General features: G+C 44.2%; 3 protein-coding genes across 9 annotated transcripts; 1 reads left to right on the forward strand and 2 right to left on the reverse strand.

Annotated features, from left to right (window-relative positions):
* Positions 1-26,216: 26,216 nt before the first annotated feature.
* Positions 26,217-194,913, reverse strand: LOC143765015 (solute carrier family 46 member 2-like). Of its 6 annotated transcripts, XR_013213313.1 has the most exons (7): positions 194,807-194,913; positions 153,608-154,667; positions 152,085-152,168; positions 139,327-139,483; positions 127,000-127,603; positions 28,147-28,985; positions 26,217-27,990 (listed from the first exon to the last, which is right to left on the reverse strand). XR_013213313.1 is itself a non-coding variant. In XM_077251261.1 (5 exons), exons 2-5 carry the CDS (start codon positions 58,529-58,531, stop codon positions 29,482-29,484), a joined length of 1,335 nt encoding a protein of 444 aa, XP_077107376.1. In that variant the 5' UTR covers positions 58,532-58,567; positions 194,807-194,907; the 3' UTR covers positions 26,220-29,481. The 6 variants fall into 6 exon arrangements, 4 of the variants coding, with proteins under 4 accessions (XP_077107376.1, XP_077107368.1, XP_077107385.1 ...); XR_013213311.1 differs by having other exon boundaries at positions 26,217-28,985; XM_077251261.1 differs by lacking the exons at positions 127,000-127,603; positions 139,327-139,483; positions 152,085-152,168; positions 153,608-154,667 and adding exons at positions 51,636-51,792; positions 55,999-56,082; positions 57,508-58,567 and having other exon boundaries at positions 26,220-29,551; positions 194,807-194,907.
* A 44,114-nt stretch (positions 194,914-239,027) lies between these two features.
* LOC143765036 (solute carrier family 46 member 2-like) lies at positions 239,028-255,119 on the reverse strand. 2 transcript variants are annotated; one of them, XM_077251285.1, is made up of 4 exons: positions 253,728-255,119; positions 251,815-251,898; positions 244,424-244,580; positions 239,028-239,666 (listed from the first exon to the last, which is right to left on the reverse strand). In XM_077251285.1, exons 1-4 carry the CDS (start codon positions 254,824-254,826, stop codon positions 239,618-239,620), a joined length of 1,389 nt encoding a protein of 462 aa, XP_077107400.1. In that variant the 5' UTR covers positions 254,827-255,119; the 3' UTR covers positions 239,028-239,617. The 2 variants fall into 2 exon arrangements, with proteins under 2 accessions (XP_077107400.1, XP_077107410.1); XM_077251295.1 differs by lacking the exon at positions 239,028-239,666 and adding an exon at positions 239,685-240,823 and having other exon boundaries at positions 253,728-255,093.
* Positions 255,120-283,857: 28,738 nt separating this feature from the next.
* On the forward strand, positions 283,858-285,742 carry LOC143796251 (protein kinase C-like 1). The gene is made up of 3 exons (XM_077281032.1): positions 283,858-284,484; positions 285,568-285,695; positions 285,727-285,742. The coding sequence occupies exons 1-3, from the start codon at positions 284,326-284,328 to the stop codon at positions 285,740-285,742; spliced, it is 303 nt and encodes a 100-aa protein (XP_077137147.1). The 5' UTR covers positions 283,858-284,325.
* The last annotated feature ends 2,616 nt before the right edge of the window (positions 285,743-288,358 follow it).

A 288,358-nucleotide genomic window follows, 5' to 3' on the forward strand; every position in this document is an offset into this window, starting at 1 on the left:
AAACACGTGATGGTGTCTCCGCGGTGTTGGATGTTTTGATCTCCCCAAGGTCATTCATCCTTATGTTCATAGCCTTTTCACTAGGCACTGCTCCTAATAGCCAGTTTCCTACTCCACACTGATGAGGGACAAATACCCCGAAACAGCTGTCTGTGGATGGATACCATGTTTTGGCATGGGTGGTTTTCCTTTATTGGATGCTACCCTTCCCGTGGTTGTTCCTTCCCGGTGAAAGACCTGGCTATTCATTGCTTGCGTTGAGAAACATATGATGGTGTCTCCGCGGCTTTTCTACATGCATTTGCATATTTCCCATAAGGGATGGGGGCAGTGTTCTGGATCACTGCATTGAGAAACACGTGATGGTGTCTCCGCGGTGTTGGATGTTTTGATCTCCATGAGGTCATTCATCCTTTTGTTCATCTCCACTCCCAAAGGCCTGGAGACGCATGCATACTCATTAGTCATTACTTTAATGAGCGGGGCCACGTGATTGCTCGGCACAGGAAAAGCTGCTGGAAGCTGGAACAAATGAGATGCAGGGCGTGCAGGTAAGTGAGTAGGATGTCTTTTTTGTAATAGGAGTCATACATACCAGGACGAGAGGGGGGAGCCATGCATACCAGGACAGGACGGGGGAGCCATGCATACCAGAACAGCGATGAGGGGGGGAGCTATGCATACCAGGACAGCCACGGGGGGAGCCATGCATACCAGGACAATGATGGGGGAGCCATACATGCAAGGACAGTGATGGGGAGGCAAGCATACAAGGGTAGGGACGGGGGTGCCACGCATACCAGGACAGGGATGAGTGGACAATGCATACCCAGCTTATACTCGAGTCAATAAGCTTACCCAGTTTTTTGTGGCAAAATGAGGTGCCTCGGCTTATACTCGGGTCGGCTTATACTCGAGTATATACAGTAAGTGATATCTATTATAAATTCTACAAGAGGATCAAGCATAGGGATAGTCTGAGCTGAACGTAAGCAAAGGCTTGAAATGTACTGTGTTTATGGAACTGGAACTGGAGGATGTTGTGCCCGATACTTCATGTTATTTTCCCCTGAGTACTCCGATACCAAACTTGTGGGGGAAAACTACTGTTTGTACGCACAGAAATGCTTGGAAGGGAAGGAGCGCCATTTGCCTTTTTGAATGCAAAATTTGCTGGAATAATTAGCAGCCGCCATGAAGAGTTTTGAAAGCCCCTAATGTGCCTAAACAGTGGAAACCCCTCACAAGTGACAATTTTGGAAACTAGACCCCTCAGGGAACTTATCTACATATCTACAGGTGCTTCACAGTTGTTTATAACATTGATCAGTGAAATAAAAAACAAAATCACGTTTTCCCCACAAAAATGAATTTTAGCCCCAAATTTTGCATGTTCACAAGGGTAACAGGAGAAATTGCACCATACAGTTTGTTTTGCAATTTCTCCTGAGTACGCAGATACCCCATATGTGACACTAAAATACTGTTTAGGCTCACGGCAGGCATGCATACTTTCATGAAATGGTTTACTGGTGTCATGTCTCATTTCCAGAGCCACTGATTTGCCTAAACAGTTGAAAACCCCCACAAGTAACATCATTGTGGAAGCTAGACCCTTCAAGGAATGTATCTAGATGTGTGTTGAGCACCTTGATCTCCCAGCTGCTTCACAGAAGTTAATAAAGTAGAACAGTGAAAATAAAAAAAAATCACATTTCTCCCACAAGAATGTTATTTTAGCCCAATTGTTTTGCAAGGATAGCAGAGGAAAATGGACCCCAATTTGTGTGCAATTTCTCCTGAGTACCCTGATACCACATATGTAGTTGAAAACTACTTTTGAGGCACAGTGCAAAGCTCAGAAGAGAAGAAGCGGCATATTGGAGTTCAGATTATGCTGGACTGGTTTGAGGGTGCCATGTCACATTGGCAGAGCCCCTCAGGTAGCAGAACAGCATAACCCCTCTATAAGAGGCACCAAAATTTGTCCCACAATTTCTTCTGAATATTAAAATATCCCAAGTCTGGCCATACAGTGCTTCTTAGACATACGGCGAGACTCGGGTGGGACAGAGCACTATTGGCAACGCTGAGCAGTGAAATCGGGGTTTCCCTTTTAAATCTTCAAGTGACATAATTCAGATGAAACTCCTTAGGGTGGCACTCACTATAATGAGGCAGCAGAGTTAAATCTTGCCAAATCAGACAAGGTGATTTTCTGGATTTGTTTTCTCATTTTGACTCTAATAGTTCTGGTCTACCTATGATGTCAATTACAAGCCTCTCTCATCTTTTTAAGTGGGAGAACTTGTACAATTGGTGGCTGACAAAATACTTTTTTCCCCACTGTAGTGATCAAATAATACCACATACAAGTAACAAAAAACGCCACACCAGGACCAGACCACATATTACACCACATGGTGACCAAAAAATACTACATACAAGGAACAAATACCGCCATACTATGTCCAGACTACATATTACCACCATATAGTGATCAAATAATACCACATACAAGGAACAAATACTGCCACATCATTACCAGATCACATATTACCACAATATAGTGACCGAATACTACAATACTGATCATTAATAAAAAATCTCATTAATAAAAAAACACAATACTAATATCACCATAAGTGCCATTATACGCAGGAGATCTGTACTTCATATACAGTGTCAGTGTACAGGTGATACAGTGATCACCGGTGACAATATATACAGGAGCTCTGTATATAATATCAGTGTACAGGTAATACAGTGATCGCCAGTGACATTATAAACAGGAGCTCTGTATATAGTGTCAGTGTACAGGTAATACAGTGCTCAGCGATGACATTATACACAGGAGCTCTGTATATAGTATACAGTGTAGAGTGTCAGTGTACAGGTAACACACTGACTCACTGGTGACATCGCTAGTTTAAGTCCTTTATCTTTTCTTTTCATCTTCATCCAGCGCACACCGCCATCACTTCTTCCAGCCAGGACTCGTCTCTGCAGAAAATAACACAGTTATCTAGAGCACATTCCCCAATTTTTCCCCAACCGTTACACTACACCTAATGAAGAAAAAAAGCGACCATGTCGCCCTGCACAGTAACAGGACATCTCCTTTAATTAGCCCCCACAGTAATAATATCCCACATTCTGGACCCCACGTGTCCTCTCATGTCTCTCCATACTTCTCCCATGTCTCTCCAAATTGATCCCATAGTCATCCATAATAGTATAATGTACCCCATAGTCATATATAGTATAATGCACCCACATAGCATTATAATGCACCCACATAGTACTATAATGCAGCAGCCCCATAGGAGAATAATGCAGCAGCCCCATAGGAGTATAGTGCCGCAGCCCCATAGTATAATGCACCCACAGGAGTATAATGCACCCCATAGTATAATGCAGCAGGCCTATAGCAGTATAATGCACCCATAGTATAATGCAGCAGCCCCATAGCAGTATAATGTAGCATTCCCATAGCAGTATAATGCACCCATAGTATAATGCTGCAGCCCCATAGTATAATGCACCCATAGGAGTATAATGCACCCCATAGTATAATGCAGCAGCCCCATAGAAGTATAATGCACCCATAGTATAATGCAGCAGCCCCATAGCAGTATAATGCTGCAGCCCCATAGTGTAATGCACCCCATAGTATAATGCACCCATGGTATAATGCAGCAGCCCCATAGCAGTACAATGCAGCAGCCCCATAGTATAATGCATCCCTATAGTAGTATTATGCACCCCCGTACCGGTATAATATGCTCAGTACCGTTGCTTTTAAAAAAAGGTTTTTCCTTACCTGGTTGAGCCCCAGCGATGTCCTCACTTACGTTTCGTAGTTTCGGAGTATGACGGCAACGTGCTTGCTGACATCAGCTGCCAGCCTGTGATTGGCTGGTGGCTGTTAACTGTTGCCGTGCGGGAGGAATTTCCTGCACGGCAACAGATTTTAACTGATCGTGCGTCAGAAGATGCACGGTCAGTTACTGAAGCTGCGGGCCCCCTCTGCTCATCAGGCCTCATACACCAGTAATTGCAGTAATGTCCTGATGGCGGCCCTGCTTTTGCCCAGGGCCCGGAGACAAGCTATCGCGAGTGAGGTGAAACAAATGCTACAGCTGGGAGTAATTGAGGGATCCCGGTGTGACTGGGCTTGCCCAATTGTGCTAATCTCGAAGCTGGATGGGTCATTACAGTTCTGTAATGATTTCCGTAAATAAAATGAGATGTCAACGTTCGACCTTTACCCAATGCCCAGGGTGGATGAGCTGATCGAGCCCCTGGGTCAGGCCCAGTACTTCACTCGATCTGATCAAGGGTTCTTGGCACGTGCCTCTTACAGAGTCAGCAAAGGAAAAGACCGTCTTCATAATACCAGGGTCTTTACAAATATGTAGTCTTGCTCTTTGAACTACATGGGGCCCCTGCCACGTTTCAGAGGTTGATGGATATAGTGCTGGAACCTCATCGTAAGTATGCATCAGCATACTTAGATGGCATCATCATCTTTAGTGCTGAATGGCATACCCACTTGTCCTAGGTACAAGCTGTAGTAGATTCGCTCAGAGCCGTGGGCTTGACAGCGAATCCAAAGAAATGTGTGATAGGGCTTGAGGAAGCCCGGTACTTGGGTTATGTGATCGGCCGTGGGGTTATCAAATCCCAAATAAATAAAATCGAGGCCATTGAGAACTGGCCCCAACCTGTTACCACCAAACAGGTGAGAGTGTTTCTCAGAATCATTGGGTATTACCGGAGGTTTATACCTAATTTTTCAGGGAGAACAACACCCCCAACCGATCTCCTCAAGGGAAAGAAGTCAGTCATGGTTCAGTGGAACCCACAGGCAGAGGAAGCGTACCAATCCATGAAGGTGGTGCTGTGCGGACAGCACTTCATCATTACCCCCAACTTTCAGAAATGCTTCGTTGTGCAGACAGATGCCTCTAACGTGGGCCTAGGAGCAGTCCTGTCGCAGGAGGTGGACGGAGAGGAGCATCCGGTCACCTATCCAAGTAGGAAACTCACCCTGGCCAAGAAAAATTATAGCGTAGTGGAGAAAGAGTGCCTGGCCATTAAATGGACTTTGGAGTCCCTATGCTATTATTTGCTCAGTCGACCGTTTCGCTTGGTGGCAGATCATTCACCCATGGTCTGGATGAGGAATGCCAAGGAGAGAAATGTGCAAGTCCTATCTTTGCAAAATTTCAATTTTACTGTGAAACATTGGGGGAAAAGTCACAGGGAAATATAGATGCCCTGTCATGGGCCGCTTGTATGGTGACAAATGTTTAACCCCACAAATTTCAACAGGGGTGGGTATGTGAAGCAGCGACCAGTGTTATTTGCGAGGGTCACTGTGTGTCCTCCAGGATGTGCAGATTGTCTGTAGGTCCATCCTTGCCATGTCATTGGTGCCTACATGCATCAGAAGAAATGGGTGGACTTCCTTGGAACTGATGAATGTGGGTATCTTATCTGTCACATCCTTGATCTTCGCACCAGGGAGGCAGCATACTTCTCTTGCGGTTATGTTTGGTCTGCAGATGGCTGCTTCTGTGTCTCTCAGTAGTGAGTCTCCCACCACTAACACTCTTCATTGCTTCTTGTCTGTACTTTTAATTGTCACTTCTGGGTGTTGCTGTGTGCTCTTTTCCTCTTTGCTTGTTGGTAGTGCCTCATCCTTAGGTGCGCCATCTTCGTCCTCCACAAGGCCTTGGTATCGGTTTTTCAGTTGTGTGACTGGTGATGTCTCCATGGTCTTCTCGCTTCTTTTGGTCACATGCTTCCACTCGTCTGCTTTTGGAGGTTCTCTTTCTTCACCTTCTATGACCAGTAGAGATGCTTCTGTTCTGTCTAGAAAGTCTTCATTTTCTTTGATGAGTTTCAAAGTTGTAATTCTTTCTTTCAGACTCCACACGTTTTCTAGTGAAAGGGCCAGTAGTCTACACTTCTGGCAGGTGAAGTTGAATTCTTCTTCTGGTCGATCTGTGAAAATGTAGCACATGTTGAGGCTTACCATGTAGGATGTCACATCTGCCATATTGCTCCTAGATTCTGCTGACTTGCTGTATGTCTTCCTTCTTGTGTAATCTGCTGTGTTTTTCCTTCTTGTGTAATCTGCTGTGTTTTTCCTTCTTGTGTAATCAGCCAAGCTTTCATGCAATAATGTCCTAGAGGCAAAAATTCGGTTTGACAATGCTTTCCAAGCAGCTGCTCCTGTCTGTACCCAACAATCTTCTTGCTAAAGGTACCTTCACACTAAGCGACGCTGCAGCGATACAGACAACGATGCCGATCGCTGCAGCGTCGCTGTTTAGTCGTTGTGTGGTCGCTGGAGAGCTGTGACACAGACGGTTCTCCAGCGACCAACGATGCCGAAGTCCCCTGGTAACCAGGGTAAACATCGGGTTACTAAGCGCAGGGCCGCGCTTAGTAACCCGATGTTTACCCTGGTTACCAGCGTAAACGTAAAAAAACCCCACATACTCACATTCCGGTGCCCGGCGTCCGCTTCCCTGCACTCCTCCTGCATCCTGTGTCAGCGCCGAACATCTCCGGCATCTCCCACAGAGCAGAGCGGTGACGTCACCGCTCTGCTTTACGGCCGCAACTTACACAGGATGCAGGAGGAGTGCAGGGAAGCGGACGCCGGGTACCGGAATGTGAGTATGTGTTTTTTTTTTTTTTTACGTTTACGCTGGTAACCAGGGTAAACATCGGGTTACTAAGCGCGGCCCTGCGCTTAGTAACCCGATGTTTACCCTGGTTACCAGTGAAGATATCGCTGGATCGGTGTCACACACACACCGATCCAGCGATGTCTACGGGAGATCCAGCGACGAAATAAAGTTCTGGACTTTCTTCTCCAACCAACGATGTCACAGCAGGATCCTGATCGCTGCTGCGTGTCAAACACAACGATATCGCTAGCCAGGACGCTGCAACGTCACGGATCGCTAGCGATATCGTTTAGTGTGAAGGTACCTTCAGGGAGACTCTTTGCTTTTCCCAGAAGGAACCTGGAATATGCAAATTGTCCTCCTCAAGCTTCAATCCCTGGTTTCGTGATACTTTCCAAGCAGCTGATCCCGGCTGTACCCAACAATCTTCTTGCTGAGGGAGACTCTTCGCTTTTTCCAGAAGGCACCTGCAATATGAAAATTGTCCTCCTTAAGCTTCAATCCCTGCTTTTTCCCATTTTTCTTTAAGGCTTAGCGGATGTTTTAAAATAAAGTGTTTTTATAGTATTCTGTAGAATCTAGAGATGGCTCCTTTTATATGACTCTGGTTTGTAACAGTAGAGAATAATAAATTATTATCTATTTTAAGTTTTTTGATTTTGTATTGTTTAAGCCAAGCATATCGTAATTGAAGATAGTGGAATAAATACTTATTTGGGAGAAGAAATTACTCTTTTACCTGTTGGAAACTTTAAACACGCCACCTATCTAAAGTTGGGCAATAGTAGCCAGACCAACTTTTCTCCAGGGGCTAAAACCCTCAAATCTTAATATCTCTTTAAGTCTAGGGTTTTGCCATATAGAGGTAAATGGTGTATACCATCTATGTCTAACAGTTGTTTAGCTTTTTCACATGTCTTATCATAAAGAGCACCATTGGAAGCTTCTTTTGCTGCCTTCCCTCCAAAAAGAGGATAATTGGGATACAATCTGTATGGTCTTGCAGCACCGTCACAATATTAACCTGCAGTAGTTTGAGCTATTGAAGCTGCATCGCTAAGAATTACAGCCATGGATTTGGTGCAGCAAGATCCCCTCCTCTTTATCCATTTGCAACGTGTCATATTTAATCCGAGCATTCTCCTTTTTTCAAATCATTTCCCACAAAGCCTGAAATTTGTAAAAGTGTTCCAGGGGAAGCCATAATGGGGTGTTGTGGATAATATAAAGCAGTTTGGGCAACAGTATCAACTTAACCAGGTTCGTTAGTTCAGTCACCGATAATGGTATCTTGCACCAGGTATTGATTTTTTGTTGAAACTTAGTGTACAAGGGGCCCAGATTCAAAGAGACAAAGACTTTAATATTAACAGATATATGGATTTCTAGATATTTATTTTACCGTACCACTGTCAAGCGTGTTTGGTGTGCTTTAGAGTTTTCAGATAATTCAACTACGGGCATTAAATTAGATTTAACCCAGTTAACTTGAAACCCAAAATAATCTCCCCTGTCTAATCCCCTACATAACTTAGGGGAGCTTGACAAACAGCCATTATCCCTGATTTTAGCCCAGGGTTAAGAGTATAACAATTTAATCCATGAGAGGAAGGATGTTCCAAAGCCCATAGCCATCATAACCGAGTAAAGGTACTCCTACTCGACGCTGTCAAAGGCCTTCGCCATGTCAAGTCAGAGCACCGCCCTATTTCCCACACTTAGGGGCTGCATGTGGAGATTAATATAGAGATGTCTCTGGTTTATTGAGGTCGATTTTGTGGGCATGAATCCGGTCTAGTCTCCATGTACCAAATGTGTGCCAAATTTAAGGAATCTCAAAGCCAGTGCCTTGACTAAAATTTTTATACCCACTGACAATAATGAAATGGGCCTATACGAGTCTGTACATGTCGGATCTTTCCCAAAATAGCCTCTGAGTTGGTAAGCATGGATCCATTCGAAGTTTTAATTGCAAAAATAGCTGAGGTACCCTTCTGTGCACCCGCTACTGTGGCAAGAAGATGACCAGCAAATTCCCCCTCATTGTTTGCCATCACCGCTTTGTTTAGTGAAAAATCTCTGGCATTATGGTTGCCAAGGAAATTAGTATTTAGGCGTTTTTGCGCCTCCACCCATTTATCTGTGTGGGACAAAGAAAGTGTTCCCATATACCATTGTTTATTTTCATCTGCACTACGCTGTAGAGTTTGAGTGAGGGATTGGCTTTTTGATTTGATATGGGAAATCTCTTTAATTAATATACCTCTCAGGTAGGCTTTCATTGCAACCCATATTATTAACTCTTTCACCCTGAAGCCTGTTTTCACCTTCCTAACCAGGCCATTTTTTTAAATTCTGACCACTGTTGCGTTATGAGGTAATAACTCTGGAACGCTTCATCGGATCCCAGTGATTCTGAGATTGTTCTCTCATGACATATTGTACTTCATGATAGCAGTCAAATTTCTTTAAAACAACAAAAAAAAATGTAACAATTTTCCAACTTTTTATGGCCTCAAATCAAAGAGTCATATCATACAAAATAGTTAATAAATAACATTTTCCATATGTCTACTTAACATCAGCAATTTTTGAAACATCATTTTTTTGTTAGGAAGTTATAAGGGTTCTCATTTCTCATTTTTTTTAAATTTACAAAACCAGGGACCGCATCACATTTGAAGTGACTTCAAGGGGCTCATATGACAGAAAATAACCAAAAGTGACACCATTTTAAAAACTACTCCCCTCAGGGTGCTCAAAGCCACATTCAAGAAGTAGGAAGTGATGAGGCATTAAATAAATACAGAAAATTAAATAAATTATGTAAAAAGCAAATCAAGGCAGCAAAGATTGAGACAGAAAGACTCATTGCCAGAGAGAGTAAAAATAATCCCAAAATATTCTTTAACTACGTAAATAGTAAGAAACTAAAAAATGATAGTGTTGGCCCCCTTAAAAATAGCCTGGGTGAAATGGTGGATGAGGATGAGGAAAAAGCCAATATGCTAATGTTTTTTTCATCAGTATTTACACAAGAAAATTCCATGGCAGACAATATGATCAGTGATAACAAAAATTCCCCATTAAGTGTCACCTGCTTAACCCAGCAGGATGTACTAAAGTTGAAAAATCTCCGGGCCCGGATGGGATACACCCCCAAGTACTGCAGGAATTAAGTACAATCATTGATAGACCATTATTTTTAATCTTTAAAGACTCCATAATAACAGGGTCTGTACCACAGGACTGGCATATAGCAAATGTGCCAATATTCAAAAAGGGGACAAAAACTGAACTCGGAAATTATAGGCCAGTAAGCTTAACCTCTTCTGTGGGTAAAATCCTGGAGGGTATTCTAAGGGATGCTATACTGGAGTATCTGAAGAGGAATAACCTCATGACCCAGTATCAACATGGGTTTACTAGGGACCGTTCCTGTCAGACTAATCTGATCAATTTCCATGAAGAGGTAAGTTCCAGACTGGACCAAGGGAACCCAGTGAACGTAGTGTATATGGACTTTTCAAAAGCTTTTGATACGGTGCCACACAAAAGGTTGATACATAAAATGAGAATAATGGGGATAGGGGGAAATATGTGTATGTGGGTAAAGAGCTGTCTCAGGGATAGGAAACAAAGGGTGGTTATTAATGGAGCACACTCAGACTGGGTCGCGGTTAGCAATGGGGGTACCACAGGGGTCAGTATTGGGCCCTCTTCTTTTTAACATATTTATTAATGACCTTGTAGGGGGCATACAGAGTAGAATTTCAATATTTGCAGATGACACTAAACTCTGCAGGGTAATCAATACAGAGGAGGACAATTTTATATTACAGGATGATTTATGTAAACTAGAAGCTTGGGCTGATAAATGGCAAATCAGCTTTAATAGGGATAAATGTAAGGTCATGCACTTGGGTAGAAGTAATAACATGTATAACTATGTGCTTAATTCTAAAACTCTGGGCAAAACCGTCAATGAAAAAGACCTGGGTGTATGGGTGGATATCAAACTCACATTTAGTGGCCAGTGTCAGGCAGCTGCTACGAAGGCAAATAAAATAATGGGATGCATTAAAAGGGGCATAGATGCTCATGAGGAGAACATAATTTTACCTCTATACAAGTCACTAGTTCTAGCACACTTAGAATACTGTGTACAGTTCTGGTCTCCGTTGTATAAGAAAGACATAGCTGAACTAGATCGGGTGCAGAGAAGAGCGACCAAGGTTATTAGAGGACTGGGGGGTCTGCAATACCAAGATAGGTTATTACACTTGGGGCTGTTTAGTTTGGATAAACGAAGGCTAAGGGGTGATCTTATTTTAATGTACAAATATATGAGGGGACAGTACAAAGACCTTTCTGATGATCTTTTTAATCATAGACCTGAGACAGGGACAAGGGGGCATCCTCTACGTCTGGAGGAAAGAAGGTTTAAGCATAATAACAGATTATATACGGATAATAGCGGATTATTTACTGTAAGAGCAGTGAGACTATGGAACTCTCTGCCGTATGATGTTGTAATGAGTGATTCATTACTTAAATTTAAGAGGGGACTGGATGCCTTTCTTGAAAAGTATAATGTTACAGGTTATATATACTAGATTCTTTGATAGGGTGTTGATCCAGGGAACTAGTCTGATTGCCGTATGTGGAGTCGGGAAGGAATTTTTTCCCCCAATGTGGAGCTTACTCTTTGCCACATGGGTTTTTTTTTTGCCTTCCTCTGGATCACCATGTTAGGGCATGTTAGGCTAGGCTATGGGTTGAACTAGATGGACTTAAAGTCTTCCTTCAACCTTAATAACTATGTTACTATTAAACCTTCAGGTTCTTCACAGGAATTAATGGAATGTGGAAGGAAAAATAAACATTTAACTTTCTTCACAAAAATTTCCTTTAGACACAAGTTTTTTACTTTCACAAGGGTAACAGGAGAAAATGGACTAAAAAATTTGTTGTGCAATTTCTCCTGAGCATGTCGATACCCCACATGGTGAAAAACCACTGTTTGGGTGCATGGCAGGGCTCTGAAGGGAATCACCACCATTTGACTTTGTGAATGTAAAATTTACTTGAATAATTAGCAGATGCCATATCGCGTTTGAAGTGCCCCTGATGTGCCTAAACTGTGGAAACCCCCCAGAAGTGACACCATTTTGAAAATTATACCCTTCAGGAAACTTTTCTAGATGTGTGGTGAGCACAGAAGTTTATAATGTTGAGCCATGAAAATAAAATAACACATTTTTCCCACAAAAAATTTCTCCAAAAATTTTGCATTTCCAGAAGAATAAAAGCATAAATTGCATTAAACAATTTGTTTTGCAATTTTTCCTGAGTACGTCGATACCAAACATGTGAAGGAAAACCACTGTTTGGGCGCATGGCAGAGCTTGCAAGGGAAGGAGCACATTTGACTTTTTGAATGCAAAATTGGCTGGATTAATTAGCGGATATCATGTCACGTTTGGAGTGCCCCTGATGTACTTAAACAGTGGAAACCTCCACAAGTTACCCCATTTTGGAAGCTAGATACCTCAGGGAACTTACCTAGATGTGTGATGAAAACCTTCAACTCCCAGGTGCTTCACAGAAGTTTATAACATTGAAAATAAAAAAAAATAACATTTTTCCTGCAAAAATGGTTTTTAGCCCCAAATTTTGCATTTTCACAAGGTTAACATGAGAAAAAGAACCCCAAAATTTGTTGTGCAATGTCTACTGAGTACACTGATACCTGATATATGGTCATAAACTACTTTTGAGGCATAGTGCAAAGCTCAGAAGGGAAGTAGCACCAAATTGAAGTTCAGATTTAGCTGGACTGGTTTGAGGGTGCGATGTCATTGGTAGAGCCTCTGAGGTGCCGTACCAGCAGAACCACCCATAAGTGATCTCATTTTAAAAATTACACCTCTCAATGAATTCATCTAGGGATTCATTGATCATATTGACACCACAGCTGTATCACAGAATTATATTCAATTGGGCAGTGAAGAAAAAATAATTACAATTTCACCACAAAGATTTTGTGTTTGCCCCAGACTTTACATTTTCATACTGGGAAATGAGTAAAAATGGTACTAAAATTTGTCTCAGAATTTCTGCTGAATGTAGAAATCCCCCATATGTGGCTGTACGGTACTGCTTAGCCACACACCTAAACTCGGGAGGGACAGGGTGCCATTTGCTTCCTGTAGCGCAGATTTTCCTAGTTCCTAATAATTTGCAAACTCCATATACAGAGCTCATACGTGCTAGAAAAGCAGAATCCCCCCTCAAGTGACTCCATTTTGGAATTATACACCTTTAAGAATTTATCAACAGGTATATTGACGATTTTGACTCCATGGGTGTTTTCCAGAAACAAGCAGTAGTGGATGTTGCTGAGTGAAAATTGTAATCTGCCATTTTGGTGACTGTACGTTGTAGTCCCCAGTATGTTGTAGTGACCAGTACGTTGTGGTGCCCAGCTCATGCTTCTGTAGACACACTTCCGTAAATTAGGTGGGCTCCCTTCACTACAGAAATGCCAAAAATGTGGACTCTAAATGTAGCTTTGACACACTGATGCTCAAAAGTGAGGGGGGCATAACGGTTTGTGACTGCAGAATTTGTTGAATTTCTTGGGGGGGGGGGTGGAGGGGTGAGGAGCCATTAAAATTTTCCAGAGCCTTTGTACTACCAATAATATGGATGTCCTCTTTATTTCCATTAACAGATGATGTTTCTGAGTGGAGACTTGCTTTGTTTGTCGACTGAGTTTAAGCTTTTATTGGGAACATTTTACATAACATTTATCCGTCGATCTATGCCAAGCACTTACTTTTGGGTTTCCACTTAAATCTCCGAGTGACGTGACAGATGAAACCCCCGATGGATCCATTCACTATAATGAGGTAGCAGAGTTACTTTGGACTCTGTCAGGCCTCTATGTAGCGGTTTCCTTCTTTTCAGAAGTGCACAAAACTGTAGTCAACCGCCCTTTTCTGCATGCCTAAAAAGACGGACACCGCCGAATCACAGTGTCTCCATCTGCTTCTTTATAGGTGATCTTCTGCCAGGGATTCTGTCTGAATCATGTATTTCAGAGATTTACACAGAAACCCCGATGTAAGAGCTCAGCACAGAGCAAATGATAAATGTATGCCGAGTCTTACTGTGATCTTTGGTAAAAACCTGGCAGCTGTTACACACTAAAAGACACTTTTTATTGCAAAAACTAGGTTTAGACAGCTATAGTTTTTCTAAATTTCGGCCCACAGAGTCATGTAACAGCTTCTTTTTTGCGGGAGGAGTTGACGTTGTTATTGGTACCATTTTTGCACATGGCATTTTTTTTATTGCTTTCTACTCTGATTTTTGGAAGGCTGAATGAACAAAAACCAGCAATTCAGGAATTGTCTTTTTTATTTTTACTTTTCCGCTGACGGAGCTGTATGTTGGCTTGTTTTATTTATATTTGACTTTTTGATCGCGTTTTATTGCACTTTTTGTTTGGCGCTAAGATGATAGAACATAGTTTTTTGCCTCATTTTTAATTTATTTTGTTTGTGGTGTTCACTGAAGGGGATAACTAGTGGAACAGTTTTATAGGTCTGGTGGTTCCGGATGCAGTGATACCAAATGTTTTTTTGTTTATTTTTTTACATAAATAAATGCATTTACTAGAATAATATTTTTCATTTTTTTTGTTCTTTATTTTTTTTTTATTTTTTACAATTAATAACTTTTTATTTTACTTTTTTTACACTGTCCCACTGTGGGACATCATCTTTATACTGATCCGATCCCCTGCAATGCTTCTGCACTGCAGGGCATCAGAGCAGCATCTGACAGGCAGAGAGGAGGAGTGTCAGCTTCTGCTCTGAGCAGGCGCTCACAGGCCATCTTCCTTGAAGGATCTTGGGGCTATTTTTTGGCCTGGGGATACCATGGAAACCATCAGCATAACACAACTGCATCTCATTGTGCTGATGGGAGCAGACAGGGAGCTCACTCCCTCGAGGATGCTCCTTGATGTCGCTGTCACTATTGACATCAGAGAGGTTAAATGTCGACGATCAGTGCTAGCATATATCATGGGCATTGCTACAGGCGTAAACTCTCATGTAGACTTCCCTGCTCCTGGGGATCCTAGCTTATTGTTTCAGGTGCCCCCTGCAATGTTCTCACACTTCCCCTGATTTCTCTGATACTATATATTACACAGTTGCTTATTTTCATGTGTACTATTGATTTATAGAGTAAAATTAAAGTGACTGTTTATTTATCTCTTATTACTGAGGAAAAACTCGGTCATTGTTACTCTGGCTTTATCAGTAATCTAGAACATGGTAGACTTTTAGGCCTGAATTCACATACAGGATTATGTGGTAATGTTAGTTTTTTAAATAAAGTAAGTGGAGAGAAATATTTTAATGATTCTTCACTCAACTTGACACTCAAGTGGAGACACTTAAAATTCCTTATTTTGACTTTTGAATGTGTGAAGTCTCTGCCATTCAAGTATCCACACCATATACACAAAGTATTCAGACACCATTTCTTTCATAACAGCTTTATTCTCATTTTAGTTTCTAGTAATTCTATACACAGTATGATGAAGCAAAATAACATTTTCCATATTTATTAAGACTAGAAAGAGGAAATTGTAACATTTACATAGTAATCAGTGCCTTTTAGCTTGGAAGCGCTTTCAGAAATTACAGCCTTGACTGTACTTGGTATTATGATGCGAGCTCGTATTTAACAAGTATTAAAAGACTTTACTCCCATATTCCTATGCATAATTTTTCTCTCTTGCAGATGTTCGATCAGGTTTAGATCCAGACTATATCTGAGCCACTCAAAGGCAGTTGCACTCCCAAAGGAACTTCTGTTGGAAGGAGAATCTTGTCCCAGTCTGAGGTCCAGAGCGTTGAGAGCAAATTTCATAAAATACTCAATCACTCATCTTGACTGCTTTTCCAGTACCTACAGTTAAAATTATCCCCCTTTGCACTAGTGAACACTGCATGCGCATGCATTGAAGGATTATGTACTCGTACACAGATGAAGAGAGCAGTGGTAGCCCCATCATCCCCAGTGATATGTATGCCCCCAACCCTCCCCAGAGATATACATGCTTCCCAATGATGTCTATGTTCCTCATCCCTCCCCAGTGATGCCTATGCCCCCAGCCCTTGTCAGTGATGTCTATGCCCCCAGCTCTCGCCAGTGATGACTATGCGCCCCAGCCTTCCCAATTGATTTCTATACCCCCCGCCCTCCCCAGCTCCCCAGCTACTACTGTGATGTATATACAGCAATCCCAGCGTCTCCTATGCGATGTATATGCTTTACAAAACTTGTCACAAAGAGTTGACTGTGCTTCAGATTGGCACAAACCTGAAAAAGCAGTTGTGAGAAGCAATATGCTCAGTATCATCTAACATCAAGGCCGCACCAGCTCCAGCCACCACATTAGGGGTGAGTTAAATAATTGTTTGACCAAATATAGTAGAGTAATTTTCAAGTTGATAATTTTGTGTGGCTTCCGAATGATGTTAGAAATTTCCAAATGGCCCTTGGCAGAAAAAAGGTTCCCCACCTCTGCTCTAATTGATAAAATGCTGCAGTGTTGATGTTTCTGAGAAGGGTTTTTCTTCATTGTGGAACTTGGTCTTGATTGTTAACCCAGTGACCACTGTGACAAAGGCCCTTGTATTCCGATTGGAGAAGTCCTAATAGTTCTAAACTTCTTTAATTTAAAATTGATTCTGGCTACGATGTTCTTTAAGACTTTCCATGCTATGAAAAGTTCTTTCCTAGGTTTGGTACAACACATCCCTCTTCTCATAATGTACAGTACAGACCAAAAGTTTGGACACACCTTCTCATGGAAAGATTTTTCTGTATTTAAATGACTATGAAAATTGTAAATTCACACTGAAGGCATCAAAACTATGAATTAACACATGTGGAATTATATACTTATCAAAAAAGTGTGAAACAACTGAAAATATGTCTTATATTGTAGGTTCTTCAAAGTAGCCACCTTTTGCTTTGATGACTGCTTTGCACACTCTTGGCATTCTCTTGATGAGCTTCAAGAGGTAGTCACCGGAAATGGTCTCCTAACAATCTTGAAGGAGTTCACAGAGATGCTTAGCACTTGTTGGCCCTTTTGCCTTCACTCTGCAGTCCAGCTCACCCCAAACCATCTCGATTGGGTTCAGCTCTGGTGACTGTGGAAGCCAGGTCATCTGGCGTAGCACCCCATCACTCTCCTTCTTGGTCAAATAGGCCTTACACAGCCTGGAGGTGTGTTTGGGGTCATTGTCCTGTTGAAAAATAAATGATGGTCCAACTAAACGCAAACCAGATGGAATAGCATGCCGCTGCAAAATTCTGTGGTAGCCATGCTGGTTCAGTATGCCTTCAATTTTGAATAAATCTCCAACAGTGTCACCAGCAAAGCACCCCCACACCATCACACCTCCTCCTCCATGCTTCACGGTGGGAATCAGGCATGTAGAGTCCATCCGTTCACCTTTTCTGCGTCGCACAAAGACACGGTTGTTGGAACCAAAGATCTCAAATTTGGACTCATCAGACTAAAGCACAGATTTCCACTGGTCTAATGTTCATTCCTTGTGTTCTTTAGCCCAAACAAGTCTCTTCTGCTTGTTGCCTGTCCTCAGCAGTGGTTTCATAGCAGCTATTTTACCATGAAGGCCTGCTGCACAAATTCTCCTCTTAACAGTTGTTGTAGAGATGTGTCTGCTGCTAGAACTCTGTGTGGCATTGACCTGGTCTCTAATCTGAGCTGCTGTTAACCTGCGATTTGAGGCTGGTGACTCGGATAAACTTATCCTCAGAAGCAGAGGTGACTCTTGGTATTCCTTTCCTGGGGCGGTCCTCATGTGAGCCAGTTTCTTTGTAGCGCTTGATGGTTTTTGCAACTGCACTTGGGGGCACTTTTAAAGTTTTCCCAATTTTTCGGACTGACTGACCTTCATTTCTTAAAGTAATGATGGCCACTCGTTTTTCTTTACTTAGCTGCTTTTTTCTTGCCATAATACAAATTCTAACAGTCTATTCAGTAGGACTATGAGCTGTGTATCCACCAGACTTCTGCACAACACAACTGATGGTCCCAACCCCATTTATAAGGCAAGAAATCCCACTTATTAAATCTGACAGGGCACACATGTGAAGTGAAAACTATTTACGGTGACTACCTCTTGAAGCTCATCAAGAGAATGCCAAGAGTGTGCAAAGCAGTCATCAAAGCAAAAGGTGGCTACTTTGAAGAACCTACAATATAAGACATATTTTCAGTTGTTTCACACTTTTTTGTTAAGTATATAATTCCACATTTGTTAATTCATAGTTTTGATGCCTTCAGTGTGAATTTACAATTTTCATAGTCATGAAAATACAGAAAAATCTTTAAATGAGAAGGTGTGTCCAAACTTTTGGTCTGTACTGTATGTCTTTAGACAATTATTTTGACCTCCTGCTTTTTTAATTTTTTTTCTTTCACATGCACTGGTGAACTTCATAAAGACTGGTGTGTGCCCTTCCAGATTACATGTAGTCATCTCAAGGTTTATCAATTGAAACAAGAGTCATCTGAGCTCAACTTATTGAGTCTTACTCAGGGGAGGGCAAGGCATTGGTGCAACTTGTGCAGCCAAACAGGGACCCAAGAGATAAAGTAGCCAACTACCACCGCTAAAGCAGGTGGAATTGTGCATTATGATGAGAGGTTTTACTGCAAAGGGGCCATATGTTGTTCTTGCACAGGGATCCTCTTGGGTCTGTGTCTGCTCCTGATCATATTAACGACTGCCGATGCACGTTTTAAAGGTGGCAGTTAAGGTTACTTATTTCTCAGCGCCGCTTTTTATCGGCCCTGAGAAATAAGGATATAGCGCCCCCTAGAGTCAGAAATTCTCCGGGGTCTCAGCTACTGGGGATAGCCGAGACCCCAGAGAACATGATTCGGGTCAGTTTTTATCAACTCCAGTGTTGCGATCACAATAACGGTGACTGAAAAAAAGTCCAATTTACCATTTAATTTCTCTCAACTCTGATATGACCCAGCACATCAGAGGAGAGAGAAATGGGGTCCCCCGAGACAACCCCAGTACCTCCAGTGTTCCTGGACTCTCCTGCATCCCCCGGTCCTGTCCACCAGCCGTCTTCCGGGAAGAAAATGGCGGGCACACCCCCTTAGTTAGGTAAAAATAATAAATGTAAAAAATGTATTTATTTCCATTTTTCCATTAGGGATAAGGTTGGGGCTAGGGTTAGGGTTTGGCTAGGGTTAGGATTGGGGCTAGGGTTAGTGTTGGGCTAGGGTTTGGGTTGGGCTAAGGTTGGGGCTATGGTTAGGGTTGGGGCTAGGGTTAGGTTTGCGCTGGGGTTAGGGTTGTGGTTATGGTTGGGATTACAGTTAGGGTTGGGATTAGGGTTAGGGGTGTGTTAGGGTTGAGGTTAGAGTTATGGTTAGGATTGGGATTAGGATTAGGGGTTTGTTGGGGTTAGGGTTGGAGTTAGAATTGGGGGGTTCCACTGTTTAGGTACATCAGGGGGTTTCTAAACGCGACATGGCGCCCACCATGATTCCAACCAATTTTGCATTCAAAAAGTCAAATGGTGCTCCCTCCCTTCTGAGCCCTGCGATGTGCCACAACAGGGGCTTTCCTCCACATACAGGGTATTAGCGTACTCAGGAGAAATTGCACAACAAATTTTGTGGTGCATTTCTCCTGTTACCCTTGTGAAAATAAAAAAAATTGGTTCCAAAGTAAATTTTTTGTGTTAATTTTTTCCTTCCACATTGCTTTAGTTCTCGTGAAGTGCCTGAAGGGTTAATAAACTTCTTGAATGTGGTTTTGTGCACCTTGAGGGGTGCACTTTTAAGAATGGTGACTCTTTTGGGTATTTTCTGTTATATTGACCTCCCAAACTCATTTCAAATGTGAGGTGGTCCCTAAAAAAATGGTTTTGTAAATTTTGTTGGAAAAATGTGAAATCCCTGGTCAACTTTTAACCCTTATATTATTATTATCATTATTATTATTATTTATTTATATAGCACCATTGATTCCATGGTGATGTACATGAGAAGGGGTTACATACAAATTACAGATATCACTTACAGTAAGCAAACTAACAATTACAGACTGATACAGAGGGGCAAGGACCCTTACATTGCGGGCTTACATTCTACAGGATGGTGGGGAAGGAGATAATAGGTTGAGGGTTGCCGGTTCTCCGGTGTTTGGTGAGGCGGTACCTTCGGTAGTGGTGAGGAGGCAGTGGGGTCAGTGCAGGCTGTAGGCTTTCCTGAAGAGCTGGATTTTCAGGTTCCATCTGAAGGATCCGAATGTGGTTGATTGTCGGATGTGTTGGGGCACAGAATTCCAGAGGATGGGGGATATTCCGGAGAATTCTTGGAGGCTGTTGGGTGAGGAGCAAATAAGTGTGGAGGAGAGAAGTAGGTCTTGGGAGGACCGGAGATTACGTGAGGGAAGATATCGGGAGATTAGTTCAGAGATATATGGAGGAGACAGGTTATGGATAGCTTGGTAGGTTAATATTAGTATTTTGAACTGGATACGCTGAGGGAATGGGAGCCAGTGAAGAGATTTGCAGAGGGGGAAGTGGAGGAGTAACAAGGAGAGAGATGAATTAGTTGGGCAGCAGAGTTAAGGATGGACTGGAGAGGTGCAAGGGTGTTAGCAGGGAGGCCACAGAAAAGGATGTTGCAGTAGTCAAAGCGGGAGATGATGAGGGCATGCACAAGCATTTTAGTAGATTGACGGTTGAGGAAAGGACACATTCTGGAGATATTTTTGAGCTGGAGGTGACAGGAGGTGGAAAGATGGATGTGCAGTTTGAAGGACAGGGCAGAGCTAAGGGTTACTCCAAGGCAGCGGACTTCCGGTACGGGGGAAAGCGTGATGTTGTTAATTGCGATAGATAGGTCAGGTAAGGAAGATCTATGAGATGGAGGAAAGGTGATGAGCTCAGATTTGTCCACATTGAGTTTGAGGAAGCGAGAGGAGAAGAAGGAGGATATGGCTGATAGACACTCCGGAATACTGGACAGCAGAGAGGTAACGTCTGGGCCAGAAAGGTAGATCTGAGTGTCATCAGCATAAGTATATCTATACATGAGTATAGATTGAGAAGAGTAGTGGTCCTAGAGCAGAGCCTTGGGGGACTCCAACAGAGAGAGGTAGTGTGGGAGTGGGAGACACTGAATGTGCTGTTGGAAAGGTATGAGGAGATCCAGGATAGGGCGAAGTCTTTGATGCCAAAGGAGGAGAGGATCTTTAGTAGGAGGCAGTGGTCAACTGTTTAGAAAGCAGAGGACAGGCCTAGAAGGAGGAGTTCAGAGTATTGTTCGTTAACTTTGGCTGTAAATAGGTCGTTAGTAATTTTGGTCAGGGCTGTCTCAGTTGAGTGATGGGGGCGGAAACCAGATTGTCGATTGTCAAAGAGCAAGTTAGATGAGAGGTTGGAGGAAATTTCAGCGTGGACGTGCAGCTCCAGGAGTTTGGAAGCAAATGGGAGCAGCGATATTGAAGAGGTGGGTTAGGGATGGGATAAGAGTGGTGAGTGAGTGGTGGTGAGGTTGGGGAGGAGGTGGGATGGGATGGGGTCGAGCGCACAGGTGATGAGGTGCGATTTGGAGAGGAGATAATTAAGCCCCCTTTCAGTGATGTTGGATAGGGAGGTTATAACGTCCTAACAAAAGAAAAATTATGTTTCCAAAATTGTGCTGATGTAAAGTAGACATGTGGAAAATGTTAGTAACTATTTTGTGTGACACCACTCTCTGATTTAAAGGTACAAAAATTAAAAGTTTGAAAATTGCTAAATTTTCAAACTTTTTGCCAAATTTCTGTTTTTTTCATAAATAAACGTATGTTATATAAAGAAATTTTACCACGAACGTGAAGTACAATATGTCACGAAAAAACAATCTCACAATCAGTGGGATATGCTGAAGTGTTCCAGAGCTATAACTTCACAAAGTGACAGTGGTCAGAATTTTAAAAATTGGCCTGGTCATTAAGTACCAAATTGGCTCTGTCACTAAGGGGTTAAAGAGTCTGAATTCTTGAGTAGTTGATATTTTGTTTTTAATTTTCATATTTTACTTGAACATGATTTAAGTTTGTCATTAGGTTGGGTTGTGTAGATTGATAAGGCTGCAATATAACAAAATGTAGAAAACTTTTATATTTCCTGAATGTACTGTACATACAATTAGAGCATCTGAAAGAGAATTTGTTGCCTGATTCGTGGTGCCCAAATCTCGGGCAGCATGAATCGGTCTGGCTGGACAATTGTAGCCAAGCATATTTTTTATGTGATGTTCCAGTGTTTCATAGAATATATACTTTAAAGATCCACTCCGGTCAGCTTTTCCCAGCGGCACTGCAGGTAATTGACAGGTCTCTCGCTATGAAAGATTTGGCAATCATCTGGACTGGTGCTGCTGACTGCTGAGTACTGATTCCAGGAGTTGGCGGTCATGTGACTTCGAGTATGTGATACGCTTAATGAGAACAAAGTAAATATGAAATTTACATCTCAATTTGGGAATAAAAACTTAGATTTTTAGATGATAATATCAGCATAGAAGATGGTAAAATATTAACTAAAACATTTAAAAAACAACTAATAACATGTTACTTCATTACAACAGTGCTCACCCTGAACACACTAAGGCTATGTTCACACGTTGCAGATTAGCCTTAGGAATTTTTGGTGCGGATTCTGCATTTCTTGGCAGAAAACGCAGGTGCGGATTTGACGCATTTTTGTGCGGATTTGCTGCAGATTTACTGTGTTTTTTACCCCTGCTAGATTTCTATAATGGAATGGGTACAAAAATGCTACAGATCCGCAAAAAAGAAGTGACATGCTACTTCTTTTAATCCGCAGCGTTTCCGCAAGTAATTTTCCGCACCTTTAGCACACCGTTTTTTTTTCTCATTGATTTACATTGTACTGTGAATCACTTGGGGATCTGCAGCGTTTTTGCACCCAGGAACACATGGGCTACTTGCACAGTGAACAAATCTGTAGGAACATGTTCACACACCACCAAGAAACTTGAAGACACAAAAGAGCATAGTAAAACCAAAAACACACAGTTTCAAAAAATCACAGTAATCCGCAAGTGCTAGTAAAAAGATGTAAAAAACAGGGTATTTGGTTGATACGTTTTTTGCAAAAAATGTATGCTAAGCTGCTCCACCAAACGTCAAGGTATGCCCATATCAGAGCAGTCCTAACTGATGTATGCAATCCCTATCTGATGTATTTAAAAACCTGATCATCTGTATATTACCTGTATGAACAGGGTTCAGAGAGGAAAAGTTCATGTGGACATGCTGAGTGGAACAGCTTTTGTGCAGATAGCCCAAGAGGAGTGGTGGGTAACTCCCTAGTCTTGTAGACACAAGAGAACAATTATGGAAACAGGAACACATGGGCTACTGCAACGTGTGCACATACCCTAAACGAAGTTTGTCGTATAGTCAGATTTTGAGGCTAAGAAAAATCAATAACAGAGAAGAAGGTTTTTCAAAGCAAGTACATGAATTATCTGAAAATGTATTAAACAGAGGTTATCCTAAGGAAGTACTCATAGAAGATAGAAAAAAGGCAGAAGAGAAAAAATAGAGAAAAATAGAATTATTAACCCTTTAACCCCCGGAGCTTTTTTCGGTTTTGCATTTTCATTTTTTGCTCCCCTCCTTCCCAGAGCCATAACTTTTTTATTTTTCCGTCAATATGGCCATGTGAGGGCTTATTTTTTGCGGGACGAGTTGTACTTTTGAATGACATCATTGGTTTTTACTACGTCTTGTACTATAAAATGCGGAAAAAATTCCAAGTGCGGTAAAATTGCAAAAAAAGTGCAATCCCACACTTGTTCTTTGTTTGGCCTTTTTGCTAGGTTCACTAAATGCTAAAACTGACCTGCCATTATGATTCTACAGGTCATTACAAGTTCATAGACACCAAACATGACTAGGTTCTTTTTTATCTAAGTAGTAAAAAAAGCCTGCCAAACTTTGCTTAAAAAAAAAAATTGTGCAATTTTACGAGACCCGTAGCATCTCCATTTTTCGGGATCTCGGATCAGGTGAGGGCTTATTTTTTGCATGCCAATCTGACTTTTTAATGATACCATTTTAGTGCCAATGCATTCTTTTGATCGCCCGTTATTGCATTTTAATGCAATGTTGTGGCGACCAAAAAAAGTAATTCTGGCGTTTTGATTTTTTTTTTCTCACTACACCGTTTAGCGATCAGGTTAAGGCCGGCATCACACTAGAGAGTTTTATGGACGTATGAGAGGCGCAAAAACTACGCATTGCACACGGACCAATGATTCTCTATGGGGCAGCTCCCATCTGCCGTATATTTCGCAGTTGTATTTTACGTGTGTAGAAAATCGCAGCATGCTGCGTTTGTCAGTGTATTGCGCAAAAAATCCGCCAATGAAAGTCTATGGGGCGAGAAAAATACTGATTACACACGGACCACCAGTGTGACTTGCGAGAAATACTTGCTGCGCCCCCTGCTGGCATAAACTCATATGAACTCTAGTGTGGGAATTTTTCTGAATATTTTCTCACGTTAGAGTTCATAGGAGTTTATGCCACCAGGGGGCGCATCACCACAAGTCTACGATGCTACGTTCACCTGCATTCCATACATTTTCCAGTTTTTACAACCAGGAGCAACAGCTGCATTAGCAGGATCCTGGTTGTAAAATTATTTGACCCCTTCAGATGGATTTACAGCGTGGGACATGGCTGCACACCGGAAAGGTATGTGATCTTGTTGCTTTTTTCTTTTTTTTCTTTTACAGAATGAGGGTCTTCAGGTGGATTAAGTGTACAATAAAGATTTTATAACCCCATGTGTGTATTTATTTCAATAAAATACTTTATTCTTAATGTGTGTGTGTATTATTAACCCTTTACTATTATTAGATTATAATGGATAGGTGTCTTATTGACATCTCTCCATTATTAACCAGGCTTAATCTCACCTTACAATAGCAAGGTGACATTAACCCTTTATTACCCCATATCCCACTGCTACTTGGGAGTGGGAAAGAGAGGCTAAGTGCCAGAATAGGCGCATCTTACAGATGCACCTTTTCTGGGGTGGCTGGTGGCAGATATTTTTAGCCGGGGGGAGGCAATATCCATGGTCCCTATCTAGGCTATTAATATCTGTCCTCAGTCACTGGCTTTCCCACTCTGGCGGGAGCCCACGCCAGTTTTTTCTGTGATTTAACCCTTTAATTTAACAGCTAGAGCCCCCAAATTTTGCACACACACTATACTAACATTATTAGTGAGGAATATGCAAAAAAATAAGGGATATGAAATGGTTTACTGTATGTAAACCATGTCTCATATCCTGTCAGGTTTGATAAGGAGATAGAAAAAGCCGGCAATTGAATTACTGTCTTTTAAGCTATCTAGCGCTGTATGAAATATATATATGTGTCTCACTGACATATATATATATATATATATATATATATATAGATAAAAAAACAGAGCAGCACATGTACATGAATCTAGGTCATGTGAAAACACAGACAAATATTTAATATGAATTATACTTCTCAAAAATATTTTTTTCACAAATTTTTTCAAAAAAATTATTTTTCATAAAACTTACAGTAATAGATGAAATGAAGATTCTTAGCGCATAAATTGGCCAATTCATGCGTGCCCATCAACCACGGCAAGGTGATCTCCCTCTGATGGGTCCTACTGTACCGTACATGCCACTCTTGGGCCACCAGCCTACAACTATGGACAAAACATGTCACTCTGGGCTAAACAGTACATGTGCTGCTGTGTTTTTTTATCTATATGATGCAGCTTGCAGCTTTGCACGTGTTCACATTAGGAGTGCTGGTTGGCTTTTTTTTTTTTCTCTCTCTCTCTATATATATAGACTGTATATATGTTTTCACGAATATTTGAGCCCATGGATCCATTATATGTCCATTTTGCAAGGTTGCGAGAAAAAAACGCAGTACGGATGCCATACGGAGTACATACAGAGGATGACATGCATAAAATACGCAGCCACACCCTGCCTAAGGATGACATACGGATCACTGTTTTGGGATATTACGCCTGTAAAAAATGGACTGTATTTCCCTACGCTAAGTGTGACCCCAGCCTAAGAATTTGACAGCAGCATTTAGCTAGTTAATAGGCGCAGGCGGATCGTGATTCCACCCGCGTCTATTGCAGGCACATGTTAGCTGTTCAAAACAGCTGACATGTCCCGGCTTTGATGCGGGCTCACTGCCGAAGAATGAATCAAAGCGGGGGTTCTGCCATCGGACGTACTATTCCGTCCGATGACAAGAAAGGGGTTAAAGCAGATTTAAAGTAAATTGCCAAGCAAACAGATAGATGAGAGATTTATTTTTTCTTTCAAAAACAACCCTAATATGAATCTGATTAAATCGGCAATTAAAAGAAACTGGCACCTCTTGGAGAGTGATAAAGGTGTAACAGCAGTAGCAAAAAATAAACCGTTAATCAGCTACAAGAGAAGTCGCAATTTAAATGATATTTTGGCACATAAAAGATTTCTTGAAACTAGTAACAAAATAACGTGGTTGAATGAAAAAAATCCAAAAGGAAATTTTCGCTGTGGGAATTGTTCTTTCTGCCACTTACACATATTGGCATCAAATCTAAGAATCGGAGCGGTATAGCATTCTGTGAAAGAATTAATCTCATGTCGTACGAAACAAATAATTTACGTGATCTTTTGCCCATGTCAGTTTTATTACATTGTGAAGACAATTAGGCCAATGTACATCAGATTAATAGAACATTCCTATTCAATAGTAACAGTAAAAGGTTCGTTAAGATTAATAATACATATTAATGAAGTATATAATGGAGATCGAAACGTTTTAAGGTTTGCAGGAATTGAACATATAGAATATACCAGACAGAAAGGTGATCTCAATAGATTAATATTAAGAAGAGAAGGTAAATGGATTCTTGATACAGATGCTCAAGGTCCGCTCGGTTTAAATGATACACTGGATATGTCGGTATGGTTAGAGATCAATGTATTACCCATAATTACTTGTGCCTTTTTTTTACGTGTTACTTTCAGGCCGGCGTCACACTAGCGAGTTTTACGGACGTAAGAGCGCAGAAAATACGTCCGTAAAACTCGCCAAACAAACGGCACAATTATTCTCAATAGGTCTGGTCCTATCAGCCGTATATTACGGATCCGTATTATACGGCTTTCTACGGCCATACAAAATCACAGCATGCTGCGTTTGTCAGCGTATTGCGCAAAAAATACGCCAATGAAAGTCTATGGGGGCGAGAAAAATACGTATTCCACACGGACCAGCAGTGTGACTTGCGAGAAATACGCAGCGGTGTTAGTGAAAAGCCGGTAATTCAATTGCCGGCTTTTAATTTCTCCTTCCCAAACCCGACATGATATGAGACATGGTTTACATACAGTAAACCATCTCATATCCATTTTTTTTTTGCATATTCCACACTACTAATGTTAGTAGTGTGTATGTGCAAAATTTGGTTGCTGTAGCTGCTAAAATAAAGGGTTAAATGGCGGAAAAAATTGGTGTGGGCTACCGCGCAATTTTCTCCGCCAGAGTGGTAAAGCCAGTGACTGAGGGCAGATATTAAGACCCTAGAGAGGGTCCATGGTTATTGGCCCCCCCTGGCTACAAACATCTGCCCCCAGCCACCCCAGAAAAGGCACATCTGGAAGATGCGCCTATTCTGGCACTTGGCCACTCTCTTCACACTCCCATGTAGCGGTGGGATATGGGGTAATGAAGGGTTAATGCCACCTTGCTATTGTAAGGTGACATTAAGCCAGGTTAATAATGGAGAGGCGTCAATTATGACACCTATCCATTATTAATCCAATTGTCTGAAAGGGTTATAAAACACACACATTATTAAAAATTATTTTAATGAAATAAACACACCGGTTGTTTTAGTATTTTATTGCTCTCTCAATCCACCTGAAGACCCTCGCTTGGCAAAATAATAAACCCACAATATACATACCATCCAAGGATCTGTCAGGTCCCACGATGTAAATCCTTCTGAAGGGGTTAAATCAATTTACAGGCAGGAGCTGCGCTAAAGCACTCGCTCGTGCCTGTAATCCCCGGGTGCTGAAAGGAAAGCTGGGTGATCTGTACTTACATTGAGTCGCGGTGAGGCGCCCTCTGCTGGATGTCCTCATGAACTGGAGCCTTGGAAAAGTTCCCACGCTCGAGTTCATATGAGTTCATCCACCAGAGGGCACCTCACCGCAACTCAATGTAAGTACAGATCACCCAGCTGGTGACGGATGCCATACGGATTACATATGGAGGATGCCATGCGCAAAATACGCTGACACACCCTGCCTACGGATGACATACGGATCACTATTTTTGGGGACTTTTCTGCGTATTACGGCCGTAAAAAATGGACCGTATTGTCTTACGCCTAGTGTGACGCCGGCCTCACTTGTATGTGTTTAACCACTCCCCAGTCCTTGTTAAAAGGAAGTGTTGTATTACCCTGGCTAACATGGACCTGTAGAAGCACGTGAACAGCACGAAACTCCCGTAGTCCGTCAGGCTTTTTTTCACTTGCTTACTCCCCTGCCACCTGCACACCGCACTTTGCACTTTACCAAGATGTGGATGCCGTCTTAATATGGGTTAAAGAAAAATTTAACAGCGAGGACCTGGTGAGTGCTCCATCTTTTTGCTTCTCGTTTGTGTACCATAAGAATATCTTTTGTGTATGCACCACCCAGAAGAGGTGGTTTTGGAAATTGATTTGCGGGGTGAAATCTGTCTTTAACTTAGCACATATTCATCTGGTTTATTGGTGCCTGAATCTTTTGAATTCTGTGATATGCTTAATCCTGGCCACATTCCTACGAGACTGTTCCCTGCCTCACGCAATACACATGCATTATGCAATGCTGCGCCCATCTAGTCGGAATGTGGCCAAGAGTTTACATATCGCATACTTGTGGTCACATGACCGCAGCTCCTGGCACCGGAGAATCCACACAGTGCAAAGTGAGATCAATGTGAGGATTCATAAGTTTGCAGTCAAATAGAGTGACGGCAGACTTGAAGTTTTTGACTGGACAACCCATTTAATATGGCACCGTTAGCAGCCTATGGGTCTTGTTGTACCAAAGAAATCCAAGACATACGGAGGCATGATGAGGCTATTTACTAAAACCCCCATTAACATTTGCAATTTGGTGTGAAAAATGGAACTGCATTGTGTGTCATATTTGGCACTGAGAAGTACCTACTTGCTGCATTGTTTTGTATTTGATTTCACATTTTACAGGATAAATCATATTCTGTGTGTTCAGAAAGAAGTCATTGCACAATATTACCCCCATACTGTTCTGTACTCTATACCTTACTCCATCCCAATAGAATACAGTACAGAGGCATCACAGACAATGAGGTGTACAACCAAAAAACATTCGTGGTCAAGTTAGAAATTAAATTACTGTGCGTTTCTCATTGCTTGCATGGTGATGGTACACTTGGTGTGTGTTTTAATGACTAATTTATACTTGGGAACAGTCTGCCTGTAGTTGTGCATAGTGTTTACACTGCTGGTTCCAATGGCGATGAAAGATGTTTCCACATTGATCAGGAACCTCATTGTGGGTCTGTAACCACTGCACTGTTCTGTTGATCTCTTCTGGACCAATTATGGTAGGCTGCAATACTGGAAAAAAAACAAGAAATACTATTGTGTATTAATGAAAAATTCTATAACTATTCTTGATTATTTAAAAAAATCTCTGTTTTCTTTATAGTAAACATCATTGTTTAAATAAAATTAATAAAAATCTGTTAAATCGCATACTTGCGGTCACATGACCATCTGCTCCTGGTTTTCGGGGAATCCTCACAGTGCACATAATGTCAGGATTCACAAGTCTGTAGCTATATAAAATGACCTCTGATGTGTGCTCTAAGGCCGGAAAACCCTTTTAAAAGATATGTCTGGAATCTAAAAGGTCTGTTTGACAGATATTACATTAACTTATATCTTGTACAGTTATTTGCAATATAATAGCAGTGTGTTTAAAACAACTGAGAAAAAGCTCAATTCTCATAATAGCATTTATTTCCATATTCACTGTAGCACCGGCATCCCTGCACGCTTCACATTCTCCCCTCCCCTGGCAGGGATGGCGTCTCACCCCACCTCCTCCTCCTTCTACTTTTTGAGGTCTGCGCATACCTGGCTGATCCTCAGACACTACACATAGGGTGCACACTCTTAAAGAGAAAGCACACATCATCCAAAAGTGTCCCCAGCCAATAGCTGTGAGACACTTATTATTTAAGGCACCTCCACCTGCCTTGTTTGCACGCTTGCTAGTTTCAGTTCCCTTTTACCTGCCAGTACCTGACTTTTCCTGCCTGTAACTGTCTTTCTGTGCCTGCAGAGTGTTCCTCTATTCAAGATGTACCTGCCAGCACTTGCTTGCCTGTATATAGGCCGTGCCTGCCAACACTTGTCTGCACTTGCCGTGCTCACCTGTATACCCACCGTACCTGCCTGCACCTGCCTGTATACCAGCCCTACCTATCTGCACCTGCCATGCCTGCCTGTACACCAGCCGTACCTGCCTGCACCTACATGCCTGCCTCTATACCAGCTGTACTTGTCTGCACTTGCCATGCCTGCCTGTAAGCCAGCCGCACCTGCCGAGCCTTCCTGTATACCAGTCGTACCTGTGTGCACTTGCGGTGCTTGACTCTATACCAGCCATCCGTGCCAGCACCTGCCATTCCAGCTATCTGCCACTTTGAGGGTCCGAAGTCCATCTTGGAGTAGCACCTGGCGTTAGTTGGGAGTGAAGTATAACCATCAAGGGCTCCAGCTATGACTCAGATGTTTGCCCAGTTACACCCCTCCAGGCTCTCCTCTGACCACGGCATAGTGGTTCCACTACTACGGACGTGGCAGTTTGCCATGGAATCCACTAGCTCTCAATCTTCCTCTATCTCTGACCTGTACCAGGAAATTTCCTACTAGAAAGACCAGCAGGACAAAATCTTTTCTTATTTGTGGACAGTGACCACTCGCTTGGACACACTGACATCTGCAGTCTCATCTGCTCCTGTGCAAGTCGTGGCTACCTCAGTTGTCACTCACCAACCTACCACATTATGACGTGGGTTTACCAATCAGTTTGCTTCAGATTGAGGCAAAGTGGCATTCATCATGACCCATCATACTGTCTAAGCTCTGGCATGGCTTAATCCCCTATAGGAGAAAGAGGATCTCCTTAAAACAGGCCTTCTCCTCCGCTCCAGTGCTGCACCGACGTGACAATAATAAGCAATTCTATTTGGAGAGAGATGCTTCTTCCTCTGGGGCCAGAGCCTTCCTCACCCAGAAATCTACTTACGGTCATATGGTGACCTGTGGTTTCTTCTTCAAAGTCTCCTCGGCTCCAGAATGCAACTACTCAATAGGCGATGGAGAACTCTTAGTGATTAAACTTGCTCTGGAGGAGTGTTGCTTTTTGCTTGAAGTAATGATGCATTCAGTAATTATTTATGCTGACCACAAGAACATAGCCTATCTGCAGTCTGTACAGCGGCTAAATCCACGTCAAAGGAGGTGGTCTCTGTTCTTCGCCCGTTTTGATTTTATTCTTCTGGTAGGTGGACAAGAACAATAAGGTGGATGCATTTTCCAGGTCCTTTCTGTCTTCTGACCAGGAGGTAGAGCCTCAACACATCACTGAGTCCTCCAAAATGGTCACTGTCTCCGGTGGATTTGTCCTGGGTTCCATTCGGAAAGACATATGTCGCTGAACCAGACAAGAAGAGGGTCCTTCAGTGGGGTCACTCATCTAAATTGGCTGGTCATGCCGGACAGAAGAAAATGGCTCTTCTCATTTCACGGTATTGTATTATTGGTAGCCTTCGATGCACAAGGAAATTGCGGATTTCATCTCGTCCTGTCCCTTCTGTGCCCAGAATAAGACTTCAAAACAGCTTCCCAATGGATGATTACTTCCTCATTTCATCAGCTCCTTGACAGCATATTGTGATGAACTTGTTAGTTTGTTAACTGTAAGTGATATCTGTAAGTTGTATATAACCCCTTCTCATGTACAGCACCATGGAATCAATGGTGCTATATAAATAATAATAATAGTAATAATAATAATGGCCCATTTTACTCCACTCTATGGTCTCCCATCTGCTCCTGTGCTTGCCACGAAGTTCATCCAACATTTTTTCCACCTCCATGGGTTACCTCTCCATAAAGTCTCTGATAGAGGCATACAGTTTACATCTCACTTCTGGAGGAGTACCTGCAAACTCCTAAATGTCATCTTGGACTCCTCTTCAGCCTACCATCCACATTCCAATGGTCAGGTAGAGCAGATCAATCAGATCCTAACCAAGTTCCCACAGCATTTCTTCAATGCCCATCACAATGACTGGGTCACTCTCCTGCCTTAGGTCGAATTCTCATATAACAACCATGTGAGGGAATCCTCAGCTAAATCTCCATTTTTCGCTGTGTATTGTCAACACTGCAATATTCTGGGTTTTGTGTCTACTGCCACTGACATTCCTGTGGCTGAAGCTCTCATCAAGGGCTTCTCTAAAATCTGGGAGGACACCATGACCACATTAATGAAATCTTCTGAACGGATAAAGAGACATGCAGACAAGAGACGTCTGGGCCCGCTTCTGTTTCTTGCAGGGGATAAGGTTTGGCTTTCTTCCAAGTTTGACTGTCTCAAGCTTACTTTGTAAAAGTTGGGTCCTTGCTTCATCGGTCCATTTGAGGTTCTCAAACAGATTAATGCTGTAGCTTACCAGCTCAAACTCCAGACCTCTTTATGGATCCCCAATTCTTTCCAAGTGTCTCTCCTCAAGCATGTCATCTTCAGGTCCTTCTTCAAGGACCTGGATACCACTCCTGCTCTAGCCGGCTCTGAAGATGTTTTCGAGGTACAGAATATTCTGGCCACAAAAATGGTAAGAGGCAAAACCTTTTTTTCTTGTAGATTGGAATGGTTTTGTTCCTGAGGAGAGGTCATGGCAGCCCAATGAGAACATCTATGCCCCTCTCCTCCTGTAGAGATTTCTTGCAGGCTTGAAGAAGAGGGGGCATAAAGGGGGGTGGGTACTGCAGAGTAGGCATCCCTGCACGCTTCCCATTCCCCCTCCCCTGCAGGGATGCCGACTCACTCACCGCCCCAGCCCTATTCCCACCTCCTCCTGCTGCTTCACAAGATCTGCACACCCTTGGCAGATCCTCAGGCACTGCGCTTAGGGCGCAAGCTCCTGGTCTCTTAATGAGACAGCACGTACCCCTCAAAAGTGTCCCCAGCCAATGGCTGGGAGACACTTATTATTTAAGGCACCTCCACCTGTTGGAAGGTGTCTGAGCAATATGTTCACTCTGTGTTGTTTACACTCATATTAGTTCTCAGGTCCCCTTTATCTGCCAGTTCTTGCCTTTTCCTGCTTCAATCTGTCTTTACATATCTGCAGGATATTCCTGTATTCAAGACATGCCTGCCAGCACATGCATGCCTATATTTCAGTTTTGCCCACCAACACCTGTCTGTACTTGCCGCGCCCATCTGTATACCAGCCATACCTGACTGCACCTGGTGTGCTCACCTGTATACCAGCTATCCACCTGCCTGCACTTGCCTGTGTATGAGAGCCGTACCTGCCTGCACTTGCTGTGCCTGCCTGTATACCAGCCGTACATTGCTGCACCTGCCATACCTGCTTGAATACCAGCCATACGTACCTGCACCTGCAATGCCTACCTGTATATCAGCCATACTCGTATCACTTACTGTGCCTGCCTGTATACCAGCCATCCCTGCAAGCACCTGCTATTCCAGCTCTCTTTCCCTTTGGGGTCAGCTGTCGTGTGTTCGAGGTCTGTCCAGGAGCGAAGAGTCATGTATTCGCCTAGTTAAACCCTGCCAGGCTCTCCTCGGTCCACGGTTCCACTACCACAGACATGACATACACATAGGCACTGGGAGGACTGCACATTCAAATCCAAACGGAAATATGAACAAAATATAAATTTTTTAAATTGAAAATGAAGAAAAAGGAATAACAGGTTGTTTAAAAAAATAGCAGTGTCTGCATTTTCACTTGCAAACTTGGATATTTACAGTGTAAACTGATATTTATTCACAGACACAGCTTTTCTGTTAATCTCTGAACTGATATTTAGTTGTATAACCTTTATTTATGATAGCTGCTTTACATCTATGTGGCATGGAATGGCATGGAACATCTGACACCTTCGAACAGATATTCCAGCCCAAGTTGACTCGGTTACATTTCACAGTTCTTTTGCAAATTTAGGTTTTCAATCAAAAACAGCATTTTTGTTGTCACTCCATAAATTCTCAATCGGATTAAAGTCTGGAGATCGGGCTGGCCACTTCATAACATCAATTTTGTTGTTCTGGAACCATGATGTTGCACGCTTGCTGGAGAATTTGGGTTCATTGTCCTTCTGAAACCCATTTCCGGGGCATTCCTACTTCTGCATAAAGCAACATGACCTCTTTCAGTATCTTGATATATTCAAACTTGTCCATGGTGAATGGTATGTGATAAATCAGCCCAACTACATAATATGAAAAACATCCCCCAACCATTATGCTCGCACCTCCATGTTTTACAGTCTTCACAGTGTACTGTGGCTTGAATTCAGTGTTTATGGGTATTCTCACAAACTTTCTGTTGCATTCAGACCCATAAGAACAATCTTTCTCTCATCTGTCCATAGAATGTTGTGCCACTTCTCTTTAGGCCAGTCAGTGTGTTCTTTAGCAAACTGTAACCTTTCCAACACATCTTTATTTTCAGCAATGGTATTTTACGAGGGTTTTTTTGCAAATAGCTTGGCTTCGTGTAGACGTCTTCTGATGGTTGCAGGACTCACAGTTTACTGACGATCTTCTTTGATCTTCCTGGATCTGATCATTAGATGCTTCTTTGCCATTCTTGTGATTCTATGATATACAGTGGGGAAAAAAAGGATTTAGTCAGCGACCAATTGTGCAAGTTCTCCCACTTAAAAAGATGAGAGAGGCCTGTAATTGACATCATAGGTAGACCACAACTATGGGGGTCAAAATGAGAAAACAAATCCAGAAAATTACCTTGTCTGATTTGGCAAGATTTATTTTGCAAATTATGTTGGAAAATAAGTATTTGGTTATTAAAAAAAGTTCATCTCAATATTTTGTTATATATCCTTTGTTGGCAATGACAGTGGTCAAATGTTTTCTGTAAGTCTTCACAAGGTTGGCACACAGTGTTGGAGGTATGTTGGCCCATTCCTCCATGCAGATCTCCTCTAGAGCAGTGATATTTTGGGCCTGTCGCTGGGCAACACGGACTTTCAACTCCCTCCAAAGGTTTTCTATGGGGTTGAGATCTGGAGACTGTCTAGGCCACTCCAGGACCTTCATATGCTCGTTACGAAGCCACTCCTTCATTGCCCTGGCGGTATGCTTGGGATCATTATCATGCTGAAAGACCCACCCACATTTCATTTTCAATGTCCTTACTGATTGAAGGAGGTTTGCACTGAATATCTCATGATACATGGCCCCATTCATTCTTTCATGTACACGGATTAGTCGTCCTGATAACTTTGCAGAGAAACAGCCCCAAAGCATAATGTTGTCACCCCCATGTTTCACAGTTGGTATGGTGTTCTTTGGAGGCAACTCAGAATTCTGTCTCCTCCAAACACGAGTTTTGTTTCTACCAAACAGTTCTACTTTGGTTTCATCAGACCATATGACATTCTCCCAATACTCTTGTAGATAATCCAAATGCTCTCTAGCAACTTCAGACGGGCCCAGGTATGTACTGGCTTAAGCAGGAGGCACGTCTGGCACTGCAGGATCTGAGTCCCTGGCGGCGTAGTGTTTTACTAATGATAGCCTTTGTTACGTGGTCCCAGCTCTATACAGGTCATACACTAGGCCCCCCCATGTGGTTCTGGGATTTTTGCTCACCGTTCTTGTGATCATTTTGACACCACTGGGTGAGTTCTTGCGTGGAGCCCTAGATCGAGGGAGATTATCAGTGGTCTTGCATGTCTTCCATTTTCTTATTATTGCTCCCACAGTAGTGATGGGCGAGCACTAAAATGCTCATGTGCTCATTGCTCGGGTCGAGCAAATTGGAATGCTCGGGTGCTCGACTCGATCAACGAGCCCAATGTAAGTCTATGGGAAACTTGAGCATTTTTCCAGCGGCCTCCCCCGGCGGTCTGCAGAGAGACTAGAAATTGCAGAAATCGATGGGAACAGTGCTCAAATGACATAGGGACAGTATGGAGAAGACCCCTGGAAGCAATTCTGACTCCCAGGTCACTGCTGTGAACAATGTTGTCAAAGTCTTATGCCACTTTTACAGACTCACAATAAAACATACAAAAATGAATCCAAAATTTTGTACTAAATGTCCAACTGGGGGTCTGTATGTGGGGGAGACAGGGCAAAAACTGAGAACAAGGATGAACTTTCATCGCCATACAATAAGAGAAAAAAGAATGGATATACCTGTGGCAATACATTTCTGTCTCCCAAATCATAACATTATGGACATGAAATTACTTGTACTAAAAGGTAACTTCAAATCGCAGAAAGACAGGAGAGTCTGGGAATATAAACTGATGACGACCTTTGACACTCTAACTGCAGGAATGAATGTGTCACATGGATTTATGTCTTTTTACATCAACTAATGAACTTGCCCATCAGACCATGTGGGGTCATCACAACAGAGACCATAATCACAGGAAAATAAAACAATCCTTATCTAAGAATTGGCCCAATATTTATGGACATAACTGTTTATCACCCATGGTAATTCTGCTTCATGTCACCTGGCTTATCCATGTTTTTTTTCCCCTCCATTTTTTTTTTTTTTTTTCTATACTATGTTGTGCATAAATATGTGATTCTTCAGAATTTGTTTTAGTCTTTGCCTGATGAAGAGACGTATGTAGTCTCGAAAGCTTGCAATTTGTTACCATCTTTTCAGTTAGCCATTAAAAGGTATCAACCACTGAGGACTCTCAATTCTAAATATTCACTGGGAAATGTCATTTTAACAATTTACAACCTTATCTGGCCATGTGGTGTGTGACACATCATCAGACACATTCTGTTTCTTTTATGAAGGAGAGACTCTGAGAGTCACAAAGCCTATTTTCATAGGACCATCAGGCGGCCTTTACTATTCTTAGAGAGCCATCAGTCGGCTATGCTTTTTTGCTCCCATTATTAAACAGTGGGTCTCCTATACTGTTATTGCATATGCAGTGAGTGACAGGGCTGCCCAAAATTTGGATGCACCTCAAAACCCCTTTGAAGAGACGTACAGCAGGGCTTCCTAAAAACAATGTTCCCATTATTATTAAGTGGGTCTCTCATATTGTTTGCCTATGCAGTGAATGCAAGGCCTGCCCAAAATGTAGACGTACCCAAATACCCCTTTGAAGAGACGTACAGCAGGGCTTTCTGAAAACAATGTTCCCAGTCTTATTAAGTGGTTCTCTCATACTGTTTGCCTATGCAGTGAATGCAAGGCCTGCCAAAAATTTGGAGGCACTACAATGTCCCTTGGAAGAGATGTGGAGGAGGGCCTCATAAAAGAATGTTCCCATTAGAAAAAAAGTGGGTCTCCCATAGTGTTTGCCTATCAGTGAATGCAAGGGCGGCCAAAAATTTTAAGTCACTGCAATGCCTCTTGGAAGGGATGTGGAGGAGGGCATAATAAAAAATGTTCCCATTAGAAAGGAGTGGGTCTATACTTGTAATGCCCGTGCACTAAATGTATGGGCTGACAAACATTTACCCCTGGGGATATACATGAACATACTGTATACATTTTTTTACGGGCATCATAAACACCCTTTAAATAAATTATGTGGGTGTTGCATCACGGACCACGGTCCCCCTGGTGATATGGTGGTGGAGGATGAGGATGAGGAGAAGGAGGCGGACAACAGCAAATAGCCCAAATCAGGAAGTGTATACCCATGTGTGGGTGTGAAGAGGTGCATGGGAATAAACCTCCCCAAAAAAGACACTGGATTTGAGTTTATGCTACGCTGCTATCATTCGGTGGTGTTGAGAAGTCTGGCTCAATCCAGCCCTTGTTCATTTTTATAAGAGTCAGCCTGTCAGCATTTGCAGTTGACAGGCAGATGCGCTTTTCAGTTATAATTCCACCAGCAGCACTAAAAACCCGCTCTGACAAAACTCTAGCAGCAGGGCAGTCCAGGACCTCCAAGGCGTAGCGAGCCAGTTCATGTTACATGTCCAGCTTGGATACCCAATAATTATATGGCACAGAGGAATCACGGAGCATCTTCCCAAACTTTGCACTCCTTCTGACAGTACCCCGCTCCTCAGGGCCTGTGCGTTGGGTGTGTCTGAGAAAACTCTCCCTGAACTTTGACAGTGTTCCTCTGCCTTTGCTGAATCAGAGTTGTGTCTCTCTCGCCTGTACTCCTTTGTTGTCCACGGAACTGTGACCTCTGCCGCCAGCGTTTTCAGATGGGAATTTTTAAAATAATTCTGCAACAAGGGCTTTCTGGTACTGTCCCATTTTAGTAGACCTGTACGCCTCGGGAAAAAAAGATAGAAAGTTCTCCGTGTAGTGTGGGTCTAGAAGTGTCACCAACCAGTAATGACTGTCACCCAAAATTTTGACAATGCAAGGGTCACGGGAAAGGCAGTGTAACATAAACTCAGCCATGCGTGCCAGACTGCTAACAGGCAAGACTTCTGTGTCCTCACCAAGAGGATGACTGACCATGCTCTCCTCTTCCTCCTCCCTGTCCTGAGGCCATCCACGCTGAACAGACAGCATGACAGTTGTGGAGGTAGTACCATCTATAGCGCATGAAAGTAGCTCCTGTTCTTCCTCCTCCTCTTCCTCATTGCCACCCAATCCATGATGGGATGAGATGAGGCTGGGCTGTGTGTAATCACCCTGTATGTTCCTTTCTCTATCTCATCATGCTCTGCCTGCAATGCATCCTCTTTGATTGTGAGCAGAGAGCATTTCAGAACACAGAGAAGCTGGATGGTGACGCTAATTAGGGCGTCATTGCCGCTCACAATCTTGGTGGAGTCCTCAAAGTTTTGGAGGATGGTACATTTGTCTGACAACAATGTCCACTCCTGAGGTCTTATGTGTGGAGCCTGAACTGAATGCCAACAGCCTTGTTGATGCTGGTAGTCAACAACTGCACTCTTCTGGTCACAAATCCTTTCCAACATCTGCAGTGTAGAGTTCCAACACGTGGGGACATCACACACCAGTCGGTGAGCTGGAAGCTGCAAACGCTGCTGAAGCATGGCAAGGGTTGCAGAAGCTGTAGCTGACTTTCCAAAATGGGCACACGGGGCTTACTTTGACAAGCAGCTCCGGCAGCTCCGGGTAGGTTTTGAGAAACTGCTGAACCTGCTGAACCACGAGGTTAAGCACATGGGCCAGGCATGGTACGTGTGTGAGCTCACCTCGCCTCAGAGCCGCCACCAGGTTCCGGCCATTGTCACACATGACCATGCCTGGCTCTAGGTTCAACGGTGTCAGCCACAGATCTGCCTGCTCTTTCAGAGCTGTCCACAACTATTCAGCATTGTGCGGTTTGTCATCTAAGCATATCAGTGCTTCCAGCTTGTGACTGATGGGGTCATTTCGGAGATGGAGGCTGAAGAGAAGGAGGAGGAGGTGCAGGAGCTGTAGACTGTGGGGCTAACCCTGATTGACCTAGGGCCCATAATCATCAGCATCGGGAGCACGTGTTCCATGCCAAGGTCTGACTGGGTCCCTGCTTCCACTATGTTAACCCAGTGTGCTGTCAGCGAGATGTTCCACCCCTGCCCACAAGCAGCTGTCCACGTGTCCGTGTGTTATGACCCCAATGGCGAGGGTCTCAGAGATATCAGCAAGTCTGCGAAGTACAAAAATCCAGCTCATAGGGCAGTGGTAACTGGGTTGACCATATATCTACTCCTAACGCCAACACTAGAAGTAGCCGGGGAACATGCCTACGTTGGTCGCTAGATGTCTCGCGCCAGCCGGAGGACTAACTACCCCTAGAAGAGGAAAACAAAGACCTCTCTTGCCTCCAGAGAATAGACCCCAAAAGTTGGATACAAGCCCCCCACAAATAATAACGGTGAGGTAAGAGGAAATGACAAACACAGAGATGAACTAGGTTTAGCAAAGAGAGGCCCACTCACTAATAGCAGAATGTAGTAAGATAACTTATATGGTCAACAAAAACCCTAACAAAAATCCACACTGGAGATTCAAGAACCCCCGAACCGTCTAACGGCCCGGGGGGAGAACTCCAGCCTCCCTAGAGCTTCCAGCAAGGATAGGATACAGATTATGTACAAGCTGGACAAAAATGCAAAACAAAAACAATAGCAAAAAGCAAGAAAGCAGACTTAGCTTAATCAAGCAGGAACCAGGATCAGTAAACAAGAGCACTACAGATTAGCTCTGATATCAACGTTGCCAGGCATTGAACTGAAGGTCCAGGGAGCTAATATAGCAACACCCCTGACCTAACGACCCAGGTGAGCATACAAGGGATGATAGACATACCCAGAGTAAAAACACTAGTAGCCACTAGAGGGAGCCAAAAGGTAAATTCACAACAGTACCCCCCCCTTAGTGAGGGGTCACCAAACCCTCACCAAGACCACCAGGGCGATCAGGATGAGCGGCGTGAAAGGCGCGAACTAAATCGGCCGCATGCACATCAGAGGCGACCACCCAGGAATTATCCTCCTGACCATAGCCCTTCCACTTGACCAGGTACTGAAGCCTCCGCCTGGAGAGACGAGAATCTAAGATCTTCTCCACCACGTACTCCAACTCGCCCTCAACCAACACCGGAGCAGGAGGCTCAGCAGAAGGAACCACAGGCACAACGTACCGCCGCAACAAGGACCTATGAAATACGTTGTGAATGGCAAACGACACCGGAAGATCCAGGCGAAAGGATACAGGATTAAGGATCTCCAATATCTTGTAAGGACCAATGAATCGAGGCTTAAATTTGGGAGAGGAGACCTTCATAGGAACAAATCGAGAAGACAGCCATACCAAATCCCCAACACGAAGTCGGGGACCCACACCGCGGCGGCGATTGGCAAAACGCTGAGCCTTCTCCTGTGACAACTTCAAGTTGTCCACCACATGATTCCAGATCCGCTGCAACCTATCAACCACAGAATCCACTCCAGGACAGTCAGAAGGCTCCACATGTCCCGAGGAAAAACGAGGATGGAAACCGGAGTTGCAGAAAAATGTCGAAACCAAGGTGGCAGAACTAGCCCGATTATTAAGGGCAAATTCAGCCAACGGCAAGAAGGTCACCCAATCATCCTGATCAGACGAGACAAAACACCTCAAATACGCCTCCAGAGTCTGATTAGTTCGTTCCGTTTGTCCGTTAGTCTGTGGATGAAAAGCGGACGAAAACGACAAATCAATGCCCATCCTACCACAAAAGGATCGCCAGAACCTGGAAACAAACTGGGATCCTCTGTCCGACACAATATTCTCAGGAATGCCGTGCAAACGAACCACGTTCTGGAAGAACACAGGAACCAGATCAGCAGAGGAAGGCAGCTTAGGCAAAGGAACCAGATGGACCATCTTGGAGAAACGATCACATATCACCCAGATGACAGACATGCCTTTAGACACCGGGAGATCCGAAATGAAATCCATAGAGATGTGTGTCCAAGGTCTCTTCGGGACCGGCAAGGGCAAGAGCAACCCGCTGGCACGAGAACAGCAAGGCTTAGCTCAAGCACAAGTACCACAGGACTGCACAAATGACCGCACATCCCTTGACAAGGAAGGCCACCAAAAGGACCTGGCCACCAGATCTCTGGTGCCAAAAATTCCCGGGTGCCCTGCCAACACTGAGGAATGAACCTCGGAAATGACTCTGCTGGTCCATTTAGCAGGCACAAACAATCTGTCAGGTGGACAAGAGTCAGGCCTACCAGCCTGAAATCTCTGCAACACACGTCGCAGATCTGGAGAAATCGCTGACAAGATAACTCCTTCCTTAAGAATACCCTCAGGTTCAGCGACTCCAGGAGCATCAGGCACAAAGCTCCTAGACAGAGCATCGGCCTTCACATTCTTAGAACCTGGTAAATACGAGACCACAAAGTCAAAACGGGAGAAAAACAATGACCAGCGGGCCTGTCTAGGATTCAGGCGTTTAGCAGACTCGAGATACATCAAATTTTTGTGATCAGTCAAGACCACCACCCGATGCTTAGCACCCTCGAGCCAATGACGCCACTCCTCAAATGCCCACTTCATGGCCAATAACTCCCGATTGCCCACATCATAATTTCGCTCTGCCGGCGAAAACTTCCTAGAGAAAAAGGCACAAGGTCTCATAGTAGAGCAACCAGGGCCTCTCTGCGACAATACGGCCCCTGCCCCAATCTCCGAAGCATCCACCTCAACCTGAAAGGGAAGTGAGACGTCAGGCTGGCACAAAACAGGCGCCGAAGTAAACCGGCGTTTCAACTCCTGGAAAGCCTCCACGGCAGCAGGAGCCCAGTTAGCTACATCAGAGCCTTTCTTGGTCATATCCGTCAGCGGTTTAACAACGCTAGAGAAATTTGCGATAAAACGACGGTAGAAGTTAGCAAAACCCAAGAACTTCTGAAGACTCTTAACTGACGAGGGTTGAGTCCAATCATGAATAGCTCGGACCTTGACTGGATCCATCTCCACAGCAGAAGGGGAAAAAATGAACCCCAAAAAGGGAACCTTCTGTACACCAAAGAGACACTTTGAGCCTTTTACAAACAAAGAATTTTCACGCAAAATCTCAAAAACCATCCTGACCTGCTCCACATGCGAGTCCCAATCATCAGAAAAAAACAGAATATCATCCAGATAAACAATCAAAAATTTATCCAGATACTTCCGGAAAATGTCATGCATGAAGGACTGAAAAACTGAAGGTGCATTAGAGAGCCCAAATGGCATCACCAAGTACTCAAAATGACCTTCGGGCGTATTGAATGCGGTTTTCCATTCATCGCCCTGCCTAATGCGCACAAGGTTGTACGCACCACGAAGGTCTATCTTGGTGAACCACTTGGCACCTTTAATCCGGGCAAACAAATCTGACAACAACGGCAAAGGATACTGAAATTTGACAGTGATCTTATTTAAAAGCCGATAGTCAATACAAGGCCTCAAAGATCCGTCCTTTTTAGCCACAAAAAAGAATCCCGCACCAAGAGGGGAAGAAGAAGGACGGATATGCCCCTTCTCAAGAGACTCCTTGATATATGATCGCATCGCGGTATGTTCAGGTACCGACAGATTAAACAGTCTCCCCTTAGGAAACTTACTGCCAGGGATCAAATCTATTGCACAGTCACATTCCCTATGAGGAGGCAGTGCACTGGACTTAGACTCGCTGAAGACATCCTGATAATCAGACAAATACGCCGGAACTTCCGAAGGCGTAGAAGAAGCAATAGACAAGGGCAGGGAATCTCCATGAATTCCATGGCAGCCCCAACTTGACACTGACATAGCCTTCCAGTCCAAGACTGGATTATGGGTCTGTAACCATGGCAAACCCAAAACAACCAAATCATGCATTTTATGCAGAACAAGAAAACGTATTACCTCCCGATGTTCGGGAGTCATGCACATGGTAACCTGTGTCCAAAACTGCGGTTTATTTTTTGCCAATGGCGTAGAATCAATACCCCTAAGAGGGATAGGATTTTCCAATGGCTCAAGAACAAATCCGCAACGCTTGGCAAATGACAGATCCATAAGGCTCAGGGCCGCACCTGAGTCCACAAACGCCATGACAGGATACGATGACAGTGAGCAAATCAAAGTTACAGATAGAATAAATTTAGGTTGCAAATTACCAATGACGACCGGACTAACAACCTTAGTAAGACGTTTAGAGCATGCTGAGATAACATGTGTAGAATCACCACAGTAGTAACACAAGCCATTCTGGCGTCTATGAATTTTCCGCTCATTTCTAGTCAGGATTCTATCACATTGCATTAATTCAGGTGCCTGTTCAGACAACACCATGAGGGAATTTGCGGTTTTGCGCTCCCGCAACCGCCGATCGATTTGAATAGCCAGGGCCATAGAATCATTCAGACCTGTGGGAATGGGAAAACCCACCATCACATTCTTAATGGCTTCAGAAAGACCATTTCTAAAATTTGCAGCCAATGCACACTCGTTCCACTGTGTCAGCACGGACCATTTCCGAAATTTTTGGCAATACACTTCAGCCTCGTCCTGGCCCTGAGACATAGCCAGCAAGGCTTTTTCTGCCTGAATCTCAAGATTGGGTTCCTCATAAAGCAAACCGAGCGCCAGAAAAAACGCATCAATATCAGCCAATGCCGGATCTCCTGGCGCCAGCGAGAAAGCCCAATCCTGAGGGTCGCCCCGTAAAAAAGAAATAACAATTTTCACTTGCTGAGCGGAGTCTCCAGAGGAACAGGGTCTCAGGGACAAAAACAATTTACAATTATTCCTGAAATTTCTAAACTTAAATCGGTCTCCGGAAAACAGTTCAGGAATCGGTATCTTAGGTTCTGACATAGGATTTCTGGTAACATAATCTTGTATGCCCTGCACACGAGCAGCAAGCTGGTCCACACTTGTAATCAAGGTCTGGACATTCATGTCTGCAGCAATCACAAGCCACTCAGAGGTAAAGGGGAAAAGAAAAAAAAATGAGAGAGAGAAAAAAAAAACTCAGAACTTTCTTTCTTATAATCCCGCTTCTGCAATGCATTTAACATTTAATACTGGCCTGGCAAACTGTTATGACCCCAATGGCGAGGGTCTCAGAGATATCAGCATGTCTGCGAAGTACAAAAATCCAGCTCATAGGGCAGTGGTAACTGGGTTGACCATATATCTACTCCTAACGCCAACACTAGAAGTAGCCGGGGAACATGCCTACGTTGGTCGCTAGATGTCTCGCGCCAGCCGGAGGACTAACTACCCCTAGAAGAGGAAAACAAAGACCTCTCTTGCCTCCAGAGAATAGACCCCAAAAGTTGGATACAAGCCCCCCACAAATAATAACGGTGAGGTAAGAGGAAATGACAAACACAGAGATGAACTAGGTTTAGCAAAGAGAGGCCCAATCACTAATAGCAGAATGTAGTAAGATAACTTATATGGTCAACGAAAACCCTAACAAAAATCCACACTGGAGATTCAAGAACCCCCGAACCGTCTAACGGCCCGGGGGGAGAACTCCAGCCTCCCTAGAGCTTCCAGCAAGGATAGGATACAGATTATGTACAAGCTGGACAAAAATGCAAAACAAAAACAATAGCAAAAAGCAAGAAAGCAGACTTAGCTTAATCAAGCAGGAACCAGGATCAGTAGACAAGCGCACTACAGATTAGCTCTGATATCAATGTTGCCAGGCACTGAACTGAAGGTCCAGGGAGCTAATATAGCAACACCCCTGACCTAACGACCCAGGTGAGCATACAAGGGATGATAGACATACCCAGAGTAAAAACACTAGTAGCCACTAGAGGGAGTCAAAAGGTAAATTCACAACATCCGTGGTTAGGTGGACTTTCCAAGTATCTGCATTGTTGAGGGCACGGCTAATGTTGTGGGACACGTGCTTGTGTAATGCAAGGATGGCACAACTGGAGAAATAGTGGTGGCTGGGGACTGAGTACCGAGGGATGGCTGCCGCTGCAATCAGGTTGTGGAAAGCTTACATCTCCATGAGCCTAAAAGGTAACATATCGAGAGCAAGCAGTTGTGAAATGTGTGAATTTAGTAGTGTGGCTTGTGGGGAGTGTGCTGCATGTTTGTGCTTGTGTTCCAAGGACTGGGGTATGGACAACTGAACGCTGCACTGGGTCAAGAACATGGATGTGCTTGCTGATGGTGCTAGTTGAATGGCTGCAATGACAGGTGCAGGGCAGGAGGCATCTTCGCATGCACCATGGAAAGGGGATTGGCTTGCATGCACAACAGTGGAACAAGCAGTGGTGTCACCCGCAGACACTGTTCCTAGACCCTGGGGTTCAGCCCACAAAGTCGAGTGCTTTGCCTGCTTGTGCCTGATCATGTTGGTGGTGGTCAGGCTAATAGTTTTGCTACTCCTGCTGATGCTGGCCTAGCAAGTGGTGCAAATGGCCTATTTGGGGTTATGGGCAGAGTCGCCAAGACTCGGCAAGACAAAACAGTTGTACTGGCAACTTCCGTTTTGTTGGTGTTACAGGGAAGGGTTGCAAGCCTTCTACCTGCGGCCACCACACTGCTTCTTCCTGCCTGTTGGGTTGCTATGCCTCCCTCCCGCTGTGTGCTACTGTCTTTGCTCTTCATGTCCTCCTGCCAGGTTGGGTCAGTTCCTATATCATCCACCACCTTGTCTTCTACTTCCGCACCCTGGTCCTCCTCCTGACTTTCTGGCAATTGTGTCTCATCATCGTCCACCTCTTGCGACAGTTTACCACGATCGCCTTCGCGTGACCATGGCTGCTCAAATATTTGGGTATCGCTACATGCCATCTCCTCTTGCCCCACTTCAAGTCAACCGGGCAAGAGGCCCAAATCTATAAATGGAAAAGTGAACAGCTCTTCGGAGTGTCCAAGTGTAAGATCCGTTGTCTCTGGGCACTCAGCATGGTGGGAGGAAGGAGGATCATGGTGCAGAATATGCGGTCCAGGCTCATGGCTACTGAGACTTGACCTTGTGGAAGACAGGGTGTTGCTGGTGGCAAAGTGACAGGAAGCATTATCTGATATCGAACCAACAACCTTTTGACACTGCTCTGGGTTCCATAGTGGTGTGCTGCTGCTGTCCTCTAGTATTTGGGACAGGAAGGTTGGGCGAGAAGATTTGGGTGTTTTTTCTGGCACAATTTCAGCTTGCCCACAGCCTCGGCCTCTGCATGCACCATCACCATCACCATCATGTCCAGTTCCCCGTACCTTGCCACGTGCCTTGCCCATTTTAAATGGAGGACAATATTTTCCACGTTCACTACAAATGGCTGAATATGTGATCCATGTGACGGAAAACACCAGTTTAAAATATCTGGCCTGAAGGTAACTATTTTTTTCAGCAAGCTGGTGTCAATAACTTGGCTAAGACACTGCAAAAATATGTAAATGGAGGCCTGAAATGGCACAATTTTGAACACACTGATATGTGATCAGTGTAATGGACAAACTCCAGTTTAAAATATCTTGCCTGTAGGAATTTTTTTTTCCAGCAAACTGGTGTCAATAACTTGGCTAAGGGTGGTTTCAGGGTGGTTTCACACTTGCGTTTTTGTCTGCAGCGTTTTTTGCACAAAAAACGCATGCGTTTTTTTCCCTATATTTAACATTGAAAACGCATGCGTTTTTTGTACGCGTTTAGGTCGCGTTTTCAAACGCATGCATTTTTTTCTGCATGCGTTCATTTTCAAAAATGCTACCTGCAGTATTTTCTTGCGCTTTTTTTTTGCCACGAAAAAACGCATGCGTTTTTTCGCGGCAAAAAAATACATTGCTGTGTATGTAAACGCATGCATTTTTAAGCACATGCGTTTGTTTGCGTTAAAAACGCATGCGTTTTTATTGGAAAAAAACAGAAAACACACTGAAAAGTCACCCACCACCATCAAGGTGATAAAGGGTTCCAAACCCTAACCCTAACCCTACCCCTAACCTCACCCCTAACCGTTTAATGAACATTTTCTGACAGTCATAGTGCCACGTATTTCAGTGCCACGTATTTAAGTGCCACGTATTTCAGTGCCACGTATTTAAGTGCCACGTATTTAAGTGCCACGTATTTCAGTGCCACGTATTTAAGTGCCACGTATTTCAGTGCCACGTATTTAAGTGCCACGATATTTCAGTGCCACGTATTTCAGTGCCACGTATTTCAGTGCCACGATATTTCAGTGCCACGTATTTCAGTGTCACGTATTTAAGTGCCACAATATTTCAGTGCCACGTATTTCAGTGCCACGTATTTAGGGTAGGGTTAAGTGTAGGGTTAAATGCGTGGCACTGAAATATCATGGCATTTACGTGAAATACGTGGCATTTAAATACGTGGCACTTATATACGTGGCACTTAAATACGTGGCACTTAAATACGTGGCACTTATATTCGTGGCACTTATATTCGTGGCACTTAAATACGTGGCACTTATATACGTGGCACTTAAATACGTGGCACTTATATATGTGGCACTTAAATTAAATACGTGGCACTTACGTGGCAATACGTGGCACTTATATACGTGGCCACTGAAATATCGTGGCACTTATATACGTTTATACGTATATAAACGTATTTCAGTGCCACGCATTTCAGGTTAGGGTTAGGGGTAGGGTTAGGGGTAGGGTTAGGGTTAGGGGTAGGGTTAGGGGTAGGGTTAGGGGTAGGGTTAGGGTTAGGGGTAGGGTTAGGGTTTTTTCTTGTTTTCTTGTGGTTTTCTATAAAAATGCATGCGTCAAAAAAACGCATGCGTTTTACCGCGTTTACATGCGTTTTTTCACACATGCGTTTTTTAAAAAACGCATGCAGATAAAAACACAAGTGTGAAACCAGCCTCACACTTGCGTTTTTGTCTGCAGCGTTTTTTGCACAAAAAACGCATGCGTTTTTTCCCTATATTTAACATTGAAAACGCATGCGTTTTCTTGTACGCGTTTGGTCGCGTTTTCAAACGCATGCGTTTTTTCTGCATGCGTTCATTTTCAAAAATGCTACCTGCAGTATTTTCTTGCGCGTTTCTTTTTTGCAGCGAAAAAACGCATGCGTTTTTTCGCAGCAAAAAATGCATTGCTGTCTATGTAAATGCATGCGTTTTTAAGCACATGCGTTTGTTTGCGTTAAAAACGCATGCGTTTTTATTGGAAAAAAACAGAAAACACACTGAAAAGTCACCCACCACCATCAAGGTGATAAAGGGATCCAAACCCTAACCCTAACGCTACCCCTAATCTCACTCCTAACCGTTTAATGAACATTTTCTGACAGTCATAGTGCCACATATTTCAGTGCCACGTATTTCAGTGCCACGATATTTCAGTGCCATGTATTTCAGTGCCACGTATTTCAGTGCCACATATTTCAGTGCCACGTATTTAAGTGCCACGATATTTCAGTGCCACGTATTTCAGTGCCACGTATTTCAGTGCCACGATATTTCAGTGCCACGTATTTCAGTGCCACGTATTTAAGTGCCACGATATTTCAGTGCCACGTATTTCATTGCCACGTATTTAGGGTAGGGTTAAGTGTAGGGTTAAATGCGTGGCACTGAAATATCGTGGCATTTACGTGAAATACGTGGCATTTAAATACGTGGCACTTACATACGTGGCACTTAAATACGTGGCACTTAAATACGTGGCACTTATATTCGTGGCACTTAAATACGTGGCACTTATATACGTGGTACTTAAATACGTGGCACTTATATACGTGGCACTTAAATACGTGGCACTTACGTGGCAATACGTGGCACTTATATACGTGGCCACTGAAATATTGTGGCACTTATATACGTTTATACGTATATAAACGTATTTCAGTGCCACGCATTTCAGGTTAGGGTTAGGAGTAGGGTTAGGGGTAGGGTTAGGGGTAGGGATAGGGGTAGGGTTAGGGGTAGGGTTAGGGGTAGGGATAGGGTTAGGGTTTTTTGGTTTTTTCTTGTTTTCTTGTGGTTTTCTATAAAAACGCATGCGTCTAAAAAACGCATGCGTTTTACCGCGTTTACATGCGTTTTTTCACACATGCGTTTTTAAAAAAAACGCATGCAGATAAAAACGCAAGTGTGAAACCAAAGACATTGAAAAAAAATTTAATGGACGCCTGAAATGGCACAATTTTGAGCGCACTGATGTGATCTGTATGGTAGACAAACCCCAGTTCAAAATATCTGGCCTGTAGGATTAACTTGGCTAAGTCACTGCAAAAAAATTTAAATGGAGGCCTGAAATGGCACAATTTTGAGCGCACTGATGTGATCCATGTGATGGACCAACCCCAGTTTAAAATAGCTGGATTTTTAGTCCTGTAATATGGAAAGGATCTGGCTGTATTCTGCAGTGCCAACAAGCAAATGGAGCAGAAAAACTGTGTTCTCTGGATTGCTTTTAAAGCAAGCAAGTAATCAGGATTAAGATCTCAAAAAAATTATTCCTGGCCCCCGATACCTGGGGTTATGTCTAGAAATATCTGTAATAGGCAGCAGGGGCAGACAGAACTGGAATGGACCGTCTTGCTGTATGCACTGATGTCTGCCACTGCCTGCCTGCCTAGCACTGATATCTATGCAGCTTTATTAGTCCTCAGAAGGACTGTTATTTGGGATGGATATGTGTATTATATATGGTATACCCACACTAAGTATGAAGCAAACAAATCTCACCCTAGCTCAGCAGCAACACTCCCTACACTGACTGATTCCGGAGCTGACTGTGACGAGCATGCGGCACCAGGTCTGATATAGACCTGAAGACACTGTGCGGCCAGCCAATCACTGTGATGCCACAATCAACATGGCTGCGGCAATACAGTGTGTGGCAGACAATCCCTGCATGTTCATTGGCTCTCTAAAGAGCACCAAACATGCAGGGTGGGGACCCGGGCTCCCGTCGAGCAACCCCGGAAATACTTGGCGAGCTCCGAGCATCTCGAGCAGTGAGATGCTTAGGCTTGCACCAAGTAGTGGCGAGTATTCTCGCTCATCACTATCCCACAGTTGATTTCATCAAACCAAGCTGCCTGCCTATTGCAAATTCAGTCTTCCCAGCCTGGTGCAGGGCTACAATTTTGTTTCTGGTGTCCTTCAACAGCTCTTTGGTCTTCACCATAGTGGAGTTTGGAGTGTGACTGAGGTTGTGGACAGGTGTCTCTTATACCGATAACAAGTTCAAACAGGTGTCATTACTGCAAGTAACGAGTGGAGGACAGAGGAGCCTCTTAAAGAAGAAGTTACAGGTCTTGCAAGTTTTTAGGTGACCAAATACTTATTTTCCACCATATTTTGCAAAATAAATCTTGCCAAATCAGACAAGGTGATTTTCTGGATTTGTTTTCTCATTTTGACGCTCATAGTTTTTTAAGTGGGAGAACTTGCACAATTGGTCGCTGACTAAATCCTTTTTTTTCCCACTGTATGCAGATTGTAGTATTTCTTTTTCCACCCATGTTTTCGGTTTTGTTTGCCATTTTAAATTATTGGAATCTTTTTAACTGAGTAGGCAATTATTTTCTGCACTTGTTTATATGTTTTCCTCACTCCAATCATCTTCTTGATCAGTTATCTCTCCTTTGGTACAATGTTTGGAGCAAACCATTTTACTCACTGAGCAAGAGGTAAGACCAGCAGGTACAACATTTGCTGCCCTCCTTCTTTAAATTGGGTCCTCTTCCTTCACAGAATGAAGTAAGTCTCTAATTGAGCGCCACACTGCTATTAATTAGAACACCCCCTTTTATTAAATCAGTCAATAACATGTTGTATGATCTTTTCAGCCAAAAACAGTAATTATACACGTTATGTTAGACTGCTGCTATTTTGCACATAACTGTATGCCTGCTTCTATACTTTTCACAACCATATATATATTTAAAAATAATGTTTTTAATAAACAGATGTGTATACAGGTAACGGCTATATACAGAATTATATATGTTAGGTACATACCCAATAGGAATAATGCTGATGAATGCCAAGGCACTAAACACAATAAAGCAGAATCCACTGTACCAATCTAACGTGGCTTGATAGAGCTTGTTGAATCCTGCAGAAGAACTCACTGCCACAATTTCTATCGCCAGCTGTAGTGCAACAAACACTTTGCCTTAAAAAAAAGTTTTGAGATATTAGGTGTACAGGAATCCATGATAACAATTTTAAAGAAAACTTATCCAACTAAAGTCATGCTGTATCACAAAAGGTCACCCTCCTACTCTGCCATGACTAAAGCATAGAATGATAAGGAGGCTGACTTAGATATTTAACCCCTTAGTGACTAAGCTAATTTTGACCTTAATGACCTGGCCTTTTTTAAAAAAAAAATCTGACCAGTGTCACTTTATGTGGTAAAAACTCTGGAACAATTCAACGGATCCCATTGATTCTGAGAATATTTTTTCATGACAAATTGTACTTAATTTTAGTGGTAAATTTTGGTAGATATGATTTGTGTATACTTATAAAAATATTGAAAATTTTACCAAAAAATTAATTCGCTATTTTCAAACTTTTAGGCCTTAAGTTAGATGGTTATACCACACAAAATAGTTAATAAATAACATTTCCCACATGTATACTTTACATCTGCATCATTTTTTAAAAAATGTATTGATTTTTTTTGTTAAGAAGTTAGAAGGGTTCAATGTTGATCAGCAATTTCCCATTTTTCCAACAAAGTTTACAAGACCATTTTTTTTACGGACTGCATCACATTTGAAGTGACTTTGAGGGGCCTATATGACAGAATATACTCAAAAGTGACACCTTCCTTGAAACTGCTCCTCTCAATGAGCTCAAAACCACATTCAAGAAGTTTATTAACTCTTCAGGTGCTTCACAGGAATTAATGGAATGTGGAAGGAAAAAATGAACATTTTACTTTTTTCACAAAAATGTTACTTCAGCCCCAATTTTTTTACTTTCACAAGGGTAACGGGAAAATGAACCCCAAAATTTGTTGTGAAATTTCCCCTGCGTACGCCAATACCCCATATGTGGGGGTAAACTACTGTTTGGTCAAGGTTCGGAAGGGAAGAAGCGCAATTTGACTTTTTGAATGCAAAATTTGCTGGAATAATTAGTGGACACCGTGTGGTGGAAACTAGACCCCCTCAAGGAATGTATCTAGATGTGTGGTGAGCACCTTGAACCCACAGTTGCTTCATAGAAGTTTATAACGTTGAACTGTGAAAGTGAAAAAATAATTTTTTCCTACAAAAATGTTGGTTTAGTCCCAAATATTTCATTTTGACAAGGGTAAAGGAGCAAATTGTACCATACAATTTGTTGTGCAATTTCTCCCTAGTGCACCAATACCTCATATGTGGTCGAAAACTACTCTTCAGGTGCAGTGTAAAGCTTAGAATGGAAGAAGCGCTATATTGGAGTTCAGATTTTGCTGGACTGGTTTTAGGGTTGCCATGTCACATTGGCAGAGCCTCTGAGGTGTCAGAATAGCAGAAACCCCCCCCCCCTTAAGTGAAGTTAATTTACAAACTACACCTCTCAATGATTTAATCTAGGGGTGCAGTGAGCATGTTGGTACCACGTGTACCTCACCGAAATTTAAACCATTCGGCGGTGAAGAAGGAATATATATAATCATATTTTTACCCCTAAAATGTTTTTTTAGCCTCAATTTTTTTATTTTTATAAGGGCTAATAGCACTTTACTTCTCAGTTTGTTGTGCAATTTCTTCTGAATACGCCAATATCCTACATTTGATCAGGAACTACTTTAGAGGCACAGTGCAAAACTCAGAAGGCAAGGAGCGCCATACTATAGTGCAGATTTTACTGTTATGGTTTGCCGATGCCATGTCCCACTGGGAAAGTGGACTTTGAGGGGCCTATGTATTGGAAACTCCTCAAAAGTGATACCATTTTAAAAACTACACTCCTCAAATACTTTAAAACTAATGGCAGGAAATTGTTTAACCCTTCAGTTGCTATGCAGGAATTAATGCACAGTGGAATGGAAAAAAAAAAATGTTACCTCTAAAATCTTGCTTTTCTCACTGAAAGCGGTAACATCAAAAAGTGGACCTCACAGTTTGAGTGTGCCGATACCCCACATGTAGTTAAAAAGTTCTGCTTGGACAAACTGCAGGACTTGGAGCGGAAGGAGCAATATTTGAATTATGGAATACAAATTTGGCAGAAAGTGATTGCAGGCACCATATTACATTTGCAGGGCCTAAACAGCAGAAACCCCTAAAACTGACCTCATTTTGGAAACTACACTCTGTTAGGGTTGGCATATTACACTAAATAAAATGTAAGTTAAAGTGCAATCGCAACCCGAGGTCCACCGTGCAGAGAAGAACCCTGCTGCTAGTGAATAATGACAGAACAAAACAGCGAGCGTTCCTTAAACATAATATGTTAGCGCCACACAGGGTGATGGGAACACCGAGTACCAAGTACTGCACTTAGTTTGCTAAATGCTAAACCCTGTTCACGTCATAGGGACGGTAGCATGAAGATTGGGCTAGCTCTGCAACTAAACTGTGCTAACTGCACACACAAATGGAGCAGATGCTAAGCCAACAGAAAGAACTCTTATGATGCTAGATCCAATACCCTGCCACCTTCACTGTGAAGTATAGCGTAAGGGTTGAGATTGTTCTGTAACTGAACTGTGCTAAACGCACACAAGACCGAAACAGATGCTAAGCCAAGTGGCTAGAAACTCCAATCCTGACACTGCTGAACCTGTGCCTGACCGGCATCCAAGGCATGTAGCAGACTAGAGACTCAGGCCGAGAGCCATGGGTACGGCACCGCGTAAGTGTGCAACCTGCCTGCCAACGTGTACAGGCTCAAAGCCAAGACAGACACTCAAATGTGCAGACAGAGTGGTAGAGTAGTCACCCACACACACTAAACGTAAATGACACTAGTGCTCCCACGTGGGCCGCTGAGAGCCTTTTATACGCTAGGCTCCATCCCAAACACTCATGCCCAGATGGCTGAGACATCGCCCGCGGGCCAATCCGGAGCTGCCACATCATCAGAACAGCTAATGTCCAGCCACCAATAAGAAGACGCCACATCACAGACATGCTCAGTAAGGTGATCTGGACTTAGACTCCAGAGCGCAAGGCTCCACCCGTATTTCACTGGTTACCATAGACTTGGTTGAAGAGCCAGCAGTAACCAAACGTATACCACGAGCCTGAGCAAGACGCTGGGACCGACGTCTGTGCTGAGCTGCAACTGCTGCGGCCGAACCTGAATGGGAGACCGCAGAACCAGATAATGCCCGGGATCTATCCCGGGTAGTGGGAGAATCCCAATGCCTAACACACCTCAAGGATTTTATTCAGGGGTATAATGAGCATTTTGAACCCACAGGTACAATACAGGTCATCATATTGAATATGTCATCATTAGTGTTGAGCGCAAGTACTCGCTACTCGAATATGCATTGGGTGCTCGGTTATGCACCTTGTATTGTGGGTGCTCAAGTGACATGCTCGAGTCCCCGTCCTGAATATTTCAGGGCGGATCAACACCCAAAAAATCATGCAGCAATTGACTGTTTATGGCAAGCAATCACTTCAAATTATTGTTTGGCTGCTCAACAGCCACGAAACATGCGGGGCGGAGACTCGAGCATATCACTGGATCATCCGCAATACTTGGTGCATATCTGAGTACACGATGCAAACGTGAGCACTTGCGCTCAACACTACTTGTCATATCGTCAACATTTTTTTTTTTACTTTTTAAAAAACCCTATCTCAATAAGCCCATCCTCAACCCTAATGGTAAAGAATGAAAGAAATAAAAATGATAACATAAAAGAAAATCTGACTAATGGGATAGGGTCTATCACAGTTATCAAAAGGAATCAATAGGGAAAAAAACGCCGCTGCTGGGTGTCAGCCAGCACATCTCTGCTGGCGCATTGATGATGCATCCGCCATTTTTTTTTCATGAAGAGGAGGCCGAGGGCAGGGGGAAGGAGCAGGAGGTGGAGGTACCGGAGGGGGACTTGGGGACATAATTTCTCTTTCCTCTGACATGTATATCATGTCAGAAGAGAGAGAAATTATTTTAACAGCAGGCACACATGTTTTTTTAACGGCGATCACGTGATTGGGGACCGGAAAATCCAGCTCTGATTGTGGTCTTGAGGGTCTCAGCTATGAACAACTCTGCATAATAAAAGTGTAGGTGCTAAATAAAAATAATAAAAGTACCCTCAGAAAGAAAAAAAAACATTGCAAAATGCACTGCATTATAGTGTAAATATATGGTAGCCTACCCATCATTGTTATTCATGTATAGCACTGTGACATCTTACCATACGAGGAGCCTTGAATTTGCTTCGATATCATTGATCTGATGGTTGGTGTAGGGATTAATGAAAATATCATCACTATTCGAGCTGAGAAGTATATTAAAAAATATATCAATGCAAAAATACTTCAGAAGAATAGTGCAGCATATAATTTCCTAACTTTCAGCTGAAAAAAAATGTAATTATTCCAATTATGATTAAATTGTCAGTTAAAGGAAAGTACAGTAAATACTTGTTCATAAATAATTTAGGATGTAAAGACATGCTTGGAACGTTCATGGAACATACCGTATTTTGCGGTTTATAAGACTCACCCGATTATAAGACGCACCCCAAATTTTGAAGAGAAAAATAGGAAAAAAACTTTTTTAAAATAAAATGGTGGTGCTTCTTGCAACCCATGCGTCTTATTGATTACTGGGGGGGTGGCTGCGGTGAAGCGGGGTCCTAGGGTCGCTGCTGGAGGAGGCAAGAGTAGAGCATGGCTGCAGGCCACAGGCTGGGAAGAGGGGGTGTTTGGATGTGTACTGCTGTGGGTGTTCGGTAATGTGGGGGCTCTGCTGACATTTTGTGAAAGCCCAGAGCCTCCGCACTTACATGGTTTACTATGCGGTGGACTCTGGGAAAACGGCGCAGTTGGAGATCTTGGCATTGAGATATCATCTCCCAAGATCTTGGTGCCGAGATCTCCATCTGCGCGCGCCACCCCTGGCAGCCATTTTCCCGGAGTCCACCACATAGTAAACCATGTAAGTATGGGGGCACTGGGCTTTCACAAAATATCGGCGGAGTTCAAGCACCACCGAACACCCGCAGCAGCGCACATCTGAACACTCCCTCATCCCTGCCTGCAGCAACGCTCCACTCTTGCCTCCTCCAGCAGCGGCCCTGGGACCCTGCTCCACCGCGACCGGTAAGATATATCCGCATTATAAGATGCACCCTCATTTTCCCCCAAAATTTGGAGGAAAAAAGTGCGTCTTATAATCCGAAAAATACGGTATGTAATGTCTTGCTATCTGGAAAAAAAAGCAAAAGCGTAAATAAGGCTATGTTCACACGTTGCATTTTTGCTTCATTTTATTGCAGCTTATTATGCAAGTTAAGAGCTGCTTTTTACAGTACCAGCAAAAGTTATGAAAGTTCAGAAATCTTATTCTTGATTTTTATTCCTTGACTGAATTGGAAAATTACAGCGTTTTTTAAATCTGCAGCATGTCATTTCTTTCAGTGTTTTTGCAGATTATTTTTCTCACCCATAGAAAATAATGAGTGCATAAATGCAACTAAGCTTTTTTTCACCGAAAAATGGGCAATTTGAACATTTTTAGCTCCAACAGAGTAGTTTTTGGCTGCTGAAAAATACGTTGCAAAATGCAACGTGAACATAGCCTAAAATTTCATATGCACAATTTCCAAAAATTCTGTGCAGGTCCTTTTGTTACTCTAGTTTATATTTGAATTCCCCTGTATGTGAAGTGTTTCACTACTTGTTGAATGATATATACTTACCAATATAATACATGTATGTTGAGCGCACAAAGCCCATGATTAGAAGTCCGGAACCAAATGAAATGATTCCAATAGTAATTAATCCCAAATCGCCTGTATAGCGAGAAAAAATTAAAACGCCTAGAAAGCTGGTGATGTAGGTCATGTACGCAGCGGCATTGCCATAGCCAACGTATACAGGACCCCAATTTAGAGGCTTCTTTAGTACAAACACATTGATTATATCATTAGTTCCTGCAGAAGCAACATTAATAAGTATTGCACTGGCAAACAATGTAATAAGAATGAGCTTTGATGGTGCTTTAAGAACAGAATTTTCGGCCTTGTCCTCTTGTACAGTTCTATTTCTAGAGTCTTTTAAAACTCTGGAGGTCTCCGAATTATAATCTTCTGGTGCCCTCAGAACAAAAATGCAGTATAGGACACAAAATGCGTAGCCACCAATGCTACAGAACATAAGAATAGTTCCTTGATGGCTTGTTATATGTAAAAGCAAAAATAAATATCCTGATACCAAGCTGCCTACAAATCCAGCTAATCCATACACCATTTCAATAATAATAAGTTTAAGAGATCGTCTTCTTTCAGAAGAACATGAAGCAGCCCAAGCCGTAACACCGGACCAATAGGTTGTGAACCAGCCTGTTAATCCATTCAGTGCTGCAGATCCAAACATCACTTCCACTGGCCATTCCCAGATGATGACAAACAATAAAAACATTCTTGATAGGAGGTATCCGAGCAATGGCACACATATAGTGACTTTCCTGCTCGTCTTGTCTCCAATTTTTGCTATGAGATAGGCAGACAGAAGAGGCGTTAATCCAATGATGATGTTATAAATGAAGTAGAAGTTCAAGATGGCTTTCTGTAGCATGTCATCTCTACTAGAGTTGGATGGAACATCTTGGCTGTTGATGGATGTGTTGTAATAATTCCTTACCACCATAAGCAGTGCTGTGTCATAGAAGGAGCTCGCAATCTGAGCCCCTGCAACTACTGGCTCAATCCACATCCGAGACATCTCTGTAGTATTGCAGATAATTTGTCTAAAGAGGACCTATCACAAGAGAAAAACAAAAGAATGGCAACATAAATTATAAAAAATGTTCCAAATACATATCATTAACAGAACAGCGGAATTCCAAACTTTAATTTGTGGAATTTTGATAACCTTGAGTTTTCCTCCACTGGGACTCAACTGTGATGGCATCTGATTCTATAAAGGCTAGGTGAGAAATTCTGGACTAAGGTCTAAGGGGTAACATTTCTCCTTACCTTGGCATGCCAGAGTCAGTATGTCACTCTCCACAAGGAGAAATGTTACCCCTTAAACCTTGGTCCAGAGCCTACCATCTAATCAAATCAGTTCTCATACTTCGCAATGATGAGGGCCAATAACCCAAAACACTGTGCCTGAAAATTGAGGTTCTGATTTGGCTTTTATCCTAAGTCATATTGCAGGACTCATTAAAAAGTCGATAGTGACTTATAGGATTTCTGCTTCCAACAGGTGGCGCTATAGAGTTCAAGTTCTCTTCCTCTTTGAAGAGGCAATTTGCATATCAAAACTAGTGACTTCATTTGCTAGTGCATCCGAACAGTATTTCACAAAAAAGTACATCAAATTGAAAAATCAGAAAAAGCAGCCATACTTATCGATACCTGCTCACAATACCAATATACTGCAGGGTGCAAATAATAGGCGGAGGCAGCACGGGTGCAAAGTGCTGATGAACAACCATATGCCTAGTGTCCATGTGCAGGGGCATGTATTATAGATGCACGTGGATAAGGCTTGTGTGAGGTGCCATTCACACTGTACAATGTATTGTGCACCATAACGGCATACAGCTTATTGGCAGCCCCCTGAAGGATGGTCCCTTCTTTTAATTGATTTTCGGCTTTCCAAGCCTGAAGCTGTTAAAAGAAGCTCAAAAGACTTAAAGGGGTTGTCCTCTACTAGAACAAGGCTTCCTCTTCATGTTAAGTTTGTCCAAAGGTGGAGACAGTGAAGCCAGCGCAGATTGAGCGCCGGCATCACATGTCACAACACCGCATCATAGCCCCAGGGAGAGCGAGTTCCGACACCACGGGAACAATGTCATTATGGGAGGTGAATATAAGCTTTATTATTTTATAGGGGCCAAACATTTAGTTTAAGAAGGCTTTGTCCTAGTAGTGGAGTAGTATGGAGAGGACCTTCCTGCTAAAAAATGGTGTATGCACTTTGGCTTAGAGGTCCACAGCATTTATTTATTACCAAATTAGAATATTTTTAAATTTAACCTAAAAAGTTTTCAGTTGGTAAATATAAAGATAGGTATTAAAGAGGTTTTCCAGTTTCTACACATACAGTATTGCTTGAAAATTTGTTAACTCTTCAAAACTTTTCATATTTCTGCATTTAGTTGCCTTAACCCCCAACATTTTTCTCGGATTTTCCTAAATGGTCAGTGCAAATGACAGTCAGTCTTGCATCCATTGAACTTGTGAGTTTTTGTAGAGTTTATGCTTGTGTTTCTTTGCATGAAGTCAGAATAGTCTCCCAGTGCTGCTGTTTTGATGTGAACTGCCTCCCACCCTCATAGATCTTTTGCTTGATGATACTCCAAAGGTTCTCTATAGGGTTGAGGTCAGGGGAAGATGGTGGCCACCCATGAGTTTATCTCCTTTTATGCCTATAGCAGCCAATGACTCAGAGGTATTCTTTGCAGCATGAGATGGTGCATTGTCATGCATGAAGATCATTTTGCTCCTGAAGGCACAATTATGCTTTTTATACCATGGAAGAAAGTTGTCAGTGAGAAACTCTATATACTTTGCAGAGGTCATTTTCACACCTTCAGGAACCTTAAAGGGCCCTACCAGCTGTTTCTCCATGATTCCAGCCCAAAACATGACTCCTCCACCTCCTTGCTGAGGTCGCAGCCTTGTTGGGACATGGTGGCCATCCACCAACCATCCACTACTTCATCCATCTGGACCATCCAGGGTTGCTCGACACTCATCAGTAAACAAGACTCTTTGAATGTACAGTACAGACCAAAAGTTTGGACACACCTTCTCATTTAAAGATTTTTCTGTATTTTCATGACCATGAAAATTGTATATTCACACTGAGGGCATCAAAACTATGAATTAACACATGTGGAATTAAAGCTCTTGATGAGCTTCAAGAGGTAGTCCCTGGGAATGGTCTTCCAACAATCTTGAAGGAGTTCCCAGAGAAGCTTAGTGCAGCGCCCCAGAGTCCTGGTCGTTGCAGTGATGTCATTCTTCCACCAAGGGGAGTGATATTACGTCTGATGGCAATAAAGGAGATCTTCCAACCAGGTATCACAAACCATACACCACACTTCACACTCCAGACCACCAGGGGGAGCCTTGCTCCTATCTACTAGGGCACTCCTCACAGAAGGGTAAAACTGGTGGGCTGGATAGAAAGTTAGAGAGAAGCTGACTGGGTTTTGCCCAGGCAACACCTGTCAGGCAGATAGGGGGAAAGGAGGAACATCTGGAAGTATCTGGATAGGTTCACGATTGTATATTTGGATGATATTTTGATCTTTTCGGATGATTGGGAGTCTCATGTGAAGCATGTCAGGATGGTATTCCAGGTCCTTCGTGCTAATGCGTTGTTTGTGAAGGGGTCTAAATGCCTCTTTGGAGTTCAGAAGGTTTCCTTTTTGGGCTTCATTTTTTCCCCTTCTACTATCGAGATGGATCCTGTTAAAGTTCAGGCCATTTATGATTGGACTCAACCTACATCTGTGAAGAGTCTTCAGAAGTTCCTGGGCTTTGCTAATTTTTACCGTCGCTTCATCGCTAATTTTTCTAGTGTGGTTAAGCCTTTGACTGATTTGACGAAGAAAGGCGCTGATGTGGTGAATTGGTCACCTGCGGCCGTTGAGGCTTTTCAGGAGTTTAAACGTTGTTTTACTTCGGCCCCTGTGTTGCATCAGCCAGATGTTTTGCTCCCTTTTCAGGTCGAGGTTGATGCTTCTGAGATTGGGCAGGGGCTGTTTTGTCTCAGAGAAGTTCTGATGGCTCTTTGATGAAGCCATGTGCTTTCTTTTCTAGAAAGTTTTCGCCTGCTGAGCGTAATTATGATGTCGGCAATCGGGAGTTGTTGGCTATGAAGTGGGCATTCGAGGACTGGTGACATTGGCTTGAGGGAGCCAAACATCGCGTGGTGGTCCTGACTGATCGCAAGAATCTGACTTACCTCGAGTCCGCCAAGCGGTTGAATCCTAGACAGGCTCGATGGTCACTGTTTTTCTCCCGTTTCGATTTTGTGGTCTCATACCTTCCGGGATCTAAGAATGTGAAGGCTGATGCCCTTTCTAGGAGTTTTTTGCCTGATTCTCCGGGAGTCCCTGAGCCGACTGGTATTCTCAAAGAGGGGGTGATTCTGTCTGCCATCTCCCCTGATTTGCGGCGGGTGCTGCAGGAGTTTCAGGCTGATAGACCTGACCGCTGTCCAGTGGAGAAACTGTTTGTCCCTGATAGATGGACTAGTAGGGTTATTTCTGAGGTTCATTGATCAGTATTGGCTGGTCATCCTGGGATTTTTGGTACCAGAGATTTGGTTGCTAGGTCCTTTTGGTGGCCTTCCTTGTCACGGGATGTGCGTTCTTTTGTGCAGTCCTGCGGGACTTGTGCTCGGGCCAACCCTTGCTGTTCTCGTGCCAGTGGGTTGCTTTTGCCTTTGCCTGTCCCGAAGAGGCCCTGGACGCATATTTCCATGGATTTTATTTCAGATCTCCCTGTCTCTCAAAGGATGTCTGTCATCTGGGTGGTTTGTGATCGGTTTTCTAAGATGGTCCATTTGGTACCCTTGCCTAAATTGCCTTCCTCCTCTGATTTGGTTCCATTATTTTTTCAGCATGTGGTTCGTTTGCATGGCATTCCGGAGAACATTGTATCAGACAGAGGTTCCCAGTTTGTTTCTAGGTTTTGGCGGTCCTTTTGTGCTAAGATGGGCATTGATTTGTCTTTTTCTTCAGCGTTCCATCCTCAGACAAATGGCCAAACCGAACGAACAAATCAGACCTTGGAAACCTATATGAGATGCTTTGTTTCTGCTGATCAGGATGATTGGGTGACCTTCTTGCCATTGGCCGAGTTCGCCCTTAATAATCGGGCTAGTTCGGCTACTTTGGTTTCACCTTTTTTTTGTAATTCTGGTTTTCATCCTCGTTTTTCTTCAGGGCAGGTTGAGCCTTCTGACTGTCCTGGTGTGGATTCTGTGGTGGACAGGTTGCAGCAAATTTGGACTCACGTGGTGGACAATTTGATGTTGTCTCAGGAGAAGGCGCAACGTTTTGCTAACCGCCGTCGCTGTGTTGGTCCCCGACTTCGTGTTGGGGATTTGGTTTGGTTGTCTTCTCGTTATGTTCCTATGAAGGTTTCTTCTCATAAGTTCAAGCCTCGTTTCATTGGTCCCTATAAGATTTCTGAAATTATCAATCCTGTGTCGTTTCGTTTGGCCCTTCCTGCTTCTTTTGCCATCCATAATGTGTTCCATAGGTCGTTGTTGCGGAGATATGTGGTGCCTATGGTTCCTTCCGTTGATCCTCCTGCTCCGGTGTTGGTTGAGGGGGAGTTGGAGTATGTGGTGGAGAAGATTTTGGATTCTCGTATTTCGAGACGGAAGCTTCAGTACCTGGTTAAATGGAATGGCTATGGTCAGGAGGATAATTCCTGGGTTGTTGCCTCCGATGTCCATGCTGCCGATTTGGTTCGTGCCTTTCATTTGGCTCGTCCTGATTGGCCTGGGGGCTCTGGTGAGAGTTCGGTGACCCCTCCTCAAGGGGGGGTACTGTTGTGAATTCCGTTCTTGGGCTCCCTCCTGTGGTCATGAATGGTACTTTGGTGAGTTCTGTCCTTGGACACCCTCTGGTGGCTTTGAGTGGAACTGCTGATCTTTGAGTTTGGCTTTCTCAGCTGCCCTCGCTTATTGCTTCTGCTGGCTTCCCTACTTAACTCTGCCCAGGTCGTTAGTTCATGCCAGCTGTCAATGTCTCAGTACTGGTTCAGATCTCTCTTGGATTTCTCAGATGACCTGTCTACTCCAGCGGAAGCTAAGTCCCTGCTAGTTCATTTGCTGTTCATTAGTTTTTGAATATATTTCTCAGTACATGCTATGTTTCAAGTCCAGCTTGCTATTATGATATTTTCTTGCTAGCTGGAAGCTCTGGGGGTGCAGAGCTGCACCTCCACACCGTGAGTCGGTGTGGAGGTCTTTTTGCACACTCTGCGTGGTTTTTGTAGTTTTTAATACTGACCGCATAGTTCCCTTTCCTATCCTCTGTCTATCTAGAGAAGATTTGGCCTCCTTTTCTAAAATCTGTTTCATTCCTGTGTTTGTCACTTCCCTCTTAACTCACAATCAATATTTGTGGGGGGCTACCTCTACTTTGGGGAATTTCTCTGAGGCAAGGTAGGCTGCTATTTCTATCTTTAGGGGTAGTTAGCTCTTAGGCTGTGAAGAGGCATCTAGGGAGAGTTAGGCACGCTCCACGGCTATTTCTAGTGTGTGTGATAGGATTAGGGATTGCGGTCAGTAGAGTTACCACCTCCTCAGAGCTTGTCCCAGGTTTTCTGTTTTAACCATCAGGTCATTTCGGGTGCTCCTAACCACCAGGTCCATAACAGGGACCAGCCCCGCTCAAGCTGTCTCCTTCTGAGGTGCAAAATCCCAGTAGCCAGAACACCAAGGGAGTGTGGACCTCTACACCTTATGTCAGAGACCGGCAGGACAGCTAATTGCAGGTTACCTGTCTGCACCTACACCCAGGAGGCACGGTGACACCTACAGAGCCGGGTTATTTAAGAGACCCTATAAACAGGCTCAAGTCACCAGTCATACGGGTGTTGTCCTATCCTATATGGGGGACAGAGAGAACGAAACACCACATCTGTGAGACCCTTATGTGAAGCCATAGGCAGTAAGGAACTACACCACAGCAGCGCAAGGGAAGGCTACTGATTTCCACCTGGACAAAGGGACTCTGGACTTGCCTCCAAACCGGCCGGATTCTGCCTGCCCTGTGATCTGTTGCCCTGGACTGTAGATGCTGAAGTCTTCAGTAAAGGTAAAGAGACTGCAACCTTGTGTCCTTGTTCTTCATCGCGCCTCTCATCATACCACCATCCATACGCCAGGAAGCCCTGGGGACATACTTCACCTGTGGAAAGGTATACCATCTTGCTGCCATAACACCACCCCAGCGGACCCCTAAGCAGCGTCGGTCACCCTGACCGAATTCCACAGGTGACGTCATGAACTTCCCCTTTAAAGACCTTTCCCAAAACCATAAAAACTCTGTTCCTTTTATTGGACGTCCCTCAAAGGGCCACGGAGCGGGTCAGCCACCGTGACATCCCCCGAACTGAAGGACCCAGTGCCGAGTACCCCACTGCCCTTGCGTGGAAGCGATCCATTAGCACTTGTTGGCCCTTTTGCCTTCACTCTGCGGTCCAGCTCACCCCAAACCATCTTGATTGGGTTCAGGTCTGGTGACTGTAGAGGCCAGGTCATCTGGCGTAGAACCCCATCACTCTCCTTCTTGGTCAAATAGCCCTTACACAGCCTGGAGGTGTGTTTGGGGTCATTGTCCTGTTGAAAAATAAATGATGGTCCAACTAAACGCAAACCGAATGGAATAGCATGCCGCTGAAAGATGGTGTGATAGCCATGCTGGTTCAGTATGCCTTCAATTTTTAATAAATCCCCAACAGTGTCACCGGCAAAGCACCCCCACACCATCACACCGCCTCCTCCATGCTTCATGGTGGGAACCAGGCATGTAGAGTCCATCCGTTCACCTTTTCTGCGTCGCACAAAGACATGGTGGTTGGAAACAAAGATCTCAAATTTGGACTCATCAGAACAAAGTACAGATTTCCACTGGTCTAATGTCCATTCACTGTGTTCTTTAGCCCAAACAAGTCTCTTATGCGTGTTTCCTGGCCTTAGCAGTGGTTTCCTAGCAGCTATTTTACCATGAAGGCCTGCTGCATAAAGCCTCCTCTTAACAGTTGTTGTATAGATGTGTCTGCTGCTAGAACTCAGTGTGGCATTGACCTGGTCTCTAATCTGATCTGCTGTTAACCTGCGATTTCTGAGGCTGGTGACTCGGATAAACGTATCCTCAGAAGCAGAGGTGACTCTTGGTCTTCCTTTCCTGGGGCGGTCCTCATGTGAGCCAGTTTCTTTGTAGCGCTTGATGGTTTTTGCCACTGCACTTGGGGACACTTTCAAAGTTTTCCCAATTTTTCGGACTGACTGAACTTCATTTCTTAAAATAATGATGGCCACTCGTTTTTCTTTACTTAGCTGCTTTTTTCTTGCCATAATACAAATTCTAACAGTCTATTCAGTGGTACTATCAGCTATGTATCCACCAGACATCTGCACAACACAACTGATGGTCCCAACCCCATTTATAAGGCAAGAAATCCCACTTATTAAACCTGACAGGGCACACCTGTGAAGTGGAAACCATTCCCGGTGACTACCTCTTGAAGCTCATCAAGAGAATGCCAAGAGTGTGCAAAACAGTCATCAAAGCAAAAGGTGGCTACTTTGAAGAACCAAGAATATAAGACATATTTTCAGTTGTTTCACACTTTTTTGCTAAGTATTTAATTACACATGTGTTAATTCATAGTTTTGATGCCTTCAGTGTGAATGTACTATTCTCATAGTCATGAAAATACAGAAAAATATTTAAATGAGAAGGTGTGTCCAAACTTTTGGTCTGTACTGTACACCAAACATGGACTTCACCAGGAAGTGCATGATAGTGCGGCAAACAGTGCTTCTGATTGGCAGTAAAATCATTATCGCCAATCAGATAACAGCAGGTCACTGATGCTGCGTTCCCAACCAGGACCCTGAACTGCACTGATTACCACTCACACAATTGGAAAAAGCCTCACGGTGCAGCGGCGAGTTCACCGGGAGAAATTTCTGTGAGCCTTTTCTAATTGTGTTAGCGGGGATCATTGCAGTTCATGGTCCTGGTTAGGAATACAGCCTCATTTACTACCGGTAACCTCGATGGCGTCACCGCTAGTCACTGATGCTGCGCTCGCAGCAGCTTATTCATTAGTGGTTTTCAGCCTGAACAGTCGCATCTTGGCACCGTCCAAGTTGAAAACTATTTATTCCCAGACATGGATTACAGCGTGGGACAGAGCGTTGGACAGGTGAGGTATATTGTTGTATTTCTATTTTTATTTTATTACAGGAGACGAGGGATTCAATAGAATGGGTGTTAAGTGAGTATAACTGTGTTTGTTATTTTTAAATAAAAAAGAAAAAGTGTGTTTTGTTTTATTTCAAATAAAAGACTTTATACTTGCTGTGCGTTTATTTGCCATACAACTATGGAATTGGTATTGGATACTAAGCCGTGAGCTTGATGCCACCGGACAATGCAAAGGTGACATCAACCCCACAAATATGAGCCCCTACACTACACTACACTACAGGGCAAATTGGAAGAGCCGGGCCAAGCGCCAGAATTGTCACATTTAATAGATGCGTCCTTTCTGGGTGGCTGCGGGCTGCTATTTTTAGCCTGGGGGGCCAATATCCATGGCTCCTTACCAGCCTGAGACTATCAGCCCTAGCTGTCTGCTTTAGGGGTGAAGGCAATGCTGTTTTTTTAATTATTTATTTGCATAATTTAAAAAAATCGGTGTCTGGACCCCTATATTCTTGATTACCAGCCTTGCTGAATCTGACAGCTGAGATTGCAACATCCAGCTGTGAGTTTTGCCTTTCTGGTTATCAAAAATATAGGGAAACTAACACCGTTCTTTTTATTATTATTTATTTACAGCGCAGGCACCGTCTGATGAATACTCCCATCAACTGCCGTCTGCTCTCGCTGTTATTAACGGCAGCAGGCTTAAGCTGATGGGAGCAGTAGTTCCAGTCAACACCAGTGACCGGATGTAAACTTTTTGCCTCCACCACAGCTGTGAGCTCATGCTGTCATTTGACAGTGCGTAAACCTGTCACAGGTGTCTCAGATAGTACAGACAGTCGCTCTGCATCTGGCTGCAGAAGGTATCTGCGTTTGGCATTGCAAAAGCCTTCTCCTTCTGACTTTTGGACCCAGTGATAGTAACCTGCCATACCAGCACAGTAATAGTAACCATGCCATACCAGCACAGTAATAGTAACTGTCAATACGGTATTCTAAGATAGTGAAGTACCTGACAGCGCCAATTCTTAGGTGAGCACCCATTACCATAGGGCTAAATTGATTTAGAACAACATTTTCTGATGTAAAATAAACATCCATAGGTCCTAAATTGGTATTTGTTGGTTTCCGCAAAATTGGTATGTGAAGCACTCTTTACATCAACTGGGAGACCCACTGGAATTTGTGTTGTTTTTTACAGATCAGAATAGTGGCTAATTTAGTTATTTGCATATCACTCTAGGTTCATATATAAAAGTTGAAGTTAAAGGAACAATGAAATTTCCTCTTTTTTTGAATATTCCCGGAATGTCTTTATTATTAAGATGGAGGAATATGACGAGATAAGACGTCACTCTTGATGGCCGGACTACAATTCTCCTATGGAGAGCATGTTGCGTTCCATGGGACACTTCCGGATGATGAACCGGAAGTGTAACGGCCATTTTGGAGATATGTTCCGCAAGTTATTATGTAGGTTCCGGTGAGTGGTTCCAATTCTCCCCTGGAGAGCATTGTGCATTCCAGGGTAGGCTTCCGGATCATGAACCGGAAGTTCAGCGGTCATTTTTTGATACATGTGCCACAAGACATTATGCGGGTGCCGGTGAGCGGTCGAATGCAAATAGGTGAGTCATTATGATTGGAGAACTCGTTCAAAAGTTTTTTCTGACCAATTAGGAGTTAGCCTATAAAGGCAATTAAACCTGGCGTGGTGATATGACAGCAGAAAGCCCAAGAGTAACAAAGAAAAACCCCTGTTTTTCCTGTAATTAGCAATGTACCCGAGTTGTGTGTAGAGGTCCCCTGAGGATTCAGAGCATTGATGAAACGCATGGGGACGTACATGGACGAGTAGGGCTAATATTGTAAGGGTCAGCTGTGGACTGCCCTTGTAAGTGTGGGAGTCTATGGGGTTAGGGCCACAATAGCCTTTACAGGGCTTAACAGGTTAAGAATACCCCATTCCTCTACATGGACCCCGGCTGTCTGGAAATGAAGGACTGATGGTCTGTGCTTACGCTGCTTATGGGTGAGATCCCTCCATTTTCTTTATAAAACAGTGTGGGAATTAATATGTGCACCCGAGCAAGCAAGTCCATGTTGAGACTACGATTTTTCGTTTGTAGATTGAACATCTTGGATGATGCTGAGATTGTTGGAATAATACCACAGTCTATGATTATATGAATTGGTATCCAATTTAAATGTGGATCAGAATTGGAACAAGTCACAAATAATAGTGTATAGGGACTCTTTGTGAAGAGTATGGAAGTATCCCTATGTTTTTTGCTCCATGTGGACGAATAGTGGATGAGTGAGATTTTATTTGCACTTTATCACTTTCTCTTCTAGGTAGTTTTATTTTATAAGTAAATAAAAGTTATATTTTAATACATTCTCATTGCTGGTAGGTTTTGGACCCAGTGGCAACCTTCCTCCGGCTCTGATTAACAGACCTGGACCTGGGTGTTTATAGACCCATTCTGCTTCAGGGAGTCGCCGGTGATATTCACATTTTTCCCTGTGAAGACTTGGAGCTATAGCAGTCAGTTATCTTCCACTCTTGTGCTGTAGAAGGACATTTGGTGTGTTTGGTGTTACCTCTTTGAGTCTGCTCAAGATCAATTTCTTCCCCCTTGTTTGTCTCCCTTCCTCTCTTTAGTGTACAGTGGGGACTAACCAGTGCTCATCTCCCTTCCCTATTTAAGGCATAGTTCTAGGGATACACAGGGCATAGGTTCCTGTTCCACAATTGGTGTGGAACCAATATAGGGAGGGTAGGGGAGGCAAGGTGTTATTAGATCTGCCTAGGAGTCTCCACTCCCCTTTTATCTAGCATTTGGGCTTCCTTCCCCTCTTCCTTTCGTGTTACACTTAGTCTTCCAACATTGTGCGTGACAGAACAGCGGCTCTCTGACCGGCCGTAATGATTTTACTGTCAATCAGAACAAGTGTTTGCGGCACTGTTATGCACACGACAGCATGGCAAACACTGGATGTTCGGGGCCCACATTTACTTGTATGGGTCCAGGTTCGGGTCTGGGTACTGTTCTGGTACCTGAACTTTTTTTTACCTGTTTGGCCGAACCCGAACATCCAGGGGTCCACCCAAATCTAGTTGTAAAAAAACCCACAACAAAATCTAAAGAACTGCAACCCTCACTTGCCTCAGTTAAGGTCAGTGTTCATGATTCCATCATAAGGAAAACTGGGCAAAATGGCCTGCATGGCAGAGTTCCAAGATGAAAAGCACTGCTGAGCAATAAGAACATAAGTGCTTATGTCAGTTTTGCCAGAAAACATCTAGATGATCCCCAAGACTTATGGGAGAATACCCTGTGGACTGATGAAACAAAAGTTGAACTTTTTGGAAGGTCTATGTCCCATTACATCTGGCATAGAAGTAACACATCATTTCAAAAAAGGAACATCATACCAACAGTAAAATATGGTGGTGGTAATGTGATGGTCTGGGGCTGATTTGCTGCTTCAGGACCTGGAAGACTCGTTATGAAAAATGGAAATGTGAATTCTGCTGTCTACCAACAAATCCTGAATGAGAATGTCTGGCCATCTGCTGATGACCACAAGCTGAAGGGCAGTTGGGTTATGCAGCAGTACAATGAAGCAAAACACACCAGTACGTCCACCTTTAAATGGCCTAACATAACAAACACAAAATTAAGACTTTGGAGTGGCCTAGTCAAAATCCTGACCCTAATGCAGTGGTGTGACCTTAAAAATGCGGTTCATGCTGGGAAAGCCTTCAATGTGGCTGATGTTGTGAATTTGCTTTTTGCTCCCTCTAGTGGTTACTAGTTTTTTGACTCTGGTTTTTCTGTCATTCCTTTTATCCGCACCTGGGTCGTTAGTTAGGGGTGTTGCTATATAAGCTCCCTGGACCTTCAGTTCAATGCCTGGCAACGTAGTTATCAGAGCTAGTCTGCTGTGCTCTTGTCTACTGATCCTGGTTCCAGTTATATCAGCTAAGTCTGCCTTTTGCTTTTTGCTATTTGTTTTGGTTTTGTATTTTTGTCCAGCTTGTTCCAAATCTATATCCTGACCTTTGCTGGAAGCTCTAGGGGGGTTGGTGTTCTCCCCCCGGACCGTTAGACGGTTCGGGGGTTCTTGAATTTCCAGTGTGGATTTTGATAGGGTTTTTGTTGACCATATAAGTTACCTTTCTTTATTCTGCTATCAGTAAGCGGGCCTCTCTGTGCTAAACCTGGTTCATTTCTGTGTTTGTCATTTCCTCTTACCTCACCGTCATTATTTGTGGGGGGCTTCTATCCAGCTTTGGGGTCCCCTTCTCTGGAGGCAAGAAAGGTCTTTGTTTTCCTCTACTAGGGGTAGCTAGATTCTCCGGCTGGCGCGTGTCATCTAGAATCAACGTAGGAATGATCCCCGGCTACTTCTAGTGTTGGCGTTAGGAGTAGATATATGGTCAACCCAGTTACCACTGCCCTATGAGCTGGATTTTTGTATTCTGCAGACTTCCACGTTCCTCTGAGACCCTCGCCATTGGGGTCATAACAGGCTGAATTACAACAATCCTGCAAAGATAAGTGGGAAAAAGTTCCTCTGGAGCATTATAAAAGACTCATTGCCAGTTGCTAATGCTTGATTGCACTTGTTGCTGCTAAGGTATGCCCAAACAGTTATTAGGTTTAGGGGTCAGTCTCTTTTCACACAGGTTTGGATTTCTTTTTACCTTAATAATAAAGACCTTCATTTACAAACTTTATTTTGTTATCTTTGTCTAATATTTAACTTTGTTTGGTGATCTGAAACACATTTAAGCATGACAAACATGCAAAAGAATAGTAAATCAGGAAAGGGCAAACACTTTTTCACAAAACTCTGTATATGAAGGATAGATCCTTGCTTGCACTAGCTGGCACTAGCATCCCACTGCAATTAACATTTACCTTTGTTACTGTACTTTCTTTTCTGACTAAATATCATGAAGTGCCTGCTTTTTGCTAGCTCTAGCCCCTTCCCACTGTGGGCTAGTCCCAAACATTAACTTTATGTTACACTCTACCTGTGATGGCTAACCTATGACATGCTTGCCAGAGGTGACACGACAAGATGTTTTGCTGACACACAGCAAGCTGACAGCATCCTGAGGTGGGGCAACTCTCCTACTGAGATCATGGTGCAAACGGTGGCCATGTTACCTTCGTTAGTGAAGGCTGTTGGGCAGTGAAGCCAGAGCTCTCACGCTCGCTAACTTTACTGTGGACTTGCACCCAGACAGCTGAGAACCCTAGAATTGTGTCTGTCCCAATTGTGTTGACCTGTCAGTGGCAGATAGCTGAACCAAGGTCCATTCCAGTGACTACAGGGAGATAGGAGAGTCATCTCAGGTGTGTGCTACTTACACTCTGTCCATTATCTTAACCCCTTAGTGACCGCCAATATGTCTTTTTACTGACCTGAGATGAAAGATAATAGCATCCCCCGACGGGACGCAATCCAGCAGCTATCAGCTGTCCACCATACCAGACAGCTTCCTGCATCAGACACTATCAGTGTTTGTGCGGCGCCCCAGGGTCCTGGTCGCCGCAGTGGTATTGCTTTCCTCTCGGGGAGAGTGATGCTACGTTTGGAGGCAAAGAAGGATAACTGCATCCAGGTATCACAAACATGCAACACATTTCACACTCCAGACCACCAGGGGGAGCTTCTGCTCCTATTTATTAGGTCACTCCCCACATATATATAACTGATAATCTGTAGGGAAAGTTAGTCAGTTCCTGGCAGAGCTCCAGACAGGAGTTCTGTTAGTTCCAGACCAGAGTCTGAGGAAGACAGAAGGTTAAAGGAGCTGTGCATGCCTTCAGAGCTGCAGCTCCTGGAAAGAGTCATTGGAAGGCAGAATCGTATTGCAGCGAGCATGAAGGAAGTCGAATCATAGAAGAGGATACCAGAAGGGGACCAGCCCCGCTCAAGCTGTCTCCTTCTGAGGCGCAAAATCCCGGTAGCCAGAACACCAAGGGAGTGTGGACCTCTACACCTTATGTCAGAGACCGGCAGGACAGCTAATTGCAGGTTACCTGTCTGCACCTACACCCAGGAGGCACGGTGACACCTACAGAGCCGGGTTATTTAAGAGACCCTATAAACAGGCTCAAGTCACCAGTCATACGGGTGTTGTCCTATCCTATATGGGGGACAGAGAGAATGAAACACCACATCTGTGAGACCCTTATGTGAAGCCATAGGCAGTAAGGAACTACACCACAGCAGCGCAAGGGAAGGCTACTGATTTCCACCTGGACAAAGGGACTCTGGACTTGCCTCCAAACCGGCCGGATTCTGCCTGCCCTGTGATCTGTTGCCCTGGACTGTAGATGCTGAAGTCTTCAGTAAAGGTAAAGAGACTGCAACCTTGTGTCCTTGTTCTTCATCGCGCCTCTCATCATACCACCATCCATACGCCAGGAAGCCCTGGGGACATACTTCACCTGTGGGAAGGTATACCATCTAGCTGCCATAACATTACCGCAGTGGACCCCTTAAAGCAGCGTCGGTCACCCTGACTGAATACCACAGGTGGCATCACGAACATAAACTCTATCCCTTTATAGACCTGCCCCTTTTTCACGGATGTCCCAGGGCCATGGACCGGGTCAGCCACCGTGAAATCCCCCTGTGAACTGCAGGACCCGGTACCGAGTACTCCACGGCCCTTGGGAGGCGATCCAACTGTACTGACTATAGTCGTTTAACCCCATAAATGCTGCGGTCAATAAGGACTACAGCATCTAGATGGTTAACAGAGTGTGGGGACTCCCTCTTTAATCCCATTGGTACCCTGAGATCATGTTCGCATGGTCCTGATGTTTGCGATGGCAATTCATGGTCTTGGAGTCTTCCAACTATAGCGGCATGCTCAAAAGTTAGCGACATTTAGGTGGTAAACATAAACTTCTTCATTCCTGTCATGTCACTTTGCATTAATTCCAGAAAAGCACCCAAAGGGTTAATTAACCATTTGAAAGCAATTTTGAAAACATTGAGGGGTGTTTTTTTTAAATGGTATCACTTTTGGGGGTTTCCAACATATAGGACCCCCAAAGTCACTTCAAAACTTAATAGATCAAGAAAAAAATAAATTTTGTAAATTTCATTGAAAAAATGAAAAATTACTGCTACATTTCTAAACCTTCTAAAATGCTAACAAAATAAAACGTTTTACAAATGGTGCTGATGTAAAGCAGAGACAATTTGCATATTTCCCAGAGAAGCATTGTGGCTTTAAGTCTCCTCACTTCGACATGCTTATTATGCCACTGTCCGCAAGGAGAAATGATACTTCTTGGATCCCGGTCAGACGCCTCTCAATCAGCCAAACCAGATCTCCACTTTGCACTGACGAGGGGCAGTACCCCGAAACACAGTGTCTGCAAATTGAGATTCTGGTTTGGCTATTATCCTAAGTCATGTGACAAGGCTCGTTAAAGGGTTGACATTGACTGTTAGGATTGCTACTTCCAATAGGTGACACTAGAGTTCTAGTCCTCTGTAAGAGAGTGGTGCTGTTATGGACAGTAAGGAACACGCTGTCACTTTAAGAGGCTGCACCCCCTTGCCTGGGGAATGGAATGTTCTGCTTCTCCCCTGCTCTAATAGTTGTTATGAACTGGTCGGTGCAGTGTGCAGGTGTGGAGCTGTAGCAGCGTGTGTGAGCTGCAGCTGCTGGAGAGAACTTTGTGCTGTTTGCTGCAAGAAAGGTTACACAGCTTGAGACGGACTGCGTTTGTGAAATATACTTTTCCGGTTACAGCAAAGGTGGCTGTTCTGTGCTAGTTTGTGAAGCCACGAAGATATTGAGAAGGGGACTTACAGTTTCCAGGAGCATCCCTAGGATTCAGAAGCAAGGAGAAGACCACGCTTCGCAGAGCTGACAGGAATCCGTGCGCACCACCGTTTTGGACTTCTGGGGTCCCCCTGGGACTGGACCTGAGTCCCCAACATCACCGTGAGTCTGTTCCTGTATGGTGCACCAGTTAGGGCCTAGTGCAGGCTTCAGTAGTCAGTACACGGGAGCCGTGTGGCCTGCTTAGTAAAGGCCAGGGAGGTTATACATAGAGTAGCATCGTTATTTGTTCATTGTTTAAAGTTGCTTGTGAGACAAATTCTGAGTCTGTAATTGTTGGAGCACCGTGCTATTTTACGGACAAGATAACTCATGTACATTGTCTTTTGCTATTGTTTAAACCCCTGTTTGCATCTTCCTTGTTCCTTTCATTCCTTGCCTCCCAATAAATCTACCCTTTGTTGTTTGCACTTCATATTGTGTACAGTAGTCTTCCTGCACAGTGGTGGTCCCCCTACCATCGCTTCACCTCTTCCTCTCTGAAGAGACAATTTGCATATTTCCCAGAGGAGCATTGCGGCTTCAAGTCTCCTCACCTCCACATGCTTATCATGTCACTCTCTGCAAGGAGAAACGATACTTCTTGGATCCCGGTAAGAGTCTCTACAAATTTAACATCTGCAAGTTTCAGCATTGCTCACTCCATAGCTCAGCTTCTCAGCATGGAAAAGCCCTCAGTGAAGGAGAATTTATTAAAGAAAGTCTTCTAAGATGTACACCAGTTCTACTTCACGATATGCAGAATAAAGATGCAAATATTAGGAGAATATTTCAGTTACCACTCAGTAGAAACATCATCAAAGACAGAATAATGATACTGAACACAAACATACAGCATCAATTGAAATGAGAATTAAATAATTGTAAATATTTTTCAGTCTCTCTTGATGAAACTACTGATGTCACATCAAATCCTCAGTTGGCCATTATTGCTCAATATTTTTATGGTCTCACAATGAAAGAAGAGTTGATAAAGTTAGAATTGGTGACAATAAGTACCGCTACATCAGGAAGTGAAATATGTAAGGTTCTTATAAAAACATTTTGTGACCTAAGCATTGATTTGTCTAAAGTTGTGTCAGTGACGACAGGTGGGGCATCCTACATGGTGGCAAAAAAAAGTGGGATTTGTAAAATTGTTTATAGAAGATATTGGACATCCAATTTCTCCTTTTCATTGTATTACACTGGTCAACAGCATTTTTGGTGCCAAAGATATTTCATCGAATTTAGGGTATTTTTGGGGTGCTGATTCTGAATATGTCATCAGTTTTGCCAGATTGGCTCAAGTTTTTGAGATTTTTGGTATCTTATTTATAGCACTTGTTGGTAAATGCGACGCATCATCTCATTAATTTCTTTGGATTAGTACTTGAACTGAGCAGTTCTCAATATAGTTTTGTGTTAATTAGTGTTCTAAAAGTTTGTTCATAGCTTGATTTTTGCACTAACTTTATGTTGTTGTCTGTTTTCCAGTGAAAAGCATGAACTCATCAAGAAGAAGTTGTCTTAACGATCCAGACTCATTCTGTTACATTTGTGGTGAATACACACTGCCAAAACATAGAAGAAACATAACAGACTTCGTAAAAAAAGTGTATTTTGCCTATTTTGGGGTTATGCTTGGGGACCAAGACAAGTTTTGGGCACCACACATAGTGTGCAAAGCATGTATCGAATTATTACGAAAATGGAGCAAAGGACAAAGAAAAAGCTTCAAATTTGGTGTTCCAATGGTGTGGAGAGAGCCAAAAAATCATCATGATGACTGTTATTTATGGTAAACACAGGTACAGGCACATCTTCACAATGAGGGACAGGCCTTCTTGCAGATTCCATGTTACTCCCATTTTCGTTTCTTATGCTTATTGAATCCTTGCACTTGCACTGCACAGAAATAACAGTCATCATGATGATTTTTTGGCTCTCTCCACACCATTGGAACACCAAATTTGAAGCTTTTTCTTTGTCCTTTGCTCCATTTTCGTAATAATTCGATAAATGCTTTGCACACTATGTGTGGTGCCCAAAACTTGTCTTGGTCCCCAAGCATAACCCCAAAATAGGCAAAATACACTTTTTTTACGAAGTCTGTTATGTTTCTTCTATGTTTTGGCAGTGTGTATTCACCACAAATGTAACAGAATGAGTCTGGATCGTTAAGACAACTTCTACTTGATGAGTTCATGCTTTTCACTGGAAAACAGACAACAACATAAAGTTAGTGCAAAAATCAAGCTATGAACAAACTTTTAGAACACTAATTAACACAAAACTATATTGAGAACTGCTCAGTTCAAGTACTAATCCAAAGAAATTAATGAGATGATGCGTCGCATTTACCAACAAGTGCTATAAATAAGATACCAAAAATCTCAAAAACTTGAGCCAATCTGGTAAAACTGATAGCATATTCAGAATCAGCACCCCAAAAATACCCCAAATTCACTAAAATATTTTGGACACCAGAAAAAAAATTTTTTTTTGTTGACCTGTGTTATCCATCAGGAGGTGTTATGTGCCAAGGCAGGATTCACAGAATTAAATGACTTAATGTCAGTTGTAACAAAAATAGTGAATTTAATAGCTGCTCGACCCCTTCACAGGTGAGAATTTTCTAGAATACTTCTGTTATCATTGGGCAGAAAAGTATTCACATCGATTTTTCTGGCTAACATGGTACCACAATACAATTTATTATTGTACATCTGCACTTTTACAGTAAGTTGATTCAGCCTACAGTGGACTGCTGATGTTCAATAATGTGAGATGGCTGAGCCGAGGCAAAGTTCTTGAGCGGTTTGTGGAGTGCTTTGAAGAAATTAAGGTATTTCTTGAGGATAAGGATCTAGCAAACCTTCCTCAGCTCAATGATTATAAGTGGGTCAACACACTAATGTTTTTTACAGATCTCTCTGTTCACTGAAAATTAAAATTAAAGTTACAAGGTTTTGGGAAAAGTTTTGATGTTATGTTTGCATACATAAAAGCTTTTGAAAGTAAACTTAAAATCTTTAAGCGAGAGGTAGAAACTAAAACTTTTAAGCATTTTCCTTGAGTAAAAAAGTATTTTGAGAAGGCCAGTGAAGGTGTGCAAAATTAAATGGGGCCCCTGCTTATAAAGTACTGGCATATTTTAAACTCGCTACTTGACCAGTTTGGCAAAAGATTTACTCAATTCAGAAGCCTGGAATAGACAACAAAGATAATTAAGTATCCTGATGTAGTCTACAGTAGTTTGGAATGAAATGGCTTCCAATGGATGCAAAATATGATTTGGAGATGCACTTGCAGAATTTCAAGACAGCACCTGGGCTCTGATGTCTACTGATTTGAGGTCAAAGCTTGAGAATCTGGAAAGGAATCGCTTGGAGAATGAAGAGGAGTGCCACTTTGAACAGGATATTTGGAGTGCTTGAAACCGATTTCTGTACACTTTTAGCACCGTGAAAAATCTAGTGATGGCTTTACTCACAATTTTTCCTCTACGTACTTTTGTGAGACCTTATTCTCAGTGTTAAATAATATTAAAACTAGTGATGAGCGAATATACTCGTTACTCGAGATTTCCCGGGCACGCTCGGGGGTCCTCCGAGTATTTTTTAGTGTTCGGAGATTTAGTTTTTCTTGCCGCTGCTGAATGATTTACATCTGATAGTCAGCTTAAGTACATGTGGTGATTCCCTACATGTACTTAAGCTGGCTATCAGATGTAAATCATTCAGCTGCGGCAAGAAAAACTAAAATTCCGAGCACTAAAAAATACTCGGAGGACACCAAAGCATGCTCGGGAAATCTCGAGTAACGAGTAGTGTTGAGCGATACCGTCCGATACTTGAAAGTATCGGTATCGGAAAGTATCGGCCGATACCGGCAAAGTATCGGATCTAATCCGATACCGATACCCGATACCAATGCAAGTCAATGGGACTCAAGTATCGGACGGTATCCCTGATGGTTCCCAGGGTCTGAAGGAGAGGAAACTGAAATTAGGCATTCAGGACCTGAAATTACGTCACGGCTTGCTGTGATTGGTCGCGTCGCGGTCACATGAGCAGCACGCAACCAATCACAAGCCGTGACGTAATTTTAAAATGCGCGCGTTTCCTGCCTCCCGTGATGTCACGGCTTGTGATTGGTCGCGTCGCCCATGTGACCACGACGCGACCAATCACAAGCCGGAACGTAATTTTAAAATCCTGAATGCCTAGAATTAGGCATTGAGGACCTGAAAATTACGTCACGGCTTGCTGTGATTGGTCGCGTCGCGGCCACATGGGTGGCACGCGACCAATCACAAGCCGTGACATCACGGAAGGAAGTAAACGCGCGCATTTTAAGCAAAGAACGCTGCCGGTTCCCTCGGTGAGGTCCAGGCTGCGTCGGAGAGGTGAGTATAGCAATATTTTTTATTTTAATTCTTTCTTTTACACATTAATGTTGTTTCGATACCGATACCCGATACCACAAAAGTATCGGATCTCGGTATCGGAATTCCGATACCCGCAAGTATCGGCCGATACCCGATACTTGCGGTATCGGAATGCTCAACACTAGTAACGAGTATATTCGCTCATCACTAATTAAAACCAATAAAAGAAACCGACTGACAGATGAAGTTAGTAGTGTTTGCTTCAGCTTGAAGTGTGCAAAATACCAATCTTCAATTGAAGATTTAGCAAATGAAATTCGTCAAGAAAAAAGTCACTAAGGTAAGGTAAAGAATTATTTGTTTTTGATATGCTATTACCGTATATACTCGAGTATAAGCCGAGATTTTCAGCCAGCTTTTTTGGGCTGAAAGTAACCCTCTTGGCTTGAATGGAAAAATGGAGGGCACCGCAAGAGACAGAGGGTTCACTGTGGGCTTGTAGCTGAACACGAAAAAAGAAAAAGAAAGATCATGCCCACATGAATAGGAACACCTCTATGATGGTATAAAAATGTAATTTTTATTATTAAATTGGCAGAAAACCTCAAAATACGCACGCATGTGCACACAAAAAACACAACATAATGGTTAAAAACACTTAAAAAATGCAAATATGCAAAAACACTGCCCAAATAAATGTATACATGTCATATCCCAAGGTGGGGAGAATGACAACCCACAAAACATGAACTTCCCACAATGGAAAAACTACAAAAGCCTGACTACACAGATGGAAATAACGCACAGATCAATATTGCAATACCATACATTGCCCTAATAAGGTGCATAATTATTGTGCAGAAAATGACAAAATTGTCAAGGCTTGAATACGTGGCTTATGCCCAATGTAAAGAATATAAACAAGAGCGTACCAGTAATAAATGAGACAATTCACAATTTGAAAAAATAATCAAACATATATATGTATATGAATGTCTCAATGATGGTGTACATGGGACCTGCGGAAGGGGGAGGGAGAGGGGGAACTAAGCAACGTATAGACCCACAACCTCAATCCAATATGCAAAGACACCCCCGTCATACCCACAGTCCAAAGCCATGTGAAAAAGATTCGTAGTGCAATGGGGAAGCAGAGTGTGGGATAGGCTCCCACGCGTATCGCCGCCAAAATAGCGGCTTCCTCAGGGAAAGAAAGTATAATATGAAGCGTTCAATGTGGCAGCATATATGCGTATCATCTAATGGTGCTAATTGTATTCACCTGCATGAAGTGATCACAGGAGGCATCCGGCGTGTGATGCAGCATGGCCGCGGCCATCTTGTTTGTGTTACAACCCCGATTGGAGCAATAAAGTTTGTTCAAAATAACTCGTGCGCATGCGCGCGCACATAAAGGCAACCCGTATCAAACGCCTCAGATCTGGCACAGCACATGATTACTGCGCAAGCAAGAGAAGGTGGTAGCGCATGCGCAATGTGTATATACTCAGCACTCCCTCAGATCCCTTATACATACGGCAAGGATTCTGTTAATGCTGGATGGTAAATCAAAATAACTATATCTATGAAAAACCTATATATGCAGTACCAGTTGGATTTAAGAAACAACCCCCAATCCAATTTTTGAGAAGGAAAAGATAGTGAATGTGTATAAATACACATATGGATATCTTGCGATATACAAGGTCAGTCTGATATCAACGCATGTGCTGTATGCTAAATAACACCCATATAGAGTTTTAGAAGGAAGTAAGCAATTGTAAATTGTAAATAATAAATAAAGAATACAAAAATAGACTCAAATATGGATGCTATTATTTAGTTATATTTGTGATACGTAATTATTATAATATAATGTCAGCAAACATAACACAGAAAAAATTCGGGTGCCTCAGTACCGTTAGATTCAATATGTCTGAAGTACAATCAAACTTGATGTAATAGGCACACTCTGAAACAAACGTATGGTACTGCAATATCGATGGAAAAACCCCAGGTTTTTTTGTGTATGGTATTGCAATATTGATCTGTGCGTTATTTCCATCTGTGTAGTAAGGCTTTTGTAGTTTTTCCATTGTGGGAAGTTCATGTTTTGTGGGTTGTCATTCTCCCCACCTTGGGATATGACATGTATACATTTATTTGGGCAGTGTTTTTGCATATTTGCATTTTTTAAGTGTTTTTAACCATTATGTTGTGTTTTTTGTGTGCACATGCGTGCGTATTTTGAGGTTTTCTGCCAATTTAATAATAAAAATTACATTTTTATACCATCATAGAGGTGTTCCTATTCATGTGGGCATGATCTTTCTTTTTCTTTTTTCGTAACCCTCTTGGCTTATACCCGAATCATACCCAGGTGTCGGCAGGGGAGGGGGAGTGGAGCTATGTAATAATACTCACCTGCTCCTGGCGCGGTCCCTGCACATCTGTTGCCCGGCGCCACGAGCTTCTTCCTGTAGTGAGCAGTCACATTGTACTGCTCATTACAGTAATGAATATGGACCCAACTCCACTCCCTTAGGGGCGGAGCCACATATTCATTACTGTAATGAGCGGTACCATGTGACCGCTCACTACAGGAAGAAGCTGCTGGCACCGGGGAACCAGGGGCACCACGCCAATAGCAGGTGAGTATAATGCAGTGCACTATATTAACCTGCTCCTAGTTCCACAGTTGGCGCCGCTCCGTCTTCTGCATCCTCTGTAGTGACGCGCAGGTCAGAAGGCACGATGACGCGATTAGTGCGCGCTGCCCTCTGCCTGAGCGTCAGTGCGGAGGACGGGGAAGACACAGCAGCGGTCGGCGGTGGAACGGGAAAGGTGAGTATAGCAAGTGCTGGGGGCCTGAGAGGTGAGTATGTTGTTTTTCATTTTTTTAATTGCAGCAAAAGCATATGGGGCAAATATCTGTATGGAGCATCTTATGGGGCCATGTGCAGCATTATATGGGGCAAATATCTGTTTGGGGCCCTGTGCAGCATTATATGATGCAAATATCTGTATGGGGCCATGTGCAGCATTATATGGGGCAACTATCTGTATGGAGCATCGTATGGGGCTATGTGCAGCATTATATGGGGCAAATATCTGTATGGAGCAACTTATGGGACCATGTGCAGCATTATATGGGGCAAATATCTGTATGGGGCCCTGTGCAGCATTATATGGGGCAAATATCTGTATGGGGCCATGTGCAGCATTATATGGGGCAAATATCTGTATGGAGCATCTTATGGGGCTATGTGCAGCATTATATGGGGCAAATATCTTTATTGAGCATCTTATGGGGCCATAATCCACATTTGTGCAGCATTATATGTGGCATATTTTAATATGGAGCCCATCATAAACTATATGGAGCATTATATGGGGCGTATTTTGTATGGAGCATCTTATGGGGCCATCATGAACTGTATGGAGCATTATATAGGGCTCCTGATTCAATATGGATATTCAATAACACTTAAACTTCTGATGTCTCAATTAATTTTACTTTTATTGATATCTATTTTTATTTTTGAAATTTACCGGTAGCTGCTGCATTTTCCACCCTAGGCTTATACTCGAGTCATTAAGTTTTCCCAGTTTTTTGTGGCAAAATTAGGGGGGTTGGCTTATACTCTGGTTGGCTTATACTCGAGTATATACGGTAAATACAGTACATATATGAAAAATATAACTTTTTATTAGAGCTACAAATATCACAAGATTATGGATTTTTCTAGAAGTGACACACCACCCTAGTTATGCTCGTTTTTTGATGAATTTTGACACATCAAGCTCAAAAGGTTAGCCATCACTGTCCCATACCTTCAGATGACTACAGTTGCTATCCTATAACAGTATGTATTAAGCCTATTATCCATATCTTATGCCCTAGGTCCTAATTTATATCTTACCCTATGCTTGAAACAGTATAATCAGAACAGAAATCATGTAATAATCATACATATATCAAAACCAACCCTATACCTTCACTATGGGGGCTTATTCTAATAAACACAATGGACACTTCCAACATAGAATTATTACTGAAAACACAGTGTCAATTGTCCACCAATAAATATCATAAATTATTTTATTTAGAAATAATACCAGGAAGGCATATACATAAATCCATCAACAATTAAAGACAAAGTCAATAACGATTAAAACATGGGAAATCAGGCATTAGTGGCATATATTCCACATTTTAATATAGAGGTGGGAGGTGTATACATAACTCAATTATCTTAAAGTGCTAGTACCACAGAGTTAATAGATTTCAAATGTAAATGCTGAATACTGATTGATAGGATCCACAACCAATTTCTATAGAACAGTAGACAGCCCTACTGAATGAGGTCTAAAAATGTAGGGCTACTCTATGCTAGACCGCTTGTACAATAGCAGCAAATATATGAAGCAGGAAGGTGTATTACGCACTTACCCATGTTACCCCTGGTGAAATACCATGCCAGCAGCCCCGACGGGCATTTCATGTGGGCTTCCTCCTGTTGTAATCACTATTGATTTTGTCTTTAATTGTTGATGGATTGAAGTGTATGACTTCTAGTTATTATGCCATAAAATAATTTTGGATATTTATTAGTGGACTACTGACTCCATGTTTTCAGTAATAATCTTACCGTATGCGGTTCACTAAGATGTCACAGTCTATTCACAAAATATACTAAAAACACAGCACCTAGTTACATTTCACATGACACCAATATATACATATAGTATATGTACTGTATATTAGCGTCATGTGAAATGTAACTAGGTACTGTGGTTTTAGTGTATGTTGTGAATAGACTGTGATATGTTAATGAGCAGCATAGGTAAGATATAGATTAAGATCTAGGGCATAAGATAAGGATAAAAGTCTTAGTACATACTGCTAAAGGATAGTAACTGTAATAAGCTGAAGGTGTATGATAAGAAACAGTTAACATTTGGGTCTGGCCCACAGTGGGAGGGGGATTAATGTTAGTGAAAAGCAGGCACTTTCTGATAGCTAGTCAGATAGAGAAGTACAGGTCAAGTGCAGAGGGCTGCAATAGTTCATGGCAGTGGGCTTCCTAGAATACCATGCGGACATTTCTGCAGCGTCCGGAGCTCAAGGCTAGGTACAGGTTCTAGGAAGAGTGCCTTATTATCTGGCGTACGGAGGACTATGAACAAGGAACCGCAAGAAGAGAAGGTGGTGGATCCTGGGTGCACTGCAGGACTGGAAGAGATATCTCTGGGGCTGAAGTAAGCAGTAAGAATAGGGATAGTCCAGGAGAAAAGGATAGAGATGGTGAGGATGCACTGTATTAAGGAAATGGGAACTAAAAAATGTTGTGCCCAATACGGTGTGTTACAATCTGATGAACTTGAACTGTTTAGTAAACTTCTGGTTATTGAAATGAACTGTATGTCCCCTGAGTTGGGGGCGGCGGCTCCTGAAGATGAAGGCCTGGATAAAGATGTGGCATGTGGCCTACAAATGAGTGTGATGCACCCCACACTAGACCGCACATTGAGACATAATTTTCCTGTGAGGTGCCAGGGCATGATGGAGCAGCAACTCGATCATGGCCACCGACTGCGGTCACTTTACAGGACCTCAGAAGAAGAGTGTTTGATACTCAACAAGCTGGAAAAGGTTACAAAACTATACATACAGAGTATGTACAAATGAAGGAAATCCAAGATAATTATTACCCTTCTCAGATGTGGTCAACCAACAAAGATCACTCCAAAAGCAAGGCATAAAATAGTCTGGTTGGTCAGAAAGGAACCCACGGTGACCTTTTAGCAACTAAAGACCCCTATCACATTAGGTTATGTTAGTGTTCATGAGTCCACCATCAGGAGGACACTGAACAACATTGGTGTGCATGGCAGGATTGAAAGGAGAAAGATACTCCTTTCCAAAACGAATATTACCATGTCTGCAGTTTTGCTAACAATCACCTGAATAAGCCAAATGGAACAATGTTTTGCGGATGGAAGAGACCAAAATAGAGCTGTTTTTGTTTAAATGAGAAGTGTTATGATTGGAGAAAGAAGACCACTACAATACAGCAAAAAAAATCCTAATATACAGTGCCTTGCAAAAGTATTCGGCCCCCTTGAACTTTTCAACCTTTTCCCACATATCATGCTTCAAACATAAAGATACCAAATGTAAATTTTTGGTGAAGAATCAACAACAAGTGGAACACAATTGTGAAGTTGAATGAAATGTATTGTTTTTTTTTTATTTTTGTGGAAATTCAAAAACTGAAAAGTGAAATGAAAATTAAACTGAAAAGTAAATGATATGTGGGAAAAGGTTGAAAAGTTCAAGGGGGCCGAATACTTTGGCAAAGGCACTGTATATGTGAAAAATGATAGTGGTAGTATCATGGATGGGGACTATTTTGCTGTATCTGCACCAGGACAGCTTGCCATCATTGATAAAACAATGAATTCTGACAGAAAATTCTAAAGGAAAGTGATAGCACATCTGTTCATGAGCTGAATCTCAAGAGAAATAGGGCCATTAGCAATTACCGAAAGCACACAGGTCACTCTACAAAAGAAGCCTTAAAGAAGAATAATGTTAAAGTTTCGGAAAGGCCAAGTAAAAGTCCTAACCGTAATCCGATAAATGTTATGGAAGGACCAGAATTGAGCAACTCATAGGAGAAAACCCACCACCATAATAGAGTTGAAGCTATTTTGTAGGGAGAAATGGGCTAAAATTCCACCAAGCCGATGTACAGAAATAATCAGAAACTGCTGAAAGCCTGCAGATGCAGTTATTGATGCACAAGGAAGTCCCAGCAGATGTGGAAACCAGGGATGGTTTTAGACAAATTGAGGCCCTGGGAAAAATTCAAAGTGGGGCTCCCAATCCTGAAGTATTCCACCAATAACACTGTTAAGCCCCCTTCACACATTCATATAAAACAGCATAATGAGCCCCATATAATGCTCCATACAGTATAATGAGCCCCATATAATGCTCCATACAGTATAATGACCCCATATAATGCTCCATACAGAATAATGAGCCACATATATTGCTCCATACAGTATAATGGGCCCAATATAATGCTTCACACAGTATAATAAAAAAGGAAAGAGATCTCCAGCGATAGAAACCAATGTAAAAAAATGGTATTATTTAAAAAAATATTACACCATACACCATGATTAAGGCTCCTAGCTGAAATGCTTTGGTTTTGTCTTCCATGGATATCTTTGGTGACCAGTGATTATGAAATTTTTGTTTGATACAATAAAGAAAATATTTTTTAAATAATGCCAATTTTTTTACATTGGTTTCTATTGCTGGAGATCTTTCCTTTTCTTTTTGCTGCTGATGTCTGAGACTGGGATGGCTCTGTGCGATTCTACTCTACCAGACAAGGTGCATCGTGATGTGGTGAGCTGACTTTCCATTTTTTCCTTCCCCTTCTTACATAGATTATAATGAGCCAAATATAATGCTCAAAACAGTGTAACAAACCCCATATATTGCTCTATGCATAATGAGTCCCATATAATGCTCCATATATAATGAGCCCCATATATGACGCTCCAGTGTATGATAGGCCCCATATATTACTCCACATATAATGGGCCCCAAATAACGCTCTATACAGAATAGGCCCCACATAATGCTAAATATATAATGGGCCCCATATGATGCTCCATATATAATGGGCCCTATATGATGTTCCATATATAATTGGCCCCATATATGCTGCTCCAATGTATGACAGGCCCATATAATGCTCCATATATAATGGGTCCCATATATGATGCTCCAGTGTACGATGGGCCCATATAATGCTCCATATGTAATGGGCCCAATATATGATGCTCTAGGGTATAATGGGCCCCATTTATGATGCTCCAGTGTATGATGGGCCCGTGTAATGCTCCATATATAATGGGCCCCATTTATGATGCTCCAGTGTATGATGGGCCCGTGTAATGCTCCATATATAATGGGCCCCACATATGATGCTCCAGTGTATGACGGGCCCATATAATGCTCCATATAGTCCCATATATGATGCTCCAGTATATTATGGTCCCCACATATTGCTCCAAACATAAATAAAATAAAATACTCACCTCTCCTCGCTGGCTGCTGGTCTGTTCCAGACTTCTCAGCGTCTTGCAGCTCTCTGCACTGTGACTGTTCAGGCAGAGGGAGCACAGACATGACATCATCACACCCTCTGACCTGAACGTCACAGTTAGAAGACGTGAAAAATGCTGCAGTGATGGAGAGGGGAGAAGTAAGTATCGCAAGTGCCAGGGCTCTGAGCAAGCGGGGGGCCCTCTAGCAGGCACCGGCACTGGCACAGGCATCGGGCCCCCATAGCGCGCCAGTGTCCCCGACAGTGAGTGGGCCCTCCACTGCTCAAGGCCCTCGGGTTCTGACGTCGGCCCTGATTATGGGGCAGTGCAGATCTGCGATTCGGCATGAGAAAACAATCGCATCATGCCATGAGTGGCTCTGCAAATCGGACCACAATCACCTATACAAGTCTATGGGTGCATGTAAGACATCAGACTGCACTCAGATGTTATCCACGTGCAGTCCGATGTACACACAGATACAATGGTGAAGATGAAGAAATTAATTTCTCCATCTTCTGCGCACCTGTTATACTATTCTCTCATGCAAGAAAATTGGATCACAGTGAACTGACACTGCTGAAACGCTGATGAGAGTTTGTGTCAAGTGTCATTCGAAAAATTGGCCGGATTCTCTCTCATGAGAGAATACATGATAGTGTGAGCGAGCCCTTGAAAAGATCCCAATGGCGTCTTGAGATCACAGTGACATCATCACTCCTGGTGCCAGCACACACAATGGAGCGGCCTGTGCAGAATCCTGATGAGTGACAGCAGGTATAATTCCATTTTTCTATAACTTTTTGTTTGTTTTTGCTTTTTTTTATTTCTTTTTTACACTACTGACTGCCAAAGCCAAGCGACACTACTCTGTCCTCCTCCTCCTGGACCTATCCTCTGCCTTTGACACAGTGGACCACTACCTACTACTACAGACCCTGTCATCTCTTGGCATCACAGACTTAGCCCTAAGTGTTTACCACCCACACACCACCTCCTCATCTCACCCCCTATCTGTCGGAGTCCCGCAAGGTTCAGTTCTAGGGCCCCTGCTCTTCTCCATTTACTTCTTTGGCCTGGGACAGCTCATAGAATCGCACGGCTTTCAGTATCGCCTGATGACACACAGATCTACATCTCTGGACCAGATATCACCACCCTACTAACCAAAATCCCAGAATGTCTGTCTGCTATTTCATCCTTCTTCTTCGCTAGATTTCTAAAACTTAGCATGGAAAAACAGAATTCATCATCTTTCCCTCATCTCACTCGACTCCCCCAACAGACCTATCAATTAAAGTAAATGGCAGCTCACTCTCCCCAGTCCCACAAGCTCGCTGCCTCAGGGTAATCCTTGACTCTGATCTCTCCTTCAAACCACATATCCAAGCCTTTTCCATCTCCTGCCAACTTCAACTCAAAAATATTTCCCGAATCCGTAGATTCTTCAACCTAGAATCTGTAGAAACTCTAGTGCATGCCCTCATCATCTCCGGCCTTGACTACTGCAACCTCCTGCTCTGTGGCCTCCCCTCTAACACTCTTGCACCCCTCCAATCTATTCTAAACTCTGCTGCCCAACTAATCCACCTGTCCCCCAGCTATTCCCCGGCCTCTCCCCTCTGTCAATCCCTTCACTGGCTCCCCATTGAACAGAGACTCCACTACAAAACCCTAACCATGACATACAAAGCCATCCACAACCTGTCTCCTCCATACATCTGTGACCTCGTCTCCCAGTACTTACCTGCACTAGTGATGAGCAGTAATGCTCGTTACTTTATATTTCCGAGCATGCTCGGGTGTTCTCCAAGTATTTTGAGTGTGCTCGGAGATTTAGTTTTTGTTGCAGCAGCAGCATGATTTGTGGCTGCTAGACAGCCTGAATACATGTGGGGATTGCCTGTTTGTTAGGATGTGACTGTTCTAGATGTGAGATCACCGTGGGACACTCAGTATTAAATGGGCTACATCGGACAGGATAGTATTATATGTTGAATCCAGCATAGAAGCAGGTAAATAAAATGTCCAATTTTATTGAAGAAATAAATCATATCCATAAAACATGGTAAGTGCAGTTCTGGTCACCGTGGATACAACAGACGCATTTCAGCTCTGATGAGCCTTATTCATGGTTGTTTAGGCAGTGTGAACAAGCATAGTTCTGGGAATAAAAGTTTGACAAACCACACAGCTGTATCATTCTAATTAGGTACGTTGATGTTAAATTAGTGCAAACACCTGAGCAGAGATTAACCCATTACCAACATCAAGTAACAACATGCAATTTGGAAAGCATCATACAGTTGTGTGAACAGACTTAAAAACAGACCAAATACACATTTAAAAGGAAAACGAAAGGGAAAAGGTTAAAGTTAATTATATGCTTTATAGCTCAAACAAAAGGATAAAAAAAAGTGTCAATAGATGCAGTGCCTTGATGTATATACCAAAATATTATCATGTATATTACAGGATGAGGTCATCTCATATATTAAGTCCTGATGGATGTCTTGTATTTAATATAAATATCCAAAAAGACTCTCTGTTCAAAAATTTTCTCCTAAAGTCGCCTCCTGTCACTACATTGTGTACCTGTTCAATAGCCTTGAATCTAAAAAGGGTTAAATCCCCTCCATGTACAAGTAAAAAATGCAGAAACATTTAATGCAGTTGTGCTTGTTATATCTGAAAGACGTCTGCGAATACGCTTTTTTAGGACGCCAATTGTGCACCCTGTGTATTGAATGTTACAAAATGTACATTCAATGAGGTATTTAACCCCTTTGCTGTTCCAATTCAAAAAACTATTTATGATGTGCACTTTGCCCCTTGCCTAAGAAATAAATGTCTTGGATTTATGTACATATTTCCAACACAAGCATGTATTGTTGCCACATTTGAAAAACCCTTTCAGTGTAAGCCACGTTTCGGACATGTGAGTTTGAATGTGACTAAAAAGGCTTGGAGGCAATATAGAAGGGAGGGTTGGGGCTTTCCTTGCAACAAGTCTAATATCTGGATCTTTTAACATCTCTTGTAATTTGTCATCCTGATTCAAAATCGGGATGAATTTTTTAATAATACGTAATAATTCATGGTACGGCATACTATAGTGGGTAGAAAAAGTCATCATTTTCTTATTATCGTCCATTCCAGTAATTGGTAGAAAAATAACTTATTGCTTTATATAATACCTATAATAAAAAAAAATCTAATTTAACCCCCTCAGAAAAAAGGTCTGAATGCTCTCCAAAGTAATACTGACTTATTGGTCCATCCAGCAGACAAAGGGGGGGCAGTAGTATTGATCAACGCGGGTCTATACGAGAGTTTAAATGTAGACTTACTTAACAATGGACAGGTGTATAGGAAATTATCTTCCAATCCAATGTCAATCTTTCAAAATGAACTTAAATCCTTATTGTTAGAGGGTGTTCATATGGGGCGATTAATGAGGATATAAGTGAGTACCTGTATGTTTGTAACCCAGTTGCTCCTATCTTTCATTCATTGCCCAAGATACACAAACACGCTTTTCCACCTCCACTGAGACCTATCATCTCAGGTATTGGGTCAGTGAATGAGAGATTAGGGGCATGAGTGGACCATCATTTACAGCCCTTGGTTGCAAATATTCCTGGATATATCAGGGATACAAAAAGTATAGTGACTGTGTTCTCTGAATTTACCTGGTGTTCAGACTACTCCTGGATCACCAGTAATTTAATTGGTTTATACCCTTCCATCCCACATAACATAGCAATTCACTGTTAATCGTAAATATAGTCCACATTCAGGTGCCACTCAGGATTTTCTTGTTATGTCTGTGCTTTTTCTTTTGAAACATAACTTTTTCTCCTTCAATAACCAATTTTTTTGGCAGTTACAGGGTGTAAGTCTGGGCGGCAAATTCTCGCCGTCACTTGCAAACTTTGTTATGGCTATTTGGGAGGAGAAATTTATATTCAATGACAACAATAGGTTTAGCCAGTACATAATTTGGTGTGGTCATTATATAGATGACATATTCATCTGGTCAGGTCCAAAATAATTGATCAAATAGTTTTTGGAATATATTAATTGCAGCACTTTTAATTTCAAATTCACATATTTACACATATGTACTAAATGTCCAACTGGGGGTCTGTATGTGGGGGATACAGGGCAAAAGCTTAGAGCAAGAATTAATTCTCACCGCCATACAATAAGAGAAAAAAGAATGGATCTACCTGTGGCAATACATTTTTGTCTCCCGAATCCTAGCATTATGGACATGAAATTACTTGTGTTGAAAGGTAACTTCAAAACTCAGAGAGACAGAAGAGTCTGGGAATATAAACTGATGATGACCTTTGACTGTCTTAGTGGTGGAATGAATGTGTCGCATGGATTTATGTCTTTTTACATCAACTAAGGAACTTGCCCCTCAGACTATGAGGAGTCATCACAACAGAGACCCCAATCAGAGGACAATAAAACATTCCTTATCTAAGAACTGGCCCAACATTTATGGACATAACTGTTTATCACTCATGGTAATTCTGCTTCATGCCACCTGTCTTATCCATGTTTTTTTTTTTCTGTGCTATGTTGTGCTTAAATATGTGATTCTTCAGAATTTGTATTAGTCTATGCCTGATGAAGAGACCTGTGTAGTCTCGAAAGCTTGCAATTTGTTACCATCTTTTTAGTTAGCCATTAAAAGGTATCAACCACTGAGGACTCTCAATTCTAAACATTTTTCTATCTACTGGCTAACACGGTACCAAGATATATATCTTTCCTGTATCATATTTACACAGTGACTATAAAATAATTTTTTGGGATGTTTGGTTACAGGGTGATAACAGTGCAGACAAAGTTATAGTGTCACCCTATTGCAAACCCACAGATTGTAACTCAATTCTCCATTCTACGTCTTGTCATTCAGGAATATTCCGAAGGGAGAACTGATCAGATTAAGACGTAACTGCTCATTGGATTCTGATTTCAATAAAGAGACAGCGAATACTTGGAATAGATTGGCCAACAGAGGATACAACAGGTCACTTTTGACTAGAGCCAAACAACAAGTGAGCTTGATTGACAGACACACTGTAATTTATTGGATCCTTTACCTTGTAGTACTACAAATCCCATATATGAACCACGTTTGAATGCGAACAATGATAAGAGAATGGTGACTTTTTCTATCCACTATAGTATGCAGTGCCATGAAATAATATGTATTATTAAAAAATTCATTCCAATTTTGAATCAGGATGGCAAATTACAAGAGATATTAAAAGATCCAGGTATTAGATTTGTTGCAAGGAAAGCCCCAACCCTCCCTTCTATATTGCCTCCAAGCCTTTTTAGTCACATTCAAACTCACATGTCCGAAACTTGGCTTACACTGAAAGGGTTTTACAAATATGGTAACAATACATGCTTGTGTTGCAAACATGTGCATAAATCCAAGACATTTCTTTCTTCAGCAAGGGCACATTTTTGAACAGAGAGTCTTTTCTGATATTTATGTTAAATACAAGACATCCATCAGGATTTAATATACGACATGACCTCATCCTGCAATATACATGATAATGTTTTGGTATACACATCAAGGCACTGCATCTATTGACGTGTTTTTTTATGCTATGTGTATTTGGTCTGTTTTTAAGTCTCTGTTCACACAACTGTATGATGCTTTCCAAATTGCATGTTGTTAATTGATGTGGGTAATGGGTTAATCTCTCCTCAGGTGTTTGCACTCTTAATATCAATGTACCTACTAATCAGAATGATACAGTTGTGTGGCTTGAAACACTTTTATTCCCAGAACTGTGCTTGTTCACACTGTCTAAACAACCATGAATAAAGGTACCGTCACATTAAGCGACGCTGCAGCGATAGCGACAACGATGCCGATCGCTGCAGCGTCGCTGTTTGATCGCTGGAGAGCTGTCACACAGACCGCTCTCCAGCGACCAACGATGCCGAGGTCCCCGGGTAACCAGGGTAAACATCGGGTTGCTAAGCGCAGGGCCGCGCTTAGTAACCCGATGTTTACCCTGGTTACCAGCGTAAAAGTAAAAAAAACAAACAGTACATGCTCACCTGCGCGTCTCCCAGCGTCTGCTTCCTGACACTGACTGAGCTCCGGCCCTAACAGCAGAGCGGTGACGTCACCGCTGTACTTTCACTTTCACTTTAGAGCCGGATCTCAGTCAGAGCAGGAAGCAGACGCTGGGGGACGTGCAGGTGAGCATGTACTGTTTGTTTTTTTTACTTTTACGCTGGTAACCAGGGTAAACATCGGGTTACTAAGCGCGGCCCTGCGCTTAGTAACCCGATGTTTACCCTGGTTACCAGTGTAAAACATCGCTGGTATCGTTGCTTTTGGTGTCAAACACAACGATACACGGCGATCGGACGACCAAATAAAGTTCTGGACTTTATTCAGCGACCAGCGACATCACAGCAGGATCCTGATCGCTGCTGCGTGTCAAACTAAACGATATCGCTAGCGAGGACGCTGCAACGTCACGGATCGCTAGCGATATCGTTTAGTGTGACGGTACCTTAAGGCTCATCGGAGCTGAAACGCGTCTGTTGTATCCATGGTGACCAGAAGTGCACTTACCATGTTTTTATTGATATGATTTATTTCTTCAATAAAATTGGACATTTTATTTACTTGCTTCTACGCCGGATTCTTCCTCTTCGTTTGCCTGAGCAGGATCTCAGGCTTTTCCGTGCGCTTCCCAGCAGGATTGTGGCTGCATCAACAGTGAGCTGACTCTCTTTTTTCCCCTTCTTTACTTGTTTCCAGTATTATATGCTGGTTTATTATTTTTTGATTGAAGACAAGGGTGTCGGGGAGTACGCGTTCAGTAAGTATGGTCAATTGAGATTCATTAAAGGAGTATGTGGGATTATTTCAAATAAAGGACTTTATTCCGGGTGTCTGTGTTTTTCTACAATATCACTATGGGGTTAGTAATGAATAGGTGTCTTATAGACACCTCTTCATTACTAACCTGTGGGCTTGATGTCACCTGACAATACAAAGGTGACATCAACCCCACAATATGAACCCAACTTGCCACCGCTACAGAGTAAGTGGGAAAAAAGAGGCTAAGGGCCAGAATTAGCGCATTTATAAGATGCGTAATTTCTGGGGCGGCTAAGAGCTGATGTTTTTAGCCTGGGGGGTGCCAATATTCATGGGCTCCTTCCCAGGCTATTAATATCAGCCTGCAGATGTCTCCCTAGCCTTTGCTGGTTCAATTTTATAGGGGAACCCCATATTTTTCTCTGAGGTTGTCCTGTAAATTAGCCAGTAAAGGCTAAGTAAACAGCTGTGAGCGGATATTAATAGCCTGGGAACCTTTATGGCCATTGGCACCTTCCTTCTGCTGGTTATTAAAATTACGTGGGAGCCCACGTAATTTTTTTTATATTTTTTGAAAAATAAACAGATATTGCATTTCACGCAGATTTCTGAGGGTATGTTCCCACGGTTAGTAAATGCTGCAGCGGCCAGATGTTATAGCATAGTGGATGGGATTTCATGTCCACTATGTGTGCACTGACACCCACGGCTTCCCTGTGGAGATGGACATCGGGCACGTCTTTCCAGACCGCAGCATGTCTATTTATCTTGTGGAGACACTCAGTCTCCGGAACATAAATATCACCCGTCCAATATATAGGGAGCGGTGATTCCACACGGTTCAATGAACTCTTGCGGAATAATATGAGTTCAAAAGCCGGCAGAGCTTTGGACGGATTGGATATTGCTGTGTTCAAAACGTTGCCGATTACTGACCATGGGGACATAGCCAAATAACAGTTGCTGTTTTGTTACAGCATATGTTGGTTAATTATGTTAATGCTCCTACATAGGTTGGTGACTGTGTGTGTGTCTATATTTAATATTAATGAGGCTATCTGGGTGAAGAGGATGAACAAGGAAATTACATCACAATTCTTTTGTTTTGTTTAATAATATATATTTATTTAGCTCTATGGATTGACAAAAATGCATGAAAAAATGTACGAAAAACACATGAAAAATGCATCAAAAACTCATAACAAAAACGCGCGTATTTTCAGCTGTTTTTCTGCCATGAAATGCAGAAACCTTTGAAGAAATTTCTGCACGCAAATTCGCAACGTGCGCACATAGCCTTAAAGTGCCATGGAATAAATGGCGCTATAATAATAAATAATAATAATAATAATAATAATAAATAATAATAATAACATTGGAGGTTTGGTTGCTGTGCAGTGTGTGACTGGTGTTGAGGTGCAGTAAAAAAAACTCACCAGTGACCACCAGTGCTGTAGTGTTGTCTATGGGTACACTTCTCCTGGGTGGCAGCACAACTACTGTGCTATGTCCTGACTGGGGCTGCTGTGCAACTTCAGGACTATGTCAGAGGTCAGGTGTCACTTAGTAAGCTCCTGACACTTAGCAGCAGCTGTCAGGACACAGTATAGATTATAAGCCAGAACATGAGAAAATGTCAGTAGTACATGCGTGACTGCTTCTGCCTCTTCAATCACTATGGAACTATAAATAACATTAGGAAACACAAGGCAGGCCAAGACTCACACTGCAGGAGAACAGAAGCAGATATCTCTGCCTCCTCTCAGACTGAGCGAAGCACTGCCTAGTGTTATTTGAATTGTAAGCTCCATCGCAGCAGGGGACCCCTTCTGTGCCTGGGGGTCCTAGGCAGCAGTCTAGTTTGCTTGGTCATACTGCCGGCCCTAATATATATACAGTATGTGTACAGGCGTACACACCACAGATATACAATCATACTACAAGTGCTTTTCACAAAATTAGAATATCATCAAAAAGTTAATTTATTTCAGTTCTTCAATACAAAAAGTGAAACTTGTATATTATATAGAGTCATTACAGAGTGATCTATTTCAAGTGTTTATTTCTGTTAATGTTGTATCAATACTTGGTTTAAAAACAACAGTATCACTGTGCTTGATTGGCCAGCAAACTCGCCTGACCTTAACCCCATAGAGATTCTATTATATATTATATCAATATAATATACTGACCCGACCAAGTATTGAGTGTATTTCCTGACCATACATTTCAGTAGGCCAACATTTCAGATTTTAAAATCATTTTTCAAGCTGGTGTTATAAAGTATTCTAATTTACTGAGATAATGACTTTTGGGTTTTCATTGGCAGTAAGCCATAATCATCAACATTAACAGAAATAAACACTTGAAATAGATCACTCTGTTTGTAATGACTCTATATAATATACGAGTTTCAGTTTTTGTATTGATGAACTGAAATAAATTAACTTTTTGATGATTATCTAATTTTGTAAGAAGCACTTGTATACTCTATATATGTACACACATACAAATGCATAATATATACACATATACAGACACATAGACTGTATTGTGCACATGTACACACACAGATACACATATCTAGATATACTTACCAGATCCTGCTGCTTCACTTCTGCAGATTCCAGGGCAGTCGTTTACCATCAGCCGTTTACCATCAGCCGTGATGAGGAGGAGGGGGACACAGGACTGCTGCCAGCTCCCACTGAAGTTTACTGTGCTGTGATACTGCACTTCCCCCTCACTCTCAATTTCTAATCGGAGACTGATGGGGGAGGGGAAGAGAGAAGCTCAGGGACCACATAACATGTACATTATTATTCACCATAAGTAATGCTGTAGACCCTCTGTGCAGTTCATAAAGGGGCTGCAGAAGTAGGTGGCCTCCTTTATGGGTAGGGGTCCTAGGCATTTACCTTGTTTGCCTGCACCTAATGGCCTGGCTGAAACAAAGGTTCACATACTGGTGCTTCTCACAAAATTAGAATATCATCAAAACGTTAATTTATTTTAGTTCTTCAACAAAAAAAAAGTGAAACTCATATTATATAGAGTCATTACAAACAGAGTGATCTATTTCAAATGTTTAGTTCTGTTAATGTTGATGATTATGGCTTACAGCCAATGAAAACCCAAAAGTCATTTATTTCAGTAAATTAGAATACTTTATAGCGCAAGCTTGAAAAATGATTTTAAAATTAGGAATGTTGGCCTACTGAAATGTATGTTCAGTATATGTAATGACTCTATATAATATATTTGTATTGAACAACTGAAATAAATTAACTTTTTGATGATATTCTAATTTTGTGAGACGCACCGGTACATTTTACATATATTGGATCATTTTTCTCAATGAAAAAATGACTGCCGTAAGTCTAATATTTTTGGGCACATTTGCTTGATTTCGCTTTCTTTATCAACTTTCAGTTAGCGAAAAAATGATGTAGTTTTAGGTTAAGTTCATCCAGAAACTTGGAAAATTCTGAAGCGTTCACAAACTTTCCAGCACCACTGTAAACGGGTTTCATTGTATAATGGAAACTTTACAATTCTCTGATTTATTTTCTGTATCCTCAAAGTCTTAAATGCTTGCACAAATTTATTAGAAACTATCATTGGATTATGGGTTGGATACACAGGGTTACAGCCTGTTCAAAGACACAGCTCTGATAACTGCAGTGTGTTAAGACTTTTATTTCTAGGAAAGCCATTCTAGGAAATGAATTCATTCATTCATTTCTAGGAAAGTTAGCCATTAAAAGGTATCAACCACTGAGGACTCTCAATCTAATATATAAAGCTGAATGTGTGTATGTGTGTATGTGTGTATGTCCGGGACTGGCATCTGAACCGTCGCAGCTACAGCCACAAAATTTTGCACAGTCACACGTCTGGACCCCGAGAGCGTCAAAGCTATGTTGTGAGGTGAAATTTTAACCCCTCAAAAGGCACCACACATAAAACTCGCCACGCGCAAAACTCGCCATGCGCAAAACTTGCTGCACACAACTTGCTACACTAACCTGTCACATGCAACTCGACACTCAAAAAGTTGCTACACGCATGTCGCCACACAAAACTCATCTCACAAAAGTCGCTACATGCATGTCGCCACACGCAACTCAACACACACAACTTGACACACGAAACTCGCCCTAAAACACGCACAAGTCTGGTATTATCCTTCAAAAATAAAAATCTGATTAATAAGCAGACAAACTACAAGAGCAACAAATGTACCATATAGGAATCCGGCAGCTGTCAGTCACATGACCAGTCTATTATGTGTATGTGTGAGCTAATATATACTGCCAGGGGGTGGGCTTACTGTTGTCTGGGGATTTATCATGCTGCCAATTTAGCTTACAAATACTGAGGTAAAAATACTGACCAAATAACGTGTGAACGAGATCTAATACAGGAGGAGATGACATACAGATATATACTATATACAGGAGGAGATGACACACAGGTATATACTATTTACAGGGGAGATGACACACAGGTATATACTATATGCAGGAGGAGATGACACACAGATATATACTATATACAGGAGAGATGACACACAGGTATATACTATATAGAGGAGTAGATGACATACAGGTACATACTACATACAGGAGGAGATGACATACAGGTATATACTATATACAGGAGGAGATGACACACAGGTATATACTATATACAGGAGCAGATTACCTACAGGTATATAGTATATACAGGAGGAGATGACATACAGGTATATGCTATGTATAGGAGGAGATGACATACAGGTATATACTATATACAGGAGGAGATGACACACAGATAAATACTATATATAGGTGAGATGACACACAGGTATATACTATATACAGGAGGAGATTACATACAGGTATATACTATATATAGGAGGAGATGACATACAGGTATATACTATATACAGGGGAGATGACACACAGCAGGTATATACTATATACAGGGGAGATGACATACAGGTATATACTATATACAGGAGATGACATACAGGCATATACTATATATAAGGGAGATGACAAACATGTATATACTGAGGTGAAAATGAGAGGTGTGAGGAGAAAATGAAAAGGTGTGAGTGCAAAATGACAGGAGTGAGGGAAAATAGTGGAGTGATCGGAAAATGACAGATGTGAGGTCGAAATGACAAGTGTTAGGGGGGAATGAGAGGAGTGAGGGGGAAAATAAGAGGAGTGAGGGGGAAAATGAGAGGTGTGAGGGAGAAAATGAGAGGCGTGATGGGAAAATAAGAGAAGTGAGGTGCTATAACTAACCACAGATATTTACTATGCCCAGGCAACGCCGGGCTCTTCAGCTAGTTCTAAATATTTTTTTTATTTCTAGGAAGTAAATTGAGAGTTGTAATTGACTTGCTGCAAGCAGAGATCTTTAAAACACGAAAATATTGATATGGAATGTGTAGTAAAAGAAAGTATAACCTTATTATCATACAATAGATGAGCTTTTTCTCCATGACTAAGGAGGACTGCACGTAGACTTTGGGGCTCATGCCCATCTGCGTTAACAAAATCGTTCCAATGTTGTTCCGGAAAAGTAGGCCAAGTGTCATGCAAGTGTCCTGCAAGTGTCATGTGGGTACAATGCGATTTTTCTCACACAGCATCCATATAACATCCATTTGACATGCGCATGCAATCAGTATGCAATGAGTTTTTAGCATCAGCTTTTATATACTGTACAGTAATTCCCTATGTTATTTATAGCTAGTTTACTAACTAATAAAACAATCTTAGATCCAGATGTAGATAGACAGATAGAGGTAATTGGGTCATCAATCAATCAATGCAGGGCATGGGTAGTTTACTGTACATGTATTTAGATAATCTACTATATAATTGTCTAAGGGTCACTTCCGTCTGTCCTTCTGTCTGTCACGGTTATTCGTTCGCTGATTGGTCTCGGCAGCTGCCTGTCATTGCTGCCGCGACCAATCAGCGACGCGCACAGTCCGAAAAAAATGGCCGCTCCTTCCTCCCCGCACTGACTGCCCGGCGCCCGCATACACCCCTCCGCTCACCGCTCACATAGGGTTAATGCCGGCAGTAACGGACCGCGTTATGCCGCGGGTAACGCACTCCGTTACCGCCGCTATTAACCCTGTGTGACCAAGTTTTGACTATTGCTGCTGCCTATGCGGCGTCAATAGTAAAAAGATCTAATGTTAAAAATAATTAAAAAATCATTATATACTCACCTTCTGTCGGCCCCCGGATGCAGCCCAGGTCTTTCCCTCTCCTCGCGACGCTCGGGTCCATGCAGTGCGGTCTCGCGAGATGATGACGTACGGTCTCGGGAGACCGCGACGTCATCATCTCGCGAGACCGCAATGCAACAGTTGCACAGGCCGCTCCCTACTCCCTTGCACTTAGTGCCCCCTCCATACTCCCCTTCCGTCGCATCCGCAGCAGCTTGGGATGTTCCGGTCCCACCGCTTCGCTGATTGGTCGCGCCGGCTGAGCGCGACCAATCAGCGACATTGGCGTGGGATTTAAATCCCTCTTCCCTGATTGATCGCGCCGGCTGAGCGCGACCAATCAGCGACATTGGCGTGGGATTTAAATCCCTCTTCCCTGATTGATCGCGCCGGCTGAGCACGACCAATCAGCGACATTGGCGTGGGATTTAAATCTCGCTTCGCTGATTGCTCGCTTTCCGCCGGCGCGACCAATCAGCGAAGCGCGATTTAAATCACTCCAATCCAATCTCGCTGTTTGGTCGCGCCTGTCCCTGATCAGCGTAGTTCTGCAGCTCGCGATGCTCCGGTCCCACCGCTTCGCTGATTGGTCACACTCAGCCGGCGCGACCAATCAGCAAGATTGGCGCGAGATTTAAATCCTGCTTCCCTGATTGGTCGCGCCGCCTGAGCGGGACCAATCAGCGACATTGGCGCGGGTTTTAAATGTCACTTCGCTGATTGCTCGCGCCCAGCCGGCGCCAATCAGTGACATTGGTGCAGGATTTAAATCGCGCTTCGCTGATTTGTCGCGCCGGCTGAAAGCGAGCAATCATTGAAGCGCGATTTAAATCCCGCAGCAATGTCGCTGATTGGTCGCGCTCTGGCGGCGCGACCAATCAGGAGAGCAGGATTTAAATCCCGCGCCAATCTTGCTGATTGGTCGCGCTCAGCCGGCGCGATCAATTAGCGAAGCTAATGTCGCTCCAATGTCGCTGTTTGGTCGCGCCTGTCCCTGATCAGCATAGTTCTGCAGCTCGCGATGCTCCGGTCCCACTGCTTCCCTGATTGGTCGCGCCGGCTGAGCGCGACCAATCAGCGACTTTGGAGCGTGATTTAAATCGCGCTTCGCTGATTGCTCGCTTTCAGCCGGCGCGACCAATCAGCGAAGCGGGATTTAAATCCCACGCCAATATCGCTTCCCTGATTGGTCGCGCCGGCTGGGCGCGACCAATCAGCGACATTGGCGCGGGATTTAAATCACGTTTCGCTGATTGGTCGCGCCCTTAAATCCCGCGGCAATGTTGCTGATTGGTTGCACCTGTCGCTAATGAGCGACAGGAGTAGTCCGGCCGCGAATAGGCGCGGGATTTGAACCACGCTGCAGGCCGGACTGCGCCTGTCTCTGATCCTGTTCGGCGGCGACCAATCAGCGAAGAGTGATTTAAATCACGCGACAAATTCGCAGCCTGGGGTGGGACAGGCCCAGTCCGGCCGCGAATTGGAGCGGGATTTGAACCAAACTTCGCTGATTGGTCGCAGCCAGCAGGCGCGACCAATCAGCGTTCTTGGCGCGCAATTTAACCCCCACTCACAGCGAGACGTAGTTCATTGAAGTTTCCAGAATAAATTCTGTCAGGTCAGTCACGGTGCAACGTAGTTCAGTCAAATTTAATGAACATTTTCTGTCACTGACAGAAAATGTTAATTAAACGTGACTGAACTACTTGCCAATATGACTGACAGAAAGTGTACACTTTGTTAGTAATAGTGCTACGTATTTCAGTCACGTTTAATGAACACTTTCTGTCAGTCATAGTGCCACGTATTTCAGTCACGTTTAATGAACCCTTTCTGTCAGTCATGGTGCCACGTAGTTCAGTCACGTTTAATGAACCCTTTCTGTCAGTCATAGTGCCACGTAGTTCAGTCACGTTTAATGAACCCTTTCTGTCAGTCATAGTGCCACGTAGTTCAGGCACGTTTAATGAACATTTTCTGTCAGTCATAGTGCCACGTAGTTCAGTCCCATTTAATGAACATTTTCTGTCTGTCATAGTGCCACGTAGTTCAGTCCCATTTAATGAACATTTTCTGTCAGTCATAGTGCCACGTAGTTCAGCCCCATTTAATGAACACTTTCTGTCAGTCTTAGGCTGGTTTCACAGTTGCGTTTTTATCTGCATGCGTTTTTTTTTTTAAAAAACGCATGTGTGAAAAACGCATGTAAACGTGGTTTTTAGACGCATGCGTTTTTATAGAAAAACACAAGAAAACACAAGAAAACACAAGAAAAAACAAGAAAACCCTACCCCTAACCCTAAACGTGACTGAAATACGTGGCACTGAAATACGTGGCACTGAAATATGTGGCACTGAAATACATGATATGTGGCACTGAAATACGTGATACGTGGCACTTAAATACGTGGCACTGAAACACGTGGCACTGAAACACGTGGCACTGAAACACGTGGCACTGAAATACGTGGCACTGAAATTCGTGGCACTGAAATACGTGGCACTGAAATACGTGGCACTGAAATACGTGATACGTGGCACTTAAATACGTGGCACTTAAATACGCGGCACTGAAACACGTAGCACTGAAATACGTCGCAATGAAACACGTGGCACTGAAATACGTGGCACTGAAACACGTGGCACTGAAATACGTGATACGTGGCACTTAAATACGTGGCACTGAAATACGTGGCACTGAAACACGTGACACTGAAACACGTGGCACTGAAACACGTGGCACTGAAATACGTGATATGTGGCACTTAAATACATGGCACTATGACTGTCAGAAAATGTTCATTAAACGGTTAGGGGTAGAGTTAGGGTTAGGATCCCTTTATCACCTTGATGGTGGTGGGTGGCTTTTCAGTGTTTTCTGTTTTTTTTTTATAAAAACGCATGCGTTTTTAACGCAAACAAACGCATGTGCTTAAAAACGCATGCGTTTACATAGACAGCAATGCATTTTTTCGCGGCAAAAAAACGCGCAAGAAAATACTGCAGGTAGCATTTCTGAAAATGAACGCATGCAGATAAAAATCGCATGCGTTTGAAAACACGACCAAACGCGTACAAAAAAACCGCATGCGTTTTCAATGTTAAATATAGGGAAAAAAACGCATGCGGTTTTTGTGCAAAAAACGCTGCAGACAAAAACGCAAGTGTGAAACCAGCCATAGTGCCACGTAGTTCAGTCATGTTTAATGAACATTTTCTGTCAGTCATAGTGCCACGTAGTTCTGTCCCATTTAATGAACACTTTCTGTCAGTCATAGTGCCACGTTGTTCAGTCATGTTTAATGAACATTTTCTGTCAGTCATAGTGCCACGTAGTTCAGTCCCATTTAATGAACACTTTCTGTCAGTCATAGTGCCACGTAGTTCAGTCATGTTTAATGAACATTTTCTGTCAGTCATAGTGCCACGTAGTTCAGTCACGTTTAACATTTTCTGTCAGTCATAGTGCCACGTAGTTCAGTCCCATTTAATGAACATTTTCTGTCAGTCATAGTGCCACATAGTTCAGTCCCATTTAATGAACACTTTCTGTCAGTCATAGTGCCACGTAGTTTAGTCATGTTTAATGAACATTTTCTGTCAGTCATAGTGCCACGTAGTTCAGTCCCATTTAATGAACACTTTCTGTCAGTCATAGTGCCACGTAGTTCAGTCATGTTTAATGAACATTTTCTGTCAGTCATAGTGCCACGTAGTTCAGGCACATTTAATGAACATTTTCTGTCAGTCATAGTGCCACGTAGTTCAGTCCCAATTAATGAACATTTTTTGTCAGTCATAGTGCCACGTAGTTCAGTCCCATTTAATGAACACTTTCTGTCAGTCATAGTGCCACGTAGTTTAGTCATGTTTAATGAACATTTTCTGTCAGTCATAGTGCCAGGTAGTTCAGTCACGTGTAACATTTTCTGTCAGTCATAGTGCTACGTAGTTCAGTCACATTTAATGAACATTTTTTTGTCAGTCATAGTGCCACGTAGTTCAGGCACGTTTAATTAACATTTTCTGTCAGTCATAGTGCCACGTAGTTCAGTCCCATTTAATTAATATTTTCTGTCAGTCATAGTGCCACGTATTTAAGTCACGTCTAATGAACACTGTCAGTCATAGTGCCACGTAGTTCAGTCATGTTTAATGAACAGTTTCTGTCAGTCATAGTGCCACGTAGTTCAGTCACATTTAATGAACATTTTCTGTTAGTCATAGTGCCACGTATTTCAGTCACATTTAATGAACCCTTTCTGTCAGTCATAGTGCCACGTAGTTCAGTCACGTTTAATGAACATTTTCTGTCAGTCATAGTGCCACGAATTTCAGTCACTTTTAATGAACATTTTCTGTCAGTCATAGTGCCACGTAGTTCAGTCACATTTAATTAACATTTTCTGTTAGTCATAGTGCCACGTATTTCAGTCACTTTTAATGAACATTTTCTGTCAGTCATAGTGCCACGTTGTTCAGTCACATTTAATTAACATTTTCTGTTAGTCATAGTGCCACGTAGTTCAGTCCCATTTAATGAACACTTTCTGTCAGTCATAGTGCCACGTAGTTTAGTCATGTTTAATGAACATTTTCTGTCAGTCATAGTGCCAGGTAGTTCAGTCACGTTTAATTAACATTTTCTGTCAGTCACAGCGCGCTGAACAGATACTTCCTTACTGTACACTATCATGATTTATGCTTTCTGTCTTAGAATGGGTCGTAAGCGAAAATACGCCAATGAGGATGACAGAAAAGCTGCAGAAGCAGCAAGGCAACGACAACGTCGAGAGCAACAGACACTTCAGCAAACTGCTGCTAGACAAGCCCAGGATGTGGAATCTTGCAGACACCATCGAGAACAGGAGACATCACAACAAACTGCTGCCAGACAAGCCCATGATGTGGAATCTCACAGACAACGTCGGGAACAGGAGACATCACAACAAACTGCCGCCAGACAAGCCCAGAATGTGGAATCTCACAGACATCGTCGGGAACAGGAGACATCACAACAAACTGCCGCCAGACAAGCCCAGGATGCAAAATCTCACAGACAACGTCGCCAACAGGAGACACCACAACAAACTGTTGTACGACAGGAACAAGATGATCGCCAAATTCATAAAAAACGAATGCTCTACCAACTAAGGCAAGCCCAGGACAATATTCAACAACTTGCACATTATGTAACAGACGATGAAAGTACAATTATTGAACACTACTGCGGGAATATGAATGCAGTTTGTTCTAAATGCGACTCTCAGAATTTCATTGATGAAAAACCATCTGACAATCAGTTTACTCAATGCTGCCAAAAAGGAAAAGTTATGCTACTGAGACCTCACTACTCAGATCTGTTTGAGCAGTTGATGAAAGGAACGCATCAACACAGTAGAAATTTTATGGAAAATATCAGAAGCATCAACAGTTCTCATGCGTTTGCTTCATTTGGTGCCAACATTGCACCGCCCCCCTGGATTCGGACCATATTGTTTTAAAATTCACGGCCAGATCTACCACCGCACTGGAACACTTCACCCAGAAATAGGACAACCACCAAAATTTGCACAATTATACATCATTGATACAAATGAGGCTACAGAACAAAGGATGAACCTGAAAGAAAACGAAAAGTGTGATGCTGAACTGATGAACCAAATTGCGGAACATTTACAAAAAATAAACCCATTTGCTGCTGCATATCGCATGCTAAAAGACGTCGAAGCTGAGGAGGAACAGAAGGCTATACAAAATAGTACTGAAATGCCGTGTATTGTCATGGCCATTAAACAAGAACGTAAACAGGATCCCCGACTTTACAACAAACCACGTGTAAGTGAGGTTGCAGTTGTTTTTCAAAACGATGATGGAGAGCCTCCTTTTCAAAGGGATATATTAGTCCATCTTAAGCCAGACCAAAACAATCCTTTGGTTCCTAAGACACAACAAATTAGCATTTTGCACAGCAACCTTGATGCTCTTCTGTATCCACTATTCTTTCCAAGAGGTGATCAAGGGTGGCATGAAAACCTAAACCAGCAAGGAACTTCAAGAAGAATTACACAGCTGCAATACTACAGTTTTCTTCTGTCTGTCCGAAATTACTTCAATCCTATTTTAAACGGTGGGAAACTGACACAACAGTACTTAGTTGACGCATATGTTAAAATTGAAGCTAATCGTCTAAATTTCATAAGAATGAACCAAAAACAACTTAAAGTTGAAGACTACTGCGTTCTTCAAGAACATCTGCAAAAACAATCAATTGAAAAAGGAATTCCAATTGGAAAAACAGTAATTCTCCCGTCGTCGTTTGAAGGTAGCCCCCGTAACATGCAACAGCGTTATCAAGATGCAATGGCAATAGTAACAAAGTATGGAAGACCTGACATTTTTGTGACAATGACCTGTAATCCTAAATGGCCAGAAATTACTGAAAATCTAGAACCCTGGCAAAAAATTGAACACAGGCCGGACTTAGTCGCACGCGTATTTCGACTGAAACTCAGCAGCCTTTTGAAAGACATAAAAAATGGGCTTTTTGGAACAGTCGTAGCAATGGTACACATCATAGAGTTTCAGAAACGAGGTCTCCCACATGCGCATATACTAATTATTTTAGACGCAGATTCCAAGTTTCGTACGGAGGAAGAAATTGACAACATAGTGTGGGCTGAAATTCCTAACCAAGAAAAGTATCCTGAACTGTATAATATTGTAGTCTCTCATATGGTTCATGGCCCATGTGGTGTAGCAAATCCAAAAAGTCCATGCATGGAAAACGGAAAGTGTACAAAAGGGTTTCCAAAGGAGTTGAAAGTTAACAGCACACTATTAAAGACTTGGATGGCTACCCATCCTACCGGCGACAACACATTGATAACATTGTTTGCAACAAAAAAATTATAAATAACTCATGGATAGTCCCATACAACCCGTACTTATCAAAACGCTACAACTGTCACATCAACGTAGAAATCTGTGCTTCAATAAAAAGTGTAAAATATCTTTTCAAGTACATCTACAAGGGGCATGACAAAGCTAACATAGAAATACAGCAGAAAACAGTTAATCACGATGAATCATCAACTTTTGTTGACTCAAGATACGTTAGTGCTCCAGAAGCTGCTTGGAGGATATTTGCGTTTCCAATGCATTCACAGTCCCATGCCATTATACGTTTAGCTATTCATTTACCAAATCAACAGCAGCTTTATTTCTTTGAAGATGCTGAAGTCAAAGATGTGTTAAAAACTTTAAGCACGACGTCAACATTAATGGAATGGTTTTTGCTGAACCAACGTGACGAAAACACAAGGCAGTATTTGTACCGAGAGATTCCAGAGCATTACGTTTGGAATAAAACTTGGAATCCAAGACAACGAGGAGTTAGCAGAATAATTGGACGCATGTATACTGTTAGTGTGAAGGATCAAGAAAGATATTGCCTTCGGCTGTTACTACTGCATGTCAAAGGAGCTACAAGTTATGACGATTTGAAAACCGTTAACAGAGTATTGCAGGATACATTTAAAGCTGCAGCTTTGGCTTTAGGACTTCTATTGGATGATACTATGTGGAGACATACTTTAGAAGACGCAGTTGCCTTACATATGCCTAAGCAACTTCGTGAATTGTTTGCCTACATCTCCGTATTTGGACCACCTACAAATCCGGCTCAACTTTGGGCAAATTTTAAGGAAGATCTAATCGAGGATTACTGCTTACATTTTCACAACAGAAGTGGAAATTGTCAAAATTGCGAATCTTATGCCATGCAAGATGTCCAAAATGTCTTACTACTGCATGGAAAAACATTTTCAGACTTTAATTTACCACAGCCTGCAATTCAAGTTCCACAAGTTCCAGAGTATGACGAAGCTTCCGAAGTATTGTTGGCAACAGAGAAAAGAAACTCCTTAAATGAACAACAACAGATTGCATATGACACTATTGTGAGCGCTATAGAAAACCAAACAGATGCAAGGCCAAAATGTTTTTTTATTGATGGTCCAGGAGGGAGTGGTAAAACATACCTCTATGAAGTTTAATGCATCACGTTAGAGGGTTGGGAAAAGTCGTTTTGCCATCGGCTACAACAGGTATTGCAGCAAACCTTTTACGAGGAGGTCGCACTATCCATTCACTCTTTGGAATACCAGTTCCAGTCAATGAAATCTCTGTTTCCAGAATAAAACAAGACACATTTGCAGGAAGACTGTTAAAGAATGCAAATCTTTTCATACTTGACGAGTGCACCATGGCACCCAAATACGCTTTGAGCTTAATTGACAGACTTTTGCGTGAAGTAATGACTACAAATGTTGCTGAAAAAAATGAAATTCCGTTTGGGGGTAAAGTTTTTGTCATTGGTGGAGATTTTAGGCAATGCCTTCCAGTCATACCAAATGGAACAAGAACAGATGTTATTGAGTCCAGCTTAAAAATGGCTGACCTTTGGAAACACTTTAATAAGCTCCAACTAATTAACAACATGCGATCTTCTGACCCAGAGTATAGCAACTGGCTTCTTAAACTTGGCAACGGTGAGCTTTGCAATGAATACAACCTTGGAGAAGACATAATTGAAATACCAGAAGACATGTTGTGCACTGACTGCATCGTAAGTGATGTTTTTGGACAATGCATTGAAATTGATGTGAATGACCAAAGTAGTGTTGAGAGGGCCTCTTCTCATGCAATTCTCTGTCCCAAGAACGATGATGTGGCTCTGCTAAATTCCCGTGTGATGGATAGAATGCCTGGAGAGTATCAGTTGTACAAAAGTGATGATTCAGTGGATGTAGATAATGAAGATGAACGAGAGCATTATCCAGTTGAATTTTTAAATAGTCTTACGCCATCAGGAATGCCATCCCACAGACTACAACTCAAAGTTGGAACAATCATAATGCTGCTGCGGAATCTAAATACAAAAAATGGTCTATGTAATGGAACTCGCCTTATTGTTACTGGACTTCATTCTAACGTCATTCAAGCAAGAGTGATCACTGGATCAGGAAAAGGAGATGAAGTGTTCATTCCACGGATTGATTTATGTCCTTCAGACACCGGTCTTCCATTTAGGCTTCGGCGTCGACAGTTTCCAGTTAAGCCAGCTTTTGCCATGACAATAAACAAGTCACAAGGTCAAACTCTACACCGTGTTGGCATATATCTACCGGAGCCTGTTTTTGGTCATGGACAACTCTACATTGCATTTTCAAGAGTTAAAATGAGATCCAATGTCAAGGTGCAAGTTCTTCCTACCCCGTTACAAGGAAAGTTGCTTATAGGTAGTGAAAAGGTATTCACAAAAAATGTGGTGTACAAAAATATTTTGGGCTGATATTGTTAACAAATATATTAGTGTTGATATACTTCTTTTGTTCGATGATTTATTTAAATACAGTTAGATATTCATGTAATGGCTTATGTATTTTGATTATCTGTTTCATAATTTCATTCAATTGTATTAAGTTCTATGAGCAATAAAATTTAATGATAATAAATATATTTTACCCAGAAAATTCTGTGTATTCATTGCATTATTCTGAAATCTTCATAAATAAACTGTATACATATTCTAGAATACCCGATGCGTTAGAATCGGGCCACCATCTAGTAATTCAATAACCTAAAGAAAAAAATGTTGTGGGGTCAACAGCTGGGGGCTGATCTTTATAGTCTGGGAAGGGGGTAATAAACATTGAGCTTCCAGGATATTAATATCAGCTCACAGCTGTCTACTTAGCCTTTATTGGTTATTAGCAAAAAATGGTGTAGGTCCCCCCTATAATTAATAACCAGCAAAGGCTAGGCAGACAGCTGCAGGCTGATATTAATGCCTAGGAAGGGGCCGTGGATATTAGCCCCCCCAGACTATAATATGGATATTGGTCCCCTTCCAGCGCTCAGATGCCCCAGAAATGATGCATCAATTAGCGTAGCCTTTGCTCTTCCTACTTTCTCTGGTGCAGTGGCAAGCGGGGTAATAGTATTGGTATTGATGTCAGCTAACATCTAGCCTAGGGATTAGTAATTGAGAGGCTTCTATAAGACACCTCATTAATAGAGATGAGCGAATTATTCAATGTTCGAATTGGATTACTTTAGCTGAATTTGCAATATTCGCCTATTAATTTGTTGAATATTCGCCGAACATTACCGAACACCATTCATGTCAATGGGAGGCAAAAACAAATGCATGCACAACATCTTAGAACGGCCTCAAATGCTGTCAAAACACATCAAATGAGGGACAGACACCAGGAAAGTGGCATCAATTCACCCACAGTACAAATTGCAGCATGGCACTGCAGCAATCAGCCAGGCATGAGGTATTGGGGTCTGGGACAACATTTAAAGATTTCCAATGAATATCACAGTAAGATGAGGTGGGTGAGGGATCAGTGTAGGGCACCTTTGCTGGGAGCCCTGATACCACATGCAACACCTCTACCTGCTTTCATGCTGAGCCACACTCAAGTGGCACAAATATCAGTTTTGTAGACTACCATTGCCAGAAAAATTCAAAGGTAGTAACATGGGTAGTTGAGTACAAGTAAGTGAAGGTCTGACGGTCTCGGAGGCCTACTGCTACAGGCAATAAGCATGAAGGCCACCTAACCAGGAGTGTTCACATTTCCCAAAATTATTGGCAGAGACCACCAAAGTGGCATCAATTTCACCACAGTGCAAATAGTAGAATAGGGACCGACAGGTCTTTCACTACACCCAATCCTGCAGAAGAAAATGCTACAAAGAGTGTTCACATTTAAAGAAATGAGGGCCTTCCACCATAGAAGTGGCATCAATTTCACCACAGTAGAAATAGTCTAATAGGGACCAACAGGTCTTTCTCCAACCAGGAGTGTTCACGTTTCCAAAAATTATTGACAGATATCACCAAAGTGGCATCAATTTCACCACAGTAGAAATAGTAGACTAAGGACCGACAGGTCTTTCAATACACCCAATACAGCAGATGGACACCCAACAAGGAGAATTCTCGATTCCAAAAATTGTTGGCAGACACCACCAAAGTGGCATTAATTTCACCACAGTAGAAATAGTATAATAGAGACCGACAGGTCTTTCACTCCACCCAATACAGCAGATGGACACCCGATGTAATAATTATAGGGGATAACTCAGGAGACTCTTTGCGTGGAACAAGACAACTACAGGACACAGTTTTATAAGTGGTAAAGTCTATATTATCACACGGTGATTCAAACAGGGGCAGAGAGAAACTCAAGTCCACAACACTTGGTGTGAATATTAAACACAGCTTAGCAGTCTATAGGAAACTTCAGAGGAAAATGCAATCACGCAGAAAGTCTATGAAGCACAATTATTCTTGAGGATACCTGACACGAATAAGTCCTTGTTTTAGTCCAAACACAGATAGCTATGCTTATAAGGCAGTTCAAACAATATCTTAACACAACCAGGGAGACCAGGGCAATAGTCTCAGGTTTTTGCAGAGCAGCAACAGCTTACATGTCCAGCAAATGCAGATGGAAGTAACACAAGCAGCAGATGAAGGAGGATTACTGGAAACTGGTGTATGCAGCAGGAACTCAGAGCAGAGTAGCAGGATCACCACACAGGTTCACAGGAGCAGGTATATAGCCAGGGAGTCACCAGGGTCAGGAGCTGAATGCAAGGCAGAATACTCTAGCACAAACTGAAGGCTGGGGTGGAGTTTTATAGCAGGAAGACACAGTGCGCATGAGACCAAAGAAGACATCTTGGAAAAGGGCAGTAATGCACAAAAGGTAATAAAAAATGTTCAGAGTCCTGACACCAGCATTAAATTAGATTTATCCTAGCTAACTTGAAACCCCAAATAATCTCCCCTGTCTAGTCCCCTACATAACTTAGGGGAGCTTGACAAACAGCCATTATCCCTGATTTTAGCCCAGGGTTAAGAGTATAACAATTTAATCCATGAGAGGAAGGATGTTCCAAAGCCCATAGCCATCATAACCGAGTAAAGGTACTCCTACTCGACGCTGTCAAAGGCCTTTGCCATGTCAAGTCAGAGCACCGCTCTATTTCCCACACTTAGGGGCTGCATGTGGAGATTAATATATAGATGTCTCAGGTTTATTGAGGTCGATTTTCTGGGCATGAATCCCGTCTAGTCTCCATGCACCAAATGTGTGCTAAATTTAAGGAATCTCAAAGCCAGTGCCTTGACTAAAATTTTTATACCCACTGACAATAATGAAATGGACCTATACAAATCTGTACATGTTGCATCTTTCCCAAAATTGCCTCTGAGTTGGTAAGCATGGATCCATTCGAAGTTTCAATTGCAGAAATAACTGAAGTACCCCTCTGTGCACCCGCTACTGTGGCAAGAAGATGACCAGCAAATTCCCCCTCATTGTTTGCCATCACCGCTTTGTTTAGTGAAAAATCTCTGGCATTATGGTTGCCAAGGAAATTAGTATTTAGGCGTTTTTGCGCCTCCACCCATTTTTCTGTGTGGGACAAAGAAAGTGTTCCCATATACCGTTGTTTAATTTCATCTGCACTAAGCTGTAGAGTTTGAGTGAGGGATTGGCTTTTTGATTTGATAAGGGAAATCTCTTTACCTCTCAGGTAGGCTTTCATTGCAACCCATATTATTAACTCTTTCACCCTGAAGCCTGTTTTCACCTTCCTAACCAGGCCATTTTTTTCAATTCTGACCACTGTTACGTTATGAGGAAATAACTCTGGAACGCTTCATCGGATCCCAGTGATTCTGAGATTGTTCTCTCATGACATATTGTACTTCATGATAGCGGTGAAATCTCTTTGTAAAAAAAAAATTGTCAAAAATTTAACAATTTTCAAACTTTTTATGGCCTCAAATTAAAGAGTCATATCATACAAAATAGTTAATAAATAACATTTTCCATATGTCTACTTTACATCAGCACAATTTTTGAAACACCTTTCTTTTTGTTAGGAAGTTACCGTATATACTCGAGTATAAGCCGAGATTTTCAGCCCAAATTTTTGGGCTGAAAGTGCCCCCTCGGCTTATACTCGAGTCATGATCGGTGGTGGGGTCGGCGGGTGAGCACGGTCATATACTTACCTGCTTCCGGGGGTCCTGGCGCTCCCCCTGCACGTCCCACTGTCTCCGGGTGCCGCAGCCTCTTCCCCTGAGCGGTCACGTGGGACCGCTCATTAGAGAAATGAATAGGCTGCTCCACCTCCCATAGGGGCGGAGCCGCATAATTCATTTCTCTAATGAAGCGGTGCCGGTGACCGCTGATAGAGAAAGAGGCTGCGGCACCGAAGACAGGCAGGGGGAAGGAGCGGGACGCCGGGAGCAGGTAAGTATGACATATTCACCTGTCCTCGTTCCACACGGCGGGCGCTGTCTCCATCTTCCCGGCGTCTCTCCGCTCTGACTGCAGGCAGCGGGCGCGATGACGCATATAGTGTGCGCGCCGCCCTCTGCCTGATCAGTCAGTGCGGAGAGACGCCGGGAAGATGGCGCCGAGGAGCTGCAAGCAAGACAGGTGAGTATGTGTGTTTTTTTTTTTTTTTTATTGCAGCGGCAGCAGCACATATTTATGTGGAGCATCTATGGGGCAGTGGTGCAGAGCACTATATGGCACAGCTATGGGGCAATGGTGCAGAGCACTATATGGCACAGCTATGGGGCAATGGTGCAGAGCACTATATGGCACAGCTATGGGGCAACAGAGCAGAGCACTATATGGCACAGCTATGGGGCAACGGTGCAGAGCACTATATGGCACAGCTATGGGGCAACAGAGCAGAGCACTATATGGCACAGCTATGGGGCAACGGTGCAGAGCACTATATGGCACAGCTATGGGGCAACGGTGCAGAGCACTATATGGCAGAGCTATGGGGCAACGGTGCAGAGCATTATATATATGGCACAGCTTTATGTGGAGTATCTATGGGGCAACGGTGCAGAGCATTGTATATATGGCACAGCTTTATGTGGAGTATCTATGGGGCCATAATGAACGTGCAGAGCATTGTATATGGCACAGCTTTATGTGGAGCATCTATGGGGCCATAATGAATGGTATGGAGTATCTATTTCTAATTTTGAAATTCACCGGTACCTGCTGCATTTTCCACCCTAGGCTTATACTCGAGTCAATAAGTTTTCCCAGTTTTTTGTGGCAAAATTAGGGGGGTCGGCTTATACTCGGGTCGGCTTATACTCGAGTATATACGGTATAAGGGTTCTCATTTCTCATTTTTTTAAAATTTACAAAACCAGGGACCGCATGACATTTGAAGTGACTTCGAGGGGCTCATATGACAGAAAATACCCAAAAGTGACACCATTTTAAAAACAACTCCCCTCAGGGTGCTCAAAGCCACATTCAAGAAGTAGGTAGTGATGAGGCATTAAATAAATACAGAAAATTAAATAAATTATGTAAAAAGCAAGTCAAAGCAGCAAAGATTGAGACAAAGAAACTCATTGCCAAAGAGAGTAAAAGTAATCCCAAAATATTCTTTAACTACATAAATAGTAAGAAAATTAAAAATTACAGTGTTGGCCCCCTTAAAAATAGTCTGGGTGAAATGGTGGATGAGGATGAGGAAAAAGCCAATATGCTAAATGACTTTTTTTCATCAGCATTTACTCAAGAAAATTCCATGGCAGAGAATATGACTAGTGATAACAAAAATTCCCCATTAAGTGTCACCTGCTTAACCCAGCAGGAAGTACTAAAGTTGACAAATCTCCGGGCCCGGATGGGATACACCCCCGAGTACTGCAGGAATTAAGTACAATCATTGATAGACCATTATTTTTAATCTTTAAAGACTCCATAATAACAGGGCCTGTACCACAGGACTGGTGTATAGCAAATGTGGTGCCAATATTCAAAAAGGGGACAAAAACTGAACTCGGAAATTATAGGCCAGTAAGCTTAACCTCTACTGTGGGTAAAATCCTGGAGGGCATTCTAAGGCTTGCTATGCTGCAGTATCTGAAGGGGAATAACCTCATGACCCAATATCAACATGGGTTTACTAGGGACTGTTCCTGTCAGGCTAATCTGATCAATTTCTATGAAGAGGTAAGTTCCGGACTGGACCAAGTATATGGACTTTTCAAAAGCTTTTGATACGGTGCCACACAAAAGGTTGATACATAAAATTAGAATAATGGGGATAGAGGAAAATAAGTGTACATGGGTTAACAGCGGGCTCAGGGATAGGAAGCAAAGGGTGGTTAGTAATGGAGCACACTCGGACTGTGTCGCAGTTAGCAGTGGGGGTACCACAGGGGTCAGTATTGGGCCCTCTTCTTTTTAACATGTTTATTAATGACCTTGTAGGGGGCATACAGAGTAGAATTTCAATATTTGCAGATGACACTAAACTCTGCAGGGTAATCAATACAGAGGAGGTCAATTTTATATTACAGGATGATTTATGTAAGCTAGAAGCTTGGGCTGATAAATGGCAAATGAGCTTTAATGGGGATAAATGTAAGGTCATGCACTTGGGTAGAAGTAATAAGATGTATAACTATGTGCTTAATTCTAAAAGTCTGGGCAAAACCATCAATGAAAAAGACCTGGGAGTATGGGTGGATGACAAACTCACATTTAGTGGCCAGTGTCAGGCAGCTGCTACAAAGGCAAATAAAATAATGGGATGCATTAAAAGAAGCATAGATGCTCATGAGGAGAACATAGTTTTACCTCTATACAAGTCACTAGTTCTTTCTCACTTAGAATACTGTGTACAGTTCTGGTCTCCGGTGTATAAGAAAGACATAGCTGAACTGGAGCGGGTGCAGAGAAGAGCGACCAAGGTTATTAGAGGACTGGGGGTCTGCAATACCAAGATAGATTATTACACTTGGGGCTATTTAATTTGGAAAAACGAAGGCTAAGAGGTGATCTTATTTTAATGTATAAATATATGAGGGGACAGTACAAAGACCTTTCTGATGATCTTTTTAATCATAGACCGGTGACAGGGACAAGGGGGCATCCTCTACTTCTGGAGGAAAGAAGGTTTAAGCATAATAACAGACGCGGATTCTTTACTGTAAGAGCAATGAGACTATGGAACTCTCTGCCGTATGATGTAATGAATGATTCATTACTTAAGTTAAGAGGGGACTGGATGCCTTTTTTGAAAAGTATAATGTTACAGGTTATATATACTAGATTCCTTGATATGGTGTTGATCCAGGGAACTAGTCTGATATATGTGGAGTCGGGAAGGGATTTTTTTCCCCAATGTGGAGCTTACTCTTTGCCACATGGTTTTTTTTGCCTTCCTCTGGATCAACATGTTAGGGCATGTTAGGTTAGGCAATGGGTTGAACTAGATGGACTTAAAGTCTTCCTTCAACCTTAATAACTATGTTACTATGTTACTATTAAACTTTCAGGTTCTTCACAGGAATTAATGGAATGTGGAAGGAAAAATAAACAATGACCTTTTTTCACAAAAATTTCCTTTAGACACAAGTTTTTTACTTTCACAAGGGTAACAGGAGAAAATGGACTAAAAAATTTGTTGTGCAATTTCTCCTGAGCATGTCGATACCCCACCTGGTGGAAAACCACTATTTGGGTGCACGGCAGGGCTCTGAAGGGAATCAGCACCATTTGACTTTTTGAATGTAAAATTTGCTTGAATAATTAGCAGATGGCTTATCGCGTTTGAAGTGCCCTTGATGTGCCTAAACTGTGGAAACTCACCAGAAATGACACCATTTTGAAAATTATACCCTTCAGGAAACTTTTCTAGATGTGTGGTGAGTAGTGTTGAGCGATACCGTCCGATACTTGAAAGTATCGGTATCGGAAAGTATCGGCCGATACCGGCAAAGTATCGGATCCAATCCGATACCGATACCCGATACCAATACAAGTCAATGGGACTCAAGTATCGGACGGTATTCCTGATGGTTCCCAGGTTCTGAAGGAGAGGAAACTCTCCTTCAGGCCCTGGGATCCATATAAATGTGTAAAAGAAAGAATTAAAATAAAAAATATCGCTATACTCACCTCTCCGACGCAGCCTGGACCTCAGCGAGGGAACCGGCAGCGTTGTTTGTTTAAAATTCGCGCTTTTACTTGGTTACGTGAAGTCCCGGCTTGTGATTGGTCAGGGCGGCCATGTTGCCGGGACGCGGACCAATCACAGCAAGCCGTGATGAAATTACGTCACGGCTTGCTGTGATTGGTCCGCGTCCCGGCAACATGGCCGCCATTAACCAATCACAAGCCGGGACGTCACGGGAGGCTGGACACGCGCCCATTTTAAAAAGCGCGCGTGTCCAGCCTCCAGTGACGTCCCGGCTTATGATTGGTCACGGCGCCATGTTGCCGGGACGCGGACCAATCACAGCAAGCCGCGACGAAATTACGTCACGGCTTGCTGTGATTGGTCCGCGTCCCGGCAACATGGCCGCCATTAACCAATCACAAGCCGTGATGTCACGGGAGGCTGGACACGCGCGCTTTTTAAAATGGGCGCGTGTCCAGCCTCCCGTGACGTCCCGGCTTGTGATTGGTTGCGCCGCGGTCAACCAATCACAAGCCGGGAGGCTGGACACGCGCGCATTTTAAAATTTTAAAATGGGCGCGTGTCCAGCCTCCCGGCTTGTGATTGGTTGACCGCGGCGCAACCAATCACAAGCCGGGACGTCACGGGAGGCTGGACACGCGCCCATTTTAAAATGCGCGCGTGTCCAGCCTCCCGTGACGTCACGGCTTGTGATTGGTTGCGTCTCCCATGTGACTGCGACGCAACCAATCACAAAGCCGGGACGTAATTTTAAAATCCTTAAGGACCTGAAATTACGTCACGGCTTGCTGTGATTGGTTGTGTCTCCCATGTGACTGCGACACAACCAATCACAACGCCGGAACGTAATTTTAAAATCCTGAAGGACCTGAAATTACGTCACGGCTTGCTGTGATTGGTTGCGTCCCGGTCACATGGGCGGCATGCAACCAATCACAAGCCGGGACTCACGTAAAGGAAAGAAAAGCGCGAATTTTAAACAAAGAACGCTGCCGCTTCTCTCGGTAAGGTGCAGGCTGCGTCGGAGAGGTGAGTATAGCAATATTTTTTATTTTAATTCTCTCTTTTACACATTTTTACATTAATGTTGTTTCGATACCGATACCCGATATCACAAAAATATCGGATCTCGGTATCGGAATTCCGATACAGCAAGTATCGGCCGATACCCGATACTTGCAGTATCGGAATGCTCAACACTAGTGGTGAGCACAGAAGTTTATAATGTTGAGCCGTGAAAATAAAAATAACACATTTTTCCCACAAAAAAATTCTCCCAAAATTTAGCATTTCCAGAAGAATAAAAGCATAAATTGCATTAGACAATTTGTTGTGCAATTTTTCCTGAGTACGTAGATACCAAATATGTGAAGGAAAACTACTGTTTGGGAGCATGGCAGAGCTTGCAAGGAAAGCATTTGACTTTTTGAATGCAAAATTGGCTGGATTAATTAGCGGATATCATGTCACGTTTGAAGTGCCCCTGATGTACTTAAACAGTGGAAACCCCCACAAGTTACCCCATTTTGGAAGCTAGATCCCTCAGGGAACTTACCTAGATGTGTGATGAACACCTTCAACTCCCAGGTGCTTCACATAAGTTTATAACATTGAGGATAAAAAAATCTAATTTTTCCTGCAAAAATGTTTTTTTAGCCCCAAATTTTGCATTTTCACAAGGTTAACATGAGAAAAAGAACCCCAAAATTTGTTGTGCAATTTCTACTGAATACACTGATACCCGATATGTGGTCATAAACTACTTTTGAGGCACAGTGCAAAGCTCAGAAGGGAAGTAGCACCAAATTGAAATTCAGATTTAGCTGGACTGGTTTGAGGGTGCGATGTCATTGGTAGAGCCCCTGAGGTGCCGTACCAGCAGAACCACCCATAAGTGATCTCATTTTAAAAATTATACCTCTCAATGAATTCATCTAGGGATTCATTGATCATATTGACACCACAGCTGTATCACAGAATTATATTCAATTGGGCAGTGAAGAAAAAATAATTACAATTTCACCACAAAGATTTTGTGTTCGCCCCAGATTTTACATTTTCATACTGGGAAATGAGTAAAAATGGTACTAAAATTTGTCTCAGAATTTCTGCTGAATGTAGAAATACCCCATATGTGGCTATACAGTACTGCTTAGCCACACACCTAAACTCGGGAGGGACAGGGTGCCATTTGTTTCCTGTAGTGCAGATTTTCCTAGTTCCTAATAATTTGCTAACTCCATATGCAGAGCTCATAAGTGCTAGAAAAGCAGAATCCCCCCTCAAGTGACTCCATTTTGGAATTATACCCCTTTAAGAATTTATCAACAAGTATATTGACGATTTTGACTCCATGGGTGTTTTCCAGAAACAAGCAGTAGTGGATGTTGCTGAGTGAAAATTGTAATCTGCCATTTTGGTGCCTGTACGTTGTAGTCCCCAGTATGTTGTAGTGACCAGTACGTTGTGGTGCCCATCTCATGCTTCTGTAGACACACTTCCGTAAATTAGGTGGGCTCCCTTCGCTACATAAATGCCAAAAATGTGGACTCTAAATGTAGCTTAGACACACTGGTGCTCAAAAGTGAGGGGGGCATAATGATTTGTGACTGCAGAATTTGTTGAATTTCTTTTGGGGGGGGGGGGGTGAGGAGCCATTTAAATTTTCCAGAGCCTTCGTACTACCAATAACATGGATGTCCTCTTTATTTTCATTAACAGATGATATTTCTGAGTGGAGACTTGCTTTGTTTGTCGACTGAGTTTAACCTTTTATTGGGAACATTTTACATAACATTTATCTGTCAATCTATGCCGAGCACTTACTTTTGGGTTTCCACTTAAATCTCCGAGTGACGTGACAGATGAAACCCCCGATGGATCCATTCACTATAATGAGGCAGCAGAGTTATTTTGAACTCTGTCAGGCCTCTATGTAGTGATTTCCTTCTTTTCAGAAGTGCACAAAACTGTAGTCAACCGCCCTTTTCTGCATGCCTAAAAAGACGGACACCGCCGAATCACAGTGTCTCCATCTGCTTCATTATAGGTGATCTTCTGCCAGGGGTTCTGTCTGAATCATGTATTTCAGAGATTTACACAGAAACCCCGATGTAAGAGCTCAGCACAGAGCAAATGATAAATGTATGCCGAGTCTTACTGTGATCTTTGGTAAAAACCTGGCAGCTGTTACACACTAAAAGACACTGTACTAGTACTATAAATGAACTGAACCTTTGCACTAGTGAACACTGCATGCGCATGCATTGAAGGATTATGTACTCGTACATAGATGAAGAGAGCAGTGGTAGCCCCATCATCCCCAGTGATATGTATGCCCCCAACACTCCCCAGAGCTTTACATGCTCCCCAATGATGTCTATGCTCCTCATCACTCCCCAGTGATGCCTATGCCCCCAGCCCTTGTCAGTGATGTCTATGCCCCACAGCCCTCGCCAGTGATGTCTATGCACCCCAGCCTTTCCAATTGATGTCTATACCCCCAGCCCTCCCCAGTGTTTCCTGGATGTATATGCCCCAGCTACTACTGTGATGTATATACAGCAATCCCAGCGTCTCCTATGCGATGTATATGCTTTACAAAACTTGTCACAACAAGTTGACTGTGCTTCAGATTGGCACAAACCTGGAAAAGCAGTTGTGAGAAGCAATATGCTCAGTATCATCTAGTATCAAGGCCGCACTAGCTCCAGCCACCACATTAGGGGTGAGATAAATAATTGTTTGACCAAATATAGTAGAGTAATTTTCAAGTTGATAATTTTGTGTGGCTTCCGAATGATGTTAGAAATTTCCAAATGGCCCTTGATTGGAGAAGTCCTAATAGTTCTAAACTTCTTTAATTTAAAACTGATTCTGGCTACGATGTTCTTTAAGACTTTCCATGCTATGAAAAGTTCTTTCCTAGGTTTGGTACAATACATCCCTCTTCTCATAATGTATGTCTTTAGACAATTATTTTGTCCTCCCACTTTTTTTTCTTTCACATGCACTGGTGAACTTCATAAAGACTGGTGTGTGTTTTACTGCTAAGGGGCCATATGTTGTTCTTGCACAGGGATCCTCTTGGGTCTGTGTCTGCTCCTGATCATACTAACGACCGCCGATAAACGTTTTAAAGGTGGCAGTTAAGGTTACTTATTTCCTCCAGTGTTCCTGGACTCTCCTGCATCACCCGGTCCTGTCCACCAGCCGTCTTCCAAAAAGAAAATGGCGGGCACACCCCCTTAGTTAGGTAAAAATAATAAATTTAAAAAATTTATTTATTTCCATTTTTCCATTAGGGTTAAGGTTGGGGCTAGGGTTAGGGTTTGGCTAGGGTTAGGATTGGGGCTAGGGTTAGTGTTGGGGCTAGGGTTTGGGTTGGGCTAGGGTTGGGGCTATGGTTAGGGTTGGGGCTAGGGTTAGGTTTGCACTGGGGTTAGGGTTGTGGTTATGGTTGGTATTACAGTTAGGGTTGGGATTAGGGTTAGGGGTGTGTTAGGGTTGAGGTTAAAGTTATGGCTAGGATTGGGATTAGGGGTTAGGGTTGGAGTTAAAATTGGGGGGTTCCACTGTTTAGGTACATCAGGGGGTTTCTAAACGCGACATGGCGCCCACCATGATTCCAGCCAATTTTGCGTTCAAAAAGTCAAATGGTGCTCCCTCCCTTCTGAGCCCTGCGATGCGCCAAAACAGTGGCTTTCCCCCACATACAGGGTATCGGCGTACTCAGGAGAAATTGCACAACAAATTTTGTGGTGCATTTCTCCTGTTACCCTTGTGAAAATAAAAAAAATTGGTTCCAAAGTAAATTTTTTGTGTTAGTTTTTTCCTCCCACATTGCTTTAGTTCTCGTGAAGCGCCTAAAGGGTTAATAAACTTGTTGAATGTGGTTTTGTGCACCTTGAGGGGTGCACTTTTAAGAATGGTGACTCTTTTGGGTATTTTCTGTTATATTGACCCCCCAAACTCATTTCAAATTTGAGGTGGTTCCTAAAAAAATGGTTTTGTAAATTTTGTTGGAAAAATGTTAAATCCTTGGTCATCTTTTAACCCTTATATTATTATCATTATTATTATTATTATTTATTTATATAGCACCATTGATTCCATGGTGATGTACATGAGAAGGGGTTACATACAAATTACAGATATCACTTACGGTAAGCAAACTAACAATTACAGACTGATACAGAGGGGCAAGGACCCTGCCCTTGCGGGTTTACATTCTACAGGATGGTGGGGAAGGAGAGAATAGGATGAGGGTTGCAGGAGCTCCGGTGTTGGTGAGGCAGTAGCTTCGGTAGTGGTGAGGAGGCAGTGGGGTCAGTGCAGGCTGTAGGCTTTCCTGAAGAGCTGGGTTGTCAGGTTCCGTCTGAAGGATCCGAATGTGGTTGATTGTAGGACATGTTGGGGCAAAGAATTCCAGAGGATGGGGGATATTCTGGAGAATTTTTGGAGGCTGTTGGGTGAGGAGAGAATAAGTGTGGAGGACAGAAGGAAGTCTTGGGAGGACCGGAGATTACGTGAGGGAAGATATCGGGAGATTAGTTCAGAGATATATGGAGGAGACAGGTTATGGATGGCTGGTAGGTTAATATTAGTAATTTGAATGGGATACGCTGAGGGAATGGGAGCCAGTGAAGACATTTGCAGAGGGGGGAAGTGGAGGAGTAACAAGGAGAGAGATGAATTAGTTGGGGAGCAGAGTTAAGGATGGACTGGAGAGGTGCAAGGGTGTTAGCAGGGAGGCGACAGAAAAGGATGTTGCAGTAGTCAAGGCGGGAGATGATGAGAGCATGCACAAGCATTTTAGTAGATTGACGGATGAGGAAAGGACGGATTGTGTAGGTATTTTTGAGCTGGAGGTGACAGGAGGTGGAAAGAGCTTGGATGTGCAGTTTGAAGGACAGGGCAGAGTTAAGGGTTACTCCGAGGCAGCGGACTTCCGGTACGGGGGAAAGCGTGATGTTGTTAATTGCGATAGATAGGTCAGGTAAGGATGATCTATGAGATGGAGGAAAGATGATGAGCTCAGAGTTTGAGGAAGCAAGAGGAGAAGGAGGAGGATGTGGCTGATAGACACTCCGGGATTCTGGACAGCAGAGAGGTGACATCTGGGCCAGAAAGGTAGATCTGAGTGTCATCAGCATAAAGGTGGTACTGGAATCCATGGGACTTTATGAGTTGTCCCAGGCCAAGTGTATAGATTGAGAAGAGTAGTGGTCCTAGAGCAGAACCTTGGGGGACGCCAACACAGAGAGGTAGTGTGGATGTGGGAGACACTGAATGTGTGGTTGGAAAGGTATAAGGAGATCCAGGATAGGGCAAGGTCTTTGATGCCAAAGGAGGAGAGGATCTTTAGTAGGAGGCAGTGGTCAACTGTTTAGAAAGCAGAGGACAGACCTCAAAGGAGGAGTACAGAGTATTGTTCGTTAATTTTGGCTGTAAATAGGTCGTTAGTAATTTTGGTCAGGGCTGTCTCAGTTGAGTGATGGGGGCGGAAACCAGATTGTAGATTGTCAAAGAGCAAGGTAAAAGAGAGGTGGTAGGAAAGTTCAGCGTGGACGTGCTGCTCCAGGAGTTTGGAAGCGAATGGGAGCAGCGATATTGGGCGATAGCTGGACATAGCAGTTGGATCGAGAGGTGTTTTTTTAAGGATAGGTGTGATTGTGGCATGTTTGAAAGCAGAAGGGAAGGTGCCAGAAGTTAGTGATAGGTTGAAGAGGTGGGTTAGGGATGGGATAAGAGTGGTGGTGAGGTTGGGGAGGAGGTTGGATGGGATGGTGTCGAGCGCACAGGTGATGAGGTGCGATTTGGAGAGGAGATAATTAAGCCCCCTTTCAGTGATGTTGGATAGGGAGGTTATAACATCCTAAGAAAAGAAAAATTATGTTTATAAAATTGTGCTGATGTAAAGTAGACATGTGGGAAATGTTAGTAACTATTTTGTGTGACACCACTCTTTGATTTAAAGGTAGAAAAATTAAAAGTTTGAAAATTGCAAAATTTTCAAACTTTTTGCCAAATTTCTGTTTTTTTCATAAATAAAAGTATGTTATATAAATACATTTTACCACGAACGTGAAGTACAATATGTCACGAAAAAACAATCTCGCAATCAGTGGGATATGTTGAAGTGTTCCGGAGCTATAACTTCACAAAGTGACAGTGGTCCGAATTTTAAAAATTGGCCTGGTCATTAAGTACCAAATTGGCTCTGTCACTAAGGGGTTAAAGAGTCTGAGTTCTTGAGTAGCTGATATTTTGTTTTTAATTTTCATATTTTACATGAACATGATTTAACTTTGTCATTAAGTTGGGTTGTGTAGATTGATAAGGCTGCAATATAACAAAATGTAGAAAACTTTTATATTTCCTGAATGTACTGTACATACAATTAGAACATCTGAAAGGGAATTTGTTGCCTGATTCGTGGTGCCCAAATCTCGGGCAGCATGAATCGGTCTGGCTGGACAATTGTAGCCAAGCATATTTTTTATGTGATGTTCCAGTGTTTCATAGAATATATATTTTAAAGATCCACTCCGGTCAGCTTTTCCCAGCAGGTAATTGACGGGTCTCTCGCTATTAAAGATTTGGCAATCATCTGGACTGGTGCTGCTGACTGCTGAGTACTGATTCCAGGAGTTGGCGGTCATGTGACTGCGAGTATGTGATATGCTTCATGAAAACAAAGTAAATATGAAATTTACATCTCAATTTGGGAATAAAAACTTAGATTTTTAGATGATAATATCAGCATAGAGGATGGTAGAATATTAACTAAAACATTTGAAAAACAACTACCGTAATAACATGTTACTTCATTACAACAGTGCTCACCCTGAACACACTAAGGCTATGTGCACACATTGCGGATTGCATCTCTTGGCAGAAAACGTAGGAGCGGATTTGACGCCTTTTTTGTGCGGATTTGCTACGGATTTTTTGCAGATTTACCCCTTTGGATTTTTATAATGGAATGAGTACAAAAACGCTGCAGATCAGCAAAAAAGAAGGGACATGCTACTTCTTTTAATCCGCAGCGTTTCCGCACGTAATTTTTCGCACCATTAGCACAGCGTTTTTTCTTTCTCATTGATTTACATTGTACTGTAAGTCACTTGGGGATCTGCAGCGTTTCTGCACCGCAAAAAACGCTGTGGAACCGCAGGAAATCCGCAACGTGTGCACATACCCTAAAAGAAGTTTATCATATACCGTAGTCAGATTTTGAGGCTAAGAAAAATCAATAACAGAGAAGAAGGTTTTTCAAAGCAAGTACATGAATTATCTGAAAATGTATTAAACAGAGGTTATCCTAAGGAAGTACTCATAGAAGCTAGAAAAAAGGCAGAAGAGAAAAAATAGAGAAAAATAGAATTACTAACCCTAGAATTGTGTAACAGCAGTAGCAAAAAATAACCGTTAATCAGCTACAAGAGAAGTCGCAATTTAAATGATATTTTGGTACATAAAAGATTTCTTGAAACTAGTAACAAAATAACGTGGTTGAATGTAAAAAATCCAAAAGGAAATTTTCGCTGTGGGAATTGTTCTTTCTGCCACTTACACATATTGGGATCAAATCTAAGAATCGGAATAGTATCGCATTCTGTGAAAGAATTAATCAGATGTCGTACGAAACAAATAATTTACGTGATCTTTTGCCCATGTCAGTTTTATTACATTGGGAAGACAATTAGGCCAACGTACATCAGATTCATAGAACATTCCTATTCAATAGTAACAGTAAAAGGTTCGTTAAGATTAATAATACATATTAAAGAAGTATATAATGGAGATCCAAACGTTTTAAGGTTTGCAGGAATTGAACATATAGAATATACAAGACAGGGAGGTGATCTCAATAGCTTAATATTAAGAAGAGAAGGTAAATGGATTCTTGATACAGATGCTCAAGGTCCGCTCGGTTTAAATGATAAACTGGATATGTCGGTATGGTTAGAGATCAATGTATTACCCATAATTATTTGTGCCTTTTTTTACGTGTTACTTTCACTTGTATATGTTTTACCACTCCCCAATCCTTGTTAAAAGGAAGTGTTGTAGCACCCTGGCTAACATGGACCTGTAGAAGCACATGAACAGCACGAAACTTCCGTAGTCCGTCAGGCTTTTTTTTCACTTGCTTACTCCCCTGTCACCTGCACACCGCACTTTGCACTTTACCAAGATGTGGATGCCATCTTAATATGGGTTAAAGAAAAATTTAACAGCGAGGACCTGGTGAGTGCTCCATCTCTTTGCTTCTCTTTTGTGTACCATAAGAATATCTTTTGTGCATGCACCACCCAGGAGAGGACCTGGAAATTGATTTGCGGGGTGAAATCTGTCTTTAACTTAGCACATATTCATCTGGTTTATTGGTGCCTGAATCTTTTGATTTCTGTGATATGCTTAATCCTGGCCACATTCCTACTAGACTGTTCCCTGCCTCACGCAATACACATGCATTATGCAATGCTGCGCCCATCTAGTTGGAATGTGGCCAAGAGTTTACATATCGCATACTTGTGGTCACATGAACGCCGATCCTGGCACCGGAGAATCCACACAGTGCAAAGTGAGATCAATGTGAGGACTCATAAGTTTGCAGTCACATAGAGTGACGTCAGACTTGTAGTGTTTGACTGGACAACCCACCGTTAGCAGCCTACGGGCCTTGTTGTACCAAAGAAATCCAAGACATACGGAGGCATGATGAGGCTATTTACTGGCTTTTTCAGAGCTGCTAAAACCCCCATTAACATTTGCAATTCGTGTGAATTATGGAACTGCATTGTGTGTCATATTTGGCACTGAGAAGTACCTACTTGTTGCATTGTTTTGTATTTGATTTCATATTTTACAGGATGAATCATATTCTGTGTGTTCAGAAAGAAGTCATTGCACAATATTACCCCCATACTGTTCTGTACTCTATACCTTACTCCATCCCAATAGAATACAGTACAGAGGCATCACAGACAATGAGGTGTACAACCAAGAAACATCTGTGGTCAAGTTAGAAATTAAATTACTGTGTGTTTCTCATTGCTTGCATGGTGATGGCACACTTGGTGTGTATTTTAATGACTAATTTATAGTTGGGAACAGTCTGCCTGTAGTTGTGCATAGTGTTTACACTGCTGGTTCCAATGGCGATGAAAGATGTTTCCACATTGATCAGGAACCTCATTGTGGGTCTGTAACCACTACATTGTTCTGTTGATCTCTTCTGGACCAATTGTGGTAGGCTGCAATACTGGAAAAAAAACAAGAAATACTATTGTCTATTAAAAAAAATTCTATAACTGTTCATGATTATTTTAAAAAAAACCCTGTTTTCTTTATAGTAAACATCATTGTTTAAATAAAATTAATAAAAGTCTGTTAAATCGCATACTTGCGGTCACATGACCACCTGCTCCTGGTTTTCGGGGAATCCTCACAGTGCACATAATGTCAGGATTCACAAGTCTGTAGTTATACAAAATGACCTCCGACGTGTGCTCTAAGGCTGGAAAACCCTTTTAAAAGATATCTATCTTTTATCTATCTGGAATCTAAAAGGTCTGTTTGACAGATATTACATTAACTTATATTTTATACAGTTATTTGCAATATAATAGCAGTGTGTTTAAAACAACTGAGAAAAAGCTCAATTCTCATAATAGCATTTATTTCTATATTCACTGTAGCACCGCCATCCCTGCATGCTTCACATTCTCCCCTCCCCTGGCAGGGATGGCATCTCACCCCACCTCCTCCTTCTAATTTTTGAGGTCTGCGCATACCTGGCTGATCCCCAGACACTACACATAGGATTCACACTCTTAAAGAGATAGCACACACCATCCAAAAGTGTCCCCAGCCAATGGCTGTGAGACACTTATTATTTAAGGCACCTCCACTTGCCTTGTTTGCACGCTTGCTAGTTCTCAGTTCCCCTTTACATGCCAGTACCTGACTTTTCCTGTCTGTAACTGTCTTTCTGTGCCTGCAGTGTGTTCCTCTATTCAAGATGTACCTGCCAGCACTTGCTTGCCTGTATATAGGCAGTGTCTGCAAACACTTGTCTGCACTTGCTGTGCTCACCTGTATACCCACCGTACCTGCCTGCACCTGCCTGTATACCAGCCCTACCTATCTGCACCTGCCATGCCTGCCTGTACACCAGCCATACCTGCCTGCACCTGCATGCCTGCCTCTATACCAGCTGTACTTGTCTGCACTTGCCATGCCTGCCTGTAAGCCAGCCGCACCTGCCGAGCCTGCCTGTATACCAGCTGTACCTGTGTGCATTTGCGGTGCTTGACTCTATACCAGCCATCCCTGCCAGCACCTGCCATTCCAGCTATCTGCCACTTTGAGGGTCCGAAGTCCATCTTGGAGTAGCACCTGGCGTTAGTTGGGAGCGAAGTATAACCATCAAGGGCTCCAGCGATGACTCAGATGTTTGCTTAGTTACGCCCCTCCAGGCTCTCCTCTGACCACGGCATAGTGGTTCCACTACTATGGACGTGACAGTTTGCCATGGAGTCCTCTGTCTCTCAATCTTCCTCTATCTCTGACCTGTACCAGGAAGTTTCCTACTAGAAAGACCATCAGGACAAAATCTTTTCATATTTGTGGACAGTGACCACTCGCTTGGACATGCTGACATCTGCAGTCTCATCTGCTCCTGTGCAAGTTGTGGCTACCTCAGTTGTCACTCACCAACCTACCACGTTATGACGTGGGTTTACCAATCAATGTGCATCAATTTGCTTCAGATTGAGCCAAAGTGGCATTCATCATGACCCATCATACTGTCTAAGCTCTGGCATGACTTAATCCCCTATAGGAGAAAGGGGATCTCCTTAAAACAGGCCTTCTCCTCCGCTCCAGTGCTGCACCGACGTGACAATAATAAGCAATTCTATTTGGAGATGGATGCTTCTTCCTCTGGGGCCAGAGCCTTCCTCACCCAGAAATCTACTTACGGTCATATGGTGACCTATGGTTTCTTCTTCAAAGTCTCCTCGACTCCAGAATGCAACTACTCAATAGGCGATGGAGAACTGTTAGTGAAACTTGCTCTGCAGGAGTGTTGCTTTTTGCTTGAAGCAATGATGCATTCAGTATTTATTTACGCTGACCACAAGAACATAACCTATCTGCAGTCTGTACAGTGGCTAAATCTGCGTCAAAAGAGGTGGTCTCTGTTCTTCGCCAATTTTGACTTTATTCTTCTGGTAGGCGGACAAAAACAATAAGGTGGATGCATTTTCCAGGTCATTTCTGTCTTCTGACCAGGAGGTAGAGCCTCAACACATCATTGAGTCCTCCAAAATGGTCACTGTCTCCAGTGGATTTGTCCTGAGTTTCATCCGGAAAGACATATGTCGCTGAACCAGACAAGAAGAGGGTCCTTCAGTGGGGTCACTCATCTAAATTGGCTGGTCATGCTGGACAAAAGAAAATGGCTCTTCTCATTTCACGGTATTGTATTATTAGTAGCCTTCGATGCACAAGGAAATTGCCGATTTCATCTTGTCCTGTCCCTTCTGTGCCCAGAATAAGACTTCGAAACAGCTTCCCAATGGATGATTACTTCCTCTCCCCATTTCATCAGCTCCTTGTCAGCATATTGTGATGAACTTGTTAGTTTGTTAACTGTAAGTGATATCTGTAATTTGTATGTAACCCCTTCTCATGTACAGCACCATGGAATCAATGGTGCTATATAAATAATAATAATAATAATAATAATAATAATAATAGTAATAACAATAATGGCCCATTTTACTCCGCTCTATGGTCTCCCATCTGCTCCTGTGCTTGCCACGAAGTTCATCCAACATTTTTTCCACCTCCATGGGTTACCTCTCCATAAAGTCTCTGATAGAGGCATACAGTTTACATCTCACTTCTGGAGGAGTACCTGCAAACTCCTAAATGTCATCTTGGACTTCTCTTCAGCCTACCATCCACAATCCAATGGTCAGGAAGAGCAGGTCAATCAGATCCTAACCAAGTTCCCACAGCATTTCTTCAATGCCCATCACAATAACTGGGTCTCTCTCCTGCCTTAGGTCGAATTCTCATATAACAACCATGTGAGGGAATCCTCAGCTAAATCTCCGTTTTTCGCTGTGTATGGTCAACACGGCAATATTCCAGGTTTTGTGTCTACTGCCACTGTCATGCCTGTGGCTGAAGCTCTCATCAAGGGCTTCTCTAAAATCCGGGAGGACACCAAGACCACATTAATGAAATCTTCTGAACGGATAAAGCGCAGACAAGAGACATCTGGACCCGCTTCTGTTTCGTCCAGGGGATAAGGTTTGGCTTTCTTCCAAGTTTGACTGTCTCAAGCTAACTTTGTACAAGTTGGGTCCTTGCTTCATCGGTCCATTTGAGGTTCTCAAACAGATTAATGCTGTAGCTTACAAGCTCAAATTCCAGACCTCTTTATGGATCCCCAATTCTTTCCAAGTGTCTTTCCTCAAGCATGTCATCTTCAGGTCCTTCTTCAAGGACCTGGGTACGACTCCTGCGCTAGCCGGCTCTGAAGATGTTTTCGAGGTACAGAATATTCTGGCCACAAAAATGGTAAGAGACAAAACCTTTTTTCTTGTAGATTGGAATGGTTTTGTTCCTGAGATGAGGTCATGGGAGCCCAATGAGAACATCTATGCCCCTCTCCTCCTGGAGAGATTTCTTGCAGGCTTGAAGCCAATGGCTGGGAGACACTTATTATTTAAGGCACCTCCACCTGTTGGAAGGTGCCTGAGCAACATGTTCACTCTGTGTTGTTTACACTCATATTAGTTCTCAGGTCCCCTTTATCTGCCAGTTCCTTCCTTTTCCTGCTTCAATATGTCTTTACATACCTGCAGGATATTCCTGTATTCAAGACATGCCTGCCAGCACATGCGTGCCTATATTTCAGCTTTGCCCACCAACACCTGTCTGTACTTGCCATGCCCATTTGTATACCAGACATACCTGACTGCACCTGCTGTGCTCACCTGTATACCAGCTATCCACCTGCATGCACTTGCCTGTATAAGAGTCGTATCTGCCTGCACTTGCTGTGCCTGCCTGTTTACCAGCCATACATTGCTGCACCTGCCATACCTGCCTGAATACCAGCCATACCTACCTGCCCCTGCAATGCCTACCTGTGTATCACCCGTACTCGTATCACTTACTGTGCCTGCCTGTATATCAGCCATCCCTGCAAGCACCTGCTATTCCAGCTCTCTTTCCCTTTGGAGTCAGCTGCCGTGTGTTCGAGGTCTGTCCTGGAGTAGCACATGGCATCCGTCTTGAGTCAAGTCTAACCCCACCATCTAGCGAAGAGTCATGTGTTCACCTAGTTAAGCCCTGCCAGGCTCTCCTCGGTCCACGGTTCCACTACCACAGACATGACATACACATAGGCACTGGGAGCACTGCACATTCAAATCCAAACGGAAATATGAACAAAATATACATTTTTTAAATTGAAAATGAAGAAAAAGGAATAACAGGATGTTTAAAAAAAATAGCAGTGTCTGCATTTTCACTTGCAAACTAGGATATTTACAGTGTAAACTGATATTTATTCACAGACATAGCTTTTCTGTTAATCACTGAACTGATATTTAGTTGTATAACCTTTATTTATGATAGCTGCTTTACATCTATGTGGCATGGAAAAAACTAACATCTGACACGTGCTAACAGATATTCCAGCCCAAGTTGACTCGGTTACATTTCACAGTTCTTTTGCAAATTTAGGTTTTCAATCAAAAACAGCATTTTTGTTGTCACTCCATAAATTCTCAATCGGATTAAAGTCTGGAGATCGGGCTGGCCACTTCATAACATCAATTTTGTTGTTCTGGAACCATGATATTGCACGCTTGCTGGAGAATTTGGGTTCATTGTCCTTCTGAAACCCATTTCCGGGGCATTCCTACTTCTGCATAAAGCAACATGACCTCTTTCAGTATTTTGATATATTCAAACTTGTCCATGGTGAATGGTATGTGATAAATCAGCCCAACTACATAATATGAAAAACATCCCCCAACCATTATGCTCGCATCTCCATGTTTTACAGTCTTCACAGTGTACTGTGGCTTGAATTCAGTGTTTATGGGTATTCTCACAAACTTTCTGTTGCATTCAGACCCATAAGAACAATCTTTCTCTCATCTGTCCATAGAATGTTGTGCCACTTCTCTTTAGGCCAGTCAGTGTGTTCTTTAGCAAACTGTAACATTTCCAACACATCTTTATTTTCAGCAATGGTATTTTACGAGGGTTTTTTGCAAATAGCTTGGCTTCGTGTAGATGTCTTCTGATGGTTGCAGGACTCACAGTTTACTGAAGATCTTCTTTGATCTTCCTGGATCTGATCATTAGATGCTTCTTTGCCATTCTTGTGATTCTATGATATACAGTGGGGAAAAAAAGTATTTAGTCAGCGGACCAATTGTGCAAGTTCTCCCACTTAAAAAGATGAGAGAGGCCTGTAATTGACATCATAGGTAGACCACAACTATGAGAGTCAAAATGAGAAAACAAATCCAGAAAATTACCTTGTCTGATTTGGCAAGATTTATTTTGCAAATTATGTTGGAAAATAAGTATTTGGTAATTAAAAAAAGTTTATCTCAATATTTTGTTATATATCCTTTGTTGGCAATGACAGTGGTCAAATGTTTTCTGTAAGTCTTCACAAGGTTGGCACACAGTGTTGGAAGTATGTTGGCCCATTCCTCCATGCAGATCTCCTTTAGAGCAGTGATATTTTGGGTCTGTCGCTGGGCAGCACGGACTTTCAACTCCCTCCAAAGGTTTTCTATGGGGTTGAGATCTGGAGACTGTCTAGGCCACTCCAGGACCTTCATATGCTTGTTACGAAGCCACTCCTTCATTGCCCTCGGGGTGTTCTTGGGATCATTATCATGCTGAAAGACCCTTCCACACTTGATTTTCAATGTCCTTGCTGATGGAAGGAGGTTTGCACTGAAAATCTCATGATACATGGCCCCATTCATTCTTTCATGTACATGGATTAGTCGTCCTGATCCCTTTACAGAGAAAAAGCCCCAAAGCATGATGTTGCCACCCCCATGCTTCACAATTCATATGGTGTTCTTTGGAGGCAACTCAGCATTCTGTCTCCTCCAAACACAACGAGTTTTGTTTATACCAAACAGTTCTACTTTGGTTTCATCAGACCATATGAGATTCTCCCAATACTCTTGTGGATAATCCAAATTCTCTCTAGCAAACTTCAGACGGGCCCAGATATGTACTGGCTTAAGCAGGGGGCACGTCTGACACTGCAGGATCTGAGTCCCTGGTGGCGTAGTGTGTTACTGACGATAGCCTTTGCTACGTGGTCCCAGCTTTATATAGGTGAACCTGTGACCTCTGCCGCCAGTGTTTTCAGATGGGAATTATTTTAATAATTCTGCAACAAGGGCTTTCTGGTACTGCCCCATTTTAGTAGACCTGTACGCCTCGGGAAAAAAAGATAGAAAGTTCTCCGTGTAGTGTGGGTCTAGAAGTGTCACCAACCAGAAATGACTGTCACCCAAAATTTTGACAACGCGAGGATCACGGGAAAGGCAGTGAAACATAAACTCAGCCATGCGTGCCAGACTGCTAACAGGCAAGATTTCTGTGTCCTCACCAAGAGGATGACTGACCATGCTCTCCTCTTCCTCCTCCCTGTCCTCAGGCCATCCACACTGAACAGACGGTATGACAGTTGTGGAGGTAGTACCGTCTATAGCGCATGAAAGTAGCTCCTGTTCTTCCTCCTCCTCCTCTTCCTCATTGCCACCCAATCCATGTTGGGACGAGATGAGGCTGGGCTGTGTGTAATCACCCTGTATGTTCCTTTCTCCATCTCATCATGCTCTGCCTGCAATGCATCCTCTTTGATTGTGAGCAGAGAGCATTTCAGAACACAGAGAAGCTGTATGATGACGCTAATTAGGGCGTCATCGCCGCTCACCATCTTGGTGGAGTCCTCAAAGTTTTGTGGGATGGTACATTTGTCTGACATTGATGTCCACTCCTGAGGTCTTATGTGTGGAGCCTGAACTGAATGCCAACAGCCTGGTAGTCAACAACTGCGCTCTTCTGCTCACAAATCCTTCCCAACATTTGCAGTGTAGAGTTCCAACACGTGGGGACATCACACACCAGTCAGTGAGCCAGAAGCTGCAAACGCTGCTGAAGCACGGCAAGGGTTGCGGAAACTGCAGCTGACTTTCCAAAATGGGCACACGGGACGTACTTTGACAAGCAGATATGGCAGCTCCGGGTAGGTTTTGAGAAACTGCTGAACCACGAGGTTAAGCACTTGGGCCAGGCATGGGACGTGTGTGAGCTCACCTCACCTCAGAGCCTCCACCATGCCTGGCTCTAGGTTCAACGGAGTCAGCCACAGATCTGCCTGCTCTTTCAGAGCTGTCCACAACTATTCAGCATTGTGCGGTTTGTCATCTAAGCATATCAGTGCTTCCAGCTTGTGACTGATGTGGTCATTTCGGACATGGAGGTTGAAGAGAAGGAGGAGGAGGAGGTGCAGGAGCTGTAGACTGTGGGGTTAACCTGATTGACCTAGGGCCCATAATCATCAGCATCGGGAGGACGTGTTCCATCCCAAGGTCTGACTGGGTCCCTGCTTCCACTATGTTAACCCAGTGTGCTGTCAGTGAGATGTACCGCCCCTGCCCACAAGCAGCTGTCCACGTGTCTGTGGTTAGGTGGACTTTCCAAGTATCTGCATTGTTGAGGGCACAGCTAATGTTGTGGGACACGTGCTTGTGTAATGCGAGGATGGCACACCTGGAGAAATAGTGGTGGCTGGGGACTGAGTACCGAGAGACGGCCGCCGCCGCCATCAGGTTGTGGAAAGCTTACATCTCCATGAGCCTAAAAGGTAACATATCGAGAGCAAGCAGTCATGAAATATGTGAAATTATTAGTGTGGCTTGTGGGGCGTTGGCTGCATATTTGCGCTTGCGTTCCAAGGACTGGGGTATGGACAATTGAACGCTGCACTGGGTAAAGGACATGGATGTGCTTGCTGATGGTGCTAGTTGAATGGCTGCAATGACAGGTGCAGGGCTGGAGACTTCTTCGCAGGCACCATGGACAGGGGATTGGCTTGCACGCACAGCAGTGGAACAAGTAGTGGTGTCACCCACAGACACTGTTCCTAGACCCTGGGGTTCAGCCCACAAAGTCGAATGCTTTGCTGCCTTGTGCCTGATCATGCTGGTGGTGGTCAGGCTAATAGTTTTGCTACCCCTGCTGATGCTGGCCTAGCAAGTGATGCAAATGGCCTATTTGGGGTTATGGGCAGAGTCTTTAAAAAACAACCAGACTCGGCAAGACCTAACAGTTGTACTGGCAACTTCCGTCGTGATGGTGTTGCAGGGAACGGTTGCCCGCCTTCTGCCTGCGGCCACCACACTGCTTCTTCCTGCCTGTTGGGTTGCTATGCCTCCCTCCTGCTGTGTGCTACTGTCTTCGCTCTTCATGTCCTCCTGCCAGGTTGGGTCAGTTCCTATATCATCCACCACCTTGTCTTCTACTTCCGCACCCTGGTCCTCCTCCTGACTTTCTGGCAATTGTGTCTCATCATTGTCCACCTCTTGTGACACTTTACCACCATCGCCTTCGTGTGACCATGGCTGTTCAAATATTTGGGCATCGCTACATGCCATCTCCTCCTGCCCCGCTTCAAGTCAACTGGGCAAGAGGCCCAAATCTATAAATGGAAAAGTGAACAGCTCTTCGGAGTGTCCAAGTGTGGGATCCGTTGTCTCCGGGCACTCGGCATGGTGGGAGGAAGGAGGATAATGGTGCGAAATATGGGGTCCAGGTTCACGGCTACTTAGACTTGACCTTGTGGAAGACAGGGTGTTGCTGGTGGCAAAGTGACAGGAAGCATTAACTGATATCCAACCAACAACCTTTTGACTCTGCTCTGGGTTCCATAGTGGTGTGCTGCTGCGGTCCTCTAGTATTTGGGACAGGAAGGTCGGGCGAGAAGATGTGGCTGTTTTTTGTGGCACAATTTCAGCTTGCCCACAGCCTCGGCCTCTGCATGCACCATCACCATCACATCATATCCAGTTCCCCGTACCCTGCCACGTGCCTTGCCCATTTTAAATGGAGGACAATATTTTCACGTTCACTACAAATGGCTGAAAATGTGATCCATGTGACGGAAAACACCAGTTTAAAATATCTGGCCTGAAGGTAACTATTTTTTTTTCAGCAAGCTGGTGTCAATAACTTGGCTAAGACACTTTAACAAAATTTAAATGAAGGCCTGAAATGGTACAATTTTGAGTGCACTGATATGTGGTCTGTGTGATGAACAAACCCCAGTTTAAAATATCTGGCCTGTAGGTAACAATTTTTTTTCAGCAAACTAGTGTCAATAACTTGGCTAAGGACGGTTTCACACTTGCGTTTGTAGCAGCTGCGGAGGGCTGAGGACTTCCTCTGTAAAGCCCCGCCCTCCGCTGCTAGCTCCGCCTATTTCTGCATGCGGCCGGCATGCGGCCTGTGTACCTATATTTAACATTAGGTACGCAGGTCGTGCCGCAGTATGCGGATGCTTCCTCATGCGTCGTTTTGACGATGCGGAGACCAGCGTAAGACGCAGTTTGTAGCAATTTTTTTTTATGCATCGTCAAAACGACGCATGCGGAAGCATCCGCATACTGCGGCACGACCTGCGTACCTAATGTTAAATATAGGTACACAGGCCGCATGCCGGCCGCATGCAGAAATAGGCGGAGCTAGCGGCGGAGGTCGGGGCTTCACGGAGGAAGTCCACAGCCCTCCGCAGCTGCTACAAACGCAAGTGTGAAAGTAGCCTAAGACACTGCAAAAAAATGTAAGTGGAGGCCTGAAATGGCACAATTTTGAACACACTGATATGTGATCAGTGTAATGGACAAACTCCAGTTTAAAATATCTTGCCTGTAGGAATTTTTTTTTTCAGCAAACTGGTGTCAAAAACTTGGCTAAGACACTGCAAAAAAATTTAATGGAGGCCTGAAATTGGCTCAATTTTGAGCGCACTGATGTGATCCATATGGCCGACAAACCCCAGTTCAAAGTATCTGGCCTGTAGGATTAACTTGGCTAAGTCACTGCAAAAAAATGTAAATGGAGGCCTGAAATGGTACAATTTTGAGCGCACTGATGTGATCCATGTGATGGACAAACCCCAGTTTAAAACAGCTGGATTTTTAGTGCTGTAATATGGAAAGGATCTGGCTGTATTCGGCAGTGCCAACAAGCAAATGGAGCAGAAAAACTGTGTTCTCTGGATTGCTTTTAAAGCAAGTAATCAGGATTAAGATCTCAAAAAAAATTATTCCTGGCCCCCGATACCTGGGGCTATGTCTAGAAATATCTGTAATAGGCAGCAGCAGGAGCAGACAGAACTGGAATGGACTGTCTTGCTATATGCACTGATGTCTGCCACATACACTGCCTGCCTAGCATTGATATCTATGCAGCTTTATTAGTCCTCAGAAGGACTGTTAGTTGGGATGGATATGTGTATTATATATGGTATACCCACGCTAAGTATGAAGCAAACAAATCTCACCCTAGCTCAGCAGCAACTCTCCCTACACTGACTGATCTGATCTGATATAGACCTGAAGACACTGTGCGGCCAGCCAATCACTGTGATGCCACAACCAACATGGCTGCGGCATTACAGTGTGTGTCAGACAAACCCTGCGTGTTCATTGGCTCTCTAAAGAGCACCAAACATGCAGAGTGGGGACCCGGGCTCCCACCGAGCAACCCCGGAAATACTTGGCGAGCTCCGAGCATCTTGAGCAGTGAGATGCTCAGGCTTGCACCAAGTAGTGGCGAGTATTCTCGCTCATCACTATCCCACAGTTGGTTTCATCAAATCAAGCTGCTTGCCTATTGCAGATTCAGTCTTCCCAGCCTGGTGCAGGGCTACAATTTTGTTTCTGGTGTCCTTCAACAGCTCTTTGGTCTTCACCATAGTGGAGTTTGGAGTGTGACTGAGGTTGTGGACAGGGGTCTCTTATACCGATAACAAGTTCAAACAGGTGCCATTACTACAGGTAACGAGTGGAGGACAGAGGAGCCTCTTAAAGAAGAAGTTACAAGTCTTGCAAGTTTTTTAGGTGACCAAATACTTATTTTCCACCATATTTTGCAAAATAAATCTTGCCAAATCAGACAAGGTGATTTTCTGGATTTGTTTTCTCATTTTGTCTCTCATAGTTGTGGTCAACCTATGATATCAATTACAGGCCTCTCTCATTTTTTTTGAGTGGGAGAACTTGCACAATTGGTCGCTGACTAAATACTTTTTTTCCCACTGTATGCAGATTGTAGTATTTCTTTTCCCACCCATGTTTTGGGTTTTGTTTGCCATTTTAAATCATTGGAATCTTTTTAACTGAATTGCCAATTATTTTCTGCACTTCTTTATATGTTTTCCTCACTCCAATCATCTTCTTGATCAGTTATTTCTCCTTTGGTACAATGTCTGGAGCAAACCATTTTACTCACTGAGCAAGAAGTAAAACCAGCAGGTACAGCATTTGCTGCCCTCCTTCTTTAAATTGGGTCCTCTTTCTTCACAGAATGAATTGTCTCTAATTGAGCGCCACACTGCTATTAATTAGAACACCCCCTTTTATTAAATCAGTCAATAACACCCAATTAGCAGTGTGCGTGTCATGATTGTTGATTCTGTTGGTTGCTCATGACTCGCCTACAACTAGTCATGAATTTTTTCTCATGTTGCATGATCTTTTCAGCCAAAAACAGTAATTATGCACGTTATGTTAGACTGCTGCTATTTTGCACATAACTGTATGCCTGCTTCTATACTTTTCACAACCATATATATATTTAAAAATAATGTTTTTAATAAACAGATGTGTCTACAGGTAACGGCTATATACAGAATTATATATGTTATGTACATACCCAATGGGAATAATGCTGATGAATGCCAAGGCACTAAACACAATAAAGCAGAATCCACTGTACCAATCTAACGTGGCTTGATAGAGCTTGTTGAATCCTGCAGAAGAACTCACTGCCACAATTTCTATCGCCAGCTGTAGTGCAACAAACACTTTGCCTTAAAAAAAAGTTTTGAGATATTAGGGGCACAGGAATCCATGATAACACTTTTAAAGAAAACATATCCAACTAAAGTCATGCTGTGTCACAAAAGCTCACCCTCCTACTCTGCCATAACTAAAGCATAGAATGAGAAGGAGGCTGACTTAGATATTTAACCCCTTAGTGACTAAGCTAATTTTGACCTTAATGACCTGGCCATTTATTTTTAAAAAATCTGACCAGGGTCACTTTATGTGGTAAAAACTCTGGAACAATTCAAGGGATCCCAGTGATTCTGAGAATATTTTTTCGTGACAGATTGTACTTCATGTTAGTGGTAAATATTGGTAGATATGATTTGTGTATACTTATAAAAATATTGAAAATTTGACCAAAAATTAAAAAGTTCGCTATTTTCAAACTGTTAGGCCTTAACCCCTTTCTGACCTCGGACGGGATAGTATGTCCGAGGTCAGATCCCCTGCTTTGATCCGGGCTCGGGCGGTGACCCCGCAGCAAAGCCGCGACATGTCAGCTGTTTTGAACAGCTGACATGTGTGTGCAATAGCGGCGAGTGGAATCACGATCCACACGCCGATATTAACTAGTTAAATGCCGCTGTCAAACACTCACAGCGGCATTTAACTACCACTTCGGTAGGAAATGCGCTCATCGCCGACCCCGTCACATGATGGGGGTCAGCGATGCGTCGCCATAACAACCAGAGGTCTCCTTGAGACCTCTATGATTGTTGATGCCGGTGTAACAGGCCAGATTATACCCCCAGGCCAGACTATACCCGGGGTTAAAGTGGCCTAGGCTAGATTATACCCCGGGTATACTTTGGCCTAGGCCAAACTATACCCCGGGGTATAAAATAGCCTAGGCCAAAGTATACCCCTCCAGGCCAGATTATACCCCCCAGGGTAAGCTGAGGGAAAGCTGCTCATTCTTCTAGGTCACAGCTCCCCCTCCCATCGGGCACTGCTCCTTTTCAAGCTCCTCCACCTCTGGTGACGCCAGGGATCTCCCTTTCTAAGCCCCACCCCCTCCCTATAGTCACATGTGACATGAAATCTTCAGCCCTGCTCGTGCCAGCTCGTTGTCTTGGCGCCTTGGATATGCTTGGAAAAGGGCTTTGTATACCTAGGGGGCACTGACGAGCACTGAGGGGTGGGTGGGGAACCCCTTTACTGGTTGCTATGGGATATAGCATGATCACTCTATCCTAGCAACACCTTGGATACGCTTGGAAAAGGGGTTTATCTATCTTGGGGGCACCATTGCAGCACTGCGGGTGGGTGGGGAAACCTTTTACTGGTTGCTATGGGATTTTACATGATCACTCTATCCTAGCAACGCCTTGAATACGCTTGAAAAAGGGGTTTATCTACCTTGGGGGCACTCTCGCAGCACTTAAGGATAGGTGGTTAACCCCTTAGGTGGTTGCTATGGGATTTTACATGACCACTTTATCCTAGCAACGGCTTGTATACGCTTGGAAAAGGGGTTTATCTACCTTGGGGGCACCCTTGCAGCACTGTGGGGAAGCCGGGGAACCCTTTTACTGGTTGCTATGGGATTTTACATGACCAATTTATCCTAGCAACGCCTTGTATACGCTTGGAAAAGGGGTTAATCTACCTTGGGGGCACCCTCACAGCACTGCGGGGTGGGTGGGGAACCCTTTTACTGGTTGCTATGGGATTTTACATGGCCATTCTATCCTAGCAACGCCTTGGATACGCTTAAAAAATGGGTTTATCTACCATGGGGGCACCCTCGCAGCACTGCGGGGAAGCCGGGGAACCCTTTTACTGAGGAAGGAAACAGCACAAAAATTCAAAAGCTGACTTAGGCCATAGTATACCCCCGGGGGATAAACTTTATACCAGGGGGTATAAAATAGTTTTTATAGTATTTCTCTAGGCCATAATGTTATCACTTCACTGTTTTTCTCACCCTATTGCTTATTTGTTGAAAAGTGTGCAGATCTGAACTGACAGTAGATGGCGCTGTCCTGTCAGTGCATAGTTAATGATAACTTGTTTTGTATGTTCTCTATGACACCTCTCTGCTCTCTATGACACCAAATCTTTTCCAATTTTGACAACCATGGAAGATCAATTGTATGACCAGCTTTTGAGATTCTACACTGCAACAGAACAAAGGTACCCTCAGTATACCTACGATCTACCTCCTGAGAAACGTGCAAATGCCAAGTCCCAGTTTAGACAAACAGCAAAGCCATATCGAGCCCAAGGAGGAATTGTTTATCATAGGGAAAAGGAGGTTCTTACTAAAAGTCGACTGCCAAATATCCTGAAGGCCTGTCATGACAACCCAATATCTGGGGGCCATTTTGGCAGAGATAAAACTTTAGCCAAAATCTCTGACCGGTTTTACTGGAAGGGAATGAAAAATGACGTTCACCAGTATGTGAAAGCCTGTCAAAAATGTTTTGTTATAAATCCCAAAATCACAAAGGAAGCTCCACCACTCAACAGTATATCAGTGCCTGGAAAAGTATGGAGCTTAGTTGGGATTGATATGATTGGCCCTCTTCAGGAAACATCAAATGGCAACAAATATATAGTTGCTGCCACTGATCATTTCTCCAAATGGACTGAAGCAACAGCTGTCCCAGATAAGAGTGCCAAGTCAGTGGCAAATTTTTTGTACTCCGTTATCTGTCGCCTTGGCTGTATGGAGACTCTGATTAGCGACCAGGGACGAGAGTTTGTAAACTCGATCATTGACAACCTGATGGAACATTTTCAAACAGATCACCGTATTTCATCTGCATACCACCCACAAACAAATGGCCAGCGGGAACGTGATAATCGGACACTTAAAGAAGCTCTTAGTAAGCTTGTCAATGACCAAGGAAACAACTGGGATCAATTCATCCCTGGTGTTCTGTTTGCCTATCACACATCTGTGCATGCTTCAACCAAGGTTACTCCATTTGAGGTCATGTATGGACGGAAGGCCAAGCTTCCCATGGACCTTAATCCCTCAAAAGATGATACGGTGGATCCCATGCCCATTTCAGATCATGCCACCCCTGATGTGCTAAATACACTGTCAAGCATTCTTAAAAAGCTGCACTCAGACGTCAGTACCAACATCCACTCTGCTCAAGAACACCAGAAGTGTGCCTTTGATCGCCGACACAAAAGCAACAAAGAAATCACTGCTGGTACCATAGTTTATATCAAGAATCAGCGCCGTATTCAACGCATAGGTTCAAAGATGGAACCACGCTGGATTGGACCTTATTTAGTTGTGGAATCCTTGACCAAGGGACGAGTAAAACTTAAGAACAACAAAACTGGCAAGATATTAAGCAACACATACCACACCAGCAACCTAAAGATTTACCAGGATAAAGAGGCTTCTCCACCATCCGATGATGATTATTCCAGTGACTCTGCCACACAGAAAAATAAGCAAACTAAGGCTTTCAACCTACTACCAAGTTCAAGAAGGAAGTATCTTAGCACCACTCTTGGCCTTACGTTTAGTAAGGTTGTATACTGTGGATGCAGACGAGACCTTGAACAACCACGGCGTACATATAAAACCAAAGGTGATGGAAACTGCTTCTTCCGGGCCATCAGCTACATCTTGACAGGAACAGAGGACAACCATTCCCTTCTCAGAGATAAAGTCATCCACCATATGAAAACTGACTTGACAAAAAAACTACAGGACTACTTGAACCAAAATGTGAATGAATATGTGAACATCTCTGGAATCTCTCGTGATGGAGTCTGGGCAACTGATGCAGAGATCATGACCACGGCGAATCTGTTGAGTTGCGACATAATAATCTACACAAACGTCGGTGACTCCATGGATTGGTTGACATATCCTGCAAGCTTCAATCTGCAGTCAACAACTGAACATGCACTGTATCTTGAAAATAAGCACGATCATTTCAATGTTGTTATCAGTGTTTAGCTTTAAACGTTAATTTGGTAGCAAGGACATGCTAGACTAAATGTCATAATACACAGAATGACTGTTGGGCGATTTGTTGCCCCAGATAATTGCATTGCATGATAAGTGACTTATAGCTAATGAGAAATTATTGCCCCCCCTCCCACCGCTAGGTGGTGCTGGCTCTGCTTCTACAAGCTCCAACGGCACTAGCCAGGTGCCGCTCTCCTCTATGGCGCCTGGCTGTGACGTCGGCGCATGGAGAGGCAGCGCCACCTAGCGGCAGGAGGGGGACCCCGTCTACCAGGAGACGGGCAGCGGCGGTTAGCGAGGGGGGGTAATCGGGCAGCCCCCCTAAGGTAACTATAAAATGGGGGGGTATTTGTAATGCATATGCATTACAAATACCCCCCTTTACAACTACTTTTGCCATGGGCAAAAGTTTTGTATAGTGGGAGGTACTCTTTAAGAATTGTCAGTTTGGTTTCTCAATAAAATGTTGAAGCATTAAGTAATTCTTGTGTATATCACTCAATGCAAATGATTTCATTGGGGTATAATATGAGCTGAGAGGTATAAATTGGGCTAGGCAACTTTAACCCCAGATTAGTTACATAATCTGGCCTGGAGGGGTATAGTTTGGCCTAGGCTATTTTACACCCCGGGGTATAGTTTGGCCTAGGCCAGTTTATGCCCGGGTATACTCTGGCATAGACCAAATTATACCCGGGGTTAATCTGGGACAGGGTTACTTTGGCCTGTTACACCGAGGAACCCTTTTACTGGTTGCTATGGGATTTTACATGACCACTTTATCCTAGCAATGCCTTGTATATGCTTGGAAAAGGGGTTTATCTACCTTGGGGGCACCCTGCTTGCTATAGGGTTTTACATGGTGTAAGTACCTTAGATTGATCATTTGAAATCGCTTAGCAACCAGGAAAAGAGTTCCCCAGCCTCCATGCAATGCTGCGACAGTGCCCCCAAGGTAGATAAGCCCCTTTTCCAAGCGTATCCAAGGCGTTGCTAGGATAAAGTGGCCATGTAAAATCCCATAGCAACCAGTAAAAGGGTTCCCCGGCTTCCCCGCAGTGCTGTGAGGGTGCCCCCAAGGTAGATAAACCCCTTTTCCAACCGTATCCAGGGCGTTGCTAGGATAAAGTGGCCATGTAAAATCCCATAGCAACCAGTAAAAGGGATCCCCACCCACCCCGCAGTGCTGTGAGGGTGTCCTCCAAGGTAGATTAACCCCTTTTCCAAGCGTATACAAGGCGTTGCTAGGATAAATTGGTCATGTAAAATCCCATAGCAACCAGTAAAAGGGTTCCCCGGCTTCCCCGCAGTGCTGTGAGGGTGCCCCCAAGGTAGATAAACCCCTTTTCCAACCGTATCCAGGGCGTTGCTAGGATAAAGTGGCCATGTAAAATCCCATAGCAACCAGTAAAAGGGATCCCCACCCACCCCGCAGTGCTGTGAGGGTGTCCTCCAAGGTAGATTAACCCCTTTTCCAAGCGTATACAAGGCGTTGCTAGGATAAATTGGTCATGTAAAATCCCATAGCAACCAGTAAAAGGGTTCCCCGGCTTCCCCGCAGTGCTGTGAGGGTGCCCCCAAGGTAGATAAACCCCTTTTCCAACCGTATCCAGGGCGTTGCTAGGATAAAGTGGCCATGTAAAATCCCATAGCAACCAGTAAAAGGGATCCCCACCCACCCCGCAGTGCTGTGAGGGTGCCCCCAAGGTAGATTAACCCCTTTTCCAAGCGTATACAAGGCGTTGCTAGGATAAATTGGTCATGTAAAATCCCATAGCAACCAGTAAAAGGGTTCCCCGGCTTCCCCGCAGTGCTGTGAGGGTGCCCCCCAAGGTAGATAAACCCCTTTTCCAACCGTATCCAGGGCGTTGCTAGGATAAAGTGGCCATGTAAAATCCCATAGCAACCAGTAAAAGGCTATAGTCTGGCCTGAGGGTATAGTGTGGCCTGTTATAGTTTGGCCTAGGCTGTTTTACATCCTTAGGTATAGTTTGGCCTAGGCCAAAATATACCCAGGGTTAAATGTAGCCTAGGCCACTTTAACCCTGGGGGGTATAATGTGGCCTGGAGGGGTATAGTTTGGCCTAGGCTATTTTACACCCCGGGGTATAGTTTGGCCTAGGCCATTTTATGCCTGGGTATAGTTTGGCCTAGGCCAGTTTATACCCCGGGGTATACTCTGGCCTAGGCCAAATTATACCCGGGGTTAATCTGGGACGGGGTTACTTTGGCCTGTTACACCGGCTTGCTGTGAGCGCCACCCTGTGGTCGGCGTTCATAGCAAGCCTGTAATTCTACTACATAGAGGCGAACTATGCTTCGCCTCTATGTAGCAGAGCCGATTCAGTTGTGCCAGCTTCTAGCCACCCATGGAGGCTATTGAAGCATGGCTAAAGTAAAAAAAAATGTTTTTAAAAAATGAAATAAAAAAAAAAAGTCACCCCCCTTTCACCCCATTCAAAATAAAACAATAAAAATAAAATAAAATATACACATATTTGGTATCGCCGAGTTCAGAATCGCCCGATCTATCAATAAAAAAAAGGATTAACCTGATCGCTAAGCGGCGTAGTGAGAAAAAAATTTGAAACGCCTGTTTTTTTGGTCGCCACGACATTGCATTAAAATGCAATAACGGGCAATCAAAAGATCTTATCTGCACCATCATTAAAAAGGGCAGCTCGGCGCGAAAAAAACAAGCCCTCACCCGACCCCAGATCATGAAACATGGAGACGCTACGGGTATCGGAAAATGGTGCCATTTTTTTTTTTTTTTTTTTAGCAAAGTTTGGAATTTTTTTTCACCACTTAGATAAAAAATAACCTGGACATATTTGGTGTCTATGAACTCATAATGACCTGGAGAATCATAATGGCAGCTCAGTTTTAGCATTTAGTGAACCTAGCAAAAAATCCAAACAAACAACACGCATGTGATTGCACTTTTTTTGCAATATCACCGCACTTGGATTTTTTTTCCCTTTTTCTAGTACACGACATGGTAAAATCAATAAAATCGTTCAAAAGTACAACTCGTCCCGCAAAAAATAAGCCCTCACATGGCCAAATTGACAGAATAATAAAAAAGTTATGGCTTTGGGAAGGAGGGGAGCAAAAAACGAATACGGAAAAACAGAAAATCCCAAGGTCATGATGGGGTTAAGTTAGATGGTTATACCACACAAAATAGTTAATAAATAACATTTCCCACATGTATACTTTACATCTGCATCATTTTTTAAACATTTATTTCTTTTTTTTTGTTAAGAAGTTAGAAGGGTTCAATGTTGATCAGCAATTTCTCATTTTTCCAACAAAGTTTACAAGACCATTTTTTTTACTTAGAAAGAAGGAATATAAGCCAGCTCACCCATGATGCATAAACCAATCTTCGGGAGCACGGACCCGCTGTGTCCAAGCGTATAAAGTCCAAGAAAGAAGAGAATGTCCAGCTTCACCGAATCCGTAAAAAAGAGTTTTCTTTATTCACAATAAAGAAAACTCTTTTTTACGGATTTGGTGAAGCTGGACATTCTCTTCTTTCTTGCATTTTTTTTTACTACATCACATTTGAAGTGACTTTGAGGGGCCTATAAGACAGAATATACTCAAAGGTGATACCTTCCTTGAAACTGCTCCTCTCAATGAGCTCAAAACCACATTCAAGAAGTTTATTAACTCTTCAGGTGCTTCACAGGAATTAATGGAATGTGGAAGAAAAAAATGTTACTTCAGCCCCAATTTTTTTACTTTCACAAGGGTAACAGGAGAAAATGAACCCCAAAATTTGTTGTGAAATTTCCCCTGTGTATGCAAATACCCCATATGTGGGGGTAAACTACTGTTTGGGCAAGGTAGGGAAGGGAAGAAGCGCAATTTGACTTTTTGAATCTAAAATTTGCTGGAATAATTAGTGGACACCGTGTGGTGGAAACTAGATCCCCTCAAGGAATGTATCTAGATGTGTGGTGAGCACCTTGAACCCACAGTTGCTTCATAGAAGTTTATAACGAACTGTGAAAGTGAAAAAATAATTTTTTCCTGAATAAATGTTGGTTTAGCCCCAAATATTTCATTTTGACAAGGGCAAAGGAGCAATTTGGACCATACAATTTGTTGTGCAATTTCTCCCTAGTGCACCAATACCTCATATGTGGTTGAAAACTACTTTTCAGGCGCCGTGTAAAGCCTAGAATGAAAGAAGTGCCATATTGGAGTCCAGATTTTGCTGGACTGGTTTGAGGGTGCCATGTCACATTGGCAGAGCTTCTGAGGTGTCAGAATAGCAGAAACCCCCCCCCCCAATAAGTGATGTCATTTTACAAACTACACCTTTGAATGATTTAATCTAGGGGTGCAGTGAGCATGTTGACACCACGTGTACCTCACCGAAATTTATACCATTCGGCGGTGAAGAAAGAATACACATTTTTACCGCTAAAATGTATTTTTTATCCTCAATTTTTTTATTTTTATAAGGGCTAATAGCACTTGACGTCTCAGTTTGTTGTGCAATTTCTTCTGAATAAGCCAATATCATACTGTACATTTGATCAGGAACTACTTTTGAGGCACAGTGCAAAACTCAGAAGACAAGGAGCGCCATACTATAGTGCAGATTTTACTGTTATGGTTTGCCGGTGCCATGACCCACTGGGAGAGTGGACTTTGAGGGGCCTATATATTGGAAACTCCTCAAAAGTGATACCATTTTAAAAACTGCACTCCTCAAATAATTTAAAACTAATGTTGGGAAATTGTTTAACCCTTCAGCTGCTATGCAGAAATTAATGCACAGTGGAATGCAAAAAAAAATAAATTTTACCTCTAAAATCTTGCTTTAGCCCCAAATTTCTCACTGCAAGCGGTAACATCAAAAAGTGGACCCCACAGTTTGAGTGTGACGATACCCCACATGTAGTCAAAACGTTCTATTTGGACAAACTGCAGGACTTGGAGCGGAAGGAGCAATATTTGAATTTTGGAATACAAATTTGGCTGAAAGTGATGGCAGGCACCATATCACATTTGCAGGGCCTAAACAGCAAAAATCCCTAAAACTGACCCCATTTTGGAATCTACACTCTGTTAGGGTTGGCATATTGCTCTAAATTAAATATAAATTAAAGTGCAATCGCAACCCAAGGTTCACCTTGCAGAGAAGAACCCTGCTGCTAGTGAATAATGACGGAACAAAACAGCGAGCGTTCCTTAAACATACTATGTTAACACCACACAGTGTGATGGGAACACCGAGTACCAAGCTCAGTTACTTCACCGAGATGTACTGCACTTAGTTTGCTAAATGCTAAACCCTGTTCACGTCACAGGGACGGTAGCATGAAGACTGGGCTAGCTCTGCAACTAAACTGTGCTAACCGCACACAAATATGGAGCAGATACTGAGCCAGCAGAAAGAACTCTTATGACGCTAGATCCAATACCCTGTAGCCTTCACTGTGTAGCCTTCACTGTGAAGTATAGCGTAAGGGTTGAGCTTGTTCTGTAACTGGACTGTGCAAAACGCACACAAGACCGAAGCACATGCTAAGCCAAGCGGCTAGAAACCCCAGTCCTGACACTGCTGACCCTGTGCCTGACCGGCATCCAAAGCATGTAGCAGACTTGAGACTCAGGCGGAGAGCCATGGGTACGGCACCGCGTAAGTGTGCATCCTGCCTGCCAACGTGTACAGGCTCAAAGCCAAGACAGACACACAAACGTGCAGACAGAGTGGTAGAGTAGACACCCACACACTCCCGCGTGGGCCGCTTTATACGCTAGGCTCCTCCCCAAACACTCATGCCCAGTTGGCTGAGACATCACCCGCAGGCCAATCTGTAGCTGCCACATCATCAGAACAGCTAACGTCCGGCCTCCAATAAGAAGACGTCACACAACAGGCATGCTCAGTAAGGTGATCTTTGGACTTAGACTCCAGAGCGCAAGGCTGCACCCGTATTTCACTGGTTACCATAGACTTGGTTGAAAAGCCAGCAGTAACGAAACGTATACCGCGAGCCTGAGCAAGACACTGGGACTGACGTCTGTGCTGAGCAGCAACTGCTGCGGCTGGACCCGAGTGGGAGACCGCAGAACCACATAATGCCCGGGATCTATCCCGCGTAGCGGGAGAATCCCAATGCCTAACAAACCTCAAGGATTTAATTCAGGGGTATAATGAGCATTTTGAACCCACAGGTACAATACAGGTCATCATATTGAATATGTCGTCATTAGTGTTGAGCGCAAGTACTCACTACTCGAATATGCATTGTGTGCTCGGTTATGCACCTAGTATTGTGGGTGCTCAAGTGACATGCTCGAGTCCCGTCCCGAATATTTCACGGCAGATCAACACCCAAAAAATCATGCGGCAATTGCCTGTTTATGGCAAGCAATCACCTCAAATCATTTTTTTGGCTGCTCAACAGCCACGAAACATGCGGGGCGGAGACTCGAGCATATCACTGGAACATCCGCAATACTTGGTGCATATCCGAGTACACGATGCAAACGTGAGCACTTGCGCTCAACACTACTTGTCATATCGTCAACATTTTTTTTAACTTTTGAAAAACCCTAACTCAATAAGCCCATCCTCAACCCTAATGGTAAAGAATGAAAGAAATAAAAATTCTAACATAAAAGAAAATCTGACTAATGGGATAGGGTCTATCACAGTTATGAAAAGGAATCAATAGGGGAAAAAAAACGCATTGAGCATGCACCCGCCATTTTTTTTTTTACGAAGAGGAGGCTGAGGGCAGGGGGACGGAGCAGGAGGTGGAGGTACCAGAGTGGGACTTGGGAACATAATTTCTCTTTCCTCTGACATGTATATCATGTCAGAAGAGAGAGAAATTATTTTAACAGCAGGCACACATGTTTTTTTTTACGCCGATCACGTGATTGGATTTGGAAAATCCCACTCTGATTGTGGTCTTGAGGGTCTCAGCAACACTTGGTAGCTAAAACCCAGGAGCTTTTCGGACTCTGGGGGTGCTATATCCTTATTTCCGATCATCATTTTAAAACGGCAATGAGAAAATAAGGACCATTACAGCCACCATTTTAATGCGTATCGGCGGTCATTATGGGTTTAAATGAGCAGTCAGCCAGCCCACTACATGCACAGTACTGATGTGGTGCTGAAACTGCAGAATCAGGACTGGAGGGAATATCTGAAGACCAGGGGACATGGTAATTGAAACATATTAGCAATTTATATGACTTCTTTTTGTAAAAGCAATTAATAATTTAAATTAACTGAACACTCCCTTTAATGACCTTTAGGCCTCTTTCACACGTCAGTGTCTCCGGTACGTGTTGTGACAGTTTTCTCATGTACCGGAGACACTAACACACGTAGACTCATTCAAATGAATGGGTCTATGCACATGTCTCCGTGTTTTCACGGACCGTGTGTCCGTGTGCAAAACACGGAGACATGTCCGCTTATCTCCGGCAGCACGTACAGCAATACGTCCTGCACACGTGCACACGGAGAACAGTGTGCACTCTCCTCCGTGTGCACGTACCGCCCGCAGGAGAGACAGCGCTACAGTAAGCGCTGTCCCCCCCGCTGTGGTGCTGAAGGCTGCATTCATCTCTTCTCCCCGCAGGAGAGAAGAGATGAATGATCAAGTTTTTTTTTCTTTTTTGTTAATAATAAAGTTGCATGTGACCCCCGCCTCCCACCCACAGTGTGCCGCCCGGCCCCTTGCAGAAGAAATACTCACCTAGCTCCCGCAATGTCTCCTCTCTCCTCTCAGCGCCGGCAGCGTCTCCTGTGTGAGCGGTCACGTGGTCCCGCTCATTACAGTGATTATTATGCGCATATTCCTCACTGTAATGAGAGGTACCACGTGACCGCTCACACAGTAGAGGCTGCCGGCGCTGACAGGAGAGAGGAGACATCGCGGGAGCTGGCCGGGTGAGTATTTCTTCTGCAAGGGGCCGGGCGGCACACTGGGGGTGGGAGGCGGGGGTCACATGCAACTTTATTATTAACAAAAAAGAAAAAAAAACTTGATCATTCATCTCTTCTCTCCTGCGGGGAGAAGAGATGAATGCAGCCTTCAGCACCACAGCGGGGGGACAGCACTTAGTGTAGCGCTGTCTCTCCTGCACGGTCCGTGTGGTCCTCAGGCGGCACACGGGCGGCACACGGATGCCGCACGTGTGCCACACTGATGTGCCACTTGAGCACACGGACACACGTACACGGATAACTCCGGTACCGATTTCTCCGGTACCGGAATTATCTGAACGTATGAAAGAGGCCTGACACACAGACACCTAAGACTAGACAATTAAGAGTAATTAGTATTTATTTGTTCAAGGAATCAGTGGTGCTATATAAACAAATAATAATAATAATAATAATAATAATAATAGTTTGTGAAATAACATATCATCTATGTCTACTAACAGCTTTCTAGATTGTATGCCTAACCTCTATAGTCTATGAACAACTCTGCATAATAAAAGTGTAGGTGCTAAAAAAAAATAATAAAAGTACCCTCAGAAAGAAAAAAAAACATTGCAAAATGCACTGTGTTTTACCTGCATTATAGTGTAAATATATGGTAGCCTACCCATCATTGTTATTCATGTATAGCACTGTGACATCTTACCATACGAGGAGCCTTGAACTTGCTTCGATATCATTGATCTGATGGTTGGTGTAGGGATTATTGAAAATATCATCACTATTCGAGCTGAGAAGTATATTAAAAAATATATCAATGCAAAAATACTTCAGAAGAATAGTGCAGCATATAATTTCCTAACTTTCAGCTGAGAAAAAATATAATTATTTCAATTATGATTAACTTGTCAGTTAAAGGAAAGTACAGTAAACATTTGATCATAAATAATTTAGGATGTAAAGACATGCTTGGAACGTTCATGGAACATACCGTATTTTGCGGTTTATAAGAATCACCCGATTATAAGACGCACCCCAAATTTTGAAGAGAAAAATAGGGAAATTTTTTTTTTTAAATTAAAATGGTGGTACTTCTTACAACCCATGCGTCTTATTGATTACTGGGGGGGTGGCTGCGGTGAAGCTGGGTCCTAGGTTCGCTGCTGGAGGAGGCAAGAGTGGAGCATTGCTGCAGGCCACAGGCTGGGATGAAGGGGTGTTCGGATGTGCACTGCTGCGGGTGTTCGGTGGTGTGGGGGCTCCGCTGACATTTTGTGAAAGCCCAGAGCCTCCGCACTTACATGGTTTACTATGCGGTGGACTCCGGGAAAATGGCTGCCGGGGCAGTTGGAGATCTTGGCGTTGAGATATCATCTCCCAAGATCTTGGTGCCGAGATCTCCATCTGCGCATGCGCCACCCCTGGCAGCCATTTTCCCAGAGTCCACCACATAGTAAACCATGTAAGTGTGGGGGCTCTGGGCTTTCACAAAATGTCGGCGGAGCCCCAGCACCACCGAACACCCGCAGCAGCGTACACCCCCTCATCCCTGCCTGAGGCCTGCAGCAACGCTCTACTCTTGCCTCCTCCAGCAGCGACCCTGGGACCCTGCTCCACCACGACCGGTAAGGTATATCCGCATTATAAGAAGCACCCTCATTTTCCCCCAAAATTTGGAGGAAAAAAGTGCATCTTATAATCAAAAAAAAAAACAGTACGTAATGTATTGCTATCTGGAAAAAAAAGTAAAAGTGTAGATAAGGCTATGTTCACACGTTGCATTTTTGCTTCATTTTCTTGCAGCTTATTATGCAAGTTAAGAGGTACTTTTTACAGTACCAGCAAAAGCTATGAAAGTTCAGAAATCTTATGCTTGTTTTTTATTCCTTGACTGAATTGGAAAATTACAGCGTTTTTTAAATCTGCAGCATGTCGTTTCTTTCAGTGTTTTTGCAGATTATTTTTCTCACCCATAGAAAATAATGAGTGCATAATGCAACTAAGATTTTTTGCACCGAAAAATGGGCAATTTGAACATTTTCAGCTCCAACAGAGTAGTTTTTGGCTGCTGAAAAATACGTTGCAAAAAATGTAACATGTGAACATAGCCTAAAATTTCATATGCACAATTTCCAAAAATTCTGTGCAGGTCCTTTTGTTACTCTACTTTATACTTGAATTCCCCTGTATGTGAAGTGTTACACTACTTGTTCAATGATATATACTTACCAATATAATACATGTATGTTGAGCGCACAAAGCCCATGATTAGAAGTCCGGAACCAAATGAAATGATTCCAATAGTAATTAATCCCAAATCGCCTGTAAATCGAGAAAAAATTAAAACGCCTAGAAAGCTGGTGATGTAGGTCATGTACGCAGCGGCATTGCCATAGCCAACGTCTACAGGACCCCAATTTAGAGGCTTCTTTAGTACAAATACATTGATTATATCATTAGTTCCTGCAGAAGCAACATTAATAAGTATTGCACTGGCAAACAATGTAATAAGAATGAGCTTCGATGGTGCTTTAAGAACAGAATTTTCGGCCTTGTCCTCTTGTACATTTCTATTTCTAGAGTCTTTTAAAACTCTGGAGGTCTCCGAATTATAATCTTCTGGTGCCCTCAGAACAAAAATGCAGTATAGGACACAAAATGTGTAGCCACCAATGCAACAGAACATAAGAATAGTTCCTTGATGGCTTGTTATATGTAAAAGCACAAATAAATATCCTGATACCAAGCTGCCTACAAATCCAGCTAATCCATACACCATTTCAATAATAATAAGTTTAAGAGATCGTCTTCTTTCAGAAGAACATGAAGCAGCCCAAGCCGTAACACCGGACCAATAGGTTGTGAACCAGCCTGTTAATCCATTCAGTGCTGCAGATCCAAACATCACTTCCACTGGCCATTCCCAGATGATGACAAACAATAAAAACATTCTTGATAGGAGGTATCCGAGCAATGGCACACATATAGTGACTTTCCTGCTCGTCTTTTCTCCAATTTTTGCTATGAGATAGGCAGACAGAAGAGGCGTTAATCCAATGATGATGTTATAAATGAAGTAGAAGTTCAAGATGGCTTTCTGTAGCATGTCATCTCTACTAGAGTTGGATGGAACATCTTGGCTGTTGATGGATGTGTTGTAATAATTCCTTACCACCATAAGCAGTGCCGTGTCATAGAAGGAGCTCGCAATCTGATCCCCTGCAACTACTGGCTCAATCCACATCCGAAACATTTCTGTAGTATTGCAGATAATTAGTTTAAAGAGGACCTATCACAAGAGAAAAACAAAAGAATAGCAACATAAATTATAAAAAATGTTCCAAATACATATAATTAACAGAACAGAGGAATTCCTTCGGCATGACAGGGATGGACTTTTTTTTAACTTTAATTTGTGGAATTTTGACAACCTTGAGTTTTTCTCAACTGTGATGGCATCTGATTCTATAAAGGCTAGGTGAGAAATTCTGGACTAATGTCTAAGGGGTAACGTTTCTCCTTACCTTGGCAGGCCAGAGTCAGTATGTCACTCTCCACAAGGAGAAATATTTTCCCTTAAACCTTGGTCCAGAGCCTATCATCTAATCAAATCAGTTCTCATGCTTCGCAATGATGAGGGCCAATAACCCAAAACACTGTGCCTAAAAATTGAGGTTCTGATTTGGCTTTTATCCTAAGTCATATTGCAAGACTCATTAAAAAGTCGATAGTGACTTATAGGATTTCTGCTTCCAACAGGTGGCGCCATAGAGTTCAAGTTCTCTTCCTCTTTGAAGAGGCAATTTCCATATCAAAACTAGTGACTTCGTTTGCTAGTGCATCCGAACAGCATTTCACAAAAAAGTACATCAAATTGAAAAATCAGAAAAAGCAGCCATACTTATCGATACCTGCTCACAATACCAATATACTGCAGGGTGCAAATAACAGGCGGAGGCAGCACGGGTGCAAAGTGCTGATGAACAACCATATGCCTAGTGTCCATGTGCAGGGGCATGTATTATAGATGCACGTGGATAAGGCTTGTGTGAGGTGCGATTCACACTGTACAATGTATTGTGCACCATAACGGCATACAGCTTATTGGCAGCCCCCTGAAGGATGGTCCCTTCTTTTAATTGATTTTCAGCTTTCCAAGCCTGAAGCTGTTAAAAGAAGCTCAAAAGACTTAAAGGGGTTGTCCTCTACTAGAACAAGGCTTCCTCTTCATGTTAAGTTTGTCCAAAGGTGGAGACAGTGAAGCCAGCGCTGATTGAGCGCCAGAATCAAATGTCACAACACCGCATCATAGCCCCAGGGAGAGCGAGTGCCGACACCACGGGAACAATGTCATTATGGGAGGTGAATATAAGCTTTATTATTTTATAGGGGCCAAACATTTAGTTTAAGAAGGGGTTGTCCTAGTAGTGGAGTAGTATGGAGAGGACCTTCCTGCTAAAAAATGGTGTATGCACTTTGGCTTAGAGGTCCACAGCATTTATTTATTAGCAAATAAGAATATTTTTAAATTTAACCTAAAAAGTTTTCAGTTGGTAAATATAAAGATAGGTATTAAAGAGGTTTTCCAGTTTCTACACATACAGTATTGCTTGAGAATTTGTTAACTCTTCAAAACTTTTCATATTTCTGCATTTAGTTGCCTTAACCCCCAAATGACTGCCGATACTCCTTTTAATGGTGGCATTTAAGGAGCTTTATTCCTCAGTGCTGCTTTTTAAAGGCGCTGAGAAATAAGTCAAAAATGCCCCTCAGCTTCAGAAAGTCTCTGAGGTTTCAGCTACGGGGATAGCTGAGACTCTGGAGAACATTATCAGGGCCGTGATCACCGTTATTAAACTAATAACAGCCATCATGTTAAAAAAGTAAAGTCCTATTTAAAGATAATATCTCTCTCCTCTGACATTATCTAAGGTTAGCAGAGAAAGAAATGATGTCCCCAGGCACCGCACGGTACCTTAGTACCGGATCCGCGATCCTCGGCCTTCCTTCTCCTGTTCCCAAAGCAAAATGGTGGGCGCATGTGTAGTGCATCTGCGGAGATCTGCCAACCAGCACCCGACAACAGCAGGGATTATTCCTATCAAGACTTTTGATCACTGTGGTAGACTCTATCACATTGATCAAAAGCCCAAAATTTGTCATTCCCCTAGTCAGACTAAACATTTTTATTTTTTTTAAATTTTTTAATTTTATAATTCATTCTTTCTTTCTTTCTTTCTTTCTTTCTTTCTTTCTTTCTTTCTTTCTTTCTTTCTTTCTTTCTTTCTTTCTTTCTTTCTTTCTTTCTTTCCTTTCCTTTCTTTCCCTTTAGCTAGGGTTACAGTTAGACTTTAGGGTTATGCATAGGCTTTAGGGTTTGGCTTATGCTTTAAGTTTTAGGGTTAGGGTTAGGCTTTAGGGTTATGCTTTAGGGTTTCCTCAAAAGTAAAAGAAAAAATACTACTGTTACATTAGGTTTATTAGTGTTAGATTAGGTTATTTTATTTTTTTAGAAGCCATTTGAATAAAATAAAATAATGGCCCACAGAATATTCACCGTGGAGCAGGGGTCCTCCTTGCATTGCTGCGGCAGTGAAACCAAATCAGCTTTCAGACAATGACAACTACTCTTCCTCCATGGGATCCCACAGCCCGATAGTTCTGGAGTCAGTCATCACTGCTGAATTGTCAAAAGTGGGGCCAAATTCTGAAGTCTCCCCTCCATTGTGGTATCGCGACAATTCATTTTCCCCTCAAATTTCCCCTTCAGCAACCCTGGAATAAAATTAGATGTCATCTATTTTACCCCCTTTGAATTTTTCCAAATTTTTGTTACCCCCAGAAGTCCTACAATTAATTGCCCACCAAGACAAATTTATATGCCCGAAAAATTATTTCCTAAAAAACCACTGCCTTTCATTCCCATTCATTGATCCCCACAAATGACTCTGAAATAAAACAAATTTGGACCTTACCCTCAACATGGGTTTAGTAAAAAATAAAATCCACTTTCTATTCCTACTGGGCACCAAAATCTGTGCACAGTAGCCCTGTATTTACAGCTGTCATGATCCGTGCTTGCTATAAAGCCCTAATGAGATTCCTTCATTTTAACAACAATTCCCAAGCCCCCCCAAGAAATGACCCCAACTATGATAACCTAAACAAATTGAGACCCCTAATTTCTCTCCTATAAGATTCATTTTTAAATTTATAAATTCATATACCCCTGAGCAAAATGTTGAAGTCGACAAGTCCCTCACGAGTTTCGAGGGCAGTCTGTTATTCCACCAATTTATCCCCTCCAAGAGAGCCAAATATGGTGTAAAATTGAACAAAATATGCAAGAGCATAACAGGGTACACATGCACCTTTCCAATTTACGAAGGTAGGGACTGTCAAATTAACCCACCAAACTGCCCCCAGAGGCATCCCAAGTAAAATTGTCTGGGAACTAATGATGACATTTTTTCACCAAGGGTGCCACATGTGCACCAACAATTACTATAAAAACTAGTGCAATAAAATGTGAGGTGTGTTCCTCAGAAGGTACAAAAAAAATTCATGAAAGTGACAGTTAAAAAAATGCAAATGCAAATTGTAAATTTTCAAACTTGTGTGACATCAACTGCATAAAAAAATGGTCCTGTCAAACTACACCATGTTCCAAATTATTATGCATATGACATTTTTCTTGGATTTTCCTAAATGGTCAGAGCAAATGACAGTCAGTCTAATAAAAGTCCTCACTCGTTAGAGTATACATTGAAGTTTATTGAAGAAACATCCCAATGATAACAGTATAATCTCCAAAATGAATAAAAACTTAAAATGCACTGTTCCAAATTATTAGGCACAGTAGAATTTCTAAACATTTGATATGTTTTAAAGAACTGAAAATGCTCATTTGTGGAATTTGCAGCATTATGAGGTCACATTCACTGAACAAAAAAGCTATTTAACTCCAAAACATCCTAACAGGCCAAGTTACAGGTTAACATAGGAACCCTTCTTTGATACCACCTTCACAATTCTTGCATCCATTGAACTTGTGAGTTTTGTAGAGTTTATGCTTGTGTTTCTTTGCATGAAGTCAGAATAGTCTTCCAGTGCTGCTGTTTTGATGTGAACTGCCTCTCACCCTCATAGATCTTTTGCTTGATGTGCTTGATTATACTCCAAAGGTTCTCTATAGCAGGGGTCCCCAACTCCAGTCCTCAAGGCCCACCAACAGGTCATGTTTTCAGGATCTCCTTAGTCTTGCCCAGGTGATAATTGCATCACCTGTGCAATACAAAGGAAATCCTGAAAACATGATCTGTTGGTGGGCCTTGAGGACTGGAGTTGGGGAGCACTGCTCTATAGGGTTGAGGTCAGGGGAAGATGGTGGCCACCCATGAGTTTATCTCCTTTTATGCCTATAGCAGCCAATGGCTCCGAGGTATTCTTTGCAGCATGAGATGGTCAGCTGTGATCGGAGGTATACAGTTTACCTCTGGTCACTGGTGTCAGCTGATGGGACAGCTGCTCTCATCATCCGACACCTGCTGCCGTTAATAACAGTGAAAGCAGGAGCGGCTGATGGGTGTATTCATTAGCCGAGTCCTGCGCTGTAAATAAATAAAAAAAAAAAACTGCGTGGTTCCCCTGTATTTTTGCTAACCAGCCAGACAAAACTCACAACTGGGGGCTGCAACCCTCAGCTGTCAGCTTTAGCAAGGCTAGATGTTAAGAATAGAGGGGTCCCCATGCTGTATTTTTTAATTATTTAAATAAATCATTACAAAAATGGCATGGGGTCCCCCCATTTTTGACAACCAGGCTTGCTAAAGCAGACAGCTGGGGGCTAGTATTCTCAGGCTGGTAAGGGGCCATGGATAATGGCCCCCCAGACTAAAAATAGTAGCCCACAGCTGCCCAGAAAAGGCACATCTATTAGATACGCCAATTCTGGCACTTTACCCGGCTCTTCCCACTTGCCCTGTAGCGATGGCAAGTGGGATTATTATTTGTGGGGTTGATGTAACCTTTGTATTGTCAGGTGATATCAAGCCCATGGCTTAGTAATGGAGAATCGTCTATTGGTGTGATGGCTAACCTATGACATGCTTGCCAGAGGTGACACGACAAGATGTTTTGCTGACACACATCAAGCTGACAGCATCCTGAGGTGGGGCAACTCTCCTACTGAGAGCGTGGCGCAAACGGTGGCCATGTTACCTTCGTTAGTGAAAGCTGTTAGACAGTGAAGCCAGAGCTCCCATGCTCGCTAACTTTACTGTGGACTTGCACCCAGACAGCTGAGAACCCTAGAATTGTGTCTGTCCCAATTGTGTTGACCTGTCAGTGGCAGATAGCTGAACCAAGGTCCATTCATGTGACTACAGGGAGATATGAGAGTCATCTCAGGTGTGTGCTATTTACACTCCGTCCATTATCTTAACCCCATAGTGACCACCAATATGTCTTTTTACTGACCTGAGATGCTATCAGCTGTCCACTATACCAGACAGCTTCCTGCATCAGCCACTATCAGTGTTTGTGCGGCGCCCCAGGGTCCTGGTCATCGCAGTGGTATTGCTTTCCTCTCAGGGATTGTGATGCTACGTTTGGAGGTAAAGAAGGATAAATGCATCCAGGTATCACAAACATGCAACACATTTCACATTCCAGACCACCAGGGGGAGCTTCTGCTCCTATTTATTAGGTCTCTCCCCACATATATATAACTGATAGTCTGTAGGGAAAGTTAGTCAGTTCCTGGCAGAGCTCCAGACAGGAGTTCTGTTAGTCCCAGACCAGAGTCTGAGGAGGACAGAAGGTTAAAGGAGCTGTGCATGCCCTCAGAGCGGAAAGAGACATTGAAAGGCAGAATCGTATTGCAGAGAGCGTGAAGGAAGTCGAATCAAAGGAGAGGATACCAGAAGGGGACCAGCCCCGCTCAAGCTGTCTCCTTCTGAGGCGCAAAATCCCGGTAGCCGGAACACCAAGGGAGTAAGGACCTCAACGCCATATTTCAGAGACCGGCAGGACAGCTAATTGCAGGTTTCCTGTCCGAACCTACACCCAGGAGGCACGGTGACACCTACAGAGCCGGGTTATCTAAGATACCCTAAAAACATGCTCAAGTCACCAGTCATGCGGGTATTGTCCTATCCTATATGGGGGACAGAGAGAACGAAACACCACATCTGTGAGACCCTTATGTGAACCATAGGCAGTTCTGATCTACAAAGCCATCCACAACCTGTCCCCTCCCTATATCTCTGAACTAATCTCCCAATATCTTCCCTCACATAATCTCCGATCCTCCCAAGACCTCCTACTCTCCTCCACACTTATTCGTTCCTCACACTACAACCTCCAAGATTTCTCCCGAATATCCCCCATCCTCTGGAATTCCATGCCTCAACACGTCCGACTATCCACCACCCTCAGATCCTTCAGACGGAGCCTGAAAACCCATCTTTTCAAGAAAGCCTACAGCCTGCAATAACCATTCTGCCGCCTCTCCATCGCCAGAGCCGCCGCCTCGCCATCGCCGCCGCCTCGCCCCTACCTTCTGCCTCTTCCCCACTATCCCATAGAATGTAAGTCCCCAAGGACAGGGTCTTCTCCCCTCTGCACCAGTCTGTCACTGTAAACTTGTTTACTGTAAACAATATCTATAATTCTGTATGTAACCCCTTTCTCATGCACAGCACCATGGAATTAATGGTGCTATATAAATAAATAATAATAATAATAGGCAGTAATGACCTACACCACCGCAGCTCAAGGGAAGGCTACTGATTTCCACCTGGACAAAGGGACTCTAGACTTGCCTCCAAACTGGCCGGATTCTGTCTGCCCTGTGATCTGGTGCCCTAGACTGTGGATGCTGAAGTCTTCAGTAAAGGTAAAGAGACTGCAACTTTGTGTCATTGTTCTTCATCGCGCTTCTCATCATACCACCATCCATACACCGGGAAGCCCTGGGGACATACTTCACCTGTGGAAAGGTATACCATCTAATTGCCATAACATCACCCCAGCGGACCCCTTAAAGCAGCGTCGGTCACCCTGACTGAATACCACAGGTGGCGTCACGAACATAAACTCTATCCCTTTAAAGACCTGCCACTTTTACACGGATGTCCCAGGGTCACGGACCGGGTCAGCCACCGTGATATCCCCCTGTGAACTGCAGGACCCGTTACCAAGTACCCCACGGCCCTTGGGGGTGATCCAACTGTACTGACTATAGTCGTTTAACCCCATAAATGCTGCGGTCAATAATGACTACAGCATCTAGATGGTTAACAGAGTGTGGGGGCTCCCTCTTTAATCCCATTGGCACCCTGAGATCATTTTCGCATGGTCCTGATGTTTGCGATGGCAATTCATGGTCTTGGAGTCTTCCAACTATAGCGGCATGCTCAAAAGTTAGTGACATTTAGGTGGTAAATAGTGTTGAGCATTCCGATACCACAAGTATCGGGTATCGGCCGATATTTGCGGTATCGGAATTCCGATACCGAGTTCCGATAATTTCCGTATATCGGATACCGGAATCGGAAGTTCCCAGAATTCAAACTGCTCGAATTCAGCCAATGAGGAATGATTAGAAGTGTGTGCACATTCTGTTCTGCATGGTGGGCATGTAAGTACTGGCATGGCTGTGATTGGCTGCTGAAATGATGTCATGATGCACTATAAAAGTCGCTGCCACCATGTAGGGCTCACTCTGCTGTGAATTCAGTTAGGGACAGGACGCTATGTTCTGACTGAGGGCCAGTTTAGCGATAGCGATTTGCTTCATTGTGCTTTACCCAGGCTAATTTAGCAACCGCTGTGTGAGATCTTTGCTTTTACCTTGCTGCGCTGTTCACAGCTGTCTGCAAGGTCTCTGTGTGTGTGAGTGCACATCGCTCTGTAGTCTGTCCGCAGCCACAGCCGGTTGTAGTCAGCTCAGAGTGCGTCACTGCCTCATACTGTTCAATACATTGTCCTTTGTTGCAATTAGTGCAGCCTGCTGCACATTTTTTCAAATATTTCCTATTAGTGGCTTTCCATCCGTATCCAGCTAAATTGTGGAAAAACACTACATAGGATTACATAGAGGAGCTTGTTTTGGCTTTGCAGCGCCGTTTACGGCTGTCTGCACGGTCTCTGTGTGAGTGCACATTGCTTTGTAGTCTGTCCACAGCCACAGCCGGTTGTAGTCAGCTCAGAGTGCGTAACTGCCTCATAGTGTTCTATCCATTGTCCTTTTTTGCAATTAGTGCAGCCTGCTGCACATTTTTCAAATATTTCCTATTAGTGGCTTTCCATCCGTATCCAGCTAAATTGTGGAAAAACACTACATAGGATTACATAAAGGAGCTTGGTTTGGCCTTGCAGCGCCGTTTACGGCTGTCTGCGCGGTCTGTGTGTGAGTGCAGCTCACTCTGTAGTCAGTTCTGCAAAAAAAAAAAAATAAATAAAGTTCACCAAACACACCACTTTACAGTTGTGTAGGCCACATTAGCTCATATTAAAGTCTAGTCCACACTTTAGAAAATTAGTGTTTCTTATACCTGTTAGGAGCTGTTCAGGAATAAGCACACTAAGCCCTTAGTACTTTTCTGCTTATCTTTATCAGTCAACCAAGATGAAGAGGGCAGGGAGTAAGGCACGTGGGCATGGGCGCGGAGCAGGGAGAGGACGTTGGGATTCTGTGCCTGCTGCGGGCACCGGTGACTCATCATCACCCAGTTTCAGCAGGGATCAGTCCTTCATGCACAGCTTTGTAGGAGATCGCTGTACACCGCTGCTGCATGAAGAACAAATTGAAGCCGTTGTTGGATGGATGGCAGCTAATGCATCGACTTCAATTAGTGTCACATCCTCTCAGGCACAGAGCACTGGAGAGTGCTCTTCACCACCTGCCAAATTGCTGAGGCAGTCAGAGAGCCCAGGACAGGAGCCATCTCTACTTCTGTTCTCTGAATCTCTTGGCTTGGAAACAGGGGGCCAGCCAAGCAGCATTGGAGAAATGGAAGAAGAGGCAGTATGCAGTGATGCCCAACAGCTTTGTCTCTCAGACTCTGAAGAGGCGGGTGGGCCAGTGCCTCCGGTCACCACACCGCAGTACGCATCTGATGATGAGACTCAGGTGCCACTTTCTGGTGCGTACTGTGCTGCCGAGACTACCCAGGAGAAGCAGTTGGTGACAGAGGGTAGTGTAGATGATGAGGTCCTTGACCCATCGTGGCGTGAGGTACAGGAAGGTGGTGGGAGCAGCTCTAAGGAAGAGATTCCCCTAACGGGCCAAAGAGGGAGAGGGAGGGGGAAGACTGCGGTGCCTATAGCCTCCACTTCAGCACCCGTTAGGAGCATGCCTCTTCCAAAAGCCAAAACGGGCACTCCCAAGACTTGCATTGCCTGGTCCTTTTTTGACACAGTTGCAGATGACATTTGCTTTTCCAAATGCAAGGTGTGTCATCAGAAAATCAAAAGAGGGAAAAATGTCAGCAACCTCAATACCTCAAATATGTGGAAACATGTGCGGACCAAGCACGTGGTGGAGTTACAAAAACACACTGAAGACCTAGGCCAACCAACAGCGGCACCTACCACCTCTTCAGCTCGTGTTGTTGCCTCTTCCTCCAGCTCACACACAGCTGGTTCAGCTTCCTCACAGGATCGCCATGGAAGAACCTCTGGTGTTGTGAATTTGGATTCTGGGCTCCCCCGGTGGCTACTGGTGGAATTGAACTTGTGACATCATCTTCCCTGTTCACCTGTTCTGATTAGATCTGGGTGTCGCTATATAACCTGGCTTCTCTGTTAGATGCTTGCCGGTCAACAATGTTATCAGAAGCCTCTCTGTGCTTGTTCCTGCTCCCAGACATCTACTAGTTAAGTTGGACATTCGTCCATGTTTTGTTTTTGTATTTTGGTTCCAGTTCACAGCTGCAGTTTCGTTACTGTGTCTGGAAAGCTCTTGTTGATCAGGAATTGCCACTCTGGTATTATGAGTTAATGCCAGAGTCCTAAAGTAATTTCTGGATGTGTTTTGTTAGGGTTTTCTACTGACCATGAAAGTATGCTTTCTGTCTTCTGCTATCTAGAAAGCGGACCTCAAATTTGCTAAAACTATTTTCCTGCTGCGTTTGTTGTTTCATCTCATATCACCGCCAATATATGTGGGGGGCTTCTGTCTCCTTTTTGGGCATTTCTCTAGAGGTGAGTCAGGTCTTATATTTCCCTCTGCTAGCATTATTTAGTTCTCCGGCCGGCGCTGGGCATATAGGGATAAAAAGTAGGACATGCTACCTGGCTACTTCTAGATGATGCGGTAGGTTTAGTTCATGGTCAGTACAGTTACATCTTCCAAGAGCTTGTTCCTATTGAGGCTTATGCTAGTTCTCTGGCCATGGAGATCATGACAGTTTGACCGGCCCACTAAAGGGTTAAAATCCTTGGCTGAGAAAGGAGAGAAATAAGAAGTCTGCTGAAATTTTTTTTTTTTTTTTTTTTTTTTCTCTAGTAGTTAGTGTGCTCTTAATTGGATCACTTGCCAGTCTGTCTATGCTGCAGTCTTTCTTTTTTTTCTCTCTCCTTCTAATCTTTGAATGGCTCTATGTTCACCTGTCTATAATGGATCTACAGAGTGTAACTGCAGGTTTGAATAATCTCGCCACGAAAGTACAAAGTTTGCAAGATTTTGTGGTTCATGCTCCGGTATCAGAGCCGAGAATTCCTTTGCCGGAATTCTTCTCAGGGAATAGATCTAGCTTTCAGAATTTTAGAAATAATTGTAAGTTATTTTTGTCCCTGAAATCTCGTTCTGCTGGAGACCCTGCACAGCAGGTTGGGATTGTGATTTCCTTGCTCCGCGGCGACCCTCAAGATTGGGCTTTTGCATTGGCACCAGGGGATCCTGCGTTGCGCAGTGTGGATGCGTTTTTTCTGGCCTTGGGCTTGCTTTATGAGGAACCTCATTTGGAACTTCAGGCAGAAAAAACTTTGATGTCCCTATCGCAGGGGCAAGATGAAGCTGAAATTTACTGCCAAAGATTCCGTAAATGGTCTGTGCTTACTCAGTGGAATGAGTGTGCCTTGGCGGCTACTTTCAGAGAGGGTCTTTCTGATGCCATTAAGGATGTTATGGTGGGGTTCCCTGTGCCTGCAAGTCTGAATGAGTCCATGACAATGGCCATTCAGATCGATAGGCGTCTGCGGGAGCGCAAACCAGTGCACCATCTGGCGGTGTCCACTGAGAAGACGCCAGAAAACATGCAGTGTGATAGAATTCTGTCCAGAAGCGAGCGGCAGAATTTTAGACGGAAAAATGGGTTGTGTTTCTATTGTGGGGATTCTACTCATGTTATATCAGCATGCTCTAAGCGTACTAAAAAGCTTGATAAATCCGTTCCCATTGGCACTTTACAGTCTAAATTTATTTTGTCTGTGACCCTGATTTGCTCTTTGTCATCTATTACTACGGACGCCTATATCGACTCTGGCGCCGCTTTGAGTCTTATGGATTGGTCCTTTGCCAATCGTTGTGGGTATGATTTAGAGCCTTTGGAGACTCTTATTCCTCTGAAGGGGATTGACTCCACCCCATTGGCTAATAATAAACCACAATTCTGGACACAAGTGACTATGTGTATTAATCCGGATCACCAGGAGACTATTCGTTTTCTGGTGCTGTATAATCTACATGATGATTTGGTGCTAGGATTGCCATGGCTGCAGTCTCACAACCCAGTCCTTGACTGGAGAGCTATGTCTGTGTTGAGCTGGGGATGTAAGGGGACTCATGGGGACGTACCTTTGGTGTCCATTTCATCATCTATTCCCTCTGAAATCCCTGAGTTCCTGTCTGATTATCGTGACGTCTTTGAAGAACCCAAGCTTGGTTCGCTACCTCCGCACCGTGAGTGCGATTGTGCTATAGATTTAATTCCGGGTAGTAAATACCCAAAGGGTCGTTTATTTAATCTGTCTGTGCCTGAACATACTGCTATGCGAGAATATATAAAGGAGTCCTTGGAAAAGGGACATATTCGTCCATCGTCATCTCCCTTAGGAGCCGGTTTTTTCTTTGTGTCAAAAAAAGACGGCTCTTTGAGACCATGTATTGATTATCGGCTTTTGAATAAAATCACGGTTAAATATCAATACCCATTGCCGTTGCTGACTGATTTGTTTGCTCGCATAAAGGGGGCCAAGTGGTTCTCTAAGATTGATCTCCGTGGGGCGTATAATTTGGTGCGGATCAGGCAGGGGGATGAGTGGAAAACCGCATTTAATACGCCCGAGGGCCACTTTGAGTATTTGGTGATGCCTTTTGGTCTTTCTAATGCCCCTTCAGTCTTCCAGTCCTTTATGCATGATATTTTCCGCGATTATTTGGATAAATTTATGATAGTGTATCTGGATGATATTCTGATTTTTTCGGATGATTGGGACTCTCATGTCCGGCAAGTTAAGAGGGTTTTTCAGGTTTTGCGGTCTAATTCTCTGTGTGTCAAGGGTTCTAAGTGCGTTTTTGGGGTTCAGAGAATTTCCTTTTTGGGATATATTTTTTCTCCCTCTTCCATTGAGATGGATCCTGTCAAGGTTCAAGCTATTTGTGATTGGACGCAGCCCTCTTCTCTTAAAAGTCTTCAGAAATTTTTGGGCTTTGCCAACTTTTATCGTCGATTTATTTCTGGTTTTTCGGATGTCGTTAAGCCATTGACCGATTTGACTAGACAGGGTGCTGATGTTGCTAATTGGTCCCCTGATGCTGTGGAGGCCTTTCAGGAGCTTAAGCGCCGTTTTTCTTCTGCCCCTGTGTTGCGTCAGCCTGATGTGACTCTTCCTTTTCAGGTTGAGGTCGACGCTTCTGAGATCGGGGCTGGGGCAGTGTTGTCGCAGAAAAGTTCTGACTGCGCCGTGATGAGGCCTTGTGCCTTCTTTTCCCGTAAATTTTCGCCCGCTGAGCGGAATTATGATGTTGGGAATCGGGAGCTTTTGGCCATGAAGTGGGCGTTTGAGGAGTGGCGCCATTGGCTCGAGGGGGCCAGACATCAGGTGGTGGTATTGACTGACCACAAAAATTTGATCTATCTTGAGACCGCCAGGCGCCTGAATTCTAGACAGGCGCGCTGGTCATTATTTTTCTCTCGGTTTAATTTTGTGGTATCGTACCTACCGGGTTCTAAGAATGTTAAGGCGGATGCCCTTTCTAGGAGTTTTGAGCCTGATTCACCCGGCAACTCTGACCCCACAGGTATTCTTAAGGAGGGAGTTATCTTGTCAGCCGTTTCTCCAGACCTGCGGCGGGCCTTGCAGGAGTTTCAGGCGGATAGACCGGATCGTTGTCCGCCTGATAGGTTGTTTGTTCCTGATGATTGGACCAGTAGAGTCATCTCTGAGGTACATTCTTCTGCATTGGCAGGTCATCCTGGAATTTTTGGTACCAGGGATTTGGTGGCAAGATCCTTCTGGTGGCCTTCCCTGTCACGAGATGTGCGAGGCTTTGTGCAGTCTTGTGACGTTTGTGCTCGGGCCAAGCCTTGTTGTTCTCGGGCTAGTGGATTATTGTTGCCCTTGCCTATTCCTAAGAGGCCTTGGACACACATCTCGATGGATTTTATTTCAGATCTGCCTGTTTCTCAGAAGATGTCTGTCATCTGGGTGGTGTGTGACCGTTTTTCTAAGATGGTCCATTTGGTTCCCCTGCCCAAATTGCCTTCTTCTTCCGAGTTGGTGCCCCTGTTTTTTCAAAATGTTGTTCGTTTGCATGGTATTCCTGAGAATATCGTTTCTGACAGAGGAACCCAATTTGTGTCTAGATTTTGGCGGGCATTCTGTGCTAGGATGGGCATAGATTTGTCTTTTTCGTCTGCTTTTCACCCTCAGACTAATGGCCAGACCGAGCGGACTAATCAGACCCTGGAGACATATCTGAGGTGTTTTGTGTCTGCTGACCAGGATGATTGGGTTGCTTTTTTGCCATTGGCGGAGTTCGCCCTCAATAATCGGGCCAGCTCTGCCACTTTGGTGTCCCCGTTTTTCTGTAATTCGGGGTTCCACCCTCGATTTTCCTCCGGTCAGATGGAATCCTCGGATTGTCCTGGAGTGGATGCGGTGGTGGAGAGATTGCATCATATCTGGGGGCAGGTGATGGACAATTTAAAGTTGTCCCAGGAGAAGACTCAGCTTTTTGCCAACCGTCACCGTCGTGTTGGTCCTCGGCTTTGTGTTGGAGATTTGGTGTGGTTGTCTTCTCGTTTTGTCCCTATGAGGGTCTCATCTCCTAAGTTTAAGCCTCGGTTCATCGGTCCGTATAAAATATTGGAGATTCTTAACCCTGTTTCCTTCCGTTTGGACCTCCCTGCATCCTTTTCTATTCATAACGTTTTTCATCGGTCGTTATTGCGCAGGTATGAGGCACCGGTTGTGCCTTCCGTTGAGCCTCCTGCTCCGGTGTTGGTTGAGGGTGAGTTGGAGTACGTTGTGGAAAAAATCCTAGACTCCCGTGTTTCCAGACGGAGACTCCAGTATCTGGTCAAGTGGAAGGGATACGGCCAGGAGGATAATTCTTGGGTCACTGCATCTGATGTTCATGCCTCTGATCTGGTTCGTGCCTTTCATAGGGCCCATCCTGATCGCCCTGGTGGTTCTGGTGAGGGTTCGGTGCCCCCTCCTTGAGGGGGGGGTACTGTTGTGAATTTGGATTCTGGGCTCCCCCGGTGGCTACTGGTGGAATTGAACTTGTGACATCATCTTCCCTGTTCACCTGTTCTGATTAGATCTGGGTGTCGCTATATAACCTGGCTTCTCTGTTAGATGCTTGCCGGTCAACAATGTTATCAGAAGCCTCTCTGTGCTTGTTCCTGCTCCCAGACATCTACTAGTTAAGTTGGACATTCGTCCATGTTTTGTTTTTGTATTTTGGTTCCAGTTCACAGCTGCAGTTTCGTTACTGTGTCTGGAAAGCTCTTGTTGATCAGGAATTGCCACTCTGGTATTATGAGTTAATGCCAGAGTCCTAAAGTAATTTCTGGATGTGTTTTGTTAGGGTTTTCTACTGACCATGAAAGTATGCTTTCTGTCTTCTGCTATCTAGAAAGCGGACCTCAAATTTGCTAAAACTATTTTCCTGCTGCGTTTGTTGTTTCATCTCATATCACCGCCAATATATGTGGGGGGCTTCTGTCTCCTTTTTGGGCATTTCTCTAGAGGTGAGTCAGGTCTTATATTTCCCTCTGCTAGCATTATTTAGTTCTCCGGCCGGCGCTGGGCATATAGGGATAAAAAGTAGGACATGCTACCTGGCTACTTCTAGATGATGCGGTAGGTTTAGTTCATGGTCAGTACAGTTACATCTTCCAAGAGCTTGTTCCTATTGAGGCTTATGCTAGTTCTCTGGCCATGGAGATCATGACACTCTGGCACTGTTGTCCAGAGACCCACAGTAATTCCACCCGCAGCACCACGTTCCCAGTCATCCTCACACTCCCAGCCCAGTCTACAGCCATCGGTAGCACAGGCATGGAAGAAAAGGAGGCCATTCTTGGCAAACCATCCCCGGGCACAGGCTCTGAATGCTGGCATTGCAAAACTACTGTCCCTTGAAATGCTGTCATTCAGGCTGGTGGAGACTGACAGCTTCCATAACTTGATGGCATTGACAGTCCCACAGTACAATGTGCCCAGCCGCTTTTATTTCAGTAGGCAAGCCGTCCCTGCCCTGCACAAGCATGTGGGGGGACACATAAAACGCGCTACTGAACGCTGTCAGTAGCAAGGTCCACCTCACCACCGATGCGTGGACCAGTCACCATGGACAGGGGCGATACCTTTCCCTCACTGCCCATTGGGTTAATGTTGTTGAGCCGGGTACAGATCGTGCGAGTGGCGCAGGACGTGTTCTGCCAACTCCAAGGATTTCAGGAATCCAGTCTGTATGCATTGACTCCTCCTCATACACAAGTTCCTCAGAATCATCGCTGCAGGAGCCGTCACAGTCCACCTCCACATGGACCCATGAACGTTTACCTGTTACGACCCATATGAGCACAGCCGTGGCCAAACGTTAACAGGCCGTCTTGAAATTAATTTCTTTGGGGAATCGAAGCCACACAGCGCAGGAGCTCTGGAATGCCATCAAGCAGGAGAGCGACATGTGGTTTGTGCCTGCGAATCTCTAGCCAGGCATGGTAGTGTGTGACAATGGCCAAAATCTGGTGGCAGCTCTGGCCCTAGGCAACCTCACTCACATCCCATGTCTGGCACATGTGCTCAACTTGGTCGTGCAGAGTTTTTTGAGGGACTATCCGGATCTTGATGCACTGCTGCACAAGGTCCGCCTAGAGTGTGCTCACTTGAGGCGTTCCAGCATGGCAAGATCGCGCATTACAGCTCTGCAGCGCCGATTCCGCCTTCCGGAACATCGCATAATATGTGACCTACCCACCAGGTGGAATTCCACGTTACAAATGTTGGAGCGGTTGTGTGAGCAGCAGCAAGCAGTAATGGAGTACCAGCTGCATCAGGTGCACTCTGCGCCGTTCAGACTTCACAACCACTGAGTTGGCCACTATGAAGGACGTCTGCCAGGTTTTACGTTCCTTCGATGATTCCACGCGGATGGCGAGTGCAGATGATGCACTAGTCAGCATGACTGTCCCCCTTATCTGCCTGCTTCAACAAACACTGCAAGCGCTAAGGGATGATGTTGTGGAAGAGGTGGAGGATGAGGAGTCACCAATTCCATCAGCTTTTGGACAGTCAGTGCTACGTGGTTCCTCACAAAGGCCTAGGCAGGGGACACTTTGTGAGGAGAATGAGTCAATGGAGGAGGAAGACATCGTTCCAGAGGAGGGAGTTACACAATTCTCCGTTAGTCAGTGTGTAGAGCAAGGGTGGGGTGATGCAGAGCAGGCAGAGATCACGTCTCAAGCAGGGCACAGCGTTTCTTGGCCAGTTGGCAGTCTGCAGCACATGGTTGATTACATGCTGCAGTGCCTGAGAAACGACTGTCGCATCGCCCACATTCTTAACACGGCTAATTATTGGTTGTACACCCTCCTAGATCCTCGCTACCAGGACAACATACAAAGCCTCATAACACCGTTGAACTGGGAGCGTAAAATGCGAGAGTACCAAGACACACTGGTGAATTCCATCATCTTCTCCAGTCCAACTGAGAGCAGTGCTGCTAGTGCTTTACAAAGCAGCTCAGTGCGTCGAGGCAGTGGAGGAGGCTCTGCACAAAGAGAGAGCAGAAGCAGTGCCTCAGCACAAGGCAAGACCAGTATGGCCCAACTGTGGCACAGTTTTGTGTGCCCACCACAAATGTCTGCACCATCACAGACGGCTCCAGTCAGCAGGAGGCAACGTTTCCGTCAGATGGTGACAGACTACATGTCTTGCCCTCTTATTGTACTCCCAGATGGCTTTCCCCCTTCAAATTTTGGGTCTCTAATCTGGATACATGGCCAGAGCTAAGCCAGTATGCATTGGAGGTGCTGGCTTGCCCTGCTGCTAGTGTATTATCGGAACGCGCCTTTAGTGCCGCAGGTGGTGTACTAACAGACCGTCGCATGCGACTGTCCTCCGATAACGTTGACCGGCTTACTCTTCTGAAAATGAACAGGGCCTGGATATCGCAGGAATTTGCCACTCCTCTTCCAGATTAAATAATTGGTTGGCTACAGTATCCAGGTCTCCTGTTGCGTTCATGTTTCTACCACCTGAACTGTAATCCCTGGGCTCCAACACCGCCAGTTGCTGCTCAGAAGTGCCGTCTGCACAGTCAAAACACATGACCCAGTGTTATTGGGTTTCAGTAAAGTCAGCTGATCCCCAGCTGTGTACCTGGCAATGTGTCCTGCGACCGCCACGCTGACATAACAACTCAAATTTAAGGGAACCTGTCCCCCACAGGCGTTTGTTACTGAAAGAGCCACCTTGTGCAGCAGTAATGCAGCACAAGGAAAAGGTAGCTCTTTTAGTTTAGCTCCTTGCACACGCAGAACTTAACACTTATAAAATGTGTTCCCTCATACCGTGAAACTGTCCCGGAGGTGGGACTTTCCTTCGTAATATGACGCAGCACAGCCATCATTCCTACCCCCTTGGCGCCGTGCGCAGCCTCCTTAGCGTTGTTTGAATCTGTCCCTTAGCCTGCACTGTTATGTTCAACCTTGGCCATGCGCTGTTTGTGCTGCCCGTCTTCTGACATCATTTGGTGTCAGGCTGACTGGGCATGTGCGGCCGCGCTGCCTGAGATCCCGCCTCGCAGTCTCTTCTGATTTCATCATACTGTGGGCCTGGGATCCATGGGCATGCGCAGTGCATATCTTCACCTCAGGCTCTCATTCATCTCCCTCCGCCTTCTTCAGATGGTGCGCCATCAGCTGATACCTAATAGCATGCCACGGCCGTGATGCCGCACACTCTGAAGAAGCCGAAAGGAGATGAGTGAGAGGCGAAGATATGCACTGCGCATGCCCATGGATCCCAGGCCCGCAGTGTGATTACATTAGACGTCACTGTGAGGCGAGATCTCGGGCAGGGCGACCGAACAGGCGCAGCCAGCCTGACACAAAATGATGTCAGAAGACGGGCATCGCTAACTGCGCATGGCCAGGGTTGAACATAACAGCACAGGCTCTGTGACAGATTCAAACAACACTAAGGAGGCGGCGCACGGTGCCAAAGGGGTAGGGATGACGGCTGTGCTGCATCCCATTATGAAGGAAAGACCCACCTCCGGGACGGTTTCACGGTATCAGGGGACACATTTTATTAGTGCTTAGTTCTGCGTTTGCAAGGAGCATAATTAAAAGAGCCACCTTTTCCTTTTGCATCATTGGTGCTGCACAAGTTGGCCCTTTCAGCTACAAACGCCTGGGGGGTTAAAGGTTACACCGCCAGTTGCTGCCCGGAAGTGCTGTCTGCACAGGCAACACTTGCTGCCGTGTTATTAGGGTTCAGTAGCGCCAGCTGCTCCCCTGCTGTGTTGCAGCAATAACTCTAGCCTGCTCCTCCTGCTGTCCCTGGGCTTTATTACCGCCAGTTGCTGCCCGGAAGTGCTGTCTGCACAGTCAACACTTGCTGCCGTGTTATTGGGGTTCAGTAACGCCAGCTGCTCCCCGGCTGTGTTGCAGCAATAACTCTAGCCTGCTCCTCCTGCTGTCCCTGGGCTTTATTACCGCCAGTTGCTGCCCGGAAGTGCTGTCTGCACAGTCAACACTTGCTGCCGTGTTATTGGGGTTCAGTAACGCCAGCTGCTCCCCTGCTGTGTTACGGCAATAACTCTAGCCTGCTCCTCCTGCTGTCCCTGGGCTTTAACACCCCCAATTGCTGCCCGGAAGTGCTGTCTGCACAGTCAACAGTCGCTCCTCTGTTATTGGGGTTCAGTAATGCCAGCTGCTCCCCTGCTGTGTTGCGGCAATAACTCTAGCCTGCTCCTCCTGCTGTGCCTGGGCTCTAACACTGCCGGGTGGTGCTCGGAAGTGCTGGCTGCACAGAGAAAACACTCGCCACTGTGTCAGTGGGGTTCAGTAATGTCAGCTGCTCCCCTGCTGGGTATCCAGCAATGTGTCCTGCAAACGCCACGCAGACACAACAGACAATAAGCTGCCTCCAGTGCAGGCTTCGGCCTACACCCTGCTCCTCTTGCTGTCCCTGGGCTCTAACACTGCCAGTTGGTGCTCGGAAGTGCTGGCTGCACAGAGAAAACACTCACCACTGTGTCAGTGGGGTTCAGTAACGTCAGCTGCTCCCCTGCTGTGTATCCGGCAACGTGTCCTGCAAACGCCACGCAGACACAACAGACAATAAGCTGCTTCCAGTGCAGGCTTCGGCGTACACTCTTCTCCTCCTGCTGACCCTGGGCTCTAACACCACCAGTTGGTGCTCGGAAGTGCTGGCTGCACAGAGAAAAACACTTGCTCCTGTGTTAGTGGGGTTCAGTAACGTCAGCTGCTCCCCTGCTGCGTATCCAGCAACGTGTCCTGCAAATGCCACGCAGACACAACAGACAATAAGCTGCCTACAGTACAGGCTTCGGCCTACACCCTGCTCCTCCTGCTGTCCCTGGGCTCTAACACCGCTAGTTGGTGCTCGGAAGTGCTGTCTGCACAGTCATCAGTCGCTCCTCTCTTATTGGGGTTCAGTAACGTCAGCTGCTCCCCTGCTGTGTTGCGGCAATAACTCTAGCCTGCTCCTCCTGCTGTCCCTGGGCTTTAACACCGCCAGTTGCTGCCCGGAAGTGCTGTCTGCACAGTCAACAGTCACTCCTCTGTTATTGGGGTTCAGTATCGCCAGCTGCTCTCCTGCTGTGTTGCAGCAATAACTCTAGCCTGCTCCTCCTGCTGTCCCTGGGCTTTAACACCGCCAGTTGCTGCCCGGAAGTGCTGTCTGCACAGTCAACACTTGCTGCCGTGTTATTGGGGTTCAGTAATGCCAGCTGCTCCCCTGCTGTGTTGCCAGCAATGTGTCCTGTGACCGCCACGCTGACCCCACAACTGAAATTTAAGGGAACCTGTCCCCCCCAGGCGTTTGTTACTGAAAGAGCCACCTTGTGCAGCAGTAAAGCTGCCCAAGGAGAAGGAAGCATTTTTAGTTTTGCTCCTTGCACACGCAGAACTTAACACTTATAAAATGTGTCCCCTCATGCCGTGAAACCGTCCCGGAGGTGGGTCTTTCCTTCGTAATGTGACGCAGCACAGCCGTTATTCCTACCCCCTTGGCGAAGTGCGCCACCTCCTTAGCGTTGTTTGAATCTGTCCCTTAGCCTGCGCTGTTATGTTCAACCTTGGCCATGCGCTGTTTGCGCTGCCCATCTTCTGACATCATTTGGTGTCAGGCTGACTGGGCCTGTGCGGCCGCGCTGCCCGAGATCCCGCCTCGCAGTCTCTTCTGATTTCATCATACTGCGGGCCTGGGATCCATGGGCACGCGCAGTGCATATCTTCACCTCAGGCTCTCACTCATCTCCCTCCGCCTTCTTCAGATGGTGCGCCGTCAGCTGATCCCTAATAGCATGCCACGGCCGTGACGCCGCACTCTCTGAAGAAGCTGAAAGGAGGTGAGTGAGAGGTGAAGATATGCACTGCGCATGCCCATGGATCCCAGGCCCGCAGTGTGATTACATTAGACGACACTGCGAGTCGAGATCTCGGGCAGGGCGGCCACACAGGCGCAGCCAGCCTGACACCAAATGATGTCAGAAGATGGGCATCGCTAACTGCGCATGGCCAAGGTTGAACGGCACCAAGGGGGTAGTGATGACGGCTGTGCTGCATCCCATTACAAAGGAAAGACCCACCTCCGGGACGGTTTCACGGTACCAGGGTCCACTATTTATAAGTGTTTAGTTCTGCGTTTGCAAGGAGCATAATTAAAAGAGCCACCTTTTCCTTTTGCATCATTGGTGCTGCACAAGGTGGCTCATTCAGCTACAAACGCCTGGGGGGAGTTAAAGGTTACCTTTCAACTTGCTACAATTAGGCCTCAGCCTACACGCTGCTCCTCCTGCTTTCCCTGGGCTTCAACACCGCCAGTTGCTGCCCGGAAGCGCTGTCTACACAGGCAACACTTGCTGCCTTGTTATTGGGATTCAGTAATGCCAGCTGATCCCCTGCTGTGTTGCGGCAATAACTCTAGCCTGCTCCTCCTGCTGTACTTGGGCTTTAACAACGCCAGTTGCTGCCCGGCAGTGCTGTCTGCACAGAGAAAACACTTGCCACTGTGTCAGTGGGGTTCAGTAATGTCAGCTGCTCCCCTGCTGTGTATCCGGCAACATGTCCTGCAAACGCCACGCAGACACAACAGACAATAAGCTGCCTCCAGTGCAGGCTTCGGCCTACACCCTGCTCCTCCTGCTGTCCCTGGGCTCTAACACCGCCAGTTGGTGCTCGGAAGTGCTGGCTGCACAGAGAAGAATACTTGCTCCTGTGTTACTGGGGTTCAGTAACGTCAGCTGCTCCCCTGCTGTGTATCCGGCAACGTTTCCTGCAAACGCCACGCAGACACAACAGACAATAAGCTGCCTCCAGTGCAGGCTTCGGCCTACACTCTTCTCCTCCTGCTGACCCTGGGCTCTAACACCGCCAGTTGGTGCTCGGAAGTGCTGGCTGCACAGAGAAAAGCACTTGCTCCTGTGTTAGTGGGGTTCAGTAACGTGAGCTGCTCCCCTGCTGTGTGTCCGGCAACATGTCCTGCAAACGCCACGCAGACACGACAACAAGCTGCCTCCAGTGCAGGCTTCGGCCTAAACCCTGCTCCTCCTGCTGTCCCTGGGCTCTAACACCGCCAGTTGGTGCTCAGAAGTGCTGGCTGCAAAGAGAAAAACGCTCGCCTGCCACTGTGTCAGTGGGGTTCAGTAACGCCAGCTGTTCCCCTGCTGTGTAGCCGGCAAGGTGCCCTGCGAACGCCACGCAGACACTACAACAAAAATTAAAGGGAACCTGTCCCCCCCCCAGGCGTTTGTAACTAAAAGAGCCACCTTGTGCAGCATTAATGCTGCATTTGGACAAGGTGTTTTTTTTTGTTATACTCCTTGCACACGCAGAACTAAACACTTATAAAATGTGTCCCCTGATACCGCTTTATCATCCTGGAGGTGAGACTTTCCTTCGTAATGACACGCAGCAACCCCCTTGGCGCCGTGCGCCGCCTCATCAGCATTGTTTGAATCTGTCCCGGAGCCTGTGCTGTTATGTTATCCCATGGCCATGCGCAGTTAGTGCTGCCAGTCTTCTGACATCATTTGTTGTCAGGCTGGCTGCGCCTGTGCGGCCGCGCCTCCCGAGATCACCCCCTGCAGTGTCTTAGTTATTCTCATTGCGGGGCTGTGATTCATGGGCATGCGCTGTGCATATCTTCGACTCTCACTCATCTCCTTTCGCCTTCTTCAGACTGTGCGGCTTCACGGCCGTGGCATGCGATAAGGGATCAGCTGACGCCGCACAGTCTGAAGCAGGCATAAGGACCTGAGTGAGAGGCGACGATATTTACTGCGCAAGGCCATGAATCCCAGGCCCGCAGTCTGAATAATCACAAGACACTGCCGGGCTAGGATTCATGGTCTTGTGCAGTAACAGCGCATGGCCAAGGAATAACACAACAGCGCAGACTCCGGAACACAAAAAGCAACGCTGAGGAGGCTGCGCCCAGCACCAAGGGGGTATGTTTGACAGCTGTGCTTCGTCTCATTAAGAAGGAAAGTCCCGTCTCCGAGACGGTTTAACGGTATGACAAGAAACAAGAAAAAAAGCGAAGGTCATAAATGGGGATCACCACACAATGGATTTAAACAAGATTTGAACACAGCTTTTATTAGCAAATATTAACAAACATGAAACATGCATTTAGAAAAAACACACAATTAAAAACAATTAAAAAAGGTAACATACTTGTTCCTTCTAAACACAGCCCATAATAAGACTAACACCTGCGCCAAAGAAAAATCAGGCCAACCCCTATCAAAGGGTGTCTATATGCACACCACTATATATGCACTAAAGATGTGACAGGGCAAACCCATGGGTAAATCCCTGGGGGTGGACAGAGTAAAAAACAGTCCTACCGAAACATGACATAATATGTACTCACACTAACCTTGTCGATACAACCCCCCTGCTGTGTATCCGGCAATGTGTCCTGCGACCGCAACGCTGACACTCCTTCAGATATTAAACTGCCTCCAGTGCAGGCTTTGGCCTACACTATGCTCCTCCTGCTGACCCTGGGCTCCAACACTGCTAGTTGGGGCTGTAGGAAGACAATCTTGAATAGGTCCCCCTGGTTCCAGTACCGTCAGCTGGTTCCGGGCAGAGCCTGTGGCTTTTGTGCCTCGTTCTGGGTATCCGAGTTCCACCAACTTCTGGTGGTCCTTGGTAGTGCTTTCTGGCACGGGTACCTCCTGCTTAGTAACCGTGTTCCAGTACCGTCAGCTGGTCCTCGGTTGTTCCATTGGCTCTTTTACCTTCTGCTACCCATCCGGGTTCCAGTACCGTCAGCTGGTTCTCGGCAGTGTCTTTTGCTCTTGTACCTTCTGCTCCCCATGCTGGTTCCAGTACCGTCAGCTGGTTCCGGGCAGAACCTTTGGCTTAGGTGCCACCTTCTGGGTATCCGAGTTCCACCAACGTCAGGTGGTTCTTGGTAGTGCTTACTGGCACGGGTAACTCCTGCTTAATAACCGGGTTCCAGTAACGTCAGCTGGTCCTCGGTAGTTCCATTGGCTCTTGTACCTTCAGCTACCCATCCGGGTTCCAGTTCCGTCAGCTGGTTCTTGGCAGTGTCTTTTGCTCTTGTACCTCCTGCTCCCCATGCTGGTTCCAGTACCGTCAGCTGGTTCCGGGCAGAGCCTTTGGCTCAGGTGCCTCCTTCTGGGTATCTGAGTTCAACCAACATCAGGTGGTACTTGGTAGTGCTTACTGACATGGGTACCTCCTGCTTAGTAACCGGGTTCCAGTACCGTCAGCTGGTCCTCGGTAGTTCCATTGGCTCTTGGACCTTTGGGTAGCCATCCGGGTTCCAGTACCGTCAGCTGGTTCTCAGCATTTCCTCAGCCTTCTTGTACCTTCTGCTACATTTCCAAGTTCAAGACCCTAAAGATGACGACCCTGAAGACCGAGAAGCAGAAGAACAAGAAGCTGCAGAACAAAGAGCAGAAGAACATTAAGCTTAAGACTAAAAATCTGAGCAAAAGATATTATCTAAATTATACGCAGAAGAAGACTAAGCAGTGTATGGGGGTGAGTCCGTTCCTGCTCGTGGTGCCCCTGGAAAAAGCCTGCTGCTGCAGGCCAAACTGAACGCGGACAAATCCTGTTGTAACTCTTTTGTGACAGGCAGAACGGAAGGTGTAATCTTCAAACTTTTATAGATAACAACAACAGGAATGCCTGTCACAAATAAGAATATGATTAAGAAGTAGAATATGAAGAAGAATAATAGTTTAATAAAAAGAATATGAAGAATGTAACAAAAAAAAATAATAGGTTGAAGATGAAGAAGAAGATGAATAAGGTGAAGAAGAAGTTGATGTCAAAGATGCTGCTGCTGAGGATGATTAAGAAGAAAGTGTGGGAGAAGTAAAATAGAAGGTGAAGGGCATGGAAGTAGTGAAACATCAATATCTGACAAAATAAAAAAAATCTTAACATAATCAATATCTTTGTAACTCCGAACGTCTTAAAAAAATAAAATAAAATTCCTGCTATTCTATTTGATTGGGCTAAACCTCTATGCCTTTAATGTCTCCGCCACCTCCCACAATACATCCTACATTATTCTTAGTTGTTTTCCTTCATGTAGAATGAACCTACAAGGAAAGAAAAGATTTATTTTAATTCCGATATTTTGGTCCCATTGACTTGAATTGGTATCGGGTATCGGTATCGGCGATATCCGATATTTTTCGAATATCGGCCGATCCAACCCGATACCGATACTTTAGGATATCGGAAGGTATCGCTCAACACTACTCGTGACATATTGTACTTCATGGTAGTGGTAACATTTCTTCGATATAACTTGCGTTTATTTGTGAAAAAAACGGAAATTTGGCGAAAATTTTGAAAATTTCACAATTTTCAAATTTTTACTTTTTATTCTGTTAAACCAGAGAGTTATGTGACACAAAATAGTTAATAAATAACATTTCCCACATGTCTACTTTACATCAGCACAATTTTGGAAACACATTTTTTTTTCTAGGAAGTTATAAGGGTTAAAAGTTGACCAGCAATTTCTCATTTTTACAACAAAATTTACAAAACCATTTTTTTAGGGACCACCTCACATTTAAAGTCACTTTGAGGGGTCTATATGGCAGAAAATACCCAAAAGTGACACCATACCATTCTGAAAACTGCACTACTCAAGGTGCTCAGAACCACATTCAAGAAGTTTATTAACTCTTCAGGTGTTTCACAGCAGCAGAAGCAACATGGAAGGAAAAAATTATCATTTTACTTTTTAGTCACAAAAATGATCTTTCAGCAATAATTTTTTTAATTTCCCAAGGGTAAAAAGAGAAAATGGACCTCAAAAGTTGTTGTCCAATTTGTCCTGAGTATGCTGATACCCCATATGTGAGGGGGAACCACTTTTTGGGCACATGGCAGGGCTCAGAAGGAAAGGAGCGTCGTTTGACATTTTCAATCTAAAATTGGCTGGAATTGAGATCGGACGCCATGTCGCGTTTGGCGAGCCCCTGATGTGCCTAAACAGTGGAAACCCCCCACAAGTGACCCCATTTTGGAAACTACACCCCCTAAGGAACTTATCTAGATGTGTGTTGAGCACTTTGAACCCCCAAGTGCTTCACAGAAGTTTATAACGCCCGGGCGTGAAAATAAAAAATCCGATTTTTTTTTACAAACATGATCGCTTAGTCCCCAATTTTTTATTTTCTCAAGGGTAACAAGAGAAATTGGACCCCAAAAGTTGTTGTCCAATTTGTCCTGAGTACGCTGCTACCCCATATGTGGGGGAGAACCACTGTTTGGGCGCATGGCACGGCTCAGAAGGAAAGGAGCGCCATCTGACATTTTCAATCTAAAATTGGCTGGAATTGAGATCGGACGCCATGTCGCGTTTGGCGAGCCCCTGATGTGCCTAAACAGTAGAAACCCCCCACAAATGACCCCATTTTGGAAACTAGACCCCCTAAGGAACTTATCTAGATGTGTCATGAGCACTTTTATCCCCCAAGTGCTTCACAAAAGTTTATAACGCCCGAGAGTGAAAATAAAAAATCCTATTTTTTCAACAAACATGATCGTTTAGTCCCCAATTTTTTATTTTCTCAAGGGTAACAAGAGAAATTGGACCCCAAAAATTGTTGTCCAATTTGTCCTGAGTATGCTGATACCCCATATGTGGGGGAACCACTGTTTGGGCGCATGGCAGGGCTCAGAAGGAAAGGTGCGCCATTTGACATTTTCAATCTAGAATTGGCTGGAATTGAGATCGGACGCCATGTCGCGTTTGGCGAGCCCCTGATGTGCCTAAACAGTGGAAAACCCCCACAAGTGACCCCATTTTGGAAACTAGACCCCCTAAGGAACTTATCTAGATGTGTCGTGAGCACTTTTATCCCCCAAGTGCTTCACAAAAGTTTATAACGCCCGGGCGTGAAAATAAAAAGTCCTATTTTTTCCGCAAACATGATTGTTTAGTCCCCAATTTTTTATTTTCTCAAGTGTAACAAGAGAAATTGGACCCCAAAAGTTGTTTTCCAATTTGTCCTGAGTACACTGATACCCCATATGTGGGGGGGAACCACTGTTTGGGCGCATGGCACGGCTCAGAAGGAAAGGAGCGCCATCTGACATTTTCAATCTAAAATTGGCTGGAATTGAGATCGGACGCCATGTCGCGTTTGGCGAGCCCCTGATGTGCCTAAACAGTGGAAACCAGCCACAAATGACCCCATTTTGGAAACTAGACCCCCTAAGGAACTTATCTAGATGTGTCATGAGCACTTTTATCCCCCAAGTGCTTCACAAAAGTTTATAACGCCCGGGCATAAAAATAAAAAATCCTATTTTTTCCACAAACATGATCATTTAGTCCCCAATCTTTAATTTTTCCAAGTGTAACAAGAGAAATTGGACCCCAAAAGTTGTTGTCCAATTTGTCCTGAGTACGCTGATACCCCATATGTGGGAGAAAACTACTGTTTGGGTACACTTCGGGGCTCGGAAAGGGAAGTAGTGACGTTTTAAAAAGCAGACTTTGATGGAATGGTACGAGTGCATTATGTTCCGTTTGCAGAGCCCCTGATGTGCCTGAACAGTAGAAATCCCCCACAAGTGACCACAATTTGGAAACTAGACCTAATTGGGAACTTATCTAGGTGTGTGGTGAGAATTTTGAACCCCCAAGTGTTTCACTTAAATTTATAACGCCCGGGCGTGAAAATAAAATATCCAATTTTTTCCTACAAAAATTATCTTTTAGTCCCCAATTTTTAATTTTCCCAAGGGTAACAGGAGAAATTGGACCCCAAAAGTTGTTGTCCAATTTGTCCTGAAAACGCTGATACCCCACATGTGGGAAAAAATACTGTTTGGGCACACGTCGGGGCTCGGAAGGGATGTGGTAACGTTTTGGAAAGCAGACTTTGATGGAATGGTCTGTAGGCGTCATGTTCCATTTGTAGAGCCCCTGATGTGCCTAAACAGTAAAAAAAAAACCACAAGTGACATTTTGTAAACTAGACCCCAATGAACTTACATAGATGTGCCCCCTTTTTGGAACTAATCTACTGTTTACTGTAAAGTAAATTAGTAGTGCATGGAGGTGTGGTACAATTTGAAGCAATCCTTCATACACAGGCCAGGTTTTTCGGGGAAGGTGTCGCATTGATAAATGGTGTCCTTGAGTATTCCCCTTTTGTAACACACTCGGCACCTTTTTTGCGACTTACCTCTTTTTCCAGTTTGCGGGACCTCCTCCGGGAAATGCTGACCTGGTACGATACGAGCACCTTCAGTTCCGGAAGTACTGGGGCCCGCTCCTTCCCTCGTACCAAATATCAGGGCCTTAACCACTACCTCCAGGAACTGAAGGTATGACGTATCGGTGTGGCGTGCACATTGTGACAGCAGGAAAGCGTTGAGCATTGCCATTTGTACGATGTTCACGGACAGCTTTTTGTACCACACCTTGGCCTTTTTCAAAGCACTGTACGGTTGGAGGAGTTGATCAGAGAGATCAATGCCCCCCATGTTTTTGTTGTACCCCAGTACACAGTCAGGTCTGCTAACCTGTGTAGAGGTACCCTGTACAGTGCTGAGGGCACTGCCATCACCGTGTATGGTGGTCAAGAGAACGACATCCCTCTTGTCCTTGTAATTGACCACCAGCAGGTGGTCGCTACATTGGGCTCTGTTCTCACCTTTTCTGAGCATCTGCCCAAGTAGTGTCTTTGGGAGGTCTCTCTGATTTTTGCGGACAGTACCGCAGGCTGCGGTACCTCGTGCAGAGAGGGATTTGTAGAGTGGGATGCTGGAATAAAAGTTATCAGTGTAGAGGTCATAACCTTTATCCAGCAGTGGGTGCTGTTGTGAATTCTGCTCTTGGGTTCCCTCCGGTGGTTGTTGGTGGTAGTGCAGTTGCCTCTGGATTGCAATCTTGGGCAGGTGTTTCTGCTGATTGCAGCTCTGACTGGGCTATTTAGGTGTGCAGGATCCATTAGCCATTGACAGTTGTCCATTGTTCTTGGAGGTGTTTCATCTCTGTCTGGCTGCTCCTGCTCTGCTGCCAATTCATCTAAGATAAGTTTCTGTTTTTGTCTCTGCAGCACACATGCTGTGTGCTTTACAATTCAGTGCAATTCATTGTGTTTATTTGTCCAGCTTAGACTGTGTTTGGATTTTTCAGTCATGTTGGATTCTCAGGAGATGCAGATATACATGCCATGTCTTTAGTTAGATGTGTTTTTTTTTGTATTTTCTGCTGTGGATATTTTTAGTATTTTAATACTGACTGCTTAGTACTCTGTCCTATACTTTTCTATTTAGCTAGAGGTGCCTCTTTTGCTAAATCCTGTTTTCTGCCTGTGTGTGTCTTTACTCTTATATTCACAGTCAATATTTGTGGGGGGCTGCCTATCCTTTGGGGTTCTGCTCTGAGGCAAGATAGAATTCCCATTTCCATCTATAGGGCTATTTAGTCCTCCGGCTGTGTCGAGGTGTCTAGGATGTGTTAGGTACACCCCACGGCTACTTCTAGTTGCGGTGTCAGTTTAGGGTTTGCGGTCAGTACAGGTACCACCTACTCCAGAGAAAGTCTCATGCGGCTCCAAGGTCACCAGATCATAACATGGTGCACCAAATCCCACACAATTTTCCCACACTCCCAGGACAGGGGGACACTCAGGCGGTTCAGTCCTAGGGCCCCTGCTCTTCTCCATTTACTTCTTTGGCCTGGGACAGCTCATAGAATCTCACAGCTTTCAGTATCGCCTGATGACACACAGATCTACATCTCTGGACCAGATATCACCACCCTACTAACCAAAATCCCAGAATGTGTGTCCGCTATTTCATCCTTCTTCTCCACTAGATTTCTAAAACTTATCATGGAAAAACAGAATTCATCATCTTTCCCTCATCTCACTCGACTCCCCCAACAGACCTATCATTTAAAGTAAATGGCTGCTCACTCTCCCCAGTCCCACAAGCTCGCTGCCTCAGGGTAATCCTTGACTCTGATCTCTCCTTCAAACCACATATCCAAGCCCTTTCCATCTCCTGCCAACTTCAACTCAAAAATATTTGCCGAATCCATAGATTCCTCAACCTAGAATCTGTAGAAACTCGAGTGCATGCCCTCATCATCTCCGGCCTTGACTATTGTAACCTCCTGCTCTGTGGCCTCCCCTCTAACACTCTCTTACCCCTCCAATCTATTCTAAACTCAGCTGTCCGACTAATCAACCTGTCCCCCCCCACTATTCCCCGGCCTCTCCCCTCTGTCAATCCCTTCACTGGCTCCCCATTGCCCAGAGAATCCAGTACAAAACCCTAACAATGACATACAAAGCCATCCACAACCTGTCTCGTCCAAACATCTGTGACCTCGTCTTCCAGTACTTACCTGCACTAGTGATGAGCAGTATTGCTCGTTACTTGAGATTTCCGAGCATGCTCGGGTGTTCTCCAAGTATTTTGAGTGTGCTCGGAGATTTAGTTTTTGTTGCAGCAGCCGCATGATTTGCGGCTGCTAGACAGCCAAAATACATGTGGGGATTGCCTGTTTGTCAGGATGTGACTGTTCTAGACGAGAGATCACCGTGGGACACTCAGTATTAAATGGGCTACGTCGGACAGGATAGTATTATATGTTGAATCCAGCATAGAAGCAGGTAAATAAAATGTCCAGTTTTATTGAAGAAATAAATCATATTCATAAAAACATGGTAAGTGCGGTTCTGGTCACCGTGGATACAACCGACGCGTTTCTGCTCCGATGAGCCTTATTCATGGTTGTTTAGACAGTGTGAACAAGCACAGTTCTGAGAATAAGCCTATGTGCACACTAAGGGTACGTGTCCACGTTCAGGATGGCCGGCGCTTTGGACTGAGCGGAAAACCAGCTCCGCCCAAAGCTCCGCCCCCTTCTGTGAACAAGCACAGTTCTGGGAATAAAAGTTTGACAAGCCACACAGCTGTATCATTCTAATTAGGTATGTTGATGTTAAATTAAGAGTGCAAACACCTGAGGAGAGATTAACCCATTACCAACATCAAGTAACAACATGCAATTTGGAAAGCATCATACAGTTGTGTGAACAGACTTAAAAACAGACCAAATACACATTTAAAAGGAAAACGAAAAGGAAAAGGTAAAAGTTAATTATATGCTTTATAGCTCAAACAAAAGGATATGCACAAGCATAAAAAAACCATGTCAATAGATGCAGTGCCTTGATGTATATACCAAAATATTATCATGTATATTGCAGGATGAGGTCATCTCGTATATTAAGTCCCGATGGATGTCTTGTATTTAATATCAATGTCCAAAAAGACACTCTGCTCAAAAATGTTCTCCTAAAGTCGCCTCCTCTCACTACATTGTGTACCTGTTCAATAGCCTTGAATCTAAAAGGGGTTAAATCTCCTCCATGTACAAGTAAAAAATGCAGAAACATTTAACGCAGTTGTGCTTATTAAATCTGAAAGACGTCTGCGAATACGCTTTTTTAGGACACCAATTGTGCACTCTATGTATTGAATGTTACAAAATGTACATTCAATTAGGTATTTAACCCCTTTGCTGTTCCAATTCGAAAAACTATTTATGATGTGCACTTTGCCCCTTGCCGAAGAAAGAAATCGTCTTGGATTTATGTACATATTTGCAACACAAGCATGTGCAGCGCCCCAGAGTCCTGGTCATTGCAGTAATGTCGCTCTTCCACCAGGGGGAGTGATGTTACGTCTGATGGTACTAAAGGAGTTCACCTGACCAGGTATCACAGTCACACACTACACTTCACACTCCAGGCCACCAGGGGGAGCAAAGGTTCTATGTACTAGGCCACTCCTCACACACGGGTAAAACTGGTGGGTTGGATAGGAAGTTAGGCAGAACGCTACTGGGTTTGACCCAGGGAAGACCTGTCAGGCAGACAGGGGGAGAAGGAGGAACATCTGAGCTGCAGACAGAGGTCCCTGTCAGGGGTGGGATCCTGACAGAGACAGAGCGAGAGTCAGAACGTTACGGAGCTGCGCCTGCACTTCATTGCGCAGCATCCTAAGAAAGGACACGAAGCGAGGTATATTGTGGAGAGTGAGAAACGAGATCACAGCACAAGGAAACAATACCAGGAGGAGGGTCTGCCCCAAGACCGGCGGCCTCCTTCTGAGGCGCTTAGCCGGTGGCCGGAACACCGAGGGAGTAATTGGCTCTACGCACTACTTTGAACTACGGCAGGACAGTTAATTCCAAGTTGGCTGCCCAACCTTTAAACCTAATGAAGACAACGGAGGCAAATTGTGGGAGAGGGGTGACACTAGGGTCCCTATAAAATAGCTCCAGGCCTACCCCGTCATACGGGTCGTCCTATCCATACCATCTGGGGGACGGAGAGAGAGAACATCAGAAACATACATGACAGTTGTGAGGACTATCCCGTGGTGCTCAGCAGGGAGGTACTACAACACACAGGCGCTAGTAGGAAGGCTACTGATTTCCACCTGCAAAGGGAACTCTGGATGTGCCTTCGGACCGGCCGGATTCAGCCAGCCCTGTGAGCAGTGCTCTGGACTGTGGACGCTGAAGTCTTCAGTAAAAGGTAAAGAGACTGCAACCTTGTGTCCTCGTTATTTGCCGCGACCTACCATCACCATCTACAATCCTGGGAAGCCCTGGGGGTATACTTCACCTGTGGGAAGGTATACCATCTAGCTGTCATAACATCACCCCCAGTGGACCCCTCAGCAGCGTCGGTCACCCTGACCGAATAACACAGGTGGCGTCACGAACACCGTAACAAATTATCTCCTTTAAGTGGCAGCCCCCCATAGTAGGGCTACGGACCGGGTCGGGCCACCGTGACACCCCCAGAAGCACCGAAGGACCCGGTATCCGAGTACCCCACTGCCCTACGCGTGGGGGCGCTGCACATGTATTGTTACCACATTTGAAAAACCCTTTCAGTGTAAGCCAAGTTTCGGACATGTGAGTTTGAATGTGACTAAAAAGGCTTGGAGGCAATATAGAAGGGAGGGTTGGGGCTTTCCTTGCACCAAACCTAATATCTGGATCTTTTAATATCTCTTGTAATTTGTCATCCTGATTCAAAATCGGGATGAGTTTTTTAATAATACGTATTAATTCATGGTACGGCATACTATAGTGGGTAGAAAAAGTCACCATTTTCTTATTATCGTCCGTTCCAGTAATTGGCAGAAAAAGAACTTATTGCTTTATATAATACCTATGATATAAAAAAATCTATTTTAACCCCCTCAGAAAAAAGGTCTGAATGCTCTCCGAAGTAATACTAACTTATTGGTCCATCCGGCAGACAAAGGGGGAGGGGCAGTAGTATTGATCAACCCGGGTCTATACGAGAGTTTAAATGTAGACTTACTTAAAAATGGACAGATGTATAGGAAATTATCTTCCAATCAAATGTCAATCTTTCAAAATGAACTTAAATCCTTATTGTTAGAGGGTGTTCATATGGGGCGATTAATGAGGATATAAGTGAGTACCTGTATGTTTGTAACGCAGTTGCTCCTATCTTTCATTCATTGCCCAAGATACACAAACACGCTTTTCCACCTCCACTGAGACCTATCATCTCAGGTATTGGGTCAATGAATGAGAGATTAGGGGCATGAGTGGACCATCATTTACAGCCCTTGGTTGCCAATACTGGATATATCAGGGATACAAAAAGTATAGTGACTGTGTTCTCTGAATTTAACTGGTGTTCAGACTACTCCTGGATCACCAGTAATGTAGTAGGTTTATACCCTTCCATCCCACATAACATAGCAATTCACTGTTTATCGTAAATATAGTCCACATTCAGGTGCCACTCAGGATTTTCTTGTTACGTCTGTGCTTTTTCTTTTGAAACATAACTTTTTCTCCTTCAATAACCTATTTTTTTGGCAGTTACAGGGTGTAAGTCTTGACGGGAAATTCTCGCCGTCACTTGCAAACTTTGTTATGGCTATTTGGGAAGAGAAATTTATATTCAATAACAATAGGTTTAGCCAGTACATAATTTGGTCTGGTCGTTATATGGATGACATATTCATCTGGTCAGGTCCAAAATAATTGATCAAATAGTTTTTGGAATATATTAATTGCAGCACTTTTAATTTCAAATTCACATACTGTATTTACACAGTGACTGTAAAATAATTTTTTGGGATGTTTGGTTACAGGGTGATAACAGTGCAGACAAAGTTATAGTGTCACCCTATTGCAAACCCACAGATTGTAACTCAATTCTCCATTCTACGTCTTGTCATTCAGGAATATTCCGAAGGGAGAACTGATCAGATTAAGACGTAACTGCTCATTGGATTCTGATTTCAATAAAGAGACAGCGAATACTTGGAATAGATTGGCCAACAGAGGATACAACAGGTCACTTTTGACTAGAGCCAAACAACAAGTGAGCTTGATTGACAGACACACTGTAATTTATTGGATCCTTTACCTTGTAGTACTACAAATCCCATATATGAACCACGTTTGAATGCGAACAATGATAAGAGAATGGTGACTTTCTACCCACTATAGTATGCAGTGCCATGAAATAATATGTATTATTAAAAAATTCATTCCAATTTTGAATCAGGATGGCAAATTACTTACAAGAGATATTAAAAGATCCAGGTATTAGATTTGTTGCAAGGAAAGCCCCAACCCTCCCTTCTATATTGCCTCCAAGCCTTTTTAGTCACATTCAAACTCACATGTCCGAAACTTGGCTTACACTGAAAGGGTTTTACAAATATGGTAACAATACATGCTTGTGTTGCAAACATGTGCATAAATCCAAGACATTTCTTTCTTCAGCAAGGGCACATTTTTGAACAGAGAGTCTTTTCTGATATTTATGTTAAATACAAGACATCCATCAGGATTTAATATACGACATGACCTCATCCTGCAATATACATGATAATGTTTTGGTATACACTCACCGGCCACTTTATTAGGTACACCATGCTAGTAACGGGTTGGACCCCCTTTTGCCTTCAGAACTGCCTCAATTCTTCGTGGCATAGATTCAACAAGGTGCTGGAAGCATTCCTCAGAGATTTTGGTCCATATTGACATGATGGCATCACACAGTTGCCGCAGATTTGTCGGCTGCACATCCCAAAGATGCTCCATACAAGGCAGGATGGATCCATGCTTTCATGTTGTTTACGCCAAATTCTGACCCTACCATCCGAATGTCGCAGCAGAAATCGAGACTCATCAGACCAAGCAACGTTTTTCCAATCTTCTACTGTCCAATTTCGATGAGCTTGTACAAATTGTAGCCTCAGTTTCCTGTTCTTAGCTGAAAGGAGTGGTACCCGGTGTGGTCTTCTGCTGCTGTAGCCCATCTGCCTCAAAGTTCGACGCACTGTGCGTTCAGAGATGCTCTTAGGCCTACCTTGGTTGTAACGGGTGGCGATTTGAGTCACTGTTGCCTTTCTATCAGCTCGAACCAGTCTGCCCATTCTCCTCTGACCTCTGGCATCAACAAGTCATTTCCGCCCACAGAACTGCCGCTCACTGGATTTTTTTTCTTTTTCGGACCATTCTCTGTAAACCCTAGAGATGGTTGTGCGTGAAAATCCCAGTAGATCAGCAGTTTCTGAAATACTCAGACCAGCCCTTCTGGCACCAACAACCATGCCACGTTCAAAGGCACTCAAATCACCTTTCTTCCCCATACTGATGCTCGGTTTGAACTGCAGGAGATTGTCTTGACCATGTCTACATGCCTAAATGCACTAAGTTGCCGCCATGTGATTGGCTGATTAGAAATTAAGTGTTAACAAGAAGTTGGACAGGTGTACCTAATAAAGTGGCCGGTGAGTGTACACATCAAGGCACTGCACCTATTAACGCGTTTTTTTTATGCTATTTGTATTTGGTCTGTTTTTAAGTCTCTGTTCACACAACTGTATGATGCTTTCCAAATTGCATGTTGTTAATTGATGTGGGTAAAGGGTTAATCTCTCCTCAGGTGTTTGCACTCTTAGGGTACCGTCACACAGTACCATTTTGATCGCTACGACGGCACGATCCGTGACATCACAGCGATCGTATGATTATCGCTCCAGCGTCGTAGACTGCGGTCACACGGTGCAATCACGGCGCTGGAGCGATGCCGAAGTCCCCGGGTAACCAGGGTAAACATCGGGTTACTAAGCGCAGGGCCGCACTTAGTAACCCGATGTTTACCCTGGTTACCAGCGTAAACGTAAAAAAAACAAACAGTACATACTCACATTCCGGTGTCTGTCCTCCGGCGTCTCAGCTTCTCTGCACTGTGTAAGCACAGCGGCCGGAAAGCAGAGCGGTGACGTCAGACGTCACCGCTGTGCTCGCTTTCTGGCTGGCCGGTGCTCACAGTGCAGAGAAGCTGAGACGCCGGAGGACAGACACCGGAATGTGAGTATGTACTGTTTGTTTTTTTTTACTTTTACGCTGGTAACCACGGTAAACATCGGGTTACTAAGCGCGGCCCTGCGCTTAGTTACCCGATGTTTACCCTGGTTACAAGCGAACACATCGCTGGATCGCTGTCACACACAACGATCCAGCGATGTCAGCGGGAGATCCAGCGACGAAAGAAAGTTCCATACGATCTGCTATGACGTACGATTCTCAGCAGGATCCCTGATCGCTGCTGCGTGTCAGACACAGCGATATCGTATGGATATCGCTGGAACGTCACGGATCGTACGGTCGTAGCGATCAAAGTGTGACTGTGTGACGGTACCCTTAATATCAATGTACCTACTAATCAGAATGATACAGTTGTGTGGCTTGAAACACTTTTATTCCCAGAACTGTGCTTGTTCACACTGTCTAAACAACCATGAATAAGGCTCATCGGAGCTGAAACGCGTCTGTTGTATCCACGGTGACCAGAACTGCACTTACCATGTTTTTATTGATATGATTTATTTCTTCAATAAAATTGGACATTTTATTTACTTGCTTCTACGCCGGATTCTTCCTCTTCGTTTGCCTGAGCAGGATCTCAGGCTTTTCTGTGCGCTTCCCAGCAGGATTGTGGCTGCATCAACAGTGAGCTGACTCTCCTTTTTCCCCTTCTTTACTTGTTTCCAGTATTATATGCTGGTTTATTATTTTTTGATTGAAGACAAGGGTGTCGGGGAGTACGCGTTCAGTAAGTATGGTCAATTTAGATTCATTAAAGGAGTATGTGGGATTATTTCAAATAAAGGACTTTATTCCAGGTGTCTGTGTCTTTCTACAATATCACTATGGGGTTAGTAATGAATAGGTGTCGTATAGACACCTCTCCATTACTAACCTGTGGGCTTGATGTCACCTGACAATACAAAGGTGACATCAACCCCACAATATGAACCCAACTTGCCACCGCTACAGGGTAAGTGGGAAAAAAGAGGCTAAGGGCCAGAATTAGCGCATCTGTAAGATGCGTCATTTCTGTGGCGGCTAAGAGCTGATGTTTTTAGCCTGGGGGGTGCCAATATTCATGGGCTCCTTCCCAGGCTATTAATATCAGCCTGCAGATGTCTCCCTAGCCTTTGCTGGTTCAATTTTATAGGGGGACCCCATCTTTTTCTCTGGGGTTCTCCTGTAAATTAGCCAGTAAAGGCTAAACAAACAGCTGTTAGCTGATCTTAATAGCCTGGGAACCTTTATGGCCATTGGCACCTTCCTTCTGCTGGTTATTAAAATTATGTGGGAGCCCACGTAATTTTTTTTAAAATTTTTTGAAAAATAAACAGATATTGCATGTCACGCAGATTTCTGAGGGTATGTTCCCACGGTTAGTAAATGCTGCAGCGGCCAGATGTTATAGCATAGTGGATGGGATTTCATGTCCACTGTGTGTGCACTGGCACCCACGGCTTCCCTGTGGAGATGGACATGCAGCACGTCTTTCCAGACCGCAGCATGTCTATTTATCTTGTGGAGACGCTCAGTCTCTGGAACATAAATATCACCCGTCCAATATATAGGGAGCGGTGATTCCACACGGTTCAATGAACTCTTGCGGAATAATCTGAGTTCAAAAGCCGGCAGAGCTTTGGACGGAGTGGATATTGCTGTGTTCAAAACATTGCCGATTACTAACCATGGGGACATAGCCAAATAACAGTTGCTGTTTTGTTACAGCATATGTTGGTTAATTATGTTAATGCTCCTACATAGGTTGGTGACTGTGTGTGTGTCTATATTTAATATTAATGAGGCTATCTGGGTGAAGAGGATGAACAAGGAAATTACATCACAATTCTTTTGTTTTGTTTAATAATATATGTTTATTTAGCTCTATGGATTGACAAAAATGCATGAAAAGAATGTACGAAAAACACATGAAAAATGCATCAAAAACGCATAACAAAATCGCGCGTATTTTCAGCTGCGTTTTTCTGCCAAGAAATGCAGAAACCTTTGAAGAAATTTCTGCACGCAAATTCGCAAGGTGCGCACATAGCCTTAATGTGCCATGGAATAAATGGCGCTATAATAATAAATAATAATAATAAATAATAACATTGGAGGTTTGGTTGCTGTGCAGTGTGTGACTGGTGTTGAGGTACAGTAAAAAAAAACAACTCACCAGTGACCACCAGTGCTGTAGTATTGTCTATGGGTACACTTCTCCTGGGTCGCAGCACAACTACTGTGCTATGTCCTGACTGGGGCTGCTGTGCAACTTCAGGACTATGTCAGAGGTCAGGTGTCACTTAGTAAGCTCCTGACACTTAGCAGCAGCTGTCAGGACACAGTATAGATTATAAGCCAGAACATGAGAAAATGTCAGTAGTACATGCGTGACTGCTTCTGCCTCTTCAATCACTATGGAACTATAAATAACACTAGGAAACACATGGCAGGCCAAGACTCACACTGCAGGAGAACAGAAACATATTTAGAATTGAGAGTCCTCAGTGGTTGATACCTTTTAATGGCTAACTGAAAAGGAGAACAGAAGCAGATATCTCTGCCTCGTCTCAGACTGAGCGAAGCACTGCCTAGTGTTATTTGAATTGTAAGCTCCATCGCAGCAGGGGACCCCTTCTGTGCCTGGGGGTCCTAGGCAGCAGTCTAGTTTGCTTGGTCATACTGCCGGCCCTAATATATATACAGTATGTGCACAGGCGTACACACCACAGATATACAATCATACTACAAGTGCTTTTCACTAAATTAGAATATCATCAAAAAGTTAATTTATTTCAGTTCTTCAATACAAAAAGTGAAACTCGTACATTATATAGAGTCATTACAGAGTGATCTATTTCAAGTGTTTATTTCTGTTAAAGGGAACCTGTCACCCCCAAAATGGCTGGTGAGGTAAGCTCACCGGCATCAGGGGCTTATCTAGCAGGCGCCGGGCCTCTCTGACCTTTCCGGCGCCTGCGCACTGCAGTACTTTGCTGTGCCCTCAACAGAGCAGACAAAGTATGCCTGCGCCGCAGCCGCGGCGTAAAGACCCGAAGAGGACGTCATGGAACGAAGATGGGAGGCGCCGGAGCGGACCTGAGACGCCCATCCGACCGGACCGCAGCGGGACCGCCCCTGGGTGAGTGTAATATAACGTCTTTTTCTCCTCTTTCAGGTAACATCGGCGGCTTATCTACAGCATTACAGAATGCTGTAGATAAGCCCCTGATGCCGGTGAGCTTACCTTACCAGCGATTTTGGGGGTGACCGGTTCCCTTTAATGTTGTATCAATACTTGGTTTAAAAACAACAGTATCACTGTGCTTGATTGGCCAGCAAACTCGCCTGACCTTAACCCCATAGAGAATCTATGGGGTATTGCCCCGACCAAGTATTGAGTGTATTTCCTGAACATACATTTCAGTAGGCCAACATTGCGGATTTTAAAATCATTTTTCAAGCTGGTGTTATAAAGTATTCTAATTTACTGAGGTAATGACTTTTGGGTTTTCATTGGCTGTAAGCCGTAATCATCAACATTAACAGAAATAAACACTTGAAATACATCACTCTGTTTGTAATGACTCTATATAATATATGAGTTTAAGTTTTTGTATTGAAGAACTGAAATAAATTAACTTTTTGATGATTTTCTAATTTTGTAAGAAGCACTTGTATACTCTATATATGTACACGCATACAAATGCATAATATATACACATATACAGACACATACACTGTATTGTGCACATGTACACACAGATACACATATCTAGATATACTTACCAGATCCTGCTGCTTCACTTCTGCAGATTCCAGGGCAGTCGTTTACCATCAGCCGTGATGAGGAGGAGGGGGACACAGGACTGCTGCCAGCTCCCACTGAAGTTTACTGTGCTGTGATACTGCACTTCCCCCTCACTCTCAGTTTCTAATCAGAGACTGATGGGGGAGGGGGAGAGAGACTCTCAGGGACCACATAACATGTACATTCTTATTCACCATAAGTAATGCTGTACACCCTATGTGCAGTTCATAAAGGGGCTTTAGAAGCAGGTGGCCCCCTTTATGGGTAGGGGTCCTAGGCATTTACCTTGTTTGCCTGCACCTAATGGCCTGGCTGAAACAAAGGTGCTTCTCACAAAACATACAGGTGCTTCTCACAAAATTAGAATATCATCAAAATGTTAATTTATTTTAGTTCTTCAATAAAAAAAGTGAAACTCATATTATATAGAGTCATTACAAACAGAGTGATCTATTTCACATGTTTATTTCTGTTAATGTTGATGATTATGGCTTACAGACTAATGAAAACCCAAAAGTCACTTATTTCAGTAAATTAGAATACTTTATAGCACAAGCTTGAAAAATGATTTTAAAATTAGGAATGTTGGCCTACTGAAATGTATGTTCAGTATATGTAATGACTCTATATAATATATTTGTATTGAAGAACTGAAATAAATTAACTTTTTGATGATATTCTAATTTTGTGAGACGCACCGGTACATTTTACATTCGCAGGCATGTGATATTGGATCATTTTTCTCAATGAAAAAATGACTGCCATAAGTCTAATTTTTTTGGCACATTTGCTTGATTTCGCTTTCTTTATCAACTTTCAGTTAGCGAAAAAATGATGTAGTTTTAGGTCAAGTTTATCCAGAAACTTGGAAAATTCTGAAGCATTCACAAACTTTCCAGCACCACTGTAAACGGGTTTCATTGTATAATGGAAACTTTACAAGTCTCTGATTTATTTTCTGTATCCTGAAAGTCTTAAATGTTTGCACAAATTTTTTAGAAACTATCATTGGATAATGGGTTGGATGCACAGGGTTACAGCCTGTTCAAAGACACAGCTCTGATAACTGCAGTGTGTTAAGACTTTTATTTCTAGGAAAGCCATTCTAGGAAATGAATTCATTCATTCATTTCTAGGAAAGTTAGGCATTAAAAGGTATCAACCACTGAGGACTCTCAACTCATTAGAATTAAAACCTGAAAGATGTATACAGACTGTGCCCTGCTACCTGCCACCATCGCACTCTAACAAGCATCTCTATTCTTCCGACAAGTATGTTCATCCACCCAGCTCTCCTCCTCTCCTGCTGTCTGTCAAAGAAGTGCACATAGTACATCACCCAGCTTTGCACACAGACATGACAATGGGTATCCGTGACTCCTGTGAGCTTCTAGTATTAAAAAACCTTTACCTTACCTCATACTCCCCCTGACCAAACAGCCGCCACCCCCTTTTGTCTAAGAAGAAACAAAAACGCCATTAAAACACAGACAATTGGGTTGGATTAATTGGCCACAGCAGCCGTTTATTAACATTTAAACATACAAAATCATGAAACAATAAACCCCGGAAGTGGATGACCCTCGAAGCCCGAAACATATGTCCAACATTTTTCCGCCAAACGTCCCGCCTATTTTGGCCTTATATCCGCCTTACCCCCAGCCGCTATGCACCAGCTCAGAGGCAAACTCCGCCCGCCAGGCCAAACCCGTACACCTGTTTTTTGTTCCCCTACTAATCCCTTCCTGGGATTATCTGTCCCCCTTTAACCAATTTAAAATCACCCCGGGGAGTCCAGGACCTATTGAGATCCCCCCCCCATCCAACCGCCATTTTCCACTTCCACCAACTTCGAGGATCACCACCCCACGCCATGCTGCCGCGACAGATCATTTACCATACTTAGTCATAATTAAATAACTTCATAAACTAAAAGCCTATTTCTAGCCCAAAGCTACTAACATCCGAATCACTAATCTTAGGCTAATAACAATAAAAGGGAGGGTGGGTGGGAGCTTTCGTCTGTGGCCGGTGAGTACCCAAAATGGTTGCCCCACTCACGTGGCCACCCCTTTTTATAAGGTCCCCCCCCCCCTGCCCATAACCCCTCCTCCCCTTTCAAATTCAAAAAACTCTTCCCCTCCCCTCAGTTCCTTTAACCTTGTCACCCCCAGCAGTCCTAGTACACTCACTTACGTCGCACGTTCCCCTGTCATGGCGGCCTCCCCTAATTGCCAGGGGCCCAGTACGGCCTTTCTTGACAATGGGTATCCGTGACTCCTGTGAGCTTCTAGTATTAAAAAACCTTTACCTTACCTCATACTCCCCCTGACCAAACAGCCGCCACCCCCTTTTGTCTAAGAAGAAACAAAAACGCCATTAAAACACAGACAATTGGGTTGGATTAATTGGCCACAGCAGCCGTTTATTAACATTTAAACATACAAAATCATGAAACAATAAACCCCGGAAGTGGATGACCCTCGAAGCCCGAAACATATGTCCAACATTTTTCCGCCAAACGTCCCGCCTATTTTGGCCTTATATCCGCCTTACCCCCAGCCGCTATGCACCAGCTCAGAGGCAAACTCCGCCCGCCAGGCCAAACCCGTACACCTGTTTTTTGTTCCCCTACTAATCCCTTCCTGGGATTATCTGTCCCCCTTTAACCAATTTAAAATCACCCCGGGGAGTCCAGGACCTATTGAGATCCCCCCCCCATCCAACCGCCATTTTCCACTTCCACCAACTTCGAGGATCACCACCCCACGCCACAAACATAAATGCCCTAAAACCTTAGGTATTTATGTCCCGCCAAACCTTCAAAGCTGTTTCGATGCCCTCCTGTATCGCCAAACACCACATATCGGTACCAACCGCGTTCAGATGCACCCCATCCAATCTCCAATAACCTCCCGTACCAGACTCCAAGTTGACGTGCCGCACCACTACTGCCCCGTTCCTTGCCATGAAACGCGAAACAGCTTTGTTCACCTTAATCCGTGCTTTGTTTATCCCCTCCAATGACCTAGCCCCCCGCCAAACCTTCCTCGGGACGATGTCGGACCACACTACCAAAACTTTAGGAAACATTGCCCACAACCTTAACATATCGAACTTAATGTCCTTTATAAGTTCTCTACATGGCCTCTTCCCCAAGTCATTTCCTCCCAAATGAATAACCAAAATTTGCGGGAACTGATCCCAACGCACAAAACGGTGAAACTCAGGTAAAAATTGGCTCCACGTCATTCCCCTTTTTCCAATCCATCGTAAGGTTGCCACGTCCCGTGAAAAACCCAACTGCCGACCATCAGGACGAACCGCTGCCCTCTCTGCCGCCCAAAACACGAATGAATGTCCCATAATCCACACTAGCCTTTTGCCGTGGTCTGTAAGAGAATAAAGGAGAACATTTATCAAACTCAATACAAAGATACCCCCAAATATTGAAACCATGCGGTCATAACAAACCCGGGCGAACATAAGACCGGAATCTCTCCGATTCCCACCGCCCGATTCGTTTAACCACCTCATCCCCTACACCTCTCCTAGCCGCCTCCGTCGCAGCCCCAATGCGAAATGAATGCCCGCTGTACTTCGCCGGTGAAATTCCCCCCAATTCTAAACACTTCCGAAATATCAAAACAAACTGGAAACGAGATAAGAAAGAACCATCCGCATGAACCAACAATGGGTCGGATAGAACCCCTTCTCTTCTCAGTAAGTTACTCACACAGCTTACCGGGCACAACGGACAACTCGGAACTTCAAATAACACTATTTTACAACCTTTACCGGTAACGTCCGTCTTTGATGACCGAATAAACACCACCACCCTATTGGACGTAACATCAACGTCTTCTCTCCTCAAACCCCCTCCCTTGTATCTGGAAGGGCTAACCAACTCCCCCAAACGAAGTGCTCCGAAAAAGGCTAACGAAAAAGCCGCATGAAACAACGTTACTTCCCATTCTGAGAAACAAACAGAACTCAGATGTCCACCAATTACTAACAACACCTCGAATGAAACCGGACGTCTGTCGTCCAACGACTTCTGCCCTTTTTTCCAACCTTTCACTAACTGTGCAACCAAAAAGGATTTCGTCTCATCCCGTAAACCTCTGGCCTTGAAGCCAAACGCTAGACCAGCTAGGAACTTACTCATCTTGGACACCGACCAACCCGACTCCCATACATGTCCTACCAACAATAACAGCTTATACTCATCATCCATACCAGCCCCATACGACCCCTTCCAATTCTCCCATGTGCTCCAAGCTTGATTATACTGCAACCAAGACCTATCCGAAAGTGATCTAGCAAACAATTCCCCTACAGCCCGAAGGGCAGGTTCCACAGTTCCGCTGGACAATCCTGGCCTGCCGAATCCAAGCAAAGTCCCGGCCCTTGAGACTGATGCCGCTGTGGATGGAAAAAGACATTATCAGCGTTAGTAGGCATAGTTGTCTTGCCATCTGCCACTATCCACAAATTAAACTTGAGGCCCAGGAACACCAGATGCTGCAGTACCCTGACCACTTCCATAGATGCTGCGGATAGCGTATTGATGGCGTCCACAACGCCCAAATGTTCACAGGAAAAGCGGATTTTTTTGTTCATCACCATACCCCCCCAAACTGACAATGCCACTACACGAGGAAACAACTGTAACAAAACCTGATTTTGCAACAAGCCTTGCTCACGCCACCTAGGTGGCCACTCCGCCACAACGCTCTGACCGCAATATTGCACATTGAAACCACACGTTTCGCTCACGTTAATGCAAAAACCTAAATCCACTGCATTCTCCACTGTTTGAATCCAGATGGATCTGCCATTATAGTCCTCCAAGAACAAGGCCCATATCCTCAAGTCCTGCTTCAAATCCCTCGTCAATCTGATGAAGTGCAGCGGAGATTTCACTCCCACCGTAGCCAAAGACAAACGCCTACAAAATGGACGGCCCATTGGCATAATCCTGCAAGCAAAGTTCAGCTTGCCCAGCAAAGACTGTAAATCATGCAGCGTTATCTTACGCCGTGTACACGCTTTCTGAACTTCCTCCCGAAAAGCAACTACCTTGTCTTCAGGCAATCTGCATTCCATCGCTATGGTGTTGATTTCTATGCCTAGAAAACTCAGCGTGGTCATAGGCCCGACAGTCTTGTCCGCCGCCAAAGGAACTCCGAATGCCCGGGCTACCCTCTCCATCGTATGTAACTAAACCGAACAAATTGCAGACTGCGGAGGGCCCACAAACAAGAAATCATCGAGGTAATGTAAGCAATAACTCAAGGCAGATACATCCTTAACGACCCATTCTAAGAAGGTACTAAAAGCCTCGAAGTAAGCACATGATAGCGAACAACCCATGGGAAGACACCGATCAATGAAGAAACCTCCGTCCCAAAAACACCCCAACAAATGCATACTCTCCGGGTGTACTGGCAACAGGCGGAAAGCCGCTTCAATATCCGTCTTCGCCATCAGAGCCCCCTTACCACATAGCCGTACCAAATTCATTGCCGTGTCGAACGACATGTAAGAAACCGCACACAGTTGAGGGTCGATCCCATCATTCACTGACAGACCTTTCGGGAATGACAAGTGATGAATAAGCCTGAATTTGTTAGGTTCCTTTTTAGGAACCACTCCGAGCGGTGACACTCTCAGATTACTGAACGGAGCCAATGCAAAAGGTCCTGCCATCCGTCCTAATTCAACTTCTTTTTTTAACTTTTCAGAAACTACATCAGGAAACTGCAATGCCGACTTTAAATTCTTTTTTAACAAACAAACATCTTGCTCAATAAACGGAATTTTGAAGCCATAACCAAAACCCTCCTTCAACAGTGACGCTGCAGCTCTATCAGGGTATCTATTTAGATACGCCTCCATCGCGTCCAGCCGCACCGGTGTCTCCCCTTTTTTCAGCAACTTCCCCGCCTCTTGTTTTCCCCCCTCTGAAACATCTTGTTGCCCCGTGTGTGCCCCCACAAGTAGAGCATTCGTGCTTAAACTTACACTTGGTCCCAAACCTACAGGTCCCCTCATTAAAGGAAAAACACAGTCCTTTCTGCATTGCGACCGAATGTCCCGACTGCCCTGAACTCCCGGCGCCCCCATGAAATGGCTGATTCCCTTGGTTTGCTCTGGCCGGCGCCATGACCCTCATCCATAGCGCAATGTCCTTATGATCCCACCGTATGCTCGAGCGGACTGCTTTACGCTGCCTGAACTGTTCGTCATATCGCAGCCAGCCTTGCCCTCCATACACCCTGTAAGCCTCACCAATTGCATCCATATAGCAGAAGAGACCGGAACAATTTTCCGGTGCCTTTTCCCCTATGATGCTCGCCAATATCGCAAAAGCTTGCAACCAATTCGAAAAAGAACGAGGGATCAGACGATACCTCTTCTTTTCCTCGTCCTCTTTTTTTGAATCGTCTCTCCGTAACCTATCAAGATTAAATCTCTCTAACGGTAACAATGAAAAGATATCCACATAGTCCCCTTTCCAAATCTTCTCTTTCACCTCCCCCTTTAAATGTGACCCCAACGGCCCCTCAAAGCACACGTATACCTCGCTTCTTGCTGAATCGTCCAAACGCACTGCCTCCTCGTTTTCTTTTTCTTTGCTAGCCCCTGTGCTCTGGGCCCCGCTTCCCAAATCGGCTGACCCAGACCCCCTTTCTGCATCGTTGCTGCCTCCCCCCGACGCAGCTGACCCTGCCATACCCCGACCTCCACACTGCGAAAGTACTTCAGCGTCCGATAGCATACCCACACCCGTCGCCCTTTCTGCACCCCCTAGCCACGCCGCTGTGGGCGACCCTACCCCAAAAGGACCCCCGTACCATATTCTAGCCAAATCTCTGAGGCCATGCAAAATTAAACTCATCCCCCCACTAGCCCCCCCCATAACTGCCTTCCGATCCCTAACCTCAGTACGAGCTAAGTAGGGGTTAAATATAGGGAAATGCTGGCTCTCACCTGGCTGCCTGGGTGCTGTGAACCCAGCAGCCGCAGATCCTGGATCCTGATGAAGAAGTACTGGTTCCACGCTGGGTCCGGATACCGCTGGCTCCGCAGCTCCCGGGTCAACCTGCCTCACCAGCTGCCCACCGCCAGAAGCAGGCAAACCGGTGATAGTGGCAGGGCCCCTCGGAGCTGCCGCCGCTGTCCGCAGGGCGCCGCCATCTTGGGGAGGTCCTGGATCCTGGATTACAGGTGTAGAGCCCCAGGATGCAGCGCCATCTTGTGGAAGAACTGGATCACGTGACGCTGAGCTCCCTGCTGCGGCGCCATCTTGCCTGAGACTCCGGCCGTGTGGTGACACCGCAGCGCTGCTGACTGAGGCAGCCGACTGCTGCCCGCCTCTCACCGGAGCCGCTCTCGCTGTGTCCCGTCCCTGCTGCCCGTCCTGCGCCACTCTCCCTGGCGCACTTGCAGAGAAGCCGGCCGACTGCCGGCCGCTGGATCTCCTCCTCATGGGGGCCCGTCCCCTGGCTCCTCGCGTTCCTCCCCGCCGAGCAGGGCCAGCCGGGACGCTAGCACCTGCCACTCCCGGTCCTGACTCCCGACGCCTCTGTGCCGCGGGGGGGTGGGAACCCGGCCCCTGTTGTGGGTCCCGCCTAGTGGAAGGATTCCTCCCAGCCTGTGGGCGAGGGGCAGGGGGAGTGCGCCCGCCGGCCCTGGCTGGAGGGTCCCTGGAGGGGCTCCTAATGCGGCGCCGGACCCGGGGGGTAGCCTCAGGGCTTAAGCGCGCCGGAGGGCGGGACCTCCGCGGCCGGCGTCCTGCTGGAGGAGCGATGGAGGCTCCGGCTACTGACCCCTGGAGCAGGCTGGAAACCGAAGCCTGCAGCCAATCTGCGCCCTGAGTGCCCGCTGCATCCCTCAACTGCTGCAGTAAGGCCTCCACGTCCATCGTGATGAGTACTCTGGAGCTTTCGTCTGTGGCCGGTGAGTACCCAAAATGGTTGCCCCACTCACGTGGCCACCCCTTTTTATAAGGTCCCCCCCCCCCTGCCCATAACCCCTCCTCCCCTTTCAAATTCAAAAAACTCTTCCCCTCCCCTCAGTTCCTTTAACCTTGTCACCCCCAGCAGTCCTAGTACACTCACTTACGTCGCACGTTCCCCTGTCATGGCGGCCTCCCCTAATTGCCAGGGGCCCAGTACGGCCTTTCTGCTCTGCTCCTAGCAGCCACATGGTATGTTCATTCACCCAGCTCTCCTGCTGTCTGTCTATGAAGTGCACATAGTACATCACCCAGATTTGCACACAGACTTTCCTCTGCTCCTAGCATCCACATGGTATGTTCATCCACCCGGCTCTCCTCCTCTCCTGCTCTCTGTCTATTAAGTGCACATAGTACATCACCCAGCTTTGCACACAGACTTTCCTCTGCTCCTAGCATCCACATGGTATGCCTTTCAGCTAACCCTAGCTTTACCCCGCCCGTGTTATTTATGACATTGTTTACTCTGGCTTGAGTGTATGCATCTGTTCCACTCTTAATTCTCTGACCATGATGAGCAGAGACCACTCCTCTCTGCTTCACACCTGACTGCACTTAGTTGTACTTATATTGCATAGCTCAAGCCTGCATAGACTTCATTCTGCAGTGTGATTCCTATAAGTGTGTCCTAGAAGTGTGAAGATTACAGTAGAATTAAAACCTGAATTGAACCTGAAGGGAACTGAAGGTAACTGGCCAGTCACTGTAAACAATGTTTCTATTTATTTTCACTCTCACCCCTATAATCCTTCACTTTATGCTACCTCCCCTAATCCCTACACCAAGTAAGGAACTGTTTATCTCTACTTCAATCCTCCCCATCCATCTCACCTCCTCCTGTTCCTTAACATACAATCCTCTGTCTCCAAGCACAGACAGCCACCTCATGCCCTCTCCTGCTCCCACCTGCTAACACTTTCTCTGCTCCTTCTCACTGCTGGTGATATCGCTCCAAATCCTGGTCCTCCTCACCACATTCCCACAGTCATTTCTACCTCCCATCCACGCTCTATCACATACTTCCGTAACCTCTCTAACCTTATACCCATTCACCCAGCCCCCACTTTCCCAGTCCCACTAACAGGAGCTCTGTGGAACGCTCGCTATGTCTGCAACAAGCTTTCCTACATCCATGATCTTTTTGTTACTACCAAACTTTCCTTCCTCGCCATCACCGAAACCTGGCTCACCCCTTCTGACACAGCCTCCCCTGCTGCACTCTTTTACGGTGGCTTCCACCTTTCTCACACACCCCACCCCAGCAGCAAACATGGCGGAGGAGTTGGTTTTCTCCTGTCAGATAACTGCTCCTTCACCCCAATCCCACTGCCACCCTCTGTCACCCTCCCTTCCTTTGGGGTGCACTCTGTGCGCATCTACTCCCCCTCCAACCTCCAACTGGCTCTCATTTACCGCCCCCCAGGACCAGCCACCACCTTCTTTGACCACTTCACAACCTGGCTACTTCATTTCCTTTCCGCGGACATCCCCACTATCATCATGGGCGACTTCAACATCCCCATTGACACTTCCCTCTCAGCTGCCACTAAACTTCTATCTCTCACTTCCTCCTTCGGCCTCACTCAATGGTCTTCTACAGCCACCCACAAATATGGTCACACACTGGACCTCATCTTCACCCGCCTCTGCTCCCTATCTAACCTCTCTAACTCACCTCTTCCTCTCTCTGACCACAACCTTCTCACATTCTCTACCCTCTCCACTCCATGTCTACAATCCCCACCCCACAAACTTTCACACCCTCGCAGAAATTTTAAACATCTTGACCTACATTCATTCTCTGAATCCCTCCTCCCTCTCACAGATATAAGTTCCTTACACAATGCAGATGTCGCTGCCGCTCTATATAACACCATAATAGCTGTAGCTTTGGAATCTGCTGCCCCACTTACACATACCAAAGCTCGCAAAATCAACAGACAGCCCTGGCACACCAGCCTGACCAAAGAAATGAGGCGAGCTTCCAGGGCTGCTGAGTGCAGATGGAAAAGATCCCACTCCAACGAACACTTCATCGCATTCAAACAGTCCCTCACTACTTTCAAGACCACACTCGCCACAGCTAAACAAACCTACTTCTCAACTCTCATATCCTCCCTGTCTCACAACCCTAAACAGTTATTCAACACCTTCAATTCTCTCCTCCATCCCCCAGCACCTCCTCCCTCCTTACTTATCTAAGCTGAAGACTTTGCCTCATTTTTCAAGCAAAAGATTGATAACATTAGAGACAGTTTTGGTCAACAACCCCCAGAGCCCTTCCTCCCGACTTCCCAGCCCTCCATCTCCAAAACCAACTTCTCCACCATTACAGAAGATCAACTCTCCACTCTACTCTCAAGATCGCATCTCACCACCTGTGCACTTGACCCGCTCCCATCCCACTTCATCCCAAACCTCACCACAGTCTTCATCCCAACCCTAACCCATCTCTTCAACCTATCACTAACAACTGGTGTTTTCCCCTCAACCTTTAAACATGCCTCCATCACACCTATCCTCAAAAAGCCTTCTCTTGACCCATCCTCTGTATCTTGCTATCGCCCTATATCACTTCTCCCCTATGCCTCCAAACTACTGGAACAACACGTCTACCTTGAACTGTCCTCTCATGTTATGATCCCAAGTGGCGGAGGATCACAAATAGATCAGCAAGTGATTAAACTAAGGACGAGCTCTAGGGAGATGGTAACTGGACTGATCGCAAATCTGAACCTATCCAAAACAACTAGAGGTAGCCGGTGAACGTGCCTAAAAAATTCTTAGACGTCTCGAGCCAGCCTGAGGAACTAGCTACCCCTAAAGAGAAAGAAAGACCTCGCTTGCCTCCAGAGAAATAATCCCCAAAGATATAGAAGCCCCCAACAAATATTAACGGTGAAGTAAGAAGAAGGCACATACATAGGGATGAAATCAGATTCAGCAAAAGAGGCCCACTAGTACTAGAAAGCAGAAAATAGAGCAGGGGTCTATGCGATCAATAAAAAACCCTTACAAAATATCCATCCTGAGATTTCAAGAACCCACACACCAACTAACGGTGTGTGGGGAGAAACTCAGCCCACTAGAGCAACCAGCAAGCGAGGGAATTACATTTTAGCAAGCTGGAACAGAAAACATGATAAACACTGCTGATCAAAAAATGAGCAAACAAAACTTAGCATATCCTGGATGGACTGGGAGCAAGGTAGTCAGAAGGAATCTGAGTCGCACTGATTACATCGACAGCCGGCCACAAGTGGAAGTAAAACAGAGCTATATAGGAACCTCCCAGAGGATAACGAACCAGCTGATAGCCAGAGACCAGCAGGATAACAAACAAAGCCACCAGGGGGAGCCCAAAGCAAAAGTCACACCATACCACCAGTGACCACAAGAGGGAGCCCGAAAACAGAGTTCACAACACTCTCATCTCTCTTCTTGCTCCATCTTTGACCGCTTACAATCTAGCTTCCGGTCACGCCATTCCACTGAAACTGCCCTAACTAAGGTCACCAATGACCTCTTAACCGCTAAGAGCAAGCGACACTACTCTGTCCTCCTCCTCCTCGACCTGTCGTCTGCCTTTGACACAGTGGACCATTCCCTACTATTACAGACCCTCTCATCCATTGGCATCACAGACTTGGCCCTATCCTGGATCTCATCATACCTAACAGACTGGACATTCAGCGTCTCCCACTCACACACCACCTCCTCACCTCGCCCCCTATCTGTCGGAGTCCCACAAGGTTCAGTCCTAGGGCCCCTGCTCTTCTCCATTTGCACCTTTGGCCTGGGACAGCTCATAGAATCTCATGGCTTTCAGTATCACCTCTATGCTGATGACACACAGATCTACATCTCCGGACCAGATATCACCTCCCTACTAACCAGAATCCCTCAATGTCTATCCGCTATTTCACCTTCTTCTCTGCTAGATTTCTGAAACTTAACATGGACAAAACAGAATTCATCATCTTTTCCCTATCTCATGGGACCCCCCCAACGAACCTATCCATTACAGTAAATGGCTGCCCACTCTCCCCAGTCCCACAAGCTCGCTGCCTCGGGGTAATGCTTGATGCTGATTTCTCCTTCAGACCACATATCCAAGCCCTTTCCACTTCCTGCCGACTTCAACTCAAAAATATTTCACGAATCCGTACATTCCTCAACCAAGAATCTGCAAAAACCCTAGTCCATGCCCTCATCATTTCTCGCCTTGACTACTGCAACCTCCTGCTCTGTGGCCTCCCCTCTAACACTCTCGCACCCCTCCAATCTATTCTAAACTATGCTGCCTGAATAATCCACCTGTACCCCCGCTATTCCCCGGCCTCTCCTCTCTGTCAATCCCTTCACTGGCTCCCCATTGCCCAGAGACTCCAGTACAAAACCCTAACCATGATGTACAAAGCAATCCACAACCTGTCTCCTCCTTACATCTGTGACCTCGTCTCCTGGTACTTTCCTACACGCAACCTCTGATCCTCACAATATCTCCTTCTCTACTCCCCTCTTATCTCCTCTTCCCACAATCGTATACTAGATTTCTCTCGCGTATCACCCCTACTCTGGAATCCTCTACCACAACACATCAGACTCTCACCTACCATCGAAACCTTCAAAAAGAGCCTGAAGACCCACCTCTTCCGACAAGCCTACAACCTGCAGTAACCACCGATCGACCAAACCGCTGCATGACCAGCTCTATCCTCGCCTACTGTATTCTCACCCATTCCTTGTAGATTGTGGGCCTTCACGGCAGGGTCCTCTCTCCTCCTGTACCAGTTATGACTTGTATTGTTTAAGATTATTGTACTTGTTTTTATTATGTATACCCCTCCTTACATGTAAAGCGCCATGGAATAAATGGCGCTATAACAATAAATAATAATAATAATAATTCTAAATATTTTTTTTTTTTCTAGGAAGTAAATTGAGAGTTGTAATTGACTTACTGCAAGCAGAGATCTTTAAAACATGAAAATATTGATATGGAAAGTGTAGTAAAAGAAAGTATAACCTTTTTATCACACAATAGATAAGCTTTTTCTCCATGACTAAGGAGGACTGATGTAAGGTTAGAAAGGCTTCAGCTGGATTACATGAGAGTCTGCACGTAGACTTTAGGGCTCATGCCCATCTGCGTTAACAAAATCGGTCCAATGTTGTTCCGGAAAAGTAGGCCAAGTGTCATGCAAGTGTCCTGCGAGTGTCATGTGAGTACAATGCGATTTTTCTCACATAGCATCCGTATAACATCCGTTTGACATGCGCATGCAATCAGTATGCAATGGGTTTTTAGCATCAGCTTTTATATACTGTACAGTAATTCCCTATGTTATTTCAAGCTAGTTTACTAACTAATAAAACAATCTTAGATACAGATGTAGATAGACAGATAGAGGTATTTGGGTTATATAATCAATGCAGGGCATGGGTAATTTACTGTACATGTATTTAGATAATAATACAATAACCTAAAGAAAAAAATGATGTGGGGTCAACAGCTGGGGGCTGATCTTTATAGCCTGGGAAGGGGGTAATAAACATTGAGCTTCCAGGATATTAATATCAGTTCTTAGCTGTCTACTTAGCCTTTATTGGTTATTAGCAAAAAAATGGTGTAGGTCCCCCCTATAATTAATAACCAGCAAAGGCTAGGCAGACAGCTGCAGGCTGATATTAATGCCTAGGAAGGGGCCATGGATATTAGCCCCCCCAGACTATAATATGGATATTGGTCCCCTTCCAGCGCTCAGATACCCCAGAACTGATGCATTCATTAGCATAGCCTTTGCTCTTCCCACTTTCTCTGGTGCATTGGCAAGCAGGGTAATAGTATTGGGATTGATGTCAGCTAACATCTAGCCTAGGGATTAGTAATTGAGAGGCGTCTTTAAGACACCTCATTACTAGAGATGAGCGAATATTTCAATGTTCAATTTGGATTACTTTCTCTGAATTTGCAATATTCGTCCTATTAATTTGTTGAATATTTGAACATTACCGAACGCCATTCACGTCAATAGAAGGCAAAAACAAACGCATGCGCAACACCTTAGAACAGCCTCAAACGCTGCCAAAACACATCAAATTACACCAGGAAAATGGCATCAATTCACCCACAGTACAAATTGCAGAATGCAACAGCAGCAGGCTGGCATGAGGTATTGGGGTCTGGGACAGCATTTAAAGATTTCCAATGAATATCACAGTAAGATGAGGTGGGTGAGGGATCTTTGTAGGGCACCTTTGCTGGGAGCCCTGATACCAGATGCAACACCTCTACCTGCTTTCATGCTGAGCCACACTCAGGTGGCACAAATATCAGTTTTCTATACTACCATTGCCAGAAAAATTCAAAGGTAGTAACACGGGTAGTTGAGTACAAGTAAGTGAAGGTCTGACAGTCTCGGAGGCCTACTGCTACAGGCAATGAAGGCCACCTAACCAGGAGTGTTCACATTTCCCAAAATTATTGGCAGAGACCACCAAAGTGGCATCAATTTCACCACAGTACAAATAGTAGAATAGGGACTGACAGTTCTTTCACCACACCCAATCAAGCAGATGAACACACTACAAAGAGTGTTCACATTTAAAGAAATGAGGGCCTTACACCACAGAAGTGGCATCAATTTCACCACAGTAGAAATAGTCTAATAGGGACCAACAGGTCTTTCTCCAACCAGGAGTGTTCATGTTTCCAAAAATTATTGGCAGATATCACCAAACTGGCATCAATTTCACCACAGTAGAAATAGTAGACTAAGGACTGACAGGTCTTTCACTACACCCAATACAGCAGATGGAAACCCAACAAGGAGTGTTCTCGATTCCAAAAATTGTTGGCAGACACCACCAAAGTGGCATTAATTTCACCACAGTAGAAATAGCATAATAGAGACCGACAGGTCTTTCACTCTACCCAATACAGCAGATGGACACCCAACTAGGAGTATTCACGTTTCCAAAATTTATTTTTCAGGCACCACCAAAGTGGCATCAATTTTACCACAGTAGAAATAGTAGAATAGGGACCGACAGGTCTTTCACTACACACAATACAGCAGATGGACACTATACAAGGAGTGTTCACATTTAAAGAAATGAGGGCTTTACATGACAGAAGTAGCAACAATTTCACCACAGTAGAAATAGTCTAATAAGGACCAACAGGTCTTTCTCTATGATATCTTTAGTGTCGCTTCTGTGGCTGCTGCTGATGTTAACACAAATTTGTGGAAATGTGAACAGTCATAGTTGGTCTACATCTGCTGTGTTAGCTGTGGTGGAAGACGTGTCGGTTCCAATTATACTATTTCTATTCTCGTGAAAGTTATTTCACTTCGGTGGTGTCAGACCCTCACTTATTAAAATGTGAACACTCCAAGTTGGGTGTCCATGTGCAGGTTTGGGTGTAGGGAAAGACCTGTCGGTTTCTATTATACTATATCTACTGTGGTGAAATTGATGCCACTTTTGTGGTGTGTGCCAGTAGTTTTTGGAAATGTGAAGACTCCTGGTTGGGTGTCCATCTGCTGTATTGGGTGTGGTGGAAGACCTGTTGGTCCCTATTATACTATTTCTACTGTGGTGAAATTGATGCCACTTTGGTGGTGTCTGCCAATAATATTTGGAAATGTGAACACTTCTGGTCCGGTGTCCATCTGCTGTATTGGGTGTAGTAAAGATCTGTCGGTCCCTATTCTACTATTTCTAGATCTAACTCTATCAAGTAAAAACTCCCTGAACTGTTTTGTTTTAGTTTGGGATCTGTTAATGGCCTGTATTAAGACTTCTCATAAGCACGCTTTCATGGCATCCCATAATGTGTTTTGCGACACTGGTTTGTCGTTTTCCTTAAAATAATGTTCTAAAGTAAATGTAATCAGCGGTATATCTATAATTTGAAGCGAGAAGGGATTCATGGCCCACGTAGTCAGAGAATCCAGTGCCCTGGATGAAAAACAAAGAGTAGTCAGCAAGGGTGAATGATCTGGGTACATATTCCACTGTTCTTACCAAGGGGGGAATATGTTCTGTGCCCAATACCCTATCAATACGTGATAATGTATTATGTGTCTTAGAATAGCAAGAAAATTGTCTAGTGTTAGGATATTTGAGACGCCATATGTCCACTAATGATAGTTCTGATAGTATTTCTCAAAACTTAGTTATGGTGGCAGTCTTTGTAGCAGTGTCTGATTTATCTCTATCCCAATATAGATGAACAACATTATTGAAATCTCCCATCCAAAGGACTGGAATTCCCAATATCTTATTCATTAGTGAAGCAATATTTTTCAAAATAATATTGTTATATGGAGGAGCAAAAATTAGGATTATTTAGTCTATAAAAAAAGATGACTGAAGGGCGATCTAATAACCATGTATAAGTATATAAAGAGACAATACAAATATCTCTCTGAGGATCTGTTTATACCAAGGAAGGTGATGGTCATGTGTAGAGTTGATCGACTTTTACTTTTTTCGGATCGAGTCGGGTTTCACGAAACCCGACTTTGTCAAAAGTCTGGTCGGGTGAAATCGGCCGATTATTGCGAAAAGTCGGGAGCCGACTGAAACACGAAACCCAATGCAAGTCAATGGGGAATCAAAGTCGGCAGTGAGTGGAGGACAGGAAAACACCTACAGTGCCCATTTTAATGCCAAAAACATCAATTCTTATTACTTAAGCTTGCCAATCTTAATTTACTTTATAATAATAGTTAAGCATTGAAAACTGGGGGTCATTTGGCTAAGGTTGTGGGGGGGTAGGGCTGGCTCAAGATTTTCGTGGGCCCAGGAAACGTGGAATACGTCACGGCGGTGGAGCAGGGAGAGGTAAGTATTTCAACTTTGCAAGTGCTGTGATCCTGAGCAAGCAGGGGGGGCCCACTCGATCGTAGGAAGGTGCAGATGAAAGTGCAGGTTCCTTCATCAGGTGGGGGGGCATACTCGTTGGCGACTTCACTGGCACAGGGCCCCTCATAGTACGGCGGTGTGTTTGATGGCGGGTGGCGCCTCCCACTGGCAGAGACACTTTTGCGTACTATGAGGGGCCCTGTGCCAGTGATGCCAGAGTATGCCCCCCCATCTGATGAAGGAACCTGCACTTTCATCTGCACCTTCCTCTTTGTCCCCGTGTAAGGTGGTATAGTATGCGGGAAGGGGAACCTGACTTTCAGCAAGATCAGATTCTGGCTGTGTAGAGTGCAAGGGGAATGTAGTGGTCTGGGTCAATGTACCAGCAGATTCATCTAGCAGTGGCTGGGCAATGGGCAGGATGAGGAGGAAACACAGTTAGTAGGCCCAAATAATAAAGTAGGCTAAATGCAGTTCAAATGTGGTAACAGGACTAAACAGACGGCATTGCTTTGTTCAGTGGAGGAAAACTGTAATGAGTGGCAGACACAGTTAGTAGGCCCAAATAATAAAGTGGGCTAAATGCAGTTCAAATGTGGTAACAGGACTAAACAGACGGCATTGCTTTGTTCAGTGGAGGAAAACTGTAAATGAGTGGCAGACACAGTTAGTAGGCCTAAATAATAAAGTGGGCTAAATGCAGTTCACATGTGGTAACAGGACTAAACAGGCGGCATTGCTTTGTTCAGTGGAAGAAAACTGTAATGAGTGGCAGACACAGTTAGTAGGCCCAAATAATAAAGTAGGCTAAATGCAGTTCAAATGTGGTAACAGGACTAAACAGGCAGAATTGCTTTGTTCAGTGGAGGAAAATGGTAATGAGTGGCAGACACAGTTAGTAGGCCCAAATAATAAAGTAGGCTAAATGCAGTTCAAATGTGGTAACAGGACTAAACAGATGGCATTGCTTTGTTCAGTGGAAGAAAACTGTAATGAGTGGCAGACACAGTTAGTAGGCCCAAATAATAAAGTAGGCTAAATGCAGTTCAAATGTGGTAACAGGACTAAACGCGGCATTGCTTTGTTCAGTGGAGGAAAACGGTAATGAGTGGCAGACACAGTTAGTAGGCCCAAATAATAAAGTGGGCTAAATGCAGTTTAAATGTGGTAGTCTGGTCGGGTGAAATCGGCCGATTATTGCGAAAAGTCGGGAGCCGACTGAAACACGAAACCCAATGCAAGTCAATGGGGAATCAAAGTCGGCAGTGAGTGGAGGACAGGAAAACACCTACAGTGCCGATTTTAATGCCAAAAACATCAATTCTTATTACTTAAGCTTGCCAATCTTAATTTACTTTATAATAATAGTTAAGCATTGAAAACTGGGGGTCATTTGGCTAAGGTTGTGGGGGGGTAGGGCTGGCTCAAGATTTTCGTGGGCCCAGGAAATGTGGAATACGTCACGGCGGTGGAGCAGGGAGAGGTAAGTATTTCAACTTTGCAAGTGCTGTGATCCTGAGCAAGCAGGGGGGGCCCACTCGATCGTAGGAAGGTGCAGATGAAAGTGCAGGTTCCTTCATCAGGTGGGGGGGCATACTCGTTGGCGACTTCACTGGCACAGGGCCCCTCATAGTACGGCGGTGTGTTTGATGGCGGGTGGCGCCTCCCACTGGCAGAGACACTTTTGCGTACTATGAGGGGCCCTGTGCCAGTGATGCCAGAGTATGCCCCCCCATCTGATGAAGGAACCTGCACTTTCATCTGCACCTTCCTCTTTGTCCCCGTGTAAGGTGGTATAGTATGCGGGAAGGGGAACCTGACTTTCAGCAAGATCAGATTCTGGCTGTGTAGAGTGCAAGGGGAATGTAGTGGTCTGGGTCAATGTACCAGCAGATTCATCTAGCAGTGGCTGGGCAATGGGCAGGATGAGGAGGAAACACAGTTAGTAGGCCCAAATAATAAAGTAGGCTAAATGCAGTTCAAATGTGGTAACAGGACTAAACAGACGGCATTGCTTTGTTCAGTGGAGGAAAACTGTAATGAGTGGCAGACACAGTTAGTAGGCCCAAATAATAAAGTGGGCTAAATGCAGTTCAAATGTGGTAACAGGACTAAACAGACGGCATTGCTTTGTTCAGTGGAGGAAAACTGTAAATGAGTGGCAGACACAGTTAGTAGGCCTAAATAATAAAGTGGGCTAAATGCAGTTCACATGTGGTAACAGGACTAAACAGGCGGCATTGCTTTGTTCAGTGGAAGAAAACTGTAATGAGTGGCAGACACAGTTAGTAGGCCCAAATAATAAAGTAGGCTAAATGCAGTTCAAATATGGTAACAGGACTAAACAGGCAGAATTGCTTTGTTCAGTGGAGGAAAACGGTAATGAGTGGCAGACACAGTTAGTAGGCCCAAATAATAAAGTGGGCTAAATGCAGTTCAAATGTGGTAACAGGACTAAACAGATGGCATTGCTTTGTTCAGTGGAAGAAAACTGTAATGAGTGGCAGACACAGTTAGTAGGCCCAAATAATAAAGTAGGCTAAATGCAGTTCAAATGTGGTAACAGGACTAAACGCGGCATTGCTTTGTTCAGTGTAGGAAAACTGTAATGAGTGGCAAACAGTTAGTACGCCCAAATAATAAAGTGGGCTAAATGCAGTTCAAATGTGGTAACAGGACTAAACAGGCGGCATTGCTTTGTTCAGTAGAGGAAAACTGTAATGAGTGGCAGACACAGTTAGTAGGCCCAAATAATAAAGTGGGCTAAATGCAGTTCAAATGTGGTAACAGGACTAAACAGGCGGCATTGCTTTGTTCAGTGGAGGAAAACTGTAATGAGTGGCAGACACAGTTAGTAGGCCCAAATAATAAAGTGGGCTAAATGCAGTTCAAATGTGGTAACAGGACTAAACAGGCGGCATTGCTTTGTTCAGTGGAGGAAAACTGTAATGAGTGGCAGACACAGTTAGTAGGCCCATATAATAAAGTGGGCTAAATGTCTGCCAAAAAATTGTTCATAAATAAACAGGTGGCATAGCTAGATACAGGGGTTGGCTCCTCTGCTGAGTAGCAGACAGTGGTAGTAGGCGCAAAGTATTAACTGGTCTAAATGGAGGCCAGGGCCCCTGTATATTTTAACTATCATCTATCATTTCAACAAATTTGTATTGGCAGTGCCATTGAAGGATTTAACAGCACAGACTACACAGTGGTGGAGCAGGGAGAGGTAAGTATTGCAAGTGGTAGAGCACTGTTCGAGCTGGGGGGGAACACTCTCTCGTGGGCGGCGGTACTGGCACAGGGCCCCTCATATTACGATGGTGTGTCTGACATTGGTTGTGCACCACCACCGCCAGAGACACTTCATTATACTATGAGGGACCCTGTGCCAGTGCCGTCGCCCATGAGTGGGCACACCCACCTGTCCAGGCAAACATATCCAGCCTTAAGGTACCTTCACACGAAACGACTTTGTAACGATATTGCTAGCGATCCGTGACGTTGCAGCGTCCTCGCTAGCGATATCGTTTAGTTTGACACGCAGCAGCGATCAGGATCCTGCTGTGATGTCGCTGGTCGCTGAATAAAGTCCAGAACTTTATTTGGTCGTCCGATCGCCGTGTATCGTTGTGTTTGAAAGCAAAAGCAACGATACCAGCGATGTTTTACACTGGTAACCAGGGTAAACATCGGGTTACCAAGCGCAGGGCCGCGCTTAGTAACCCGATGTTTACCCTGGTTACCAGCGTAAAAGTAAAAAAAACAAACAGTACATGCTCACCTGCGCGTCCCCCAGCGTCTGCTTCCTGACACTGACTGAGCGCCGGCCCTAAAGTGAAAGTGAAAGCACAGCGGTGACGTCACCGCTGTGCTGTTAGGGCCGGAGCTCAGTCAGTGTCAGGAAGCAGACGCTGGGGGACGCGCAGGTGAGCATGTACTGTTTGTTTTTTTTACTTTTACGCTGGTAACCAGGGTAAACATCGGGTTACTAAGCGCGGCCCTGCGCTTAGCAACCCGATGTTTACCCTGGTTACCCGGGGACCTCGGCATCGTTGGTCGCTGGAGAGCGGTCTGTGTGACAGCTCCCCAGCGATCAAACAGCGACGCTGCAGCGATCGGCATCGTTGTCGCTATCGCTGCAGCATCGCTTCGTGTGAAGGTACCTTTAGGTGCTATTGTGCTTTTGCCACTACCACCAGATGCACCACCACCACCACCATCAGTACCAGCTGGCAACCACCGCCCACGGGCTCTTCCACTAGACTTCCTCATTTTTTTGGAAAATCTAACCAAAATAACAACCAATATATAGTACTGTAAAACAAGGTAGAAGGTGTATATAAACTTGTTGAGAATTTAAATCTCCCTTTTTTTTGTGGGAGACTGAACCAAAACTCAGGCCCAGTGTATATAACAACGCAATCTAAGTGGCAGAAAGTGGCTGGCTGATATACGACAAACTAACAGGACTGAAGTATATCCACTTTGTGAGAATTTGAATCTCACTTTTTTTTTTGGAGACTGAACCAAAACTCAGGCCCAGTGTTTAAAACAACGCAATCTAAGTGGCAGAAAGTGGCTGGCTGATATACGACAAACTAACAGGACTGAAGTGTATCCACTTTGTGAGAATTTGAATCTCACTTTTTTTTTGGAGACTGAACCAAAACTCAGGCCCAGTGTATAAAACAACACAATGTAAGTGGCAGAAAGTGGCTGCAAGATATATGAAAAAATACAAGGACTGTAGTACAATTTCAATCTCCCTACAATGATCTCAGGACAAGTATGGCACCAATAAAAAGGACTGCTGCACACAAAAGTGTGGACAAATACACAAGATAACTGTGCAGAAAGGAGCAACAGGATTTTTGCTTTTAAAAAAGCAGTTGGTTTGCACAGCAGCGTGCAAACAGCAATGCAGCTATCAGGGAGCCTTATAATGCAGCCTAATAAGCTACAGAGCTGATGCACAAAAATATAGCCTCCACTGTTCCTGCAAAAAAAGGTGGTGTTGGACAGTGGAAATCGCTACAGCACAAGCAGTTTGGGGGTTAATCTTCCCTCCCTAACTATAACCCTTCTTCTGATGAAGCTGCAGCAACCTCTCCCTATGCTAAGATCGGCAGAAGTAAGATGGCGGTCGGCGTGCACGCCCCTTTATAGCCCCTGTGACACCGCAGAAAGCAAGCCAATCACTGTCATGCCCTTCTCTAAGATGGTGGGGACCAAGACCTATGTCATCACGCTGCCCACACTCTGCGTCCTCTTTCATTGGCTGAAAAATGGCACTGAAAGCGTCATACGAAACGTGACTTTTGCGCACAGATCGCCGACCTCATGGCCTATCCCACATTAGGATCGGGTCGGGTTTCATGAAACCCGACTTTGCCGAAAGTCGGCGATTTTTGAATTTGTCCAATCCGTTTCGCTCAACCCTAGTCATGTGGCACCCAGGAGTTCGGGTACCACAGTAGTGCTGCCTTCCTCTCGGGGAGGGTAGTGCTATGCCTGGAAACAAGAGGGATCTCTTTGGCAGGTAACCTCACACACACAACACCTTCTGAATCCAGGCCAGGATGAGGAGCTCTAAACCCAGTTTTAGGGCAGCTTCCCTGAATAAAGATCCTGGTCTGGAGGAATAGACATCCCCTTTAATTGCGACCGGACCCGATACCAAGTACCCCACTGCCCTGGTGGGTGACTCAGTCACATGGGGGCATTCTCTGCGTCTGGAGGAGAGAAGGTTTTTCCACCAACATAGAAGAGGATTCTTTACTGTTAGGGCAGTGAGAATCTGGAATTCCTTGCCTGAGGAGGTTGTGATGGCGAACTCAGTCGAGGGATTCAAGAGAGGCCTGGATGTCTTCCTGGAGGGTAACTATATTGTATCTTACAGTCAGGGCCGTGTTTGCCACTAGACACTTGAGGGCACGTGCCTAGGGCACCAGGATGCTGGGAGGGCGGCACCTGAGCAAGTTGTTTTGTTTTTTTTTAAATTTATGTCCGGGGTCAACAGCCACCCAGGATGGGGGGAGGATGGAGGAGGATGGGGGGAGGATGGGCGATGGATGGGAGAGCCATACATACAAGATGGGACGGGAGGAGCAGAGCCATACATACAAGATGGGATGGGGAGCAGAGCCAAGCATACAAGATGGGACAGGGGAGCAGAGCCATGCATACAAGATGGGATGAAGGGAGCAGAGCCATACATACAAGATGGGATGGGGGAGCAGAGCCATTTATACAAGATGGGATGGGGGAGCAGAGCCATGCATACAAGATGGGACAGGGGAGCAAAGCCATGCATACAGGATGGGACCGGGGAGCAGAGCCATGCATACAAGATGGGACGGGGAGCAGAGCCATGCATACAAGATGGGATAGGGGGAGCAGAGCAATGCATACAAGATAGGATGGGAGAGCAGAGCCATGCATACAAAATGGGGGAACTGAGCCATGCATATAATATGGGGGGAGCAGGGCCATACATACAAGATGGGATCGGTGGAGCAGAGACATAAACAAGATGGGACTGGGGGAGCTGAGCCATGCATACAAGATGGGAAGGGGAAGCAGAGCCATGCATACGAGATGGGGCAGGGGGAGCAGAGCAATGCATACAAGATGGGATGGGGGAGCAGAGCCATGCATACAAGATGGGATGGGGAGCAGAGCCATGCATACAAGATGGGATGGAGTGAGCAGAACCATACAAACAAGATGGGACCGGGGGAGCAGAGCCATAAATAAGATGGGACTGGGGGAGCTGAGCCATTCATACAAGATGGGATGGGGGAGCAGAGCCATGCATACAAGATGGGACGAGGCAGCAGAGCCATGCATACAAGATGGGATGGGGGGAGCAGAGCCATGCATACAAGATGGGGGGAGCTGAGCCATGCATACAATATGGGGGGGGCAGAGCAATGCATGCAAGATGGGACGGGGGTGAGCAGAGCCATGCATACAAGATGGGACCGGGGGAGCAGAGCCATAAACAAGATGGGACGGGGAAGCCGTGCCATGCATACTAGATGGGATGGGAGAGCAGAGCGATGCATACAAGATGGGACAGGGGAAGCAGAGCCATGCATATGAGATGGGACAGTGGGAGCAGAGTAATGCATACAAGATGGGGTGGGGGAGCAGAGCCATGCATACAGGATGGGACTGGGGAGCAGATCCATGCATAAAAGATGAGATGGGGAAGCAGAGCCATGCATATAAGATGGGACGGAGGAGCAGAGCCATGCATACAAGATGGGATGGGGGGAGCAGAGCCATGCATATAAGATGGGATGGGGAGCAGAGCCATGCATATAAGATGGGATGGGGTGAGCAGAGCCATAAACAAGATGGGATGGGGGAGCCGTGCCATGCATTCAAGATGGTATGGGGAGCAGAGCCATGCATACAAGATTGGACATGGGGAGCAGAGCCATGCATACGAGATGGGACAGGGGGAGCAGAGTAATGCATACAAGATGGGATGGGGGAGCAGAGCCATGCATACAGGATTGGACGGGGGAGCTGAGCCATTCATACAAGATGGGATGGGGGAGCAGAGCCATGCATACAAGATGGGACAGGGGAGCAGAGCCATGCATACAAGATGGGATAGGGGAAGCAGAGCCATGCATGCAAGATGGGATGGGGAGCAGAGCCATGCATATGAGATGGGATGGGGTGAGCAGAGCCATGGATACAAGATGGGATGGGGAGCAGAGCCATGCATACAAGATGGGACCAGGGGAGCAGAGCCATGCATACAAGATGGGATGGGGGAGCAGAGTCATGCATACAAGATGGGACAGGGGGAGCAGAGTAATGCATACAAGATGGGATGGGGGAGCTGTCATGTCGGACGCTGTTCACACTAGGGCGTCTGACAGACAGCAGTAATTCCACTTACGTCCACTACACGCTCAGTGGCGTCGGCTAGATTTTATTCAGCTTGCTCGGGGTTAATCTAGTTGGTAATCAGGTTGGAGGCTGGGTCATGCCCAGGGCCTTTAAATAGATGCGCTGGACTTTGGGCGTCGCCGATTATAGCTTGTTCTTTATGCCTGGTGATCTGGAGTGGTGGTCTTGTTGCAGGAATATCATATCTGGTGGTATATAATCCTTTGTCATATTCCTCCTTCCTATTTGTATTTGTTTTGCCCTGTGCACATTATAGTGTATTCCTGTGTGTCTGCGGCGTGGTGCATTTTTCAGTTTTCCCTGTCTGTGCTTTCTGTGGGGATTGGTGTGTGGTCTCTTCACTGGGTGGCGGGTGTTGGTTTCAGCTTAGGGCTGAAACAGGAGTCAGGGTCAGGCCTGGTGGCCCAGACATGCACACCTTTAGTGTAACTTCTGGGAAAGGGACAGACAGAGTTTCCCTAGCCTGAGAGATATCGCAGGGGCCCGGGTAACCAACCTTAGTCTACTCAGTTCCCCCATGACATTTTAATCGGCCCAAAAGAAAAAAAATATATATATATTTTTTTTGTATGTCACGGATCCCATGACTTCCATAAACCGCCAGTTGAGGGCGCTGTTCTTACAGGTCACTGAATTGAAGGGGGCAGTTCAGCAACAGGGTCTTGTGGTATCTAATGTGCAAGTGGAAACTGCAGGTAGAGTTGCAGAGCCAAAAATCCCTTTACCTGAGAAGTTTGCTGGGGAACGCAGTAAATTTGTTGTTTTCCGTGAAGCTTGCAAATTGTATTTTCCTATGCGCCCGCTTTCCTCAGGTAATGAGGCTCAGTGTGTGGGCTTGGTTTTGTCATTACTGAACGGAGACCCCCAAGCATGGGCGTTTTCATTACCTTCTGATTCAGCTGCATTTAACAAATTAGAGAGTTTTTTTTCTGCTCTTGGACTCATATTTGATGATCCTGACAGATTGGCTCTAGCAGAATCTAAAATACGCGCTCTCTGCCAGGGGGAGCGAATGGCAGAGGATTACTGTTCTGAATTTCGTCGCTGGGCGGTGGACACACAATGGAATGATCCGGCGCTGCAGAGTCAGTTTGTATGTGGGGTTTCGAGAAGGGTTAAACAAGCCCTTCTGATGTATGAGACTCCTGCTTGTCTAGAGTCTGCCATGAGTCTTGTTGTCTGCATTGATCGCCGTTTGCGTCAGGGGGCGCTAGAGACGCCGCCTATGGGGGAGGTAGTAGGTGCACGTGAGGTTGCTGCAGGTGAGCCCACGGAGCCTATGGAAATCGCAGGGGTGTCACATCATCAAGCCCCCTCGCTCAGGAAGCAGGGACTTTGTTTTTGCTGTGGTAAAAAGGGGCATTATGTAAATGTTTGTCCTCTGTTTTCTAAAAAAAAGCGCAACGGCGGAAATCTACTAAGCTCAGTGGGTGTGGAGGAGGCCAATCTGAGCTTATGCATATCCTCCATGGTGGTCTCTCAATGTATGCTCCCTGCCAGAGTTATGGTCGCTGGCAGAGAGCTGCCAATCACTGTTTTTGTGGATAGTGGTTCGGCCACTAATCTCCTTGATGAGGAGTTTGCGCGCACGGCCGGGTTCACGGTCGAAAAATTGCCTCATCCTATCCGGGTGGTCACCATCGATGCTGCCCCTCTCCCACAGGGGGAGATTACTGAGTCTGTGGCTGAGGTTAAACTCCACATTGGGGTCCTACATTCTGAGCAGGTTACATGTAGGGTGCTCAGTAACCTTCCTGCACAAATGGTTCTGGGTTTTCCATGGTTATCTATGCACAACCCGGTTATTGACTGGAAAACTCAGGAAATAATTCAGTGGAGCGGATTTTGCCAGGAGAATTGCCTGGCCACATGTGTGTCCGCTGTGACTCCAAGCATTCCTGAGTCACTGCTGGATTTCGCGGATGTGTTCTCAGAGAAGGGTTACTCAGAATTGCCACCACATCGTCCCTATGACTGTACTATTAGGTTTAAACCAGGGGCTAAATTGCCGAAAGCAAGGATGTTCAACATCTCTGGTCCTGAGAGGCAAGCTTTAAAAGATTACATTGCTGAGAGTCTGAGAAAAGGGCACATCAGGCCTTCGTCCTCGCCGGTGGCAGCGGGGTTCTTCTTCATTAAAAAGAAAGATGGCGGACTAAACCCGTGTCTGGATTTCAGGGAGTTAAACCAGATTACGGTTCGTGATCCATACCCTATGCCACTGATACCTGATTTGTTCAACCAGGTGGCTGGTGCTAAGTGGTTTTCCAAGCTTGACCTCAGGGGGGCGTACAACCTTATAAGAGTCCGTCAAGGTGATGAGTGGAAGACGGCTTTTAATACTCCTGAGGGTCATTTTGAAAATTTGGTGATGCCATTTGGGTTGACAAACACGCCTGCAGTTTTTCAACATTTCATAAATGATGTATTCTCGCATGTTCTGGGGAAATTCGTTATTATGTACCTAGATGACATTCTCATTTATTCATGCGACCGTGATACTCATTTAGAGCATGTGAGGCAGGTATTACAGCTTCTCAGGGAAAATAAGCTCTATGCAAAACTTGAGAAATGTGTATTTTCGGTTCAGGAGTTGCCTTTCTTGGGTTATATTGTGTCTGCTTCAGGGTTTAAAATGGATGCCGCTAAGGTGCAAGCGGTGCTGCATTGGGAACGGACTGATAACCTAAAAGCACTCGAGCAGTTCCTTGGGTTTTCCAACTATTATAGAAAGTTTATCAAAGATTTTTCTACCACTGCTAAACCACTTACTGACATGACGAAAAAGGGTACCAATTTCTCTGCCTGGCCTCATGCTGCTGTGCGCGCATTTGAATTTCTGAAGAACAATTTTGCTTCGGCCCCCATTCTGGTGCAACAGACATATCAAAGCCATTTACCATGGAAGTCGAAGCGTCTGAGGTTGGAGTGGGGGTGGTGCTATCACAAGGCTCATCCTTGGGCGAGTTGCGTCCTTGCGCCTACTTTTCCAAGAAGCTGTCGTCTGCCGAACGTAATTACGATATCGGCAACAGGGAGTTGTTGGCTATCAAGTTGGCTTTTGAGGAGTGGCGACACTTTTTGGAGGGGTCGGTCCATCAGGTTACAGTTATCACCGACCATAAAAATCTGCTGTATTTGGAGTCAGCCAAGCGTCTGTCTCCCAGGCAGGCTCGCTGGGCATTGTTTTTCACGCGGTTCAATTTTGTTTTCACTTACAGACCGGGGTCTAAAAACACTAAGGCGGATGCTCTATCCAGGTGTTTTCTGGGAGGAGAACCTCGGGAAAATCCGGTACCCATCCTCCAAAAGGGTGTAGTGATCTCGGCTCTCACGACCGAGGTTGAGGCTGAGATTGCCGAGGCTCAGGTGGAGGTACCACCAGAGCTTCCCATTAACAAATCGTTTGTACTGCTCCATCTTCGCCTAAAGGTGTTGGGTGAGCATCATGATGCTGTCCTGGCTGGCCATCCAGGGGTTAGGGGTACCTTGGACTTGGTGTCACGTCGGTTTTGGTGGCCCAAAATCCGACAGGACGTGGTCTCATACGTATCAGCATGTACCACGTGTGCTAGGGCTAAGACATCCCGCTCTCGTCCTGCTGGCACACTACATCCTCTCGGGGTACCCAGTAGGCCATGGACGGAGATTTCCATGGATTTTATCACAGATTTGCCCTCCTCTGCTGGGAACACGGTCATTCTGGTGGTTGTTGATCGGTTCTCAAAGATGTCGCACTTTGTGTCTTTGCCTTCGTTGCCTAACGCTAAAGGCTGAGTCACACATAACGATATCGTTAACGATATCGTTGCAACGTCACGCTTTTGGTGACGTAAGCAACGATCCCGCTAATGATCTCATTATGTGTGACAGCGACCAATGATCAGGCCCCTGCTGGGAGATTGTTGGTCGATGGGAATGATCAGGACCATTTTTTGGTCGCTGATCACCCGCTGTCATCGCTGGATCGGCATGTGTGACACCGATCCAGCGATGTGTTCACTTGTAACCAGGGTAAATATCGGGTTACTAAGTGCAGGGCCACGCTTAGTAACCCGATATTTACCCTGGTTACCATTGTAAAAGTAAAAAAAAAAACAGTACATACTCACATTCGAATGTCTGTCATGTCCCCTGGCGTCCACAGGGTTGACTGTGTCAGCGCGGGCCGTAAAGCAGGGCACAGCGGTGACGTCACCGGCCGCTGTTACTGCCGGCGCTGACACATTCAGTGCAGGGAAGCTCTCGGCAGCAGCACGTGCATTACCAGTGCTCCTGCCGAAAGCAGTTTTAACCCTGTGGACGCCGGGGGACGTGACAGACATCAGAATGTGAGTATGTAGTGTTTTTTTTTTTTAACTTTTACAATGGTAACCAGGGTAAATATCGGGTTACTAAGCACGGCCCTGCACTTATTAACCCGATGTTTACCCTGGTTGCCCGGGTGCTGCAGGGGGACTCCGGCATCGTTGAAGACAGTTTCAACGATGCCGAAGTCGTTCCCCTGATCGTTGGTCACTGGAGAGAGCTGTCTGTGTGACAGCTCCCCAGCGACCACACAACGACTTACCAATGATCACGGCCAGGTCGTATCGCTGGTCATGATCGTTGGTAACTGGTAAGTCATTTAGTGTACTGGTACCTTTAGACTCTGGCTCAGGTTTTTGTGCAGGAGGTGGTCAGACTTTACGGGGTCCCGTCTGACATCGTGTCTGATAGGGGTACTCAGTTTATGGCAAAATTTTGGAAAGCTTTTTGCTCACAGCTGGGGATCAAGTTGTCGCATTCTTCTGCGTTTCATCCTCAGTCAAATGGTCAGACCGAGCGTATGAACCAGAATTTGGAGCAGTACTTACGCTGTTTTTGTTTCTGACAATCAGGAGGAGTGGTTGACGTTCCTTCCTTTGGCTGAGTTTGCTATAAATAATCACCGTCAGGAATCGTCTGGGGAGTCCTGGTTCTTTTGTGTTCATGGGTTCCATCCTCATTTTTGTACTCTGCGTCAGGGGGGCTCTACTGGCGTCCCGGAGGAGGACCAGTTAGGAGCACAACTGTCATCCGTTTGGAGGAGAGTGAAACAGCGCTTGCTAAGCGTAGGTGCAAGGTACAAACAAGTGGCTGACAGTAAACGTGTGACAGGTCCGGACCTCAGTGTGAGTGACTGGGTGTGGTTGTCCACAAAAAACATAAAACTCAAGATTCCATCCTTGAAATTGGGTCCAAGGTTTATTGGTCCATTTAGGGTTGCCGCCATCATTAACCCGGTAGCCTACCGTTTGGCGCTCCCTACGGTATATAAAATACACAACGTGTTCCACAGATCTTCATTAAAAAAGGTGGTGGGTTCTGTGGACACGGCGCCTATGCCACCTCCAGTCTTGGTGGATGGCAATTTGGAGTTTGAAGTCTCCAAGGTGGTTGACTCTCGTGTAGTGCGCCGCACATTACAGTACCTGGTACACTGGCGTGGTTATGGGCCATAAGAGAGGTCCTGGGTACCAGCCTCGGACATACATGCGGACCGGCTGGTCAGTATGTTTCACCGCCGCCTGGGTTCCCTCGTAGAAGGCGGGGTACTGTCATGTCGGACTCTGTTCACACTAGGGCGTCCGACAGACAGCAGTAATTCCACTTACGTCCACTACACGCTCAGTGGCGTCGGCTAGATTTTATCCAGCTTGCTCGGGGTTAATCTAGCTGGTAATCAGGTTGGGGGCTGGGTCACGCCCACGGCCTTTAAATAGTCGCGCTGGACTTTGGACGTTGCCGATTATAGCTTGTGCTTTATGCCTGGTGATTCCGGTCTGGAGTCGTGGTCTTGTTGCAGGAATATCGTATCTGGTGGTGTATAATCCTTTGTCATATTCCTCCTTCCTATTTGAATTTGTTTTGCCCTGTGCACATTATAGTGTATTCCTGTGTGTCTGCGGCGTGGTGCGTTTTTCAGTTTTCCCTGTCTGTGCTTTCTGTGGGGATTGGTGTGTGGTCTCTTCACTGGGTGGCGGTTGGTGGTTTCAGCTTAGGGCTGAAACAGGAGTCAGGGTCAGGCCTGGCGGCCCAGACATGCACACCTTTAGTGTAACTTCTGGGAAAGGGACAGACAGAGTTTCCCTAGCCTGAGAGATATCACAGGGGCCCGGGTAACCAACCTTAGTCTACCCAGTTCCCCCGTGACAGGAGCAGAGCCATGCGTACAAGATGGGACGGGGGAGCTGAGCCATTCATACAAGATGGGATGGGGAGCAGAGCCATGCATACAAGATGGGATGGGGGAGCAGAGCCATGCATACAAGATGGGATGGGGGAGCAGAGCCATGCATACAAGATGGGACAGGGGGAGCAGAGCCATGCAAACAAGATGGGACAGGGGGAGCAGAGCCATGCATACAAGATGGGACGGGGGAGCAGAGCCATGCATACAAGATGGGACAGGGGGAGCAGAGCCATGCAAACAAGATGGGACAGGGGGAGCAGAGCCATGCAAACAAGATGGGACAGGGGGAGCAGAGCCATGCATACAAGATGGGACAGGGGGAGCAGAGCCATGCAAACAAGATGGGACAGGGGGAGCAGAGCCATGCAAACAAGATGGGACAGGGGGAGCAGAGCCTTGCATACAAGATGGGACGGGGGAGCAGAGCCATGCATGCAAGATGGAACAGGGGGAGCAGAGCCATGCATACAAGTTGGGATGGGGGAGCAGAGCCATGCATACAAGATGGGACGGGGGGAGCACAGCCATGCATACAAGATGGGATGGAGGAGCAGGGCCATAAACAGGATGGGACCTGGGAAGCTGAGCCATGCATACAAGATGGGACGGGGGAGCAGAGCCATGCAGACAAGATGGGACAGCGGGAGCAGAGCAATGCATACAAGATGGGACGGGGGAGCTAAGCCATAAACAAGATGGGACTGGGGGAGCTGAGCCACGCATACAAGATGGGACAGGGGAGCAGAGCCATGCATACAATATGGGGGGAGCAGAGCCATGCATACAAGATGGGACGGCAGGAGCGGAGCCATGCATACAAGATAGGACAGGGGAGCAGAGCCATAAACAGGATGGAACCTGGGGAGCTGAGCCATGCATACAAGATGGGACGGGGAGCAGAGCCATGCATACAAGATGGGACAAGGGGAGCAGAGTAATGCATACGAGATGGGACAAGGGGAGCAGAGTAATGCATACAAGATGGGATGGGGGAGCGGAGCCATGCATACAATATGGGGGGAGCAGAGCCATGCATACAAGATGGGATGGCTGGAGCGGAGCCATGCATACAAGATGGGACGGGGAGCAGAGCCATGCATACAAGATGGGATGGGGTGAGCAGAGCCATGCATACAAGATGGGACGGGGGAGCAGAGCCATAAACAAGATGGGACCGTGGAAGCTGAGCCATGCATACAAGATGGGACAGGGGGAGCAGAGCTACACATACAAGATGGGATGGGGGGAGCATAGCCATGCATACAAGATGAAGGGAGCTGAGCCATGCATACAAGATGGGACAGGGGGAGCAGAGCAATGCATACAAGATGGGACGGGGGAGCTGAGACATAAGCAAGATGGGACCGGGGGACTGAGCCATGCATACAAGATAGGACGGGGAGCAGAGCCATGCATACAATATGGGGGGAGCAGAGCCATGCATACAAGATGGGACGGGGGAGTGGAGCCATGCATACAAGATGGGATGGGGAGCAGAGCCATGCATACAAGATGGGACAGGGGGAGCAGAGCCATACATACAAGATGGGATGGGGGACCAGAGCCATACATACTAGATGGGATAGGGGAGCAGAGCCATGCATACAACATGGGACAGGGGGAGCAGAGCCATGCATACAAGATGGGATGGGGGAACAGAGTCATGGATACAAGATGAGACCGGGGGAGCAGAGCCATAAACAGGATGGGACCTGGGGAGCTGAGCCATGCATACAAGATGGGATGGGGGAGCAGAGCCATGCATACAAGATGGGACAGGAGGAGCAGAGCAATGCATACAAGATGGGACGGGGGAGCAGAGCCATGCATACAAGATGGGATGGAGGGAGCAGAGCCATGCATACAAGATGGGACGGGGGAGCAGAGCCATGCATACAAGATGTGATGGGGGAGCAGAGCCATGCATACAAGATGCGATGGGGAGCAGAGCCATGCATACAAGATGGGATGGGGTGAGCAGAGCCATGCATACAAGATGGGACCGGGGGAGCAGAGCCATAAACAAGATGGGACCGTGGGAGCTGAGCCATGCATACAAGATGGGACAGGGGGAGCAGAGCTACGCATACAAGATGGGATGGGGGAGCAGAGCCATACATACAAGATGGGATGGGGGACCAGAGCCATACATACAAGATGGGATGGGGGAGCAGAGCCGTGCATACAAGATGGGACAGGGGGAGCAGAGCCATGCATACAAGATGGGATGGGGGAACAGAGTCATGCATACAACATGAGACCGAGGGAGCAGAGCCATAAACAGGATGGGACCTGGGGAGCTGAGCCATGCATACAAGATGGGATGGGGGGGCAGAGCCATGCATACAAGATGGGACAGGGAAAGCAGAGCAATGCATACAAGATGGGATGGGGGAGCTGAGCCATGCATACAACATGGGACAGGGGGAGCAGAGCAATGCATACAAGATGGGACAGGAGGAGCAGAGCAATGCATACAAGATGGGACGGGGGAGCAGAGCCATGCATACAAGATGGGATGGGGGGAGCAGAGCCATGCATACAAGATGGGACGGGGGGAGCAGAGCCATGTATACAAGATGTGATGCGGGAGCAGAGCCATGCATACAAGATGGGATGGGGTGAGCAGAGCCATGCATACAAGATGGGACCGGGGGAGCAGAGCCATAAACAAGATGGGACCGTGGGAGCTGAACCATGCATACAAGATGGGACAGGGGGAGCAGAGCTACGCATACAAGATGGGATGGGGGAGCATAGCCATGCATACAAGATGGGACGGGGAGCAGAGCCATGCACACAAGATGGGATGGGGAGCAGAGCCATGCATACAAGATGGGATGGAGAGAGCAGAGACATGCATATAAGATGGGACGGGGGGAGCAGAGCCATGCATACAAGATGGGATGGGGGAGCAGAGCCATGCATACAAGATGGGACGGGGAGCAGAGCCATGCATACTAGATGGGTGGGGTGAGCAGAGCCATGCATACAAGATGGGATCAGGGGGAGCTGAGCCATGCATACAAGATGGGACAGGGGGAGCAGAGCTACGCATACAAGATGGGATGGGGGGAGCAGAGTCATGCATACAAGATGAGGGGAGCTGAGCCATGCATACAAGATGGGACGGGGAGCAGAGCCATGCAAATAAGATGGGACAGGGGAGCAGAGCCATGCATACAGGATGGGACAGGGGAGCAGAGCCATGCAAACAAGATGGGACGGGGGGAGCAGAGCCATGCATACAAGATGGGACAGGGGAGCAGAGCCATACATACAAAATGGGATGGGGGAGCAGAGCCATGTACATAAGATGGGATGGGGGAGCTGAGTCATGCATAAAAGATGGAACGGGGAGCAGAGCCATGCATACAGGATGGGACGGGAAGCAGAGCCACGCACGCATACAAGATGGGGGGAGCTGAGCTATGCATACAAGATGGGATGGGGGAGCAGAGCCATGCATACAAGATGGTACAGGGGTGCAGAGCCATGCATATAAGATGGGACAGGGGGTGCAGAGCCATGCATACAAGATGGGACAGGGGGAGCAGAGCCATGCATACAAGATGGGATGGGGATGGGGGCGCAGAGCCATGCATACAAGTTAGGACGGGGGGAGCAGAGCCATGCATACAAGAAGGGATGGGGGAGCAGAGCCATGCATACAAGATGGGATGGGGGAGCAGAGCCATGCATACAAGATGGGATGGGGGAGCAGAGCCATGCATACAAGATGGGATGGGGGAGCAGAGCCATGCATACAAGATGGGATGGGGGAGCAGAGCCATGCATACTAGATGGGATGGGGGAGCAGAGCCATGCATACAAGATGGGATGGGGGAGCAGAGCCATGCATACAAGATGGGATGGGGGAGCAGAGCCATGCATACAGGATGGGATGGGGGAGCAGAGCCATGCATACAAGATGGGATGGGGGAGCAGAGCCATACATACAAGATGGGACAGGGGGAGCAGAGCCATACATACAAGATGGGATGGGGGAGCAGAGCCATACATACAAGATTGGACAGGGAGCAGAGCCATACATACAAGATGGGATGGGGGAGCAGAGCCATACATACAAGATGGTACAGGGGAGCAGAGCCATGCATATAAGATGGGACAGGGGGAGCAGAGCCATGCATACAAGATGGGACAGGGGGAGCAGAGCCATGCATACAAGATGGGATGGGGATGGGGGCGCAGAGCCATGCATACAATTTAGGACGGGGAGAGCAGAGCCATGCATGCAAGAAGGGATGGGGGAGCAGAGCCATGCATACAAGATGGGATGGGGGAGCAGAGCCATGCATACAAGATGGGATGGGGGAGCAGAGCCATGCATACAAGATGGGATGGGGGAGCAGAGCCATGCATACAAGATGGGATGGGGGGAGCAGAGCCATGCATACAAGATGGGATTGGGGAGCAGAGCCATACATACAAGATGGGACAGGGGGAGCAGAGCCATACATACAAGATGGGATGGGGGAGCAGAGCCATACATACAAGATGGGATGGGGGGAGCAGAGCCATGCATACAAGATGGGACAGGGAGAGCAGAGCCATACATGCAAAATGGGACGGGGAGCAGAGCCATGCATACAAAAGGGGAGGGGGGAGCAGAGCCGTGCTTACAAGATGGGAGGGGGGAGCAGAGCCATACATACAACAGGGGGAGCCACACAGAGCAGGACAGGATGGGGGAACCACACATACCGGGATAGGAATGAGGGGCAATACATACCCGGCTTATACTCGCATCAATAAGCTTACCCAGTTTTTTGAGGCAAAATTAGGTGCCTCGGCTTATACTCGGGTCGGCTTATACTCGAGTATATACGGTATGTAATATATACACATGTATGTGTGCGTGGATATATACAGGGTGTTCCAAAAGTAGGTGGACAGTATGTGTAATAGGGTTATGAAGGAGGACATTTATCAAACATGGTTTTTGGGGTTCAAAGTTCTCACCACACATCTAGATAAGTTTCTTGGGGGGTCTAGTTTCTAAAATGGGGTCCCTTGTGGGGGGGTTTCTACTGTTTAGGCACATCAGGGGCTTTGCAAATGCAACATGAGGCCAGCAGACCATTCCATCAAAGTCTGCATTCCAAAATGTCACTACTTCTCTTCCGAGCTCTGACGTGTGCCCAAACAGTGGTTTACCCCCACATATGGGGTATCAGAGAACTCAGGACAAACTGGACAACAACTTTTGTGGTCCACTTTCTCCTTTTACCCTTGGGAAAATAAAAAAATTGTTGCTAAAAGGTCATTTTTGTGACTAAAAAGTTAAAATGTTCATTTTTTTCTTCTATGTTGCTTCTGCTGCTGTGAAACACCTGAAGGGTTAATAAGCTTCTTGAATGTGGTTTTGAGCACCTTAAGGGGTAAAGTTTTTAGAATGGTGTCACTTTTGGGTATTTTCAGCGATATAGAACCTTCAAACTGACTTCAAATGTGAGGTGGTCCCTAAAAGAAATTGTTTTGTAAATTTTGTTGTAAAAAAAGAGAAATCGCTGGTCAACTTTTAACCCTTCTAACTTAGTAGCAAAAAACAAATTGTTTCCAAAATTGTGCTGATGTAAAGTAGACATGTGGGAAATGTTATTTATTAACTATTTTGTGTCACATAACGCTCTGGTTTATTTTCTGGCCACCTACTTTTGGACCACGCCTTATATATAGCTTTGTCGCCATAAAAGGAGGGGGGCCCAGACACAGTTCTTGCACAGGGGCCCCAAGCTGTCAGTGTCCGCCCCTGCCCAGGGATCAATTGTACTCGCTTCTTACCGAAGTGAGTACAACTGAGGCTCTGACTGCCGGGTCAGAGCGACGTGAGCAGCGTGATCAGATCATGTGATCACGATGCTGATGTCGATCACTCGCGCTGCAGAGGCGAACACTGGTGGTAAGTTCTCCAGTGGAGCAGAAGACACCGAAGATTAAGTGCACGGGGGGGGGGGGGGGGGGGACAATTGGAGTGGGGATGGGGAGATTTATTATGTGCGGGGAGAATTGTAGTGGGGATCGGGGGATTTAATGTGTGGGGAAGATTTGAGGACACAAAATGAAGAGCAAAGGGGGAGATGGGGAAACAGTACAGGGGAATGGGGAGCATGTATGAGGAAACAGTATGGGGGAATGGGGGCAAGTGTGAGGAAACAGTATGGGGAATGGGGGGCATGTATGAGGAAACAGTATGGGGAATGGGGGCATGTATGAGGAAACAGTACGGGGGAATGGGGGGCATCTATGAGGAAACAGTATGGGGGAATGGGGGGCATGTATGAGGAAACAGTACTGGGGAATGGAGGACATGTATGAGGAAACAGTACTGGGCAATGGGGGCGATGTATGAGGAAACAGTATGGGGAATGGGGGCATGTATGAGGAAACAGTATGGGGAATGGGGGGCATTCTTATTTTTATTATTATTATTTTATTATTTTTTTATTCTTATTTTTCTTTTAATTGGTTTTTATTAATTTGTTGCTGCTAAAATCTTGTAACAAATGACACATGCCCACTATCTGCATGTTATATTTGCTGCTTTGCTGCTAAAATGTTGTAATAAATGATACATGCCCACTTTTTGTATGTTACATTTGCATATGTAATTGCCACTGTTCTGTGATTTGTCCTTGTAAGGTTAAATACTGCTTCCTTGCATATCATTAATAAACATCCACCTGAAGAAGACGGCGCATGCTGTTGAAACGCGTTGTGGTTTTACCCTGAACTGCTGTCTGTGTTCTCCTTCTGCGCTCCTGAGACCGGCTATTCTGTTCCTGTTGTGGATCAAAACAGGAGCAGAGCTAAACCTCTCCTTGAGATGCTCAAAAGCCTTAACAGCTTCAGAGGACCATTAGACAGTATTAGAACCCTTCTTGGTGAGTTCTGTTATAGGTTTAGCGATCACAGAAAAATTCTTTATGAATTTTCTGTAATAATTAGCAAACCCTAAACCCTAATTACCAGCACTGCCTGAACCTTCACCGGGTCCATCTCAAACCCATCACTGTAGACAATGTACCCCAAAAAACTCATTTTCTGTACCGCAAACTCGCACTTCTCCAATTTAGCAAAGAGTGAGTTTTCGCTCAAAATCTGTAGAACTTCGCGGACTCTCTGCCAATGCGACTCCACATCAGGTGAATAGATCAAAATATCATCCAAATAAACAATAACACTCCTACCGATCAATGACCTCAGAATGTCATTAATTAAATTTTGAAAAAAACGCAGGTGCATTAGTAAGGCCAAAAGGCATCACCAGACACTCAAAATGACCTTTCGGGGTATTAAAGGCTGTCTTCCATTCATCGCCATCCTTCACCTGCAGCAAATCGTGTGCCCCACGAAGGTCAATCTTAGAGAACCACTTTGCTCGGGTTAGTTGGTTAAACAAATCCGGAATTAGAGGCAACGGGTAAGGATTGCGCACAGTGATCTTATTAATCTCTCGAAAATCCAGACATGGCCTAAGGCCCCCATCCTTCTTTTTGACAAAAAAGAATCCTACAGCCACAGGGGACTTAGAGGGTCTTATATGACCTGCAGCTAAACTAGTCTGTAGGTATTCCTTTAAGGCCTCCCTCTTGGGAATCGTCAGATTAAATAAACGACTCTTAGGAAGTGTGGCACCTAGGATGAACTCAATAGTGCAGTTGTAATCTCTATGGGGTGGTAGAGCTTGCGACTCAACCCCCGAAAATACCCTCCAGAAATCCTGAATGGCTTCAGGTAGCTCCTTCTTCACAACAGCAGCAAAGTGAACATTACAAAAATTGCCATAACACCCCTGACCCCAGGACCTTATAGTACTGAACGACCAGTCCAGCAAAGGATCGTGCATTTTTAACCAGGGTAAACCCAGGACAACTGGGCAAGGTAATTTAGCAAGGACAAACAAGTCTATAAACTCCTGATGTTCCATATTCACAATAAGTGGGAACCCGGTAACCTTTCGAGTAATACACCCATGTTCCAGAGAAGTGTTATCAATAGCCACAACAGGAATAGGAGATGACAATGGTTCAGAATCAAACTTATATTTGTCTAGGAATTGTTGATCAATCAAATTAAGTGAAGAACCACAATCCACCATTACCTGAAAATCAATGGAATGACTATAATATATGGTATTACCAGAAAAAAAAACCCTGCGGACCGTAAAAACGCAATACGAACTGGAGTGTTACTCCTACTGACCTTTTTTTTTTTTTTCTTTCCATATGCGAACCTCACATTGCTTATTAAAATGGTCATCTTTACCACAATACAAGCATAACCTTTCAGAAAACCTCTTCTCCCTCTCCTGGGAACGAGAGGACATCGCCCCAAGTTGCATCAGTTCCCCGCTGTCGACAGGGCTATCCAAAGAGACTGGGTCCAGCATTATAAGAGCCTTCTCTTCATTCCGTCTGTCTCTCAATCTTCTATCCACATGGATAGCTAACGGCATAGCAGTTTCTAAAATATCAGGTGCAGGATATGCAATGAGCAAATCTTTAACTCTTTCACTCAAACCTGCTAAAAACAGACTCTTGAGTACTGGGTCATTCCACCTGACCTCTGTGGACCATCGTCTGAACAGGGTGCAATACCTCTCAGTATCAACTGAACCCTGTTTAAACCGTCTGAGCTCTGCCTCAGCTGATGTGACCCAATCAGGATCATCATATAACAAACCCATAGCAGTAAAAAATGCTTCTACTGATGTCAAACAAGGATCATCAGGATGTAATGAAAATGCCCAAATTTGAGGTTCACTTCGCAATAAAGACATAATAATCACCACACGCTGTAATTCACTCCCTGAGGATCTGGGTCTAAGCCGAAAATATAGTAAACATGCATTTTTAAATGTAAAAAATGTCTGCCATTTACTAGAAAAAACTCAGGTTATCCTATCTTAGGCTATGTGCACACGTTGCGGATTAGGCTTAGGAATTTCAGGTGCGAACGCACCTGCGGTTTTTTGTGCGGTTCCGCAGCTTTTTTTTGTGCGTTTTTGCTGCGGTTTTCTTACGGATTTGCTGCGGTTTTTACCCCTGCGGTTTTCTATAATGGAGTGGGTACAAAAACGCTGCAGATTCACAATAAAGAAGTGACATGCTACTTCTTTTAAACAGCAGTGTTTCCGCAGCGGATTTTCCGCAAAGTGTGCACAGCATTTTTTTTTTCTCATTGATTTACATTGTACTGTAAATCAATTGCGTATCTGCAGCGTTTCTGCACCTCAAAAAACGCTGCGGATATGCAGAGAATCCGCAACGTGTGCACATACCCTTAGGTTCTTCAGAGCGTGCTCCAGAGCAATTGCTCACGTGCTGTTGAAGGTTGGCTACTTCCGAAGTTAACCTTTGCAAGCGTTGAGCAAGTTCCTGGACGCTGCACATTTTGAAAGAATCTGGGAGAGGATTTTTTTTTTTTTACATGTGTGGATGGACAAACTGTTACGGAACTGCAACACAGAACTAGGATAGAAGGGGGAAAACTGACCCTGCATTGAGACTAGGCTGATTCCCTACGATGGAGTGGGCGACCCATTCCTTGCGAATAGACCCACCGACAATCCTAGGTTAAACTCAGCGTAGACCTATAGATAGGGGAAGGAGGTCTCTAAAAGATATAAGGACTGGGTATAAAAAACAGGTCACCTCCTGATAGAAAACACAGAGAAGGCTGCAGAAACCAACTGAAAACAGAAACTAAGGATAGCAGAACCAGAGGTCCCAGAACTGCATAAAATCCAACAGAGAAAGCTATCAAAGCACCTAGCCAGAACTCTAGCAGATTAACACTGTTGTCCAGCAAGGATTGGGTGGCAGGTGCTGGGTAATAAAGGGTGATACAATCACCTGACCTAAGACAACCCAGCACCAGGGGAAAAAGACCAGCAGCCAGAAAACCACAACAACGTGGCAGATGGTCAAAAACAAAACAGATTCTAACAATATTTCATTCAGTGATATCTAAGCTGTGTGTGGAGATACATGGGGTCGGCGGGCGCCCCGGTCCGCTAGCCGAAACCGCATGGACCAGGGATCGTCTTGCTGAATGCCCGCTCTCCCTTTAACGTGGGCGTAATGATACTCAGACAACACAGGGTGAGGGTCTGTATTGCTACATTTTTATCATTAAGGTTCGGTTCCAGCTTTAAAGAAGGTTACTACTTGCGATATAACATGATTTTATTTCAAAGTACAAATTAAAGGAATAGTATGATTGCGTACACTTTTGTATATTGTATATTTTAATATACAAAGGATAAGTACATATAAAGATTAATTACATATCATGATTAAGTATAAATAAAGATTAACTACATATACTCACATCATCACCAAGGAGCTTTTAAAAATCATGTGTCTGGAATATCAGAGAAGCAACACCAAGACAGAGAACCCCTGGGAAATTCACAACACTGCACGGGCATCCCCACATATGCAGGTATCACAACACTGTACACATATTAGTACATGTACCCAAGTTTCTGCTTCTATCTTAGTCATGTTTCTTTGGGATTATGTAGAGATTTACACTATGTAGTAACTCTGGTTTCACCCTGCCCCTTCAGTGGCCAGCTTTCAAGATGAGATGAAACAGAGGTACCAGGCAAACATTAAACTATGGGCCATAAACCCTGAATATAAAAGCCCACAAGGATTAGGTCAGTCCACCACAGACAGAGGTTAAATAAACCTTCATGTTTTACAAAAACAAACAAACACAGAGAAACATAATAATAATCTTCATTTTTTATATAGCGCTAACAAATTACGCAGCGCTTTACACACATTATCATCGCTGTCCCCAATGGGGCTCACAATCTAAATTCCCTATCAGTATGTCTTTGGAATGTGGGAGGAAACCGGAGAACCCGGAGGAAACCCACGCAAACACGGAGAGAACATACAAACTCTTTGCAGATGTTGTCCTTGGTGGGATTGTGAACCCAGGACTCCAGCGCTGCAAGGCTGCAGTACTAACCACTAAGCCACCATGCTGCCCTAGAACTGTTTGTGAGGTACAAGCGTTCAGACAATATGTAAACAGTTTTCAAGATTGTGTCACTATGAGCATTGCCTGTTTGTAAATGTATGACCAGCAATGCTGCTGTCTCATAGTCTGAATGCATTCTGTATGTTTCAATATGTACTCAAAATATCCATTTTTATATTCACACTACAGTGTGGTAATGCTTTATTGAACCACAAAACAGGCAGCTAACACATAGAATAGTCCCAGCCGGGATAATGGCAGCTGTTGCTTCAGAGCTTCCAGAGTTAACCACCCCACCTGCGACACACACACAGAGGAGGTAACGACAAGTGTAGGAAGATGACAGTTCATTCAGGTACAAGGCCAGTTGTGTGGTAGGTCACAACCTGGCTTCTCTGAACATCTCCATGGAGCCTGGCGACCGGTGGGTCCCAGTCTGGGCTTTCTCAAAACGTATCCATGGATTCGTGATTGCCAATGGAGCAGATCTGAATTCTTCCAGCCGCAGGCCAAAATCCCCTAAGCCGGCATATAGTAGAATAATGAATCTGTGTCCCTCGTGATGGAGCCATGATGTCTTGGCTGCTGTGCTGTCTCTGGTACTTTGGATGTCTTGGTTGAGTCTCTGAATCTCTGACATGTCTCTCTATACAAAGGCATGTAACCTATTTTTATAATTAACAAGTATCCTTCATTCAGTACTGACATAAAGGGTAAGAATGGAGATGAGATACAAAAGCATTACTTGATTATTTAACCCCTTCATGACGGAGCCCTTTTTCGTTTTGTGTTTCTGTTTTTCGCTCCCCTTCTTCCCAGAGCCATAACTTTTTTATTTTTCCATCAATATGGCCATGTGAGGGCTTGTCTTTTGTGGGACAATCTGTACTTTGAAGGACACCATTGGTTTTACCATATCGTGTACTCAAAAATGGAAAAGAAATTCCAAGTGTGGTGAAATTACAAACAAAGTGCAATCACACAACTGTTTTTCTGATTTTTTTTTTTACTATGTTCACCAAATTCTAAAACTGACCTGCCATTATGATTAATCAGGTCATTATGAGGTCATAGACACCAAACATGTCTAGGTTCTTTTTTATGTAAGTGGTGAAAAAAAATCCCGGTTTCACACGTCAGTGATTCCGGTACGTGAGGTGTCAGTTTTCTCACGTACCGAAGACACTGACACATGTAGACACATTAAAATAAATGTGTCTCTGCACATGTCAGCATGTTTTCGCGGACCGTGTGTCCGCGTGCAAAACACGGAGACATGTCAGTGTTCGTGGGAGCGCACGGATCACACGGACCCATTAAAGTCAATGGGTCCATGTAAAACACGTACCGCACACGGATGCTGTCCGTGTGCCGTGCAGGAGACAGCGCTACAGTAAGCGCTATCCCCCCAGCGTGGTGCTGAAGCCCCCATTCATTTCTTCTCTCCAGCAGCGTTCGCTGGAGAGAAGAAATGAAGAACCATTGTATTTTGTTTTTTTTTTTGCGGTAGAAATAAAGATCTTTGTTTAGCCCCCCCCATCCCACCCCCTGTGCGCCCCCCCCATCCCACCCCCTGTGCGCCCCCACGCTGGAAAGAAAATGCTCACCCGGCTCCCTCGAAGCGTCCTCTCTGCGCCGCAGCTTCTTCTGTATGAGCGGTCACGTGGTGCCGCCCATTACAGTCATGAATATGCGGCTCCACCCCTATGGGAGGTGGTACCACACAACAACCGCACGTGTGCCACACTGATGTGCCATGTGAGCTCACGGACACACGGACACGGATAACTCCGGTACCGATTTTTCCGGTACCGGAATTATCTGGACGTGTGGGACAGGCCTTAAAAAAAAAAAAATTGCTTCATTTTCCGAGACCCGTAGCGTCTCCATTTTCCGTGATCTTGGCTTAGGCATTTTTTGCGTGCTGAGCTGAGATTTTTATTGATAACATTTTGGTGCAGATACAATATTTTGATAGCTCATTATTGCATTTTAATGTTGTGGCGACCAAAAAAAGTAATTCTGCCGTTTTGACTTTTTCTTTCTTGTTATGCCATTTAGCGATCGGGTTAATTTATTTTTTATTTTGATGGATTAGGTGATTCTGAACACGGCAATACCAAATATGTGTATGTTTGATTTTTTTTATTATTGTTTTATTTTGAATGGGTTGAAAGGGGGGTGATTTGAACTTTTAGATTTTTTTTATTTTTTTTTATTTTTAAAACATTTTTTTTTACTTTTGGCATGCTTCAATAGTCTTCATGGGAGACTAGAAGCTGCTATAACCCGATGGGGTCTGCTACATACAGTTGATGATCAGATCGCCTGTATGTAGCAGAATTGCTGACTTGCTCATGGCAATCCGGCAGTGACAACTACAGCTGGAGACCTCTGGTTGTCGACCCATTGGTGATCAGCAGTCATCTTCATTTGCATAATGGAAGGAGCTGAACTCTATGTATATTACCACTGACTATGACTAGCACAATTTTAAAGGCTTAAAATATTATATGTGCAGTACTGGCACTTTAATATACACAGTATGATTTTATATACCATTGTGATGATTGTGTACAGTATATACAGTCACTTCAATATTTTTCAAATTATCAGACTTGCATTGAAATATACTGATATTTTTTACTTCCATTTTTATAAACTAGTTTATGCATGTAACAATTATTAACGGTCATAGTATTTATATAATTCAAGCCATTGTGGTCACCCTCTTCTGATGGCCTGGAGCACTGGATATTTATATGCGGAAACACTAGAAGAAATAGATAGATATAATTACTTACATGTTGTAACAATATAGATGTTTCACATTATACTGGTATAAAGAGAATATTTCTCTGAGCACACAAAAAAAATGAGTATATGTTTACATGTGATGTTTTTGCTGGAGATAATACTGCAGGAAAATAACATTGGCAATATCTGCACTAAATTGTGCATATACCACAGCAGTTTCTGCCATACAAATGCTTCTGCGGTGAATATTTGATGTCTACATTTACAGGCTGCAGATGTCAAATTCATAACTCCATTTAATTTGCGCTGGGCTTTCTTCTGCAGTGTGTGACTAGGATTCCGTATAATCTCATCCACAATGCTTGTACTGTAATATGCAGAAGATTTTCCACCTGGAAACTTTGCTGTAAATATATATGACCCACGTGCCCACTTTTTATTTATTCAGTGTAAACTGACCTGGGTACGTGTTTGAAATTCACAGCATGACAATTTTTCTTGCAAGCATGCTGAGATTTCTGTACAGACTTTCTCCATGGAATTGCATCAGATTCAGAAAGTCCGCAGGTAATTAATGCTTCTGCGTTTTCAGCGTGTTTCTCTCCACAAAGAGAACCATTACTCATTGGATCCCAGTCAGACGCCTCTCACCCAGCCAAACTAAATCTCACACTTTGCACTGATGAGGGGCAGTACCCTGAAACACAGTGTCTGCAAATTGAGATTCTGGTTTAGCTTTCATCCTAAGATCATGTGACAAGACTCGTTGGAGAGTCGATATTGACTTTCAGGATTGCTACTTCCTATAGGTGGCACTAGAGTTCTCTTCCTCTCTGAAAAGGCAATTTACATATTTCACAGAGGAGCATTGTGGCTTAAAAGTCTCCGCACCTTGGCATGTCAGGCTTGACATGTTAGCCTCCGCAAGGAAAAACGTTACCCCTTGGATTCTGGTCAGACGCCTCTCACTCAGCCAAACCAGAATTCACACTTTGCACTGATGAGGGGCAGTACCCAGAAACACAGTGTCTGCAAATTGAGATTCTGGTTCTGGCTTTAATCCTAAGTCATGTGACAAGGCTCGTTGGAGAGTTGATATTGACTTTTAGGATTGTTACTTCCTATTTGTGGCACTAGAGATCTGGTACTTTGCTTCGCCGAAGAAACAATCTGCTGCGGAAACACATAAAAAATGCATGGAATCTGCACATGACTATAGCAATAGAGTTTTGTCAAAGCCAAGTCCCAGGAAATATCGAAAACAAAGCAGCTTTATTTAAAATATTATATGGATTTTTCTGTTTTTCACTCACTGCAGTTTCCCCAAAAAAGCAAAAAAATGTGATCAATATTAACCATGTATCCCAAAACAGTACCAATGAAAACTACAACTCCCTGCCCCCCAAAGCAAACAAGACCTCACTCAGCTCAATTGAAAAAAAAAAAAGTTATGGGTCTATTAAAATGGCTACACAAATGAAATGTGTTTCTCTACTAAAATCTAAAATAAACTATATATAGGTTAGGTATCAATGTAATTACGCTGTTCCAAGAAATCATGTTGCTATGTCATTTTTTTACTGCATAATGAACACCGTGAAAACAAAACCTTTAAAATAATGGCAGTTTTGCAGTTTTTTTCCAATTTCATCCCACCTGGAATTTTTTTTCACATTTTTCAGTGTGCTATACAGTAAAATGGTTTGTTTCTAAACTACTGCTTGTGTGACAAAATACAAGCATTCATTTGTGTATATAAACAGATAAATAAAGTTCTAGCTCTTAATAGAAGGGAAAAAAACACAGAAAGCACGAAAATGAAAAATCGTTTGTTACCGAAGGAGTTAAATACTATTTTTGTGTGGCAATTTTAAATCAATGCAAAACTGCAATGCCAAAAATCTGTATGTAAAAATGCATGCAAAAAGATTATACAATTTATAGAAATGCAGATTACTATTAATTAGGATGCCAATTGGGACTGTCACGGGTTTACCGCAACAGAGAGTAGCCAGAAGACCATAGCCTCTGATTTTTCCTACTTTTGCACTGATTAGAAGTACTTCACCTTTCGTATTAAATAGTGTAAATTTATTTTTGCAGTGCAGGGGTTAATCTGCTCTGTTGAGAGCTCCTGGAGTGTTATGGCTCTCAGCTGTGCACTTTTAGCCATCTCCCATCTCCCATATAAACTAGGCCCTGGCTAGCACTCATTGCCAGAGATAGTTTATGCTGCATAGCTGGAGGTTGTTGTTGGTCGTTATTTGAGAAGGCGTTTTGTGGATTTATCTGTGACTGTTGCTAGGTTTTGAGTATGTGATAAATCCCTTTCTTCTAATACCTTGGTTTAACCCAATCCTCCACTCCCTGGTGCATTCCTCTCTTATCTGTTTGAGTATATTTGTATGATTGGTATTTTCCTTTATTCCTGTTCTTTGTACCTTGTTAGTCTGGTTGATGTATTACGGTACACTACGACTCCCCTCTTCCCTGGGTGGGGGAAGGGTACAGACTGAGGGTGGACTCAGGAGCTAAGGCAAGGTATGTGGCCCCGGCATCTTCACCATTTGAAGTAACCCGGGGAAAAGGGCGAGCCAGGGCGCCCCCTAGGGTTAGGGACAGGGAATGAGCCCCTGGTCCCGGGAACCCCAAAAACAAAGTCATCACAGGTATTGTGCACTCAGGAGTAATGTGCCCTTTGTAAAAATGTTATTCCTAAATGAGTCTTTTATTAGAGCTCGCACACGCTAGCATATAAATTGGAGGAGTGCAGCAAAAAAATCGGATTGTTCTCGGATCTATGTTATTCAATAGGCAGTGCAGATCTGCATATTTTTTTCTCAGCTGTATTCCGCTTGAGTACAAAAAAATCGCAGCATGCTGTGATTTCACTCCGAAATCGGACAGTGAGAGGAAAAAAAAATCACACGTCATAATGACCATTAGTATGGCATCTGATTTTTACGAATACATTACAATTCTGCTAAATACGAAACTGTAAATGGTCATGTAAATGATTAATAACTGCTAAATAAAAAAAAAAGATTGTATACGGACAGCACACGGATGACAAGTGAGAAAAAAATGGTCCCACTCTGCTCAATGAGAATGAGGCCGATTTTTTTAAATGCTAGTGTAAGCGAACCCTTAGGAGCATAGCACACACTGAGTTTTACTCGTTAGTTCATTCAGCAGATGTGGTTATATAAAAGAACAGAATTTTCATAAAACAAATCATTTTAAACAAGTTTTTGTTGCTAAATATGTGACAATGATGTTGTTGCCCTGTGAACCCAAGCTTAGCATACTTTTACAATCAGACTCTGTAACTTATTACATTGCTTGAGTTAATTTCTTTTGCACTAAGCACTCTTACTTTGTGGATATATTGCCACTTCTTAACGTGCTTTAGGCCAGTCTCACACGTCCAGATAATTCCGGTACCGGAGAAATCGGTACCCGAGTTATCCGTGTCCATGTGCTCATGTGGCACATCAGTGTGGCACACGTGCAGCAGCCGTGTGCCGCCCGTGTGCCGACTGAGGACCACACGGACTGTGCAGGAGACAGCGCTAGAGTTAAGCGCTGTCCCCTGCTTTTGGTGCTGAAGCCGGCATTCATTCCTTCTCCCCAGCAGTGTTCGCTGGAGAGAAGGAATGAAAAAATCAATGTTTTTTTAATATTTTTTTTGTTAAAAATAAAGTTTGGGGTCACCTCCTGCCTCCCACCCCCTGTGCACCTGCCCGTTTGCATTAAAATACTCACCCAGCTCCCGCGATGCCTCCTCTCAGCGCCGCAGCTTGTCCTGTATGAGCGGTCATGTCGTACCACTCATTACAGGGATGAATATGTGGCTCCACCCCTAAGCAACTGAATTTATAAAGTACTTATCACTCTCCTGATTATTTTGTTTTTTTGGGGGGGGAGGGGGTTCAATCCACCATACGGCTCCAGAGATAGGAGCCTTATTATTTAGTGTTAATTTTTATGGTCTTTATCAAGGGTTGTGGCTCATAGCAGCCTAAATAAAGACAAGCTTCCTGAGAATCATCTGTGCTACACTCCCCTTGAAAAGAACCTAAAAATGTGCACTAAAAAAAAAAAGGCTCATATCTCTGGAACCGTATGTTTTAGAAAACAAAAACAAAATATTTAGGGAAGCAGGGGGAATAACATAATATTAAACTCTGTCTACTTTTGACCTGATGACACATCCTCTTTAAGTTATTAGACTTGGTCAAAATCTTTGAGCCGCTTTATACAATTTACTTGATACATGTACAATGATACCATGCACCTTCTTCTTGGTAAGATCTCCATTTTTTAAGCATTTTTAGTAATGGTTTTATGTGTATATTGTAATAAATAGATTTTTGGGGGAGTAAATATATGATAAATGCAGTTATTATTGTAGGTGTAATATTCTGATTCATCATACTTTAACAACCTTTGACTTTTTTTGTGCAGAGAAAGTTGGATTATAGCAGTGCTCCATCTTAAACAGTCGTGGTAACTAGTACTTAGCATTCTACGTCTTTATCTTTATCATGAATGTGTAGCAAGCTCAGTGCATGTGAACTTCTTCAGAAAAGGTTAAAAAGGGCTTCCAGTGTATCAGATGGTAAACTGGACTGTGCATTTATATTACATTTCATCCCAAAAAACAGGTAGACTTTAAGATACTCCTAAAGATAATATGACACATTTATATGAAATTATATCAACAGTATCAGAACTAATTAAACAGTGTTTGTTCATCTATACTTCACATACCTAATAGGAATGAGGCTGAAAATTGCTATAATTCCGGATATAATAAAACAGGTTCCGTTGAATGTCTCCAGAGTGACTTGGTAAATTTTATTGAACACTACTGATGTTAACACCCCTGAGATGGCTAAAGATAGCTGGAGAACAGCAAAAGATTTCCCTGAAATGAAACAAATAAATGAACAACACTCATAATTATCATAAAAAATTGATGCACACTTTAAATCCATTCAGTCACCACTGCCTTAAAAACGGTACTGTTTTTCCAACTCAACCTCATCACTTAAAAAGCAAAAGTACTTATTCAGACCCCAATCCTTTCTATGCTTGTGTACACTAGCCCACTGCTAACTAGCATTCCCCTAACCAGACTGGTTTCACTTCTATCCACCATGAAAGCAGAACCCAAGCTGATCTTTCTGTCTAGAGGTTACTCTAATACCATTGTCCTCTGTCACTAACTATATTGTTTTTTTCTGTATAATTAAAGGTATTGTCCACTTTATCGTAATGTTGACACATTTATTGGAGACATGATTTTTTGGCAGCGACTAATATATAACGATTACAGGTTCTCCTCCTTGTGTAATCTTCATTATAGGCTGCAGAGCTCTTGGAGCGCCCCCAGACGCAGGGCCGCGGGGTACTCGATACTGGGCCTCTCTGTCTCAGTTCTGGGGTTGTCACGGTGGCTAGACCCGGTCCGTGACCCTGCTAAGGGGCGTCCAATGAAAGGGGATAGTGCGTGGTGCAAGGCGCGATGAATAACGAGGACACAGGGTTGCAGTCTCTTTACCTTTTTACTGAAGGCTTCAGGATCCTCAATCCAGAGCACTGCTAACAGGGCTGGCTGAGACCGGCCGGTCCGAAGGCACAACCAGAGTTCCCTTTGCAGGTGGAAATCTGTGCCTACCTTCTAGCGCCTGTGTGTTGTAGTTCTTCCCTGCTGAGCACCACGGGATAGTTCTCACAACTGTTGTGTCTGTTTCTGATGTTCTCTCTCTCCGTCGCCCAGATGATATGGCTAGGAAGCACCCGTATGACGGGGTAGGCCTGGAGTTATTCTGGGACCCTAGAGACGCCCCTATCACACAATTGCCTCCTTTGTCTTCGTTAGGTGGTTCAGGTGAGACAGCCAACCTATAGTTAACTGTCCTGCCGCTGTTTGAAGTAATACGTAGAGTCTCTTACTTCCTCGGTGCTCCGGCCACCGGCTACGCGCCTCAGAAGGATGTTGCCACGGTCTTAAGGGCATGACTCCTTCTGGTTCTATCTCCTCTGTGCTGTGATCTCGCTTCTCACTTCTCCGCAATATACTCCGTTTTCGTGTCCTTTCTTAGGAGTCTGCCGCTGTAACACTCAAGCACGGCTCCGTAACGTTCTGTCTGTCCTTGGCCGCTGTCAGGATCCCACCCCTGACAGGTCCTCTCCCGAGCTCTCCCTACCTACTTTCACCCTAACTTCCTGTCCAACCCCCAGTTTTACCAGAGTGTGAGGAGTGGCCTAATAGATAGAACCACCCCCCCTGGTGGCCGGAGTGTAGAGTGTAGTGTGTGTCTGTGATACCTGGTCAGGTGAACTCCTTTAGTGCAATCAGATGTAACATCACTCCCCTTAGTAGAAGAGCGACATTACTGCAACGACCAGGACTCTGGGGCGCTGCACTCTCCTGTTCCCAAAATGGCTGCTGGTGGAGTATGTAACCAGACCAGTCTATCTTTGTAAAACACTGCACAGAGGAAAGTTGTCTTTCAATTAGAATAGGCTCATGGACTGGTTTGGTCACATTCTCCACCATCAATTGACATTTAAAAATAGAAGGGCTGTGCAGTCAGGGAGGAAGGAGGAGAATCTATAATACGTACAGTGGGGAAAAAAAATATTTAGTCACCCACCAATTGTGCAAGCTCTCCCACTTAAAAAGATGAGAGAGGCCTGTAATTGACATCATAGGTAGACCACAACTATGAGTCAAAATGAGAAAACAAATCCAGAAAATCACCTTGTCTGATTTGGTAAGATTTAGTCTGCAAGCTATGGTGGAAAATAAGTATTTGGTCATTAACAAAAGTTCATCTCAATATTTTGTTATATATCCTTTGTTGGCAATAACAGTGGTCAAATGTTTTATGTAAGACTTCACAAGGTTGGCACACACTGTTGGTGGTATGTTGGCCCATTCCTTCATGCAGATCTCCTCTAGAGCAGTGATGTTTTTTGCCCGTTGCTGGGCAACATGGACTTTCAACTCCCTCCAAAGGTTTTCTATGGGATTGAGATCTTTAGACAGGCTAGGCCACTCCAGGACCTTCATATGCTTCTCACAAAGCCACGCCTTCATTGCCCTGGTGGTATTCTTGTGATCATTATTATGCTGAGAGACTCATCTGTTGTGAACTCTATTTCTGGGCTCCCTCTTGTGGTCACAGTGGTACTGTGTGAGTGCTGTCTTTCTGCAGGTTTGTGACTGGCATCAGCTGTCTCGTTATCTGTGGGCTGGTTTTCTATTTAAGCTCACTTGGACTCTCAGTCTATGCCTGCTGTCAATGTATTCAGTGCTATTCTGATTCCTTCTGACTACCTTGCTCCCAGTCTCTTCAAGAGAAGCTAAGTTTCCGTTTTGTTCATTTTTTGATCATCAGTGTTCTATATGATTCTTGTCCAGCTTGCTAATATGTGATTTCCCAGCTTGCTGGTAGCTCTGGGGGGCTGAGTTTCTCCCCCCACACCGTTAGTTGGTGTGGGGGTTCTTGAATTCTCAGCGTGGATATTTTGGTAGGGTTTTTTACTGACCGCACAGTTCGCTATCTGTCTTCTGCTATCTAGTATTAGCGGGCCTCATTTGCTGAATCTGTTTTCATTCCTACGTGTGTCTTTTCTCCTTACCTCACCGTTATTATTTGTTGGGGGCTTCCTATATCTTTGGGATTATTTCTCTTGAGGCAAGTGAGGTCTTGCTTTCTCTTTAGGGGTAGTCAGTTTCTCAGGCTGCGTCGAGACGTCCAGGATTTTAGGCACGTTCACCGGCTACCTTTAGTGTGTTTGGATAGGATCAGGTTTTGCGGTCAGACCAGTTACCACCTCCCTAGAGCTCGTGTCTATGTTTAGTTACTTAGCTAGTATTTCCTGTGATCCCCAGCTGCTGGGATCATAACACCCATCCACGTTTCATCTTCAATGCCCTTATTGATGGAAGGAGGTTTGCACTCAAAATCTCACGATACATGGCATCAATCATTCTTTCATGTACACGGATCAGTTGTCCTGGTCCCTTTGCAGAGAAACAGCCCCAAAGCATGATGTTGCCACCCTCCATGCTTCATAGTAGGTATGGTGTACTTTGGATGCAACCCAGCATTCTCTCTCCTTCAAACACGACGAGTTTTGTTTCTACTAAACAGTTCTACTTTGGTTTCATCAGACCATATGACATTCTCCCAATACTCTTCTGGATAATCCAAATGCTCTCTAGCAAACTTCAGATGGGCCTGAACATGTACTGGCTTAAGCAGGGGGACATGTCTGGTGCAGCGCCCCAGAGTCCTGGTTGCTGCAGTAATGTCATTCTTCCACCAGGAGGAGTGATATTACGTCTGAAGGTATTAAAGGAATCCATCTTTCCAGGTATCATGACATCACAACACACTTCACACTCCAGACCACCAGGGGGAGCCATGCTCCTATCTAGTAGGGCACTCCTGACAGAAGGGTAAAACTGGTGGGTTGGAAAGGAAGTTAGAGAGCAGCTGGCTGGGCTTTTCCCAGACAAGACCTGTCAGGCAGACAGGGGGAAAGGAGGAACATCTGAGCTGCAGACAGAGGGTCCCTGTCACGGGTGGGATCCTGGCAGAGACCTAGCACGAGATAGAAAGCTACGGAGCTGCGCCTGCCCCACGTGTGGCAGTATCCTAAGAAAGGACACAAAGAGAAGTGTATTGTAGAGAGCGAGAAATAAAGTCACAGCACAAGGAGAAAACACCGGGAGGAGTTCTGCCCTGAGACAGGCAGCCTCCTTCTGAGGCGCGTAGCTGGTGGCCGGAACACCGAGGGAGTAATTGACTCTACGCATTACTTCAGAGACCGGCAGGACAGTCAATTCCAAGTTGGCTGCCCGACCTTAATACCTAAGAAGACACGATGGCAAATTGTGGGGGTCGGGGCATCTCTAGGGTCCCTATAAACAAGCCTCAGGCCATCCCAGTCAAACGGGTTTGTCCTATCCATACCATCTCGGGGACAGAGAGGAAGAAATAACATCTAGAAGATCTACAAAAGTTGTGAGGACTATCCCGTGGTGCTCAGCAGGGAAGTACTACAACACACAGGTGCTAGTAGGAAGGCTACTGATTTCCACCTGGTTAAGAGAACTCTGGATTTGCCTTCAGACCGGCCGGACTCTGCCTGCCCTGTGAATGGTACTCTGGACTGTGGACACTGAAGTCTACAGTAAATGGTAAAGAGACTGCAACCTTGTGTCCTTGTTAATCATTGCGCCTTACATTGTCCACCATCACTATTTACACATCTGGGAAGCTCTGGGGACATACTTCACCTGTGGGAAGGTATACCATCTAGCTGCCACTCCATCACCCCAGCGGACCCCTAAGCAGCGTCGGTCACTCTGACCGAACACCACAGGTGGCGTCACGAAGACTAGACAAACTACACCTTTAATTGGATGCCCCTCAGAGGGCCACGGACCGGGTCAGGCCACCGTGACATTCCTAGAACTCAGAGGGACCCGGTACCGATTACCCCATTGCCCTTAACGTGGGGGCGCTCCACTGGCATTGCAGGATCTGAGTCCCTGGTGGCATAGTGTGTTACTGATGGTAGCCTTTGTTACGGTGGTCCCAGCTCTATGCAAGTCATTCACTAGGTCCCCCGTGTGGTTCTGGGATTTTTGCTCACCGTTCTTGTAATCATTTTGACCCCATGGGGTGAGATCTTGCATGAAGGCCCAGATCGAGCGAGATTATCAGTGGTCTTGTATGTCTTCCATTTTCTAATTATTGCTCCCAGAGTTGATTTCATCACCAATTTGCTTGCCTACTGCAGATTCAGTCTTCCTAGCCTGGTCCAGGGCTACAATTTTGTTTCTGGTGTCCTTCGACAGTTCTTTGGTCTTCACCATAGTGGATTTTGGAGTGTGACTGTTTGAGTTTGTGGACAGGTGTCTAATATACTGATAACAAGTTCAAACAGGGGCCATTACTACAGGTAATGAGTGGAGGACAGAGGAGCCTCTTAAAGAAGAAGATACAGGTCTGTGAGAGCCAGAAATCTTGCATTCTTTTAGGTGACCAAATACTTATTTTCCATCATAATTTGCAAAATAAACCTTGCCAAATCAGACAAGGTGATTTTCTGGATTTGTTTTCTCATTTTGACTCTCATAGTCGTGGTCTACCTATGATGTCAATTACAGGCCTCTCTCATCTTTTAAGAGAGAGAACTTGCACAATTAGTGGCTGACTAAATACTTTTTTTCCCACTGTATATATATATATATATATATATATATATATATATATATATATATATATATATATATATATATATATATATATATATATATATATTAGAACATGTTGTAAAATCATGTTCTCAACACGTTAAAATGCAAACCAAATGACCCATGGCTTTAAATTCAGAATGCTCCAATTGTTATTATTTGTTCTTGATTGTACAAGGGTGAATAGTGCTACTCTAAAGGTAGTGAATCAGGCACAAATGAATAAGGAGCTACATCCCACTGATCTGGAAGTAGTCAGAAAGAGAGTGAGAGAGGACATCAAGTTATACTGATGCCAGACGCCCTCTGAAAGAAGGAACTTGAGGTCTGCTGCACCCATGTGAATGCATCACTAGATGATCTTGTTTGTACAGCCCTTTTAAGAAAGAGGGCATGTCATGAATACCTTTCCTGTATTAAAGGCTATGAAACGCACATGTGTCCTGTGAGTGAAGAAGGCCTTCTCAATCATTACATAAAATAGAATGGTATTAAACCATTATGAATTGATAGTATTAAGGTTTTGATGGGTCGTACAATGTAACTGTTCCTGTAACCTATCAGCTCAGCAGCACTTTGCTAAGTAAAGTACAGATAGGGCCATATTGGCACTGTCATACAGATTAAACTGATAACACAGGTGAAGATATCCGTTTTGTAGATTTTCTTTAATCATTGTTTGAAGTTTCCTGTATTCATATCTTCGTGCATCGGGGCGGGACTGTGGGTAGGGTCTTCAGCTTTGTTATGTATCATCCACTGTGCCTGGATGTAGTTTCTTCTCATTTTAAAATTATTCACCCACACGGTCCGAGCTGAGTGCGGTGCTTGTGCAGATTGAGCTCTTCGAAGTTTTCAAGAAAATGGCGTTGGCGACTGTGCATGCATATTGCTTGGTGCCACCAGCACCATTTTACTGAAGCGCATCATTAGATCAAGTGCATCGTGAGATCAATCTGTGTAAGTGCCGCCCGTGGCTAGGACTAATGGTAGGCTTCAGTAAAATGGCACCTGTGGCACTGAGCAATCTATGCATGCGCAGCCAAAGACAGCATTTTCAAGAAGACTTCCAAGAGCTCAATCTTCGCACGTGCTGCCGATGACATGAAGGGCGCCGGTGTGAAATTTTAAATAAATTAAAAGAAAATACCCCCAGACACAACTGAGGAGACGGAACAAAGCTGAAGACCTTACTCATAGTCCTGCCTCTATGCATGAAGATATGAATACAAGGAAATGACAAAGCTTAAAGAAAACGGATTTCTTCATCTGAGGTATCATTTTAATTATTATGACAGTGCCAATATGGCCCAGTCTGTACTTAACTTAGTAAAATGCTGTTGATAGGTTCTTTTTAAAGGGAATCTGTCACCCCCCAGGACGTATATGACCTATTAATATGGGCATACAGGTAATAGAAATGTTACACTAGTTCTACCTACTAGTCCTACCTGTTTGCCTCATAGTTACCATCTTGTTGCTGAGAAATTATACATTCCGTCTTCATGCTAATGATTTCTTCCAGGATCCAGGGAATATGGTGCTTGGAAGAAATCCCTGCCTCCTGTCTTCATTGTAATACTACCCCCCTCCCGTGCACGTCATTTATGGCCCCAGAATCCTGCGCCCTGCACTCCCTCAGAAATACATACTTCATCCTCCCTTCTTTGGGTGCTGCACTCAGGGATCTTCTGCGCAGGCGCTGGTGAGTCACTGTGACCTCTGGTGTGCGCACCAATAATATGCTCTCCCTACTTCCTCCCTGCACAGTCATCGCTAGGAACCATGTGAATATGGTGATGACTATGGAGGAAGGAAGTGAGGAGAGCCCTTCCGCACATACAAGTCACTGGAACGGAAGTATTATTTTTTTACTTACCATATGATGATCCTTGTATATGTTTGGATAAAACAGACCTTATAGTTGGGAGTGTTATTAGTGCAAACATCATTACTGCACGAGCTGCAAAACATTGAAAAATAAAAATGATCAACATACACCACTTTTATACATTTTTGTTTAAGTGTAACTCAGGGTTCTAATTAAGCTTCACTTCATCTGGAACAAAAATGTAATTTGTTTCCCAAGTCCTCTATCTAAATGCCTAGGTAGGGTGGCTTTTACACTTTATTTTCCACTAATCACCTACTAAGAATACTATGGACTAATTGCTATTGATTTATACATGTTACCCAGATCTGGATCATGCAGCCATATTTTCGGGTACTCCGATAATTTCATAATTATTATTATTTATTTATATAGCACCACTCATTCCTTGGTGCTGTACATGAGAAGGGGTTACATACAAATTACAGATATCACTTACAGTAAACAAACTAACAATTACAGACTTATACAGATGGGAGAGGACATTGCCCTTGCGGCTTACATTCTACAGGATGGTGGGGAAGGAGACAGTCAGTTGGTGTGTTGCAGCAGCTCCAGTGTTAGCGAGGCGGTAGCTCCAGTAGTGGTGAGGAGGCAGCGGGGTCAGTGCAGGCTGTAAGCTTTCCTGAAGTGGTGGGTTTTCAGGTTCCGTCTGAAGGATCTGAATGTGGTTGATAGTCGGACGTGTTGGGGTAAAGAATTCCAGAGGATGGGGGATACTCGGGAGAAGTCTTGGAGGCGGTTGGGTGAGGAGCGAATAAGTGTGGAGGAGAGTATGAGGTCTTGGGAGGACCAGAGATTACGTGAGGGAAGATATCAGGAGATTAGTTCAAAGATATATGAAGGAGATAGGTTGTGGATGGCCTTGTAGGTCAGTATTAGTCATTTGAACTGGATACACTGAGGGAATGGGAGCCAGTGAAGAGATTTGCAGAGGGGAGAAGCAGAAGAGGAGAGAGGAGAGAGATGAATTAGTCGGGTAGCAGAGTTAAGGATGGACTGGAGAGGTGCAAGGGTGTTAGCAGGGAGGTCACAGAAAAGGGTGTTGCAGTAGTTGAGGCGGGAGATGATAAGGGCATGTACAAGCATTTTAGTAGATTGAGAGTTGAGGAAAGGATGTATTCTTGAGATATTTTTGAGCTGGAGTCAACAGGAGGTGGAAAGAGCATGGATGTGAGGTTTGAAGGACAGGGCAGAGTCAAGGGTTACTCCAAGGCAGCGGACTTCCGGTACGGGGGAAAGCGTGATGTCGTTAATTGCGATAGGTCAGGTAAGGAAGATCTGTGACATGGAGGAAAGATGTTTAGTTTGTCCACATTGAGTTTGAGGAAGCGAGAGGAGGAGAAGAAGGAGGATATGGCTGATAGACACTCCAAGATTCTGGACAGCAGAGAGGTGATGTCTGGGCCAGAGAGGTGGATCTGAGTATCATCAGCATAAAGGTGGTACTGGAATCCATGGGACTTTATGAGTTGCCCCAGGCCAAGAGTGTATATTGAGAAGTAGGGTCCTAGAACAGAGCCTTGGGGGACTCCAACACAGAGAGGGTGGGATTAGGAGGTAGTGTGGGAGTGGGAGACGCTGAATAATTAAATCATATTTCAAATAAATTCCTCCTTACAATCACACCTAATGACAAATTATCCACTATAAGCAACAAGCTGTTTGACAATCCCTGTAATCAGGACTTTTAATGAGTAATGCTTTTAACAGGCAGACTATTCCAATGAATCTTACCAAATAGTAGAAATTAATGAAAGAAGGCAGCCCTAAAATTTATGGGGCATGTTTTGTTAGACAAAAGTCATAATTCTGTTTTATAAATGTAACTTTTTACAATTTACTGACATAAAAATGAAATGTATCGAAGGTAGAGATAATGACAATACCCTTCTACTTACCTATGAAAAATAAGAATGTCCATCGCACAAATGCCATAATGAATATTCCACCAGTGAAAGACGCTATGCCAATCAAAATCAGAGTGACATCCTTAAACCACCGGGATGAAACAAACACGGCTAAGAAGCTGGTGATGAAAATCATGTATCCTGCTGCATTAGCATAGCCAATGTACTCAGGGTTGAAGTTAAGTGGTTTGTTTAGCAAAAATAAAGAAAGTACATCAACACATCCATCAACAGCAACATTGTACAATATGGCACTAGCAAAAAGAAGAGCGATAAAGCCTCGTGATGGTGTCCCAGATGAAGTGCTCAGAGGTGGTTCTTTACCTATTCCTCCGAGAAGCTTTGAACTTTCAGTAGGTTCCGCAGAGGATACATGTCCATAATTGACTATTTCTGTGTTTTTATGCTGGGGTACTTTGAGTACAAAAATAGAATACAATAAACAAAATGCGTAAAGCGAAAGGCTACATATTACTAGGGTTGTACCTTGATGGTTTGTTATTCTCACGCTCACAAAAATATGTCCAGAAGACAAACTACCAATAAAACCAGCAATTCCATATACCAGTTCAATGACGATGAACTTCAGAGAGCGGTTTTGTTCGGAAGAGCTTTCAGACGCCCAGGCCATAACTCCAGCCCAGTAGGTTGTGAACCATCCAGTTATACCATTTAAAGCAGCAGAGCCAAACATCACTTCAATAGGCCAGTCCAAAAGGATGACCAGCAGCAAAAGGCTCCTCGATATTAGGTATCCAAATAGTGGCACACTTATAGTAACCTTCCTCCTTTGCCTGTCACCAATTTTTGCCAAAATATAGGCAGAAAGCAAAGGTACTAGTCCCAAGATCAGGTTGTGAATGATGTAGAAGTTTGATATGGATTTCTGAAGCATGTTGCTATCAGATGTATTTAGAGATGCCATGGAATGGTTATAGTAATTTTTTACCGCAAAAAGCAGTGCAGTGTCATAGAAGGAACTGGCTAGCTGAGCGGCAGCAACTACTGGCTCAATCCAGGTCCTCACCCGTGGGCTGTTTACCTGAGCTTCAGCAATTACTCTCTCAATCCAGGTCCTCACATGTGCCATGGTTGTAGGTACCGTTATCAGTCTTTCAGGCTATGAACAAGAATTGTTTTTTGAATGAAGTAACTTCCTGTATGATCTGTTTGAGATCTATCTTCCAAATGAAATGCCGGATAGGTGCTGTGCAGGATCTACCTTTGCGGTAGAATATGTTGCAGTTTTATAGGCTGCAATCTCAGTCGCCAGGTCGAAGTTAGTGAGTAGATTGTTTTTAGATAAATAGATATCCAAAGTGTCTGACAGAATGACAGTGAAAAGCGAGCTGCAAACACTTCCTCATTTCTGCTGAACTACTCATGTGGCATAGGCGGAACAATGCTTTGTTTGCACGCTTCACATCAGTTTAAGCAATACAGGAGTGGCAGACGGAGAAAATGAGGAAACTGTTCAACAAATGTCAGATTAAAGGGGATATCCAGCTCCCAAATAAAATCTGGGAGTCAATGCCAGAGTTATACAACTGGTGAAGAAAACTTTTGTGCTGAAAGTTATATGTATAATGTTTGTATACAATATACTGTATATTATGCATTATTCCTCATAGGGGAAGTAGAATATGTAATTCACCGCACACTCTTGTGGATTCTCATGCCAAATTTATACAGATTTATTACTTCATAATCTGGGAGCATAACAGAATAGGTGAGATATACAAGGAATGCGATATACAAGACGTTTTGGCTCCCCGGAGCCTTTTTCACAATCGCTGTGAACAAGAGAAGTATATATAAACAACATGAAAAAATAACCAAATAAAATACCAAAATAAACAATCAAATGAAATCTTTGCATTAAATATCAGATAAACCTCGTGTAAGAAAAGCACTCAGGTCAAAAATAAATCTTTGCACCAAACAAGTAAGAGTAATAATAACAGAAAATATAGACAAAGTAGTAGAAAAAGAGTAGCCCACAGTGACATTTTATCAGATAAATCACGAAATTGGAATCACAGGTGTAAAAGCCACGTATTGGATAAGATTTACCAGTCCTAGGATGAGTTATGCTATCAGATTTGATGATATTAGAACAAGCCGCGCAGCTCAGGCAGGGAAAGGTACCATTGCGTTGGGTAGTTAGAAATCTTTGGGTAGTAGTCGGGTGTGTGCTGCCTATGTCGGCTCTCACAAGTCTATCCTTGAAGTTGGGTGGTCTCTTGGTACATATTAATACTGGTTCACCAAAGGAACCAATATTAGGGAAGGCTCTTGTGAGGAGGGGCCAGTGCTTTCTGATAATCGAATAAAACTTGGGCATAAGTGGGTGGAACTTGCGTACGAATGGAACCCTCTCTCTAGAGTGTGTCAAAGGAGAAGGGGAAGAAGGTGTTAAGGCACATGCTCTCTCAGTGTTGAGAAGTCTCCTAGGGTAGCATCTTCTTTGGAATTTTTGGGCCATCGTGTCCAATCTATCGTTACGGATGTTGGAATCAGAGACAATACGCGTGACTCTGTTAAACTGAGAACGTGGTAAGCTATTCTTGGTGGCTGTAGGGTGGCAGTCTGTAGGTTTACAGTCTACTTATTACCAAAAATTCATAAATCACTCCATGACCCTCATATACATACTAAGCGTCACGCCTAAGGTGCCATACAGTGTAACTAGTAGTTTTAGGCTACTTTCACACTGGCATTTTTTGTCCTCCGTCGCAATGCGTCGTTTTGGTCAAAAAACGCATCCTGCAAAAGTGCTTGCAGAATGTGTTTTTTGTCCATAGACTAATATTAACGATGCATTGCGACGAATTGACACACGTCGCAACTGTCGTGCGACGGTTGAACCGTGTTGTGGCGGACCGTCGGCTGCAAAAAACGTTACATGTAACGTTTTTTGCTGGCGACGGTCCGCTTTTTCCGACCGCGCATGCGCGGCCGGAACTCCGCACCCACCTCCCCGCACTTCCCCGCACTTCCCCGCACCTCACAATGGGGCAGCGGATGCGCTGGAAAAATGCATCCGCTGCCCCCGTTGTGCGGCGTATACAACGCTAGCGTCGGTAACCTCGGCCCGACGCACTGCGACGGGCCGAGCCCGACGCTAGTGTGAAAGTAGCCTAATACCGTTTACAGGTGTTGTTTATGTCTCCACCCGTTCTCTTATTTAGTGGTTTATGTCCCGTATATATACATTTTGTGGTCCCATTTGACTAGTCAGCGCCGTCAGTCTCCAGTTATTGCCACCATGCAATTACTATTTTTTAGCAGGAATGATTACCAGCTCTTTAGGGCACACCAGCGCAGTGATATATCCACAAGAGCAACTTGAGGTTGCAGCGTCTGTCACCATAGCGATGATCGCGCACGCGTGGTGTATACACACCAGCGGCGAAACGTCTCTTCCGGTCCAGGCCGCAGACTTCTGGTCTGACGGCATTTAATACTGTGCTTCACAACGGGCTAATACACGCCTGGTTCAGCTACCTACAACCTAACCAACAGTTGTTTATATATACTTCTTTTGTTCACAGCGATTGTGAAAAAGGCTCCGGGGAGCCGAAACGTCTTATCTATCGCATTCCTTGTATATCTCACCTATTCTGTTATGCTCTCTCTTCCGCTCTGCTCTGTTGACAGGGCATGAATGCAGATATCATGGTGATTGACAGTCAGCTCCCAGCTGCATAACTGCGGGGAACCGGCCTGGCTGTAAATTAACATGTTGTCAGCAGTCACGCCTCATCAGCAGAGCAGCCCAGAAGAGGTAGAGCTGCTCTGTGGATGTGAAACAGCAGAATAACCGGCAGGAGCAGAACAGGCAGATACAGTAGTTAAAACCTACAAGAAACAAAATGAGCTTAAACCCTGCTGTAACAAAATAGGTAAAAAGCAAAAGTGCATTTAAATAAAATAAAGTTCTTAGTAATACTGTTTTTGATATATAAAAAAGCATAAAAGCCATCCCACCAGTGGCAAGGTGACCCTATTTAGGACGGTCCTACAAAGTCTAATATTAAAACCTTACCATGTATCAGAAGTGACCTGTGTGAATAAGGGCAGACAAAGGACTGCGTCCCAAACTCTGGACACTTCAGCCTTGGGAAGCTTTTTAAATGTAATATCCTGCTCAGGGAAGGGAGGCCTAACTTGCACAACATGGTAAAACCCAAGAAAAAACACACAAATTGAGCTGGAGTTTGAGTTAGGCTACGTTCACATTTGCGTTGTGCGCCGCAGCGTCGGCGCCGCAACGCACAACGCAAACAAAAATGCAGCAAAACGCATGCACAACGCTGCGTTTTGCGCCGCATGCGTCCTTATTTTCATTGATTTTGGACGCAGCAAAAATGCAACTTGCTGCGTCCTCTGCGCCCGGACGCAGGCGCCGCAGTGACGCATGCGGCGCAAAACGCAAGTGCACCGCATGTCCATGCGCCCCCATGTTAAATATAGGGGCGCATGACGCATGCGGCGCCGCTGCGGCGCCCGACGCTGCGGCGCTGACCGCAAATGTGAACGTAGCCTTAGTATACATGCAACATATGAATGCATGTTCACATTAGCCTTTAAACAGACAAAACCTACAAGAAACAAAATGACCATTAACCCACTCTAGCAAAATAAGGAAAACTTAAATAACATAGGATTCTTAGTAACACAGTTTTTGATATAAAAAAAAAAAAGCATAAAAGCCATCCCACCAGTGGCAAGGTGACCTTGTTTGGGACGGTTCTTCATTGCACTTTTGCTTTTTACTTATTTAATTACAGCACGGTTTATACTCATTTTGTTTCTTGTAGTTTTGTCTGATGGCTAATGTGAACATGTGTTTATATGTTGCATGTATACCAACTCAGACTCCAGCTCAATTTGTGTGTTTTTTCAAGGTACAATAGTGAACAGCTATAAGAGAAAAAATAAAATCGTCATGGATAACCTTTTTAATTATTTAAGATTAAAAAAAAAATCTCATTTTACCTCTAGATCAAATCTGAGGCATTCGGAGATAAAGTATGGCCCTTTGACAGTCTGATGACATTCTGCAAATATCCGCCAAAGGGATGGTTGACTGATGGTATAGCATAATATAAGGTTTGCCATGCAGGCAGAGTAAGAATCCTCAAATGCCACTAAGTGGGGAAATATCCCAATTGCCAGTGTGATGTCTGGATGGTGGGGATTGACACCCCCTTTCATTCCACCTTATTCATATGTGGTTGGGAGATATCCCCTTTATAGATGACGATTACGTATTTTTTATGTCACAAAAAATTGTTTTATTCATGTGAATCTTTTGATGTGGAGAAGTGGAGAATATTTTATGTATGGAGCTGTTGGGTCCTTATTTTGTCACTGTTGTGGAAGATGGATGGTGGGGATTCACACTCCCCTCTTTTCCACCTTCCTCATTAGGGTGTGGAATTATTATTATGATATTTCACGTGTATTTTTCATAATGTCTGAGACATGTTATTATAATAATGGTATTCCATAAATGGTTACTTAAATATGCACTGAGCACTTTTTATATTGTCTGTATACATTGTACACTTTTTAATATTTTGTAACTAATTGATGTACTGAATTGATGAATTGAGCACCTTTATAATAATAATAATAATAATCTTTATTTATACAGCGCCAACATATTCCGCAGCGCTTTACAGTTTAATAGTTTCAAACACAACAGTCATAAGTAGTGTTGAGCGATACCGTCCGATACTTGAAAGTATCGGTATCGGAAAGTATCGGCCGATACCGGCAAAGTATCGGATCTAATCCGATACCGATACCCGATACCAATACAAGTCAATGGGACTCATGTATCGGACGGTATTCCTGATGGTTCCCAGGGTCTGAAGGAGAGGAAACTCTCCTTCAGGCCCTGGGATCCATATTAATGTGTAAAATAAAGAATTAAAATAAAAAATATTGCTATACTCACCTCTCCGACGCAGCCTGCACCTTACCGAGGGAACCGGCAGCGTTGTTTGCTTAAAATTCGCGCTTTAACTTCCTTACGCGAAGTCCCGGCTTGTGATTGGTCGCGCGCCGCCCATGTGGCCGGGACGCAACCAATCACAGCAAGCCGTGACGTAATTTCAGGTCCTTCAGGATTTTAAAATTACGTTCCGGCGTTGTGATTGGTTGCGTCGCGGTCACATGGGCGACGCGACCAATCACAAGCCGTGACGTCACGGGAGGCTGGACACGCGCGCATTTTAAAATGCGCACGTCTCCTGCCTCCCGTGACGTCACGGCTTGTGATTGGTCGCGTCGCCCATGTGACCGCGACGCAACCAATCACAACGCCGGAACGTAATTTTAAAATCCTGAAGGACCTGAAATTACGTCACGGCTTGCTGTGATTGGTTGCGTCGTGGTCACATGGGCGACGCGACCAATTACAAGCCGTGACGTCACGGGAGGCAGGAGACGCGCGCATTTTAAAATGCGCGCGTGTCCAGCCTCCCGTGACGTCACGGCTTGTGATTGGTCGCGTCGCCCATGTGACCGCGACGCAACCAATCACAACGCCGGAACGTAATTTTAAAATCCTGAAGGACCTGAAATTACGTCACGGCTTGCTGTGATTGGTTGCGTCCCGGCCACATGGGCGGCGCGCGACCAATCACAAGCCGGGACTTCGCGTAAGGAAGTTAAAGCGCGAATTTTAAGCAAACAACGCTGCCGGTTCCCTCGGTAAGGTGCAGGCTGCGTCGGAGAGGTGAGTATAGCAATATTTTTTATTTTAATTCTTTATTTTACCCATTAATGTTGTTTCGATACCGATACCCGATACCACAAAAGTATCGGATCTCGGTATCGGAATTCCGATACAGCAAATATCGGCCGATACCCGATACTTGCGGTATCGGAATGCTCAACACTAGTCATAAGTAACAATGTTATCAACAATACAATAATTAAAGCACAATAAGATGATCCTGCTCGTGAGAGCTTACAATCTACAATGAGGTGGGGGAGATACAAAGTACAGGTGTGTATTTACAATGATGTATTTACAATGATGGTCCAGCCATCTTCAGGGGGTGGGGGATGGATACTTGCACTTTGATGATATTCATTGCTTGAGTAAGGATTGTATCTGAAAGGTCGCCACGCCGTTTGGGCATTAAACATCACTTTTTTTTGGAAGTCTGCTGTGCTGTTTGCCCTCTTTTTTCATTATCTATCTATATATATATATATATATATATATATATATATATATATATATATATATACAGCTCTGGCAAAAATTAGGAGACCACCACATCAAAACCCTGTCTTGGGCAGTCCAATCTCCAGACCTGAACCCCCATTGAAAACCTCTGGAATGTAATCAAGAGGATGGTGAATAAAAGGATCACAGCGCTCCATCCGGGTGTAATAGTTTCAAAGAGGTAGCTTTATTATGCCATCAAAGCAACGTTTCGACCTAATAGGTCTTTATCAAGCATGATAAAGACCTATTAGGTCGAAACGTTGCTTTGATGGCATAATAAAGCTACCTCTTTGAAACTATTACACCCGGATGGAGCGCTGTGATCCTTTTGTTTGAAGCTACTTGATTGTCCTGGAAGGTTCCCTGGACTTTGAACGGGCGCCCCAGCAAGTGAGTGCTGTCAGCCATCTTTTTTATTCTTGAGGATGATGAATAGTCACAAGCCATCAAACAGAGAAGAACTGCTTACATTTTTGGGCAAGAAGCAGTGAGAAAGACTGGTGGAAAGCATGCCAAGACGCATGAAAGCTGTGATTAAAAATTATAGTTATTCCACAAAATATTGATTTCTGAATCCTTCCTGAGTTAAAACATTAGTATTGTTGTTTCTAAATGATTATGAACTCGTTTTCTTTGGATTATTTGAGGTCTGAAAGCATTGTTTTTTGTTTTTTTATTTTGACCATTTCTCGTTTTCAGAAAAAAAAATACTAAATTTGTTGCTTGGAAATTCGGAGACATGTTGACAGAAGTTTATAGAATAAATGAGCAATTTATATTTTACTCAGAAATATACCTATAAAGAGAAAAATCAGACAAACTGATCATTTTGCAGTGGTCTCTTAATTTTTGCCAGAGCTGTATATACACATCCTAGATATCACTGAATGAAATATTCCAGTTGTAAATCTTTATTCATTACATAGTGGAATGTGTTGAGAACAATAAAACCTAAAAATGATCAACGTAAATCACAGCTAATATCCCACGGAGGTCTGGAGTTGGAATGATGCTCAAAATCAAAAAGGAAAATGAAGTTACAGGCTGATCCAGCTTCAGTGGAAATGCCTCAAGACAAGGAAATGATGCTCAGTAGTGTGTGTGGCCTCCACATGCTTGTATGATTTCCCTACAATGCCTGGGCATGCTCTTGATGAGGTGGCGGATGGTCTCCTGAGGGATCTCCTCCCAGACCTGGACTAAAGCATCCGCCAACTACTGGACAGTCTCTGGTGCAACATGACGTTGGTGGATGGTGTGAGACATGATGTCCCAGATGTGTTCAATTGGATTCAGGTCTAGGGAACGGGCGGGCCAGTCCATAGCTTCAATGCCTTCATCTTGCAGGAACTGCTGACATACTCCAGCCACATGAGGTCTGGCATTGTCCTGTATTAGGAGGAACCCAGAGCCAACCGCACCAGCATATGGTCTCACAAGAGATCTGAGGATCTCATCTTGGTACCTAATGGTAGTCAGGCTACCTCTGGCGAGCATATGGAAGGTTGTGCGGCCCTCCAAGGAAATGCCACCCCACACCATTACTGACCCACTGCCAAACTGGTCATGTTAAGGATGTTGCAGGCAGCAGATCGCTCTCCATGGTGTCTCCAGACTCTGTGAGGTCTGTCACATGTGCTCAGTGTGAACCTGCTTTCATCTGTGAAGAGCACAGGGAGCCAGTGGCGAATTTGCCAATCCTGGTGTTCTGTTGCAAATACCAAGCGTCCTGCATGGTGTTGGACTGTGAGCACAACCCCCATCTGTGGACGTCGGGCACTTAGTCCATCCTCATGGAGTCAGTTTCTAACATTTGTGGCCTACTGGAGGTCATTTTGCAGGGCTCTGGCAGTGCTCCTCCTGTTCCTCCTTGCACAAAGGCTGAGGTAGCGGTCCTGCTGCAGGGTTGTTGCCCTCCTATGGCCCCTCCACATCTCCTGGTGTACTGGCCTGTCTCCTGGTAGCGCCTCCAGCCTCTGGACACTACGCTGACAGGCACAGAAACGTTTTTGCCACAGCTCGCATTGATGTGCCATCCTTGATGAGCTGCACTACCTGAGCCACTTGTGTGGGTTGTAGAGTCCATCTCATGCTACCACGAGTATAAAAGCACAACCAACATTCAAAAGTCACCAAAACATCAGCCAGAAAGCGTTGGTACTGAGATGTGGTCTGTGGTCTACACCTGCAGAACCACTCCTTTATTGAGTGTGTATTGATAATTGCCAATAATTTCCATCTGTTGGCTATTCTATTTGCACAACAGCATGTGAAATTGATTGTCAAGCAGTGTTGCTTCCTAAGTGGACCGTTTGATTTCACAGAAGTTTGATTTGCTTGGAGTTATATTCTGTTGTTTAAGTGTTTCCTTTTTTTGAGCAGTGTATATATATATATATATGTTTTGAAGAATATTTCCTTTGAAAATTATGTGTAAATGACAGAGAATTTCTCTATGTAAAAGCTCATGTTAAAATCTTAAAATTGCATTGCAGTCAATTAGCAGTCACACTGTATACGGATGTAAATTGGATGCTAGGAGTGAAAAATCGGATTGTACTCACATAAAAAATGCATTGCACTTGCATGACACTTGCATTACTCTCATCCGACTCTCCTGCATCAAAATCAGACTGATTTTAAAATCGCTACTGTGTCTCCAACCTAACTATGGTATCGCTGTAATCGTACTGACCCAAAGAAAAAAACTGCCTTATTTATTTTACCACACACAGAACAACATAACCCCCCCAAAAAAAATCTTGAATTGCTGGTTTTTGTTCATTCTGCCTCAGAAAAATCGGAATAAAAAGCGATCAAAAAAGTCATTTGTCAGGAAATGTTACCAATAAAAACGTCAACTCATCTCGCAAAAAAACAAGCCATAATATGACTCTGTCGGACGAAATATGGAAAAATTATAACTCTCAAAACAAGGTGATGCAAAAACTAGTTTGTGCAATAAAAAACATTTTTAGTGTGTGACGCAGCCAAACATAGAAAAAACACTATATAAATCTGGTATTGCTGTAATCACACAGACCCGAAGAATAAAGTCGCCATATCACTTATAACGCACAAGGAACAGTGTAAAAAATAAATGAAACCAATTCTTCACCTGCTGTTTTATTCATTCTGCCTCCCAAAGATCATAGTAAGGCTCAGCACACATTTATCCTGTGCACTTCAATGAGCATTTACTTCCGTGTAAATCTCTGAAATATGTGATTCAGGCAGAACCTCTGGCAAAAGATTCCCTATAACGAGGCAGATGGAAGCACTGTGGACGCCATAGGACCTGTAATCCAGCAGTGTCCAGATTTTTAGGATTGCACAAAAGTGCCGTCGACCACAGTATTCTGCACCTTTGAAAAGAAGAACACCGCTGAACAGAGGCCAAACAGAGTCCAGAGTAACTTTGCTGCCTCATTATAGTGAATGGATCCCTTGGGGGTTTCATCTGACTCACATCACTTGGAGATTTAGATGGAAACCCCATAGTAAGTGCTCAGCGTAGTGCTCCGGAAAAATGTGATCCTAAATGTTATGTAAAATGTTTCTAACAAAAGCTTCAACTCAATCCACTAAAAAAGCAAGTCCCTACTTAGGTCCATCATCTGTCAATGGAAATATAGGGGTATTCCACGTTACTGGTAGCACAAAGGCTCTGTTAAAGTTAAATGGTTCCTCTCCCCTTAAAAAAATTCAACAAATCCTGCTCTCCCAAATCCAAATGCCCCCCTCCCTTCTGAGCCCCACAGTGTACCTAAGTCACATATAGCTTCCATGTTTGGCATTTCTGTAGTGACAAGAGCCTGCCTAACTTATGGGTGCATCTCTCCAGAAGTATGATCTGGGATTAACATACTGGTCACTATAAGGTAGTGGTCACTACAACGTACTGGTCACTACAGTGCACTGATCACTACAACGGCAGTGTACAATTTTCACTCAGCAATATCCACTGCTGTTTGTTTCTAGAACACACCCATGGAGTTAAAATCATCACTACACCTGTAGATAAATTCCTAAAGGGATATGATTTCCAAAATTGGGTCACTTGAAGAGAGATTCTGCTCTTCTAGCAGTTAGGGCACTGTATATGGAGTCCGCAAACTATTCAAGGAAAATCTGCGCTCCAGGAGTCAAATGGAGCTCTGTCTATCCTGAGTCTCGTCGTATGGCTAAGTAGTACTGTACAGCCACATATGGGGTATTGCCATGTTCAGTAGAAATTGTGGGACAAATTATGGTGCCATTTTTACCCACTTCTTGTATGAAAATGTAAAATCTGGGGCTAAAACAAAATTTGTAAGGAAAAACGCAGTTATTTTTTCTTCATAGCCCAAAGGTATAAAATGGTGTTAATATGATCACTGCACCCTAGATGAATTTGTTGAGAGGTGTAGTTTGTAAAATGGGGTCACTTATGGGGGTTCTGCTGTTCTGGCAACTTAGGAGCTCTCCCAGTGGGTCATGGCACTTGCAAACCATAACAGTAAAATCTGCACTATAGTATGGTGCTCCTTCCCTTCTGAGCTTTACACGGTGCCAGAAAAATATTTTGCGATTACATGTAGGGTATTGGTGCAATCAGGAAAAAAAGGACCTCAGTTTCTTGTAAAAAAAAAAAATTCCTACTAGCCCTTATAATAATTAAAAACTTGGGGCTAAAACAATATTTTAGTCGTAAAAATTTAATTTATTCTTTCTTCAGCGCTCAATGGTATAAAATTCTGTGAGGCACATGTGGTGTCAATATGATCACAGCACCCCTAGATGAATTTATTGGAGAGTGTACTTTGTAAAATGAGTTCACATATGGGGGTTTCTTTCAAAGCCCTCAGGGGCTCTGCCAATGTGACATAGCACGCTCAAACCTTGACAGCAAAATCTGAATTTCAATGTGGCGCCTCTTCCCTTCTGAATTTTGCACTGTGCCTCAAAAGTAGTATTCCCCCACATATGGGGTATCGGCGTGTTCAGGATAAATTGCACAACAAATTGTATGGTAAGAGTTCTGTTGTTTATGAAAAAGCAAAATTTGGGGCTAAAATAACATTTTTGTTGGGAAAATGTGATTTTTTTTCATTTTCATGGCTCAATGTTATAAACTTCTGTGAAGCACCTGGGGGTTCAATGTGATCACCACACATCTAAATACATTCCTTGAGGGGTCTAGTTTCCAAAATAGGGTCACATGTGGGGGTTTCCATTGTTTAGGAACAAGGTAATTAATTTTAAATTTTAACTTTAGGTAATTTTAAAAATTAAAAAAGTCAAATAACCCTCCTTACCTTCCGAGCCCTGCCGTGTGCCCAAACAGTAGTTTTCTTCATCATATAGGTTATCGGAGTACTCAGGAGAAATTGCACTACAAATTTCTCCTGTTACCCTTATGAAAATGCAAAATTTGGGACTAAAAAACATTTTTGTGGGGAAAATGTGATTTTTTTTAAAGCTCAAAATGCTCACCACACATCTAGAGCAGTTCCATGAGGGGTTTAGTTTCCAAAATCGTATCATTTGTGGGGGATTTTCACTGTTTAGGCACATCAGGGGCTCTCCAAACTCAACATGGCAGCCGCTAATTGTTCCAGCAAATTGTGCGCTCCTTCCCTTCAGAGCTCTGCCGTGCGCCCAAATAGTGGTTTTCCCCCACGTATGGGGTATCGGCATGCTCAGGAGAAGTTGCACAACACATTTTGGGATACATTTTTTCCTATTACCTGTGAAAATGAAAAAATAGGATCTACAGTAAATTTTTTGTGAAAAAAAGTTAAATGTTCATTTTTTTCCACATTCCAAAAATTCCTGCGAAGCACCTGAAGGGTTAATAAACTTCTTGTATGTGGTTTTGAGCATTTCGAGGGGTGCAGTTTTTAGAATGGTGTCACTTTTGCATAGTTTCTATCACATAGACCCCTCAAAGTCATTTCAAATGTGATGTGGTCCCTAAAAAAATTGATTTGTACATTTTGTTGGAAAAAGGAGAAATCACTGGCCAAATTTTAACCCTTATAACTTCCTAAAAAATCTGTTTCAAACATTGTAGTGATGTATAGTAGACATATAAGAAATGTTATTTATTAAATTTCTGTTTTTACACTTGTGAAAATAAAAAAATGGTTCTGAAGTAAAATGTTTGCAACAAAAGTTAAATGTTCATTTTTTCCTTCCACATTGTTTCAGTTTCTGTGAAGCACATAAAGGGTTAATAAACTTCTTGAATGTGGTTTTGAGCACCTTGAGGGGTGCAGTTTTTAGAATGGTGTCACACTTGGGTATTTTCTATCATATAGACCCCTCACAATGACTTCAAATGTGATGTGGTCCCTAAAAAAAATTGTGTTGTAAAAATGAGAAATTGCTGGTCAACTTTTAACCCTTATAACTCCCTAACAAAAAAAACGTTGTTTCCAAAATTGTGCTGATGTAAAGTAGACATGTGGGAAATGTTATTTATTAACTATTTTTTGTGACATATCTCTCTGATTTAAGGGCATAAAAATACAAATTTTGAAAATTGCTAAATTTTAAAAATGTTCGCCATATTTCCGTTTTTTTTTCATAAATAATAGCAAGTAATATCGAAGAAATGTTACCACTAACATGAAGTACAATATAAAATAAATATAGGTAAACTGACTGAACAGCAACCTAGTCTGAACTGGTGCACAACCAAAAAAGACTTTCATAGCAAATTGATCAATGGCTGCACTCAACTGTACTAAAGCAAGGAAATGTGCGATACATGAAATGTGAATAGCATAATGCCTTGTGAAATCTTTGAAAAAAAAACACATGAGATGCTTAGCACAAGATTTGGCCAAAAAATGTGAGCCCATCCACCAAACGTCAAGGTAATCTCAGAACGGATGGGTCCCTGATGGGTCAGATCGGATGGGCTCACATTTTTTGGCCAAATCTTGTGCTAAGCATCTCATGTGTTTTTTCATAGATTTCACAAGCCATTATGCTGTGGCCCGATTCTAACACATTGGGAATTCTAGAATATGCATGTCCCCGTAGTATATGGACAATGATGATTCCAGAATTCGCGGCAGACTGTGCCTGTCGCTGATTGGTCGAGGCAACCTTTATGACATCATCGTTGCCATGGCAACCATTATGACATCTACATCGATACTGTGCCCGTCGCTGATTGGTCGAGGCCGCAGGCCTCGACCAATCAGAGATGCAGGATTTCCATTATGACATCATCGTCGCCATGCTGTGCCCGATGCGGGATTTTCAGGACAGACAGACAGACAGACAGACAGACAGAAAAACCCTTAGACAATTATATATATACATTGTTGTTTTTTTAATTTTTACAGGAGATCAAGGGCGTTGCATGGATTAGGAGAACAATAAAGATGGCAAACTGTGTTTATAGTTTTATTTCATTAAAAGACTTTTTTCTGGCTGTGTCTTTTTTTAGCCCATTAACAACTATAGGTTTAATAATGGATAGGTGTCTTATTGAAACCTCTCCATTACTAAGTAAGCTTGATGTCACCTTACAATACAAAGGTGACATTAACCCCCTATTACCCCATATGCCACCACTACAGGGCAGTGGGAAGAGAGAGGCTAAGTGCTGGAATTGGCACATCTTACAGATGCGCCATTTCTGGGCCGGCTGTGAGCTGGTGTTTGCAGTCAGGGGGGTCCAATAACCATGGTCCCTTCCTAGGCTATGAATATCAGCCCACCGCTGTCTGCATAGCCATTTCTGGCTATTAATTATAAGGGGACCCCACGTCATTTTTTTGGGGGGGTCCCCCTATTTTAACAGCCAGTAAAGACTAAATATACAGCTGCGGGCTGATATTTATAGCCTGGGAAGATCCATGGGTATTAACCCCTTCCTAATCTATAAACATCGGCCCCAAGTCGCTGGCTTTCCCTCTCTGGAGCAGAAAATTGTGTGGGAGACATTTTTTTTTCCCAAAAAGATTATTTTATTAAATACATACAAGTCCCATAATTTGCACACACACTATACTAATTGTATTGGTCACACACATCTATATATCAAACTTTTCTGCATGGATTTACATGTAAACCATGTCTCCTATCCTGTCGGCTCCTGCACTGATTTTACAGAAGCCTGCAAATGAATTATCGGCTAATCTTCTATCTATATCTCTATGCAGTATAAAGATAAATAAATATATATATATATATATATATATATATGTGTGTGTCACTGACATATATATACACCTATTCTATCTATTCTATTCTAACCTGTCAGTGTGATTTTACTGTAGCCGCATATGAATTGCTGTCTTTTCAGAGTACACCAGTTCGTAAAAATCGGACAGGACTCCCATGGTGCGAGTGCTGTGCGATTTTTTTCTCGCACCCATTGACTGGGCAGGAGATCCTAATATTGCAAGGCGAGACAGGGGCGGACACAGACTGCGTGGGGCCCCTGTGCAGGAAATGTGCCTGGGCCCCCCTCCTTTTAAGGCGACAAAGCTAAGGGACTGTGCTATACATAAGTGAGTACACTTTATACTAAGGGACTGTTAGACATAATAATCGATAATAATGTCTTCCTCCACCTCCCCCTGTTCTTAAACCCATTATAAATCCCCCGCATCCCATTATTGCCCTCTCCCCCACCCCCCATGATTGACCTCTTCACCACCTCCATTATTGCTTTCTCCCCACCACCCCATATCATTGCCCATTCCACCACCTCCATCATTGCCTCCTCCCCACCACCCCCATCATTGTCCTTTCCACTGCCACCATCATTTCCTCCTGCCCCACCACCCCTATCATTGCCCTCTCCATCAACCCAATCATTGCCTTCGGCCCCGTCACCCCCATCATTGCCCTCTCCTCCACCTACACACACACACAGCACCATTCACCTCTCTGCACACACACACCTCACCTCTGCTCACACAGTATCCTGAAGCCGCACCATCGCTGGCAGCTTCCTGTCTCACACAGCCGTGGCGCTAAATGATGATGTCATTCAGCCGCTGCTGTGTGGCAGGAGGCAGGATGGATCCATTCCCTGCAGCTCCGCTGCCTTTTTCTCTTGCAGGCAGTGGAGCTGCAATCCCATGATGGCAATCTGGCCAGGGGCCCCCCCGGAGATGGATAAACTGGCCAGATTGCCCTCATTATTAGCCACCCTGCAGGCAGGGATGGTTTTAGGCAAAGTGGGGCCCTAGGCAAAGTTTAAAATGGGGCCTCAAATCCTATCATATTGCACATCACACAGAAGCATTTCTGTTGTATTTACAAGCGCTGAGTTCAGGCCACTAAAGGAATGTGATCGACAATACTGAAGTTGTTCAACGCTTGTTTCCCGGCCTCTTTACACCATCTGAGAAAGAATGATGGGAACAGAACAATCACTAATAGATCACTAACAGATCACCATACAGTATCATGTTACCAGCAGCACACCTACAGTTTACAAAAGCGATGTGCTGCTGAGAACAATGATTTCTGTTCCGGCATAACCAATCCAATCAATGGATGAATAGGCAGCATTTTACTTGTTTAGTATAATACACCTCATAGTCCTCAATATATTATAATGTGCACCACAGTCCTCCATATTGTAAAATACACATCGCATAATCCTCCATATAGTATAATACACTCCTCAGTCCTCAGTCCTATAATTCACTTCCCACAGTATAATGCACCCCACAGTTCTTCATATAGTATAATGTATTCCCCATAGTCCTTGATACAGTATAATGCAGCCCACATATAGTATAATGCAGCCACCCCATAGAGCATAATGCAGCCACCCCACAGAGTATGATGTAACCCCCATGGAATATAATGCAGCCACCCTCATATAGTATAGTGTAGCCCCCCCATAAAGTATGATGCAATCACCCCTCATAGAATATAAATATAATACAGCCCCCCATAGAATATAATACAGCCCACCTCCCCTAGAGTATAATGTAGCCCCATCAAAGAGTATGATGCAATCCTCCCTCATAAAATCTAATACAGCCCCCATAGAATATAATACAGCCCACCTCCCCATAGAATATAATGTAGCCTTCATAGAATATAATGCAGCCCCCCATAGTATATAACACAGCCTTCCCCATAGAATATAATGCACCCCCTATAGTATATAACACAGCCTCCCCCATATAAGATAACGTATAATGTACCCACCTTAGTATACAACACAGCCCGCTGTTGTGAATTCTGCTTTTGGGCTCCCTCCGGTGGTTGTAGGTGGTAATGCAGTTGTCCCTGAGTTGCAGTCTTGGTCAGGTGTATCTGCTGATTGCAGTTCTGACTGGGGTATTTAGGCGTGCAGGATTCATTAGTCCTTGCCAGTTGTCCATGGTTGTTGGGAGGTTTCGGTCCTGGTTTGGTTCCTTCTGCCTTATGCCAAATCAGCAAAGATAAGTGTCTGGTTTTGTTTCTGTGGCACACATGCTGTGTGCTTAATAATTCTGTGCTATTCAGTGTTTTTTTGTCCAGCTTAGATTGTGTCAGTATTTTCTCAGTCTTGCTGGATTCTCTGGAGTGGCAGATATACATTCCATGTCTTTAGTTAGATTGTGGAACTTTTTGTATTATCTGCTGTGGATATTTTTGGAAGGGTTTTTTAATACTGACCGCTTAGTAATCTGTCCTATCTTTCCCTATTTAGCTAGAGTGGCCTCTTTTGCTGAATCCTGTTTTCTGCCTGCGTGTGTCTTTCCTCTCTACTCACAGTCAATATTCGTGGGGGGCTGCCTATCCTTTGGGGTTCTGCTCTGAGGCAAGGTAGTATTCCTATTTCCATCTATAGGGGTATTTAGTCCTCCGGCTGTGTCGAGGTGTCTAGGGTTTGTTAGGCACACCCCACGGCTACTTTTAGTTGCGGTGTTAGTTCAGGTTTTGCGGTCAGTACAGTTTCCACCAACTCCAGAGAAAGTTCATGCGGCTCAAAAGTCACCGGATCATAACAGTACAACTGGCCGACTATGAGTTAAATGCATCTCAGAAGAAGGGAAGAAAGGTGTTGAGTCATTTTTTTCTGCAGTTTGCTTTGCCTTTTCTTCCCTCTTTTTCTCTGGGTGGCTAAGGAGTCTTGTGTTAGCATGGATGTTCAGGAATTAGCTTCTCGTGTAGACCAGCTTGCTGCTAGGGTACAGGGAATTTCTGATTATATTGTTCAGACTCCTGTTTTAGAGCCGAAGATTCCTACTCCTGATTTGTTTTTTGGTGACAGGTCCAAATTTTTGAGTTTTAAAAACAACTGTAAACTGTTTTTTGCTTTAAGACCTCGATCCTCTGGGGATTCTATTCAGCAGGTTAAAATCGTCATTTCCCTGCTGCGTGGTGACCCACAGGATTGGGCATTTTCCCTGGAATCTGGGAATCCGGCTTTGCTTAATGTAGATTCCTTTTTTCAGGCTTTAGGACTATTATATGATGAACCTAATTCTGTGGATCAAGCGGAGAAGACCTTGTTGGCCCTATCTCAGGGTCAAGACGCGGCAGAATTGTATTGTCAGAAATTTAGAAAATGGTCTGTGTTGACTAAATGGAATGATGATGCTTTGGCTGCAATTTTCAGAAAGGGTCTTTCTGAATCCGTTAAAGATGTTATGGTGGGGTTTCCCACGCCTGTCGGTCTGAGTGATTCTATGTCTTTGGCCATTCAGATTGATGGGCGCTTGCGGGAGCGCAGAACTGTGCGAGCTGTGGCGTTGTCCTCAGAGCAGAGTCTTGAGCCAATGCAGTGTGATAGGATTCTGTCTAGGACGGAACGACAAGGACTCAGACGTCAGAATAGGTTGTGTTATTATTGTGGCAACGCTTCTCATGTCATTTCAGTCTGCCCTAAGTGGACAAAGAGGATGGCTAGTTCATTTACCATCAGTACTGTACAACCTAAATTTCTGTTATCGGTGTCCTTGATCTGCTCATTGTCATCATTTTCTGTCTTGGCTTTTGTGGATTCAGGCGCCGCTTTGAACTTAATGGACCTTGAGTAGGGTTGAGCGAAACGGGTCGGCAATTTTCAGAAGTCGCCGACTTTTGGCAAAGTCGGGTTTCATGAAACCCGACCCGACCCCTGTGTGGGGTCGGCCATGAAGTCGGCGATCTTCTGAATCTGGAATCGGAATTCCGATACCGATTCCCGATATGTTTAAGATATCGGGAATTGGTATCGGAATTCAGATTTAAGTGTAAAATAAAGAATTAAAATAAAAAATATCGCTATACTTACCCTCTGACGGGCCCTGGTACTAACCGGGAACCTTCCTTCCTTAGAATCAGCCTTCCAGGACCTTGCGGTGAAGTCGCGGTGACGTCGCGGCTTGTGATTGGTCGTGCGGCCGCCCATGTGACCGCTGCGCGACCAATCACAAGCCACGACGTCACCGGAGGTCCTGGAAGGGCTGATTCTTAGGAAGGAAGGCTGCCGGAACGAAGCCGAGGGTGAGTATATTCCTATTAGGTATATACTCACCCTCGGACACGCCCTGCTTCTTTCCGGCAGCCTTCCTTCCTAAGAATCAGCCCTTCCAGGACCTTCGGTGACGTCACGGTGACGTCGCGGCTTGTGATTGGTCGCGCAGTGGTCACATGGGCGGCCGCGCGACCAATCACAAGCCGCGACGTCACCGTGACGTCACCGCAAGGTCCTGGAAGGCTGATTCTAAGGAAGGAAGGTTCCCGGTTAGTACCAGGGCCCGTCAGAGGGTAAGTATAGCGATATTTTTTATTTTAATTCTTTATTTTACACTTAAATATGGATCCCAGGGCCTGAAGGAGAGTTTCCGCTCCTTCAGACCCTGGGAACCATTGGAAACCCAATGCACTGCATTGGGTTTCGAGTTTCAGCCGACCCCGACTTTTTTATAGGATCGGCCGATTTCACTCGACCCGACTTTTGAAAAAGTCGGGTTTCGTGAAACCCGATCTTATAAAAGTAAAGGTCGCTCAACCCTAACCTTGAGTTTGCCAGGCGTTGTGGTTTCCCCTTGCAGCCTTTGCAGAACCTTATTCCTTTAAGGGGCATTGATGCTACACCTTTGGCTAAAAATAAGCCCCAGTTTTGGACACAGGTGACCATGCGCATGGCGCCAGCCCATCAGGAAGATTGTCGATTTCTGGTATTGCATAATTTACATGATGCTATCGTGTTGGGTTTTCCGTGGTTGCAGGTACATAATCCTGTGTTGGATTGGAAGTCTATGTCTGTGACTAGTTGGGGTTGTCAGGGGGTTCATAATGATGTTCCTTTAATGTCTATCTCCTCTTCTTCCTCTTTCGAAATTCCAGAGTTTTTGTCTGATTTTCAGGATGTATTCGATGAGCCCAAGTCCAGTTCTCTTCCACCGCACAGGGACGGTGATTGTGCTATTGATTTGATTCCAGGCTGTAAGTTTCCTAAGGGCCGACTCTTCAACCTGTCTGTGCCTGAACATACCGCTATGCGGAGTTATGTTAAGGAGTCTTTGGAGAAAGGGCATATTCGGCCATCTTCTTCACCGATGGGAGCGGGATTTTTTTTTGTTGCTAAGAAGGATGGCTCCTTGAGACCCTGTATTGATTATCGCCTCTTGAATAAGATCACGGTCAAGTTTCAATACCCTTTACCTTTGCTTTCCGATTTGTTTGCTAGGATTAAGGGGGCTAGTTGGTTTACTAAGATTGACCTTCGGGGGGCGTATAATCTTGTTCGTATTAAGCAGGGTGATGAATGGAAAACTGCGTTCAATACGCCTGAAAGCCATTTTGAATACCTTGTGATGCCGTTCGGGCTCACTAATGCTCCATCTGTTTTTCAATCTTTCATGCATGATATCTTCTGGACTTATATTGATAAATTCTTGATTGTATATTTGGACGATATTTTGATTTTTTCTGATGATTGGGAGTCTCATGTGGAACAGGTCAGGATGGTATTTCAGATCCTTCGTGACAATGCTTTGTTTGTGAAGGGGTCTAAGTGTCTCTTTGGGGTGCAGAAGGTTTCTTTTTTGGGTTTTATTTTTTCTCCTTCATCTATTGAGATGGATCCGGTTAAGGTTCAGGCCATTCATGATTGGATTCAACCCACGTCCGTAAAGAGCCTTCAGAAATTTTTGGGTTTTGCAAATTTTTATTGCCGTTTCATTGTTAACTTTTCCAGCGTGGTTAAACCCTTGACCGATTTGATGAAGAAAGGCGCTGATGTGGCGAATTGGTCCTCTGCGGCTGTTTCTGTCTTTCAGGAGCTTAAACATCGATTTACTTCTGCTCCAGTGTTGCGCCAACCGGATGTTTCTCTTCCGTTTCAGGTTGAGATTGATGCTTCTGAGATTGGCGCAGGGGCCGTTTTGTCCCAGAGGGATCATATTGGTTTTTTGATGAAACAGTGTGCATTCTTTTCCCGCAAATTTTTGCCTGCTGAACGCAATTATGATGTCGGCAATCGGGAGTTGTTGGCTATGAAGTGGGCATTTGAGGAGTGGCGACATTGGCTTGAGGGAGCTAAGCACCGTATTGTGGTCTTTCTTATGACCTGGTGGGTACGGAGCGGTACTGAGATGACTTGGTGGGCAAAACCAATCATGGACTCGCTTAGAGGAGGTAGCAGCTCCAAATGCATGGATTTCTCTCAGTATCAGCAGATTCTTGACAATAATGTTCATGAATCAGTGACAAAGTTGAAGTTACGCAGGGGTTGGATCTTTCAGCAAGACAATGATCCAAAACACCGCTCCAAATCTACTCAGGCATTCATGCAGAGGAACAATTACACTGTTCTGGAATGGCCATCCCAGTCCCCAGACCTGAATATCATTGAACATCTGTGGGATCATTTGAAGAGGGCTGTCCATGCTCGGCGACCATCAAACTTAACTGAACTGGAATTGTTTTGTAAAGAGGAATGGTCAACAATACCTTCATCCACGATCCAGGAACTCATTAAAAGCTACAGGAAGCAACTAGAGGCTGTTATTTTTGCAAAAGGAGGATCTACTAAATATTAATGTCACTTTTCTGGTGAGGTGCCCATACTTATGCACCTGTAAAATTTTGTTTGAATGCAGATTGCACATTTTCTGTTAGTACAATAAACCTCATTTCAAGGCAGAAACATTACTGTGTCCAACAGTTATTAGATATATGAAACTGAAAAAGCTGTTGCAAAAAAACAATTTTTATAAAACATTAAGCTTAAGATTAAGAGGGGTGCCCAAACTTTTTCATATAACTGTATTTCTATGGATTTTATTTCTGATCTTCCTGTTTCCCAGAGGATGTCGGTTATCTGGGTTGTTTGTGACCGGTTTTCTAAGATGGTTCATTTGGTGCCTTTGCCTAAATTGCCTTCCTCTTCAGATTTAGTTTCGTTGTTTTTTCAGCATGTGGTTCGTTTGCATGGTATTCCGGAAAATATTGTGTCTGACAGAGGTTCCCAGTTTGTTTCTAGGTTTTGGCGGGCCTTTTGTGCTAGGCTGGGCATTGATTTTTCTTTTTCCTCTGCATTTCATCCTCAGACAAATGGCCAAATCGAGCGAACTAATCAGACCTTGGAGACTTATTTGAGATGCTTTGTGTCTGCTGATCAGGATGATTGGGTGGCCTTTTTGCCATTGGCCGAGTTTGCCCTTAATAATCGGGCTAGTTCGGCTACTTTGGTTTCGCCTTTTTTTTGTAATTTTGGTTTTCATCCTCGTTTTTCTTCTGGGCAGGTTGAGCCTTCTGACTGTCCTGGTGTGGATTTGGTGGTTGACAGGTTGCAGCAGATTTGGGCTCATGTGGTGGACAATTTAGTGTTGTCTCAGGAGGAGGCTCAACGTTTTGCTAACCTTCGTCGGTGTGTTGGTTCCCGGCTTCAGGTTGGGGATCTGGTCTGGTTGTCTTCCCGTCATGTTCCCATAAAGGTTTCTTCTCCTAAGTTTAAGCCTCGGTTTATTGGTCCTTATAGGATTTCTGGGATTATTAATCCGGTGTCTTTTTGATTGCCACTTCCGGCCTCTTTTGCTATCCATAATGTCTTCCACAGATCTTTATTGCGGAAATATGTGGTACCCGTTGTTCCCCTCTGTTGATCCTCCGGCCCCTGTGTTGGTTGATGGGGAGTTGGAGTATGTGGTTGAGAAGATTTTGGATTCTCGTTTTTCGAGGCAGAGGCTTCAGTATCTTGTCAAATGGAAGGGTTAAGGCCAGGAGGATAATTCTTGGGTTTTTGCCTCTGATGTCCATGCTGCTGATTTGGTTCATGCTTTTCATCTGGCTCGTCCTGATCGGCCTGGGGGCTCTGGTGAGGGTTTGGTGACCCCTCCTCAAGGGGGGTACTGTTGTGAATTCTGCTTTTGGGCTCCCTCCGGTGGTTGTAGGTGGTAATGCAGTTGTCCCTGAGTTGTAGTCTTGGTCAGGTGTATCTGCTGATTGCAGTTCTGACTGGGGTATTTAGGCGTGCAGGATTCATTAGTCCTTGCCAGTTGTCCATGGTTGTTGGGAGGTTTCGGTCCTGGTTTGGTTCCTTCTGCCTTATGCCAAATCAGCAAAGATAAGTGTCTGGTTTTGTTTCTGTGGCACACATGCTGTGCGCTTAATAATTCTGTGCTGTTCAGTGTTTTTTTGTCCAGCTTAGATTGTGTCAGTATTTTCTCAGTCTTGTTGGATTCTCTGGAGTGGCAGATATACATTCCAGGTCTTTAGTTAGATTGTGGAACTTTTTGTATTATCTGCTGTGGATATTTTTGGAAGGGTTTTTGAATACTGACCGCTTAGTATTCTGTCCTATCTTTCCCTATTTAGCTAGAGTGGCCTCTTTTGCAGAATCCTGTTTTCTGCCTGCGTGTGTCTTTCCTCTCCTACTCACAGTCAATATTCGTGGGGGGCTGCCTATCCTTTGGGGTTCTGCTCTGAGGCAAGGTAGTATTCCTATTTCCATCTATAGGGGTATTTAGTCCTCCGGCTGTGTCGAGGTGTCTAGGGTTTGTTAGGCACACCCCACGGCTACTTCTAGTTGCGGTGTTAGTTCAGGTTTTGCGGTCAGTACAGTTTCCACCTACTCCAGAGAAAGTTCATGCGGCTCCAAAGTCACCGGATCATAACAGCCCGCATAGTATACAGCACTGCCCGCATAGTATACAGCACTGCCCGCATAGTATACAGCGCAGCCTCATAGTATACAGCGCAGCCTCATAATATACAGCGCAGCCTCATAGTATACAGCGCAGCCTCATAGTATACAGCGCAGCCTCATGGTATACAGCACACAGCCTCATGGTATACAGCACATAACCTCATGGTATACAGCGCAGCCTCATAGTATACAGCACACTGCCTCATAGTATACAGCGCAGCTCTCCCCCCCAGGATGGCCCCACAGTCCAGTACTCAGTTATAGAGTAAAAAAAACCAACAAACAACACAGCACACTCCTCACCTCTCCTCGTGCCCCCGCTGCTTCCAGTTACTGCTCCTGCCGGCACACAGTGAGTGCGCGGCAGTGTCTGTCAGAGGCAGAGTGGGGAATGATGAGAGAGGGAGCGTCAGCTGACGCTCTCTCCTCCATCATTGCTTTGAACTGTACCGGCAGACGCCGGTATAGTTAAATGCGGCGGGGGAGTCGGCGCTGGCGGCAGGCGGGCCCCCTGCCTCACAGGGGCCTCATAGCAGCTGCGTGATGTACCGCTAGCTGGGGGCCCCTGGGGGAGCGAGGACCTATGCAGCTGCCTGCCCCTAACGCTGGCCCAGCCTGCAGGGGACCCCTGGAGCCTCCGGGCCCCTGTGCAGCTGCACAGGTTGAACAGGCGGTATGTCCACCCATGCCTCTGTCTCTCTGTCACCAATCTACAAAAATATGGGAAAAAAAATCCCCAAAAATGCTTTTCTATGTAAAAATCTAAAAAAAGTAAATATTATACACAGAACAAGTTACACATATTTAAAGACATGCACCCGTAAAGAGAATTTTTTTGTAATTTGAGAGCAGCATAATAAAGAGCTAGACACCCTGATTCCAGGGATGTGCAACATCAAAAAGTTAATTTATTTCAGTTCTTCAATACAAAAAGTTAAACTCATATATTATGTAGAGTCATTACAAAAGTCATTATCTCAGTAAATTAGAACAATTAACAAAAAAACCACCTGCAAAGGCGTTTAAAAAGGTCCCTTAGTCTGTTTCAGTAGCTCCACAATCATGGGGAAGACTGCTGACTTGAAAGATGTCCAGAAGGCAGTCATTGACACTCCACAAGGAGGGTAAGCCAATAAAGGTCGTTGCCATAGAAGCTAATGTTCACAGAGTGCTGTATCCAAGCATAATAATGGAAAGTTGAGTGGAAGGAAAAAGTGTGGTAGAAAAAGGTGCACAGCCTTGAAAGGATTGTTCAGAAAAGGCCATTTAAAAATTTGTGGGAGATTCACAAGGAGTGGACTGCTGCTGGAGTCATTGCTTCAAGAGCCGCCACACACAGATGTATCCAGGACATGGACTACAAGTGTCACATTCCTTGTGTCAACCGACTCATGACCAATAGACAATGCCAGAAGCCTCTTACCTGGGCCAAGGAGAAGAAGAACTGGACTGTTATCAGTGGTCCAAGGTGTTGTTTTCAGATGAAAGTAAATTTTGCATTTCATTTGGAAATCAAGGTCCCAGAATCTGGAGGAAGAGTGGAGAGGCCACAATCCAAGCTGCTGGAGGTTTAGTGTGAAGTTTCCACAATCAGTGATGGTTTGGGGAGCCATGTCATCTGCTGGTGTAGGTCCACTGTGTTTTATCAAGACCAAAGTCAGAGCATCCATCTACGAGGACATTTTAGAGCACTTTGGAGATGGAAATGTCATTCTCCAGCAGGACTTGGCACCTGTCCACACTGCCAAAAGTACCAATATACCTGGTTTATAAACAACTTTATCACTGTGCTTGATTGGTCAGCAAACTCGCCTGACCTTAACCCCATAGAGAATCTATGGAGTATTGTAAAGAGGAAGATGAGACACCAGACCAAACAATGCAGATGAGCTGAAGGCTGCTATCAAAGCAACCTGGGCTTCCATAACACCTCAGCAGTGCCACAGGCTGATAGCCTCCATGCCACGACGCATTGATGCAGTAATTGATGCAAAAGGAGCCCCGACTAAGTATTGAGTGCATTTACTGATGACATATTTCAGTAGTTAAACAAGAAGTTTCCCAAGATAAATATCAAAAATAACAGGTCCAAATTCAAAAAGCATTATGAACACAAAAAACCCCAATAGGTGTAATTAAAGTAACAGGGGAATCAAAGAATATGTTCAACCATAAAATCAATTTTATTAATAGAAATTAACACTTAAAAATCTGAGCATATTATCACTACCAAAGCAGGAAAGTTAGGGGATCATAAGAGAAAGTATAAAAAGGGGTAAAAATATATAATATAAAAAAGTGTATGCAAAGCATAAGGCTCTGCCAAAATTGCACAAGTGAAATTGATATAAACAGAGGTAAGTTACAAAGGGTTAAAAGATGTGAAAAAGGCAGAGCAACAATAGGGAAAAGTATAAAGTGAAAAGTATGGTCCCCAATAACACAGATAAAAATAGGTCTAAATGTGTCAACATACCATATGGCCATATAATAGAGAAAATAATTTTGTAGAAAGCTAATAATATCAGTTATCAATTCATTAAATCAAATGATAAAATCCTTAACCTGATTGTCCACAAGCATCTATCATAATTAAATCAAGTCCATAAAGAGGTTCACAATCCCGGCTGTTCAACAGTCTATCAAGGCTCCATAATGTCTCACAGAAAAAAATAATAAAGAATTCACAGTCTAGCCAGAGACCATTTCTAGAGTTCATATATTCTGCAACAGATCCATGGAGTACAATAGCAGAGAAAAACAAGCTTGTTTGTAGGAAAACTTTCCTCCCCCAATTCTCCATCTCTTTATAGGATGAAAAATGTTCACAAAGTAGAAATCATCACATACATGGATATAGATAGGTGGATTACAATCCGGCCTTCATGGCTGTATACTGCAGAGCAAACAAATATGAGTTAAAATCAATAAAAAAACACAAACCCACCTCCCAAAAGATGCCTCCATATTTCTAAAAATGAACCAAACCCCAGATTTTCATTAACCCTGGTCGGTACCCAATCTAAAAGTCCACTTGCTCTCAATGTAAGCATGAGTTTTCTTGAGATCACCACTTCTCGGTCCCAAAAGAACTCTGAGAAGACTTGAATCCCTATGATGGAATTTTTGAAAATATCTCAGTAGGGTTTTAAATTGTTCAAGATCATCCTCTGTCCTAGATTTGTCCATGTCCCTTACATGTTCCTTGATACATACGTGAAGTTCTCTAGCAAGGAGACCAATGTAGATTTTCCCACCTTGACATCGGGCATGATACAGTTAGGTCCAGAAATATTTGGACAGAGACAACATTTTTCTCATTTTGGTTATAGACATTACCACAATTTAATTTTAAACAAAACAATTCAGATGCAGTTGAAGTTCAGACTTTCAGCTTTCATTTGAGGGTATCCATATTAAAATTGGATGAAGAGTTTAGGAGTTTCAGCTCCTTAACCTGTGCCACCCTGTTTTTTCAAGGGACCAAAAGTAATTGGACAATTGACTCCAAGGCTATTTCATGGACAGGTTTGGCAATCCCTTCATTATGTCATTCTCAACTAAGCAGATAAAAGGCCTGGAGTTGATTTGAGGTGTGGTGCTTGCATTTGGAAGGTTTTCCTATGAAGTAAACATGCGGTCAAAAGTGCTCTCCATGAAGGTGAAACAAGCCATTCTTAAGCTGTGAAAACAGAGAAAAAACCCATCCGAGAAATTGCTACAATATTCGGAGTGGCAAAATGTACAGTTTGGTACATCCTGAGAAGGAAAGAAAGCACTGGTGAACTCATGAATGCCAAAAGACCTGGGCGCCCACGGAAGACAACAGTGGTGGGTGATCGCAGAATAACCTCCATGGTGAAGAGAAACCCCTTCACAACAGCCAACCAAGTGAAGAACACTCTCCAGGAGGTAGGCGCATCAATATCCAAATCTACCATAAAGAGAAGACTGCATGAAAGTAAATACAGAGGGTTCACTGCACGGTGCAAGCCACTCATAAGTGTCAAGAATAAAAAGGCTAGACTGGACTTGGCTAAAAAACATCTAAAAAAGCCAGCACAGTTCAGGAAGAACATTCTTTGGACAGATGAAACCAAGATCAACCTCTACCAGAATGATGGAAAGAGAAAAGTGTGGCGAAGGCTTGGTACAGCTCATGATCCAAAGCATACCACATCATCTGTAAAACACGGTGGAGGCAGTGTGATGGCTTGGGCATGCATGGCTGCCAGTGGCACTGGGTGACTAGTGTTTATTGATGATGTGACACAGGACAGAAGCAGCCAAATGAATTCTGAGGTATTCAGAGCCATACTGTGTGCTCAGATCCAGCCAAATGCAGCAAAACTGATTGGTCGTCGTTTCATACTACAGATGGACAATGACCAAAACATGAAGCCAAAGCAACCCAGGAGTCTAATAAAGCAAAGAAGTGGAATATTCTTGAATGGCCAAGTCAGTCACCTGATCTCAACCCAATTGAGCATGCATTTCACTTGTTAAAGACTAAACTTCAGACAGAAAGGCCCACAAACAAACAGCAACTGAAAACCACCGCAGTGAAGGCCTGGCAGAGCATCAAAAAGGAGGAAACACAGCGTCTGGTGATGTCCATGAGTTCAAGACTTCAGGCAGTCATTGCCAACAAAGGGTTTTCAACCAAGTACTAGAAATGAACATTTTATTGAAAATTATTGAATCTGTCCAATTACTTTTGGTCCCTTAAAAAAACAGGGTGGCACATGTTAAGGAGCTGAAACTCCTAAACCCTTCATCCAATTTTAATGTGGATACCCTCAAATGAAAGCTGAAAGTCTGAACTTCAACTGCATCTGAATTGTTTTGTTTAAAATTAAATTGTGGTAATGTCTATAACCAAAATGAGAAAAATGTTGTCTCTGTCCAAATATTTCTGTACCTAACTGTAGATCACCCATTAAATGGTGTCTGATGTCATATGTCTAAGTTAATGACATTCTCCTGAAGGTAGCCCTCTCAGGTGTGTTCATAGTTGTCAATAATTGTGTCCTGTCCTGTTTATGAGACTAGGACACCTGCTGATTGTGCTATGTCTTCACATGTCTGTGTGGATGTGACGTCATAAGTCGTCTGCACCACAAATAATATGGGAGTGAGCGGGGACATCTTAATCCTTTAATCCCCATTCTCCTGATGATGCCTGAGAGCGGGCGAAACATGTTAGGGGATTAATATTTATAGATTTAGGGCATTACAATAACGGTGACAATCCGCCAGTATATAACTAATTGCTGACTGCAGCAGTAAATGGTACGGTGTATTCACTGCCTGTGACTGTGACACAATAGCACAAAGAAGCCGTAATAACAGGGTAATTTTCATTTATGGGGGTTTTAATTGTTTTCTTTGTGTTACAAGTAAATAAAGCGATATTATAAAGAGGAAGAAGAAGATTTCGGTGACCCCAGAGATGAGCAGCAGTGACCCGTCCTTCCCTTGGGTTGTGGTGGGATTACTGTAAATCACATGTGATGGGTTATTGGGAACGGTACAACCTGTATTATATATAGCACTGATGGCTTTATTATATACTGCCCCAATATCACCATATTCCTGGTAAGAGGTAATAATTGGTAGAAAGTGTTGGTTATACAGAGACAATAAAAGCTCAGGAAGAGTTTACAGCTCCGTGTATTCTGTCCATGAGGTGCAGTAGAGCCGGCTGGGTGGCACTGGGGGTAATAGGTGCGCACCACTTTGGTGGAATAGACTCTTGGGAGAAATTATAAAGGGAAATGGGACATTGAAGAAATATGTGATAAGATACATAGAAAAACTAATAAAAATATTAACTTTACAATACAAAAATAATGTAAGTTATAAAATGGAACGATGATGAAACACATAGAGGGATTAATAATCTAATAAATAAACCACTGGAAGTCGCCATGAAGTTCTCTGCCGTTCCTCTGCACTCTAAACTGTCACCCATGATGCCCACATCACAGTGTATAGGGCAGAGCAGGGCCAGGAGCCGCTGCCTGGCAGGAGCCACCTGAGGGTTCCGTCACCTCTGACCTCTGGTCACCTGCACACGACCAACTGCCGTTTACTTTCAACTGTCGGCTGAAGTGATTGGACCGAGGTCTACAGGCGGGAAGAGATTACGGAGAATGGCGACTACTGGATGAGGAGAAGAGAGCGAGAAGAGGAGCGAGGAGAAGAGGCGCGAGGAGAAGAGGAAGAGGGTAGAGGACAGCATGACCGGATTAAAGAAGAAAAGGAGACGAGACAACAGCGGATTGGAGGAGCCAACACCTGGATGCAGCGGAGACCCTGGATCATCCGGCCCCTATGCCAGGCTTAACATCAGCCGCTTCAACATCCACCAGGTCCTAGGTAGAGGCGCCTTTGGCAAAGTAAGGCCTACAAATTTGTTATTTATTTGAAATCTGAGATTTTTCATATATCCCCATGTATTGTTCTCTATTATCAGCCATGTCTTCCTTTGTTATTGCTCATTGTAGTGTCCTTCTGTGAGATGAGGTATAAGACATCACCATAGTTAGGGCTAGTGCTTCTATAACCTGGTATTCTTCTATACTGGGGGGTTCATCTCCGGGGTCACAGCTGTAGAGGGCAGGGGACATTATTTTTTTCTCCTATCAGGCTGCCATATTGTACATACATTTGTCTCTGTGTTTTTATTAAATCTAGATGATCAATGATATTTGGACCATACTAATGCCAAATCAATGCCTCTACTAATGCTTACTCTGTTTATTTCCATATGGTAACAGAGGAAAACCCTTTAAAAAGTCATCGTCATTTAAATTTTTATTTCATAAATCAATAGCAAACATGAAAATAAGCAGCTTTGTAATAATTCTAATCAGATAAATCTTCTTTCTCCACCAAGACTGATTTTTCATATTCTATATTCTCAATTTCTGGGTAAACTCTGTATTTAGTGAAGACAGATTGTTATATTACTGAGAGGAGATGACAGTTGGTGCTGATAATATTCTATGTAGTGAAGAGGAGGGGCTAAATGCAAAACTCCTCCCTCCTCCTCCCCCTCCCTTCTGCATAGAATATTATCAGCACCAACTGTCATCTCCCCTCAGTAATGTAACAATCTGTCTTCACTAAATACAGAGTTTACCCAGGTACATAGAATTTTGAAAATAAAAAATCAGTCCTGGAGGAGAAAGAAGCTGATTTGGCTGATAAAATGTATTACAAAGTTAAATATTTTCATGTGTATTATTGTTTTATGAACTAAATATTAAAATGACGAATATTTATTAAGACCTCTCCATAGCCCATCCATGGAGCAGGCAGTGCATTGTTCTGATAGATAGATCTGCTCCTCTATATGGTCCTGGTCACTAGCAGACTGAGCGATCACTCAGTTTTCTCATGCGCCTTGTGGACTATAAAATCCAGATCCTTCCACCCCTGCAGACACCTTCTAAGTATTCTCCATTTGTGTTTTTCAGGTGGTCCTGGCATCTGTCCCCGGCAGTAACATCAACGTGGCCTTCAAAATGATCACCAAAAGGGACAAAGAGGACACCATCTTGAGAGAGCGGCGGATACTCCTGGCGGCCAGACACTGCCCATTCCTGTGCCACCTCTATGCCGCACACCAGTCTCAGCAAAGGGCATATTTAATCATGGAGTACCTGTCCGGTGGCAGCGTGGAGGATTTGATCAGGATGTGCGGCTGCCTGAACATCGGCAATGTGAGGTGAGAAAGCAGAGAATGTACCTAAAAGAGAACTAAGAGAAAGGGAAAAAACCTGAGGTCGGGGTGCAGCTAGGGGAGCACTGGCAGGGCATATATTTAGGGTGCTGGAAGCAGGAGGTGGGGTGCCATGGTATTTGGGGATTGCCAGAGAAGGATTTCATGACATTGATTCTGCACTCTGTTCTCTCCATCAGATTCTACACAGCAGAGATGGTAAGTGGCCTCCAGTTCCTCCACGGACACAACATCGTCCACCGGTAAGCAGAACTTTCCTCCTTCTCTCTGTCCCCTTTACAAGCTGTAGATATGGCCCCCGGCTTCCCTGGTGTCCTGCCGCCTATTCTGCCGTATTTTGTAGTGACCCATTTTCCATCTCTTGTATCACTGGACAGATTTCTTATTTTGTTTTCTTCTTTCATTGCAGTGACATAAAGCCAGATAACATCATGTTGGATGCAGATGGCCACATCCGTATCATCGACCTTGGGCTTGCCCAAGATGGCGTCTCCTCCTCCAAAAACATCTCTGGAGTGACGGGCGCTTTCCATTACATGGCCCCTGAGGTGCATCGTAGAAAACGGTATGGCGCAGCAGTGGACTGGTGGAGCCTGGGGATTGTGGTGTCCAGGATGGCAGCAGGGCGATATCCATTTTACAACGGCCCCGTCAAGCAAATGGCTTTCAAATCCATCATCAATGAGAAGCCAAAATATCCAACTTGGCTTGATGCTGACGTGAAACATCTCATCAAGAAGCTGCTGCGCAAAGACCCTCAGACACGCCTGGGTGTGAGCGGGAACATCAGAGAGCATCCATTCTTTACCACCATCGGCTGGGAGGATCTGGAGGAAAGGAGAGTAGAGCCACCATTTACACCATTCAGGCCACTTCTGGAGAACCACCATCTGCAGTGGCCAGAGCACACAGTCCTTCACCCCATGGCCGGATTTACGTACGTGTCACCAAGCTGGACCCGGTAAGTATCTCCTCCTCTGGGGATAACACTCATCAGGTGCTGTTCTCTCATTGTGGTAATCATCATCATCAATCTTATGTAGCGCCCCCACTGCCGCAGGGCCGAGGGGTACCCGGTGCCGGGCCTCTGAGTCTCTGCTCTGGGGTTGTCACGGTGGCTAGACCCGGTCCGTGACCCTGCTGAGGGGCGTACAGTAATAGATGTGGATAGCGGTGGTGGTGCGGTGCAGTAAATAACGAGGACACCAAGTTGCAGTCTCTTTACCTCTTTACTGAAGGTTTTAGAGTCCTCAGTCCAGAGCGCTGTTACCAGGGCTGTCAGAGACCGGCCGGTCTAAAGACACATCAGGAGTTCTCTTTACAGGTGGGAATCAGTGTCTACCTTCTAGCGCTGGGTGTTGTAGTCCTTCCCTGCTGAGCTCCCGGGACAGTCCTCACAACTGGTTCTGTCTATCTCTGATGTTCGTTCTCTCCGTTCTCCAGGTGATATGGTAGGACGCACCCGTATGACGGGGTAGGCCTGGAGTTCTTCTGGGACCCTAGAGTCGCCCCTCTCCCACAGCTGCCTCCGTTGTCTGCTTAGGTGTTAAGTGAGACAGCCAACCTGTAATTGGCTGTCCTGCCGTGGTTTGCAGTAGTACTTAAAGTCTCTTACTTGCTCGGCGTTCCGGCCACCGACTGTTTGCGCCTCAGAAGGATGTTGCCTCGGTCTAACAGCACGACTCCTTCTGGTCCCAATTCCTCTTTACTGTATTCCCTGGTTAGTTCTGCTCTGAGGAGTCTGTCAGGATCCCATCCCTGACAGGTCCTCTCACTAGCTCTTCCCAGCTACTTCTCTCTTGTCTTCCTGTCCAACCCCCCAGTTTTACCAGAGTGTGAGGAGTGGCCTACTAGATAGAACCACCCCCCCTGGTGGCCGGAGTGTGAAGTGTAGTGTGAGTGTTACCTGGTCAGAGAAACTCCTTTAGTGCAATCAGACGTACCATAGCTCCCCTTAGTGGCGGAGCCACAGTACTGCAACGACCAGGACTCTGGGGCGCTGCACTCCCCCCCGGTTAAATCCAGTACTCCCGGACTGGGAAAACAAGAACAACAATACATGTTAACAGAAAACACACAAAATTTTGAAATAGCATAAACAATTAAACATAACAGTGCTTCCCTTTACGGGAGGTGAGGACTCTTGAACGTTGCGAAAGTTAGGTCATGCACAGTTTATGACTCTCAGTTCAGTGGTTGAAACAGCGGGGACCCCGGGTAAACAAAGGGGCCCCCTTGTGAAAGTTTTTGAGCAATTCACTGTCCATTACTCTATTGTCCATTTTAAAACCTGTAACAAAAGATATACACAAACATTTTCAACTGAATAGCAGCCCCCGCTAATACCTCCAAGTTTTGTAGCAGAGAGGAGTTTGATTTTGAGTGCTGCGTGTGGACCGTCGCAGCGCAGGGGTTGCTATTGGCCTAACGGGGCCCGCTATGCTTGCTACCGCTGGTGTAGTGTACTGTCTTCTAGCTACACTTCTAGTGAGTCTGGGTAGCACTGGCAGGCTGGGGCTCTCAGG

This window comes from Ranitomeya variabilis, chromosome 1, assembly GCF_051348905.1.
Source record: "Ranitomeya variabilis isolate aRanVar5 chromosome 1, aRanVar5.hap1, whole genome shotgun sequence".
NCBI lineage: Eukaryota > Metazoa > Chordata > Amphibia > Anura > Dendrobatidae > Ranitomeya > Ranitomeya variabilis.

Bases quoted from the DNA above. Each gene is read 5' to 3' on its own strand.
- LOC143765036 (XM_077251285.1), bottom strand. From the start codon at position 254,826: ATGGCACATGTGAGGACCTGGATTGAGAGAGTAATTGCTGAAGCTCAG. The intron at 244,581-251,814 runs GTAAGTAAAAAA...GTTTCATTTCAG, and splicing joins TATACAAGGATCATCATATG to GGAAATCTTTTGCTGTTCTC. The intron at 239,667-244,423 runs GTATGTGAAGTA...TATTTCTTCTAG, and splicing joins TTCAGCCTCATTCCTATTAG to TGTTTCCGCATATAAATATC.
- LOC143796251 (XM_077281032.1), top strand. From the start codon at position 284,326: ATGACCGGATTAAAGAAGAAAAGGAGACGAGACAACAGCGGATTGGAG. The intron at 284,485-285,567 runs GTAAGGCCTACA...TGTGTTTTTCAG, and splicing joins GTAGAGGCGCCTTTGGCAAA to GTGGTCCTGGCATCTGTCCC.
- LOC143765015 (XM_077251235.1), bottom strand. From the start codon at position 154,631: ATGTTTCGGATGTGGATTGAGCCAGTAGTTGCAGGGGATCAGATTGCG. The intron at 152,169-153,607 runs GTAAGTATATAT...TATACTTCTCAG, and splicing joins AACATACATGTATTATATTG to CTCGAATAGTGATGATATTT. The intron at 139,484-152,084 runs GTAAGATGTCAC...CTTTTTTTTAAG, and splicing joins AGTTCAAGGCTCCTCGTATG to GCAAAGTGTTTGTTGCACTA.